Source organism: Anolis sagrei, chromosome 4 (genome assembly GCF_037176765.1).
Source record: "Anolis sagrei isolate rAnoSag1 chromosome 4, rAnoSag1.mat, whole genome shotgun sequence".
Lineage (NCBI taxonomy): Eukaryota > Metazoa > Chordata > Lepidosauria > Squamata > Dactyloidae > Anolis > Anolis sagrei.
This window is the reverse complement of record NC_090024.1, coordinates 183,063,865-183,283,811: the sequence shown is the minus strand read 5'-3', so window position 1 is coordinate 183,283,811 and position 219,947 is coordinate 183,063,865. Positions and strand designations below refer to the sequence as shown.

The following is a 219,947-nucleotide window of genomic DNA, read 5'->3' as shown; positions in this document are numbered from 1 at the left end:
AATGTTACATCCAAAAAATAATTTTGCTCTTCCTCCTGACCTTGCTTTTGATATATGATTTCGTCCTGAATCCTTTTAGTAGTCCAAGCTAGAGGAGACACACTGAATTAGGAGGTGAATGGTGACTTAACTTTTGGGTTAATCCAGTTGATTCAATGGTTTTAGTCTGGTTTGAATTATCCATAGATGTGTGACCCTCCCATGTCTCTTGGGAAGCTCCCAGAATTGCTTCAATATTTTTTTGATTTATGGCAACCCCATGAATTTCATAATGGTTTATGCTAGTGGTGTCCAACCTTTTGGCTTCTTTGGGCTACACTGAAAGATGAATAATTGTCTTGGGCTATACATAAAATACACTGACACTAACTGATGAGCAAAAAAGTGCATGCATAATTTTCGTTATGTCCTCCACCAGATAAGCAAAAGAAAAAAATCACGTCCTCACATGATAATCATCAGTACGTATGCACCATCCTGTTTGGAAGGTTTTTTAAAGTTGTCAAGTAGGTCTTCTGGCCAAACTGTTTTCAATTATAATGTGAATTGCAGATAATACTCTGATATTTGTAGATGTAACATACTCTGATTATTCCATTATGTTGTCATCAGCAAAGTGCACTCAAAACCCACATTATTGAGTTTTTAAAAATCAAAATGTTTAAAGTAAGGCCCTTCCACACAGCCATATAACCCAGAATATCAAGACAGATAATCCACAATATATGTTTTGAACAGAATTATCTGAATCCATGCTGCCACACAGTCATGTAGCCGGGAAGGGGGGGGGGGCTTGAGGGGCTTCAGCCCCTCCCCCCCAAAATTCTCATGGTGGTCCGCGAGAAGGCCTTACTGGTACATTATTTAAACTGTTATGTTTATTTATATCATGATCTGATCACCATGCTCAATATATCCCATATGCATGGGGGTATTGGGGTAACGATACAAAAGGTTTGCTAGGGTAGACCCTCTTTCACTCAGACTCAGCCCTCCCCCCCCCCCCCCCGAATCAAACTCAGCTCCCCCCGAATCAAAATCCTGGCTACGGGCCTGCTGCCACATGATCCAGTTCAATGTGGATTTTATACTGCTGTGTGGAAGGGACCTAAGTTTACAATTCTGTGTTGGGCCATATTCATAGGTGACCTGGGCTGCATGAGGTCCACAGGCTACAAGTTGGACAAGCCTGGTTTAGACCATATGTAAAAGAGTCTCACAAAATGAGAAGTATGCCTAAAAGCTAAGAAAGCAACCATGGAAGATTCATTTGAATAGACCCGAATCTACAAAGACCCTAATGAGGCAGAAGTAACAAAGAAAAATGGAAGCCACATATTCAGTCACTTAAATATCTCACAAAACAGTTCTACAGGATGAAAACATCTATCACTGTCAAGAAGCAAAATCCATCCACCAAAGCAAAATAAATCCTGAACAAGTCCACACAATCTTTCCAATTAATAAATCAATTGCTCTAGTTAACAGTTCTGTCCAGGCTTTTCTTAATATTCAAGGCTGAAAGCTTTAGTCAATTAATTCAGAGGATCATATTATTATTTGCACATTTGAAATGTGAATTCTAATTGGATTTTAATCATTGCAGTCTCATAAAAATGTTACATGCGACTGATGGTGTAAACATTGAAGATATTTTGTTTCAGGCTCCATGTTTAAGAAGATCTTGCAAATGATAATTGATGTGCTTGTGTTATTTGGCAACCATGTTTAATGAATCTGGCAGCTTCCTTACATTACCATTTGTAATAATACACTATGTTTATGAAGGGCGTTCATTAAAGATTTTCCCTGACCCACTTCTATTTATCACTGGATGCTGAAACTGCACGTGTGTGATGATATAAGTCTTTGTAGGTTACATGCCAGTTTACAACTCTGAACTCATGACGGTCTTGATTTTACAGGTGCTGAAGTAGGGTGAGGTTTGATAATGGACCCAGTGGAATAATGAACTCTTTCCTTTACTTGAAAGGTCGCACACCAAAGGAGATGTTCAATGAGATGAAAGAGGTTTATGGTGATGATTCCCGATCATATGATGTAGAACTGGCATTGTCAATTCAAAAGAGGTCAGATTTAGGTGGAAGCAGCTCCAATTCCAGGGCGACCCCACTCTGCTATTAACAAACACACCATCCAGCAAGTGGAGGTCGCCATTTTGGAAAATCACCCTGTAACCATTTGCCACCTAACCGAAATGTTAAAATTAGTGTGAGGTCTGTGGAAAAAATAATCCAATACCATCTTCACATGCATAAGGTATCCAGTCTCTAGGTCCCCTGGCTGCTCACACCTTTCCAGAAGCAGGAACAAGTCAAATGCTCTCGGGCTGTATTGATGATGTGCCATGGAAACCAGGAGGACTCTTTCAACAGACTGATCACACAGGATGAAAACTGGGTCCATCACTATGATCCTGAGATTAAAGTCCAGTTGATGTAATGGAAGCATCATGACTCACCATCTCCAAAGAAGGCACATATCCAACTCTCAGCAGGCAAGATCATGCTCACAATATTTTGGGACCAGCACAGAGTAGTATTGATGGATTTCCTAGCAAAGGGTACCATGATCACTGGGGAATACTATATTTCACTGCTGCAGAAATTACGGGAGGCCATCAAAACCAAGTGACGTGGCATGCTCGTCCACCTTCTGCAAGACAATGCACCAGTTCACAACTCACATGTTGCCCAAATGGAAACATACTCCTGTGGTTTTGAAATTCTACCACATCCCCCTTATTCACCCAATCTCGCACCATTGGACTTCTATCTCTTTCCAACAATCAAGTTATTTTTGAAGGGCAAGTATTTACAGATGATGAGACTCTGATTTTCGAAGTTACAACGTGACTTTGGGAGCAACCTGTCAACTTCTACAAGATACAAGCGAAGTGTTTACGGTTGCTTAAAAAGATAGGAGAAGTGTGTGTGTCCCTAGGTAGAACCTATGTAGAAAAAGATTAATAACTGTGCCAAGCTTCATTGCTCTCAGTCCACAGGAAGGGTCAAGGGAAATCTTTAATGAACGCCCCTTGTATTTTACCCACTAGAGAGAGCATTGCACTAGAAGCATAGTTTGGAATATTGCTTTTAGAAACATTGCTTTTGGAATACAGCTCCCAGAACTTCCCCGAGAGATTTAGGAAGCTGCAATCTAGAAAAATAAGCACCCAATCTCTAGATGGAACTAATAATCACATCCGATATTTTGATGCAAGTGTCCGAACCAAAGTTGTTTCCGATGTCCATGCCTGACATCCCCACTGGTCAGGACCCATGGTTGCCCATCTTGTGACTGCCTTTTCTCACAGTGTAATGCCCCCTTCCTCTGAGGCACTTGAAGTAAAATTTCCCCTGCCAATCCCTTTAAATGGCCTCTAATTTTTTCATAGATGAAAAGTGTGGTCAAGCAACATCAGACTGTGGTCAATATGGTGAAAATGGTCAATGAAAAGAACACACAATCTAAGAGAGGCAGCAACAGTTTGCTCTTGCCTGAGCCTAGTGGAAAGGGCAAGATTCAGCCTTCCTTTAACTGAATACAAATTATTTTTTGCACTTTGAACTCAGTTTGGACCAAAGTACAAAGGGAGAAAGTTAGCAAAGTACAAAGGGAGAAAGTTAGAAGAGTAGGAGAGAGAAAAGCCGCTGGGGGAGATCATCCGGAGTTTCGGGGTACGGTGTCATCTGTACGCGGATGATGTCCAACTCTGTCACTCCTTTCCACCTGCTACTAAGGAGGCTGTCCAGGTCCTGAACTGGTGCTTGGCTGCTGTGACGGTCTGGATGAGGGCAAACAAATTGAAATTGAATCCAGACAAGACAGAGGTACTCCTGGTCAGTCGCAAGGCCGAACAGGGCATAGGGTTACAGCCTGTGTTGGATGGGGCTGCACTCCCCCTGAAGACGCAGGTTTGCATCTTGGGTGTGACCCTGGACTCATCGCTGAGCCTGGAACCCCAGGTTTCGGCAGGGATCAGGGGAGCATTTGCAAAGCTAAAGCTTGTGCGCCAGCTGCGCCCGTACCTTGGGAAGTCTGACTTGGCCACGGTAGTCCACGCTCTGGTTACATCCCGTTTAGACTACTGCAACACTCTCTACGTGGGGTTGCCTTTGAAAACAGCTCGGAAGCTCCAACTAGTCCAACGCTCGGCAGCCATGATTTTAACAGGAGCGGAGCGCAGGGAGCATACAACCCCCCTGTTGCGCCAACTCCACTGACTACCGATCTGCTACTGGGCTGAATTCAAAGTGCTGCCGTTGGCCTTTAAAGCCCTAAACGGTTCGGGCCCAAGCTACCTATCCGACCGCATCTCTGCCTATGAACCCACCAGGACTTTGAGATCTTCCGGGGAGACCCTGCTCTCGATCCCGCCTGCTTGTCAAGCTCGGCTGGCGGGGACGAGAGATAGGGCCTTCTCGGTGGTGGCTCCTCGGCTGTGGAACGCCCTTCCTACGGACATTAGACTAGCACCATCTCTAATGGTATTCCGCAAAAAAGTGAAGACCTGGCTGTTTGAGCAGGCGTTCCAATAATTAGTGCAATGATTGGTTAATGAACACTGGAATGGAACAGTGGATGACGAATCTGGAACATGTTTTTGATGACGAGACGACAATGAATGGGTATTGTAGTAACTGTTTATTAATTGTGTAATGTGTTCGGTTGTTAACTGTTTCTATACTGTAGCACTGAATTTTTGCTGTTCGTATTTGTTGTGAACCGCTGTGAGTCGCCTTCGGGCTGAGAACAGCGGTATATAAGTAAGGTAAATAAATAAATAAATAAATAAAAGGGATGTTTTAAAAGCAACTGGAAAAGCATGGCAGGATTAATTGGGAGCGTCCCTGCCAAATCAGGACACCTGGAGGGTACATCATTAGTCAGATACCATATTTGAAACCAGTCAATCATTTATGATTTTTACACACCATTTCAGAAATTCCAAAGCATTTCCATATAAAGAAACTATAGATATCAAGACCCATCAGAAAACACTCTTCCAAACATTACCTATTTCTTAAGATGGCTCTGCTAAATATAACAAAAAGTGGACAAGAAGCAGTAATAGCTTGAGTAACATGATAGCAAGACTGCCATCTTAGTTTCCCCAGAGATAACTTAGAGCATGAAACTTAGAGCTTAGAGTTTCCTCACTTAGAGCGTCCTCACTTAGGATCTCATCCCACACATTCTGGGCGCTATTCCCAAGTGCTTCCGAAACAGAGTCCCATGGAGGCCATCGCATAGAATCACAGAGTTGGAAGAGACCTCGTGAGCCATCCGGTCCCATCCCCTGTCAAGAAGCAGGAAAATCGCATTCAACATAAGGGCAGTTCTGGTGGGACTCTGTTTTCTCAGGGCGCAGAATGCATTTTAAAGAGCTGGGTGCTGCCCAACTTCAAACAGCTTAGGACAATGAAAAATGCTGAAATGATGTGAAAAGAACTTGGGATGGCTGGCAATTCCAGAAAACTAACCTCAGTGGCAGGGGGCAAAGTAAAAGGTTCCTTCTGCTTTCCTTGCCATCCCCCCAACCCCGCTCATAGGATGAGTTCCTTGCAAAAGGTAAAGATTTGCTTTACAGTTTTGTTCCAGGACCCCAAATGGTTACCAAAATCCATGGATGCTCAACTCTTCTTATATACCCTGTCATAGTAAAATAGTGTCTCTTATAAGGAAAGGCAAAGGCAAGGCATGTTTCTTTGGAGATAGATATAGAAATAGTAGGGCTGGGCGGTTTCGTTTCGTTAATTCGTAATTCGTTAATAATTCGTTAATTTTTTCAATTACAAAACGATAACGAACCATTCTGGAGCAATTATTTAAAAAAACGAATTTTCAAAAACATTTTGTAAATGCTTCGTATTTCGATATTGTATTCGTTTCGTTATTGTTTTGAGGTCGTTTCGTTATTATTTCCGCATGTCTGGGCCAACTTTATGGTTTAATTAGTGAAAAAAAATTATAATATCACACCAACAGTCAACAACAGAGGGAGAGAGAAGCTTCAGAAGGTTTTGGAGGTTTTTTAGCGTATTTCGCGGTCGCGTCCGCCATTAACGAATCGATTCGTTATTGTTTCGGAAATCGATTCGTTAATTTTTTACCATTTACGAAATTTCGTAAATATCGAACTTTTTAAAAGGAAAATTTTGTAATTATTTTAAATATCGAAACAAAAAAAACCCCCAAATACAAATCGATTTTAGAAACAATTTTTTCCGTTGTTACCCAGGCCTAAGAAATAGATATTCAAGCCATGGATAGTGGTGGACTTTGTTGATGCAGAACCTGCAAATACAGGAGGTCATAGTTGTGATAACTGGGTATATGCCTGGCTTGATAATGTGAACATGTGGATTTTTAAAAAAATGTTATCATATCTGGAAAAATGTAGTATTTTCAAACTCTGGTTATTAATATTTACATTGTTAAAGTTCTGCATTCACTGGTGAAGCATCTCCCATTTAGTTTCCTCTTTTCCTTCATATTGACATATTTAGTTGTTGCAAACCTAAAAAAACAGTAAGTAGTAGCTTGAATTCTTTATATAACTATAACTAAGAGCATTTCATAGGGAAAAATCTTTCTGCCCCACTTCTCTCCACATAATATAACTTTCATTTCAACTGGATGAAATCTTTCCTTATCCTACAACTAGAATAGCAGGCTCCCTATTCTTGTTCAATGCCAGTGCAATTCTATAGCTTCTCGGGCAGAAGAATCTGAGCATAGGAAAAGCACTGCAATAAATTCAGTAGACACAGCAATAGCAGTAAAATTAGACAAAGAAGGTTAAAAAGTTCCATGAAAAGAATAAATGGCTTTCTTATTATTGGAAGAATAGAGACATAGCCTTGATGGATTTCCTTGGACAAAGTGTCATAGAATGGGGACACTTAAACAGAGATTTATTGCATGGTTCTGCATGGTATAAAAATATAGGATTTTAACCCATAATGGAAAATGTTCTAAAATGTTTTTACCAAGTAAAGGAAAAACTAAACTAGATGCATTTTATTCAGCCTGCTAATTTTTTTATCAATATGCCAATGACCAACTCCCCCCTCAAATCCAGACATTACCTTTTCAGATAATTTTAGAATATAATGTTCTGTGAAAGTGTTGTATGAAATTGGGGGTTCATTTACAACATCTGTGTTGTTTTCTGTTGTTGACTTTGTTACCACAATGTTATAATTCACATGAAAATAGAATATGTGAATAAGAAACAGCTCTGTGCCATTTATTTGCTGTTGTATTAATTGCTCTGGAGCAAAGAGCAATGGAGAGGGGTTTACTGTTGTTTTCATTTGATATAATGATTAATTTGTGCAATGGTATGTATGTGAAGGTTCATATACGAACACCAAATAAAAAATCTGGGGAGAGGGAGAGTGAGATCATGTTTTCTGGATGCTAATTCAAACAAACCCTTTTGTGGCAGGAACAGTCAGGAGACCTAGATCAGGGCTTGTTAAATGTTTTCCACTCATGACTCTTTTTCCCCCCAAGACAATTGTAAGTGACCTTGTGTATAATAATAATAATAATAATAATAATAATAATAATAATAATAATAATACTTTACTTATAGTGTCCCCTATCTCCCCAAGGGACTCAGGGTGGTTTCCAACACATGTGGCAAATATTCAATGCCTACAAATAACATGTAAACAAATTACACCCAAAGAAAATACATCAATCAATATACAAAAAACCTAACTGGAAACTTAATACCAAATAAATTAACCAAAAAATACAACTTAAATAAACCATAACCAACATAATAATATAGTATAAATTAACAGGATAAAACATTTAAAACATTTAAAAAACTAAGACCTTGTTAAAAGGTGGGATCATTCCAACAGCTAACAGTCTGAAATCACTTTTAGTATCTAGCTAGGATTTAACATATCTAGATGATGGTAAATATTGAGACGTATTAGTCTTCTTCCTCTCCATACGCCAAAGTGTATAAGTGTGTTTTAAGCAACTTTTTAAAGGCGAAAAGAATTTTTACGACTTTTGGGAGGCAGTTCCAGAGGCGGCAAGTGATCATGGAGCAGGCCCCCTTTCTCGTTTCCACCAGCCATACTTGAGACAGGGCCTCCTCCACAGATTGCAATGCTCAAGCCGGTTTGTATACAGAGATGTTGTTTTGCAGATAGTCTGGGCCTGAAACATTTAGGGCTTTATATAGGTAACAACCAGCACTTTGTATTTAGCCTGGAAGTAGATTGGCAGCCAGTGGAGCTGCCACAGCATGGGAATCGTCCTCTCATGGTTCAGCACTTTGGTTAGTAGCTATATACGTATAGGTATATAATATAGGTAAATAAATCAGACTTTTTAAAATAACAGATGATTAACTCAATCGATAAGGAGGACTAATTGTACCACACCAATAATAATTAGAGAATACCTAACTTCCAAGTATATAAAAATTAAACCCCTTAAATAAAATACAGTGGCCTTCAGTATCTCCTGGAGTTTGGTTCCAGAACCCACAGCAGATATCAAAACTCATGGATGCTTAAATCCCATGCTATACAAGGGTATAGTAAAATGATGTCTCCCCACCCCCCTCATCCTCTCCACTGCCAGGTGGTTTCTTTCTCCGTCATCCATCCATATGTCCCGCTGCCTCACTGCACCCATTTCCCTTCCCTTAGCACAGAGGTTCTGAACCCATGGGTCCCCAGATATTTTGGCCTTCAACTCCCAGAAATCCTAACAGCTGGTAAACTGGCTGGGATTTCTGGGAGTTGTAGGCCAAAACACCTGGGGACCCGCAGGTTGAGAACCACTGCCTTAGCAGCTTGGGCTGGGCTTTTTCTTTTCCTTCTTTGATAGAAGCAGCTGCCACTTCCATTGTCACTCCTACTCTGCAGAGGTGGAGGGAGGAAGCCTTTTGTGACCCCAACATTGAGCTAAGGGTACCTCTTTTGGGGTTGTGGCCCACAGTTTAAGAAGCTCTGATCTAGATAAACCAGGTGACCTGATTCCACCACAGTCCCAATTCAGGGTCAAACCACAGGTTTCTGAAAAGTGCTTCTTTCCAAAAATAGCAAAGAAAATCAGAGGGGGGTTTAATGGCTTTAAAGTCCTCAGGCATTGACAAGAACTATGACCACATCAGAGCAAAGGGAATATCATGTGTTCCAACAAAACTGGGATATAGGTAAGAATGTGTTAATAAGTCTGATTCAGCCATAGTCCCCCTTAATTTTTTTTCCTGCTCTCATCCCAGAGGTTGCACTGCCCTTTAGTCTTCAAGCAACCAGATCTCTCTATTTCCATTCAGAGTAAGATCTGTTATGACTAGACTTCTGTCTCCTCTCTCCAAAGCAATCTGGTAACAAAAAAGGCATACAGAGATCATCAGAAATGGAGACAGACGCTTTTAGTACAGTCGTGATGGAATCATCATAGTTCATCATGAAATCCACTTAGGTTAACTGGAGCTTGCAAAAATGCAGTGATCCAACATATTAGATAAAATATATGTATTGCAGTACAGAGAGGATACAGTCACCTCTTGTCTGCACTATCATTAGTGCCAACCACTTTACAAGAGAATGTTGATTAAATATTATTTTAGTCACTAACTGATGTCAGTAGAATCCAGAATGCCTATTTTGCTTAGACCAGGAGTGCTTAGTCTGTGATCTTCAGAAGATTCTCTTTCCTGATGCTTTGAAATTGTCTTTATGGAACCTTTTTCATGTCAAATCATGTTACTCGTTCCCAACAGGTTTAGGATGTCCTGGGATAAGATGTCATGGGATCTAAGCTGCAATCATAATACTAATCACGTTACTAATCAGAGTTGTCTCTGTTTCGCTTCCAAGATTAGACAGGATCTTCTGCCTTTATGATATTTGGGTCATTAAAATAATAACAGTTGCCATGTTGTGAAATAGGGCATCCATAACTTTCATCATATTTTCAGAAAAGTCTGTGATCACTGGAAAGTTAATCATTAATAGCTAGACTCTTAACAAAAAATTAATTTTATTCTACCACTTATCTAGCTATTGATAATTTCCAAGAATTGGCAAGGAAGGAAGGAAGGAAGGAAGGAAGGAAGGAAGGAAGGAAGGAAGGAAGGAAGGAAGGAAGGGGAAGGAAGGAAGGAAGGGAGACAAAAAGTTATGCAATGACTTTAGAACAATGTAATAATAATAATAATAATAATAATAATAATAATAATAATAAATAAGAGGCATAACACCATTGCTCAGATGATTCATTTGAACCTGTGCCACAAATACCATCTGCCTGCAACAAAGAACTGGTGGGATCACAAGCTGGAAAAAGTTACAGAAAATGAACACATCAAGCTACTCTGGGGCTTCCGAATTCAGACAGATAGAGTTTTGGAGCATAATACTCCTGACCTCACGATCGTGTTAAAAAACAAAGTATGGATTGTCAACATTGCAATCTCAGGTGACAGCAAGATTGAAGAGAAACAACTGGAAAAGCTGACACGATATGAGGATTTAAAAATCGAACTGCAAAGACTCTGGCACAAGCCAGTAAAGGTGGTCCCAGTGGTGATCGGCACACTGGGTGCAGTGCCTAAAGACCTTGGCCTGCACTTAAACACAATCGGCACTGACAAAATTACCATCTGCCAGCTGCAGAAAGCCACCTTACTGGGATCTGCACGCATTATTTGCCGATACATCACACAGTCCTAGACACTTGGGAAATGTCCAACGTGTGATCCAATACAACAGCCAGCAGAGTGTCTGCTGTGGACTTGTCTTGTCTTTCAAATAATAATAATGTAATAATAATAATAATAATAATAATAATAATAAATAAATTTATTACCTGCCTTTCCCTGCGATTCGAGGCAGGGTACATCATCATCCCTCAGTGTAGATACCCAGATTATGCAGAGGCCAAGAGTGTTTGGGTCCAATTAAAACTAATATTCCACCTGTGTATGCTCCTAAAAATGTGGGATATGTCTATGGTGTTTGGCCTCATGAATGTTTGATGACATACATTGACTTTTATATATACTGTTAAATTAAGATACTGCTGGTTTTCCAAGGAATTCATAGTTTAGGTTTCACAGAGAAATATAAGGAGGTGGGCATGTTCATCAACATGTTTTCTTTAGCCATTTCATTTGGGAATAAACACCAGTATAGGAGGTCATTTGGGATCCTGGTTATTCTATTTGCACTATTTGCTCATTATTAACCTCTTGAATTAAGTTATCTGTGCACTGCTTTCTGCTATCTTTCAATGTTTGAGAAATTCAAAGTTTAACACTTGTAAACGAAATCTGTCCCTTACTGAAATGGATTCATTGTCTTATTGTTATACTGGAGGCCTACTTTTGCCCTGTTGTGATATTGGGTGAAAAGAGCATTTATGAGTCCTATCAAAGAAAAGCACCCTGCATTTTTCATTTATACTTAAGCACATTTCTGAAGGCTGTCTTGTTGCTTCCTTTCAGAAGACTGCCCTGTCCTAAACAGACCAGAGGAATGCTGACTGAATGGGTTAAGGGTGTGCCTCTCACCAGCAAGGCAAGGTCAAAGAAAAAGCCTTTCCAGGTTCCCACCATGTTGAATAACTAGCAGCCAGTCTCCAATATTCCATTTTCATACATGACTCTAAAGTATGTAATGGAATCCCAGTTTTAGAAGTTCTTGGATTATCTAAATCAGTGGTTCTCAAAGTGTGCTCTGTGGAGTCTTTGGAGCTCCACGATGCATCCTGAGGGGCTCCATGTTTTCCTCCCCCCCCCCTCAAGCTTTGCCACCCTTTTCCTGCTCCTCCCCCTCCCTCCCTCCCTTCCCACCAAAAATCTTTTCCCCTCGACCCCTTGCCCCCCCCAAAACTTATTTCCTCCCTTCCCTCATCCTCAAAAACCCCATTTTCTCACCTCCCTCACCCCAAAAGCCTTTTCCCCTCACCTTCTTTACCACCCAGATCCTTTCCCCCTCACTTTCCTTGATTCCAAAACCCGTTTCCCTTTCACCACTCAGGGAGTACTTAGATTGTGATTTTCCTGCATGGCAGAAGGGGTTGGATGGGAACCCCTGATCTAAATCCCTTTCAACAAGGTTTTGGATCTGGTTGTGTGATGCAGATGACTTTGGCTAGTTTGATTATCTACAGCAGGAATTGGACAGTGTGAATATAAATGTATTGGCTCTACTGGATTTCTCAGCACTTTTCACTACCACGGTATCATCATGGAGTGGGACCTAGAGATACTGTTGTACAATGGTTCCAGTTCTTTCTGGAGATGAGAATCCAGAAGATGCTGGAATATTTGTGTCTGATTCCTTGGTCATTGGCTTGTGGAAACCCTCAGGGTTCTGTTTTTGTGCATCATCATTTTTAACATATAGAAGAAATTACTGAGAAGAGTTGTTTGAAGTTTGCAGGTCAAGCATCATCAGTAATGCTGATGACACTTAACTCTATTTCTGTTCTCTGCCTAACTCCAAGAAAGCTATATATCTTCTAAATTGGTGACTGTCATCAAACATGCATAAGGGCAAACAAACTGAAGTTTGATCCAGACATGTCAGGGGTCTCCTGATTAGTCTAAAGGCAGATCAAAGTACAGGAAATTGTCTGATGAGTTCTGGCAGGCTCCATGCTTTCAGCATTCTTCAAGCAAAAAAAAAAAAGTAATGTGATGAGGTCATGAGCCAATTCCAACTAACAGCAACCCTATCATAAGGGGGGGGGTACACTTTAATTCAGATAAATATAGCTCTTCAGTCTGAGTGTGACCTAAAGGGTTTCCGTGTTTGAGGAGAGGTTCGTTGGTGGCCTCCTGTTGTCCACATCCAACACTCATATCATTATACCACACAATTGTTAAATATACCAGCAATATGTTGTAGCACATGGTTGCTCTTTTTATGAAATGGTAGGAAAATCAGTGGGTGTTGTAAAGTTTTATTTCCTATTTACATTCATTCATACTGAATTGTGTTTGACTCTGGGAAGGATACAATTTCTCCTTTCCAATGAGATCCCTGCTTATGATAGTGCCCTTAAAATGTCACACATTATTAAGACAGAAGGATGCAACCTCCAGAAGGCTCATTAGCACTGCCAAAAGCCTACATGTTGCAACAGTACATCAGTTCTGAGTGCTTTCTCCCTATTATCTGCCTGACTGGGCTTCGGCTTGCAAGTCTACAAGAACCTAGAGTGAGTATATCAGCTTTGCACATAGGCAAGGACATCGTTTAGTTTACTTCAGATATAATAGCATAATTCAACAATAGGTATGGTATTATACACCTGGTAGTCATTCATTATAATACAAAAGAGCCAATTACTTACTTACTTAGGCGATCCCTTGTAGTCTGGGGGTGATGGCCCTCCAAGTGTAGTATCTTGGTGGTGCGTCTGCCAGTGACTGTAGAGCCCTATTCTTGACCTACATGTTCCTCCACAGTGAGGACATCGGTTTCTTTCTTCTATTCTTTCTCTCTTCTTTTCTTTTTCTTTCTTTTTCTTGGCAGTTTTTGTGTTTCTGTTCTGTTCTTCTTAACTTAATTCTATATTCTCTTGAAAAAAATCTCTCTTAACTTTTAATGTAATTTTGAAAGTCTTTTAATAAAATAAATATAATAAGAACCCCAACATCCCCTTATATACCTCAGAATCCAAGAACAAGCCTGTCCCCGAGTTACAGAGGTTGCAAGGCTACAAGCATTACAGCTCTTCAAAGAAGTGTAGTCAATATCTAAAGTCTGACATGACCTTCTAAAGGCCTCAGTTACCTGCCAGACTTTACTAGGACAGAGAATACTCCAGCCAGTATCTTCTGCATCATGCTCTCCTAGGTCATGACAGATTTATTATTTTTTTTGCTGTTGCTGTTGCAACCTAACTTTACCTGACATGACCCCTCTCTCCCTCTTGTAATATGAAATTATTTATGCTCTAGGCCACTATCTAGTGGCCTATGCTCCATGCCACCTATCTCACCAGGGCATCCCCCTCCCCTCAAGGTTTCTTTGGATTGCAGCTCCACAACATTCTTAAGCACTCTCTAATAAGCAGCTTTTAGGGTGCACTTCATGTTTACATCTACTGCCCCTTTGTCAAGTGTTTCCCATACTCCCTCCCACCTTTAATATTGCCCCTCTTTCAATCCTACTTTCCACAATGTATCTTTTAATGGCTATGTTTCAACCAGTTTGTTTTTATTGATTGTTTCATCACATTTTAGCTTAGTATGAGGTTCTAAGAAGATAATCCGATGGTATGTTTGTCTCATTGATAAGGTCCTCAATTTGCCAGCCTCCATGGTAAATTGGAGGAGCAGCGGAGCTAGCCCCACACTCCACCTTGCCAGCAGCAAAACTTCCCCATCACACGTGGGGAAGCACCACCACGTGGCTTTACCCAAAGTGGCCCCATGATTCCTTCTGGAACAAGAGAAGCCTTCAGTGTTCTAGGTCAAGAGTCCTAGGATGAAGCCCTACTGGAAGTCAGCCTGCATTGTGTGATGGATGGCATGGGGCTCCATCGAACAGCTGTGCTATAAGCCTCCTAGGGTGCTGGCAGCCCATTATGTGATGAGGTCATAAGAGTATCAGACTGAAGAAAAAGCAGAATAAAGCAGCAGCAGAATCCATCACCAAATATCTGTAAACTTTCAGAGAGAGATCTCCTAGACTAGGTCTTTTGGAACTTGCAACTCTTTTCTGTTCAATAATTTTTACTATATATATATATATATATATATATATATATATATATATATATGATGGCCAAAAGTGAGGAGGAGCTGAGGAGCCTTCTAATCAAGGTGAAAGAAAGTGCAAAAGCTGGGTTGCAGTTAAACATTAAAAAAAAAAACAAGATCATGACAACAAGAATGATTGACAACTGGGAAATAGAGGAAGAAAACAAGGAGGCAGTGACAGACTTTGTATTTCTAGCTGCAAAGATTATTGCAGATGCAGACTGCAATCAGGAAATTAGGAGATGCTTACTTCTTGAGAGGAGAGCAATGTCCAATCTCAATAAAATAGTGAAGAGTAGAGACATCACACTGGCTACCAAGATGCGCATAGTTAAAGCAATGGTATTCCCCATAGTCACCTATGGATGTGAGAGCTGGACCATAGGGAAGGCTAAGCGAAGGAAGAGAGATGCTTTTGAACTGTGGTGCTGGAGGAAAGTTCTGAGAGTGCCTTGGACCATGAGAAGATCCAACCAGTCCATACTTCAGGAAATAAAGCCCGATTGCTCATTGGAGGGAAGGTTAGTAGTACTTTGGCCACATCATGAGAAGAAAGGAAAGGTTAGAGAAGACAATGATGCTAGGGAAAATGGAAGGAAAAAGGAAGAGGGGCCAACATTATTTAAATTGTTGTGTTTATTCATATTATTATCTGATCACCATGCTCAATATTGGGATAACAATACAAAAGGTTTTCTAGGGTAGATCCTCAGCCCCCCCCCCCCCCCCAATCAAAATCCTGGCTACGGGCCTGATCCTAACTAAAATTCACACACATATATAGATTTTTTTTATGTGTCAGGAGTGACTTGAGAAATTGCAGTCGTGTCTGGTGTTAGAGAATTGGCCGTCTGCAAGGACGTTGCTCAGGGGATGCCCTGATGTTTTGATGTTTTACCATCCTTGTGGGAGACTCCTCTCATGTCCCTGCTTGGGGAGCTGGAGCAGAGGGAGCACAACCTGCTCTCCCCGTATCAGAACCACTGACCTATTGGTCAGTGGTCCTGCTGGCACAAAGGTTTAACCCATTGGGCCACTGGGGGCTCCATATCAATTCATGAAAAGTTGAAATCTTTAATCCTCAGCTATGATGCTTATCTGGACTTAAGTTGCTTTATTAGCCACAGAAACAACTGCCACCTCTTATTTCCATTCTGTCTGATATTTTCTGCTTTGCTATTAGAAGGATGAGATGCAGAGTATTTGCTTGACTACCAATGGAAATTATGAATAAATGAGTGTACAACACAATGACAATCTATCTACAAAGAAAAGTATCACAAAGAAAAGAAATCCATAACTCCCCAGCTTTTTAATTGAGGATAACACCTCCTTGGAGTATTGCTGCCCTACATATTTATGAAGCAGTGGGAAGATGTCACGTGACAGCTTCTAAACCTGTTCGTGTCCTGTTTTCTATATGCCTTGCAGCAAATCATTGACATTTCAGAAGAGTCCCTTGCAAATACATTCCTCAAAACAAAGAGGGTCATATCCCAAGCTGATAAATCTTTTTGTGTCATCTCACTGGGATCAGCTGAAAGATGCTGATTCAGAGCAACTCTTGAAATCCTTCAGGATGCTCGGCTATGTTAGATGATGCAAAAACAAATGTCCCAAGCCCACAGAAAATTACTGTAACAAGAAGGACTGCAACAGCTTCTCCTAGTCTGGTGCCATCCTAAGGTTCTGTAGTACAGTCCCTAATCATCTCCAGCTAACAAGTCCCTGGCTGCTATTGTAGACTATGGGTGGCTACAAAATGCAGCCCACATGTCGTATGTGTACATTTGAACCTATGGATAGTTTACTGAAGCCCTCGATGTCCTCAGATCCAACCAAATAATATCTTCAGCAATCACCTAAAAAGACAATTTTGGTCCCCTGATGTCTGCCAACTCCACACACACACCCCGACCAAACCAAAAAAGTCAAATTTGGCCAAAATGGCAGCTGGAAGTGACCATTTTGAGCTTGCTGACATACGTTGCTGCAGCCTGCCAGGCATAGGAAGTGGAAATGGTCCTTACCTGCCCTGTTCTAAACCAATACATCTAGAAGGTCAGATCAGTGAACACTGTTCTAGTCTTTTGGACAGAAACAAATCTGTAGTCATTTATTTAGGAATCTGTGGATGGTAAAATTCCTTCCGAATTTTGTAGTGTAGTGTCTGCACTACAAAATTATAGCAGTCTGATACCACTTTAAGTATCAAGGGGCCTTTCAAGATTACACAACAATACTATGATTCAATTTTCTCTATCATAGACCCATCCTACAAAATCCTGAGATTTGCAATTTATGGAGTGAGACTAATCATTGTCAGCCAGAAAGCTCTGGTGTGTCACCAAACTATATAACCTAGGATTCCTTAGGATATTGCCATGACAATTAAAGTGGAATCATAGTGGTATATTTATGCAGTGTGAAAGGGTCCATGACTCCATCGGACAGAATCCTGCACTTTTTAGTTTACTAAACTGCTCATTCCAAAATTTGCTTTGATCCAGCAAATCATATTGTTTGAGCATTGGATTATAATTCTGGAGAACCAGGTTCAAATCTCCATTTAGCAATGTAGGTGACCTTTGGCAAATCTCCAAAGAAGGCAATGGCAAATCTCTACTGCACAAACATTGTAACAACATTCCTGTGATAGAGTTACCATAGGTCAAAAAGGATTTGAAGGCATATGACAACAACAACGACAACAGCAACAACAGCAGCAGCATATTAGATGCTCCTCAAAATGAAGTTTAGGCTACCAACAAAGTAGCAGAAACCAATACATCTGGATCCCTATCTATCTCCTTCCTGAAGGCATTTTTTCTGGTCCAGGCAAAGTGCCAGGATTTATAAACTTCAAGAGACGGATAGCTACTATGCTGTCATCTGCATCAAGGTTTCCCAAATTATAACTCAATGCCTTTCCAATTTACAGTGCCTCTCTTCCTGCTGAAATAAATCTGCCATGAGCTAGAAAAACATATGAAATGACTAGAGCAGAGAACTAAGATATGGTATTAGCTCTATTCAATTTGAGATGAGTACACCACCTGGTGGTTAGATAACATCATAATTTCTACTTTTAATTTGTATTGTTCCACTTACTATACAATTTCCCCTTTCAAAAAATGCTTCGAAGAACTAGCTACCCTACACATACAGTGCAGCTTGCAGCCATTTTCTAGGGCTGTGATGGTGAACCTATGACACGCATGTCAGCACTGGCACGCATAGCCGTTTTCGATAACACACAGCTGCATGTGGCCACATCCAAAGAAGTATGGGGCCACATGCTGAGAAGGACGTTTCATCCTCGGCTGCTGCACAGCCACGTGCAGTAGCCGAGGATGAAACATTTGCTGTAGTGTAGTCTAGACACTCTGTGCCAGATGCCTGTAGGTCAAAGCAACAGAACTCGGGTGCAGAGCGTTCTGGGACTTCCAGTTAGACTGTTAGGGAATCTTTGACCTCACTTCTGGACGACGGAACAGGGAGCAGCGGAATGCCGCGGGGGGTGCACGCACCTCTGGAGGCTCTGTGATTGCCATTACCAGCAACCACATAATCACAGCAACTATCAATCCAATCTACTGTTCTGGGGTGTCATGGATTTCTAATTGACCATCATGCTTGAGATAAATGAGGGGGAGGCTGAGAGAGGTGAGGGCCTGTGTTATGGGTGCCAATGATATTCAGCAACAAAAAAGTCACTAATAGGCAAGTTAGATAAAGAATTCCCCTTCCCCCTTACTTACCTTAGTTCACGGCATCCCACACAAGTTAAATAATATCAAGACCAACAAAAGAAACGGACTGACGGATGAACAAAGAAGTCACTAAGCAGGAAAGTTAAATAATTAGTTTTTAGTTTATTAAATATAGTTATATATTACAATTATACATTGTTGTTATTAAAATTATAAATCTCATGAAATTATGGGGTTTTTTTTCTCAAAGTGACACCCCACTATGCTTGGTTTTTTGGTGAATTTTGACTAACCAAGCTCAAAAGGTTGCCCATCACTGTTCTAGGGGCTCCTGCAAATTATTGGCAAACTTGGTCCTTGGCTAAATTATGGTTGCCAACTTTTTCTTGCAGGGCTCCTCTGCCAGTAAGAGCTGGATGGCAACCTATATATATAGAGAGAGAGAGAGAGAGTTTCTCCAAGAAAAAAAAAACCATACATCAGCTAAAAGGACAAACAAGAAAAATGGCATACATAAACCTAACAAGCATTACATAATCCAATCTATATAAATAAAAATGTAATGTTTGTTTGTGGGATTAACATAACTCAAAAACCACTGGACAAATTGACACCAAATTTGGACACAATACATGTATCAGGACAACGAGTGACCATCACTCATAAAAACACTGAAAAACACAGCAGAAGAGGCTTAAAAAGCCAAAAAAATAAAATACATTACAACGCTTGCGCAAAACCACATATATACACACATACAGATATATACACACACACAAACAAAACACATATACACAGTCTGGGCCACAGCAATGCGTGGCTGGGGATGGCTAGTTAAATAAAAAAAATAAAGACACAACTTCAGTGTCTTGTCTAGACTTCCTTCCTTATCTTTGAGGTAGAGGTTCATCCTTAGTCTTCTTGCATTCCATTTAATGAAAAGAAAACTTAAATATCTATGTTTATTTTTGTTCACAAACTACTGCTACTTCCTTATTTCCTCTAACGTTGATGCTTTAAAGACTTTTAGAGTCCTTTTTGTATAGTTATTCACAATTTCCATGAATCCTCCATTCATGCTTTGTCTATTGGTAGAATATTTCTACCCTTTCTGTTATAAGACATACTCATTAAAATATTTCTCTACTTTCTTCCACTCTTTCCACACCTAGTTTAGAGACCTCCCCTTCATTATCCTAGTTAATTTGTCAATTTTCATTGTTTTCCTTAATTTCAGCTGCCAGTCATGAATGGACAGTACATCAGTTATTTTCCACTTTGCTGCCCATACTATTCTTGCTGTTGCGATCATGTATATAATTATTCTCGTTATAGGTTTCCTAATTCTTACACCTATCATGTTGAGAAGATACAGCAGCAATGTAAATTCTAGTTCTAATTGTAAAATGCTTTTAATTATGTATCATCTTCCAATAATTCTTAACATTTTTACAGCTGACCTTCTGTTTTGTACTACCATCAGCAAGGACTTCGCTCACCACTTTGCTATAAAGATCAATCAGATTTGTTACATCCAGAGCTCTGATGGATGTAACCATGGCACCACTTTGTCCAGTTTCAATGGATTCGTTTCAATTGGTTTTGCCTAAGGGTACCAACAAAATCCTCAAAGAAGTGAAGGCCACCACCAGGACCATGGCCTGGATACGGGAGTTGATTAACACCTCATTACATCAAGGTATGGTCTCCATGACATTGAAAGAAGCTGTGGTGAGACCTCTTCTGAAAAAAAATCCCTGGATCCCACTAATTTGAACAACTATAGACCAGTGTCAAATTTACCATTTGTTAGTAAGATCTTGGAACGAGTGGTGGCCAAATAACTCTAAGGATTTTTGGATGACACTGATTTTCTATTTCAATTTGGCTTCAGGCTGGGACATGGGACGGAAATGGTGTTGGTTGCTTCAGTGGATTATCTATGAGGAGATCTGAACAGAGGGAATGTGACCCTGCTGGTCCTTCTAGATCTCTCAGCAGCTTTCAATACCATTGACCATGATACCCTTCTGGAGCAACTAGCCAGGTTTGGGCTAGCAGGCACTGCATTGCAATAGTTCTGGTCTTTCCTTGCAGGCTGCTTCCAGAAGGTGATATTGGAGGAGTCCTGCTCAACCCCATGGCCTGTGGAGTCCCACAGAGCTCATCTTTATCCCAGATGTTATTCAATATCTATATGAAACTGTTGGGAGTTCAATACCATCTGTATGCAGATGATGTCCAACTCTATTACTCCTTTCCATCAGATGCCAAGGAAGTAATCCCTCACCTGAACCATTGTCTGAAGTCGGTAATGGAATTGATGAGGGTAAACAAACTGAAGCTCAATCTAAATAAGACAGAGGTACTGCTGGTCTCATGTAAGATCGAACTGGGAATAGGGTTACAACTTGAGGTAGATGGGGTTACACCTCCCCTGAAATCCCAAGTTCATAGTTTGGAGGCAATTCTGGATTCTGCCTTAAACCTGGAAGCCCAGGTGGTGGTGGTGGTGGTGGTGGTGGTGGTGGTGGTGACTAGGATCGCCTTTGCATAATTAAAATTTGCATGCCAGCTGTGCCCATTCCTATGTATGCTGAACGCATGAAGGCTGTGAATAAACCAAATATGTTATTTTATCCAAGTCTGCTTCATTTTTGTCTCTTGAGTGCATGCTATAAAACAAGTTGTTTTATGGGAGAGTATATATATATTGGGCACTGAAAAACACTTCTAAAGCCCTGATATTTTTATACACTGGCAAAATCTCTGTTTTTCTAACAGATCAGAGATAACAGGTTATTCAGTCAAACAACTGAAACCCATTGCCTAGCATAATTAGATTTGGTTGTATACCACAAGAGAAAATTCTACTCTAAAGGGGCCTCTTTTATGAAAGGTTATGATCTTTTCTAAATGTTATGATCTCCAAAAGGTGGTTTCCAAAAGGTTATAAATGCCATTTTCCAAAATGCAGCTCAAACTGGGAACTGTTACTGTTAGACCACAATGCCCAGAAGAGTTGTATTCCCAACAAATAATATTTCTAAGTGCAAGTAAAAGTCATATCTTTGATTTTAAACTACACCCCAACCCCAAGCTCGGATGTGGAACAAATCTAAACTTGGCAATTGGGTTTTGGGAACAGTAGTAAAAAAATGTAGGTTTTCCAAGCTCTGTCTCCTACCAGAAGAGGCTGAGAAGGTTTCCATGAGCTTTCTACACACAAGGTGTGAATAGAGTTTCCAACTAATGGAACGTGGTGGGTGAGAGAGTGTCCAAGCATAGTGCTTTTTGTTTTTGTGCTTTTAAGCTATTTGATTGAAGTATCTTATAGTGTCCATTGGTCAAGTTGTTTTTAAAGACACATCTTCACTGGCCCCCAGTAAAAATAAGTTACCAATCCTACAAGTTGAGTCAAAGGGAATTTTAAGATTTGAAATTAGCATCCAGTTGTCACTAAATGATGACCTCTCTGTATCCATATTGCTGATGAGTACTGGGTGAACTCATCTTATTATCCGAAGTGGAAATTTTGGACCCAGGTTTGGGTCAGAACAAAAGAGTGGTAGAAAACACTGCTGCTGCCTGAAATTCTGCCAGCAATGCACTCAGCTAACCGATCTCCCTTCTTATCCCTTGTTGACAAGATTAATATCAGGCATTTTGTCTGAAATGGAACCTCAATTCAAGCCCAGTTATCCTCTTTCCCATTAGCAAGACATTCTGTGAGCTCTTTATCAAGAGCTGGCAGATGGGTGCTGTGTTTATCATGGTGGTGCAGGAGTTCTGTCAACTCTGGGGAAACAGAAAAGCCTGTGCCAGAGACAGGCACAATGGTATACAGTTCCTATTCCTGGAGAAGCAGGAAAACACAATCTGTGCTAAGGTTTCAATCAGACTCACCAGCAGCTGGCTAAAGGATTCTGGGAGCTATAGAATTAGATCCAAGTTTTGATTCATATATATAGATAATCAATAGTACTAACTGTTCCCCCTCATCCATGGAAGTGAAGGAGCAAGACTATGCATGCAGCAATGAAAGAGGATAGATGGTTCCCTCTCTTTATGCTGTTGGCATGTATCTGCGGTGTCACATATTTTTATTCTGTCTTCAAAGTTACTACCAAACACCATGCCCTCCGCCTTTTTCCATTCGGACCTGGACACTTTAATTTTCTGAGAATTACTCTAGGGAGCTCCTCATGTTCCAATTCTATCCCTCTGCATGAACTGATATGTGCCTAAAGCCAAACATCATAATCACATACTTTCTGAAGTTATTTATATATGTATATATGTATCTTCATGTCTTAATTTGTACTTGAGTTTCACTCATTTTAGAGTGATACTAAAAATATAAGCCAATGTTTGCCCTCTGCCAATGCCTTGGCATTAAGAGTATTATTTTAAAGGCACTGTGAATTAGGTGCACACGTGCACACATGCACACAACTTTCCTCATATAAGTATGAACACACATACAGCTGATTTGTGAAGCTGAATGCACAGCTGACTTTTCTAACCCACTGAAACAAGAGGAAAATGCTGGATGTTTTCCAAAGGAGAGATGGAGCAATTTTTTTCTTACTGCTTACCTGACCAGAATAATGGAGCAGTAGAGACTGTGACTAACCCCAAGGGTATTTCTCATGGGACAGCGAATGCTGCCAGGCACAACTATTATTCTGTGATACCAATGATACCCAGGAGGTGGTGAGGCCAGAGGACAGGGCAAGAGGCAAGGTAGCTGGCAGATGGTTAGATGAATATCCTGTGAGATCTGATGCAGAAATGATTACACGTGTGCCATTTAAGATACATCCTGAACTGACTGGATCTTCAGTATGGTCCTGTTCATCAATGGCAACCAAGGATATGATTTGGGGACCTGACTTTATCTTTCTCCTCATCTTTTCCAGAGAAGCCGTAGAATCACCTGCACTTCATTTGTATCCTTAGTGAGATTTTAATTTTATAGACAAGAGTCTTCTCAGAGTCAACAGAGCCTAAACCAGGGGTCCTCAAACTAAGGCCCGAGGGCTTGATATGGCTCTCCAAGGTCATTTATCTGGCCCTCGCTCAAGGTCAACCTAAATCTGAAACGACTTGAAAGCACACAACAACCCTATCTCATCAGCCAAAAGCAGGCCCACAGTCCTCACTGAAATACTAATAAGTTTATATCTGTTAAAATTGTTCTTCATTTTACTTATTGTATTGATTTGAAGTGCTTTTGCACTACAAATAAGATATGTGCAGTATGCATAGGAATTCATTCATGCTTTTTTCAAATTATAATCAGGGCCTCCAACAGTTTGAGGGACTGTGACCTGGCCCTCTGTTTAAAAAGCTTGAGGACCCCTGGCCTAAACCCTTTCAGAGCCACTTCCATAACACGGCACTGTCAGACTGGGTGAGATGTGCCAAGCTTGACAAGAAAGACACAGAAGGGCCCTCTAAGGAGACTGAAGCAGCATGAAGAGGGCTATCCTTCAAAATCAGCATCCCTAAGAGACCATTCCTGTGCGGAGACAGGAACTGGATTTTAAATGGATTTTTTTCTCTAGTGTGATGAGCTTGTATATCTCTTTCCCACTGTCATACCCCCACAGAGGCTTTTAAGGCTTTTATTGTTTTCTTTGTTGAGCCTCAGTTGTCCCTTTATTTAGAATGGTTTTAGTTCCTTTTTATATAGTGCTGATCTTGAATACAATTAAATTCCTTTGGTTTATGTTACACCTTTTGTTGTGAGTTTCCAATTCTGTTCTTGTCAAGAATAGGGCACCTGAGGAGAGTTAGCTCGGGGAAGAGAACACCCACCACACACCAAGGAAGTTGTGTCTGTTCTAAACCAGTTTCTATTGTCAGTAATGGCCTGGATGGGGGGGGGGGGGGGGATTGAAACATAATCAAGTAAGAAAGAGGTGCTCCTAGTCCGTTGAAAGGGTTAGCAGGAAATAGGGATGTATCCTGTGTTATATGGGGATACACTCACCTTTAAATATCAGGTTTGCAGTTTAGGCGTACTCCTGGTCTCAAACCTAAGCCCAGACGCCCTAGTTTCAGCCATGCCCAGGAGTGCATTTGGACAGTAAATAGTATACCAGCTGCAGTATACCAGCTGCAGATCTGAGATGTCAGATCTGGCAACACATGCTTTGATTATATCCCATTTGGAATACTGTAACACACTCTATATGAGTTCTGGAAACTGTTTGGAAAATCAGTGAGCCCAGAATGCCATGTGGTCAGATTGTTGGCTAGGGCAGATTACAAAAAGCATATAATATGTCTGCTGAAGAAGTTCTACTAGCTGCCAATCCATTTCCAGACCCAAGCTGTATGGGTATGACCTTCAAACCTCACACAGTTTAGGTGTAGAGTGACTATCTAAATGGCCATATTTCCCTATATAAGAAGTTTTAAAGTCTTTCAGTCCCTGGCTGGTTGTTACATGGGGAAATCCTTTGTTGGAAGGTGTTAGCTGGCCTGATTGATTCTTGTCTGGAATTCCCCTGCTTTTTGAATCTGCGAACTCTACCTCCTCTAAGGTGAACTGAGCCACCTAAACTGGGCTCTACAGGCCAATGGATACTCCACCACAGACATCAGAAGTGCTGCAAGATCAATCAAACAATTGGGGTCAGGTAACATCTCCAATCAAAAGATTCCCCAGGCAGCAACCAGCCAGGTTTTGAAACTGCAAGGCCATTAAATGCTAATCAAGGTAGCCATTTGCAACATTCACACTTGCCCCAAGCAGACAAGAGTTCTTTCTCCCACCCTGGACATTCCACAGATATATAAACCTCACTTGCCTAGTTTCCAACAGACCTCACAACCTCTGATGATGCCTGCCATAGATGTGGGTGAAATGTCAGGAGAGAATGCATCTGGAACATGGCCATACAGCCTGGAAAACTCACAGCAACCCACAACTCCTAAAATCTGCCCTATTCTCAAAGCAAACAGATATACCGTAATCCTACATGCCACATTTACATTCCTAGTTTTTTTGGGTTTTCTTTTGGGGGGGGGGGGGCATACATGGTAAGAGGATAAAATCTGGAGAAATGTATAATTGTTCAGACAATTATAAATTTTGCAGAATGTTTACACTTTTATGTAGTTTTATTTGTATCGTGTAACAAAATGATGCTATGGGGGACTAATGTATCCTATCCTGGTAAATGATGTTTAAACTCTATTTACAATAAAGAATGTGTAGCAGAAGAGGATCATCCAGGGCTTAGCATTTGAACTCAGAAATGGAGATGGCCTCAGCTAATTAGAATACGAGCAGACTATAAGAACACTGGAGCAGGCCTGCTTGGTAGACAACAATTTACTGGGGTTCATGCACTCTCTATAGAGACAGGTGAAGATGGTGGGAACTCAATGTTTCCCATATGAACAGATTCTTCTCTTTCAAGAGGGGTTGAGATTTTAACCTGTTGAGGCTCTTCGTCCCCACTAGGAGGTGGAGTTACAACTTCTTCTTTCATAGCAAGAGGCTCTGGACTAGGAGACACAATCATAGGAGATTCTTCTACTTTAGGTGTTATAAGGGCACTGCTTCTAGCAGAAGGTGAAACCACAGCAGCCTCATCACGAGCAGGTGCATATAGGGCTGCTTCATTTGTAGGTGGTGATACTACAGCTGCTTCATATACAGGAGGTGATGCTACAGCTGCCTGGATGCCAGGTGATACCGTGCCTGCTTCATTTCCAGAAGGGGATACTATGTCTGCTTTGCCGCCAGGAGGTGAATATGGGGCTGCTTCAGGGGACTGAGGCACAGCTGGTTTGTCGCCATAAGGTGAAAACATGGCTGCTGCCTTATCAACATACTCTAGTTCAGCAGGTAGCATGGGACTGCTACGTTCTTGTTCTTGGGTGTCTAAAAGGGCCTCCTCTTCCCCCGAGGCTGGGAGGTCTTCTTCCTGTTCCATCTCTTTGGTTGCAGCGGAAATACTTTTTTTCTGCCAGTAACGACGGAAGCAATAGCAAAAACTGCAGAAGATGATAGATAATCTCTTAGAACCACATTGCATACAGATCATAGCTGACATATTTCCCTAGATTATTCTATGCAAAATGTGGGCGGGGACAAAGTTTAAGGATACCACATGGACCTTCTTCAAGTAGCATTGGGAGTTAATGGACCAACCTGGTAGCCTACTTTCATCAGCAAGCCAGAGATTCAACATGTCTGCAGTTCAGATCCATTCTACTGGCTCAATTTGTTCATATCATTCTACCTCTTAAGGTACTCAAATAACTCCTCAGTGGATTAACGTTACCCAACAACCCACACATAAATCCCTTTGGCCTACAATATTTTAGTGGACTGAGGTTAGATAAGCAGGGTAAATATCCCAGAACTTACAGCACAATGAAGCAGAAGCACAAAAGTGGTGGTAAGGAAAAGGCTACCACCAGCATGGAAATCCGATGTGATGGAGTGACTGTGTGAAAGAAACATGAGTCACTCAAGAGCTTTATCTAGGCATATTATCAATCACAACTTCCAGAAGCAAACCAATGGAACAAAGTACGTACTCTATTCAAGAATATGTACTAGTCAAAGGCAGTTATCCCGGCAATAATAAATAAATAAATAAATAAATAAATAAATACTTTATTTTTGTACCCCGCCTCCATCTCCCCAAAAGGTCTCAGGGCAGCTTACATATGGCACAATGTGCCAAAACAAAGCATAAAATAAACACACAGTACAATACAATAAAGTAATAACAATAGCATAGAAAAACAACAGTTTAAAACTCAGAACAACGCCCCATGACCCATGGTGACACAAATATTGTTAGTAGAAAAATCCCATTCCACATATTCTCACAAGTGATCACAAGTGAAATCTATAAGACTGGATTTGGGGGAGGGGGGTACTGCTACTTAGCTACATAGAATTCATCAATTATGCCCCATATTCTTTCTCAGAGACTACTAGAATACTAGCTCTCACCCCTTTCGTTGGTTTGTGTCACTAATGGAAAAAGGATGACTTGCTGAGGTTCAATTCAAATAAAACTTTTAATGCATCTTGCATTTAATAAGCAACTACAAGTTTTAAAAGGCACCTGGTACCAGCTTAAGGGATGCTCATGATTATGTTTGCAGAAAAAGTATACCAGACAACCTCCCTGTGAACCTGAATGAACTTTAAGATCTACTGGGGAGGCCCCTCTCTCGCTCCCACCTGTCACAAGCACGGTTGGTCGAGACGAGGGAGGGCCTTCTCAGTGGTGGCCTCCCGGCTCTGGCTCTCTCTCCCCAGGGAGATTAGATTAGCGCCCACCCTGTCCACCTTCTGTAAAGACCTGAAAACTTGGATGTTCCAATGTGCCTTTGATTAATCCATTCACAAATTGACTTGGTCCTCCTAGCCCAAACTCGATATCTGGCTTTTGCACTTTACTACCAGCCCCACTCTTAAGGCTGTATTGCACAAATTGACTTGGCCTTTCTAGCAATAAAAAATAGCTGGCTCTTGCACTTTACTATCAGTCCAGCCATTGTACTGCACAAGCCCTTGCCCCACCCTTACAGTTCTGAACACATCCACTGTGCCCAGATTCTGGTGCTGGCTGTTGATGGTTTATGTTTTTTATGAAGTTCTGTGTGGCTTTTGTTTTTAACTTGTTGTAATGCACTGTATTTTATTGTGCTATATTTTAACTCTGTTTGACTGGGCTTGGTCCCCATGTAAGTCACCCCTAGTCCATTCAGGGTGATGGTGGCAGGATATAAGAATAACATTATTATTATTATTATTATTATTATTATTATTATTATTATTATTATTAAGGACGGGACACCTTATTGCTGCCTAAAGAAATATCCATTCTATAAAGTTTGCCTTTGTGCTAGGTGAAAAGCCTCCAAAAGAAAAAAAAGCATTAAATCTGTCCTTCCAGCTAACTATGAGCCAAATGTTATCAGTCTCCTTCCCAGATTATATTATTACTGGTATTTGTTCTGATATATTTTGTCCAGTCTGGCCTCCAAAATCTGTCAGTCCAAGAATTCATATCAAAAGTTCTCAAACGGTGTCTAAGGAAATAAAATCCAGCCTAGTACATACCTCTTAAACTCAAGCAGTCTTCGGCTCTGCTGGCACCAGGCTCTGAAGTAAGCAGGTTGTGCTTGCATGGAATACAAGCAGTTGATCCATAGTGAACACTGAAGCTCCCGATCGAACAAAGAACACAGTTGTCAACTGTGGCCTCGCTGTATGTCCCAGGAGGGCACAACACTGTCACACACAATGGGTAGATACAAGCAAAGAGAGGTTGATAAACTGAGATCAATGTATAGGTTTTTTTAAAGCACTGTTTAATTCCTCCATCAAGCTGAGGGGAGGGGAAATCAAGCTGGCCAACTACAGAATGGGCCCTGCACAAAATACCCTTTCCAGCACTTGGTGGGTTGGATTATAACCCACCATATACTGTGCTGAGTCATAACTATTTGATTTAGTGAAGTCACACATTCTGCAATACTGCTCAGTGACTGGGCTGGTTCCAACTACATGAAATCTTTTGTAAGGCCGCTCTGATTCCCCTTTGGGGTTGAGAAGGGTAGAATATAAATACTGTAAATAAATAAATAAATAAATCCGAAGCAGGACTGTAACATGGACGGCATTAACAAACTCACAAAAGAAAATGTAAAGGGGACACCTGTTGTTGGATATGTACTTTCAAGATGTTGTATCATCAACTTTGCATCAATAGCACTGGCTTTTGATTTGCTTCCAGGTTCAAGCAAAGGGATTGGTTTTAACCGACAGAGAACTAAACAGTTTGGTGTCAGTGTATCTAAAGCATTGCCTCCTCCCATATGAACCTGCCTGAAATTTAAGATTTTGAGCAACGACTTTGCTGCTTGTCCAGTCACAATAGATTGGTAAATACAGATAGCAGGGCTTTCTCTGTCGTACCTACTTAGCTTCTACTGAGCAGCTAAGGCTATGTTATTTCACATGGCCTTTGTTCCTCAAAACCAGAGTGACTGTTCTGGCTCTCTTCACTGTGTGTGGTTCTTTTGGCTGTTTTCTAAGAAATTATTTTAGTTTGCATTTAAATAATGTATGTATTTGTTTATATTTAATGTTTTAAATAATGCTCCTTGGCTATACATTGCCTTGGAGCCCTGGCAGATGGAGGCAACAAATAAATGATTAAAATAAGGTAACACAAGGGTCACCCAGACAGCTTCTCATCAGTCATTTCTAGACTGTTGAATGACCTGCCAGAAAAACTCCTGACAGCTAAACAAGCTATCAGAATTTCAAACAGAATTAAATACCTATCTGTTCCAGCAGGCCTACCCAGTCAACTTTGAATCATGACTTTTGAATTTGTGTTCTATTGCCACTATATAATATAATATATTTATTTATTTATTTATTTTCATTCCCTGTGTTTGGTGTATGCTTTTAATAATGGTGTGATTTTATCTATGTATTTTATGTTCATATGTTTTGACTGTTGTACTCTGCCTCGAGACATTAGGAAAGGTGAGCAACAAATAAAATATATTTCTATTATCATTATTATTTGATACACAACAAGATTAGTACACAACAAACAAAATCAATATGCTGGCTTTTGTATTTGATCGCACATCGGACAATTCCCAAGTGTCTACGACTATGTAATGTATCGGCAAATAATGTGTGCAGATCCCAGTAGGGTGGCCTTTTGCAGCTGACAGATGGTAATTTTGTCAGCACCAATTGTTTTAAGTGTAGGACAAGGTCTTTAGGCACTGCACCCAGTGTGCTGATCACCAATGGGACAACCTTGACTGGCTTGTGCCAGAGACTTTGAAGTTCTATCTTTAAATCCTCATATTGTGTAAGCTTTTCCAGTTGCTTCTCATCAATTCTGCTGTCGCCTGGGATTGCAACATTGATGATCCATACTCCCCCCCCCCCCCCCCCCCCCCATGATTGTGAGGTCAGAAGAATTGTGCTCCAAAACTCTGTCAGACTGAATTTGGAAGTCCCAAGGTAGTTTCATTTTGTGTAACTTTTGTGTTCATTTTGTGTAACTTTTTCAGGCTTGTGATCCCACCAGTTTTTTTGCCGCAGGCAGATGGTATTTGTGGCACAAATTCCAGTGGATCATCTGAGAAACAGTATCATGCCTTTGCTTATAGTCTGCACAATCTTCTTGCAGCAACTGAGTATGTGATCCATCGTTTCATCTGCTTCCTTGCAGAGTCTACATTTGGAATCTGTCGTTGACTTCAATTCTGGCTTTCATGACATTGGTTCTAATTGCTTGCCAATTTTTGCCAATTTTCTCTTTTGCTCTCCATTGTATTTTTATGGTGTTCACTCTTTGTTTTTTGCACTTTAAGCATTACTATTATATTTATTTTATTTTATATATATATATATATATATATATATATATATATATATATATATACATATCTATATTTATAATTTTATTTATATATTTGTTATTTTATTTTATTATTATGCACTTTAAGCATTTTTTAAAACAAACAAACAAAATAACCACATGATGAGTTGTTTCCCAAGGATGTAAACAGAAACTGCAGTCTGTGTTACCAAAGGCAGTGTCTGAGGTGGGATGAGGCAGCATCTCATAGATCACCTGCTCCACTCACTACAGCAGTCGGGACAGTGTGCCTCTAGCTCCTGTGTCTGTCCATAACCGCTCTGGCATTTTCCACCCTCCAGGAAGTTGAAGAAGGTGTTGTTAAAGGTGTAGTTAAAGGAAGTATCATTAGCAAGTGAGTCTCCCACAGGGAAGTATTTGTTGTGATTCAGGAACTCAGTGAGGGCATCCTTGGCCTATGGTAGTTAGAGAAGAAAGGGAAGGGAGATTAAAAAAAAACTGAAGAATCAGACAGGATAGTATATGCATTACATGATCACACTGCTATATGTGTCTGCTTAACCAAAGAAGGAATACAAGAAGCACAATGAATACACAGGAGGAGGAGGATTTAACAACACTGTCTTGTCAATGTTACATGAAAGGGAATGCACAAATAGAAGCAATTCCATAATGCATGCTTGGTACAGAAGCATTGTTCAACTTAACTCGATAAATAAGCATAGAATTCTTGAATCTTGCCCCATGGTAAATAGTCCCACTGTATTATGTTAGATGCTGTCCAGTGCCAATTTGTGGATTCGGGATGTACACACAATGGGAGACAGTGGGTTGATACCAAAGCAAGTGAGAAGAATAGAAGAGAGCAGTTTATGCTCTTTTTGCGCTGAAAAACAGCCTTCCATGGGAAAAAATACAACATGTTTATTGTGGTTCTAGTGTGATTTATCCATCAGATAAAATATTTTTGCACTGTTAATGGCAACTTCTCCACAGGTTTAAGTGAGTACATACAAAACTATCAAGCCATTTTCTAGTAGAACAGAGATGATTTCTGGTGACACACCTTCTGCAGATTGGTATGGATAGCGGCATGGTAACAATCTATTGCCAGGTCCTCCTCCTTTGGGTCACAGGACTCGTCCCAGCCCTCCTTGAAGGGAGACACTAAAAACAAAGACAAATACATTATTGTTCTCAAGCTATCCCAACCAGAGGATCATTTTTTTTTCATCAGACCAATCAGAATACAAATTCTAAGCAACATTCCAGAATATTGATATAGCAAAATATGTGTGTTCCATGTTTGTTATGCACTATATGGATAGATGTAACAAATAACGTTATCATTATTTTTATTTGCTTATATAAGTAAAATATAACAATGTCAAAGACCCCTTTCACACAGCTGAATAAAATCCCACATTTTCTGCTCTGAACTGGAATATATGGCAGTGTGGACTCAGATAACCCAGTTCAAAGCAGATAATGTGGGATTTTCTGCCTTGTTATTCTGAGTTATAAGGCTGTGTGGAAGGGTCCACAGTCACCTTTACAACAACAAAAATCCATATATTTTCATAACATTCTGATGATTCCTGTCCTTTACAATTCTATACTTATGCAGTACTTATATACAATTTTTCCCCTTCCCTCTTCCTCCCTCCTGCCCTCGGGAACACTTGTCCCTCTCCTCTATATATGATTTTATTTGTTGGATCATGAAGAGTGTCTGATGAATTCCTTGTATTTTCCTTTCCCCTTTACTCTAGCTATAAGCCCTTTCCATTTTGACTTCCCGTTCTTCTTAGAATGCCAATTTGTATACTTAATTCTCCTTTCCTTGATGTAATCTTGGAACATATAATCTGAGAAGTATTCAAACCATTTTTTAAGTTCCCATTTCCTGGGCTCTTTCCAACCTAAGGCTTGGGTAGCTGCTATCACGTATTTTACGATTTCAACCATTCTTTATTCCCACTTTTACCATCTTTTTTTTTTTTTGTAAAGAATTGTGTTTTGTTCAACTCTGTTTTTATCCTTAATATTTCCTCCATCTCGCTCTTAGCTTTTTATTAAAAATGTTGTAGCTTTTCGCAGTCCCACCACATATGGATAAAGCTTCCAATTCCACCACATTTATGCCAACACAATTTTGATGTGTTTTATGTGATTTGGGCCAACTAATGTAGGGTTCGATATCATTTTGTCATTATTTCACATTGCATTTCCTTAATCCTTAGGTGTCTAATTTTTTATTGATTGCATCCAATTTTTGATCTCCTTCTCATTGCTATTTAATTCATCTTTCCATACCTCAATCAAAGTAAGTTTCAAATTATGTAGTTCTTTTATTATTTTATTATAGACAAATCCCATGATTTTTATCCTTCTCTATTTTCCATTTTAAAATTTGGTCTAAGTCTGCTTTCTGGGCTTTCCTTTCTCTTCCATTCCATGATCCTCTGGGTCATTCCATGCCATAGTAACCAGTTACTTTGTCTGCAATTATTCTTTAACTCATCTCATTCTATTATTGTTTCATCACGTTTTAATAGATCACCATTTTTGTTTCATATTTGTTATCCATTTCCCATACGTCTCTTCATTTTTGTTGTCTATTATTCCTGTTGGGAGCTTTTTATTTATCAGGAATTTACTTTGCCATTTTTCCAGCATTCCATTGTTGAAATTAATGGACCTCCTTTTATTTTTTTTATTTTTTTTATCTAACTTTTTCTTTAAACACAAGCAATGTTCCCACCCACTGATTGATTTCTCCATTCTTTCCCACTTTTTTAACTCGTCAAGATCCAATTCCAATAATCTCACTAATTGGAAGGGCTCAAAATAACTCTGAAGGCATGGTGCTCCGCAACCTCCATTCCCTTATGAGGAGTAGAATATCAAGTTGGAAATTCTATTCTTGTTAGTCCCTACTATCCAAGATTTAAATGAATTGTCCCATTTCTTTATCATTTTGTTTGGAATACCAAACAGTTGGGGGGAAAGAGCAGAAACTTAGATAAAATCATCATCTTGCATATCATAAGGCTGGTTGTCATATCCCAGTTCCATTTTTTCCAATTGTGTATTTGCATGCTATTTTTCCATAACTTATGGTAATTTATTTGTATTATATTATTTAGATTTTTGGGGATATATACTCCCAAGTATTTTAACTTCTTTTTTCCCAGTTTTGCCCCAGGTTAGATTTTTGTGTAGAACATCTGATTTTTCAATGTTTATAGCTAATCCTGAAATATTTTCAATTTTTTAAATTACTTTTGTTACTTCCTTTATGGATTCCTTTGGTGATGCAACAAATGACATGCTAATTCAGTTCAGTACATCTCCTGTTCTTTTCATAACATGTTTTCATCACTGGCCATCTTACTGAAGAAATAGCTTTTCCATAACTCCAAATAAATATCCTTGAACTCAAAATGTATAATTCTGGAGCATTCAACAAATATACATTTCTAGCCAACAATTATCTCTGATGTTTTTACAAGGCAGCCAAGCTGGTAAATCCCATCGTTCTGTAGAAACTTTTATTGTTCTCAACTTTACTTCTCCCCCACATGTTTAATGAACTAAATTCCCCTAAGTCCCTGTGCCATTCTTTCCAAACCCATATATTTCTTGGTTCTGACCTTTTGTCTCTACCTGGAGGTTGAATTTATCTGTGGGTCTATCCAAAGTTGGGAAGCAAGTGATGTCCCCGATAAGGATATTAGCTTTGAAGTCGGCCACCACTTTATCCAGACGTTCATGTAGAGTCTTCATAAATTTACCAGTCAATTCGTCATCACAGGAGTTGGTCTCATAAACCAAGAGGACCTGAAGCTCTCCACGTATGTGATAGCCTGGGGAAAAGAGAAAAAGTTACTATAATTCACTATGTAATAGTCACACTTTTTATCCCTTTTTTTCTTTTGAAAAAAGGGGGTGTGACCATTATGCAAAGAGAGCAAAATGTATGGAACCAGCTGTGTCTGGGGCTTTTCCTCTCTTATTTCTAAAGAAGCAGTAGGGAAAAGGGAGAGCCCCACACCTAGTCTCCACCTAGTCTTCCTCCTGCCTCCTTGGAAGAAAGAGGGGGGGAAACCCCTCTGAATTTCTTTTTGGAAACTGGCTTACTTCCAAGGAGGAGACTGGATCTGGAGTTTTCTCTCTCTTACTTCCAAGGTGGCAGGAGGGAGAAGGAAAAAAACCCAAACCCTTCTTGGATGTAAGGAATCTGAGCCATACCCACAAGCCTTCCAACTGTTGCTGTATACCAAAGTGTGGAATGTTTCACAAAATAATAAATGCTCTTCTTCTGAAACACCCACCAAAAGCATTTATACTGGCATAGCAGGAAGGGACACACCTGCCACTGTGTGAAAGAAAACCTTGGTTTGGAGTTCACCATCCTTCATGAAGGATATCGTACAGGTGTAGCGTCCACTGTCCTCAGGAGTAAATGCATGTATAGTCAGGGTAGCATCATCAGAAAGATAATGGACTCCTAGAAACAGACAGCAGAATCATACAAGCTGAATAAAAAAAATCCAATCAATCAGACAACAGTTTCCTGTAGAAAGGCTTCAAGAAAAGCCCTTTAGCAGTTTTTCCTATTCCATTTGGAAAGGGAAACTCTGTAGCTCTGGATGCATTGATTTCTCCCCTGCCCTATTTATGAAAGTATGTATGCTTTCTCTTGTTACTCTGTTGCTATGAGTGAATGTCCACATAAAACCACCTCCTGGCTCCTAACATTCTCTGTATATTCTCTTATTGCAGAAGTTATACACCAAGCAGCTTGCATGGTTGAAAATATGTTATTATGATTTTACCACTATGTTTTGTGTTTCTTTCTGCTTTCTCTCAAAGCATTTTATTTATTTATTTATTTATTTGCATTATTTATATCCCACCCTTCTCAACCCTGAAGGGGACTCAGAGTGGCCTTACAAACGGCGACAATTTAATGCCATATACACAACAGACATAGAATAAATGTATACATTAAAATATGAATTTAAAAATCATATAAAGATTAAAATACATTATTAAAACCATGAAATCTGGGATCATAGTCAAAAAGCTGTTCTAATTGTCATTGCACATTTTCTATCACCACTTATTGCACTGCGCTATTGGTCAAAGGTTTGATCAATAGTGTAGTACAATAAGTGATGGTGGAAAATGTCCAATGACTTTGCACTAAATGATTTTCAAGGGATTCTGAAAAGATCAATGATGCAATTTCAGTTGGGAAGAATTGGTAGGTGGGTTTTAATTACATCCCAAAGCTGGCATTCAAAGTAACCAGTCCATTATTTCTCAGCATGTGCATTTAAATATGTATATTGTGAAGAATGTCCCAATACATAACCTTTTGAATTTAACAGATTTGAACTTAGACAACCAGTTTCTAATTAACTTGGTTTCTTCTCCAGGATGTCTGACAGATATGCTAACACATTACTGCCTCTTTAGATTACATCCTAACCAGTATTCAAATTGTTGAAAGAAAAGGAACAAGGCTGACTAATAGTAATAGCTGAGGAGGTGGGGACAACACTAACTAAAGAGATTGGCTTTCCTCCCTGTCACTTTTCAAAACTTCTTAAAGATGTTGTTATAGGACAAAAAAGAGAACTTGATGGGTTGAATATGTCTCTCCAGAGTGTGGAGTGATGTGTATGTGTGTATGTATGTATGTGTGTGTGTATATATATATATATAGAGAGAGAGAGAGAGAGAGAGAGAGAGAGAGAGAGAGAGAAACCAATAATGAACCTAAAGACAATATGACCTCATACCTTAGGCATAATTATACACAAAGCATATAAAATCATGCCACTAAATCTTTGGATAAAAAAAATCCTCAAACCTTAACATTTAGAACTTCCTGTAATATTTTTTAAAGAAAAAGCTATCTATGTCACTGTAGATTATCATTCTTAAAGAGTCATTGACAAGCCTGACACACAAATGGTTTTCCCCCCTCCTCTCAAATTACTATTAGCAAGATGAACAACAGTGCACAAGATTCTTACGTTTTCAGAAGTTCTTGGTATCACCTATGCTGATGAAAAGTTATCAGAAGTTTGCACACTTTATGATACTTTGTCTATATAAAGACTGTCTGACTGTGGGAGTGGGTTTTCTCTTCGCAGAAAGCATGGCTATCTTTGTTTTAAAAGGCAATCACACACTCTACATCAAGAACACAATCTCTCAACCCAATAGCAGTTTTGACACGAATGGAAAAACCTAGATCCCCATGCAACAATGCTTAGGTTACCTCCATTTTCCTTGGTCCAATTGTAGGTTGGATTCAAACCAAACACCACACCAGACCTTGCAGGCTTGCAAGGTATAGTGATTTCCTTGGTTCCAATGTGGACAAAGATGGGTCCTGAAAATGAGAAAGCAGGATGGGAAAGGTATGGCTCTCTTGGGTTCGTTTTATGGTCTCTTGGATTCCCCCTGCCTCCTAAGAATAGAAAATGAGCCGCAGATTCCCTCCAATGGGCATTTTGCCATCTTCCCCATCCCCAGGCAATTTTAATCAAAGAAGATGCCTCTAAAAAAAGGAATCAAAGAGGAAATTATATATGCTAACTTCCTATTGTTTATAAAAGAAAAATCTTCCCTGGACCTAAAATAGCATGGAGAACTCAAAACATGGCAAAGATGAGACAATTTTTATTTTATTTTATTCTTTTGCTGGGAACCACAGAAAAAGATTCATCTCTCAAGCATCTCCAGGAAGTCAGGTTAATGCAGCCTGCAGCCTTCTATAGTTGCCCACCTTGGTCTAGGGCAGTTGTTTCCCAAATTCTGGTCTTCTAGGGGTTTTGGACTTCATTTCCAAGAATCCCTAAGCATTGGCCAAAAGAGCCAAGGCTTCTGAGAGTAGAAGTCCAAAACACCTGTCTTAGAGTTTGGGAATTACTGGTCTAGGGTAAAATCATAAAGTTGGAAGAGACCACAAAGGCTTTCCAAACCAACCCCCTGCCATGCAGGAATACACAACCAAAGCATTCTCAACAAATGGCCATCCAACTTTAGAATCATAGAATCATAGAGTTGGAAAAGACCTCATGGGTCATCCAGTCCAACTCCCTGCCAAGAAGCAGGGAAATCACATTCAAAGCACCCCTGACAGATGGCCATTCAATCTCTGCTTAAAAGCTTACAAAGAAGAAGCCTCCACCGCACTCCGGGGTAGAGAGTTCCACTGCTGAACGGCTCTCACAGTTATAAAGTTCTTCCTCATGTTCAGCTGGAATCTCCTTTCCTGTAGTTTGAAGCCATTGTTTCGCATCCTAGTCTCCAGGGCAGCAAAAAGCAAGCTTGCTCCCTCCTCCCTGTGACTTCCCCTCACATATTTATACATGGCCATCATGTCTCCTCTCAGCAGTCCCTTCTTCAGGCTAAACATGCCCTGCTCTTTAAGCCACTCCTCATGGGGCTTGTTCTCCAGATCCTTGATCATTTTAGTCACCCTCCTCTGCACACGTTCCAACATGACAACATCTCCCTTCAGCTGTGGTGCCCAGAATTGGACACCATATTCCAGGTGTGGTCTGACCAAGGCAGAATAGAGGTCTTCCTGGATCTAAACACTATACTCTTATTTATGCAGGCCAAAATCTCATTGGCTTTTTAAGCTGCCACATGACATTGTTGGCTCATGTTTCACTTGGTTGTCCACGAGTACTCCAAAATCTTTTTTCACATGTACTGCTATTGAGCCAGGCATCTCCCATTCTGTCCAGTAATCTTCTTCTATGAATCTACAATTTGGTGATGGATCTGGGCATTGTATGTTTTTACCCTGTTTCCCCTTCCCTTCTGCTCCCTCACCCATATTGTGCTTCAGTAGTTATATTTATATTTTTAATGTACCAAACATACCAAGTTTGTATGAAAATGTGACTATTTCTTGTGCTGGTCAATGACCGAAATAAATGATTTGATTTGATTCATTCTGTATCTTTGCATTTAATTTTTTTTCTGCCTAAGTGGAGTATCTTGCATTTGTCCCTGTTGAACTTAATTTTGGCCCATTTCTCTAATCTGTTAAGTTTTGAATTCTGCTCCTGTCTTCTGGAGTATTGGCTATCCCTCCTAATTTGTGTTATCTGCAAACCTGATAATGCCTTGCTTTAAAACCTCCAGAAAAGGAGACTCCACCAGCTCCAGGGGAGCAATTGCCTTGCAAACAGCTCTCACTATCAGGAAATGTAGGTGGAATATCTTTTCCTGGTATTTGAATCCATTACTCCATTGTGTTCTCTTCTCTAGACCAGCGGAAAACAAGCTTGCCCTGCCCTCAATGTGACACCTTTTCAGAAACTTAAACATGGTAATAATATTCTCAGTCTCAATCTATCATGTCCCTAATATTCTCAGTCTCAATCTATCATGTCCCTTATCAGCCAGGTCCCTCAGCCATTTCTCATAGGGTTTGGCTTCCAGACCGTTTTGGTCACCGTTCTTTGGATATGTTCCAGCTGGTCAATATCCTTCTTGGAAACAGGGCATCACCCCATCATAAAGTGGCATTCGCCTCTGGGACCTGCAAGTGGTAAGTTATCTTTCTAATGTTCTCACCCCTTTCTCCAGTAGTTTTTCTGTCTTCATTGTCATCCGATTCTGAAAATGTTTCATTGTTGAATAATTCATGGGGAACCAGTCCATAGCCTGGAAAAGGATAGGGGACCTCAGTAAGATTTCACTCAGTGTTTACCAAGCAACAACATTTGTGAGACCTGGACTCCACCCCAGAGCTCCCTTCAGAGAAACAGTGCAATAATATAATATAATTGCAATATGTGAAATGACTATGGAATAGCCTTAGATTACGACCTTTGTGTGGCGTGTTTTAATATTGAATGTAGTTTTACATGTTTTATATATATTACTGTTAACCCAATTGGCTTTAAGCTTAATGTTTATATGTGTTAAGGCACTGAATGATTGCCAAATGTAAGTGTGCTTGCTCCATCCATGTTCAACATCTACACAAATGACCAGCCACTGCCAGAAGGGACAGAGAGTTTCATCTATGCTGATGATCGTGCCATTACTGCTCAAGCAGAGAGCTTTGAGATGGTAGAACAGAAGCTTCCGAAGCTCTAGGTACTCTTACTGCCTATTACAGGGAAAACCAGCTGATCCCCAACCCATCCAAAACACAGACATGTGCCTTTCATCTCAAGAACAGAGAAGCATCCCTAGCTCTGAAGATCACCTGGGAAGGAATCCCACTGGAGCATTGCAGCACACCCAAATACCTGGGAGTCACTCTGGACCGTGCTCTTACCTACAAGAAGCACTGCCTGAACATCAAGCAAAAAGTGGGTGCTAGAAACAACATCATACGAAAGCTGACTGGCACAACTTGTGGATCACAACCAGATACAGTGAAGACATCTGCCCTTGCGCTGTGCTACTCTGATGCTGAGTATGCATGCCCAGTGTGAAATACATCTCACCACACTAAAACAGTGGATGTGGCTCTTAATGAAACATGCCGCATTATCACGGGGTGTCTGCGCCCTACACCACTGGAGAAATTACACTGCTTAGCCGGTATTGCACCACCTGACATCCGCCGGGAAGTAGCAGCCAATAGTGAAAGGACCAAGGCAGAGACATCTCCAGCTCATCCCCTGTTTGGGTATCAGCCAGCACGTCAACGACTTAAATCTAGAAATAGTTTTCTTAGATCTACAGAGACACTCGCTGGAACACCTCAGCAAGTGAGAGTCCAAAAGTGGCAGGCTCAAACCCAGAACCTCAACCAATGGCTGATACCCAATGAGAGACTCCCTCCTGGGCACACAGAGGACTAGGCGACTTGGAAGGTGCTGAACAGACTGCGCTCTGGCACCACAAGATGCAGAGCCAACCTTCAGAAATGGGGCTACAAAGTGGAACCCTCGACATGCGAGTGCGGAGAGGAGCAAACCACTGACCAACTGCTGCAATGCAACCTGAGCCCTGCCACATGCACAATGGAGGACCTTCTTGCAGCAATACCAGAGGCACTCCAAGTGGCCAGATACTGGTCAAAGGACATTTAATCAACTACCATACTCACAAATTCTGTATTTTGTCTGTTTGTTTACTTTGTTCTGTTAGAAACGTAATATAATTGACTGGTTGCCCTGACACGACAAATAAATAGCCGCCTTTAGTCCCCCTTGGGGTAGAGAAAGGCAGAGTAGAAATAGGGTAAATAAATAAATAAATAAAATGTCTATAGGATGGGATCTTCTACAACTGCTGCATTTGTTATATCTAGCAAGACCCTGCTGGGTGCTTTACAGAAAAAGAAGCGCTTTCCAATGATTTGTAGCTTAAGTAAAATAATATTAAGCCAATGTCTGGCTTTGTCCTAACCTGTGTCTTAAGTCCTCATCTGTAAAATACAAAATTGTCAGCCTTTGATCTGGTTTTGGTGAAGCTATGTATGCGAAGCCCGTCATTCAACTTTAGAATCATTGAATCTAGATTGTGTATGTTGATTTCACTAAATAAATCTCTAAAGTGGCTTAAATTATATTCATAGTCTCCTGTAGTCTCAGAATATCTACTTTTCAATACAATCCTTCACATAGAGGTTGTGCTTTTACAAGACCTTTATCCATGATGACAGAGGGTGTGTCTACACTAGGAATGGGCAAACTTGGGCCCTCCAGGTGTTTTGGACTTCAACTCCCACAATTCCTAACAGCCTCAGGCCCTTGCCTTTGCTCCCTCAGCCGCTCCCTAAGCGGCTGAGGGAGCAAAGGAAAGGTCCTGAGGCTGTTAGGAATTGTGGGAGTTGAAGTCCAAAACACCTGGAGGGCCCAAGTTTGCCCGTGACTGATCTACACTGTAGCATTAATGCACTTTGACACCACTTTGACAGCTCAATGTTACTATGAGTGTTGTAGTTTCACAAGATCTTCCACCTCCTCTACCAAAGAGTGATGGGGCCTCACCAAACTTCAACTCCCAGGATCCCACAGCATAAGGTGGTATCAAACTGCGTTAATTCTACAGTGCAGAGCTCCCCCCCCCTCCCCAAAAGAAAGCCCTCTTCACATACTGGCCCCCTTGTATAACCACAGGACCAGGGTCCACACAACGACTCGGACTACGGGACAAGACATGAAGCCGGGTTCAAGGCCCCGCTGGGCGGCTCCAGAGCGCCGGAGGGCGTCCCGTTTCTGTCGCCATGGCAACGAGAGGCACCCTGGGCCAAGTTCCACCCTTTGGTTGCTAGGCGCCTCCTGCAGCTCCTTCGTGACGTCACCACCCTGGAACTCCCTCCCTTCCCAGGGTTCGCCTAGAAAGCGCAGCGCACGCCGTGACTGAAAATGATCCTCGGCGGCCACCGTTCGCAAGTTTTGTGTACGTCACTGTTATGCGGCGGTTTACAGGGACTTTGTTGCTTTTGTCGCTTCGCTGCTTCACTCAAGATCGAGAAGAAGGTGGTTTCACTTCAAAGCTAATTTAAGGATACTCTGAGTTCTGAGGAAGGGAGGGAGGGAGGGAGGGAGGAAGGAAGGAAGGAAGGAAGGAAGGAAGGAAGGAAGGAAGGAAGGAAGGAAGGAAGGAAGGCGATATCGACCAGAGGGCTTGTTTCTTCCTTCCTCGGTTTTATCCCTCGCTTGTCGCTACTATGAAGCCCCCGTCGAGGCGGCGCTCTGCTCCTGCTCGCTACGACCTAGGCCCCGCCGCTCAGGTTTGGACCGACCGAGAAAAGCGACGCTTGCTTCGGGCTTTGAGAGCCCAAGCTCAAACACCGGGTCCCTTGCGGCCGGAGCTGCTGAAGAAGTACTTGTCTTCAAGGAGTGAATCCGAGGTGAGTGGAGACTTTCTTAGGGTACATCCACTCTGCAGCATTAATACAGTTTGACAACACATTACTATGAGATCCTCGAAGTTGTAGTTTGTGCGTACAATTCCCTTTTGTGTGTGAGAGAGAAACTTCAAGTCGCTTCTGGTGTGAGAGAATTGGCTGCCTGCAAGGATGTTGCCCAGGGACACCCAGATGTTTATTTATTTATTTACTAGCCGTCCCCTGCCATGCGTTGCTGTGGCCCAGTCTGGTGATCATGGGAGTCCTGTGTGCCACATTTGGTTCAATTCCATCAACTACAATCCCAGCAACTACAACTCCCAAATGACAAAATCATTTTTTTATTTAGTGATGGTCATTCAATGGTCTGATAGATGTATTGTGTCCAAATTTGGTGTCAATTCATCCAGTGGTTTTTGAGTTATGTTAAGCCCACAAAAGAACATTACATTTTTATTTATATAGATTTTATTTACAACATATTGTTGAAGGCTTTCATGGCCGGAATCACTGGGTTGTCGTAGGTTTTTTCGGGCTGTATGGCCATGGTCTAGAGGCATTCTCTCCTGACGTTTCGCCTGCATCTATGGCAAGCATCCTCAGAGGTAGTGAGGTCTGTTGGAACTAGGAAAAATGGTTTATATATCTGTGGAATGACCAGGGTGGGACAAAGGACTCTTGTCTGCTGGAGCTAGGTATGAATGTTTCAACTGACCGCCTTGATTAGCATATAATGGCCTGACTGTGCCTAGAGCACAGTCAATAACAGCACAACAACAGAGAGGAAACAAACAAGGACATGTAATCACCTCTCAACAAAAGATTGCTCCAGGCACTGCCCACATGCAGAGCCAAAGCTGACAGAGGGAGCCCTTCTGCACTCACTGAATTCGAACCTGCGACCTGTCCATCTTCAGTCCTGCTGACACAAGAGTTTAAACCATTGTGCCACCGGGAGCTTCCACGAGGCCATAGCATTGAGCTGTGGGAGTTAAAGTGATGGCCAACTGCATTAATGCTACTGTGAGGGTGAAATGATGGAGGATGGGCTCGCTTTTGGATAAGCTGAGAGTAACTATTGAGATTGAAATACTCTGAAATCCAAAATTGTCCACATCAGGGCCTGAGATAGAACACCTTTGCTCTCTAATAATTCAGCGTACACAAACCTGGTTTCATGCACAACTTTATTTAAAATGTGTATAAAATTGCCTTCTGGTTACATGTGTATGAAATGTAAATTAAGTGTTCATGTTTGGACTCAGATCCCGGATGCAAGATGTCTCATTATGCACCAGTAAATATTTCAAAATTCCAAATACTTCTGGGCCCCAGCATTTCAATTAAGGGATTCTTAAAGCTGTACCAGTAAAAAAGCCCATTTGCCAGATTTGACTAAGGCCCCATCTACACTGACCATTTAATGCAGTTGGAAACAAGCATCAAATTGTTGTGGGCAGACAATAAAGTCCCGCAAAAAAAAAAAAAAAAACATTATACCCATCAAGCCCATTTAGGCCTTGAACTGGTTCCAGGCTTTCCTGTGGAATCATCTGCACAGTGAAATGACGTTATTCAATGCCAGTTTGAAACTACATTAAATGGTCAGTGTGATAAGGCCTTAGCCACAAAGTGTGTTGGGAAATATTTATTTATCAGAAGCAAACAGAGGGTTATAATGTTGTTGTTTTTTTAAAAAAAAAGGTTTTAAAAACTTGACATTCTACTAAATGTCCTTTGACCAGTAGCTGGCCACTTGGAGTGCTTCTGGTGTTGCTGTAAGAAGGTCCTCCATTGTGCATGTGGCAGGGCTCAGAATGCATTGTAATAGGTGTGTCTATGGTTTGCTCTTCTCCCCACTCGCATGTCGTGGACTCCACCTTTTGAATTCTCCAGTCTGGATGTTAATCAAAGCAGGGTGATGGGAGTTAGAGAGCAAAACTGGCTTGATTGAATAGTCATGAAATTTGCCTAGTTCAGTCTTGAATATTGTAGACAAAGATTGGAGATTTAGTTGGATTATAATCTCTCAGGTGCTGTTTCAGCTTGACTGAATTTGGAAATGCTAGCATAAACAAACATCCAGAAGAGTGGAGTCTTATTCTTGAAAAACATGTAATGAAGTAGTTGGCCTGATGTCCCCACCTTTAAATAAAACATGTTTTCTGTTAACCAAAGAAGCCTCTTCCAAAGTGTTATGGAAGCATTATAGTTTTCCGTAAGTTAAGACCTTTCCGAAAATACTGCACATACTGTGTTTAAAAAGTGCTGCTATTGCAGATCATGGAATTTGTGGATCTACTGAAAGAGCGTGTGGCAAAAGAAGCAGTCAAGGCAGAATATCGACACCGCCAGCGTAAACAGAAGGATACCCCTATTCCAGCACCTATTGAGGTACAAAAGGGGTAACTTTGGGTAAGGAATTATGGCATGTGATAGACTAAAAGATAGTCATATCCATTTCATTGATTTCTTTCTAGGTGTGGACTGAGTTGGCGGAAAAAATGACAGGATGCCTTGAAGATGCTGTAACAGCCGCTTTTTCCCAGGTAAAATTGTGCATCTTCTGTGACCTTATTAAAATTGATAGTAAATGATAATGTAATTTGGGCATTCAATACATCTGTGCCAACTCTGTCACTGTATATTTCGTCCACTTAGTCTTACCATACCAGCCACTGTGCCTCTTTCATGAAAAGATGTAACAGTTGGAAATGTGCTGTGCTTCCTAAGGAAAAAAAATCAGGAATATACTAACTGCTTGGAACTGGTAGTACCCTTTGTATAGCAGTGTGTTTACTGTTCTCTTATCCATGAGTACATATACCTCTATTCCATTTATTTATTGAATACTCACTGGTATCCAACTCTCTACTTGTTAGGTTTTGACGATTGCATCTACTGAGCCACTCTGCTTACTCCATTCTGTGCCCCCAAAGCCTGTGGAAGTTAAAACCACTAGATGTTCATCACCAACCGTTCATAACAAGAATAAATCAAATGAAAAAGCTCAGGAAGCAGTTGTATCATCAAATGGAGAATTGACCCCTGTGGAAAATAGTGAATTTCAGGTAGACTTCGAAAAGATTTACAAGTATCTCTCAGTGATCTCACGTGGATCTAAAGCACCAGAACTTCCACCAGGTGGTAAGTTAAGGATTTTCTAGTCATGAGTGGAGGAAAATGGGTGCTATTTGTTATTATTGGACTTCAAGTAGAATCAGCTTAGGACACATTTGTGGGTATAACTTTTACAGATTTGATTAATACATTCTTTCTAACATGACCCTACATATGCCAAGGTTTTGCAGGAAGTTGTTTCTAGAGAGGTGTTCTTGCAAACAAACACAAAACCAGAATTGTTATCTATGTTTATTCCATTTTCATGGAGAACCTGTGCTTCTGAACCCAACAAACGTGGATGGCTTACTGTATATTGAAAATTATACCAAATCTCTTCAATCCTATTTTTAAAATGTTTAGTATTTGATATGGAAGAAATACACCACTGTTTTGTGACAACTGCCTACAGAGCGCTTGAAAGGAAACAAAACCTGAGAAGCTATGGCTAAGTATTACATTTTTTGGCCAGATGAAAAGTATCTACCTAACATCTCTCCCATATTTTGTTTGTTTTCTATAGAATCAGCTGTGCTCCTAGACTTGTTACTATCACTGCCAGAAGAGTTGAAGTGTCTGGATTTTAAAAAATTGAAGAGTCATATGTTCAAATGCTATAGAGAGTTAAATGCATGTTACACAGGCAAGAAAAACAGAACACAAACAGAGTCCAGCCAGTCTGTAAATAGTGGCAGAGGCCAACATGATATACTTTTCCATATCCACCCAGACAGCAGCTGCTTTCAACAAGAGGGTGCTAGTTCTCTTGCTTCTTCCAAGGATGATGAAGCACCATCATCTGCCATCAACTGGAAAACTCTGGGGATCTGTCCTTTGAATTCATTTATGTTTCCATTGGATCTTTTGACATATAAAGGAGATGCTGTTGAGTGAAGGGAACTCCATTCTGTGCTACCATGTGCCTTCAACAGACTTTTCACAGGTGTTCTGAAAAATATTTATTACTGCAAGGACCAGGCTTAGCCTACTTGGTTTAGCTGTTATGGGAGCATTGGTTTCAACTAGCATGTCCTGCATTTTACACCCTTGTTTAATGTTAATAAACACAGTTCAGTCATGTCCTAATGTTTTACTTCTATTTATTTTACCAGTTCTTGTCAATTGGAAAATCCTATCTAGAGGTTTGGCACTGATAGTGATGTTGAGGTTGTCTGTTAGCTTCATTTGTAGTTAGTGATCTTATAACAGGATTAGGAATTTTATGTAGCTCTATTTTCTTATACTAGGCATCAGAAAGATCTGTCATGCCAAAATGTGTAAAACTACTAATGAGTTCTAGCAAAATATTGTCTATCTGAACTAATCTTATAATTGTTACAATTTGAACTGAAGAATGCAATTACTTTCAAAAATTCTTACCATCCTAAGTGCAAGATAAATTCATCACATGATATTCAGATGTAAATTATAATTTATTAAGCAGATGTGTTCAACACACCATCCCAGTGGTATTTACAGGGAGGAGGGAATACAAATTTAGTAACACCATGCAATAATTAAATTGACAGGTTGTTCCAAATGAATTATTCAGATTTAGAGAAGTACACTGAATTTGTTTCACTCATGATTTTGTTGACAAGCAGTACAGATTCAAGCACTTAAGAGTGCAGGGCTTAATTAGTGAGAGAGCTAGCATGATTACTTTCAAGCTTTGTGACACACAGAGTCCAGAAAAATAATGTCATTTTTGCAATGTAAGGAGTTTTGGTTCCTCTTGTAAACACTGATAAGTTGTTTTGCTGCTCTGACTTCAATAAGTGCTGCTACTTGGTCAGTTCTCTGCCTCAGTAGTTTTCTGATAACCTCTGATACTTTTTTAAAAAGCGCTTAATTAAGTTTCTTCATTAATGTTAAAAACCATATATACAACGACATTACTTAAATCCAGACATAGCAGCAAAATGATATTCTACACAAGGGCTTCAAGTAAGTTAAAACGTCCACTTCCATCCCAGTAAAAATGTTCTTAAGAGTTCATATCTTGAATTATGACAGATTATTTATGTCCCACTTTTCTTCACTGCTAGAGAAGAAAGATGTCAGTGCTAGCATGTTCTACTTACAGAACTTAGAATGTACATATTGATGATCAGTGGTTTCCAAAATATCATTTTTGCCTATTTAATAAAGAAGACAAAGAGCAATAAAATGTCCAGGATTTTCAGCAGACAGTTCAGGTGCCTTCCATGTTTTCTTTGTCAGCCTGAATGCAAAAATTTAGAGTAGCCTAGAAATAAAAAGAAATTATGTACATCAGATCACATACTGTATCATCCTTAAATCAAAAAAGCATTTAGGCATTTAGAAGGAACACTGAGATTTCAGTAGTACTACTTTATTTCTTGAAATGTTGGCCTGTGTTTTACTGCACTTTTCAAAATATGTAGGAAAATAATTTCTGCAAATGTAAAAAGCTGCAGACAAATTCCTTTCAAGAATATGTGGAATTTCATGTGATGGCCAACTACTTGACTACAGTACCATTATTCATTTGGGAGCGTATTTCTAATCTATAATAAGTAACTTCCCCTGTCCCCATCCCATAATGGTTAGAACAGCTTGATGACAGATTATCACATTACCTGAGTTAGAAATTTGTCTTTTCGTAATTGCGTGTAGAACTGCAAAACATAAGGGTTGGCTCTCACTACCTTAGGATCAAAATCCAGAACACGAAGACCCATAAGACTGCATGCTCGGGAAAGTGCTACATAAGCCTGGCCATATTCAAAAACACGGGCCAGGGAGACCTCAGCACAATCCAGAGACATTCCCTGGAAAAGCAAGAAATCATCAGTAAGGGAGTTATCATTGAAACAGGCCAGAAAAATGACTCCGTGCAGTAGAAAGTGTAAAAACCCACTTAGAGAGTATATTTAGGGCAAATTGAAATTTAACTATACTTTAATATGACATAATTGCTTATCGGGCAGTTGCAGTTCTAACTATTGCCTTTCTTTATCAATCTCTTTCAATACACTGTACGTGCACCTACAATTCCAGATAACCTTTTATGCCTCTGGTGAAATGGCCTACAATTAATGAAAGCTCATAGTATAATACTGGCCTACAATTAATGAAAGCTCATAGTATAATACAGTAGACGCTCAGTTAACCGGAACACTCAAGCAATCAGCAATTTTTTAAAAACTAAAATCGCATATTGGATTCACAAGACTGCTTCTTTGCTTGTAGCCCAATCTATCGCTGAATGTGATACATTTTCTGAAATCAAATCCAGCACTCACTCAATGTGCTTCACTAACCTGGCTCTTGTGGATAGAAATGGCCCAGGCTAGTTTCAGGGGCAACTGTTGGCGACTCAAATATGTCCCTGCTGGACCTTTTAAAAGCCATCGTTCCATCCCAACGACGTTTGTGATTCCACACAGAAACCTCACTTTTGGCAATCCTGTAAGAAAAACAAAATAGCATGCCCAACTATCAAATTTCTTGGGGAACATATTCCAAGTAATCCCTGCATTCCTCCACTTGAAATAGGACTGCATTAAGCTAGAATCTCCATAGAATAGCAGCCCAATGACAGTAAAATAGAATAATGAAGAAACAACCTTTTTGGTAGCTGTGTCCCAATATAGGGAATTATATAGTGTCAACTATTATATACTTGCATGTAAGAAGAATACAGATAGGATTTTTCTCCTACTTCAAGAGAAAATTAAAATTCCTCCCCACTATTCTCTCAGTAGTCTACCATCTCAAAATGTAATGAAGGAATTCTTACGGGAAGGTAAGGGGTTGTGCAAAAAATATATGTTTAAGCAGGGTGTTAGATACCAGGAGACAGTTCAGAGATTAGTAGACATCAATTACACACAGACAGTACTCGAAAGTATGCTTGTTGAAAAGAAACCAACCTCTTCCTTCTGTCTCAAATCCAATCACAACTCCACGGGCCCCATTCACCAGACCCCGGGACACATCAAGGTTCTTAGTAAGCATCACCTGGTGAAAGAAATATAGCGGTCACAAAAGGAGAATATCCCCACTAGCCATTGCTTTTCTAAAACTGCAACTAAGTGCAGTGTCTATTTTTCATCCTCCAGAATTCTTGGTGTATGGTAAATATCTTGGTTGAGGAACTCAGTTATTTGAATGCAACTATTATATATTTGGACGAAACTTACATGGCATTTGTAAATTGTAACTCCCAGAGCCTCCCAAAGGAATGTAAAGAAGTATGCTGTTTGGCTTGAAAAGAACAGTTCGTTTTCAGAAGGTGAAAGAGTTTCTATCCACTTAGCTAATATTTTAAACTGTCAATGTCAGTGTAGCCCGTAACTCCATACCAGGAGGCTATAAGATAGAGTGGGGAACTAGACAATTTGGACTTCAAATCCCACTATTTATAGCAAGGCCCTGTGCATGATAAAGAACTGTGGGAGTTTTAGCCTGGTGGTTGCCATCAACATATCTGAGAAACAGGAACCAATATTAGTTGAAGAGAGGAACTGGTACTACTCAGTATGGAGCACATATAAAGCTCTAACATTCTGAACTGGTCAAGAATTATGTGTCTGTATAGTTTCAGCTTTATCATGTAACAAGTGCATGTTATAGAAGCCAAAATTTAGCTTGCCTGCTCTCATTTGATTCAATCAGCATTTGTATGTTAACACATGATGCCATTATATTCCATACTATGACATGCTTCTCTTTAAATATTCTTGTGAGAAAGAGATATACAATGTTAGGACAAAATAAAGAAATGAACTTTTTTGAGTACAACCAAATTTTGCTGCCAACTTAAAACACTACATCTAACTCCGGCAGAACATAATGGTATTTGCTCACCTGAGCACCTTGCTTGAGCTCAATAACACTGTTCACAGGACACTGTGCATCAATGGTTTTCACTGATGACGGGTCACTATCCACTGCTTTAAAGGATCTTTGCTCTCCTAGAAAAGATAGACTTAAATGTAAGAATCTACAATGCTTTGAGTCCAGGGGTGGAACTGTTGTTGTTCTGTGGACCCAACTACACTAACTAAAATAGTCAATGATGAGAAGTTGTGGGAGTTTCAGCCCAGTGATATTTGAAAAACAACACTCGCCTACCCCAACTTACTATTTAGTATACAAACTTGATAATTTGGTAATTAATTAAACCCTTTGTAACATTTTGTATAATTTTATCATATTGCCATTGTGAAATATATTGCTCAGAAACTGGGTCCATCACTTTGAAACACCCTGTATTTTGAAAATACGGCTTCCCAAACTTTGTCCTAATACTGAGTTATCTGTAGAGAACTATCACTTTTTAGAGGTAAAAATGAGCTCCACAATAGACTCTTCATGGCACTTCTGAAGCATAAAGCTATAACTTTACAGAATTCCAAAGGTTAATTATTGTTAACTGCCTTCACATCAACTTAAACTTATGAAAATATGAATGACAGACCTCTTGCAGATTCAGGACCATGGATTCCTTGATTGAGTTTATCCATCTGGAATATGGTCTTCCTCTTTTCTTGCAGGCCTTCACTTTTCTTTTCTACTGAGCCATCTCTTGTCATGATATGCCCAAAGCATGATAGCCTCAGATCTCAATTTAGTCATTTTGTATGATATCACATATCCCCAATTCCTTTGGGTGGCAAATCAGAGCTACTTCTTTCTCCCCTTTGCCTCTGCTGAATCTAAGAATATTCTCAGATTACCCTATGGCAGTGGTTCTCAACCTGTGGGTCCCCAGATGTTTTGGCCTTCAACTCCCAGAAATCTTTAACAGCTGCTAAACTGGTTGGGATTTCTGGGAGTTGTAGGCCAAAACACCTGGGGACCCACAGGTTGAGAACTACTGCCCTATGAACTACTGCTCCACTACTGGTAAAGAGCATTGGCTGTTTCTATGGTATTAGAATCAGGCTTTTATATTATTGCCTTGCTCTGAGAGAAAAAGGCATAGAATATGGCTCCCATCCTCTGCAAGTCCTTTCACAGTACAAAGTCTTTCCCCCACCTCATCTTTTGAAGGAAAAGTATATTCTCTTCCCATAGAAACATTCTCACCAGTTAACTTCTGCAACTGCCTAGCGTTTGTGAGCTCTACATCCTCCTTGTGGGTACACAACCGGGTGGCCAGGATCCCATCTCTCTCCACCTTGTGTGTCGCTGTTAGAGTCAACTGCCTGGTGACTTCTTCTGTGCATCTAGCAGGCAGCCCAAGAAAATTTAAAAATCAAGAGAACACAAAGATATTGGTCAGAAACATTGGATTACCTACATGTTTTGTACATCTCAAGGTGGTTGGCAAAGATAGCTTAATGAAAGCTTGGGCAAAATGCAACTCAAAGGTCACATATGACAGCTAGATAGTTTTGTGTCCCACCTGTTTTTTCACAATGAATTTCTTTTTGCATCAAATGGCTTAAAGTACCTGTATATGGTGTTAAATCAACATAAATTGAACAGGAATAACTAGATCTACTCAGTGTAGATTAGGCGTGAGCAAGCTTGAGCCCTCCAGGTGTTTTGGACTTCAACTCCCACAATTCCTAAAAGCTGGTAGGCTGTTAGGAATTGTGGGAGTTGAAGTCCAAAACAACTGGAGGGCCGAAGTTTGTCCATGCCTGGTGTAGATTGCCTACAAGGAGTATGTAAAACTGCTGCTCGCACATTTTGAACTACAATCACCACTTATATGAAAATACAGTTATAGCTTTCAGGCTGATTCTACAATCAGGTCTGAGTCCCTCTACGGAGGTAGAGAAGATCGGGATACAAAAGTGTTAAATAATAAATAAATAAATATAAGCCAGCCATTTAGCTGACATAAGTGAAGGGTTAGTTAATGAGTGGACTGACTGTTTCAACTCATTTCCGAATGGGAAATGCAGGACTATTTTAGTTGTGTGGGCTTGTTTTTTAGAGGGGTGCATTTTCAATTTTGACTTCTAGTCAACCCCCCCCCCCCAAAAAAAAAACATGATTTCTTGTTACTGCCAATTTTGAAAAAAAAAAAAGATTTTGAAAACTGGCCTAAATCAGAGAAGTGGTAAATGAAAAGAGGTTGCAGCAAGGAACAAAATAGTTGACTCATTGTGCTCACCAGAGGTTAGTCTGTGCTCATTATTGACAAAATCTTCATTCATCAGCATTCAGTGTGAAGCCAATGAGAGGAAGAAAAAGTGGTCCGGTAATTTTACACTGAGAAAAAAACCCTCCCCACCCCCACCCCCCACCCCACCTTCTCTCACCTGCCAAGACGGATCTCATTTAGAAGAGATATGAACTCTCTGTCTGTCTGTCTCCGTACTTCTGTCAATTCCATGTTCAAGTGGATACACCTCCTCCAGCTCTTTGCCTGTGAGAGAAAGCTCCTGGTTTGAAATTTAAATTTAAATCAGCTGAAGGCAAAGTATATCATGAGACAGAAACAGCAGAATACCTGGAAGCAGAACCTGGGCTTCTCAGTGGCTTTGCTGACTGGAGGCAGCTGCAAGAAATCACCACAGATAATGAGCTGGATTCCTCCAAATGGATCCTCACATTTCCTTACATCTCTATAAAAAAAAAAAGCAGAGGGAATAGGCATAACTTTTAGTTGCTGATTCTACCCTGGTTTTTGTGAATAGCACACAGTATATTCTATAACCAACTACAGCAGCAAAGAAACATGCTTATTTCCAGAGGCTTATTTTGTTGTGAACTTTACAATGTTTATAATGCCCTAGACTGAGAGACATTATACAGCACAGTCCTGATGGCCAGTACTCTTAAATTCCAAGCAGCAATTCACATTTTTCACACACTTAAATGGAAATTTCTGTGCAATTAAAGCTTGCTATAAACTATAAAGCATTTTAGTGTGCTACGATGTATTTGGAGGCAGTGGTGGAAGTCTATAGAGACTGGATAAGTCAGGTTTTAGATCATCCCTTCCAGAATCCTGGCTGGCCATGCTCTCAAAAGTCACTTTTGCAAACTCTGATAAAAAAAGGAACAGAGGAGAAAGGGGGTGTTTTTACTTGAATGTTTTTTAATACAACACATATCAACCCCCAACCACCATGACAGCTGGTCATAATGACAGGAAAATTCTAGATTTTAATTTAATCTAAAGGAAAAGTAACTTGCAAGCTTAGCTTTCTCCGATGAGTAACCAAACACATAAGCTGTATCGAGAACCTGCTTAGGCAACAATTATGGTGACTCTTCACAGAATCATACAGTTGAAAAGGACACCAAGCTACATGCAGGACCCTTACAGATAGGCCTCAAAATGTGGGGTCTGCTGGGCTTTAACTGGAGGCATCCAAACAATGCCTCTGGTAAAAGCGAATAAATTCAGAATAACCATGGTTATTCCAAATTAAATAAATATCCATTTCCTGCACCCTACCCCCATCTTCTAGTGTGTCATTTCTAGACTCCAAGACTGACGTAATGGTGGCCTGGTAAGCGTTTTTAGTTTTTAGGGCAGTTTGGGGGGGGGGGGCGGGTTGGTGGGGCATGCCATCCCGGATGGCATGAGGACAACTCACCAGGAAAGCCCGCTTGGGGGGAGGGGGTATATTTAAACCAGATTCTGTATAGGTTTAAACCATGTCTTGAAGTGAACTCAGTCTAACCCAACATCACTGTAGGAATCCACTATTGAAATACCCTTGCAAGACTGATGTCCAATCTTTGATTAAAATTCTCCTGTGAAACAGATTTTGTGTTTTGCCCTGTTAATATCTCAAATCCCAAACACAAAGGATTTTTTTACCAGAGACAAACATAACCTTTTACGCACCTAGCCACTGCTTCCAGTTTATCAAAAAAATCACCCTCCACCATAGAGATCTCATCAATGATCAGACGGCGACAGTTTAGCCATTGCTGCCGAACCCCAGGCCTTTGAGCCAGCTCAATACACTGCGATAGGGGAGCTTTTCCTGAGCCAATTCCTGTAACAAGAGTGAGGAAATATGTCAATAGCATCCCACCAGCAGACCTCCAGAAAACCTGGGATTCTGGAAAAGGTAGTTCAAAAATTAACTCCCCAAACAATACCCATTAGTAGGTTTTTTCTTTCCTTCCTCACCAGTTATCTCCATCCCCAATACCTGCAAAGCCATGGAGAGTGGTGCCTCCGATCTGGCAGGCTGCTACTCCTGTGCTGGCAGTAGCATATGTGCCATTTGGTGGCAGCGAGGCAATGATCTTTTTTAGCAGATAGGATTTTCCAGTACCTATGGAAAGAGGTTTCACTTCAGAGATATCCTAAAACAGCCCACACCACCTCAATGTCACTTCTATGATCCATTGACAAATTCGTATCAAATCAGAATCATATAAATAGCAATTAGCACATGCAAATCCTCTGAAATTTAGGCTGTGGCTGTGGGACAATTTAAAGTGGCAAATCCAATGTAATTTTGTTGTACTATTTCTAAGTGTGCTAAGATTTGCATTCAGGGAGAACTTCGCTCCACACCACCAAGAAATATCCACCAAGGAAGTTTTTGTCTAAACTGGATGACTATTATGCAATGTACAAATAGTATAATCTATTTCTTGCAATCTGTAAACTTTCTCGAGTTCTGGCTTTGAGAGGAATGACATTCTATAAAGATAGTCCTCATTTCCCATGCAAAAGAAATGTGAAGAACAAATGCTTTTGCTTTAAGCCCGAAGACTGACCAGCAAAAGGGTCAATGCAAATGTAAGTAAGGGGTTGCATGTCAAAACAACTCCTTGATTTGAGATTGCAATCCCAAAATCTAAAATCTAGGGGTTACCTGGTGATGTTACTAGAGGCAATTCCAGAAGATGTCACTAAGTATACCATATTAAGCATTAGGTGCAGTTGTACAGCATATTCATAAAAGAATCCCCAAATGTAACAAATGGGGAAATATACAGGCATCTGCATATACACCTACATTATTTTTAAGGCAACACTCTCACTCTGAGATTCCTCCCCTTGCCCCAAAAAACACGAGACAGGCCCCGATATCTGGAAACCCTAATGGGAACACATGCAAATCCTCCTTGGCTCTCTTCTCTTACCAGCACTGCCTGTGAAAAAGACATTCTTCCCACTCAGCACCGCATTTAGCACCATTGACTGCTCTTGGGACAGTGTCACTCGGGAGCCCATTGACCAAGGCTTCTTCACCTGCCGTGTTTCAGCCACCTGAAGGGAAGCTCCACACAGTGACTCTCCAAGGTACAGGTCAAAATCCACATTATGATCCCAATATCAAGAACTAGTAAACATACATGTCAAGGATGTGGCTTCCTAAACAGCACCCTTTCCTTAGAAACTTGTCGGAGAGATCATTTCTGAAGAGCCAGAGAACATCCTATAGCAGAATCCCCCAAGGACAGTCCAGAAATGTCTGCAGCATCTCTTTAAAACATTGTGGTCATGACACAAAAAGATCTTTTATACTGCCAACAGGGTTTCAGTTGCCCATTCATAACCAAGCCACCTTGGGATACAACAGGCATAGCTCGAAAGAATATACAAAGCAAAAAAAAAAGAAAAGAAAAGAAAGAAAAGACTGGGTATTAATTAATAAGAACACTGAAACCATCTTAAAAATTAAAGTCTCACTAGAGCCAGAAGCCCTTCTGCTGGGACATATGTATTCAAGACTGCCACAAAAAGAAAAAGAAAACCTCTTTTATACCTGGTAAATGCAGGAAGGATTGTTTATGCTTATTATTGGAAACAAGAAGAAATTTCCACCCAAGATTTATGGATTACAAAAATTTTGGACATAGCAAAGACAGACAAACTAACTATGCTGATTACAATTACCAGATCCTTCCAAATTTGAAGAAGAATGGCAGCCCTTAATTGACTATTTAAAAGAAGAAAAGAAAATGTTGGAGGAAGGAACCTTCTCAAGCCTCCTCTAGTTTGTCTGTTTTGTAATGTGTCATTTTATAACCTGAAGTATGTCTTATTTGATTTGTAGTTTCCTTATCTCTATATACCAAAAACAGTGGTATATGACATTTGGTTAATGGTTGACTCATAAATATATGGCAAAGGAAAGGAAAAGATACTTGTTCAGGCCTTGTTGGTGGGGGATTATGTGTTTATTAAATGTTCATTGATTCATGTTCTATTTACACTGTAAGTTCTTAATGTATGTAAATAAAAAAATTTAAAATTATGTTTTTAAATGTCATTGCTCATTGCTATGGAGTAATGGGAGTTATAGTTTTACAAGGTCTAACACTCTCTGCCAAATAGTTCCACAAACAACTGCTCCCCTGATTATGTAATATTGAGCCATGGTAGCTAAAGTGGTCAAAATGCACGGATTCTACACTTGCTGACCTGATTCTTGTCCTCCGATTCAATCCGGGCACGCTTCCTAGCAGCAGAGCGGCCTTGGTCCCGGCCTTTCACTGGCGTGGCTATCTCAGCCAGGGCTCGCCGGGCACTACTAGCTTGCTGCAGATCTCGGACTTGCACTGGACTTATGGTGTCGAAGCTCCGTGGCAGGCCAGAAAGGAGCCTCTTCCGCTCAGTCACAGGTCTTTCCTGTGTGGCTTCTAGTTTGATGCGCAGCATGTGGATGAAGCGTCGCAACTGATCCGGAGGGCAGTTCGAGAGCAGCAGCTGCACATGGTTGAGCCCAGCAGCTGGGCCCACCCTGATGGAGCTCTTTCCATCCTTCATGAAGCGGGTAAACAGTCGGACTTCATCCCGTCGCAGGGGGAAGTTCTGGGGAGGGCTTGGACCGCTGGTGGTAGAGACTCGCAAGACCATTGTTCGGAATTCATCCCGACCAAGTGTCACCAATGCGTCACGGAGAAGCACCCGGCTTGGGCCTGTGGCACCTAGGCGCTCAATTGCTACCATGCAATGGATCTGCCCACCCACTTCAGAGGCCAACTGCATCCTGAATAAGAACGAGAAGTCAAATAATAATAATAACAATAATAACAACAACAACACTATGTAACATTATTTTTGTTCCTGGGTTATAAATGTCATTTCCTCATTGCTTCTATCATAAAAACATAGAAAAGGTTTATTAACCTGCCAAACTTTGTTTTTGCGGGACATCCTACAGCACATTTTGCTATAGTTTTTCAGTGAATATCTCATAAAGTCTCAACCAATTCAACATAGTTTGTGGCAGCCACAAAAACAAAGTTTCTGGTATTTAACAACTACTTTCAAAGTAAGTACCACACAATTAAACAGGGAATAACACTTTAAAACCAGGAACAGATTTTTTTTAAAAAAAAATGTTACATAATGTTATAATATTTCAAAAAGATGGGCCCAGTTTCAAGCATTTACAGTCAGCTCTCAGCTAACTGGAGCCAATATGTATTGATAGATTGTTATTATTATGTTTATTTACATCCTTTTTTTCTCCATAAGGAGATTCAAAGCAGCTAACATTAAAAGCATTACAATACAATTTAAAATATACAAATATCCAAATATCAAGTAAACATAATTAGTATTAAAAATACAGATTAAATCCATTAAAAATTAAAAACCACTGCAAATAAATGAAGTTTGTGGTTGCTTGAGAGTCACTAGTAAAACTAGCCCTCGCTAATATTACAACCCAGTGATGGGTACACTTCGGGCCTCCAGGTTGTTCCTACCGGCTGTTAGTAATTGTGGAGGTTGAAGTCCATACACCTGGAGGCCTTAAGTTTGCCCATGCCTGTTATAACCCATACTATCAATGCTGTGTTGACTTGATATTAATATTGAAATACAGCAATTAAAAGCAAGTAAAGACAAGTAAAGACAAACTTAACAAAGTTAACTTAATCTTAACTTAATGAAACACAGTTTTGCCACATTATACATATATTTCCATGTTTATTTAAAGTATTTTCCTCTATTTTTGCTTGAGAGTTCTTGTTGCTTGCATTCCAGTTGACCAAGATTCTTTGGCATGCAACACAGGTAATAATAAATATAATAAACTTTATTTATAGACTGCCCTGTCTACCCGAAGGGACTCAGGGCGGTTTCCAACAATATGGCAAACATTCAATGCCAAAAGTAAACCATACAAACAGTTTACATCAGGACAAGACACATTGGACAATATAGAACAACATAGCTATAGATAAAAACACAAGAGCATTGAAATACATGCATTAAAAAACACAGACATAACATTAAGACACATTAAATATAAGTTCAACCTCACAGGTTACAATTGTCTGTCAGTGTACCAATACTGTAGAACTGAGGCAGTTTGATCTCACTTGGCTTTTGCCATGGAATCCTGGGAGTTGTAGTTTCATAAACCCTTTAGCCCAGTGGTTCTCAACCTGGGGTCCCCAGATGTTTTTGGCCTTCAACTCCCAGAGAGCCTAACAGCTGGTAAACTGGCTGGGATTTCTGGGAGTTGTAGGCCAAAAACATCTGGGGACCCCAGGTTGAGAACCACTGCTTTAGCCTTCTCTGCCAAAGAGTTCTGAGTTCACCAAACTGCAAAACCCATGATTACATGGTATTAAGTCAAGGCAGTTTAAAGCCCCTTCCACGCAGCTGAATAAAATCCCATATTATCTGCTTTGAACTGGGATACATGGCAGTGTGGATTCGGATATTCCAGTTCAAAGCAGATATTCTGCCCTGATATTCTGGTTTATATGGCTGTGTGGAAGGGCCCTGAGTGGGCTTAAACTGCACTAATTGCATAGTGTAGATTCCCACTGAGCAAGTCTCTAATTCTGTTTTAAATTATGACAGCTTATTTATTTATTTATGACATTTATATACCGCCCTCCTCAACCCAAAGGGGCCTCAGAGCAACTTACTACACACACACACACACACACACCCAATATATATATATATATATATATATATAAAATTAGCATAGTACAATATCAGTATTAAATATTACTATATTGTATTATACCATTATATTTTAATATTATTAGTAATATTACATGTAATATAAATATAGAATTATAATATCATTATTATTAGTATTATATTGCATTACATTATAATATTATAAATATTGTATGTATATACAATATATTAGCTTAGCTTCTGGCAGGTCATTCCACAGTTTAAGGGAGACCTCCTCCTCTCTTATATTTATTTATACCCTCCTTATCTCTCTTGTTCAGAGACCCAAAGCTTTAAAATTACCATTTAAACCCCATATAATATTTATATTAAAAGAGAACTAAACCTGGAGGAAGCTGACCCCGGCTAGGCTCGATGGCTTGTTGCAAAACGGATGCTGCAGATGCTGACCAGAGCCTTAAAAGGACACCAGGTCTGGAGGCCCTGAGCCTGTCTCTTCTTGCCTCCCCCATTCATGAAACACTCCAGGGTGGCTTTACAAGCACGCGGATTCAAATCTCCAGTGCTTGCCTTAGCAGCCAATCGGCGCGCGAGGAGCTTTAACTTTGGAGCCAATAGGATGAAAGGAGGCGGGGACAGCCTTCACCAACTGACAGGAGACCAAAAGAAACGAGGAGCGGCGGGGAGAAACAGCAACTGTTGGCAGCCAATCGGAGCTTTGGGACTTTAACTTTGGAGCCAATAGAAAGAGAGGAGGCGGGGCCAGGACCCCATCGTGGACACGCCTTAGTCGGAGACAGCTTAGTTGCTCGGTTGCTAGGACACCACTAAGGAAGGAGGCCTGCAGTCCCTCAGGGAAGGAGCGGATGGCCGGGGCCAAAGGGGTCCAGAAGGAACCTCTGGACCAAGTGAGTCAGAACAAGATCTTCTGCGAGACCATTCGAAAAGAACTTAAATGCCAGAGGCTGCAAACCGAGTATGTCATGAACCCGCGCATACGGGGTATGTTCACATGTACACGTGTCTGGAGCGAGGGCGGGGGGGGGGCATAGGGTGCCAGGTGTCCCTTATTGGAGGGTTGGGAAGTGCTTCCTTCTATATAGGTTGAATAACCCTGCGTGTTGTGCATGTGAGCCCTTCAATATTAAGGCAGAAATAGACGCATTGTGTAGTTTATGGACAACTAGAGTATATACAGTACTCTAGTTGTCTATGGTGGCGCAGCAGGTTTAACCTCTGACCAAAGGTTGGTGGTTCAAACCTGGGGAGCACGGTGAGCTCCTTCTGTTAGCCCCAGCTTCTGCCAACCTAGCAGTTAAAAACATGCAAATATAATAATAATAATAATAATAATAATAATAATAATAATTTTTTTAAAAAACTTTATTTGTACCCCGCTACCATTTCCCCAAGGGACTCGGTGCGGCTTACATGAAGCCAAGCCCGCAGTACATCAATAAAACGAAGGCAATAACAAAATAATCAATAGAAAACAGTAAAATAAATCTCATAAACAAAAATAAACAATAACAATAACATACAAGCATTTAAAAACCTATGGCCGGGCCAAATGTAATAATTTAAAATTTAAAAAATAATGCTGGGCATGAACAAGGTAGGGTATAACTAGGATAGGGTATGAGTATTTATTTATTTTATTTATTTAAAGCTTTTAGATCCTGATCTTCTGTACCTCCGTGGAGGGACTCAGACCGGCTAACAGCAGAAATTCAATGCACAAATACATCTAAAACATCATAAAATCATAATAAGTTAAAATACAGACAGAATAAATGCATATAAGCCAAATCTCCAAGATAGAGTCATGCCGGCCACATGACCTTGGAGGTGTCTACGGACACCAGCTCTTTGGCTTAGCAATGGAGATGATCACCACCCCCCAGATTCGGACACAACTAAACTTAATGTCAGCAGAAACCTTTACCATTACCTTAGAGCAGGGGTCCTCAAACTTTTTGAACAGAGGGCCAGGTCACAGTCTCTCAAACTGTTGGAGGGCCAGATTATAATTTGGGGGGGGAAAAAGAATGAATTCCTATACACACTGCACATATCTTACTTGTAGTGCAAAAAACACTTAAAAACAATACAATAATTAAAATGAAGAATAATTTTAACAAATATAAACTTATTATTTCAATGGGAAGTGTGGGCCTGCTTTTGGCTGATAAGATTGTTGTTGTTGTGTGCTTTCAAGTTGTTTCAGACTTAGTTTGACCCTGAGTGAAGGCCAGGTAAATGACCTTGGCAGGCCGTGTCCGGCCCCCAGGCCTTAGTTTGAGCACCCCTGCCTTAGAGTATGTGTGTGTGTGTGTGTGTGTATATACACACACACACACACACAGAGTTTTGCATTGTTTGTGACTCTTTTCTTCTCCTTCATACACCTAGTGTATTTCATTACTTCTTTTCTTCCCTTGCTTTCTCCGATACACCTTCCTCTTTCTTTCCTTCCTTCCTTTCTCTTCCTTCATCTTCCCTTGTATTTCTTTCTTTTCTCCCATTTCAATACCCTTTTCCCTTCCTTTATCCCCTCCCCTTCATTTTGCTTCCTTATAATAATAATAATAATCTTTATTTGTATCCTGCCCTATCTGAGGGGATTCTGAGTGGCTCACAACAATATAATTATACAAATTGTCTTGACAACAACACACATAAATGTATCCTATTTAAATTAAATCAACAGTTAATAATGAGGCAAAAAAAATATAAAAATAAAGCAGCATTTTAAAATTACATAAATCATTCATTTTTTTCTATTTTTCTTCTTTTTGGTTTTTTTATTATATGGAAAAAATTCTAATAATTTTTTTTTAAAAAAAACATCATTCATTAAAAAACCCCAGCCACCTGTTCAAGTGAAAAGGAACAGTAATATCCAATTTTAGATTTACCTTATTTCTCTAACCATTAGATGAAATTAAGTTTACCCATTTTAAAATGCCTGTTTGAATAACCAGTTTGAATACATACAATAAATAATAATAAAACTTTATTTATACCCCACCACCATCTCCCCAAGGGGGACTCGGGGCAGCTAACATGAGGACAAACCCAAGAATTACAATAAAGCAATAGTAAAATGCATACAACAGATAATAATATCAAATCAAATGCAAACAATAACAAAATAATACAATAGAGTAAACAAAAGACATAAAATACAATAATAAAGGAACTTCTGTCCTTTTTCTTTCTTCCCCCTCCATCCTTTCCTTCTTTTCATTCTTCTTTTTCTTTCTTTCCTTCCCCTCATACACATGCCAATCTGGTTCCCTCCCCTCCTTTCCCCATTACATGACAGAGGTCCACTTCACATAGTAATGGCCAATCTTGTCTTTACTTCAGCTCTGGGCCTGAAGGGGATGGGTATTTTTAGTTCAAACCTCGCGATTATTTTCAGTTGGATAGTGTAGGACACACATGGCAAGTTTGGTCCAGACCCATCAAGCCGCGCAGAAGCCTTTGTGGTACAAACAAACGTATATGGATACCTTGACTTTCTCATATTAAAATATAATTTTAAAACAGTGTGCATGTTGTATTACCCAAGATTGTATTTGCTACCATAGATGGATACCTTCCTGATAGCTAGACCTGTTAGATGGAACATGCAGGAATCATGTTCCACTTACTAACTTTTAGACCTCACCACTCCTTCCTTCCTTCTTTCTAAAATACTGGAAAGCTTCCAGTCTCAAGGGGTTTATATAGGTGGGGGTGCATGTATTACCTGTAATACATCTAATGTGTTTCTGGCAGATGTCTCTAGGCCTGAAACCATGCCAGAGAAAATGACAGCTATCTAACTTGGCTGAAGGCTTTCTCTCACTGCTGTTGTGCAAGATCAATTCATTACTAATTTGCACTACTCTGTTTTTCCCTTTAGTTTACACCACAACTGGAAAGCCTACGTCTTGGCATGATAATTTAGAGGAGCCTGCAGATGGTAAGAACTCCTTGCCTTTGAGACACAAAGTAACTTCACCCTGTAAATGGAAGACCTCTATGCATGTGTCACATATTTATATTGAGGAAAGGTAAACACAATTGTCTTGTACTGAATCCATTGCTGTCAATGCACACTAGTTGCAAACTTTGTATGTGTGTTTTTCTTTTTTAATACAATACAACTGTTTGGTTCGCTCCTGACTCAATAAATAAATAAATAAATAAAGCACACTATAATAATTAATGTTTACAAAGTTAAGCAGAGACACTAAGTTAGCTGAAAGTGCTTTGTCTGCCCGTTTCATTTTTATTCAAATCATAATAAAAGGCCATGAAGACAGATATTTAATCTCATTCATACACAAATAATACAAGTCTTTTTATTATTACCATGAATACTATAGTGTGTGTATTAATCATCTTGAGAAGATTGAACCTGAAAGGCAGCATACAAATTCTTATGTAAAATTCAACTTTACAGCACTTTGGGCACTAGGCAGTAAAAGTTCGCAAGCCTTCGGGGCAGAGACCAATGTCAGTGCGGTGTCTTCTGAATGCTTTGCATCCAATCCATATTTATTTTGTCACTGTTTTAACTCAACAGCTGGATTTCTGAAGCTTATTCATCATGCTGCACTTGAACCTAATAAGAAATACAGGGAACCACAATCAGAAAGCCAGGAAATTGGCTGGTTTTCCAACCCTTTGGTGAGTGGTGTTTTCAAGAGTCTTTAGGGAGACAAGTGTTTGGGACAATTACCGCTGTAAGAGAACGACATCTTACAAATCTTAGCTTTCATGGATTACTGTAACTCCTAAGGAAATCTTCAACATTTGTAAGCCGTATCTCATGACTTATCCAAAGCCAGACATTACAGTAGACGGGAACAAGAAAAAGTTTTAGAAGAGACCCGCATTCCTTGTTTTTCATTTATCACAGATGTTTCTTACTCCGTTATCTCCTTCACAGATCAGCGTCAACCGCAATGACAGCAGGCTGCACTTCCCAAGTCGGACCACTGAAATCAGCAGATATATGGCTGAAATGTGGCGTCTGAAGGAAATGTCAAAAAATAAGTGATAGGACAAGAACATTTGCACTTAGCTAGGAAGACATCAGTTTAGAATTTCTGACTGTATGAATCCTACATCTTATTTGTAGCAATATAGAAATAAGTTACAGGCAAGGAAGACTGTTCACTGTTCTTAATATTCCAATAAACCTGTTCCCAACCATGGCTTTTCTTTTCTTGATTTGCCAATATTTCCTTCATACAGGTGGATAAGACAATATATTTCCCAGCCATAAGTTCTGTTTTTATCAGTGTATACTGTTCATGCATCAGGTTCATGTTGCTCCTGCTAAACAATGGCATAAGAGCACTGCTTTTATGCAATGGGATTTATGAATGAGCAGAACTATAGGAACCACTCCTTCCGTATTGTGCAAGTACAATGCCGTGCCATGTGAAGAGTCCAGCAAATGGAAAGATTCTGTGACTTCATCAAAGCAAGTCAGAATGAGCATCCCACAATAAAAAGTACAGATGGAGTGTTAAATCTGTAAAAATATTTTAATCCACCATTTTACATAAGGAGGCTTTAGAAAGATCAAACCAGTATGACAACAAGAAGCATCTAGGTAGCCTTTTCGATATAAATACTGGTGTGTTCAGTATTAGGTTGAACCAGCTTCTGTTTCTATAGCAAGCTGAATGGCCTTTCAGGTGAAAATCAACATGAATTCATTCCGATAACTTTATGGAAAAATTCAGACTTTGGGGGAAAATGTTCATCCAATTTACTCTTTATCGAGAACGGTTCTTCATTTTCTGCCTCACTTTTTTGCCAGGCCTCTTCTGTAAATAGAATTAAAGACAAATAAGAAGTCACACATCAGGTTATCACACTTGTCTAGCCCAACAGCAACACAAAAAAGATTCCAAAGCCATATACTAAATATTCTCCAACAATGTAGTTGTATCTAGAGATAGTTATCAGTGATTCACATGTATTACTTGTATATATTCTTCCATAATGAGATTCAAAGTAACACACATGTGCCGACTTCTCAGAATGATCAGGACATGCCTTTAGGACATGGAAGAGACTTACATTGGCATTCTTTTTTCCTGCTTTCCCAGGCCCCTTGTAGTGGGCTTTGCTAGCACGGAAACTGGATACATCATTATGACTTTCTTTGGTATTCCACTTCGACCCTTTCTTCTTTCCACCAAAACCAAACTTCTGATTTTTGTAGCGTCGTTTTGCACTTTGTCTGAAAGAAAAAAATAAATAACCTTCATTATTTGGCAACTGTCCATATCTCTCAAGACAACCCCTCAGTCAACCCCTCAGTAGCTCTCTTCTCAAAAATAAATATTCTAACCATTGCCCAAATTCATCTTATGTAGCCCTTTCTCACACTTCCACAGGTAGTGAAATGTGCCCCATTCTTACCGATTCTTAATAGTAATATACTAGTCATTCCACAGCAAGAGAATTATGCTTCAATGAAAATACAAGAAGCCTGTAGTTGTGCAAAAATCGCCAAAGAACCAAGACTTTAAATCTGAGAAGAGATATCTTATACACTGATAAAGCTAGTCCCAACCATCTGAAATTATGAAATATGTATTTTGAAATGTAATTACTTTAAACAATCCCTTAATGAATGTGGAAACCAGAAATCCTAGTAACACTAAATCTGAACATCACGATTTAAAATAGAAGGTAATGGTGCATAAGTATATTGTAAGGACCGAAAAAAATCCTTCCTTCTCTACTATAAGGAAATGTCTTAAACAAATCTGCTTTGTACCAAAAATGTAAATCAAGCACTGTAAATAAAACAAATTATTTAACAAAAAGACCACTTATTGGAAAACAAAATAAATACAGGTCTTTCTGGGATTTTTTTCCACTTCTCGAGGTCTTACCCTTTATTTACTGGTTTGCCTCCAGCAACCTGTTTTTTTCCTTGAGGAGCTGATGCCTTCTCACCCTCTAAGAAGTCCAGTTTGTCAGAAAGACCTATGTGAAAGGCAAAACAGAATTTGGGAATAGTTTCAGTAGAATTTCTCAATAAAACTGGGCCTTAGTCCCCCTGCACATATACCTATGCAGACAGAAAGACATGAAACACTTTATTTTTAACAGATCTCATGGGCTAAGTGGCAGCTGGGGAATATACAGCCCTTCATATGGTAAGTAACTACTAACTCTTAACACTGGCTGGCTAGAATAAGACTGACAAGAATTGGAGTCCAGCCACATCTGAAGGGCCACACATTCCAGCTATGATCAAATTATTATAATTCCTGATTTGCCAATGAAGAAATAGAGATAGGTTGTGGAATTTATGTAGCACTAGATTATACTAAATAGAGAGTAGCTTGGGATGAAATGGGGGTGTCTTTATGGACCTTAATATATAGGCAGTGCATACTGTGATGACAATGCTTTTATCTGGCCACAAAGATAAAATCAATTCCTGAGGTCCTAATGGGACAGTAAAATTAAATTATGGTTTAGAAATTCATATTAATACACCTAGAATCTTAAAAATAAAGATGTCAATCACAAACTCTGAGAATAGATAAAACATGCCAGTAATGTAACTAGATTATCACAATGAAAAAGAGGAAGTCTTGGCGGGCAATACAAAAACAAAATATTTACCAAACCTTATTAATTGATACAACACCATTTTGAAGTTTAAAGCCTATTTGGTCTTCTCTGATCAGCATGTGTGCCTTATATCTAGTGATGGATGTGAAATTGTAAGAGAAATTTACACACGACATTCACTTAGGCTACTCGAGCTTGAAGTTCAGGAGTCAGCTCAACACACTCTTTGCTAAACAATTTTCACCGTAAGTACATTCCTTTTTATATTGCTTCTGCAATATGGAGACTCCTAAACATCTTTCTGTTAACAAAAGCTCTTACACTCATATTACAGATTATCCCACTTTTCTGCTAAAAATTATTGGTGAGGATTGGGGTTAAGGTAGGCTCACCTTTTTGGTATTTCTTGATTGAGTTCAACATTGTGGATTTCTCTTTTTGCCTCTTCTGCAGAACCTCAGTTTGTACCTATCAATATGAAGCAGAATACAGGTGTTGCTCTTCCATAAAAATTCACCTTCTTTTTCTTAAAACGCCTTTTGTTGTTGTCATACTGAGATATCTTTCCCACTTAAGAAATCCAGTAGTTAGATATAGCTCCCCCCAATCTCAACTTCATGCAAGAATATCTGATCTTGTCGCAAATGTTATACTCACCTTTTTGCCATATTTCCGCAGTGCACGAAGCTGTTTAGCCCTTTCAGACTTCTCCATCGCTTCTTGTTTGCTCTTCAGTTTTTGCCTAATCTAATTAAGACAGAGCAATCAATACGCTTCACATCCCAATGAAGGAAGATTCCTAAACATACAGCTATGGAACTCAGATTCATAACAGAATTTATTATTTTCAGTGTGTTGCTACCTTACAAATCTATCATTCAGGGCACCAATAAATGGGGATAATGGAGAGCTTTGTACAAAAACAGAACAAGTAATTAAAAATAAATCAGTATTATCCTGATTTCTCTTATTATTAATCATCCTTCTCTCCTTTGCTTGCTTGATCATTGCATGGAACACACTTTTTTTTACCTGAAGTGATTTTATATGAGAAGCACAGAAAACAAATCCGATGAATTAATTATGTCAACACCTTCAACTATTGTGTGTGGTGAATTGCTAGTAATATCTCACATCTTTTATTTCATTATGCATAATGTTCTATCTAAGGCCAATTATCACTACAGTAAACATGTACCTTAAGGATTTTGTGTTCAAACTAGGAAAGCAAAGAATCTTGTCCAAAATCTTACTTAGTAACATTTAATGATCAGAAGTGTTTCTGTAAATTTATTTTTCAGAAGCTCCTTTTTCCTGTACTTATTTCTTCTGTGTTTCTCACACCCATTAATGGCTAGAACCAGCAAATGTCAGGCTGAGAGTGTCACAATTCTATACCTGATCACCTAGATTAGGAAGATAGCATTATAAGAGCTAGAAATTTTAATTTTAAAATGTGAGGAGCAATAAACCTTACCTTCTGCATCTGCTGATCAGATTTTGCCATTTCTGCAAAATAGTCATCAGGACGTCTGGTAGGTATTTTCAGCTTATGTAGTCGAGGTAAGGCCTCTAGGACAGATGCTTGGGCTTGGTGGTAACTGTGGAAACAAAAGAATGACATGTTAGAGAAGTTTTATATATAGTTGATAGTTAAATATTCCATGTCCTGGCACAGTAAGTGACCAGATTGTAGGCTTTATGACATTGCTACCCATAACCATATATTTAAAATTATAACATTTAACCCATCTCTCTTTTTCCATCTAAAATACTATTCCAACTAGGATATTCAAATATATAAGCATGTCAGGCAAACTTCCTGGTTTGAGAAACCTTCATTTCCTATTTCCCAGCTAGTATATCTTTTCCCCAGAAAGCTCACTGCATTCTCCCAAGTGAGGATGCTATTCCTATTAGCATTATTTCTCTCTAAATGGGTTGCTTTGATGTATCTTGTAAAATAACCTTTTCTTGCACACAACGACATTCCACACACACAAAAATTAACTACACTTAGCAGTCCCAACTAAAGGAGATAAAAAGAGACCATTTTAATATTGCAGTCACCCAGTATGACAGAAGGGTACAGATAACAATGCTAGTTTCTGGGTGGTAGCAACTTTTGGAGATGCGATGGAAAATACTACTAGTATTCCCCAGCTGTTTTTGGTTATATTTTGCTGCTGTACGTTTATTGGCTGACAATACATTACAGCAGCACCTACCCATGACAAAATGACATACTGAGGACATAAGATCATTCTGAAAAATCAGGAAAAATAGTAATACAAATATGTATTTTTCATTGAGCTTGAATCTATTGTTAGCCATTGCGCTTGGGGAAAATATTCTTAATAAATCCCAATCTAGCAAATAAGGTCACAAAACATTTCACTCCATTGAATATGCACTTTCAAATTTATTGCCAGTATATAGAAGCAAACAATGTCTAAATCAAATTGCTAATCATACTCAGAACAGAGCCATTAAATCAACCTAAGTCACGTAACTATGGACATATGATATTCCCACTAATTCAACACAACTACAAACTGCATTTTGCAAATGCTCCATTAGGTTATTACATATGTGTAGTGAGCAACTACTGAAAACGCTACCAAAGTTGTGAGAATGAGATGCAACCTTTGTTAATTTGTGAGTGTGTGTATGAGTGTGTGTATCTGTGTCAGGAGTGAGTTGAGAAACTGAAAGTCGCTTCTGGTGTGAGACAACTGGCTGTCTGCAAGGACGTTGCCCAGGGGATGCCTAGATGTTTGATGTTTTATCATCCTGTTGGAGGCTTCTCTCATGTTCCTGCATGGGAAGCTAAAGCTCAACAGAGGGAAGCTTACCCCACTCCCCAGATCTGAACTACCAACCTGTTGTTCAACCAGTTCAGCTGGCACAAGGGTTTAACTTAGGGTTCCAACTTTTGTTATGTTAAGAGGATAAATAAAATACAACACACAAAGCTTCCAATTACAGTGAGGAAACTCAAGAAGAAATAGACTTACAAACTCATTTCTCTTTTGAAGTCATCCTCAGGATCATCAGCATCATTGTCAGTGGTTTGATTAGAAGGAGCACTCGTGGTGTTTGTTGGCAGGTAAGAGGTAAGATCAAGCCTTTCAACCCAGTCCAAGTCCCTCTGGAACTCAGATAAGCACTGCTTCAGTCCATTCTAGGAAGAATATGATGTGAGGATTAGAGTAATACAAAGAACTTCCATACACTATTTAATAGTTTTTTCCAACCTAGTGCTCTTCACACATGTTGAACTACAACTTCTTCCAACATGTTCAGCCAATATTGGCCATGCTAGATCTGCATGATGTAGATTCTAGTGCAGCACCTTGGGGAAAGGCTGTGCTGTCATGACAACTAAAACAATCGTATGAAAATCCCCACCCATCCCTAAAACCATCAACTAGATCTTATGCTGATAAAAGCATTCCCTTAAGATTCCCATTAGATATCACACACTGTATTTACTGCTTCCTAGCCAAGGAGACACCAGGTTTTTTTAAAAATAAAAGCTTTTCCTAGTCATAAGCTATAAGCAAAAATGAAGGTGCTTCTGCCTCAACAAGGACAACATCAACAGAAATTGATGCAAGCTTCTCTGTCTTGAAGAAAAAGAATAAATGACCACATTTTATATCCTTGACAGAATGTTTCAAATTGATTTTGCTATGTGTAGCAAATAGATACCAATGTATTTAAATGACCCCCACCTCCAGTTCAATACCATCCGGAGTTTATTTGCAATGACTTCATTCTGGCAAAATACTGGGGTTTTTTTCAGTAATCAAAATGTTCCACTTGGAGAAGTAGATGAACCACACACATGAACTGATTCCACATGGGTCACAGTCATACAGGACTCACCACATTGTTGATAATTTTCGGCCGTCCCTCAAGCACAACATTTAAGCCTGGCTTTAGTGATCCTTTAGAAAACGCCTGCTGGAGCTACATAAAGAAATCTTATATGTACATTTTCTTGGATAGTGTTACCATACACAAATATCAAAAAAGCTTATTTAGTCACCCCTTTGATAACGGAAAGGAATGTGTAAATGCTCAATACATAGAAACATAAGGAGAATGAGGAGAATGATCAAAAGATATAATGTAGTCTTCCAGATGTCATTAGACTACAATTCACATAATTTTTCTCCACAAGGTATGCTAATTAGGGGGAAAGGAAATTGCAGTTGACTATCTGAAGGACCAAACCACACATTCCAGTTCCAAATAGTCAATGCAGAAATCTATTTTATATTGACATGTTCTGACACTGCATTGTCATTTGGTGGACACTTGGTCAAATCTTTTTTCCTCAAGTTTTGACACAATGAGGTTCTTTCATACTCCGTTTCTTGCCTTTAATACAAAAATAACACTATTTAATCGGATATTCTCTCCTATCTTGTTCATGCCTAACATTATTTTTTTTAAACTTTGATTTGGCCCAGCCATAGATTTTAAATGTGTGTTGTATTACTGTCACTGTTTATTGCTTTTTTGTTTATGAGCTTTATTTTAATTGTTTTTATTTTTGTTGTTATTGCTTGTATTGATGTATTTTGGGCTCGGCCTCATGTAAGCCACACCGAGTCCCTTGGGGAGATGGTAGTGGGGTACAAATAAAGTATTATTATTATTATTATTATTATTATTCTAATCGAGATAATCTACATAAAGTTCTTTGCACCTTTAAAATATTGTTCATAAAGATGAAATATCATTAGGTGTTATTGATATATTTAAATACAGTTTCCAGCTTCTATTACTGTGAAATGAAGTTGTGCATCCTACACACAGCTATTACAACAATGTAGCATCCTTGCTCTAAACAAGATGAAAAAATGGCCTTCCATCGCAGCCTATGAAGAGAAATGGTTACCAGGGCCAATCCCAAACTGATATGGAACTCATCTACAACTCTCAGTCCTTTACGTCACTAGTTTATCACAGTGGTTTTCAACCTTTGGTCCTCCGGGTGTTTTGGACTTCAACACCCAGAAATCCCAACCATTTTACCATCAGTTAGGACTTGTGGGAGCTGAAGTCCAAAACACCTGGAGAACCAAAGTTTGGGAAACAGTATATTATCAGATCCCCTACTCAGCCATGCCCCTAAGAGAGAAAAAGTGGCCCGCCCCCACTCCTGCACAGAACAAACAATAACAGTCCAAACTCACCTCACGGTCTGTAACAAGAGACTCATCCGAATCTGAGGACGACGACCAATCTTCGTCCATTTCCATGTGGGGCATCTCAGATCCTTTTATGATAACTGGATTCAACTAAGCTGCACTGAAAGGCAAAATAGTTAGAAAACACATTCCATCCCCCAGGAACATGAGCTAAAATGGGAGTAACTGCACAAATAACCTAAATGCACGAGATCAAAACAACTTATTAATGCAAGCAATCCAAAATACTGGCCAATACAGGTATATACCATAAAAATCCAATCTAACCATCGCTAATAATAAATATGCATCCCATTATGATTCATTCAGACTAGAGTAAGAAAGATAGGTGATTAAATGTTGTATAGGTTGAAAAAAAAATACTATCTTTGTATAAAGTTAGTCTGAACTGTTTCCTCCCCAATTTTGGAAACAGGGTGCATCTACACTGTAGAATTAACGCAGTTCAATATCGCTTTAGTCTTAAACTGCACTCTATGCGAGGCATGGGCAAACTTTGGCCCTCCAGGTGTTTTGGACTACAACTCCCACCATTCCTAACAGCCTACCGGCTGTTAGGAATGGTGGGAGTTGCAGTCCAAAACACCTGGAGGGCCGAAGTTTACCCCAGCCTGTTAGAAGCACACTTACCTCCCACCGACTGAACACGAGGAAACCATACAACAGCTACTTCCGGTACGGATGTGACGTCCTACGGGACATTTCCGATTCGTTTCGGCCATCTTTTTCGAGGGTGCTACATCCGGGACGCTGTTGCCATAGCAACCGGCTGTAAAGCGTTGTCTCCCTGGTCGACTCAAGGCTGCAGACAGAGCAAGCGAGGCCGAGACGGACTGTCAGGCGGTGGTTGCTCTCGTTTTTCCGGCACAGGCTCCGAACCTGCGGCGCCATGTCGGTGATCGTGGCCCAAGCGCTGCACATCTTTGGCTTCCAGTCTCGCGTGGCCAATAACATTTGTTTCTTTGACGAGCAGATCATAGTGTACCCCGCGGGGAATAGCTGCGTGAAGTATCACATTGAGCAGAAATGGCAGAAGTTCATCCCAGGTAAATCTAGCCACCTCCCTCCAGGTGTATTGATGTTTTCATCCAGTGGTTCTCAACCTGTGGGTCCCCAGGTGTTTTGGCCTTCAGCTCCCAGAGATCGTAGCAGCAGTTAGATCCTAACAGCTGGGATTTCTGGGAGTTGTAGGCCAAAACACCTGGGGACCCACAGGTTAAGAACCACTGTTTTAATCCATCTCCATCAGGCATGGGCAAGCTTCGGCACTCCAGGTGTTTTGGACTTCAGCTCCCACAATTCCTAACAGTCTCAGGCCCCTTGCTTTTCCCTCTCAGCCACTAAAACTATGACATCTAACAAAACTAAATCTAAAACAAACACACAACTACTAAAACTATTCTACAAATTTCACATTCAGTGTGGTGTTGTTCATTCATTCAGTCCGACTCTTCGTGACCTCATGGACCAGCCCACGCCAGAGCTCCCTGTCGGCCGTCACCACCCCCAGCTCCTTCAAGGTCAGTCCAGTCACTTCAAGGATGCCATCCATCCATCTTGCCCTTGGTCGGCCCCTCTTCCTTTTGCCTTCCACTTTCCCCAGCATAATTGTCTTCTCTAGGCTTTGCTGTCTCCTCATCATGTGGCCAAAGTACTTCAACTTGGTCTCTAGTATCCTTCCCTCCAATGAGCAGTCGGGCTTTATTTCCTGGAGGATGGACTGGTTGGATCTTCTCGCAGTCCAAGGCACTCTCAGGACTTTCCTCCAACACCACAGCTCAAAAGCATCGATCTTCCTTCGCTCAGCCTTCCCTAAGGTCCAGCTCTTACATATTCAGTGTAAACCTATCATATCATGCAGTTCAATGTCTAGCTGGCCATATAATGCAGTTCCAAGCTGTTTGATATTGCAGAGTATATCCAGCCCCAATCTGTTGATATTTACCCCCTAATTATCCTACTTCCTTTGGATAACACTGTATCACCACACCTCTGTGTTTCATCACATTCCTCTAGTCCAGTGGTTCTCAACCTGGGGTCCCCAGATGTTTTTGGCCTTCAACTCCCAGAAATCCTAACAGCTGGTAAACTGACTGGGATTTCTGGGAGTTGTAAGCCAAAACACCTGGGGACCCACAGGTTGAGAACCACTGTACTACATACTACATTCCCCTTTGGAAATGGGCTGGGGCTGGGGGGCTGGACCCAGACAGAGAGTGTAAGCGAGTAGGGTGTAAGTGAATGGAAGCAATCACAGTGTAGAGGAAAAAGACCTGATGAATGCTATTTTTCCCAAAAGGGATGCCAAAATCTGCCCCTGTTCAGAACTCAGAGGCAGTTCTGTTTTGCCTTCTGCTGTCTATTCAACAAGTTAATATTTTAAGTCACTGGTGAGTGTGTTTCCAGAGGCTATTATTATTATTATTATTATTATTATTATTAACTTTATTTGTACCCCGCTAGCATCTCCCGAACGACTCGATGGGGCTTACAAAGGCCAAGGCCTCAAAACACAACATAACAATACACAACCTAAAGCAAATTAAAAAATTAAAAACAGTTAAAGCAGAATTACACAACAAGCAATAAGCAATACACCAAGACACTGGGCCGGGCCAGAGTAATGGGTACAGATCAAAAGTGCTGAAGTGACAGGTGATATGTAAGGATTATAGAGTAAGTGCAGTGTGCCAGCAATCTTAATTCTAATAAAGTGCTTCTGGGACTTGTTATTGGAGTTTTCCTATTCTGGAAAGGCACAGGGTGGAGTGGGCCTTTTCCAGTCTGTTTCAGTATACATACTGCTCTAGTCCCAGCATGGGCAAACTTCAGCCCTCCAGTTATTTTGGACTGCAACTCCTACAATTCCTAACAACTGGTATTTATTTATCGTGTCAGGAGCGAACCAAAAGGTTGTATTGTATTTTACACAAAGTTTGCAGACTTGGTATTCTATTAAATGTTGTTTGACCAGTAGCTGGCCACTTGGAGTGTCTTAGGTGTTACTATAAGAAGGTTCTCCATTGTGCATGTGGCAGGGCTCAGGTTGCATTGTAGTAGGTGGTCTGTGGTTTGCTCTTCTCCACACTCGTGGACTCCACTTTGTAGCCCCATTTCTTAAGGTTGGCTCTGCATCTCGTGGTGCCAGAGCACAGTCCATTCAGTGCCTTCCATGTTGCCTAGTCTTCTGTGTGCCCAGGAGAGAGTCTCTCATGGTATCAGCCATTAATTGAGGTTCTGGATTTTAGCCTGCCACTTTTGGACTCTCGTTTGCTTAGGTGTTCCAGTAAGTGTCTCTGTAGATCTTACAAAACTATTTCTTGATTTAAGGCGTTGGCGTGCTAGCTGACATCCAAACAGGGGATGGGCCGGAGATGTTACTGCCGTGGTCCTTTCACTATTGGTTGCTACTTCCCGGCGGATGTCAGGTGGTGCAATACTGGCTAAACAGTGTAATTTCTCCAATGGTGTAGGGCGCAGACACCCCGTGATAATGCAGCATGTCTCATTAAGAGCCACTGATTTAGCGTGGTGAGATGTGTTCCACACTGGGCCTGCATACTCAGCAGCAGCGTAGCAAAGTGCAAGGGCAGATGTCTTCACTGTATCTGGTTGTGATCCCCAGGTTGTGCCTGTCAGCCAGTAGGCTGTTAGGAATTGTGGGAGTTGAAGTCCAAAACACTGGGAGGGCAGATGTTTGCCCATGCCTGCCCTAGTCTAATGCATTGAAGATTTCCCCCATCATTGCTGTGAATTGGTGGTTCAATTGCATTGAACTATGGCAATTAAAGTGATGTCAAACTATCTGCATTTTACAGTGTAGCTGTACCCGTAGATATGGTTCTGCCAGTTCCTTCCTTTGAAATGTAACCCACACACCTGATATTCATTGGCAGTCTCCCATACAATACCAACATGCATTGATTTATTGTCATTTTGGATAACAAAAATGTTTAAGTTTCCAGGTTATGCTCATGGAAGTTTTGCTTGTATGTGCACATGTGTGTTTGCTTTACAGGCTCAGAGAAAAGTCAAGGGATGCTTGCACTGGCAATTAGTCCAAATCGGCGCTATCTGGCCATTTCAGAGACACTCCAGGATAAACCTACTATCACAGTTTATGAACTGTCCTCTGTCCCATGCAAGAAACGAAAGGTCCTGAACTCCTTTGATTTCTCTGTCCAAGAATTTATCAGCCTGGCATTTTCCCCGGATTCTAAGTATCTAGTGGCACAGACAGGGGCCCCTGATTCACACCTTGCCTATTGGATGTGGGAAAAGCAAAGAACAATGGCTATTATTAAGGTTGATGCTCAGAACAATCCCCTCTATCAGGTAAGATGAAAGACAAAGATGAATATCCTGGGTAGGCCACATTTAAATAATACTCAGGTACTTACTCTCACTGCATTATTACTTCAATGAATACTTTTTCACAATTGGAGACCACAGTTAGTGAAGCTGTGATTGTTACAATGGTGTTAACATGAAATCCAAGCTCCAAACTTCCTTTTGCACAATGTTTTCCTGTACTCAGAAGGCAGGGTACACACATATTTTAGATCAGCAGTTACACTTAAGGCAGTACTGTCCTGCTCTTCCAGTTACTGAATGTATATCCAGTAGTCTTTGTTCATAAATTGCATGTCCCCAAAATAGTCCAAACCTAGAATTAGGTCTCGGTTTGAGATTGTTGTGATAGAACCCCATCACTATAAAGAAGCGCAGGACAGATTTCAAAGCACTAACAATCCAGTCTAGAAATTCCAGTATATGAAGCTGCCTTAGGTTAGTCATTTTGATGATGGCTCGGCTCTGCTCATGAAATTGGCATTATGTGTAAACATTTCTAATGGAATATCTCAGGTATAGAAAAGTAGAGATTTCCATAGTTCCGGTTCAGTCCTTGGGTGCTTATTTTTTTGTATTTTCCTTCACAACATAAATATAATGTTCTGGAGACAAAGCCTCAAAAGGGTTGTGGGTGGTGGATGTAATCAGCACACCTAAAATCATGAACCTGAGCAAGAGTTTCTCTGACAAATATGTTCCCATACATCAGGATCATACTGGCTTCCTAATCACAAATGAAGGCCTCCCTCATGTCCTTTCGAAAAAGCCTTAAGACATGGCTGTTCGAGAGGGCATTTAATTAATTAAGTGCTAAACAACAAAACAATACGGTAATGAGAACTGGAATGGAACAAGGAATATGAGACTGGCTATAATTCCACTAAGAGACAAAGCGGATTTTTAGTGTAGTCTGTAATTTGTTGTATTGTTTATATGTTGTTGAAAATGGCTTTTGTAATTGTCTTTTATGTGTACTGTACGCCGCCATGAGTCGCCCTTACGGGCTGAGAATGGCGGTTAATAAGTGCATCAAATAAATAAATAAATAAATAGATTAAAAGAATCCTCCTAGTCATCTTCAGCCTACCCTGTGTTTAAATATACATATGTTATTCCTGACTGCTGAAGATTTCTTGGCACACATTTTGTAAGTCTTCATGGTCTTATATAAACAAATATCAGTGCTTCAAAAAGTTCTGAACTTTTCTGATTGGCAAGAAGACAAGAGATCAAACTTAATAACTTGTCACTAAGTGACAGGATAGTGAAGCAAATACTAAATCGTATGTAAATAAGAAAGCAGCTGCTATTTTTTTGGTTTATGACATCATTAATGAGCTTCTGCTTAATACAGTAGAAATGTTTCTTAGAGCAAGCTTTCCTTCTGTTCCAGAAAAAAGGACACAAACTGCCAATACAGTTTTCCAGTCCAAAGAGTTACTTCTAGGTTAGATGGGTCAATAATCTGACCCAGCATACAACTATATTGTAAAATTAATTCAGTTTGACACCACTTTAGCTGTGGTTTAATGCTGTGGAATCCTGGTATCTATAGTACCAATATTCTTTGGCAGAGAATGCTAAGGGCCTTATAAAACTGCAGCTCCCCTGATTTCATTGCACTGAGCCATGGTATATGAAGTGATGTCAAACTTCAACAATATAAATCCACCTTCAGCTTCCTTCCCTATGTTTTCTGTTATATATGTAGAATCCAATATATTATACATACATCTATGCATTAATTATATCATAGTTTAATGAAATACTATGTTTACTCAAATCTAATACTTAATGTTTTTTGGCTAAATTATATTGTCAAAATTGAGATGCGCATTAGATTTGATGGTGCACTAGAATTACATACGCAAACCCTCTTGAATCATTGGGCAAGCGATCCCAACTTGGGACACAGGAGAGAGAAGCGGTGGTGGCCGTGAAAAGGCTAGTGGAAAACTGCCGCCCCACCATCTTCCCACCATCTTCCCACCAGCCTTTTCATCACCACCTCGCATTACACTCAATTACAGTAGATAATATTTTGTAGTGTGCTGTTTTACCTTTTCTGTGACTATTTTTCTTTGTATTTAAATTTAAAGTGATCAGCTAACAATGAATAAGAATTGTCTTTTTGATGTCTGAACGGACATTGTTTTCCTTACCTGCAGTAAAAATGGAGTAAATACCTGAAATTGAGTGTGGAATCGATTATATTTATGCTTGCTTGTTTCCCTTAATTTCAATATATAATAATATTTTGTCTTTAAAAAACCAACTGATCCCTTCATATTTTTTAAATAAATTTCTTGCAGACATAAGTAGAGCGACACAAATCTCAATAAGGAAATTCCACTTATATTTTCTACTCAATATAATGTACCTTATTTACTTAACTTTACCAATTCCAGTTCCACTGTTATCAACCATTTGTGTCCAGCAGTTTTTCTTCACTCCCTCCACCCACTGGGAACATTTGTATCTTCGAGTATTATTTTAATTGATCAATTGTGCAGAGAGTGTGATTTAGTTCTTTATGTTTTCTTTTCCCTTTTTCTCTAGCTATCAGAGCTCCCCATTTCGAGTTCCAATTCTTCTTACAACTTTTTGTGTATTTCATCCTCCCTTCAAAAATATAATCCTGGAACATACAGTCTACTAAATATTCAAACATTTTTTTAAATCCCATTTTTCCTGCTCCTTCCAGCTCAAGGCTACTGTTACTTGAGCCACTTCTATCATGTTTTATGATATCTGCCCATTTGTTAATGTTGCTCTTGCCCTCGGTTTTTTGAATAAAAACTACTTTTTTTTTTTCAGCTCTACTTTTTGCCCTAATAGTTCTTCCATCTCTATCTTTATTTTATTATCTTTTCACAGCCCCGCCACATATGCATAAAAGTCAATTTCACCACATTTGTGTCAACATAGTTTTGACAATGATTTAGTTATATGGGCTAATTTAAGTGGGGTTCTGTACCATTTGGTCAATATTTTCCATTGTATCACTTTGGTCCTAATATGTTTAATTTTTAAAATTGAATTAATTCAGTATTCAATGCAGTTTAAATCCTCTTTTAAACTGCATTGTTTAAACACATTGCTGTTTAAATCCTCTTTCCATATCTCTTTTTTTTAATTAATTATTTATTAGTTTTTCTTTTACAGTGAAAGAGGGAGAACAATCGTTCAGATAGAAAACTCCTACCTTTTCCTATCTCCCCAATGCCTTCACCTACTACCCACCCACCCCACCCCCGCTCCTCACGATATGACCTATCTATCTTTCCATATCTCAACTAATGTTTGTTTCAGTTTATGTTAAATTCCCAATAAATAAAATAGATATACACCCAATACGGATATTAGATAATAAAAATGAAGAGATATTTGGCAAAATGATAAAAAAAACTTAAAGCAAAGTGGAATGAAATTGATTGGTGACCTCTTAAAAACAGATGGGACAATTAAAGATTGAGATATCATAAAAGACAAGTGTGGGCAAAGCAATTGGCTGTTATGGAATGGTTTGAAACATAGAATTATAGAGTAGAGGAGAAAGAAAAGTCCAGAAACAGGTTTTGATCAGATATTAAAATGGAAATTAGGGAAGAAGAAATGCTTGATGGGTTTCATTTATAAGAAAATAGCCAAAAAACAAAAACCAGCTGATTGCTTGATGAACATAATACACAATTGGCAAGCTATTATGTTTTCCTTTTCAGGTGAGCTTCAATCCACAAGATAACACTCAAGTCTGTGTTACAGGAAATGGAATTTTTAAACTTTTCAGATACACAGAGGGAACCTTAAAACAGACTAACTTTGTGCGGGGAGAGCCTCAAAATTGCCTGTCCCATGCCTGGCTCTCTGAAGAGAAGGTGATTGTGGGAACTGACACAGGCAGGCTCTTGTTATTTGATTCTGGTGATCTACGCTGGGAGACCAGTATTGAGCGCAAAGAGCAAGCCTCTGCAGCATCAAAAGAGGAACACATGCAGGAATCAACAGATAGGTAAGGCAATGTTCAAACTGTTGACCCTAGAACTGCCAATGTGTTTCAGGAGGAATTGTGTTTGACTGTGAATGCCAAATCTTAGTTAAAGCTGTCGCAACTGTGGCCCCTTCCATGCAGCTGAATAAAACCCCACATTTTCTGCTTTAAACTAGAATATATGACAGTGTAGACTCAGATAACCCAATTCAAAGCAGATATTGTAGGATTTTCTGCCTTGATATTCTGGCTTATATGACTGTGTGGAAGGGCTCTGAGTTATTGGCCGAAGACAGCTCACAGTCTCTGTGTCCTTCTACACAGCCATATAACCCAGAATATCAAGGCAGATAATCCCACAATATCTGCTTTAAACTGGGTTATCTGACTCCACACTGCCATGTAATCCAGGTGCCTTCAAAATTTCAATCCTGTATACATTCATTGTAAGCCAGCATCCACTTTTAAGTATTCCCCACTCAGAGCGAAGTCTCATTGAGCAAATTGTTAGAGAATGTGCATAACTTCTGACAAGGCATAATAGGATTGAGCTTTCAGTCTGTTGTAAAGTGGACCTAACTTAATTATAAGATGGTTGGAGGATGTAAAACTTCAAGGGGTTGGGCTTTATAATCACTTCCAATTCTGTGATTATCTGTAAATATGTCTAAATGGAATTCTGTATAAAGAAGTATATTTTAATTAAAATGTACTGATTTCTGTAAAGAAATGCACTGAATCTTGATCCTAAAATGTAAAACATGTTTACTAAGAAATAAGCTCAGCTGAGTTCATGAAAACAATCTCTCATGATTATGCACAAAATTAAAACATTCAAAGCACAATTGTTTAGGTGAATCTGGTATCAATACTAGGAACTGGCCAATGTTAAAGCAAGATAAAATGAAGGGAAGACATTCTTAATACACAACTGGCATTTGAAACTTACCTCATTTCTCTTTTTGGTGCCATTTTCTAACCAATTTCTTTTTACAGCCTCATTGAGTATCCTCCTACCTCTTCCCCTGAATACTCTGCTGAACTGCTTTGTGAAACAGAAGCACAGCAGCAAGCATCTCTGCCCCATGTCTCTGCTGTTGCTGCATACTCTAAAGGATTTGCTTGTGCAGCTGGCCCAGGAGTCGTTCTACTGTTTGAAAGGTCAGAGGAGAAAGAAGGTTACAAAGAATGCCGAGAAATACGGGTAGGAAAGAGTCCTGACATGTATCATGTTCTAATGTGATGCTCTCTGTACCACAGACTAGAGTGTAGCAGTCAATAAAGGGGATTGGGGATGGGGGGGGGGGGGGAGAGATAACACAGACTTAAGTTGTGCTGAATATTATTCTGTTAAATGTTAACATTTTAGTTAATGTAATAGAGCAGATGTTGTCTGTGAAAATATATTCCTTCTTCAGCAGAACTGAACTCAAAGAGGATATGTGACTAAATAGTTCAATTAAGCTGGTTTCTTTGCTAGATTCCACAAGATGAATGCAGCAATGATCCAAGCCAGTCAGACAAACAGGAGATTGTGTGTATTGCCTTCAGCCCTGCAGAGGAGTCTCTCCTCATCAGCACTAATAAAAACCAGGTCTATTTACTCTCCATGTCAGCAGCTGAGATAAGCAAGGTGAGTTAATTTTGACCACTACAAAAACGAGCAGTCTACCAATGAGACTATGTTAAAATAATCAACACAGCAATATTTAAACCAGCTGTAGGAATTGTGTGGTCCTCTAAGTGTTAGACAGCAGTTCCCAGTGTTCCTCATCATTAGTTATTCTGACCGAGATTGGTCAGACTTGCACTCTATCAACATCTCAAGAATGACATGATTCCTATCCTGACTTAGGACCCTTCCACACAGACATAAACCCAGAATATCATGGCAGAAAATCTCACAATATCTGCTTTGAACTGGGTTATCTGAGTCCACACTACCATATATTCCAGTTCAAAGCAGATAATGTGGGATTTTATTCAGCTGTGTGGAAGGGGGCTTAAGTCCTTGAAGGAAGGATTAGCAACGTAAAAATGAAAATTCACATAACACAGTCCTTCTTCCACAAACAACAGTCATCTGTTGCTCGTGTAAGGTACTAGTCACCATATAGCATGAGTGAGCCAGGTGCAACTTACAAGCCACATACAGCCCTTGGAGCCCAAAAATGTGCTCCGAAGTCATTCAAAGTCCCCAGTCCCCTAAAAAAATAAAAAACTTTTATCAGAGTTTTTTTGCCCTTCTCATATCCCTCCAAATTGTTCAAAACAGCAGTAAAATACTGCCGTTTTAGTCCAGTCACCAACATACCTTAGAAACATGACAAAGTCAGGCAAAATTGGGTTGTTCTAGGTTTTTCGGGCTGTATGGCCATGTTCTAGAAGCATTATCTCCTGGCGTTTCACCTGCATCTATGGCAAGCAATCTCAGAGGTTGTGAAGGTCTGTTGGAAACTAGGAAAATAGGGTTTATATATATGTGTGTGTGTGTGTGTGTGTATGAACAAGATAGGTTCTGTAAGTTAAATTTGTTTGTAAATTGGAACAGGTTTGTAAATTGGTTGGTGTTACACTTAAGAAATGTACCTGTTCTGATTTACAAACAAATTTAACCTACAGAACCTATCTTGTTCATTACTTGGGGACTGCCTGTATGCATTATGGGGCCTGAGTATTTAGGCATAAAGATTCAGCTCACCAGAACCCCACTTTCTGCCATATAACAGTGAATCATACATCAATATCAAGTTTGCATGATTCACAGCACATAAGCACTCCCCCCTCCCTTCCAGTGTCCTGGGCATTTGGTCTCTAAAAGGTTCACCATCACTGGCATAGTGCATATGTTTGACTTGCATTGTGTTTAATTTTGTAAGCTACTTGGTGTGTGTCCAGACAGAAAGCATGGAAACAACAACAACGATAATAATAACAAGAAGAAATTAACATATCTATCCTATCACTGGATTGATTTGTAAAAGGATTAGCTGGTGATATTTGTTATGCTGATAGTTCAGTTCTCATCTCACGTATTTTGATGGGCAGCAAGTATGCAACTTTCTCCATATATATGAGGTCTGCTGTTCCCATTCACATTTTATGTATTTATTTTACCAACTGGATGTTTCTACTTGGGCCCTCTCAATTCAGTTGTTCTGTAGCTACTGGCATACAAAATTAACTATACTTTTTTAGCGAAAAATAAAATATATGCAAAAAAAACACAACTTTAGTAGACATCCTTTCTATTTTAATAAATGTAGTGTATAATTTCAGTTCTTCCCTGAAATTAGATAGTCATATTTGTTGCGGTTCGTTAGTTTATATTGAAAATACACAGCAGTCTTCCCAGCTCCAGGCCCCAAGTTGAAGTACACAGAGTATAAAAGGAAAATGTCTTTACTCTGGAGTAGGTAATACATGTAGCTTTATAAAGAAAAATACAGCAGCATTGAAAACACATTGTCCATCGCAGGAGAAAGAAACTTACAACGCAATGTATTAATCTGCTTCTTTCCAGCAATCTTTGTGGAGTAGTTCCATCTCTGATCACTCCATCTCACCTACAACTTGCATCAAGAAAACCTTCACCTGATATACATTCACCTTAACTTGATTGCTACATTGTCCATGTGTTCTTCCTCAACACACATATAAGCAAGAGATGATTCTTGTCAAGACTTACAAAATCATATACTGTAACAATATTGACCTTTTTAGCTAACATTTTTATCTCTCTTTAGGCGGAGATAGCGCACTTTGAATACTTAAACTTCCCTATACATTCTTCTGCCGTTACTGGCTTGGACACCTGCATTCGCAAACCCCTTGTTGCTACCTGTTCACTGGACAAATCTGTCCGCATCTGGAATTATGAAACCAAGTAAGAAGACACACTTGTAATTTTGAAGAACGAAAAAGGACAACAGTGATACATTGCATTCGTACAAATGCTGAAAGTAAAACTTGTAAAATGAAGTTAATTTATGAAAAATACGCAAAACTGTATTATAAAATGTTCACTATGGTAAATGTGGGTGGCCTTTATTATGAAATACGGGGTGCTTAAAGCAACAGCACATAGCGTGTTATATGCGTGTGCTTGTGTAGTCAATACAAAATGTCTGGGTTACCAAACATATAGTAAACAATGGTAGCAACATGCAAAAATACAATAGGAAGAGAATGTTGAACGGTTTATCCATGCTTGATAACAGAAATGGGCAACTTCTAGGAGTTCAGGGGCTTCACTAGTTTCCCTGGGACCTTAGAGGGCTGCACCTAGCATTTTGAGGGTCCAACCCCAAACTGGCCTATCATACACTCAGAGGTCTTTGTGGCAAACAGTTAACCATTTCAAAAGCCCCTGAGCCTGCTTTAGGACCTGGAAAATCCAATCTAAATTCTAGGTTTTTCCTGTTTTAATTTCTGCTTCTCAAGCACACTTCCTGAAACAGACTCAGGAGGCCAAAATGCCCTGAAATGGCCAGTTGCACCACCTTTGTGGCATATAGTTGGCCAATCTATGTCCAAAATAATTGAACAGCCAGAGAGGCACATTTTTCCCTTGCTTTATATCAGTGGTTCCCAACCTTTGGTCCTCCAGGTATTTTGGAGTTCAGTTCCCACAGCTCCTAACAGCTGGGAAGATGGCTCGGATTTCTGGGAGTTGGTCCAAAACAACGGGAGGACCAAAGATTAGGAGCCATTGCTTTATAGGAAGGCATGCAAACAAAATCAGTGCTTAACATCAAGCAGAAACATTTAAATACATCAGATTATTAACCACAGGTTTATGTTAACACATAGTAGATACCCAAGTAATACCTTGTTTTTGTTCACAATTTTCCTAGGTGCATAATGTCATGAATCTAAATCTTGACTCCAAACATTAGCCTAGTTTGCTCCTATAACAATACTGCTTCCTACCTTTTATTTCCTAAACCTTCTCTATGACTACTTTGAAATCATCTGGAGACTAACACTTCTGGTAGATGCCTTCTGTCTACAGCCAGGTATCACTTTGTTGTAGTGTGAGCAAGTAGTGTGATCGTTCCTGTGACTTCAATATTTCTTGTGGGAAATATTATTAGATAATTTTCCTGCCCTGTGTATATGCATTGAACTAGACAGGTATTGTCTTTGACTGTGTCAAATCATCCTTGTTCTCCTTTGTGGTCTGTTTTACAGTATTTGGCCATCTTAAAGAGACTGTGACCATTAATTGTATATGTTGTAGCTTTATTGCAGAGAAGACTGTCCTGTTCATTGACTGACACGATTGTTGTTCCCACAGTTCACTGGACCTATATAAGGAATACCCAGAAGAGGCATACTCACTCACCCTTCACCCTAGTGGTCTCTATGTTTTAGTTGGTTTTGCTGACAAACTGCGACTTATGAATTTGCTTATTGATGACATTCGATCTTTCAAAGATTTCACTGTGCGAGGATGCAGAGAGGTGAGTATTTCAAGGAAGGGAACCAACAAAGACTTTTCAGTGGGAACACCAGTAAGAAATAATATGAAAGAAAACTTTGTGATTGTATTAAAAGTCGCATGGGAAGGGATTTTCATGACATTTTAGGGAGGAAGGTTTGTTACCACACTAGCTCAGGACACGTGTACACACATATAGACTACATATCTTTATTTAGCTAAGAAGCAACAGCAAATAAGTATTGGAAAAATATCTCACATTCTGAGAAACCATTTCCTATTCTAACCCTAGTTCTATCACTTTGGAAGACTAAGTGGATCATAAGGTTTCCAAACCTTTCCTTCAAGCCAAAATGATTGAAGATAAAATGATACAGAAAGAATATTGAAAGATTACTTAAAAATACTCTGTATAGGCATGTGCCTATACATGTGCCTTTACCAGCATGATAGTTGTTGCATTGGGGCTTAACTCCTAATGGATGTTTACATAAGCAATTGGTTAGAATCCCACTATCCACAACCCATGTCCTCAACCTCATCTTCAAGTGGAATGCACTTCTGAGATCCTTCCTAAAGTGGAATCCAGAGATTGAGTCTCACAAGCTTCCCCATTGTGTCTATGGATGTTTTGATTGGCACATTTCTAGCTAAAATATAGCCTTTAAGGCTAAAGTGCATGCATGGAGAGAAAATGATGGTGAAATAATGATGGTGCATTATATGGCAGAGTAGATGGGGCCTAAGAATAAGAGGAGCTACTCACAATGAAGATACATGAAGATGGATAACTGGAAACTGCTTAGCACACTGTCTTCACATTGTGAATATCTATTATTTTCATGAAGAATATGTTTGTGTAGATTTTCCTTTTTCTGCACTATTTTACTATCTCCTCTTTCTTTCTACAGTGTGCCTTCAGTACAGGGGGCCATTTGTTTGCCGCAGTAAATGGAAATGTGATACACATTTACTCCTCCACAACTTTTGAGAATATTATTAATCTCAAAGGTCACAACGGGAAGGTCAGTAGTACCACCTACTGTGTTGGTAAGAATAAGATAAACAGGACATCTTTGAACCTCAAAAGCAATTAAATCTCATAGGAGTTGGTTTGGCTACAACTGATTTTTTTTATTACAAACTAAAGAATAAAAATAAAAGGTTTCCTTCCTCAAAAAGAGGTGTCTGTCAGCTCCAATGTTGTTCAAACTACTTTTCACAAATCATAAGTTCAGTTATTCAGAATTCACATCTATGAAGTAGCTTTAGTTAGAATTAACATTGAATTTAAGCTAGCAAAGTAAAGCATTTTGATGCTACAGTCTGGGAGGAATGAGGAAATTCTGAGTAGATCATGCATTGGATTCTAGTATAAGTCTGTTTGATTTCACCAATATTGTTTATCATCTGTTTTATTTTTACTGGTTAAGTAATGAGACTTAAAATACTTGACATTGCCAAAATTACTACTGCTCTGCCCTAATAATGTGGTAGATAACTACACATTGGGGAAAAGAGATCTTTCCTTCATAAAATACTAGTGAAAAGGTTACCCCAGAATAAAGTACATTGAAGTTGTTCCCATGTAACTGGACAAAAAATTACATGGAATAATTTCACAAGCAATTCCAATAAACAAACAATTTTATACTATTACAATGTATGTGAGAAAAATTAAACATCTTTTAAAAAATATACAGTGGTTTTTACATATTAACAATGGCATCAATAATGAGGAGCCCCTGGTGGCGCAGTGGGTTAAACCCCTGTGCCGGTAGGACTGAAGACCGACAGGTCGCAGGTTCGAATCCGGGGAGAGGTGGATGAGCTCCCTCTATCAGTTCCAGCTCCTCATGCGGGGACATGAGAGAAGCCTCCCACAAGGATGATAAAACATCAAAAATCATCCGGGTGTCCCCTGGGCAACGTCCTTGCAGACAGCCAATTCTCTCACACCAGAAGCGACTTGCAGTTTCTCAGGTCGCTCCTGACATGACAAAAAAAAAAGTGTGACAGCTATAAAGTTAAATCAGAAAGCTTGTAAATGTTGCTGGAAAATAGTATTTTAAAAACTGTTTACTGGTTTCCTTTAAAGAAGTGGTTCTCAACCTGTGGGTCCCCAGGTGTTTTGGCCTCCAAATCCCAGAAATCCCAGCCAGTTTACCAGCTGTTAAGATTTCTGGGGGTTGAAGTCCGAAACATCTGGGGACCCACAAGTTGAGAATCGCTGCTTCAAAAGGTCATAGTAACTGGAGAAAAGAAATTCCAGAAAAATATGAAAAATGGCAAACTGCAAACTCAGACTTGCCATTAACTAGCTGCTGTGATATGCTTGAAGCTTACTTGCTATATATCACATATCATGGCTTTTAGTTTATATTAAAAAATGCTGCTCCTCTTAGTGTTTAGGAATGATTATTCTGATAACTCAGAACCAAATGGTGAATAGAACTGTGGACTTCATCCACTTCCCCGGCGCTCAATCAATCAATTTATTAATGCTCTGACCCATGGTCATATGCATTTACACCAACAGAAACAACACCTTTTATAGCTTGGTCATGCCCATTTTAGAAATCTTGGCCATTGTTTTTGTTGAAGCTGGTCTGATGGAGTTCCAATGCAATTTGTTTTATTCTGTTGTGTTTTATCTTGGTTGTTGTATTTTATAATGCTCCTATTTTAATATGTTTTGTTTTACGGATTGTTTTTGCTTTTATGTATTGTAAATATTTTGTCCCATTTGTAAGCTACCCCGAGTCCCTTCGAGGAGATGGTGGTGGGATATAAGAATAAAGTTCTTATATTATTATTATTATTATTATTATTATTATTATTATTATTATTTTGGTCTAAACTAAAGTAAGAAGTTTGGAAATAGTTGCACTAGGTAACTGGAAACAAAAACAAGCAACAGGCTGTTCTAGAGACTAATGAAGAGCCAGAACATCCTGCATATCCTTATTTTATTTTTGCCATTCCAGGTGAGGTCAGTCGTGTGGAGCATGGATGACTATAAACTGGTCTCCTGTGGCACAGAAGGGGCAGTGTATGAGTGGAACCTCCAGACTGGCAAGAGGGAATCTGAGTGTGTTTTAAAATCCTGCAGCTACAATGGAGTGGCCATATCCCCCGATTCAAAAGTTGTCTTTGCAGTTGGATCTGATCATTCCATCAAGGAGATTTGTGATTCTTCGGTAAGTTCTGGTTGATACAACTATAGCCATACAATATGGGGAGAAGTACATCCATACCAAAGTGAATCCAGTGATGTGACCAGCAACCCCCATTTATAACTTCTAGCAGCTGGGGCTTATTCGTTCCATGTGGTTTCATTGTTCTCTTTCATTTCTCCTGCCATAATGCAGACTTCTTCCATATAGATCATACTATTGTTTTTTTAAAACCTTTGGAGCTGTTCGGGCATGTAGCCGAGGGGGGGGGGGCTTGAGACCCCCCCCCCCCCAATTATCAGGGTGGTCCGCAAGAAGGCCTTACTGGTACATTATTTAAACTGTTATATTTATACATATCATGATCTAATCACCATGCTCAATATATCCCATATGCGTGGGAGTATTGGGATAACGATACAAAAAGTTTGCTAGGGTAGATCCTCTCTCACTCACATTCAGCCCCCCCCCCCCCCCCCCCCCAAATCAAAATCCTGGCTACAGGCCTGGAGCTGTTGGGAAAGGGTGTGCATGCCGTACCTTGTTTGTCCGTGGCTGTATTTCAGAAGAGGGCTGTGTTGTGCATAGTCCAATAAATGGTGATCTCAAAATTGAAATTAGGCAGGACTCCACAGTTTTGGGTATTTCTATTTCAAGTGAAAACTGACATTTTCTTGTTCGTTTCCCTAACTGTTAACTTTATAGTTAGTCTTTTTTAAAAAAAAAAACTCATGGTTTTATGGATTTTATATTTATATATAATTTTATCCTCTGCTGTGGCTTTATACTACCCTAATTAAACATCAGCACCTGGACCTTTTTGTCATGGGCTTGGGCTAGTACAATAAACTATTTAATTTGATTTGAACTAAAAGCAATACATAAGTGTAAAGAAATGTATACATTTCAGCTCACAATATGAACAAAAATGTGCTTGTTTTTTATTCACTTTTATGATTGGGAGAGAAATCTAGGGATCATTGTATACACAGTCACTAGGGAAGGGAGTAACACATTCACTACAGCTGGTGTGGCTGGTGAAATTGTGTACCATTGGCCATATTCCTGTTCAAAACCAGTCCTTTCCCTATGACTTCCTACTTGCAAAACACAACATTATAGAGCTGTCTTTCAGATCCTGCGAGAAGTACCCACATTTGATGTTGTCTACACATGCATAGTGGTAGCTCATTCTGGGCGCATGGTGTTCACTGGAACGTCTACAGGGACCATCCGATCCATGAAATACCCACTCCCTGTCCATAAGGAATACAATGAGTATCAAGCCCATGCGGGCCCAGTCACCAAGGTATAGTACATGTTTTATTCCCCAAGTGATGTTGGTTTGTGGTACGTTTTGTGAAGTTTTTTGTCTATAACTGTACAGCATCTATTAAGACAGGGTTGCACAACTTACATTACAAGATGAGCCGCAAGTGGGCGTTCAAACTTACCTAAATATTTCTCATATAGTAGCTTAATGAGAATGGCAAGACATTAGACACAATAGCGGAAGCCAGGGGGAAATGATGAAAGTAAATTCCATCTAAACAAAACATGAACAACTTGCGCTCTCCTGATGTGGTTAGACTGCGATATCCAGTTGCCTTAGCAAATATAACCAATGTTGATGAATGATGAAACTGCAGTCTGTTAGGGACACAAGTTGCTTGTTACACACCAATTATGCACAGGACACTGAAAAGCTAATAATATTTAAAATGTGCACATACACTCATAGTTTCTCTCCTGACACTACTGGGATCAGAAATAAGCTACAAGATGCAACCTTCCAAAATCAGTGATAAAATGTTACATTTCAGTCTCAGAACACGTCCACCCAAGATGACCTTGCAGGTAAGTTGTCACAGTTTCAGTGTCAAGAGGAATGGCAGTAATGGGGATATCAGAAGTAAAAGTACAAAGAGTTGGGCTTTTGCAATATTTTATATCTTAAAGTACACCAAAACTTGTGTAGTTTAACCTAGCAAAGCTCCCTACAGCCTTCAGTTTTCAAATTGACTTTACACTCTAGCAGTTTCTCTTGAAATTGAAAGTACAAGCAGAAGCAGTGCAACAAGAGATTTTGTTGCTGTTTCTGTGCTTGTAATAGGGAAAGCCATTGCCAAAGGTACTAGGTTGTGTTTCAGCGTACATTTTTTATGAATTCAGAGAGGAAATCTGCTGATTCTTTCCCTTTGACTCTCCAGTTGTTATTTCTCAGTGTGGCTCTGTTTTTCCTTCCTCCCCACTCCTAGATGTCCATAACTTCTGATGATCAGTTTCTGCTAACATCTGCAGAAGATGGCTGCATAATTATCTGGAAAGTATATGACAAAGAAGGGCGAGGACTGAAAAGAGAAAGAGATGTGCCATATTCTGATGAAGTGTTGATTACTAGAACAGACATGGAAGAAAAGGTCAGTATAGAATTCCTAATTATTGCTTTAAGGATCCTCAAAGCATCAACAGTTTGAATATAATCTAATCCTTACTGGACAGCATTCCTCCAGTGTAGTCACAAAGTTTAGGTCAGTATGTACTCAACTCTAATCTCCAAGGTGTTTTGAACTTTCACTCCCAGAATCCCTGCTCATTGGCCAAGACAGCTGAAGCTTCTAAGAGTTGAAGTCCAAGACACGTGGTGGACCAGAGTTTAGGAATCACTGGTTTAGATAAACCCGTCACGAAGGATAAAAAGGTTCTAAACCTAAACCTTTTCTCTTTACTCTGAGCTGCACTTCTCTTTGTGTCCTCAAAAGTTGCCTCACATTTACAGTAAATGCCAGTAGCAAACAACTGTACCTATATAGGTATGGCTAGAAACATATATGTGCTGTCTTAACACATGGTCAATTTTTAACTGTACATAAAAAGCTGGTCCATGAGGTCACGAAGAGTCGGAAGCAACTGAACAAATAAACAACAAACAAAGTTCTGTATGCATTTTCCATGACAAATTTAGGATTAATTCCCACAAAGCAGGGGTGCACAAAGTGTAGCCATGGAGAGAGGCGTGGACCTCCCACTCTGCACTGCCTATAGTTATGGTTCCAAGTTGCTCTGAATTACCCAGAGCACCATTTTTGGCAGAAAAGGGATTAATTTCCTATCCAGAAAGCCTGCAGCAACAGCCCTTCACTTTTGAAATAGATTTTAATGCAGCCACAGTTTGACATTAGGAATTACTTTTTTCTTCCCTTTAACCAGAAGCAGGTTTTCAGATACAGTTGGCAGGTTGGTTTTTTGGTTGATTGGCTAGTATTTGGGGACACCCCATAGAGACACCTGAACTTTCCAAACCTGGTTATTCGTCCTGTACACACTTGCCTGGATAGACATTCCATTGAACTCATTGGGACCTCCTTTTGAATAGACATATAGAATCATAGAGTCTGAAGAGACCATATGGGCCATGCAGGAAAAACACAAAGTACTCCTGACATCCAGCCTCAGTTTAAAAGCCTCCAAAGAAGGAGCTTCTATCACACTCCGAGGCAGTGAATTTCACTGTTAAATAGACTGTAGAATTAATAAATAAATCAGCACTAAGATAAAGTCATTGCAGGCTGTTGTAGACCAAGAAATTTTTGTATTATTTCATACTTATATCTGAATGCTTTTTGATGACTTTTTTTTAACACTATTCTAATCACTTCCTCTTCAGACCCAGGTCATGGTAGAACTGAAAACACGTGTAGAAGAGCTGAAGATGGAGAATGAGTACCAGTTGCGTCTGAAGGACATGAACTATAATGAAAAGATTAAGGAATTAACCGAAAAATTCATCCAGGAAATGGAATCACTGAAAACCAAAAACCAGGTGTGGAAAAAGCAGCAGTTGCATTTTCATCATTGTAACATCTCCCATTTAGACACTGTCTTTTCCCAGCATACAGTGATTTGTTGGAAATGAAGAGCTGATATGCTTAGTTTCAAATGGGATTTTCACTCTTATGTTTTTCAGGTATTAAAAACAGAGAAAGAAAAACAGGAAGTACAGCACCGAGAGCAAGTTGCAGACCTAATGGAAAAACAAGCAAGGGAGGTGCAAGATCTAGGTTAGAAGGAACTTAACACTTCCCTTCATAATGCAAGAAAGAACTCACAATAAAAGAAGAAGAAGAAACTTCAGTGTTTTGAAAAAAAATCACAATCCTTTTTTTCTTTCCATACCAAAGGAGTAATTGTCTTGCTTCAGTTGCTTCAGTCTACATAGGCATATTGAAAATTTATTTGAAAGTAATTTAAATGAACCCGTATTTTCTTATAATCCTGTCTCCCTATCAGTGAAGGCAGGGAGAAGTGAAACACTTCGCTTAAAAGGATAAAATAACTAAGAAAGATGACACTAATATATAAGTTTTTATAGCCTTGGGATACATTGAATTTGGTGCATATAAAGAAATAGCTAAATACTTCAGTCATAGAGTGCTCTTTCAGTTCTTTATCTGTCATTAAAGGAAATCTCTTTGTGTTTCTGGCCAGAATTGATGCACATAATAAAATATGGGGATGTACACAATACAAATACACAAAAAGGGAACACAGATACATACAAATTAAACAAAAAATTAATGCACAGATCACAGTAAGATTAATTGAATTTTTCAAAAACAAATATGGCTTCTTGGCCATGTAGAGCATTTACTCTACACTCCTGATTTGCCCATCTATGTAGTATGATTATTGTACAAACTGCAAAATGTGGCACAAACTTTATCATAACATCTGCAGAGGATTCCTCTATATTCCAGGATTCCTTTTAGGAACTGGGTAGGGGAACATTTATTATTTCACATGGCTGGCATTGGAACTAAATTGTTAAAAGCTGTTGTGTAGACATACCACCAAAGATAACATACATAGAGATCCAAAACTAGTTATAATCTAGAAATGTTCTAGGCTAAATGAAATAATATTGTCTTCACAAGGCCAAGCATGAAGATATGAGAATCTAAAATAGTTCCCTTATTAGTAATTTGGTGAATAAGCACGATTTTTTTTTTAAAAAAAAACCCACAATATTATATAATTTATTATTTTTTTCTGTTTTCTTTTAATTTGTTATTCTGGTCAGAATCTGGCAACAATCAGAAGTTGTTGCTTGAATATGAGAAGTATCAGGAATTGCAAATGAAATCCCAACGCATGCAGGAGGACTATGAGAAGCAGGTCCATGAAATGGAAGAGAGCAAGAGCCAGGCAATGGAGGAACTAACAGAATATTATGAAGCAAAGTTGCTTGAAAAAACCACAATGCTGGAACAGGTATGAGCTAGGGACAACATCCCCAGAGTCAGTATTATTGCATTCCGTGATTTGATCTTAGTCCTGTGTCCTGAAGTGCATATAATTAACACTTTAAGTATCATATTACCTTTGCATCCCTATAACATTGTTATCCATCTCAATATGTGGGCTACTTGGCCTGTAGTAATGGACTGAGTTCATTTTTGAATATTTTGTAGAATATGGCGGTATAGCCATCTGGTCCGGGGGCCTTATTGTTTTTTAATTTGTGAATTGCTATGTCAATTTCAGGCATGGATATGGAGCCATTAAGTAATTCGCTTTGTTCCTCTCTTAATTTTTGTAGATTTAACTTGAATATATATTTAGTGATTCGTTCTTTTGAGATATTCTTTGCTTTATATAATTCTTTGTAGAATTTTGTAAATTTGTTTATAATCTCATTGCCCTCTGTATATATTTTCCCCTCTTCTTGTATCTTTGTCATCAATTGTTTTTGTTTACTTTTTTAAAATTTGTTTGCCAGCCATTTACCGATCTTATTAGCATTTTGGAAGTGATTTACTCTCATGAATTTCATTTAGGTTTCCAATTTTTCTGATTGTAATAATTGTTATTGCTTTTTTAGCATTTCCAGGTTGGCTTTTGTTTTTTTTGTCTTTGGGATTTTTTTTAGGAGTTCTTCTCCTTTATTTAATTCTTCTAGTATTCTTTTTATATTTATATTTTTGTTTGCATTGTTAATAGCATTCTGCTGGATAAATTATCCTCTCATTACTACTTTCATAGTTTCCCATTGTGTCATTTTGGAGGTTTCTTCCTCTTTGTTTAAATCTAAATATTCTACTAATAGCTCTCTATTCTTTTCTATTTTTTTTCATTAGTCAAGAGATTTTCCTTTAATCGCCACCTGAATTGAGTTTCTTTTCCTTTTATTGTGTATTCTATACCACAATGGTCAGAGAATGTTCTGGCTAGTGACTTAATGTTTTTAATCTAGTAGCTACTAAACTTGTGGCCCATACCATGTCTATGCGAGACCACGATTCATGTCTCCCAGAGTAGTAGGTGTAGTCTCTTGTTTCTCTCTTACTGTGTCTTCATATGTCCTTTAAGTTAAGATCTTCTAAATAAGATACGATTTTTTTGGACTTCTATCAGATTTATCTAGTTTTAGGTCTACCACTCCATTGAAGTCCCCCCTAGAAAAGAAAACAATCCCTAAATCGTGGGAGAAGGCAAATATTACGCTAATACACAAAGAAGGCACTGACCCTGCTGAAATTAAAAATTATCAGCCTATATCTCTGCTAAATAATGACTATAAAATTTTCGCAATTATCATGGCAAAAAGATTTTAAAACTTTCTAAAAAACTGGATATCAGAAGAGCAGACAGGGTTCTTGCCAAACAGGCAAATTAAAGATAATACACGAATATTGATTGACACAATAGAATATTATGAAAAGCACAACGAAAAACAATTGGCTCTACTCTTTATTGATGCCGAAAAAGCATTCGATAAGGCAAATTTGGATTATCTAAAATGGTTATTAAAAGAAATTGATATCGGATTCAAATTTATGAATGCTATAGAAGCTATCTACACAACACAAAAAGCAACCCTAATAATAAATGGCCAAGAATCAAAAACTCTAATAGACATCACTCAAGGAACACTTCTTTTCATTTTGGTAATGGACAATTTGATTAAAAGTATAAACGATGATAAAAAAATTACAGGGAATGAAAATTTCAAAACAACAGTATAAATTGAGAGTTTATGCCGATGACGTAGTATGCATTATCGAAGACCCCTTAAAGAGTATTAACGATTGGTTAGACAAGATCGAAAATTTCGGAAATGTAACAGGCTTCAAATTAAATAAACAAAAAACAAAAATGATAGCTAAAAACATGGATAAAAAGACCAAAGATTTATTACAAGAAAAATCAGGTATCAAAATAGAAAATAACATAAAATACTTAGGCATCATCATAACACAAAATAACACAAAATTATTTAAAAAAAACAATTATGAAGCACTATGGAAAACAATAAAAAATCTAGAAAAGTGGAAATTTCAGAATATCTCACTTCTTGGATGTATATCAGTAATCAAAATGAATGTCCTCCCTAAACTCTTATTTCTTTTCCAAACACTACTGATCATCAGAAATGACCACCTATTTAAGAAATGGAATTCCGATATAAGCAAATTTATTTGGAAAAACAAGAAAGCAAGGATCAATATAAAAATCTTAACAGATGAAAAAAAAAGAGGAGGCTTGGGCTTACCAAATTTAAAGGCATATTACGAAGCCTGCAATTTAGTGGGAATTAAAGAATGGGCTACTCTGAAAAATCATAAACTACTAACTCTGGAAGGGCACGACCTTAGAACAGGCTGGCATGGCTACCTTTGGCGTAATAAAAGAAAAATCAAAAAGAGCTTTAGTGACCATTACATCAGAGCAGCATTAATAAAAACATGGGGAAAATATAAAATGAGACTATATAATCAAACCCCAATGTGGATATCTTCCACAGAAGCTACCCATAAAAGAGAGATGGGCAAGGAAAACTGGCTAACCTACCAGCAAATCTTGAAAAAAACAGAAGATAACAAATTAGTCCTAAAATCCCTAGAAGAGATAAAACAAATAAATGAAAAACTGACTTGGCTTCAATACCATCATATCTATCAAACCTTTAAAGAAGATGAAAAAATTCTCACAAGACAGAGGACTCTGGGAAATAATTATGCAAAAAGATTAAATTATTAGAATTTTATATCAACAGTTATTAATTTGGTCAACAGAAGAAGAACAAATAAAAGACTGTCAAATTAAATGGGCCAAAGGCATAGGACATAATATACTTATAAAACAGTGGGAAGAAATTTGGAATTTCAAAATAAAATACACAATTTCTAACGACCTCAGGGAAAACTGGTACAAAATGTTCTTTAGGTGGTACCTCACCCCGGAAGAATTAGCCAAATTTAATAAAACCTTATCAAATAGCTGCTGGAAATGTAAGAAAGAAATAGGCACATTCTTTCACTCATGGTGGAGCTGTAAACAAATAAAGAAATACTGGAAATAAATACATCTATTAATCCAAAAAATACTAAAGACAAAATTTACTGAGACACCAGAAATGTATTTATTAGGGATATCAAACACAAAATTGAATGATAATCAAGAGAAAATGTTCTTCCTTCTAAGCACTGCAGCGAGAATACAACTAGCAAAAGTATGGAAATTAAAAGAAATTCCAGCAATTGAGGAATGGATAATAAAAATATTTGATTTAATCCAAATAGATCGCCTGTCCCAGAGACTGAATAAAACACCAGGAAAAAAGCAAACAGACTGGTCAGGTTTTAAAGACTTTATTCTATCAAGGAAAATACCCTTACTTATCAACTTGTCCAATCTATGAAGAGGACAACAAGAACACCTTACAGTCGGGAAAGCTGAAGAAGAAACTGAAGCTACGACGTGCAACACTTTCCGAAGAGGACTGGGAAGTCCACCAATAAACTCCTTTTTTTTTTGTTGCTACCTCCCACTATTTGACTTTCCTATTTCCCACTTTTTCCACCTTTTCCACCTCTCCTTCTATAAAGCATATGTTCTCCCTCTTTCGATGTAAATATCTAGAAAAATTGCACAATAAAAAATACAAATTAAAAAAAAATATGTGGGCTACTTCAGGATCCTGCATCTATCAGCCAAACCCTGATAACTGTTTAATCCCCAACAGTTTTATGAAGACTCCTTTTACTTTTTTCTCTTTCTTTTGCCCTTTATCACTTTCAGTCTCAAAATGATGCAAGACAACAGCTTCGCGAATTTGAGGAAACAAAGAAACAAATTGAAGAAGATGAAGATAGAGAAATCCAGGACATCAAAATAAAATATGAGAGGCGGCTTCGAGAGGAAAGAGAATCCAATCTGCGGCTAAAGGGAGAGACGGGAATAATGAGGAAGAAGGTAGGCTCAGCTTTTGGGGTTGTCATGCTCTTTGTTTATTTGTATATATTTGTATAATATTCAAATGCCACTTTATCTACTGCCAAACTAACAATTCAGGTTATGTGTAATTGCATATATAAGGCAAGAGTAAATAAAATAATAAATCAAGTAAAGTTGCCTGTGTATACACACATGCATACTTTGAATGTATTAAATCACAATGGTTTATTATCCCAGGCATACTTAATACAACTTATTTTTTTGTGGGAGATATAAGGTAAAGTAACACAGTACAAGAAGTAAATATGGAATATGTATATTCGACATTTGGAAGGGCCTAGTCTACGAGTTTCGATCATGTGATTTTAATGTTTTTATTAGGTGTTTTTAATTTTTATAATTCATGTTTAAATGTCCTATTATCTTATGGAGAATTTGTCCGAATGTATTTTATGCTTAGTCATATGTTGCTTGATTTATGATTTGGTGTATGTATGTAAAGCATTGAATTTTGTCATTATTTTGTAAACCGTTTTGAGTCCTCCCAGGGGTGAGAAAAGCGGTATATAAACACTGTAAATAAATAAATATAATGCACAGTTGTTTGGAACAAGTATCTACCTGGAGTTGCTTTGAAATAATAGAGCAGAGGTCTCTCGGGGCTTTACCTTTCACATTATACATATTATTATCAACAGCAGTTTGATTCATATCCTACCTTTTCCCCCTCAAAGCAGTTTACACATTTAAAAGATTGTAACTACAACATATTGAAAACATATGCTTTAAAAGATTATAAAAACAATACAATTCAACAATATAGCTTTTACTGCCCCTTTTCAATCCTATATTTTTGCTTATCAACAGAAGGAGAGCAAGAAGGGACAATTCCTGCCTCCTTAGGGGGGGATTTCCAAAGTGTTGATGCAGCTATTCATAAAGCCCTCTCTCTTGTTCCCATACTGGTGAAGATGGCAGGACCTAGAGAAGGGCCTCTCTTGTGGATCCAAGGTCCAGGCAGACTTATATTGAGAGATACAATCTGCAAGATCCAAATCTGGTATATACTTTACAATCCCCATGTTGGCACAGCAGGTTAACCCACTGAGATGATGAACTTGCTGACCAAAAGGTTGGCAGTTCAACTCTGAGGAGCGGGGTGAGTTCCCACTGTTATGCCCAGCTTCTGCCAACCTAGCAGTTCAAAAACATGCAAATGTGAGTAGATCAATAGGTACTGCTTCTACGGGAAGGTAACAGCCCTCCATGCAGTCATGTTTGCCACATGACTTTAGAGGTGTCTACAGACAAAGCTGGCTCCTCAGCTTAGAAATGGAGATGAGCACCCCCCCCCCCCCCCCCCAGAGTCGGACAAGACTAGACTTAATGTCAGGGGAAACTTTTACCTTTACCTTACTTGGTAAAAATCTATTTTTGGTGTGATTAATAGTCTCTTATATCTTTCTACAAGGAAATTGAGACATTAAGTTTGATTTGATTGGTTCTTGCCTGTAATTCATGTTACTATTACTGAGTGACATAGTGGTAAAGTAGCTGCAGCCTGACAAATAAAATATCTTTTTCTCACTAGTTCAACAGTCTCCAGAAAGAGATTGAAGAACGCTGCAGTGACATTGAAGGATTGAAGCTGGAGATACAGAAACTGCAAGGAATTATTAAGGCCTTAGAGAAGGACATCCTGGGACTGAAAAGAGAGATTCAGGAAAGAGATGAAACCATCCAAGACAAGGTGAAGTTCCTGGAGAGGGTTGGCTATGCTTCGTATTCAGGTTTCTTTTTTTCCAAACCATTACTTTCAGCTGTAACCCGCCGTGACGCCAGGTTTGGGCCCCCTGGTGGCGCAGCGGGTTTAGCCGCTGAGTTGTTGAACTTGCTGACCGAAAGGTTTGTGGTTCGAATTTGGGGAGAGTGATGAGCTCCCGCTGTTAGGCCCAGATTTTTCCAACCTAGCGGTTCGATAACATGCAAGTGTGAGTAGATCAATAGGTACCGCTCCTGCGGGAAGGCAATGGTGCTCCATGCAGTCATGCTAGCCACATGACCTTGGAGGTGTCTACACACAATGCCAGCTCTTCACCTTAGAAATGGAGATGAGCACCACCCCCCAGAGTCAAACACAACTAGACTTAACATCAGGGAAATCTTTACCTTTACCTTTACCTTCAGCTAAATTTGGTGTTCAAATATTTGATTGGTGGGAAAGAACAAACCTTCTCAACCAGGATTTTCTGTCTGGCATTCAGTCAGAGGGTTGGAGCTTGGAGTTCTCTATTCCTTTTTTTCCATGTTCTTCTAATCTCCACAACACAATTGCTTTCACACAAATCACTTCTGCATCCGTTGTCCCTGATTGAAGATAATTTCTTTAGGCACTGTGCATTCGCACCCAAGCTGCTTTAAATGACTTTAGCATTAACGTGTCCTAATTTTATGTCAGCTTGGAGGATGCTGGATTACCTTCCTGTTTGTGCAAGGAACCCCACGGAATCAATGTGCACACTATTGATTTCATGAAATGGTAACAATTTATTAACTGGTCTTGGGTCTATCTCCACCCGGGCACTAACTTGATTTCCCCACAACAAAGCCCATACTTAAAATTCAAAGATAACTGATTTTTCCTGAAGCTACTGGTCATGGATGATTCCTGAGAAGAAAAATACATGAAAGTTTTCCTTGTATACTGTCCCTGGTATAGGAGTCTCTGGGCCACCTGGTTAATTAATTGGTTAAATTGACTTGAAATGTCTTGTCCAAGCCTGGATCTCCCTGGGACCAACTGCTGACACATCATGCACCCAAGATTCCCTGGTGGTAATTATGCTAATCTAAAATGGCCCCCTTTCCCCAGGCAAAGGGGGAGCCAACTTACTGATACAAACCAGGAAGGGTTTTCTTAAACTCCACCCTAATTAGCATAAAAGTGACTAGTCTAAAACTGAGGGTGAGACAGCCTGGCCAAAGGTACTAGGACTTGTACAGTTCCAGCACAGGCACCACTTACATTGCTTGTTTCTTTCTCTCAGGAGAAGCGAATTTATGATCTAAAGAAGAAAAACCAGGAACTGGAGAAATTCAAATTTGTCCTAGATTACAAAATAAAGGAATTGAAAAAGCAAATAGAGCCACGTGAGAATGATATCAAAAACATGAAGGAGCAGATCGAGGAGGTGAGAACCAATTACACAGTTTTTGCTGTGTGGCTTGTTTAGACTGGGTCATGGGTCTCCTTCACAGTTTTCTCTCTGTGTAGATGGAGGGAGAGCTGGGACGTTTCCACAAGCAGAACACACAACTAGAACTAAACATATCAGAACTACGGCTAAAGCTGAGAGCTACAGACCGTGAGATGCACAAAGAGATGCAGAAGGTAAGTCCAGCAGAAGTAACGAGAATGGTAAAGATATTGATTTGTCACAATGGCTGATATAAAATAGTCCATTTGTTTGTTGCCTCAGGAGTTCTGGATACTGTGAAACATTTTCATATGTTTCACATTTGCATATTTGCATATGCCTCAGGAGTTCTGGATACTGTGAAACATTTACATACTGTGAAACATTTGCATTTGCATATGGACTCTGAACCCTGAGCATGAGACTGTTTTATTATTTTATTATGTACTGATGTTTTTAATTAATTGTTGAATTGTTTGTATTTGTATTGCTTGTGAATTGCCTTGGGCATCTAATTGTGCCCCCCACTGTAAGCTGCCCTGAGTCCCCCCCGGGGTGAGAAGGGCGGGCTATAAGTAAATGAAATAAATAAATAAATAAATAAATATGTTGTATTTGCACACTTATTGTAGGTATTTGGTTAATGTTCTCTGATTTATTGCCATAACTGCTGTTCAGCATTCAAAGTTAGTTAGTCATTTGTGTATTTGTATGTTCTACAATATATCCCAATATATTTTTGTGCTAAAGGAGTATTAGCAGCACAACTAAACCTAAAACATCTTCATTTTTAAAAATCAATATAAAGAAATTATTTTTGTGCCATCTTTAAACCGTGAGTAGCCTTTCATTTGCTCCATATCTCTTGAAATACATGGCTCTACTTTCCACTGAAGGCAATTCAGCTGTTACTTACCAGCTTTTGTGTGTATGTGTGTGTCAGGAACAACTTGAGAAACTGCAAGTCGCTTCTTGTGTGAGAGAATTGGCCGTCTGCAAGGACGTTGCCCAGGGGACACCTGGATGATTTGATGTTTTTATCATCCTTGTGGAAGGCTTCTCTCATGTCCCCGCATAAGGAGCTGGAGCTGAAAGAGGGAGTTCATCCACCTCTCCCCGGATTCGAACCTGCAACCTGTTGGTCTTCAGTCCTGCCGGCACAGGGGTTTAACCCACTGTGCCACCGAGGGCTCCTTCTTACCAGCTAATGCATAATAGAATGGCAGAATATCAAGTGATGAAGAAATGTTCATTTGAGTCCTGGAGTCCTGTACCTATCTTTGTAACATCTTCCTTCTTGCTTCCCTAAGTACATTATATTTTTCCTTTGCTATATTACTTAGGACTCCTGCACAACTTTCATGTTTTTCACCAGGGGTTTCTCAAGCTGCTCCTGATATGACAAAATAAAATAACCAGGAGTAAAGGACATGTGTTGATATGGTTGGAAACAAAGAGGTGTGTTTAATCACATGATATGGAAATGTGACAGAGAATCGATGTACTGGAGATTGATTGAAGGAGAAATTAATAGAATGTTAAATCTTCAAATCATAATAGCCAATAAAAATGTATTACACACAAGGATACCAGGAGTGTATAATGTGCAAAAGGAAAGAGTGGTTGACAAAGTAATAGTATGTGCTCAAATTGTTTTAGTGAGGGGTTGGAAAGATAAACAAAGTGGACTTTAACAAATTGGTATAACTATATAGTAAATATGTTAAATATGGAAATAACAAATTGTAAATTGAACAACATAGACAAAATAGAAAATTTTATAATAATTAAGAACATGTGGGATCCAGTTAGGAATTATTTAGAGAATATATTAAGATGTGGAGTGGAAAAACCGAGACTAAGACTGATATTTCAAATGTAATTTCTGTAGTTTATTGTATAAGTTGTGTGTTCAGGGTGAAGGGGTGGAAGGTGGGAGTGAGGTAAACAATAAAATAATTAAAAATGTGCATTTGACTGGTATTACTCTGACCAGAGTAAAAGTTGGGAATACTTTAGTTTTGAATCTCTTGCTGTTGAGTCAGAAATATGTGAGGGCCAAGGCAGTAATGCCCAATCAACAAACAATGCATTCTAGTGAAACAGGCTTTAATGTTCCTCTGGCTGCAGGAGCGAGATATGGAAGCACTTATCAAGCGTTTTAAAACAGACATTCACAACTGTGTGGGCTTGATCCAGGAGCCTAAAAAATTGAAGGAGAGCATCAAGGATATCTATGAGAAGTATGTGCAGAGGATGGATATGGTAAGTGAGAGTTCTTCCATCTGAGGAACAGATGCATAGTGTTTATTCTTTGAGCTCATTTCCTTTGCTTCTCTAGGTGGAGATTGTGGGGGTGACCACAGACTTGCACCAGGAGTATACACGGCAGCGAGAGCACCTTGAGCGCAACCTGGCCACCCTGAAGAAGAAGGTGACAAGGGATTATGAAATGCATCGTGCAGATTATGTGCGCATCATGCAGGTACTGGCACAGGAAAGAAGGGGGTCCATTACTCCAATAGGTTAATGTTGCAGTGCTTTTGTACATATTTCAACACCCAGATGATTCAGAAATTCCAGCCTGAACAATATTTCTATATGGATCTGAAAGGTGTTACCTGGAGAGGATAGGGACTGGGTAACAATGCGTGACTGGAATGTATGATGCAAGCCAGGCAGATGTGGAGATCTCAAGGGCCAGAGCTTCATCTCTTCATAATCATGTTGTTATGTGCCTTCAGTACATTTCTGACTTATGATAGCTTCAAGAAAAATCTATCACAGGGGTTTCTTGGCAAGATTTGTTCGGGGGGGGGGGCGCTTTTGCTTTCTTCTGGGATTCTGAGAGTGTTACTTGCCCAAGGTCACTGAGTGTTGTGAATATTCATGACTGAGTGGGGATTTGGACTCTGGCCTCTGTGTGTCCTAGTCCAGCATGCAAACCACTACACCATTCTGGCTCTTCGTCTGTTCATATCCCACCATCTTGGCTTCATTTAGCCACTTACTTTTTTGTCCTGCATTTTAACACTGCCCCCATCTACACTGTCCATAAAATAAAGTTTCAAATTGCTTTATATGGCAGTGTAGATGGAGCCACTGTCTTACCTACCAAACCAGCCACTGCTTTAGGGCTTGATATGGATACCATAGAACATTGCCAATTCTGGCTATACTGTATCTTGCTTTTACAGGAAAATGTGAGTCTCATCAAAGAAATAAATGATTTGCGTAGAGAACTGAAGATCACCCGCACTCAAGTTCATGAACTCCAGTCTACTCTAGGACTTCTTAGAAAACGCAAGAAACAACCAGCTCTATCCACAGGTGCCTAATTTTATTGTTGTTCAACTTCCTCTTTCCTGAAATATATTTTCATCTCATTCATTTTGCTGCCTTTTGTGTTATATCAAAATATAGTGACAAATCCCATGCTGATCAATGTGTAAATCAGGTTCAGGTTTTTAACATATGGCCCACCATAGGTTACTGCATCACAGCTCCCAGCAGCCTTAGCCAGCATAGTCAATGGTGAAGAATGCTAAGAGTTATAGTCCAGCACCATCTGAAAGAGCTCATGATTCCTTCCTCAGAATTACAGAGTGAAAATCTAGCTATATTGCTAATGCTGGTGCTTATAAAACTTTGTGTAGATAAAACTGATTGTAAATATATATACATGACCCTCATTTCAAAATGTTTTGTACTTGAATTATGTATATCAGGGATGAAATATCTCCAACTATGGACCAAATTTGGCCCATTCACTTTTATGGCCTTAAGGACAAGAGTCCTCCTCCCTCCCGAAACTCTGCCATCTTGGAAACAAAAGCAAGTAGAACTGGACAATACTTGAAGGCTCTGACTCACACACTTTATTCTTTCATGCCCCAAAATGAGGGATGTGATTGGTTGCTTGGCAGAATAGTAAAGCACTGCCCAAGCCTGATTTCAACATGAGTAAGTTTGGGTATAATTGTCTACATTTTAAGATTTAGAGGTTGGCATAATAATTTGCAAAGGGCTGCCGTTTCAGTGGAAAGACTTCCTCTTCACTACTGTTTTCATTGGCCTAAGTCCACAATTGTCAAAAATGTGATAAGCATGTGAATGTTCATGTTTCTTATTGGTCCTTTTAATGTATTCTCACTTGGAGATGGCAGATTATCAGGTGGCAACGGCAAAGAAAGATAGCAGTGCAGGGTCTAGAGCAGAACTTCTTAAACTTGGGGTTGTGACCCCAAGTGAATGGTTGGGGTCATGAAAAATGTGGCCATAAAAATGGAGGAGCTGCAGCTGCCTGCAACCTGCCTGGGGGTGGTGGCTTATTCTCCAGTCTTTCCTCTTGGGAAGATATTCATTGACTTGTCCATCAATGCCTCCCAGCCGTCTGCCACATAGGGTAGGAAGACAATGCTGCTGAGGTAAGGAAAAGTGACGAGGCAAGGCATTCTTGTCATGTGTTGGTTTTAGAAACAGAAGGCAATATGCATTGGGGATAAAGAGGAGGAAAAGGAAGAAAGGGGGGCTGTTTGGGAAAAGGAAAGAGAGATCCATTTGGGAGGAAGGGAGAGAGTGGGAAGGGGTGGGGAACAGATGCATACGGGAAGAAGTTGAAGAAAGGAAGAAGCGTTATTTTATATACTTATAAATCTGTGTATCTGGGATTGCAAATATTTCATTGGCAAAAAGAGATCAAAACCAGTAAAAGTTTAATAAGTCCTGGTCTAGAGCAGGCCTGCACAATCTATGGTCCTCCAGATGTGTTGGCCTTCAGCTCCCAGAATAAGCTGGCTAGGGTTCTGGGAACTGGAGGCCCAAACACCCAGTGGGCTGCAGGTTTGTACAGCCCTGGCATCACCACTGCAATACAGGCCTTGGCAACTGAGCAGCAGTACCAATTCCTAGCACCAGGTGTGCTCACATTATAGTACGGTACTAAGAATAGTGGCACATCTGTATTTTCCTTTGCCCATTATCTTGAGTTGTTTGCGATCCTGGCATTCCCCTGAAATATATTTTCTGTTGTTGTGCTCAAGCACTTGATTTTCTGTTCCCTCCAGGTTCCTCCCCTGATCTGCAGTCAAGTGCAGCCATCCTGCGTTTGAATCCTGAGGAAGAAGCAGAGAGGATAATTGAAATGCAACGTTTGGAAATTGCATATCTCCGAGAGCTAATAGAAGGACAAAGCAGTGCCCTTGCGGTCCGGCCTATGTCGGGTGGGAAACTTCCCATGCTGGAGCTGGACTCACACAGTAGTATAAAATTACAGTGACCTCTGCAGAAGGAGCTCCAAACCACAACTCAACTTCTCTGCTCTCTTGTCAAGGACCCCTACACCAGCCTACAGATGATTATATTGTTATTGTTTGTAAAGCCTTACTAATTCTGGATAGAGATAGAAGGTGAAAGGAAATAATAAAGAAGACAGACTGGGTTGTCTGTCCATTGCTAATGTTTTGCAAGTTTCCAGACAAGATAAGACATTGGAAGGTCATGCAGAGTTCCAGGGAAAGGAGCCGGTCTTTTGAACACACGTGTTTGTCTGTGTTAAGTAGCATAGTTCATCAACTCCAAGCAAAATTCTATTTGCAAAGGACCTTTACACATAACACTGATTCAAACAAACAAGCCAAGAAGGCTTGAAATCCTACCACATTTTCATTCTTGGGTAAAGGTAAAAGTTTTTCCCTGACATTAAGTCCAGTCATGTCTGACTCTGAGGGTTGGTGCACATCTCCATTTCTAAGCCAAAGAGCCGATGTTATCCATAGACACCTCCAAGGTCATGTGGCTGGTATGTCTGTTCTAAGCTGGCCCAAGAGATACTACTTAATAGGGACTGAGCTTTTTGGAATTGCCAGGAAAATCATATTTGATCTTCCTCTGTCCATATCAGTGATACTGTATCACTGGCTCATTGCTCTCTGCTAAGCAGTTTTGTAGTTACTTGCAGATCACTCAAGCATATGCACAGAATGTATGTTTTTCATCTAAGTTCTATTTCAATTACTTTCTTTATCATGGAGCCTTTCACAATCCACTTATTATTACGGTCTGTCTCCAAGTTACAAATTCCAGGTTAAATTAGAATATATTGAAAAAATGTTGTAGCAAAAATATAGAAGAGCTTGCGATCACATTATGATCAGATGTAAGAAAAGTAATCTATAAATATCCAAATAGGTAATCCACCTGGGTGTGTTCACAGACACATAGTCCTGGTTTATTGCCCCATCTCCAGAGAGAATAGCCAAGAATCAGTCAGAAATATTTCTGTTTTCTCAAAGTCATTTGCAGACCTGATGGCCAAGCTCATTTACTAAGGTTCATGGTATCATGCGTTCATTCTCCTAGCCACCTGGGCAAGTTTTAAGTTTTAATTTTTACAATCTCCATAATAATAATTCTAATATGGATGTTGTTCGGTAAAATTTTAAAATCTAAAAATATATTATAAAATGTCTTCAGTAAAGATGTGCCTTAAGAAAAATGATTCTATCCAGAATTAGCAATTTGTGGCTCTCTCTGTAAAGTGTGTGTGTGCCTTCACATTTCCTATTGATTTTTTTTTTTAAAAAAAATTCTTTATTGAAATTTTTCTATTACATAATTCATTGCCTATTGATTTATGATGAGCCCATGAAGTTCATAGGGTTATCTTAAATAAGGAATACTCAGATGCAATTTTGTTAATTCCTTCCTCTAAAATATATATAGCCCAGGGCACCTGATATTCATCTCCCATACAAATTCTAATCAGAGCTAACCCTGCTCAACCTCCCCTCATCAGATGGGATCTGTACATGCCTATAAATCCTAGATCACTAGTTTACTACTAGCTCATCTTGTAATGAAAACGGATATGATTCAAATCCTTTGTTGATAATTACAAAGTAGTTGGGAATTATCTTCTGACTGATGCTTTAATGAAACACTCCCTAATGGTCTAGCTCCACCATGAGGAAATGCTGCTTCAAGGTGAGAAGTTTTTTCTTTGTCATGCATGCCTGAGTGGGCACACAGCCACACTTCCTTCAGAAACTGCCATTTGCAAAAGAAGTTGGCTTACTTTTTGTAGGGATCAGATCAGAGCCTAGTACCTCAAAGCTACAAAACCATTTCACAAATATGCTGCAGAAGGACACAGTTTCTAGAAAAATTATTCCTACATTAAAGAATGTTTGTGGCAGGGTTGTACAAAGCTCTACGGATTCAGTTCATAGTTCATATCAATCAAAATCCAATTCAGACCTAATTTTATGCAGCCCATATCCTAAATCTGTATTGAGATTTAAAAATCTAAAAATCCTATCTTTAGTACAGCTGTACTAAAGAACACAGCTGAAGACCAGAATCCACTGTCAAAAGCAAAATATTACTCTGCGAGGCAGGCAAGAAACTTGAGAAACTGCAAGTTGCTTCTGGTGTGAGAGAATTAGTCGTCTGCAAGGACATTGCCCAGAGGACACCCTACTGTTTTGCCATCCTGTGGGAGGCTTCTCTCATGTCTCCGCATGGGAAGCTGGTGTTTACAGATGGGAGCTCACTGTGTCTCACAGATTCGAACTACCCGACCTTCAGGTCAGCAGTTCAGCCAGCACAAGGGTTTAACCCATTGCGCCACACTGCGGCTCCTAGCAGGGATGATGTATTGCTATCAGTTAAATGGGGGGGGGGGGCACAGACCCACAAAGGGCATATGTGTGTGTGTATGTGCACAACTCAGTGATCTCACTTTTTTACTCCCGGCACTTGTAGGTTGTGAGTGGAAATTGATGGTGGAAGTCGTACTCCAGATTGGAGGTGTCGCTCTGCAGAGTCCAAATCTCCATCACCTTACCATGTCAATTCCTTTCAGGAGTACCAGCACTGTAGATTAAAAGCAGGCTGATCCAACCTACCTCGGACCTGATCCAAATTGGTCCAAATCAACCTATTTCACATTGAAATTTAGGTTTTGTCTGAAGCAGTTGCACAATTATAATTAATAGGATAACTGCAGAATGGTAACTTTGACTAGATCTAGCCATACTCAGAATTATGTCTTGGATTATCATTTATTCATTATTTACTTTATTTTTATCCTGCCTTTCTCCTAATGTAGGGGTTTTAAGGCAGCAAACCAGATTTCTATCTGAAACATGTTAGAATTTGGCTGTGTATCCACATTGCTTCTTCATCCTGGAGGATGCTCTATTTGCTTTTTGATGTCTGCTTTTAGCTAAAATCACTACAAATGCAATGTCAGCATAGTCTTGTTTCCTGTTAAAAAATATATCTTTAAATCAGGAATGACAATCTGAAAGAAGAGTCTATTTTGAACAGCTGAATACTTGTGATCAATCAAGAGAAAAGCTAAGAATACTGGATTCACTTGAATGAGGAATAGTACAATGAAGAGATGATTCACACCTCCACGAATTACACTAAACCCCACTGGAAATAAAATAATTCCCCTTCCTTTCAATTATCTGAGGATATGTTTGATAACATTTCAAAAAAAATTAACGTGTACTGTTGCAGTGAAAACAGGTAAAGAGAGAAATAAAGATATGCAAAGGGGAAACCAATAGCTTGGTACAAAGGAGAAATCACATTACCTATTGGAATTTACTTATTTATTTTATAATTCATTTGAATTATAAAATTCAAATGAATTATAAAAGAATTCAACTACCAGGAAGAGAAAGTAGTTGAAAAATGGGAGGGGGTCAGATACACATTTGGGGAGCCATTGGGAGAAGGTCTTTGTGCTGGCAAAGTGAACTAGGAAGGGAACTACTCACTGAAGTAAGATCTTAGCCTGAAGGAGGACATTCTTTCACTGCTACCATCAGCCACTCTTTTTTAGCACTTAAGGCCAGCTGTGTCACTTCATACATATATTTTCTCTTTGTGTATATTGAACATGTGGACAAAACAGACTGATCTGGTGAATAGATTGCTGGAGTACAAACATATGAAAATGGTTTACTCAATAGTTCTTACATAATTATAAAACAGAAAGAATACTCAATGTCAGTGATACTTGCCTGCTCTCACAGAGATACCTATATACAGAACTTTGAAGTAATTAGCTACCTATTATTCCCCGGTGGCGCAGTGGGTTAAACCCTTGTGTCGGCAGGACAGGGTGCAGGTTCAAATTTGGGGAGAGTGTGGATTAGCTCCCTCTGTCAACTCCAGCTCCCCATGCGGGGGCATGAGATAAACCTCCCACAAGGATGGTAAAACATCAAAACATCCACGCATCCCATGGGCAACGTCCTTGCAGACAGTCAATTCTCTCACACCAGGAGCAACTTGCAGTTTTTCAAGTTGCTCCTGACACAAAAAAAATTCCTTATAATTACTTCCCTTTTCCTACAATTCATTTACACTGCAGTCCTAACATAACAAGGGACAGTGTTACATCTTTTGAAGTACAGCCACCTTTTACATCATTCTTACGATAACAGGGACATGACCTCACTAAATGATGGAGGATGACTATCATATGATTCAAAGACTATCTTGTACTGTATTGGGAAGGCTGCAATGGCCATGAGTTGAACTAAAGCTACTATACCCCCAACTCAAGAGTGGAAAATGCAATGTTGGTGAACAGGAAAAGAGATTTAAAGATGGCCTTAAAGCTAACCTTAAATATTGTGACATAGACACCGAGAACTGGGAAGCCCTGACCTTTGAGTACTCTAACTGGAGGTCAGCTGTGACCAGCAGTGCTGTGGAATTTGAAGAGGTTCAAATGGAGGGCGAAAGGGAGAAACGTGCCAAGAGGAATAGCTTCCCACCTGGAAACTGATGTCTTCACCATGGAAGAACATATGGATCAAGAAAAGGGCTCCACAGTCACATGTGGATCCACTACCAAGACACTACACTTGGAGGATCATCATCTTTGGACTACAAAGGATCGCCTAAGGAAGAAAGGAAGGAAATTGTTGTGTGCCTTCAAGCCATTTCCAACAGATGACACTGTATGGCAAAACAGAGCTTTCTTTGCAAGATTTGTTCAGAAGAGGCTTGCCATTGTCTTCTACTGAGGCTGAGAGAGTGTGACTTGCCCAAGGTCACCCAGAAGGTTTCATGACCAAGTAAGTATTTGAACCCTAGTCTCCAGAACTGTAGCCTAATGCTCAAACCACGGAACCATGTCTATTTCTCTTCAAATAATAACAACATGCTACCCTGTCCACACTCTCTACTTCCAAGAACAACAACAGATAAAGAATTTTTATTCAGTTACATTTTCTCCCAAAGGCCAATACAGTGGGTCCTTTCGTATGTGCTGAGGTTTGGCTTCAAGTCACACACATCCACTATGGATACCAAAATCTGTGGATGCTCAAGTCCCATTATATACAACGGTGCAGTAAAATAGTCACTCTTATATAAAATAGTGAAATCAAGGTTTGCTTATTGCAATATGCATATACATTGTCATGCTGTGGATGTTTGAATCTTTGGATGCTGAAACTGTGGATATGGACAGTCAAGTGTATTTTACTTTCATCCTCAAGGAAAGCTCTTCTTTCCAGAAATTCTGAATGTCTACCCATTTCCCAAATGGTACACAAACTTGTATAGCAGCAGGCAGCATTCTGCACCCAAAACATTGGCCTGCTCTGTCTTTTGTGGTTTGTCGCAAAAGGCAGATATATGATACTGCTGTTCGTGGAGAGGCCCAGGACATCAATTGTCTTGCAGTGCGTTTTTCTTGTGCAGGTTAACTTGCATCGCCTTCGCCTTGTATTTGCTTGACTCACCCTGTAATGTATATCCTCTCTCTCTTGTTCCACCGGCCCTCTTGTTTCCGCTTCTCTCAGCACACAGTCATCCGCCTGGAATGTTTCCAAGGACTACAGCGGCTTGCCTCTCCAGCCTCTCCCTGCTAGAGAATGTACCTGCCTGGGCAAAGGTCAGCACAGGCGACCAGCCTATCAGGTGCAGCACCTGGTCTAAGACAGGTGAAGGAGGTGGGGCATTACACCTGTTGCCTGACAGGCAGGCACAAGCAGGGAGGGAAGAAGACAAATTTTAAATGGTATCCTCGGGCCACATTTGGAAAATTGCCCCATCAGTCAACACCAGGAGAAGAGGAATGTGATATGAGCATCCAGGCAAATCCAAGAGCCTGGGGAAAAAGAAAGAGCGTCATTACAAGCTTTTCTATAGAGAGGCAGCTACCAGTGAGTAAAGTCCATATCCCTCTGAGTAAATATTATCTGCTTATCTCCACAGTACATTGCCTTCTTCCTTCCTGGTTAAGGGACTGAAAACTTTATTTTCTCTTTTCTTTTCTTTCTTTCTTTCGCCACCACATTGTACTCGTTACTAATGTCTTGTTAGCCTATGTTTATTTCTATCTGCTTCTCGTTCATTTAAGCTAAACTTCTTGTTAGATCAGCGTTTCTCAACCTGGGAGTCAGGACCCCGGGGGGGGGGGATTGCAAGGGGGGGGTGTCAGAGGGGTCACCAAAGACCATCAGAAAACGCATTTTCTGTTGGTCATGGGGGTTCTGTGTTGGAAGTTTGGCACAATTCTATTGTTGGTTGGGTTCAGAATGCTCTTTGATTGTCAGTGAACTATAAATCCCAGCAACTACAACTCCCGAATGTCGAGGTCTATTTCCCCCAAACTCCACCAGTGTTCACATTTGGGTATATTGAGTATTTGTGCCAAGTTTGGTCCAGATCCATCCTTATTTGAGTCCAAATAATACTCTCTAGATGTAGGTGAACTACAACTCCAAAACTCAAGGTCAATGCCCATCAAATCCTTCCAGTATTTTCTCTTAGTCATGGGGGTTCTGTGTGCCATGTTTTGTTCAATTCCATTGTTAATAGAGTTTAGAATGCTTTTGATTGTAGGTTAACAACAAATAGACAGAAAAAGCAGTTCAATACATGGTAATATTATGTAGTAATTACTGTATTTATGAATTTAGCACCAAAATGGACAAGGGTTCTTTCTTTCTCCTATGTGTTGGATAATCCAGAGCATTTGATAAATGAAGGTTGGATAAGCGAGACTCTACTGTAGTGTCAAACTGCATTAATCCTACAGTGTAGATGAACCCTATAACTCTCCAAATTGTCCAACCTCCGTAGCTAGTGGCTGAGGGATTTTGGAAGTTGCAGCCTGAAGATGTAGCTTTCCCCAGCTGTGATGAAACTTATAATGAGATCATGTGTGAAAATAGGATCAATAAGTGATGCCTCCTCTCAATGCCTTTGACGGTTGTCTTTGTTAGTAGTAGCACTGCTGAATAAAGTAGGATGAGGACAGAAGGAGCATCAGAAGTTCTTTCCCATATGGGTTAAAAGTGAATAGCTGATCAACCAAGCTGGCTGTAGTCCTCTTTCCTCGCTGCAGGCACTCCAGCAAAAACACAGCAAGCAGTGTTCGGAGCTGTTGCATGTGCCAAGAGCAGCACACGCTCCCGGGCAAGTACTGCCTCGAGCACACAGCTGCTCTTTTGCTGTTGACTTGTAACTGATGTGGATGTGGTCATGGACTTGGATCGCATGCCACTGGCCATGGACTAGGTTCCACAGGGTACTGACTTCATGTTTTACACACAGCTTGATGGATATTGAGTGGGAGGGAGTGTGTGTATTGATTCAGCCCTTCTTGGACCTCTTACCAGTGACTTAAACTTGATTTCTCCACCCATTGTGACCTCAGCTGGCAATTTGCCCTGAACAACCTCCTTATGGTTTTAATGGTGAGCTCATGCTCTGTCCCTGCTGGAGAAGGGGACTTGGGCTGACACTGTCAGGCTGTGTCTGGATCAGATGCCTCCCCTCTTTGGCCACCTGATTGTGCTGAAACAAGGAAGGCTTCGGTGGTTAGCAGTCAAATAATAGGTCAGGAGAAAGTGGATCTGCTATGACAGGACATGAATATTTAGCTACCAGCTTACATTGGGAATCCTTCACATTCATTTAAATACTGCAGCAAATAATAGTTTAAACTAGATTGTATCTACATTGTAGAATTAATGCAATTTGACACCACTAACTGCCATGGCGAAATGTATGGAATTGTGGCATTTATAGTTTAACATCTTCTCTGCAAAGCATGCAGGTGCTCGCCAAACTACAAAACCCAGATTCCATAAAATTTAGCCATAGCAGTTCAAGTGTTGTCACACTGTGTTGTCAAAGGTTTTCATGACCGTAATCACTGGGTTTGCTGTGAGTTTTCCGGGCTTTATGGCCATGTTCCAGAAGCATTCTTTCCTCACTTTTCACCCACATCTATGGCAGGCATCCTTAGAGGTTGTGAGGTATTTTGGAAACTAGGAAAAGGGGTCTATATATCTCTGGAATGTCCAGAGTGGGATAAAGAACTCTGGAGGCAAGTGTGAATGTTGCAATTGGCTGAATAGCCTTGCAGCTTCAAAACCTGGCTGCTTCCTGCCTGAGGCATCCTTTGTTGGGAATTGTTAGCTGGCCATTATTGCTCCTTATCTGGAGTTCCCCTGTTTTTTAGTGTTGCTCTTTATTTACTTTATTTTGGAGGGTTTTTTAAAAAAAATCTTTTTACTGGTAGCGAGATTTTGTTCATTTTCATGGTTTCCTCCTTTCTGTTGAAATTGTCCACACGCTTGTGGATTTCAATGGCTTCTCTGAGTTGTCTAACATGGTGGTTGTTAGAGTGGTCCAGCATTTCTGTGTTCCCAAATAATATGCTGTGTCTGGCATATAATAAATGTGGGTGCATTTATTCCATAGTATAGATTCACTCCCATTTTTAAAGAGATTTCCCACCAGATCCTATGTTTGCTTATTCCAAAGTAAATCTTATTGCCTCCCAAATAGAAGTGAATAAAATTTCAGCCTTGGACAGTAGTTGATTTTAGCAATGCTGAAGTTAATCAGATTTTTGTTACCCATAATGATACATATTTTCTGCCTATACTCAGCAATAGCCCCTTTCTCTATATTACTTAATCTGATATCAGATACCTGCTATAATACAAAAGACACACTTATTTTAGCTCTGAGTCAAAACAGATTGTTGCTTCATTTCCTTCTATATGAAACAACACATTTAGGAAACATATATCTTGATTTTCCACATCTTGACAAAAGGACAGGAAGCTGTTTTTAAGGCGGAACTGGGCTGTCAAGCCAACCAGGCTGAAATTCCTTCAGGTTAGAATGGACGTCCACACACAGAGACAAAAATGCAGTTCAGAGAAGCAATATGTCCATCAAAATTTGCATGAATTTCCCTGTATTACACTCATTTCAATGGAAGGTAGAATGGAATATGCATCAAAATGCAAAAGAAGATGTCCTAAGCACTAGAACAGAGAAGCAATATTCGTAAATCAGCGTGGGAAGAAAATCAGAAAGCCAGGTCTCTATTTTCTTTTGACAAAGGTTGTGCCTGAAGGGTTAAGGCAGCCTTGACGCAAGCATCTATTGTCCAAGAAGCTGGAGAGCCAGTTGGTGACAAGAGGCAGATGCTGATGAGGGACCATGTGAGGCTGGCGCGGTGAATGGGGCTTTATTATTGTGTGGGGTATCTGCTTCTCTCGCTGTCTTTGCTGCCAGCCAGTACTAGAAGCCAGGGCATTGCTAAGTGAAGAGATGCTTTCATGACCTGTTCCAGGAGCCTTAGCACCATGGAGTTCGATGCTCAAGAAAAGGGCCCATCTGCATAAGGGCCAAGCTTGCCAAAGGAGTATTCGAGATTGCAGCACATGTGAGTGGAAGTTCTTGAAATTCCTCCATGATTTCAGAGTCACCTGGACCATAGTGCTGACAGTAGGATGACACTTCGTGGGCTTTGAGTGGAAAGTAATTTCAAAGTGGGACCTTTGACAAGTGCCTTGGAAACTGTGGATCCACTGTAAGAATCCACAAAGAAGAGGCTTTGTTTTAGGAATATAAACATGGCTTTACTAGAGCTGGCCAATGTAGCTCTTGAGCCTTGTGAGGTATGCAAATGAACAGTAATGTTTCTCTCTCCCTAGCTTCAGGTTACTTAATAGAATTTAATCAAATTCCCAAGTCTCGAATTGCTTGTAAAGTATGACTGTTCCCTTTCTCTCTGCACTTTGCAAATGTTTTGTTAAAGTGCATCTCGTTTTAATGTTATTCTTCTATTCTTCTATTTTACTGTATAACCATTATTGTTTAGAATCTAATTTTCCCCCAAACCATTCTTGATTTTTGTTTTGTTAGCTCATTATCTGTACTTCTGTTTGCTTTTTTTTCTTCCCTCTACACAATTTCCTAGCCTGTCACATCACTTCATAATTGATAAGTGAGCTGAACTGTGGAGTAGAGATAAGCTATTTATACAAAAATGCTAGATGTAAACTATCTTATTTGGCTTTCTAATGATCTGTATCATCTTATTTGCCTGCTTGGCGTCAAGCAAGTGAAGCAGTATTTGGGTTAACAGCTTTCTTGAAAAGCAAAAGACATGACACTACTATTTTTTGTAGAGTGCAGAACTTTACTTTTGAGCAAGAAAAGTTCACCAGTCTCTTTTCTCTGTGAAACTGGATCTCTCCAGTTTTACTGAACTATAATTCTCATCATCTTCATCATTTTCATGTCCACAATGATGGGAGTTGTGGTCCAACAAACCCAGAGCATGTCAAGAGAGAGAAAGCTAATGTGATGTTTCACAGTGATGTTGGGTACACAAAAATACTTAAATTTCATAGTGTCTTTTCCTTTTTGACTACTTTGGAGCTTTGAAATCTTGCTTTTGAATTTTCTCATTCTTGCCTGCAGTTTTAGCTTTAAGGGCTATTGTGAATTGTTCTAAAAACTACGATGGCTTAAAAAGCATATATATGTGTGTGTGTGTGTATCTCCTCCAGTGGCACAGCAGGTTAAACCGCTGAGCTGCTAAACTTGCTGACCGAAATGTGGGTGGTTCAAATCCAGGGAGCATGGTGAGCTCCCACTGGTAACCCCAGCTTCTGCCAATCTAGCAGTTTCAAAACATGCAAATGTGAGTAGATCAATAGGTACCACTCCGGCGGGAAGGTAACGGCGCTCCATACAGTAATGTTGGTCACATGACCTTGGAAGTGTCTATGGGCAATGCTGGCTCTTCGTCTTAGAAATGGAGATGAGCACCAACCCCCAGAGTCAGACATGACTAGACTTAATGTCAAGGGGAAACCTTTACCTTTACCTATATGAATAAATATCTCAGCAATTGGCATAATGTTTAAATGATGCTACAGATCTGAACTTTCTTTCCAGGCAGTTCACAGAACAGAAACCTCCAGGCAAAGATTAAATCTTGATACGAAAATTACCTCTTCTTAAGTACCTTAGCCCTCTCTCTATGGACATAGCTCCTTTTTTGCAAGTCTCAAGCAGCAAAAATAGATTATAGAGAATTGTTTGTATATTGAGGACCCCTATCAAAATATGATGGAATCTGTATATTTCTTTCAGTAGTGATTTAATACTGAATAGAAAGTTATTTATATTCTAGGTAACATTAGTTCCATTTTTTCTCATTTGTATCACGTCTCAAGTATGATCGACTACACATTTTAAATGAATACAAAAAGCAAGCTAAAGAAATATAACAAAACTTGCATCTTAGTACAGGAAATCTTCTGCCACAGAAGAAAGTTTTCCAAGTCTGCCCTCAAAAGCAAGGACTGATATAATGCTAACTTCCCCAATCCATTGGTTGGTCAACACATCTGGTTGGAGATGTCTGCTTTCCATTAGAACAAGTATAAATCACCAAAAAATACCGAGCGTGGGATAATTTAATCTTAAATTATATTTTACTCATGAAAGCATAATCTTACTTGCCTTGGCACAGAAGCAAGTTTGCCACAAGGAAGATTGTTGATTTATCTAAGGCAATAGAGTAAAACAGCCCTACCCACCACAAAGCAGGTTTTACTAGCAGCGCTATTAGCTGACCCTCTAGGGAGTGCCATTTTCATTCTTACTGACCTGCTCTTATGAGTCTTACATTCCGCATTTGAGAGCAAAGCTTCTGTAGAGAAAAAAGCACTTTTCTAATTGTCATTTTATAACTTTTGGATATTATTTATTTTCCAGATAAATATCTAGAAGATGGTGAAGCTGGAAATGTGTATGCCACAAGATGCAGAAACAGGCTTTACGTTCTGCCTTGGACAGATGAGTCTGACATCTTCTGTATAGAACCCAGATCACATGCAATAAGCAACGTAAACAGATGGGCTGCTCCCTTTGGACTCTAGCATTGCTTGCCATGACAGGGGCAAAGTGAGGGTTGCAGACTTCACTCTCTGGGAAATGCCCTGCCATCCTGGCTTATTGTAGCCGCAACTGGCAGCTAGAATACAGGCTTGTATTATCCCTTTTGTGTATGAGCCAAGCAAGTGTCCACCATGCCTGAGTTGGAGCTACTGGGGGCACCCAGACCCCCTCCCAATGCCAACCAAATCCAGAGGAATATCCTGGAAGAACACGTGGAGCTGTGGTGGTTCCAGGAGCCCCGGAAATCATCCATCTGCTATGGTGTCGCTGTGGTCCTGATCCTGGCCTGTGGGGTAGGTGGCATTGCCTTGCTGTACAGCACTAGCAGCCGCTCTGGGGAGTGGAGGCTGGCAGTAGGCACCACGCTATGCCTGCTTGCTCTCCTGGTACTGCTGAAACAGCTGCTGAGCTCTGCCATCCAGGACATGAATTGCATTCGCAGTCGAGAGCAGGTTGAGTTGCTGAAGAGTGGTGGGGCCTCAGACTGTGCTGTGCTGTTGCTAACAGCCCTGGTGCTGCTGGTGTGTGGCACAGTGCTCACAGTGTTGTCCACCACCAGCATGGGCACCAGCACAACAACTCCGCGCCCCCTTGCTAGCATGTTTGTCAGTGGCATTGTGCTCACAGCCTCTGGAGCAATCCTCCTGCTCAGTGTGCTCCTGTATTTCATGTGGACTTCCTGCTGTTCAGTTGCACCTCGGAGCCGGGATGCTGGCAACAACCATGCTGTCTTCATGATATCTGGGCGCATCTCAGCTGACCAGCGGCTGCCTCCTACCTCCAGCATGGCAAATCTCATTTAATCCACAAACCAACAGACAGTGGCTGACGTGGGATTGAAGTTGGACACTGAAGTGGCATTTGCACTTTACTTAACACTTGCACAGATGGTACTGAGGCGAACCCGGTCGCATCATAGGGCTTCTTCTACAGAGCTGGGATGCTGCCAAGAAAGAAGACTGGGCTTTTCTAGTCAGGGATCACAACTCAGCACCAAATGCTGTGAGATATTGTGACACAGAGAAAAATAATCATCAGGTTTTTTTAAAGTGGTTTCTGGGGTAACAAATTAAGGATTTTCCATTTGGAATGAGTGTGATGCAGCTTTCTCGTTCTTTTCAGTGAAATCCAACTTAGCCTTATTTATGATTACTCATTCTATCAATTGCAGTCAAAACATCTGGAAACTCACTTTTATGAGTGAGTTTTAATCCACAATGCCTATTATTGTGCCTGTGTGGTATTATTTTCAGAACCATGGAATGCACACAGCTCTGTTCTGGAGAATATGTAGGTTAAGGGATATGTAAAAACCTAAACATATAGACAGGGATATGGCTATCTAGGTTACACAGTGAATGTTTCCATCAATTCTTGTTTTGATCTTCCTAGGCAGAATACTGAGGTGGAAGGCAAAGAACACATTGTATTGTCAAAGGCTTTCGCGGCTGGAATCACTGGGGTGTTGTGTAGTTTCCGGACTGTGTGGCTGTGTTATAACAGCATTTCCTCCTGATGTTTTGCCTGGATCTGTGGCTGGCATCCTCTGAAGATGCCAGCCACAGATGCAGATGAAACATCAGGAGGAAATGCTGCTAGAAACATGGTCATACAACCTGGAAACCACACACTATTTATATTAATTACTGGCATTTGAAAAGAGGCTCAGTAGGGAAGAGTGAGGCATCTTGATCTAAAAGCCCCTGGGTACATGGCATAAAACCAAATCTACAGCATATTTTAGTTGAAGAGAAGTCATATACATGTTCAGTTGAAATATCAATCTGTGTATGACCACTGTGTATGAATGAAAGCCGTTGTACAGGAGAAAGGCTACCTTACAGGATATAAAATCTATTCGCCATGCATGAGACCGCTATGAGATATAAATAATCATGATTGGCTAAGTATATTAGAAACTGCCTTGCCTTAAACCCAGAATAAGGTTACTTTGAGAGCAGATGGGGAAAAGGGATTTTTGCATCAATCAGAGACGGAGACTATGTTTGCAGTTTTCCTTTATAATAAACGAAAACACATATAGGCATGGCCGAGTTTGTTAAATACTTAAGGATTCTACCCCTAAAAGCTACAGACAACATAACCAAGGGTAAGAGATAAGCATTGTGGTCCAAAGTATTGAGGCCAGTATGTTTACCATGTCCATCCATTTCTAATTATTAAATGTACCTCAAAAGCTGGGAAATAAACACACAATAGTTGGTGACAATATGTCCAAAAATTGCTTGAAGTTGGAATCTGTAAAATACTTATTGGTAAAAGCCGCAAAATCCTGTGCTCACTGATGGATAGCCAATTTTAGACATATGGGCCACAGTCCTGCATCACGAGATATAGCTACAACTGACTCCCATTAACTCCCACCCACTCACCTTTTTTCAGCTGGAGTTCACCGATCCATATCAATTTCCTAGTCAGTAGAGGGTAAATGGGTGGCAACAAACAAGCATCCAACTGTTTTCCTGCAGCGGGATACACAGTTCACAGGCACCCCCAAGGAGCTCTGCAGTTCCTTCAGGTGGACATCCCATTGATGCAAATGCCCTTTTTCTAACAAGGCACACAGCTCTCTGCTTCTCTGTTGGTCTCTACTGACTAAGAAATGGCTGTGTTTGCAGGGCTGCAGCTGAGTTTAGGAGGGATTTTTGATTATTGTGCAGTTGGCAGAAAATTCTGGACTCAACAATGACCAAAAGTAATTTGCCTATGCCCAACGTATTTCACAATAATTCACCAATAGTATGCCAGTCATGTTTAGGTGATATCAATTCCTCATCAGGATCCTGTCCGAAAAATTGCATAGACCCTCCCCCTTTCTCTTCTTTTTTTGTATCTATAACAAAAATCAATAGGTGTTACTCATCCTGTGAGAAGGGTGCCTAATTCTGATTTTTGAGTCTCCTATCCCAGTGTGCCTTTGGCTAGTATTCCATTTGAGCCAATTCATGGCTTTCACCAGGACTGGTTCTATGTTTCGTGACCAAGATAAGAATTATTTGCTTCTGCCTTGGATTTGATGCAAGTAAGTAGTGAAAGAAGCAGTGTTTCCCACAGCTGACATAATAGGGGAGGAGTTACTGAAAGATTTAAGAAGAGAAGCAGGGAATAGTTTCCCAGGATCATACAACAGAGGTTGATGCTGTTTATTGTTTTCTCTTAAAATAAACGAAAGCACACATAGGCATGGCTGAATTTGCTAAAATGAAATCTACAATTCTGATTAAAGAAACTCCAAATTGTGCAGATTAAAGACTAGGCACAGATTCATCCATATGTTACTTCCGTTTCTAATGCAGTTTCTGTCAACCTTTTTAAAAAAACAAAGCATGAGGAAGCTGGGGAATGAGGCATGTCTAATCCTATTCTGGCAGAGACCCAGAGGGAGTCTTAGCACCTGTAAATCTTGCCCAATCCCCTTCATTCTCGGCTGCACTACAATGCACCAGGCAGGTTACCTATACCTACGCTTCACTTTCAAGTATCTCTGGCAGCCTCCATATGCTAATTATAAGGAAAAGATTGTTGACAAGTCTTCTCATCCTTTTAAATCTCCTTTTAATTCATTTGTGTGTACAAAGAGTGTGAAATAAAATCCAAAAATTGTTTTTCTTTGTTCCTTCATTTGTTACCAACATGGGAAGCAGCTACTTATTTGCCAAACTGATTTAAGGCCCAGATTAGGAGATGTGGTTGATTAATTATTGTACTCTTGTGCCACAATATAAAGATTTCATTGGGAAACTTTAGTGAAGCATATATTGGCAGGTTTTTCTCAATCTTATCTCCAACCCAAATTGCTGCACTTTTCAGGGCTCTTCCTTACCAAAATGCTCACCTGTTCTCCCATAAACCAGGAAATACCCATGAATTATGAAACTGTATTAAACTCACATGCTTTCCTTGAGGATCAAGGCTCCAAACACTTTTCTATTCTTGATCTTATAAAATCAGCCCAAACAGTCAAACATGTCGTTTTCCCCACACTAGAAAGACTGCTCTCTAGTGGCTAAATTTATACACAAGATTAAACCAAAATACAGCAAAGTCTGTTTTACTGTTCATAAGCAGGCACTTATACATAATATTGTGTCTAGCCAGACAAAGTGGCCAAAATGAATTAGAGGCATACTAACAAGGAAAGATTTCCTACATTACAGCTAAACTCTGATTTGTTTATCAGCAGAGTAGGGAATGGTATTAATTTTCTATACTGTAAATGAGCATCTTTCTCATAAAGAATTGATCATGTTTGGCAGCATAATTAGAAATTGCACCTAATTCGAAAAACGTAAACACCCTATCAATTTCTTGATGTTTAAGCAGGTGTTTAGACTATGATACCAATGAAGAAATGAACTGAAAAGCCAATACCATTAAATTTTATGAATCTGGGTATAAGTCTACCAATCATACAAATGAAAATGCTGGTTTCTCTCTCCTCCTTCCTCTCATGTTGTTTTTTTGAAAGATACTCTATTATAATTTCATCATGCCAGCAGGAAAGTTCCTATTTGGTCAGGAAACATCAACTAGAGAGAACTCATTGTACTGGACTTCAGATGTGTTTTTTGTGGCTTATGTCTGTTTCCATAAAATCTGTTTTTAAACCCAAACAACAAATACACACAAGTGAACTGACACCAATGCCAGGTATTGACTAGAAAGGCATCCTCATTCTATTAGAAAGAAATATGTACAAAATATTGCTGGTAAAGCAGAGTTTGAGATGAGGAGAAGTACCACAAAGTAACTATTAATTCCGATTTATTATATTATCAAATGCACATACTAGTAAAAAATATTAAGACTGATAAGAAATAGAGTGCAATGAAGCGACGCACAGGGGGCATTTATTTCTCCATTCTTGAACCCTTCAGCACTCATTAAACATTCTGACATTTAATGAAAAAAGAGGGGAGAAAAAAAAGAACAATACAGAAGCAGAAAACCGAAATAAGGAATAAAGGAGAGATGAGGAATGTATGAATTCTGATGAAGAAACAGAACTAAAGGTCCCTTAGAAAATGTACAGCTGATAAAAATAATATTCAGCTCTTCAAATTCATGCATGTCTTTTAAGAAAAGTTGTAAAGATATTTTGAGGCATGCAAGTGCAAACCCTAGGCACATCAAACAGCTAGTTTTCTACCATAATGAGCTGCAAAAAGATTGTAATGTAAGCATTGGCTGGAAATACATATAGCCCCTCTTATATATTTGTGTACCATCCCAAATAAGATTCTAAGTCTCTTATTTCCAAGTACAGAAATCATCATAAGTAGTCTCAGCTCTTTAGTAGATTCCTATGAAGAGTCAACTTCAAAATCAGAATAGCTGCTAAGTTGGAAATATATAAGCAACAGAAATTGATAGAACTGCAGAAATGTTGCATTTATATGTACACTCAGAAGGCTATGCAAAGGCATTACTCCTTGTGGTGAGATTTGCATGTGTGAAAATGTACATCCTAATTTCAAAAAACCAAAATGCCTAGAATGCAGGAAGTTCAAGGAAAACTAATGTCAGCACACATTTCCCCGCCATTGGACATCATGAAGTTCCATCACATCCCACATTAAAACCAAACAGCTTTAGTAAGCCAGTTTTCCTTGGATCATCACTGCAGGCAGAGGACATGGAACATAAGTATGCAGTTTCTGTAAACACCAAGCCAGCACTAAGATTTCCACAACACCAACTCCAATGCTTGGAATTTACACATGTAGGGGAAAATAAAGACAAGATCAGTTTTTATCCTACCCAACATTTTCAGCTTCTGCCGTCACCACCATTGACAGAGAAACTGGGAATGTAAATTTGAAAGAATATGTAGTCCACTTCTCCTTAAGAGGCTGGGCTCTTAATTCAATATAAGAATTCAAGCAGCAGACACCAGAGGCCTAAACAAAGATGAGATCAGAAATGTTCTGTGAATGCACGGTTGAAAGTCCACTGAAGATGTTGCTTTGCTGCCAATATTCTAAGGCAGTGGTGTCAAATTTGTGGCCCTTCAGGTGTTTTGGACTACAGCTGCCAGAATTCCAGACCACTGGACAAGCTGGCTAGGAGCTCTGGGAGTTGGGAGTCCCAAACATCTGGAGAACCACAGGTTTGACACCTCTGTTCTAAGGTTAGGCACTAACATTATCAGGCACATTAAAAGGTTTCAGTAGTCTGTATTTGATCTGATTGTAGGAGCTATTTTCTCTTATTCTGATCCAGGACGGGACTTCTCACACTAGAAAAAAACTAAGGCCCACTCCAGTGTCCACCAAACACACCTGAATAGGCCCTTCCAAATGTATTTTGTCATCAAGAGGGTTAAGTGTGCACTTGTTCCAGCACTTAATTCACTTTCTGATAACAACCTATAGGTAATAGACATCAGTAATTCCATCTTCCCTCACTAAAATGAGGTTGTCATTACTGATGACCAGGACTCTAGGTCTTTGTACCATACTGTGATCATTCACCACCACTTTCCCAGTCTCATCACCCGGAGAGAACTGTATGACCTTGAACTGATCGACGACAAAAATGTCCCGGTCTTCATCAACACAAACACTGAATGGCTTGGTCAGCAGCGAAGTCGAGGGCTTCAGAACATTCAGAACCAAGCCAGATTTCTGCATGATCACAATCTGCTTTTTGATGAAGTCTGAGACAACAAATTCCTCCCAACTATTTACAGCAATGAACAGAAACTTCCCCCCGTGATAATTGTTTGGCTGAACTCTGCCAACACACCAGCCAGATGGGCTGTACAAAGAAATGGAACAGAGAGTTCCCTCACTAACAGCCACATAAGAGTCCTGGTAGGAGGCCAAGGCATAGGAGGATTCGGAGCCTCTCATCTGCAATTTACGTAGGAAAAGGCCATCAAGCGTGAGGAAAAAAAGATGAGACTCTGAGGAACAGGCCAGGCTCTCACCACATACAGAGATGCCACAGAAAGCAGAATTAGAAGAGGGCAAAGGAATCACTCCTTGGAACTGACCATAAGAGCTATACTGCTTGATCTCATCATTTGCCTGATCCAAAAGGAGAATTTGGCCAGTGTGTGGCACAGCAGCAATACCTGTAATGTTAGGCTTTTCTTTGGTGTAGGATGGATCCCCTTCAAAGCTATAATTATATTCTGCCTTTGATTGACCATCAGTGTAAGAGGAGGAGCTTTCTGTGGAGGAATCAGACACACTTGAGGAATTTTCATCAGAATCTGAAAGGGATGCTGTAATCTCCCCACTCTCATCACCAAGAGAAGTGAATGACTCATTGCCTGGCTCCAAATGTGGTTCATCTTCCCTGGATGGTTCCCCAGGAAACACAAAACTAAAAAGAGGGGCTTTATAAAGTTGCTGGGGCTCATCCCAAGCAATTGACAGTTCCGGGGTCTGGCTCTGGAGTTGTTGCGGTCTGTAGGCCTGAAGCTCCTCAACCCTACTCCTGATCAACCCTTCCAAATAGAGTATCTCATAGTCCTTTCCAACACAGAGAATTCGCTGAGAAAACTCCTGAGTACTCGTTGCTTTGTCCTTCTGGAGTTGCAACTCCTTCTGTGAAAGACAAAACTGTTCCATCTGTCTAGTTAGAAAGCCGTTCAGTTTTGCCAAAGCAGATTCCTTCTGGGCAAAGATATAAGTAGTGATATCTTCCACGTATCTGCATATTTGATCTTTGATGCATTCCCCTTCTGCCTTCAGTTTGTGCATCGCTTCCTCCAAAGCCTTTTCTTGCTGAGAGATGGAAGTAATGGTTTCCTGCAGGTTCCTAATCAGCTCCTCCACTGAGGGCCGTTCTCGCTGCACAGCACTGGCCATGGAAACTGCTTTGTGCTGGAAATGGTCCAGCATGCGACAATCCCGGCAGATGGGAACGCTGCAGGTGTCACAGAAGAAGTGGAGTGCCTCCTGCGGGTGGCTCTGGCAGTACAACTCTTGTAAGAATCTCACCTCACTGTCATAATTCCCAGCGAGGAATTCTTCCAGGTTTACCACCTTATGGTGCAAAGTAAGGCGGGAGCAGCAATGACCCTGGGAACACATCTGGCACAAAAAATCCTTGCAATCCAAGCAGCGGGAGGTGGCAGCCATTACTTTCTGAACATTTGAGCAGATTGTGCACTTGAGGTCCTTGTTGCATTTCATCTGAAAGAGCTCCAAGAGACCATTGATGAAGAAGTTGGTCTTCAGGCTTGCAGCACCTCCTGGGACATCTATCTGCAGGCGGCACTCAGGACACTGCACAATCCCATTCTCCACCAGGGGATCAAGGCACCCAAGGCAATAGCTATGCAGGCAAGGCAGGATCTTGGGCACCACATACAGGTCATAGCAGATTTTGCAAGTCAAGAAGTCTTCCCGAATCAAATCTTGTAACGATGTGGAGTTTGGAGTTGCCATACTGCTTTCTGGCAAAGCTACAATCAGAACAAGACACAGTCAGCATGGCTCAGTTGGGTCTCACATCAAATAATCCAAGGAGTCAACAGTTCTATTGCTCAATCTAGCTAGCTGCGTACCTTGCCGCTGAAAAGGAAATAAAGCTTAGTTTAGAAAATGTATGTTGTTGTTATGGGCTTTCAAGTCTTTTCTAACTTACGGTGACTCTAGGGTGAACCTAACTAAGTATTTTTTGGGCTAACAATGTGTGGCTCACCCAAGGTTATCTAGTGAGCTTTAATGACCAAACAATGAATAATCCAATGCTCAGAGCACTACTCTACACTGACTCTCTTTCACAGATATAACTCTGTAAATAAAGAACCATGATGAGGGAATTAGGAGGGACAAGAGATTTATGCAAAGCCAGTTTTTAAAAGGATGACCCCCCAAATCCCCAGCAAACACGACTGGGGTTTTGGGGAACAACAGAAAAACAAGAAAGCAAACAAAAATAAATGAAAATAGAGAAGAATATTTACCAAGTTCTGAAAGTGGACAGAAATTAGCAACATTAGGGTATAATGCTACACATATTTACCAAGGAGTAAATCCCACTGGGCTTAAATCTCAGTAGATATGTATAGGATCCCTGGATTAGTGCTGTAGCAAATAGGAAATAAATTCACATTTGGATACTGTGAGGCAAGGAAAGATGGTGTTCTCATGTATTACACATTTCCTACAATTGATACTGTTCCATTAACCAGGAAGAGGCCACAAGGGGGTGCTAAACAGAGAAGGATAGTCCATTTTAAGGGGGGGGGGGGGAGCTGAAGGAGGAAAATCATTTTCCCTATTTTTGCTGGTTTTTACCTCCCCCTGCCTTCCTGAGGGGTTTGAAAATTACCTGAGGCGTTTGAAAATTACGGGGGGGGGGGGGGGGGGGGGTGTTGAAAACTGCCTCCTACCTCACACTGAAGCAAAGAACACAGCAGGGGGCAGAGCAGCCTTCAATAGCCTGCAGCTCCGCCCCCGTCAACCACCTCCACCAAGTCTGGCCTCCTTACCTTAATGAGAGCATTCAACACCCCCCCCCCCCCAACTTGGTTGCTTCGCTACATAGGCGATTGCTGCAAGTAATGACAGTACTTGCTTGAGATAAGTGCTTGCAGTCCTGGAGGGACTCTTAATTTTTTGCATCTCATAGACTTAGCATGGGGATTTGGTTAACCAGTTAAAATTCATGAGTAAACCAGGGTTTTTTTAACCTGAAAATTTTCGGGGGGGGGGGGGGGTTGAAGCCCTAACAGTCCCGTCCCCCGTCCCCCCCCCCCCCCCCCCCGGCTACAGGCCTGGCTGTGCAGGAAAGGGCTGAAAGTTCCTCTACATCACTGCTTCTTAAACTGCAGATCCCGACCCTAAATAAAGTCCCCTTAGTTCAATGTTGGGGTCCTAAAAAATTGGCAACTGTAAAAGGTTTCTGAACACCATGCATTTATCCAAATTTGTTAGCAACAATGTGCAGCATTTACGTGACCTCTGTAAAAATGCTTCAGCTATACACTACAAAAAGGAAAATCAGCCTGTTTAGCAAGCCTTGCAAATGCTGATTTATTTTCAATGTTTGATTTGTATACCTATTTGAAATACCTAGGATTACGTATTCTCAGACAGAAATGGAAAAATGTAAGAAGGCCTGCTCTACAGCAGAATCCCAACCCAGCTCAGCCTCCCTTCCTCTTGCACTGACATTATCATTAAAATGAGGGAGGACCACTTGTGGCTCTTTGGATGCTAGGGTTACCTGATCTCAGGCCCAGATCCCAAGTCTCCCAATTTTCAATTTTAAGTGATTTTTATTTAAGTGATAACATGGTATAAAATGAATAATACAAAAAGTGCTAAAACTATGCAACCACATACATACTACAGCAAGCTACAAAACTAAATCAGAAGACAAACACACAAATGAAACACAACCCACATAGACATGCACAGAGAAACTACACTAAGAAACAAACAAACACACAAGTTTACAAACCTCACACTCACTATCTGATGGTTTTTAAAACCATGAGTTTCCAATGTTCATGGGTCCAGACAGGAGACAAGACAGAAAATTCTTCAGTTTTGCAGGCGCTCAGCTCCAACCAGGAGGAATGGGATGCGTGCAAAATCCAAGGTCACTTAGCAGAGCAGCAGGGTGTTACAATTTCCAAGATTTGGTTAGTTATATATTTATTGTTAGCCTCCTTGAGTCCCTATATCAGGAGAAAAGTGGAATAAACATGAAATAAATAAATGTTTCCTTTGATTTGCTGCAGCAGCTTGCAATATATATATATATATATATATATATATATATATAATCCCAAACTATCTATGTAGCCAAATAGTTATCTTCCTCTTTCTCTCCCAGACTGCATCTACACAACAGAAGGAATGCAGTTTGGCAACACTTCAACAGCCATGGCTCAATACTATGGAAGCCTGAAAGTTGTAATTTGGTGAATCTTTGGCAGACAAGGCACTTGTAAAACTACAACTCCCAGAATCCGCAAGACTTAGCCATGGCAGCTACAGTAGTGTCAAACAATATCGGTTTTACAGTGCAGATGGGCATCACAGTGACACTGGCCTCCAAAGACTCTTCACTCCAGAGCCAGATTCTGGATGGAAACAAGTTGGCTTGATTGAATATCCCTTATCCTGTGTAACTGACAAAGCACTATCATTTCCTTTCACCTGGGAATAGAGCTGATCTTGGATTTCTGCCTTAATTTCCCAAAAGGAAAAAATGATCTGTAAGTGAGACATACAACAAATATGTGTATGTTTGAATGAAAAAAGCATGCATAACTGTGGTCAGTATTTAACACATGATGCTTAATGACATTGGGGACTAACTATATGAGGTCTTAAGATCCTGCACTGCTGATCATAGGGGCCTGTCACATCACTTTGTAAAACAGAGCTTCCCAAAGATTTCATGTTGGTTGCACCCTTTCAGACAATCATCAGGCCCAATCTATTTGTCAAATTGCATCTCCCTATACAGACCATCCCATGCACTGCGGCCAATGGAGGAGGCCCTCCTTCTCAGTCCGACCCCCATCACAAGCTCGGTTGGTGAGAATGAGAGAGGGGACCTTCTCTCCGTCTCTGGAACTCCCTCCTGAAAGAAATAAAACAGCCCCTACCCTCCTCTCCTTTAAGAAGCTTCTGGAAATGCATCTATGCACTTTAGCATACGGAGAGGAGGACTGGGAGACTTTAACCCATTGGAATGATGGCTAATCCCACTTGTATTATATGGCTGCCACGATACATCTTAAATGAACACCAGAACTAGCCATTTTTAATGTAACTGTATCTTAATTGCTTTTATGATATATGTTGCAATATTTACTTATGTTTTAGTTTATTATGTCTTATTGGATAGCTCTGTTTTATCTATTATTTCGATTATTAATTCTTCGTTGTAAGTCCACTGTTATTACTGTGCTTTACCATGTATTCTTTTTTTATAACTCATCTGAGGCATTGAATGTTTGCCTTTTTTGTGTGTAAACTGCCCTGAGTCCCTTCGGGGAGAAACGGTGGTCTAGAAATAAAGTATTATTATTATTACTACTATTATTTTGCGACACGGTAATTCAGTTTTACTAGCAAACTGGAGGTTAAACCAACCCCATACAAGAGATAAGGTCACAAACAGAAATTGTAACAACAAAATGTGAGGAGACGCAACGTATTTCATGAAAAATTTTCATCTATATTTTAAACAATATATAATTGATTGCTAATTTCATATAGACTTAGATGTTTCTCCTTAAGCTTGTATGGCACACTCTGCAGCTGACACACAATATGAGTTTGGAAAGCTCTGCATCCAATTTCATTGCCATGACAACGTTCTGTGAAATCTTGAGATTTGTAGGTTTAGTGAAGCCCAGGAGCTCTATGTGGGTGTGGCGCAGCTAGTTAGTATCCAGCTGCATTAAATCACTACTGACTGAGAAGTCATAAGTTCAAAGCCAGCCCAGTTCGGAGTAAGCTCCCGACTATTGGTAGTCCAGCTTGCTGTTGACCTATGCAGCCCGAAAGAGAGTTGCATCTGTCAAGTAGGAAATTTAGGTACTGCTTTATGTGGGAAGGCTAATTTAACTCATTTATGATGCCATAAAAACCCTTCCAACAGCATCCAGAAGAATGAGAAAGTACTCCATCAAAGGACTCGGTGTCACAAGTGGACGGTGAAGCAGCAGTTCCCCCTGTGCTGTGATCAAGCATACCCCCATGAAGCTGGAAAAGATGGAATTAACCATCTAGGACCTCAAAATAGTCTGGGGAGACCCTGCTCTCGTTACCGCCTTCATCACAAGTATGTTTGGTGGGGATGAGAGGCAGGGTCTTCTCGATGGTGGCCCCTTGGCTATGGAATGTCCTCCCTAGGGAAATCAGATCGGCCCCCTCCCTTTTAACATTCAAGAAAAAAGTCCAAGATTTGGCTTTTTGAGCAAGTGTTTGCAAATGCAGAGTAACTGACATAGGAAAACGGAATGACTAAACGATGGGACCGGACAATGTTTTTAACAAGGAGACACTATGGATGTATGTTTTATTGATTTTCTTATGGTATTTATTATATGTTAATGTTTTTAATTCTATTTCTGGTATTGTGGACACTGAATTTTGCCCTGTAAACCGCCTTGAGTCGCCTGTGGGCTGAGAAAGGCGGTATACAAATACAGTAAACAAATAATAAATAAATAAATGTTAAATGCCTCTGTGTCTGTCTATATATGATGTAGGTCTAAATGGCATTGAATGTTTGCTATGTATATGTGGATTGTAATCCGCTCTGAGTCCCCTGCGGGGTGATAAGGTCAGAATAAAAATACTGTAAATCAGGGGTCCTCAAACTAAGGCCCAAGGGTCGGATATGGCCCTCCAAGGTCATTTACCCGGCCCTCGCTCAGGGACAACCTAAGTCTGAAACGACTTGAAAGCACACAACAACAACAACAACAACAGATCAATAAAGCGGCACTCAACAACAGGCAATAAAGCAGCAATAGGAAAAATGACCAGGCCAATTAGATTTGACGCAAATGACTAGGACGGTTTAAATGGTGTATTTTAATATTTTGATATTTTTTTTTAATGTTTATGTATTGCATGTGAATTTGTGTCCCAGCATTTTAAATCTATATAAATAAAAATGTAATGTTCATTTGTGGGATTAACAGAACTCAAAAACCACTGGACGAATTGACATCAAATTTGGACACAAGACACCTAACAACCCAATGCATGTCCTTCACTAAAAAAAATTTGATTTTGTCATTTGGGACTTGCAGTTGCTGGGATTTATAGTTCACCTACAATCAAAGCGCATTCTGAACCCCACCAACAATAGAATTGAACCAAACTTGGCACACAATTCTCCCATGACCAACAGAAAATACTGGAAGGATTTGGTGGGCAGTGTCCTTTGGTTTTGGAGTTGTAGTTCACCTACATCCAGAGATCGCTGTGGACTCAAACAATGATGGATCTGGACCAAACTCTACACGAATACTCAATATGCTCAAATGTGAACACTGGTGGAGTTTGGGGGAAATAGAATCTTGACATTTGGGAGTTGTAGTTGTTGGGATTTGTAGTTCACCTACAACGATAGAACCCCACCAACAATAGAATTGGGCCAAACCTCTCACACAGAACCCCCATGTGGCCACAGCAACGCGTGGCAGGGGATGGCTAGTAAATAATAAATAACAACAGTAATCCTGCCGACCTATCTCAGCACTACAAGCAGCATGTCTCATTGCTGACTGCCAGCACTGTTAACTCAGCAGAGCTGGTAGCAACTGTAAGATGGGTTTTTGAATCAGCTTCTGTTACCTTTGCTCATTTATGAACCTGAGCCTGGCATCCTATTACTAAAGTTTTGCTAGTGGGGTTCTATAAAAAAATACGTGGTGGCAGGTATGAATCCTTGCTATGAAAGGGGACGCCATGTTCATCAGTCATCAGTCAAAAGCAGGCCCACACTTCCCACTGAAACACTAATAAGTTTATCTTTATTAAAATTGTTCTTCATTTTAATTATTGTATTTTTAAATGTTTTTTCCCCACTACAAATAAGATATGTGCAGTGTGCATAGGAATTCATTCTTTTTTTTCCAAATCATAATCTTGCCCTCCAACAGTTTGAAGGATTGTGACTTGGCCCTCTGTTTAAAAGGTTTGAGGGCCCCTGCTGTAAATAAATAAACAAATATGGCTGAGATGCCTCAATGAGCCTCCTCCTCACTTTGTTGCCATGGCAGTTAAAACAGAATGGCATATAATACTGCGGCGTGACAGGGCTCTTCGGTTGCATCTCCACCGCAGAATTAATGCTGCCACGACTTCAATGCGAAGGGATCGTGGGAGTTGTAGTTTCACAGGGTCTGGAACCTTCTCTGCCAAAGAGGGATGGCGCCTCACCAAACTATAACCCCCACGACACCAAGGCACTGAGCCCAAGTGGTGTCAAACTACATTCATTCCACAATGCAGATACCTCCAGGCCAAGCTTGGCTGAATACCTGGGAATTACAGCTTGGTGGCTCTTTATAAGAGTGGCAAGGCCAGGAAGAGGCAAGACGAAGCGTCGGAGAGAGAGAGAAAAGTCTCCTCTACCAGAAGATACCGTTGCTTTCGCTCCACCCAGCCTCGCCCCTTCCCTCCACATCTTCCACTGGTGCCTACCGGACGGGGAAATGTCTCCTCCGAAGCGGCCTCTCCCTCCCGGCTCGCGGCTTCCGCCTCGTGACGTCATTTCCGGAAGCCGCTCAGCCTTGGAGACGGGCGATCGAATCAGCCAGGAGTTGGGCGGGGCTTGGCTCCCTCGTGTCGCGTGGAGAGGCCTCTCAGCTGGAAAGCTGGCTTTGCTCAATACTGTCAGGCAGGCCTGGGCAAAGTTGGGCCCTCCAGGTGTTTTGGACTCCAACTCCCACCATTCCTAACAGCCTCAGGCCCTTTCCTTTGGCCCCTCAGCCGCTTCAGGCTCAGTGCCATGGATTGTGGGAGTTGTAGTCCTGCAAGAACTTTAGGGTTCCTTGCCAAATTGGAGATGCCATGATCTTGGATTTAGGGCTCAGTGCCATGGATTGTGGGAGTTGTAGTCCTGCAAGAACTTTAGGGTTCCTTGCCAAATTGGAGATGCCATGATCTTACAGCAGGCCTGGGCAAAGTTGGGCCCTCCAGGTGTTTTGGACTCCAACTCCCACCATTCCTAACAGCCTCAGGCCCTTTCCTTTGGCCCCTCAGCCGAAGCGGCTGTTAGGAATGGTGGGAGTTGGAGTCCAAAACACCTGGAGGGCCCAACTTTGCCCAGGCCTGCTGTAAGATCATGGCATCTCCAATTTGGCAAGGAACCCTAAAGTTCTTGCAGGACTACAACTCCCACAATCCATGGCACTGAGCCCTAAAAGTTAAAGTCCTCAAACTTTTTAAACAGAGGGTCAGGTCACAGTCCCTCAAACTGTTGGAAAACCGGATTATAATTTGAAAAAAAAAACCATGAATGAATTCCTATGCACACTGCACATAAAAACAATACGATAATTAAAATAAAGAACAATTTTAACAAATATAAACTTACTAGTATTTCAATGGGAAGTGTGGGCCTGCTTTAGGCTGATTTTTTTTTTGTCATGTCAGGAGTGACTTGAGAAACAGCAAGTCGCTTCTGGTGTGAGAGAATTGGCCATCTGCAAGGATGCTGCCCAGGGGACGCCTGGATGATTTGATGTTTTTATCATCCTTGTGGGAGGCTTCTCTCATGTCCCCGCATGAGGAGCTGGAGTTGATAGAGGGAGCTCATCCGCCTCTCCCCGGATTCGAACCTGCAACCTGTTGGTCTTCAGTCCTGCCGGCACAGGGGTTTAACCTGATGAAGATAGGATTGTTGTTGTTGTGTGCTTTCAAGTCATTTCAGACTTAAGTTGATCCTGAGCAAGGGCTGGGTAAATGACCTTGGAGGGCCGTATTTGGCCCTTGGGCCTTAGTTTAAGGACCCCTGCCTTAAGGATATTCTCTACTGCAGGGGTCCTCAAACTAAGGCACAGGGGCTGGATACAGCTCTCCAAGGCCATTTACCTGGCCCTCGCTCAGGGTCGACTTAAGTCTGAAACGACTTGAAAACACACAACAATAACAATCCTATCTCATTCTCCAAAAAGCTGGGGCACACTTCCCATTGAAATACTAATAAGTTTATCTTTGTTAAAATTGTTCTTCATTTTAATTATTGTATTGTTTTAAAGTGTTTTTTGCACTACAAATAAGATATGTACATCGTGCATAGGAATTCATTCATGTTTTTTATTTTTCAAATCATAATCCGGCCCTCCAACAGTTTGAGGGACTGTGACCTGGCCCTCTGTTTAAAAAGTTTGAGGACCCCTGCTCTACTCATTAGTTAGCATCAAACAGGCATGAGCAAACTTTGGCCCTCCAAATGTTTTGGACTTTAACTCCCACAATTCCTAACAGCAGGTAGTAAAGGTAAAGTTTGTCCCCTGACATTAAGTCCAGTCGGGCCCGACTCTGGGGGTTGATGCTCATGTCCATTTTTAAGCCGAAGAGCCGGCGTTGTCCGTAGACACCTCCAAGGTCATGTGGCTGGCATGACTGCATGGAGCGCTGTTACCTTTCCGCTGGAGTGGTACCTATTGATCTACTCACATGTGCATGTTTTCAAATTGCTAGGTTGGCAGAAGCTGGAGCTGACAACAGAAGCTCATGCCGCTCCCCGGATTCAAACCTGCGACCTTTTGGTCAACAAGCTCAGCAGATTAACCCACTGCGCCACTGGTAGGCTATTAGGAATTGTGGGAGTTGAAGTCCAAAACACCGCGAGGGCCGAAGTTTGTCCATGCCTGGCATAGAGTGTAGTCACAACTGCAGCTTTATTTGTTGTGTCAGAAGCAAATTGAGAATACATTTATAATTTATTTAAAAAACCAAAAATAAAGTTAAAAACTGGGCAATAATCCTAAATTTCCTTTGACCAGAAACTGGCCACTTCGAGTGCCTCTGGTGTCGCTATAAGGAGGTGCTCCATTGTGCATCTGGCAGGGCTCAGGCTACATTGTAGTAAGTGGTCTGTGGTCCACCAGAAGTGACTTGGAGTATGCAACCAACTTTGCACTGCAGTTAGATGAATTAAAGGGTAATTATGCCTAAGAGCACCAGATCCTGTCTGATTTTGGAAGCTAAGCAAGTTCAGCTGTATTTAGTTCTTGGATGGATGACTGCCAGCAAATTCCAGCTGTTGCAGGTGATATAAAAAAGGACGGCATTAGTAAAGCCAACCCATAGTATCTCTTAAGAAAATCCTATGATTTAGAAAAAAACTTAGGACCTGGCTCTTCTCGCAGGCGTTTGGTGAATAGGAAATTATGGAATGAGATTTTAATAGCTTGAATAAGGGACTATGGATTTAGACAACGATTTAGGCAAGAGATTATGACTCAGCATTTTATATGGTTTAAATCTGTTTAATTGATTGATATGTGTTTTAATTGCTTTTATGTTTAGGTTGTTTTTTTGTTTTTTTTATGAGATGTGTTTATTGTTTACCTGTTTGGCACTGAATTTTGCTGGATTTGTAAGCCGCATTGAGTCCCCTCTGGGGTAGAGAAAAGCAGGATAGAACTGAAGTAAATAAATAAATAAATAAATATGAAATTAATTAAGTTGCCATAAGTTGACAGGCAACTTGAAGGCAAAAATGCATGCAAAGGATACAGTGATAATTTTGCCAGCACAACAATGCTTCACATGTATTATTTTCAATACTTTATTAAACTCTTAGAGATTATATAAAAAAAATCTCTTGCCTAGATTCAATTCCAGAAAATTGTTTTATTTTAGTGCAGCAGCCATGTTACTATTTGCAATTGTTTTATATTGTTCTGTTCTAAAAACCTCCTTTGCATTCCATTGCAATCACCCAGATTTATTTGTTATGGATTGAAAACAAAGTACTATATAGGAAAACAAAATAGCAAGTTTTGGATAGAACTTGTAGAAATGGCTCAAAATGACTCAGTGGTCTTTGTACTTATGAAACTATATTTTACTAATGAAGAATAAGATATTAGAAGATTGATTTTAGTAAGCAAGTTCTATAACACTGTACCATCAGACATGCAAAAGCTACGTTATCTTCATTCTACCTGTGGTGTAAAGATAATGATAACATTATATTGCAGTTTGTTGTAAACCACTGCAATCATTTTACCTCTACTGAACCTATAAGGTGGAGTTGATAACTGGGATATGTATAGCCATGCAGCATACGAATTTTGAAAATTAAATCTCCAAGAAGGCCTTTCTTTATATACAGAAAACCTGTTTTTGAGAAAGCACAAGCACTTGTTTTTGTTCTTTGATCTTTTAAAAAGAGTGACTAAATCCCTGCCACAGTGATATTGTATACGATTTTTCAAATGCTTATGTAAGACGTTTACCCTTGAATGGTGTGAAGAAATAGGCAGGAAGCCCTGTCTGGAAGTGTTTAGTTATGTATGTGGCTGTTATTTTAGGGTCTGAGTCAATGGCACAAAATAATTGTTTACAAAAGCAAGATTTCCAGACAGCCTTGATTTCCTGTAGAACTTTCCATATGTGGGGCAAGCAGAGGAAAAGCACTTAGGAACCACTTTAAAATATAATTCAAAAACTTAGCCGTCTTAGTCTGGATCAGAGTTTTGCAAACTGTGCTCCTCCACATGCTTTGGACTTCAGCTCCCACTAACAGCTAGTAACCTGTCTGGGATAGCTGGGAGCTGAAGTCCGAAACACCTGGAGGAGAACAGTCTGATTAACAGCTGAGACTGGCACAGAAAGGAGATGGTAGGATAAGCTTTCATGGACTTAAGTCTAATTATCAAATGTGCATCTATACCTACAAAAATGAAGGCTATCAACATCTTTCAGTTTTTACAAAGACCCCTTTGTAAAAATTATAAGCAAAACAGGTAGGGTTATGGATTTCATAGTGAGCGTAGGACAGTGGGAAGTATGAGGTTAGATGCCAGGCCAATTAGAATTAGACGCAGATGATCAAGACGTTTTCTAAACAGTTTATTTTAATATTGAGACAAATGTTTATAATGTTTATGTATGCATCTAATGATATCATGCATTGAATGTTTGCCATATATATGCTGTGTTCTGCCCTGAGTCCCCTTTGGGGTGAGAACGGTGGAATATAAATGTAATAAATAAATAAATAAAATTTATTAAAGATGTGTGTTTTGGAAACTCAATCCTTGGGCATATGCATTGCACGAAAAAAGTCTCCAGTGTATATAAGATTATCTTCAGGACTAGAAAGCTAAGGAAATTATGCCAGGTATATGCAGTACCAGGCTAAATGGGTCATTGTAATGAGTTGTGTTTGTGGAAGTTTAGCAAGGATTTTTTTTAGTAATTAAGCTTATCTGTCCCTACATACTTATTACAAGACTACATGTATTTCTGGTAATCTGCTTTGAGACCAATATTTAATTGTTTCTCAACTTCACTTTGCTTGAGTTTCATGTACTCTGTAAGAAGACCTTAAGTACAATTGTAAAAAGAGATCTAGCTAAACTGAGATAAAGTTCTGATAATAATGTCCCACCTTATAAGCAACTATCTTCCTTCTCTCTCAGAATGAGAAGGGGGACTTGTGTCATCTTGACGCTCCAAAAAGTCCAGCCCTGTGTCTGTAACCTACACCTTGGAAGCATTCCCTTTGTCCCACTCTTGAGAAGGGAAAATGCTAGCACCCTGCCTAAAAACAAAGTTAATGTCTATCAATGCATGTCTGGGTATCATCTACACTCTGAACGAGAGACCTGCCAAGTCACCCTATCCTCAGCCCTACTCAGATCTTGTAGAGTCAGCGAGATTGTTTATTTGATTGAGTCTATCCATCTGGAATAAGGTCTTCCTCCCCCCCCCCCCCCCCCGCCTTCTACCTTTTTCAGTGAGTCATCCCTTCTCATGATATGGCCAAACAACAACAACTTCAGCTTAGTCATCTTGGCTTCTAGATAGAGTTCAGTCCTGATTTGTTCTAGGACCCATTTATTTGCCTTACTAGCAGTCTATAGTATTCACAGAACTCTTCTGAAGCACAACAATTCAAATAAGTTGATTTTCTTCCTATCAGCTCTCTTCACTGTCCAGTGTTTACAAGCATACATTCAAATTGGGAATACAATGGTAAACCATCCTAACTTTAGTATTCAGTGATAAATCTTTACATTACAGGATCTTTTTGTTATCAATAAAGTTATACCTTATACTTTTACTGGTCTGACATATTGTAAGGCAGCTTCCTATATTTTCTTTTATCCTTTGTCCACATCAAGTAATATTACTTAATTGGCAAAACTTAAACCAATTGGTCACTTCATTTTCTGAATAATTATATGATTTCCCCGATAAGCTGAAAACAAGAGTATTATCAAGCAGATGGAAAGAAAGGTAAAAAAGTTTTTATTTGACCAAGGTCCCTTTTACACTGTCCTTATAACCCAGGATCTGATTCCAGATTATCTGCTTATCCCTGATTATATGGCAGTGAAGACTCATATAACCCAGTTTGAAGCAGATAATCTGGGATCAGATCCTGGAAGATAAGGACAGTGTAGAATGGGCCCAATAAATTAAAACAGATTAGGAGTGTTATTGTGATATTTGCAGGTCACTAGCAACACAATTCAGCTTCTCTTCGTAATAGCAATCCTAACAGGCAGAAATAGAAGTCCCATTATTGATACAATAATATTGATGTTTAGCAAGTTCTTCCCGCCCTGGTTTCTATCCATCTCCTTCTACTCCAAGTTACTACTTATAGTATGGGGAAGTGAAGGTGTGACCATTCTCAGAACAAAAAAAGCGGAAATGATCAAACAGTAGGACTGATAGAATGGAGCAGGTGGTGCAGCTGGTTAAACCACTGAGCTGCAGAACTTGCTGACCAAAAGTCTGGCGATTCGAATCTGGGGAGCGGAGTGAGCTCCTGCTGTTAGGCCCAGCTTCTACCAACTTGCCAGTTCAAAAACATGCAAATGTGAGTAGATCAATAGGTACCACCTCGGTGGAAAGGTAATGGTGCTCCATGCAGTCATGCCAGCCACATGACCTTGGAGGCATCTATGGACAACACTGGCTCTTCAGCTTAGAAATGGAGGTGAGCACCACCTCCCAGAGTCGGACATGACTAGACTTAATGTCAAAGGGAAACTGTTACCATTACCTTAGAACTGATGAACAGGGAGAAAACATGAAGAGTAACATGGAATGCTACAATGTAGAAAGTATTTCCCCTGTTCTTTCTCCTAAGAATACCTTCATTTCTCCGTAAACAAGATGTTGGAATGGGGAGAAAGTGGTCAGAAGTATTGTGTTGAGCAAGAGTCTCATTTTCCAGTTACCCTAGGGCCCTTCCATACAGCCATATAACTCAGAATATCAAGGCACATAATTCACAATATCTGCTTTGAACTGGGTTATCTGAGTTCACACTGCCATATAATCCAGTTCAATGTGGATTTTATACAGCTGGTGGAAGGGGTCCTCAACTCCTTCTCCTTGATTGCAGTCTTAAACAGTTATTAGCAGAATGAAATGCTCTAGATATGTGGTAAAACAGTGGTTGTAACTGGTTTTTGCTTTTAGCTACAGATAAACCAGTGAGCACATCGTTGCAACCAGTATCATTTTTTTTATTTTTAAGGCTTAAATGAAACACAACATTAGTACCACAATGGTTTTAAAACATAGGAGTGTGTTTATTCATAGAACAACCAAACCATAACAAACTGATGAGTGTGGAGGCCACTCCAATTCACTTATTCAGTTATCTTTTGTATATCAGCCTAGAGGTAGTTTCTTAAAATTTATATGGCATGTATCTCATACTGTAGTTCAGTAATGCTAATTGTACCCTGAGCAATTTAAATTGCCATTTCTTGATCTCAAATCCCATCCAGACTACTTGGAAAATATTAGACTTGAATTGCCACATCAACATGATGAACAGTAAATTGAGTGGTCTTAATTGCTTTGCATTGGAATTTGCAAGTGTAAACACCTAATTTGGAGCAATTATTTTCTTTTCCTAGTCTTTCCCACAAATTGCTGATTCAAATTGGGAAAGAAAAATGCTTTGAGGCAGATCAGAAGGCTTGTTTCCAGCACTTGAAAACAATGTATGCCCCACAAAAGCCCCGTCATTTTATTTAACCTACCAAATATGAAGTTGACAATACTATATTTTATCTTTGTTTTTCCAACACATTCTCCAGGTTCAGATTACCAGGAAACCTTGTTGGATTTATATCCCACTTTTTGGCCAGAAAGATATAGTGTTAAATAGATATATTGGAGAGTAGGTTTTGCTGAATAACACAGGGGTTCTTCCTTGCCAGTAAATGTGTATGAATGCACTATACAAAAGTGAAGCATGGCTGTCACCTCCAGAAATGGAGTGGAAAAATTGATAGACTTCTTAAAGTTTTTCTTTAATGTGTCCAGAGGAGGGCGACTAAAATGATCAAGGGTCTGGAGAACAAGCCCTATGAGGAGCGGCTTAGGGAACTGGGCATGTTTAGCCTGAAGAAGAGAAGGCTGAGAGGAGATATGATAGCCATGTATAAATATGTGAGAGGAAGCCACAGGGAGGAGGGAGCAAGCTTGTTTTCTGCTTCCTTGGAGACTAGGACGCGGAACAATGGCTTCAAACTACAAGAGAGGAGATTCCATCTGAACACGAGGAAGAACTTCCTGACTGTGAGAGCCATTCAGCAGTGGAACTCTCTGCCCCGGAATGTGGTGGAGGCTCCTTCTTTGGAAGCTTTTAAACAGAGGCTGGATGGCCATTTGTCAGGGGTGATTTGAATGCAATATTCCTGCTTCTTGGCAGGGGGTTGGACTGGATGGCCCATGAGGTCTCTTCCAACTCTTTGATTCTATGATTCTATGATTCTATGATTCTCAGACATATAATTATGGTTTCAGTGCTGTCAAAAGCGGTATAGTCACAACAAAAGCACAGCTTAGGGGAAACAAACACACACCAACCATCCAAAAGGCCCCATTATGTGAAGCATCATATGTACAGTCGAGATTTAGAGCCAAGGACTTGATTGAACCATGGAAATAGTCAATGGACAGTCAAACACAATTACAGCCAGAAGACTTAAAAAAACTAATATGGAGAAGGGTAATTATAGTTCTATTTACAAAACCTCTGTAGATTACCTGCTATGAAGAAATAAGTAAAAGTGATTTAAATTCTGCCACACACAAATTGAAAAAATGCTTGGAGCCATAAATATTCATGCGTAAAGACATTATGCAGTCAATGAACAAAACTCCTATGTACACCCTGCAGCCAAGAATACACAATGAATTCAGAGTTAGGAATCCTGTGTTTTTGATGCAAAAGCTATTCAGACAGAAACTAGCTTTAGGCATACATCCTTTGGCATGGTCAGATTCCAAGGCAGCCAAACATGGCTCCACATTAATCAGAGGGATGTGGTTGTTATGAGCGATTCTGGTGTCAATCTGTGGAAGGCTATATGTTGGGCTCCCTGCACCAAATGCATGATTGAGTCTCTACTGCTCTGGAAACTACAATTGATAATTTGTTGCCTTCTGTGTTGCATACTGGCCTTCTACATTTGACAGCACTCACAAGCTAGGACTACAGACTAGACATGGGTGCAATGAGAGACCATTCTCATAACACGCTTACATTGTTGGAGCAACCTCTCCCTCCATGAGGTGAACATAATGCATTTACAACATTCTGTAGTTCCTTATACAGACTAATATGGGATGACCATATGGACAAGCTCAAAGTACACAAATGAAAGGAACTGAAAGGGCACTTTCATTCTGAGAAGCAGCTTGGAAAGTCATTGGCTGATCATATGACTCTTGTGATCAGGGATTGGAGGCCAAAGACTATCCTTAAGTTAAAAAAATGGAAAAGAGATTCTACAATGAGATCACTAGAGGGAAGCATGTAGAAAATGAAATGGAACGGTACGCATCCTGGAAAAATATAAAAAATGGGTCTCGATTCCAAATAGGTTCTCAAATTTTGAAATGTGGTTCCAGTTCTTCCTCCTCCACTTCCACATCTTCCTCCTCTTCTTCCCGCATGTCTCTGTTGGGCTCAATGTAGTTGTCCTCAATGAAACCGTCGTCATCATCAGCAGGACAGCCTGCACCAGGCTGATTCCTGCCGTAAGCCACCTCCATGTCAGCTTCCTCAGCATGGCTGCTTCCAACAGAGCGGGAATCTGGAAGCCGCTGGTGCTGGTAACTTGCCCGGTTCCTCCGGAACAATATGCATTTGGCAACCAGTGCAATCAGGATGGATATCCCAGCTGCCAGAAGAACAAAACCAGCAAAGTATGGCCAGCTCCTACCAGTCTTCTCAACGGGAGGTGTGCTAGTAGATGCTGCAAAAGAAAAGGAAAGAAAGACTAGTGGATTCTTCTAGAACTGTTATTGTTCCTGAGCAGCCCTAGCAGAAAGAACTTGACACTATAATCATACACAAGATGTGACTGAAGAATAATCTCACTGAATTTAGTAAGATTTTATTCCATGTAAATGTGCCATATATAACTGTTGTACTCCATCTTGAGCTGTGAGGAGAAGCAGGTAACAAATAAAATTAATCATTCTCTATTATTATTATTATTATTATTATTATTATTATTATTATTAACTAGCCATCCCCTGCCACGCGTTGCTGTGGCCCAGTCTGTGTATATGTGTTTTGTGTGTGTGTATGTGTGTATGTGTTTATGTATATATTTGTGTATATGTTTACATATGTGTGTTTGTGTATATATGCGTGTTTTTGTGCATGTGTGGTAATGTATTTTTCATTTTTTGGCTTTTAAGTCTTTTTTGCTGTGTTTTTCAGTGTTTTTGTGAATGATGATCACTCGTTGGCCTGATAGATGTTATTGTGTCCAAATTTGGTGTCAATTTGGTGTCAAATTTGGTGTCAATTTGTCTAGTGGTTTTGGGGCTATGTTAATCCCACAAACTAACATCACATTTTTATTTATATAGTTAGTATTACATTGTATGACTGCTAAGAAAACAAATACAAATTTCAACCTGTGTCTGACCTTTGCAGAGAACATAGGGAGACATTAAAGCTTATCGCTGGAGCAATGGACAACTCTCGTGGCAAATAATTCTCTATTATTATTATTATTAGTAGTAGTAGTAGTAGTAGTAGTAGCAGCAGCAGTATTACATAGTATGAATGTGCTAAGAAAACAAATTCACAGTTTCAACCTGTGGCTGACCTTCTTTGCAGAAGAAACTGGAGTAATTGACAACTCTGTGAACTATCCTGAGTCCCCTTTGGGGTTGAGAAGGGTGGTATACAAATACCGCAAATAAATAAATAAATAAATAAATAAATAAATAAATAAATAACACTTGTGTCAAATGGGACCCATTATTGTGAAATGGGCACTGCAATGGAAATTGACCCACACATTATTAACGTTCTGGCCAATAATCCTTTTAAATCTTCAGTGTATCATGTGCAATCTCCAAAGTTAGCATGTGAGGGTTCTATCCAGAGGGTAGGAGGTGTTTAAACATCCAGTACACCATTCTGCCTCCTGGATTTGTCCTGAAATTATGTTGAGAAGATAACCCTTCACTGGTATCTCATTATTTTTTTTCCTGTTGTAAAACTTGAACAGGGGAAAGAGAGAATTTAAGAACAAAAAAAAAAGTACAAAAGATTCCCACTTATCGTTTCCTCTATCTACACACTCTGAGTCAGGCCCATGTGCATTTTCTTTGGAGTAAGAAAGAAAAATTCTATTTCACGCAAGATATTGAACATAGCTGGTAGTTTAGCTATATGCTGTGCTGTTTGATCTCAGAGAGTAAACAAACAAACATTTGAAATTAATAATATCAACATTAAGCACAGCACCCCTTCATTTGCAGAATCTTGAGCTACAGCAGGGACTACTTACTCTACCCTACCTGATCTGTCCTCTTTTACAAGGTTATCTAATCTTGACACAAAACAACAGTGGTGAAAAACCACCTGATTGGGAGGTTTACTGAGCATAATCTCTAGATCCAACCCAGCTAAAGTAACTCTAGAGCAAAACAGGAGAAAACTCTATATAGTTTGCTCGTGGATTAAGGCATTTTAAATGTTTTAGGGTGTTCTTATTTTTTTCCTTGTTCTTTTCGTTTGCAGGTCACTTGAGTATTATAAGGTCACTGCATAGATATTTTTTCTTGGGGAAGGTAGCGGTCAGAAAGATGATTGTTGCAGACGTGATGGGTAAAAAGGGTTTGGGAACAGAGCACTGATCCACAACAAGGAATGCAAGCCAAGCACTGAGTTCATTATTTACTCATGTAGGATATTAACTGCCTTGTCCAGTCTCCTCACCAGTTTCCTTTACCAGATTTTAAGCTAATAGAATCAACAATGCAATCACCTTTGTTTGTTCAATATGGGCAGGTTTTCAGTATCAAGGTGTGAAGAACACCTCCAGGGGGAAAGAAAATGCATGTGTGTGTATACACGTGCATACACAACCTGTAGTCATTTACTATAACATCCAGTGTGAATGAGACTAGATTATAATATTTATAATATTATAATGTAATACAATATAATACTAATAGTACTATTAATAAAAATACAATATTATAATTATGTATTTTATATTACATGTAATATTACTAATAATATTACAATATAATAGTGTAGTACAATATAGTAATATATAATACTGATATTGTACTATGCTAATAATTTAATATATTGTATGTATATATATCTTGTAAGCCACTTTGAGTCCTCTTCGGGGTGAGAAGAGCGGCATATAAATGTCGTAAATAAATACATAAATTTTGATGCCTGAAGCAAAGGACAAGATCATATCTCTCCCATCCCATATACAGAGGAAGACTGCATGGGGATATGCACCTCAATATATTTAATGGCAACTCCAGCCTTGAATGGAAATGAGTACTACATGGACATCAGCTCAAAGTTCATGGGTCTCCTGGCCCCAATATTATCTAATTGAATTATGCATCTTCTGTCTTGCTTTAGTATCAGTATAGTACTGAAGAAAGAAAGCTTGTAATAGCTGGGATGATACCATAACTGTGAGGATGTCTATCAGTTTATGGCAATGCAAATAGGCTTTGCTTATGTATGGTAGCTTTGCCAGTTTCTTCTTCTGAAATATGTAGCCTACAGCACTTGATATTTCTTGGCAATCTCCCATCAAGTACTAACCAGGGCCTGCATAGCGATGATGCTATAAATATGTTAATTATCCCATCTGTAAAAGTCTGCTCCCGGCAATAGCAGTGGCACCAGGAAGTCTTTCCTGTATCCATTTGTCACTCCAAAGATCAAATGTGCTAATAAACAGGAAGCACATACAACAGATCTCATTAAGAGGCATTTCTTACTACCAAGATGCAGCGCCACCTGCACTATCTTATCACAGTAAGGAACTTCAATCTATACTGCCAAATCTTCCTAGTCTGGGTTGGCAATTACTAGAACAGGAATTAGCCATTCAAAAGACACAGTTGCTCTAATTTCCTCCTCATAGAAAATTCACTCAGCAGCAACTATTCTAAGACCCAGTGTAGGAATGACGATGTCAAGTGAGAGGATTGAGGTTCTATAGTTCATAAACAGAATGGAAGAACTTTATCTTGGTGAACTTACAGACATTCTCAGGTGCAACTGATACACTTCGAGGGACCCGAATTTTTGCTATGTGGCTCAGTTCCTGATCATCCAGTATCCTTATCTTTTGAGTCCTGAGTTCTGGGTGTGACTCATAGAAGGTTTGTTTATCTAGAAAACACAAAATCTATGTCCATTATCAGTGATAAGCATGCTGAACCACTTTAGTGCCATCTTAGTTCTATTCTATTAGTGTAGATCAGGGATCCTCAAACTAAGCCCCGAGGGCCAGATATGGCCCTCCAAGGTCATTTACCCGACCCTCGCTCATTTCAAGTCTGAAATGACTTGAAAGCATACAACAACAACAACAACAACAACAACAACCCTATCTCATCAGCCAAAAGAAGGCCCACACTTCCCATTGAAATACTAATAAGTTTATATTTGTTAAAATTGTTCTTCATTTTAATTATTGTATTGTTTTTAAGTGGTTTTGTACTACAAATATGTGCACTGTTCATTCATGTTTTTTCAAATTATAATCCGGCCCTCCAACAGTTTGAGGGACTGTGATCTGCCCTCTGTTTAAAAAGTCTGAGGACCCTGGTGTAGATGCTCATCCAACTCAAGTTTTGAACAAGTAATACCAAAAGTTACTTTTTGCTTCACATCTCCCAAAACCAGCATGGGCACTGAATCATAATCCAAAAAAAGTGACACTTCCAAACTTTGTGAGCACATACTGGATGACATTTACGATAACCTTGCAAGAATCCTGCCCAGTGTCGATTCAATTCTATTCTCTACTAGCCGTTCCTTGCCACGCGTTGCTGTGGCCCAGTCTGTGTATATGTGTTTTGTGTGTGCGTGTGTGTGTGTATATGTGTGTGGTTTTGCGCAATACAGAAAAGGTGTGATATAAATATAGCTATTAATAATCCCCACATAACAAAGCAGATTTTTCTACCCTCTCACTAAACTACAAACCCCACAATTCTATATGATGCACCGAAGAGCTAAAGGAATCCTGTCTGCATTTGTGGAGTTTGTTTCCAAAGGATACCAACATTTTAAAAAAAGACGAGTTACAGGTGATAGCACATTGTTGGCTAGGCATAGAATATTATGTATAGATCATAACTATCAAAAGGTATACATATCCTGATCCCCCCCCCCCCCGAATTTCAGTAAAAACTTGTTCAGATGAATTTGATACCTTTTGAAAACAACTCCACATTTCTGTGCTTCTCCACTAAAGAAACCAATAAAACCCAGTTATGTTAGCATACTGATTATTCCAAGCTTTATTTTTTACATTAAGTAAGGAGAACATCCATGTTTCTGCAAACCCATTTCGTATTATACATTGCAAGCCCATTTTCTATGCTGTGTCTCACCTTGTCTTTGCGCTTCTTGGAAAGGAATGATGGAGGAATTGTCCATCCAAGGGTTCCCCTGAAGGTTGACATGGTGGATTTTTTGTATAAATAATGCAGCAAGTTCATTTGTATAAGGCAGCTTGTTGTTTTGCACATCCAGAAAGACAAGGGCTCCAGAACCAGGAAAGATGGAGATATCCAGAGATTGGAGTTTATTGTTTTTCAGGAGGAGTGTGTGAAGGGTTTTTAAACCAAAGAAGCTCTTTGGGTGCACATGGGAAATGCTGCAGTTGCTTAAATCCAATAGGTAGAGAGTAGCAAGGTTAAAAAAGAGGGACGGATAGAGTGTAGGAATGGCATTGCCGGTGAGGTTTAGAGAGTGAAGAGATGGAAAACTTCTCAGAAAGGTTCCATGTCGAGGCACCGTTAAAGAATTGAAAGACAAGTCCAGGTTGGTGATGTGCTTGGGAAGGGATTTGGGAACATGGAGAAGGCTTTTTCCACTGCAGTCAGCCCAGCCCTGGAAAACGAATGAAATTCTAGCATCGTTAAATGCATCCATTTTGGGGGGTTGGGGTTTTTTTTGGGGGGGGGTGTTCCAAAACAAAACAAAATGAATACTTTTGAGAACCTTAGACAGATGGTTATGTATAAGATTAAAAAGACTGAGCTATAATCAATCTATGGGCTGTTTGGTGTGTTATCTTAGCATTCTGGCCAGCCATTAAGAATGTAGTTTTGATATGAGGATCCCAGTGAGTCTTCTGTATGATGAATGGTCCGAGGTATTGATTTCTCTCTTTGTTGTACAAAATACAATTAAACAGTACATGTGTAATATCCTCTACCTCTGTCGCCCCACAGATACAGAAACGTTCATTATATAGAACTTGGTTAAACCTTCCATGTTTAACCATTGTATCTGTCTGTTCGAATCGGGTTCTAGAATCATAGAATCATAGAATCATAGAATCAAAGAGTTGGAAGAGACCTCATGGGCCATCCAGTCCAACCCCCTGCCAAGAAGCAGGAATATTGCATTCAAATCACCCCTGACAAATGGCCATCCAGCCTCTGCTTAAAAGCTTCCAAAGAAGGAGCCTCCACCACACTCCGGGGCAGAGAGTTCCACTGCTGAACGGCTCTCACAGTCAGGAAGTTCTTCCTAATGTTCAGATGGAATCTCCTCTCTTGTAGTTTGAAGCCATTGTTTTGGATAACAAAACAATACAATATGAACCTTAGCATTAAAAGACAATATCAAAAACTGATTACAATTTTTATGTCTAGGATACAGGTTCCAATTGTGCTTCCCTTAACCATAAATCTTGATTAATCACACTTTTAAAAACCCCTCCTCACCCACCCACCCTTACCACCCTCTCCTCACCTCCCTCCCACCCCCATCTGGGTTACTTGAATCAATTCATTGATTTAATTGTCTGGAAGGCCTGATTTAAAGTTCTGTACCTATCTTTTCCTTCTGTTTTTTCGATTAAACAAGACCATTTTCTAAACCAATCTTGTCTTGACTGAATATTCAAATATTTATTTTTCTTTTCATAAATGAAATCACTAATTAAATATTCAGAAAGATAAGACCACCAAGTTTTCATGTCCCACCTTGTTTTATCTTTCCAACCTCTGGCGATTGTGGCATGTGTAGCAGCTATCATAAATTTCAATATCTCTGACCATTCGTTGTTTCCCTCCTTTACCTCTATGTTGAGGGACAGAAATCGAGCTTTATCCCAATGTAGTTTTTGCCCTATTATTTCCTCTATTACTTCTCTAACAGTATTATAGAATTTTTGGATTTCAGAGCAGTCCCACCACATGTGTGAGAAAGTACCAGTCTCCCCACATTTATGCCAGCATTTGTTAGAAGTGTTTTTCATAATGTGAGCCAATTGAGAGGGGGTCCTATACCATTTTGAAATTATTTTCTTTTGTGTTTTTTTGATTCTTAGATGTTTAATTTTTTGAGTTTTATTGATCCAGGAGTTTACTAAGTTTTCATTAAAGTTTATATCCTGTTTCCAGGCCTCTACTAAAGTATGTTTTGTATTGTAGGATAAGGCTATTAGTTCCTTGTATATTTCCCCTATAATGCCTTTCTCTTTTTCTGTTTTCCAACCTATTATTCTATCCAATGGAGCTTCTGATGTTTCTTTCTTTTTTATTTCTTGTACTCTTTTCAACAAGCCCAACCAAGCTATCCAATACTTTGAACCACATTTGTCCTTTATCTCATCCCATTTCTTAATATCTCCATTAGGTTTCAAGAGGTCTCCTACCTTCTTTATTCCATTCTCTTTCAGGGACCTGATTAAATTCCTAAATGTTTTATCTTTATTTTCTAGGATTTCTAGTGGAAAGGGATCTATTTTATTTATTTGTAATTTATTTTGCCATTTCTTCCAAACATACAATGTTGAGAGGAGGGGGCCATCTCTTAATTTTTTAAGCTCTTTTTTATCAATTTTTTCTCCCATAAATGAGCCCTTTTTCCAATCGTTTAATTCTTTCTCTAATTTCACCCATTTTCTCCCCCCTTCCAATTCCAATTCTATTAATTTAGCGATATGGCATGTCTCATAATACAGCTCCAGGGATGGAGCTCCCCATCCCCCCATTTCTTGTGTGCCATAGAATATAAAATTAGAAATTCTATTTTTATTCCCTCCCACTACCCATTTCTTGATGGAATTGTCCCACTTCTTAAAGAGTTTTGCCGAGATGTTTACTGGCAGACTTTGAAATAAATATAAGAATTTGGGTAGAATCTTCATTTTATAAATTTTAAGTCTAGAAGTTCTCCAGACCCTTGATCATTTTAGTCGCCCTCCTCTGGACACATTCCAGCTTGTCAATATCTCTCTTGAATTGTGGTGCCCAGCATTGGACACAGTATTCCAGATGTGGTCTAACCAAAGCAGAATAGAGGGGTAGCATTACTTCCTTAGATCTAGACACTATGCTCCTATTGATGCAGGCCAAAATCCCATTGGCTTTTTTTGCTGCCACATCACATTGTTGGCTCATGTTTAACTTGTTGTCCACGAGGACTTCCTTGCCAGAAGGTCATGGGGGACCTTGTCGAAGGCCTTACTGAAATCCAGGTACGCTACATCCACGGCATTCCCCGCATCTACCCAGCTTGTAGCTCTATCGAAGAAAGAGATCAGATTAGTCTGGCATGACTTGTTTTTGATAAATCCATGTTGACTATTAGCGATGACTGCATTTGTTTCTAAGTGTTTGCAGACCGCTTCCTTAACAATCTTTTCCAGAATCTTGCCCGGTATCGACGTGAGGCTGACCGGACGGTAGTTGTTTGGGTCGTCCTTTTTTCCCTTCTTGAAGATTGGGACCACATTGGCCCTCCTCCAATCTGCTGGAACTTCTCCCATTCTCCAAGAACTCTCAAAGATGGTTGCCAATGGTTCCGAAATGACTTCCGCTAGTTCCTTCAGTACTCTTGGGTGTAGTTGATCTGGCCCTGGGGACTTGAACTCATTAAGAGCGGCCAGGTATTCCTGGACGACTTCTTTCCCAATTTGGGGTTGGATGTCCTCCAATCCCTCATCCACTCCATCTTGCTGAGGTTGAAGACTCTCTTTTTGTGAGAAGACCGAGGCAAAGAAGGCATTAAGTAGTTCTGCCTTTTCCCTGTCCCCTGTCAGCATTGCCCCATCTTCTCCTCGAAGAGGTCCTATCGCCTCCTTGTTTTTCCTTTTTCTACTGACATAAGAATAGAAGCCCTTTTTATTGTTTTTAATGTTCCTGGCAAGTCTGAGCTCGTTTTTTGCTTTAGCTTTGCGGACCTTTTCCCTACAGGTGTTGGCTATTTGTTTGAATTCTTCTTTGGTGATTTCTCCCTTTTTCCACTTCTTGTGCATGTCTCTTTTGTGTCTTAGCACAGTTAGAAGTTCTTTGGACATCCATTCTGGCTTCTTTGCACTTGTCCTATTTTTTCTCTTTGTTGGCACGGTTTGCAATTGCGCCTTGAGTATTTCACTCTTGAGAAATTCCCATCCATCCGTAGCTCCCTTGTCTTTTAGTATCTGTGTCCACGGAATGCTGCTCAGCGTTTCCTTCATTTTTTGGAAATCAGCTCTCCTAAAGTCCAAAATGCGGGTTTGACTTGTCTTAGTTTCGGCCTTCCTTTGTACCTCAAATTGCAGGAGCTCATGGTCACTTGCCCCTAAGGATCCTACCACTTCGACCGCATCGATCAGGTCCTCCGCATTTGTTAGGATGAGATCAAGAGTAGCCAATCCCCGTGTTGCCTCTTCTACCTTCTGGACCATGAAATTGTCTGCAAGGCAAGCGAGGAATTTGTTGGACCTTGTACTCTTGGCCGAGTTTGTTTTCCAGCAAATATCGGGATAGTTGAAATCGCCCATGACTACTACATCTCTTTTCTGTGCCTGTTTGGTCAACTGTTGGCAGAAGACTTCATCAAGATCTTCCTCCTGGCTTGGGGGTCTGTAGTAGACGCCTACAACGACATCTTTTTGAGTCCCAGTTCCCTTGATTCTTATCCAGATGATTTCAAGCTGGTTTCCCAGATTGCTGTCTTGAATTTCTTCTGCAGCATAAGAGTTTTTGACATATAAGGCTACTCCGCCTCCTCTCCCCTTTGTTCGGTTTCTGTGAAAGAGGTTATACCCCTCGATATCTACATTCCAGCGATAGGAGTCATCCCACCAGGTTTCAGTGATCCCTATGATATCATATTTGTGGTGTTGTGCTAGAAGTTGGAGTTCGTCTTGTTTATTTCCCATGCTCTGTGCATTAGTGTAAAGACATGTGAGCCCCTGGGATCTTCCCTTGAGCTGTTTAATTGGGATTATTGTGCTTTTGGTACTTGGTCCTTGTTGTGTTTGTGCAGCCCTCCGTTTAGCCTTCTGGCAATTCCCAGACATTATGGGTAAAGTAGTGTTCGCAAGGCTGTTGTCCCCCTCCCCCGGTGGACCTAGTTTAAAGTGTGTCTAATGAGGTTTGCGAGTCTGTAAGCAAAAAGGTGTTTTCCTACTTGTGTGAGATGCACCCCATCCCTTGCCAGTAGGCCATCCTCCTGGAATAGCAGGCCATGGTCGAGGAAGCCAAAGCGTTCCTCCTTAGATGTTTAAGCATTTCTGTCTTTAGGTATTTGGCTGTTTGAAAAGTATGTCTAAAGCGACTTAACCATTTCAGTGAGCCGGCTTTACTAAGGGTGGCAATGTCTTTCTGAGCCTCTATATCCTGTATTCGTTGTGCCACCATTTTTGGATCTAATTCCTCTAGAAGATTTGGGTATAGAATTGGAAGTCCACAAGTCCTGATGTATTTTGTCAGTTGCACTAGCCAAGAGGACTGATGTTGGTTTTTGGTCTACTCTAACAGGCACAATTTTGGTAGCCTATCATTTGCCATGGCATTTAGTTTTATCCAATATTTATATGCCCTAATTTTGGATAAACCATCAACTGTATATACTCCTGTTTCTGCTCTCACTGCTGCAGCTGGGGTCCTTTTATCCACTCCTAGATAACACACCAAACAGCCCTTTTCCTTTATAAAGCAACGCAGCTGAGAACTGCGTATCTGGAGGCGATTGGGGTAAACCGTAGGGGTGACGCAGATATCTGAAGTGACTTGGGATTGTGTAATATCTGATCTATTTTAACCTTCATTTTAACCTTCGTTTTTAATTTTTGTGGTATGAAATGTTATCTTGACATTTTAATGATGACATTTTTAGTTATCTTTTAACCTAATCAGGTTTGAATCTGTGTTGGTTCGCTGTTGTGGGGTCTTGGGATGGTGATTGTTGTCTGTTTGTACACATTTCTGTTTTTGTTTTCAATGTTGATGCGGTCAATAGACTATTCAATAAACTTTGCTTGCTAGTCAATCTATGGGCATTGTGTTTAGACTATAGAATAGATGGAGAAACCAGGGGGAAATGTTTAAAGGCTCCAACATACTGAGGTATAAATATTCAATAGTATTCCTGTACCTTTGTGTTATGTAAAGAGAACTCAAAGGTAGAGGTTCTCAGGAGGGAATGGGGAGGTGATGGGATTGAGGAAAAATACTTGTATTTTGATTTTTGAATTTTGAAGATTGTTTGTTTCTGTGTATGTATGTATAATAAAAAAATTAAAAACCCCAATGCATCTGTTTTTCAGTTTGCTTTCGGAACTTTAGTTCTACCTCACCAAATGGTACTGTGCAGCAGTATGCTGCATTTAGCAATTCAAATCAACCCCAAAATTGGGTTTGATGGCAAACAAAACAAATGCTGTTAAGTCTAAGGATGCTTTTGCATGCTACTCACCTGCTCATCAATGCTGCAGGGATGTCCTGATACCAGGATCCAGACACAGAGTGTGGTTGAGACCCAGAAGTACCAGGCATCTTTCATTTTGCTGCAAAAAAGGAGAGAAGTACAAAAAATGCACTTGTCTGATTCTATTTTTAGCTTTCAAAATAAATCATAGGGTGGGCAGCAACCATTTTCAATGAAAGTAGACAATATTTAAACAACAAAGATAACCTAATAATCAATAGAGATTGGGGGCTCATCCAATCTCTATTGTTTACAATGTTTTGATTCCACACTGCCTGGCTCTGTGGCATAATATCCTGGGATTTGTAGATTCCTGCAGTGCTTAAAATTTCTCTGCCAGAGCTCTCTGGTGTTACTGTTAAGGAGAAAACAGACTAAATTCTACAGCAAGGATTATTAGTAACTCACCAAACTGCAAGTCCCATGAATCTTTGGGAGGAGGCTATGGCAATTAAATTGGTACCAAAGTGATATTATTTATTTATTTATTTAAAACATTTATATTCTGCCCTTCTCACCCCACAGGGGACTTAGGATGGAGCACAACATATATATGCCAAGCATTCAATGTTGGGACATAAAACCATAAATATATACAAACATTAAATCACTTATATCCACTTATTATTGTCTAGTGTGGATACATCCACATACACAAAAGACATCTAGTTAGTCCCGGCCCATTCCTAAAATCATGGATAAATGGAAGCATCTTTGGCTGACACCAAGATGCCTGTAAAGTTGGCATCGCAATATCTCTTGAGGGAGGCCTTTCCAGAGTTAAGCCGCCTAACTGGAGAAAACTCTATTTGGTTTCATCACTTTATTATTGGGACACCAAGACAATCCGTTCCCCATATATTGAAGGGGAAGGACCAGCTTTTACAGAGATGTCTTTTTTCAGTTGTCCTGGGCTTAAAATTTTCTAAGTCTTAAGACAATGCCAGAACCTCGTCTTTGGTCCAGGAACAAATTGAAAATCAATTAAATTATTACAGGATTAGTATTGTGTGATCCCAGTAGATGTTTTTGACACGGTTGAATAGGATTCCTAGCAACCTGCTCCATGGAGGTAATATACACAGGAAAGATATAGTAAGGTCACCTTCACCACACATACCCTGCATATACCTAGGGGACTCATTTCAATAGGGTTCACTATTATCCATAGTTTTATGTATCAACATGTAAAAACAGAGGCCATACTGTACAGCAGAGGTCCACAAACTTTTTAAACAGAGGCCCAGGTCACAGTCCCTCAAACTGTTGGAGGGCCAGATTATAATTTGAAAAACATGAATGAATTCCTAAGCACACTGTCCGTATCTTATTTGTAGTGCAAAAGATACTTAAAGACAATACAATAATTAAAATGAAGAACAATTTTAACAAATATAAACTTATTAGTGTTTCAGTGGGAAGTGGCTGATGAGATAGGATACTTTTGGCTGATGAGATAGGATTGTTGTTGTGTGCTTTTAAGTCGTTACAGACTTAGGTTGACCCTAAGCGAGGGCCGGGTAAATGACCTTGGAGGGCTGCATCCCACCCCCGGGCCTTAGTTTGAGGACCCCTGCTGTACAGTGTTAGGCTTCAGGTTGTGAGGGTCTCAAAAATACTACTATAGTAAAATATTGGTGAGAAAGATGAGAAACATCATTGGGGGGAAATTAGGCAAAAGCCCCATCTACACTGACCATTACATGCAGCTTCAAACTAGTACTGAAGATAGTGGTTTTGCTGTACAGATAATTTATACGGGAAATCCTGGAAACCTGAATGGTTATTACACAAACTATAGAGCACTAATAAGCATTAAGTACTTTCTTTTGTGGGAGTTTGTTGTCTGAACACTGCAGTTTGAATCTAGCTTTGAACGGCATAAAATGGTCAGTTGAGATTAGGCCAAGGAGAAATTATTAATCAGACAGGTGCATGATACTGATGCCCTTCAATCCCAAGTTGCAGTTTTCGTGAAGTCTCAGAAGAGCCCCGTGCAAAGCTGCACACAGGTGCAAACAAATGTAGATGTTCACTTCCCAGGAAGCACAATGAGTTCCCAGAGAAATCGGCAAAACCAGAATATGAAAAGGTAACTCAGTAATGGCTGGAACATAATATGTTGCTACTTGAGGTGAAGGACAGAATAGCGTCCATTATTTCAAATGCAAAAGCTAAATGGACTATTGGCCGCTAAATCTTACCTTAACATTGCTATGGGACACTGCACTTGAAAGGAGCAGCCTTGCTCAGGGAGATTCAGGGCCAGCTTCCTGGTATATACTATTCTGTCCTCCAACGTTGCACCTTTTTGCTGCTCCTTGTCCACAGCTTCTGCTGCCTGAGGTGGTCACCACACACAGAGTACATTCATATACTTGGCCATAAACCAGCCAGACCTAGAGGATAGGGTCTATTAAGACTGTTTGAGACCAGAAAGCTTTCACTTTGGACCTCTCTGGGCTTAGCCATAGCAGGCAGGTAGCAAATACCCTCTGCTATCCCGTGTGATTTGTTTGTTTTCTGTTGAACCTGCTACAAGGTTGCACAACACTGTTGACTCATTGAGCCATAGGATTTAAATCACATGTGCCAACTTGTTCCAGACATCTTGTTCTATCTCATCTGTCAACTTCATTCTGGCTTATTATAAAATAACAGAACCCCTTAATCTCTTTTATTATTCCAGTTCACTATACCACCTTCAGTTTAGGGGAGATGAGAGTGAGGCAGCCGGGGACTCTAAAAACAAGGAGTTCCATCTAAACCAGGAGGAAAGTTATGCTTTATTTGGCCTATAATAGGTGGGCAGATTGCAGCAAGCTGGATTTCCAGGAGACAGTGATGAGACTGGTTTAGTGAGAGCACTGAATTTTCAAAGAGATCCAAGTTGGCCTTTATGCAGTTGCTTATGCCCATATACAGTTCTTTGTTTAGATTCAGTAAGCTTCATTGATATACAGAGAATGACATTTGCTCATTTTAGTGCATACACAAAATGAAGTACTTTATAGATTACCTTGTTTTTTTTTAAAAAGAAAGAAAGAAAGAAAGAAAACTGACTTCTGGATTTTGAACCACACCCAAGGCCACCTTAATGGTTACCAGACTATAAAAGCAAGCTTGGATCCTCCAGAATCAGTTGAATTATCAACAATCCGCTTTGCAAAGCACTCTGCCATAAGGCAAGGCTGTTTTGATTTTCCTTTTTGCTTTGTTCCCCCTCTTCCCCAAGCACTTTCTGGAAAGGAAAAAACATTTACCTGAGGAATTATGCCAGGTTGTGTGTGTCGTCTCTGACTTTCTCACTCGTGCTCAAAGACTTTTTCTTCCTGGTCTGTGTACTGTGGGAGTGGCAGGTGCCCAAGAAAATGGAGAATGAATGTGGAAAAAGGGTGAAAGGTAAAGAAGACAGTTATACATTAACTGGCATTTGTCCCTCTCGCCTTTGGGGCATGATAGGCTGAGAAACAAGGTTCTGGCACTATGACAGAGCAAAATCAGGAAAGGATGCCAAATAGTTAGTGTATGTCTATAAATACAAGCAGCCTAATACATTCAATCAGACAAGTTGTTGCTGAGAAAGGTAATTTGCAAACTGTTATTTCTGTTTACCTGCCAGCATGCCTGAATTGTAACCTGAGTGACAGTTCGAGCAAAAACTAGAAATGCCTGGCAGGTACTCACATTCCTGCTTAATGGCAGTACTTGTTTTGCATGCAGAACATGCCAGTTTCAATTGCCAACATTTCCAGATAGGGCGGAAATAACAATATTAATAACAACAATTTGTTACCTGCCTCTCTGGGAACAGGGAGCAAGATTGTTTTCTGCTGCCCTGGAGACTAGGATGCGGAACAATTGCTTCAAACTACAGGAAAGGAGATTCCACCTGAACATTAGGAAGAACTTCCTAACTGTGAGAGCTGTTCAGCAGTGGAACTACCTGCCCTGGAGTATGGTGGAGGCTTCTTCCTTGGAGGCTTTTAAACAGAGGCTGGATGGCCATCTGTCAGGGGTGCTTTGAATGCGATTTTCCTGCTTCTTGTCAGGGAGGTTGGACTGGATGGCCCACGAGGCCACAAGGCCATTCTCCTCATGGTTCAAGGAAGGATACAACACAGAAATGACCTCTGCCTGATTCTGTGGGAGCCAGAACCAGTGGTTCTCATGTCGTGTGAAACCACTCCAGGTTTTCGTCTGAACTTTAAAGAAACTATTTCAGCGATTAACTTATTTATTGAATAGAGTTCAGCACCTTGGCTAGTTCCTGTAAAATTAGGATAAAATCTAGCGGAGATTCTTTTGAATTGAATCCATCAGCCGCCATGAGCCATGGCCCATCAGTATACGGCACATGTTTCAAACTCAAGGTTTACGGGCTGAAACTCAAGGCCCACAGGCTCATCATATCATTTTATGTGGCCCTCCAAATGCTAGACTACAACTCCTGTACTCCTCATTAGACATCATGACTAGAGCGGGTGGAAGTTGTGATACTGTAACATCTGGAAGGTTGCAGCTAGTCACGAGAGTGAAGTTTGAATTTATATACAAGGCTTGTGAATATGATGTCTTACTTTAAAACATCCTTTACTCTTTCCTCAGTCTGAGCGACACAAGTGCTGTTAGGCTTCAATTCCCATTATTCCCATGGCAGATAATCAGAAGTGATTGGCGTTGTTGATCAATAATATCCGGGTAACCAAACTGGATTAAAAATAAGGAGTACTGAATTCTATGTAAACAATATACACAGAATATGTCCTCCAGTGGTGCAATGTGTTAAACCCTTGAGCCAGCAGGACTGAAGACCGACAGGTTGCAGGTTCAAATCCGAGGAGAGCGTGGATGAGCTCCCTCTGTCAGCTCCAGCTCCCCATTGTGGGGACATGAGAGAAGCCTCCCACAAGGATGAGAAAAAAATCAAAAACATCCGGGCATCCCCTGGGCAATGTCCTTGCAGGCAGCCAATTCTCTCACACCAGAAGCAACTTGCAGTTTCTCAAGTCGCTCCTGATAGGAATCTATATATAGAGAGAGTTGGCCCACTGTATCCATGGATCCTCCATATATTAAATCAATGGCCCTTTGAAGACAACCCTAAAGGTTGATGTGGCCCTTGATGAAAATGATAAGCTGAGTTTGACACCCCTGGTGTGCAGCATACATCACTGAAGAAATAGTTTGATTCTGTATAAGACAGCTCACTATGGTTTGGCTTCTGTGATTCTGATTGTGAGGATATTCTAAACATAAGCACTTACATTAATACAAATAATACATTAATGCAAATCAGAGTATTTCCCCTGGAGTCCACATCTGCAATCCCATATGGCTTAGCATAGCGTAGTACAGTAGCTCTCAACCTGTGGATCCCCAGGTGCTTTGACTACAACTGTCAGAAATCTCAACCAGTTTACCAGCTGTTAGGATTTCTGGGAGTTGAAGGCCAAAACATCTGGGGACCTACAGATTGAGAACCACTGGCATAGAAGGTCTGCATACAGAACTGAGCCAGGTAACTCCCTTCCTGAACAAACTCCTGAACCGTTGCAGCTATAGGACCCAGCCACAGACAAATACTTTTGTTCCCTTCGCTTACCATGTTACCCAGTTAAGTGGGTTTTATCAAGTTACTGAGCCAATTTACTCAGAAACAGTTGTGGCTCACTTGTTATCTCTTCAACCTTATATGAATCCATCTCTGAAATAATCACACAGACCTGCCACATAGTGTTTAAAAAGTCCTGCAATCTCAAGAAATAAAATGCTTCTGGCCAGGCAAATCACAACACAAATATTCTCAAAATGCCTTGCATGTGGCTTTGGAAGTCTCTAAGTTTTGGAGGAGAGAGACCACCCAACAGCTATGTTCACAGAGGCCTCTTGACAGTCCAGTTTTGACTTGATGCTGATACTCACCAGTCATATAGGGGCTATAGAAATTCCTGTTCTGATAATACAAGGCCAGATGGCAGGCTAATGACTAGCAAATTCAGCATGAGTGATATAGCCTGATATTGTCCCTAAACAGGCCGTATTTTCTGGACCTTCCCACTCTTTCGCTTTCCTGCTTCTCTGATTTATGGTTTATTTGTGTTACACTCTTAAACCGCTTTGGGGCAAACTGCTGCTTCATAGAGATGAAAAACTGCCTGGTCAGGAAAGTCAGCTTCACTTAAGGAGGGAAATGAATGAACAAACAAACCTGCTCGTTTGTTTTCATTTAGAACAAATGAGCCAGCCTGGGTACTTATATGAAAGTCCTCTCGCAGTGTTTGCAGGTGGCCTTTAAGGGTGGAATATTCTCTGGATGGATTCACAGAAACCTGTAAAAATAGCTGACATGGCCAGGAATGGGTGGGGAATGATCTTACTGCCCCGATTTTGAGTTCCCTGGTTTAGGGATGTGGTACTTCTCCAGCTGCCTACCCTGAGGGCAAACCAGTGGCTCCCTTAACAATAGAACAACTTCCTGCCATCTTTTAGCAGATCTGAAACTGCTCTTCTGATACAATGAAAGCATTCATGCAGATAGATCTAATCTCTGATTCTGGATTCTGTCTGTCTATCTATCATCTATCTATCTATCTATCTATCTATCTATCTATCTATCTATCTTTCATTCCATCCATCCATCTATCACTTCATCCAATCTTTTGCTAGGCAATCAATCTACAAATGAATAAGAGCATAAGAAAATACTTTTTGGGATTAAAAGTCTCAGAAATCTCTAGTCATCTTGATCAGTGTCTATCCTAGCTGGGGATTTCTGGGAGCTGTAGTTTTAAAAAAGCAGTTTCTCCAAGCAGTGTCCAAGGTCTGAATCTTGTAAAGACTGGATTAATGTCTCCCTATCTATATAAATAAAAATGTAATGTTCGTTTGTGGGTTTAACATAACTAAAAAAAACACTGGACGAACTGACACCAAATTTGGGCACAATACAGCTATCAGGCCAACAAGTGACCATCACTCATAAAACACTGAAAAACATAGCACAAGAGACTTAAAAAGCCAAAAAACAAAAAAAAAATATTATAATGCATATGCAAAACCACATATATGCACAAACACATATATACACATATACACAAATATATACATACATATACATATATATATACACACACAAAACACATATACATAGACTGGGCCACGGCAACACGTGGCAGGGGATGGCTAGTGACTCATACATGAAAATTCCACCACAGTTTGGGGTTTCTGCCCCATATACTGAAATTACTTAAACTGTAGCCAAAATATTTGTTTGTTTGTTTGTTTGTTTATGGTATTTGTAGCCTGCCTTTCTCAGTCATAAGACGACTCAAGGTGGCTTACAGAAACGTCAGTAATTCGATGCCATACAATTCACAAAAATACAATTAAAATGTCCAACATAATATTATAAAAACTATATAAAACCAATAAACCATTAAAGACAACAATCACCAGTGTTGTCCTGTTAAACTCATTGTCCAGTAGCATCATCTAGTCATTCCATGTTCATTCTTCATAGTTCATAATTATTTATTGCGCTGCATTTCCAAACGCTTGCTTAAAGAGCCAAGTTTTTATTCTTTTTCGGAAAGTCAGGAGGGAGGGGGCCAATCTAATATCTCTAAGGAGAGACTTCCACAGCCAAGGGGCCACCACTGATAAGGCCCTGTCTCTCATCCCTGCTAGACACACCTGCAAGGAAGGCGGGATTGAGAGCAGGGCCTCCCCAGACAATCTGAAATTCCTAGATGGTTCATAAGGAGAGATATGTTTGGGCAGATAAACTGGGTTGGAACCATTTAGGGCTTTATAGGCTAAAGCCAGCACTTTGAATAATAGGCAATGAACATTTCACTGATTTTGGATATTTCCAGATAAATAATTTCTAGCACTGTGAATTATTGTTTTTCTACTGTAAATTAAGAAAAATGAATTCCAAAAGACAGTCCACATTTCTGAAAGCTCAGAGCTTTGCATGTCTTACTATCGATAGACCATATAACGGTGATTCTTTATTAGACCAGCCAAAAAGCTATAATTCATCAGGCAATGGTGCTAAAAGGGATGTTATTAAAGTCATAATGCATACTTTTTTTTCTTTTCAGTGGCATTGAGAAAAAACCTGAGTAGACAAAATTTAGGCCACCAACATACCCCATAAAACCACTGAAGGTACAGGATCTATCTCAATTTTCAACTCTGGCAGCTCGAAAATGAATGGCAGAAGTTGGCATATTTTTGCTGATTCCAAAAGCAGTTCAGAAGTCAGGACTTGGAGGACTCCCCTAATCTACAAATAGGGCTAAGAATCAAGCAAAGAAAACAGTCTCCATTGTTGGTTAAGGCAGTTATTTCTACCTAATACCCTTGGCCAGGAGAAATTTAATACTTAAAATAACTCCTGTTAGTTATTTATTAAGTGATTGAATTGCTATCTGGAAGTTGATAAGGTTGTTTAATGTACTACGATCCATAAATCTTGAAATGTTGCTCAGATTAGATATAATCAGTCTGTCAATAATCTAAAGTGGTATTTGTGGCTACTGCTTTGGAAAGATGCAGAGGAAATGTCTGATTTCTTTCTGAACAGGAACAGGAAATAGAGAAGAGCGCTGATGGCCTTTATGGCAGTTAAGAAAACCCTGTTTCAGCAACTAATGCTGTACCTCTGAGATTTGGATCCATCCTAATTTTTCTTAGAAAAGGGAAGACTTCTAACAATTCTCTATGTCTCTACCCGCCTGTTTCCTCCCAGAAGCAAACCACCCTTCCCTTTGTCAGGATCTGTTGCTGTTCCCTCATTTATGAATACACACACCCTTCGTTCCCTGCCAGCAAAGGTTCATAGAAGTGCCCTGCCACCAGATGAAGATTGCTAGGCTGAGCTCAATATTTTAAAACCTTTAACAGATGCATGGAAAGCAAGAATCCAACAAGCAGAACTTTCCTAATAATTTGAATTCTTCACATTAGTCATCAACAGGTGTTCTTATCAGATGGCCTTTGAGTACCAAAAGAAAATTGTTCTATTTATATAAGTACTTAAGGCAGTGGTTCTCAACCTTCCTAATGCTGTGACCCCTTAATACAGTTCCTCATGTTGTGGTGACCCCTAACCACAAAATAATTTTTCTTGCTACTTCATAACTGTAATTTTGCTATTGTTATGAATCGTAATGTAAATATCTGATATGCAGGATGTATTTTCGTTCACTGGACCAAATTTGGCACAAATACTTGATACATCCAAATTTGAATACTTAGAGGGGTGGGGATTGATTTTGACATTTGGGTGTTGTAGTTGCTAGGATTTATATTTAACCTACAGTCAAAGAGCATTCTGAACTCCACCAACGATGGAATTGAACCCAATTTGGCACACAGAACTCCCATGACCAACAGAAAATACTGGAAGTATTTGGTGGGCGCTGACCTTGAGTTTTGGGGTTGTAGTTCACCTACTTCCAGAGAGCACTGGACTCAAACAATGATGGGTCTGGACCAAACTTGGCACGAATACTCAATATGCCCAAATGTGAACACTGGTGGAGTTTGGGGGAAATAGACCTTAATATTTGTGAGTTGTAGTTGCTGGAATTTATAGTTCACCTACAATCAAAGAGCATTCTGAACCCCACCTATGATGGAATGGAACCAAACTTGGTACACTATCTACATGGCCAACACTGAATACTGGTAGGGTTGGGGGGGGGAGCTGTTTTTGAATTCTGGGAGTTGTAGTTGACCAACACCAAAAAGGAAGAGAAGGACAGGTGGAGAGATCTTCAGCCTTGTCTTCCACAGGGGTTCCTAAGATCATCAGAAATATGTGTTTTCTGATGGTCTTTGATTACTCCACTGAAACCCCCCTTGCGACCTCTCTTCCAGGGGTTGAAAAACGCTGACTTAAGGTGTTTGCTTTATTGATTGAAGGAAGGTTCAAAGTTACAGGTTGCTAATGTGAGTTTTTTTATGTTTCTATGACACATTTATGTCAACATATTTTATGCTGAAACTCTGAACTATCTTGAACATTTCAGTCAAAATCTCCACTAGAAATATATTTAGTGTGCAATGTTTCAAATCTTTTTTGACCTTTGACCAGCTAAGAAATTGACCAAAATTAGTACCATTTGAAAGAAGAGACAACATTCAAAGTTTTTTTCTTCATTTCTAATCTGCCTTTTCTCCATGATGAAAATTTAATATAATATAGTAGCTTTCTCCCATGATATCCAGCAATGGTGGAAAATTGTGTTCATTTGCTTCTAGAAGATGAAAGGAGTATTACATCAAAGTAAACTAAGTAATAAATAAATCAGAAGGCTTTCTTAAGAAGATATAAAAAGGATGCACAGAGACCACAATCCGTCACCACCAAACTAATCTCAAACAAACACAGAATCATTGTATTGTCAAAGACCTTCATGGCCAGAGTCACTGGGTTGCTGTGAGTTTTCCGGGCTATATGGCCATGTTCCAGAAGCATTCTCTCCTAACGTTTCACCTTCATCTGTGGCAGGCATCCTCAGAGGTTGTGAGGTTTGTTGGAAACTAGGAACTTCATCAAGTGCTCTGCTATGTCTGACTTCTCTAGCTGAAGTAGTCTGAGGTGCCTTTCATATTCCTTGATTAATGTTTGGTTCCTTGACTCATGGGTCTGTAGATAGTTCGATAGTACAGACCATTAAGAAAATCCAACAAATTCTATGTTCAGCAAAGGACAAAACGAATTCTCTCACCTCTGCAGGAATCTACCATATATCATGCAGCTGTGGACTACATAGGGACCACCAAACATAGCGTTGCCCAAACACGAATCAAGGAACATGAAAGGCACTGCAGACTAATTCAACCAGAGAAGTCAGCCATAGCAGAGCACCTGATGAACCAACCTGGACACAGCATATTATTTGAGAACACAGAAATGCTGGACCACTCTCACAACCACCATGTCAGGCTACACAGAGAAGCCATTGAAATCCACAAGCATGTGGACAATTTCAACAGAAAGGAAGAAACCATGAAAATGAACAAAATCTGGCTACCAGTATTTTAAAAAAAACTCTAAAAATCATAACAGTAAATAAAGAACAGCACTCAAAAACAGGGGAATTTCAGATAAGAAACAATCAGGGCCAGCTCCCAATAAAGGATGCCTCCAAGCAGTAAGAAGCCAGACGATTTGAAGCATTCATACTTGTTTCAAGCAGACAAGAGTTCTTTCTCCCACCCTGGACATTCCACAGATATATAAACCCCATTTTCCTAGTTTCGAACAGTCATCAAAACCTCTAAGGATGCCTGCCACAGATGCAGGTAAAACATCAGGACATAATGATTCTGGAACATGGCCACAAAGCCCAGAAAACTCACAGCAACCCATTGAATCATTGCCCCCATTGAATATCTCAGTACCTTTCTAGGGGTTTTTGGATTCAATCCCTAGCCAATCTTGCCAGTGACAAATAACCCTGTAGAGCTGTAGTCTAAAAACATCTGGAGGGCTGCCCTTTCCCCATTCCATAGGCAGAGATCTTTTAGTCCTCCAGAGGTTTTGGATTAGAACCTCCACAGCCACTTACCTAATCAGGGCTTTCAAGAATTGGAGTCTAAAATATCTCTATAACATTCCTCAGACTTTATAGCTGAAGCCAGTCTCAGTGTTATCCCCAGGCTTTTTATATCTTTAAATACAGATGTAGTGAAAAGAAATGTAATATTATCAGTTTCTGCTTGTTGTACAGCTTTTTTAAAAAAAAAGATGGATGATTTGTCAAATTCATGGTCAAATTGTATTTTTAAACAATCTCAACTATTTATGTTTGTGGTCTATTTAAACCTCTATTCTTGGAAGTTTTCAGGAAAGGCAGCTCCTCTTTTCCAGAGAGGGTGGTTATATGGAATTTGAGTGGTTCAGAAGCTTAAAAAATAGCCTTGAAGACCACACGGGGTCCCACAGCTGTATTTTGTCCAGAGCTGTACTAGATGCATTGCCTGATAAAAATGCAAGCCTCCCTTTCATTCTACAGCTCTAATTCTCATCACTGGAGGGAGCCATAACTACACTGGACAAAATGATCAGCCTTGGACAGCTTTAAAAGAACACTCCCTTAAAAGCAGTGATTGGAATCGCCAGGTTGAATAGGGGACAGGACTGAAATGCAGGACAGAACGTCTATGTTGTTAATATTTATCAGATCTTGTAACAGAAAGATATGGCATTCATTTACTCAGGACAGAATTGCACAATTCCTCCATACCTTCACTCCTTCCCAAACTTGGCCATTTACTGACTGGGGGAGAATGCAAGGCTGCAGTGGCCAAGAAGCATCTGCTTATTTTCGTATAGCATGATGCAAGCTGAAGGCACAACACTGGTATTATCCATCAACACAGTGCCTCCAGCTTTAGGAATGGAAAATAGACATGAGTTGGGAGATGAGAGGGGGAAAATAGTTTTTATTCAAGAAAAACAGAAAATAAATCACAGCTATTCTCAATATATAAAACTACAAGATTACACAGTACTATTATATATTACAACTACTCAGTTATTTTTTTAAAAACCCTACACACTTCCCATTCTCTATCCAATGGTTGTTATTATCCCTTATTAGTATACTCCCTTAAAACAATATATTAATCACATTTCTACTTAAAACTGCACTCTACTAATTCATGAATCTTGTATTTGGTAAACACCACAATCACTGTTGTAAAAAGGTAACAAACAAGTCCCAATAATTCTTAAAGTTAGTCAAAGAGTTTTTCTTGATCAGCACAGTCATTTGTCTATTTCTACTCTCTCACAGATCTTTACCAGCCATTCTTCTAGCATTGGGATAACCAACTCCTTCCATGTCTCAACATATACAATTCTTGTAGCAGTTGCTACATAGAGATGTTACATAGTTCTGCCAGGTGAAACTGTGCCTTATGCCTGTTAATGGAATGGTGGAATTATATAACAGGACAAAACATTCTGAAGATATGTGGTTAGTAGCACCAGGTAATCAAAGTGAGAAGGTGGCTAAGTGAGTGCCTAGAGAGGCCAGACCAGGATGGCACCTCCAGACAAGAGGCATCATATCCGTGGGTGGTGACTGCAGATAAGGAATCTGTTAAAAGTGGTGACCATGCGATCACTCTCTCTCTCTCTCTCATTTACCATTGATCTCCTGCTGTGACTATCCAATCTGTAAGTAATTGTAGATAAGCTGTAACAATAATAAACAGTAAGCCGCCAAGAGTTCTTTTGGCTGAGAGACAGTGGTTCAGTGTGCTGTTGATTCAGAGCATGCACATAGGCAGGGAGAAAAGAGCAGCAGAGCAGCACAACAGAGGCATGCATGTTAAAAGCAGCTGCTTGTGATTACAGAAAAGAAAGGAACCTCGGTGCTACCATTTTCAGGGACCCCTTGCAATGCCTTCCTGCTCCTGGAAACTTTGCCTTATGTCTTCCTGCTCCTGCATAACTGATAATGAACCACGTCTTGCATTCAGCCTAGCAGCCCTATTACTGGAGGGTACTTCTCTTGGAGACTTACAGAAGCAGTTGAATCCTTTTCATCAGAATGTTACCACAGTCAACCCTCAACTTTTCTGGGGTTAGGGGCACAAGAATCCTGTGAAAGTGAAAAACTTTGAATAAAAATTTTTTTTCAGCCTGAGAGAACACACATAGCCTCATGATTCAATGCTTACTTTGTTTATATAATTTTTTTCTCATTGAATGTATCCCTGAAGCCTATATACAGTGGAACCCTTATTCAGACCTAGAACTGTTACGTTTGATAGCGGTTACTCCTTTTGATTGTGCTTTGTGCCACTGAATTGAGCTATGTACTGGGGATTTTGGTAAATTGCATGCTATATGCTCTTTTGATATTACACTTTGATATTACACATAGATTTTTTTGTGTTTGTTCTCATATCTTTCTCCTTAACAGTTCAAAGAAATATTTAGGATATCAGTTTAACAGCTGAGAAACCTAATTGCCTTGCATGAATGCCATTTTCCAAAAAGGATATGGCATCATTTCTCAAAAGGTTATGACTTCTAACAAGGTCATGCCTTTCCAAAGGTTATGGAGATTTCCATTTTCCAAAAGTCAAACTGTATAAGACATTGTGCTTTCTCTGTATATTTATGCTTGTACACTTTGGAGCATCTGCTTGTTCTCACATCCCTTTTGATCAAATTGAATAAACCTTTGTGGTTTGTCTTCAACCTGGTGAGTATTTCTCTGTCCTAGCCCATTTGGTTTAGCTTGTGCTCGCTGGGCATGGATCCTTTTATTCTCAGTCCTAGCTTCTCTATTTAAATATGACAGGTGAAGCAAGTTCAAAAGTTTTATTCATTATGGCCAAAAGTTGATTTCAGGGGAAAAGAACTCCCAAATCAGACATAAAGGCAATGCATACATACAGAGATGTTTATAGAGACTTGACAGTAATGTAAAGAATGGACTTTGGCTGTGCTGGGCACTGATTGGTTCAAGCTATAATCTGCACACAGATTAGTGGAGACGCATTACTATTGCTGATTGGTCCCCTGATCTGACAGGAAATTTAATAAACTGCCATTACTCCATTTGAAGCTTGAAGTCATTTTCTGTATCTACCTCCTTTAGATAATTAAGGAAAGGAATGTAGGCAACATTAGGAGTTGATGATATTTAATTATTCTAATTGTCTCAGCTTGAATTCCACATGGTTCCTGGCTGAGGAAACAATGGGTGCTGAAGCAGCTTGATAGGGAGAGACAAAGATATGGTGATGGGTGACTTGATGAACTTTCACGCTGTCTAGGGATTAATTCATTGTTGGATGGAAGGGGTTATTATTGGCCAGGAAGGATGAGTGTTGGACAATTGTGTCAGCCGCCTGGAGGAGTGATGGGATTATCCCCGAGTCCCCTCCAGGTGTGCTTATGCCACTGCGTATATGTGGAAAAGGCAATTTTTGAATGTCAACCTGTGGAACCCACCTTGGCTATCTGGTCAAGTCCCTCTTGGTCATGGAATTTGGGGTCTTGATTTTCAACAACAACAAGAAGAGGTTGACCACAGATACACACTGGATGACCTAGAGATTCCTAGAAATAACAGCTTTAATCAAATCCTTATATAATCAAATCTGAAAAAGTCAAAATTGCCAAATGTGGAGGTACAACTGTATGCATTAGTTTCTGAATATATGTATTTTTGGAGAAAGTTTAAAAAAAACTATAGAGCCTTAAAAATGATGATGGCATCATCACCTGAGTTCCCAGTAAATGAGGCACTGATCAATCTGGCTTAGTGGGCAATGGCTACAAATACTACAACCTGAGAGATGGGAAATGCCCAATTTCAGCATCCTGCAGGCCTTCCTATTCAGTACTCTGCTGCCTCATTGGTAGTTTCTGCTCACTATTAAGCATTAGATACTATGGACATGCCTCATAACAAGTCAAGCATTGTGATTTGGTGTCCTCTGCTTTGTTATTTTTACAGTTGCTTTCTAGATGCTCTGAAGTAATTCCTATGCATGTATTCCTTGAGATTTAGTCTTCAGATATGTAGGTAAATGTAAGTGTTCCTCCAGAGAGAGCCTGAAGTTCCTCTTCCGTCTTATGGAGAATAAGGTCAAAGAGAGGTCAGTTCCTGTCTTTCCTATTGCTATTGTCAGATTACCATCAGGTTTTGCAAGGCTCCCTTTCCAAGGCAGCTGCCCAATGTTTATACAGAAGTGTTGTGTAAAGAGGAAAAGAAAGGAGTGGGGAATGACTTGGGAGATGTCAGAGCTGCCAATTTGCCTCTTGAGCATTTTCGCACATGGTGGCTATTGACTATTTCTGGAAATGTTTGTTATTATGAGATAAAACATAGAAAACAAAACAAGCACACTTGTTTTTTTTTATTTGCAGAAGAAGCAGACATGAGAAAAATAAAGCAGCAGCAATAACAATAACAATCCAATGTAATTCTCCTATGTGAAAATGCTTTCCATTCAGTTCCTCACACAAAGAGTCAAAGAACTTAAGAGTAGGGTCATTGTAGCTTTGGTGCTCTGGGGTAGAAGATTGGCCACTTCTTAATTAGCCAAGACATAATGTAATCTTCCCTTTTGTGTCTTCTGGGCTGAATTGTCCTCTTTGCAGAATCAGGAAATAGAAAGATAAAAGAACAGTATCTTGTTGTGAGCTAGCTATGCTTGTTCCAGAGGGACGCCCATCTCCTTCAGGCAAAAATATAGGACCACTCTCCTGCTCTAGGTCAGTGGTTCTCAACCTGTGATTCCCCAGTTGATTTGGCCTTCAACTCCCAGAGATCCTAACAGCTGGTAAGCTGGCCGGGATTTCTGGGAACTGTAGACCAAAATACCTGGGGACCCACAGTGATATCGAGCAAGAATTTGGAGGTCTTTGCCAGGAAGCAGAGACCGATCAGACCCACCAAGGAGAGTCCATTTGCCCTGGCGAGACAGAAAGAAGCACTCAAAGAATTTTCCCTAACTTTTCCCAATAAAAGTCTCACCAAGTTGAAGAAAAACCACCAAGTTGTCTTTATTTCGTCCCAGCTGGTACGGATGTCAAACTGCAATCCCTTGCCAAAGCTGATATGCTTGGTAGGGCAAAAGCGTACATATTTATAGTAATATAGAACTGTCAAATTCAAACTTCCCGCCCCTCGCCCCCTTGCCGGCTTCGTGCTGATTGGCTGGAGTCGCTTTGGCGCACCTCGACCAATGGGAAAGCCAGCGCCACTTCGGCTTCTCAGCCAGTGAGGAGCGAGGAGGCGGTACAAGCAGGAAACAATGAACCGAGAGGAAAATGAGTAGATTAATGTGACTTAATGTGTTGTCCGATTGCCGGCAGTAATACGAAGATTCCTCAAGCTACCCTGATATTGTCTTATGAAGGTGAAATAAACAAAAGTGGTTGGCCCTGGGTATGGGATCAGTTGATGCTATCTGAGCATTGGTTTCAGCCAAGGGTATGAAGACAAAGGGTGAGGAGGATGGGGCACCCAGATGCTCCTGAAGGCAAGATGTCTCTTTGTTGATGAGTGATTGAGTCACCATAGAGTGCTTCCTCTCAGATGGCCATGCTTCAAGGGGCACCATTGTTTCTGTCCATGCAAGAAGACTTTGTTGAGTCGTTCTAATCAATGGGGAATCCTTCTTAGGATATGAAAAAGAATTTCCTAAAATTTTGGCATGCTGGGGTACGAAAAGTGTGACATTCCATATTTTATACATAGATACTTATATGGGGTTCATAAGGCATGCATTCATAAAGTGGAAAAATTCATATCCCTCCCCCCTCCTCCCCCGGAGTTCATTTCAGGTCTAAAATCATAAAGGAAGTCCATGCAGTTTGGGGGAAAACGTTTCTGAAAAGTTTTTAAAAGTTCATCAAAGTTCAGGAAAAGTTGCAGAATCCATGGGAGCAAACTTGGAAAGGTTCCACTGAGTCCATTAAGTCCTTGAAAGTGACTGCCAGCACTGGAGGTCGAGATCCATGTTGGAAAATGAAGAAAACTAGAGATCCCATCTTGTCAAGGACCAGGGTGGCATATCGGTTTCCTGGAGGTCCCAAGGGATGACCGCAACAGGTTCCCCAGGTCAACAGGCTCTCCAGGCATCAACAAGACAGTGAAGTCATGGCAGCGGGGAGCCAGCAGGGCTCCATGTTGAGGTTTGGAGGCAAAAATTGTTATTCCCGGGGCAGAGGGGTTAGCGGAGTGAAAGCAAGATAGCCATTAGTCTTAGAATTAGTCTAGGAAAAGAATGGCACTGATTTTGGAGCAACCCGTTGACCCACAGATACGAGGACTCGATGGGTTTCCATATCTGCGGTTCAGAGGAACACAGTTTCGGCCTCCCCAGGACGCGAAAATCGCATCCCAGGTGGGCTAGCAGCTGTCTGCAACTCGGGAGAGAGAAAGTTTATGAAGTGAAGAGTTTGGAGGCAGTAAAGGACACAAAGTAACACTATAGAGAGAAAAAAGTTACAATTAATTGATACTTTATTGGGGGGATTTGTTACAATGTTAAGTAGGGGAAGAGGGTGAAGCAGAAAGAAAGTCTCTTGATTGAAGCTGCTGCTGTGGCCACATTCCATGGAAGCTGGCCCAAGCAGGCAATAGAGAACTTCAGAACTCCCCACTGCAGGTCAGATCAGCTTGAAGGCAAGGAGTCGTCCTCAACAGGTTGAGAACCACTGTTCTAGGTAGTCATGAACCAGGCTTATTCTAGCAAGGCAAGTGATGTGCTGTAGCCTAGACTTATGATTAGAGCCAGGTTTGATTGTCAAAGAATTTCACATCCCTAGAATTCTTCCAGATAGTGGTGGCTATCAACAACCTTCAAAAACAGCCTCGGCTAAGGATAGCACATCTCCTCTGAATTAATGCCTGAAGGAGATAATGGCTGGATGAAGAACAAACTGAAACTGAATCCAGACAAGACAGAGGCATTTGTCATCAAGTGCAAGGAATGCTGTGGGTGTAACATATTTTGATTTCAGTAAGGCCTTCAACAAGGTCCCTCATGATCTTCTTGCAAACAAACTAGTCAAATGTGGGCTAGGCAGTGCTACCATTAGGTGGATCTGTAATTGGTTAAGCGACTGAAGCTAAAGGGTGCTCAGCAATGGTTGCTCTTCATCCTGGAAAGAAGTGACTAGTGGGGCCAGTACTATTCAACATCTTTATTAATGACTTAGATCAGGGGTCCCCAAACTCAGGCCCGCGGGCCATATGCGGCCCGCCAAGGGCATTTATCCGGCCCGCGTGGCCTGGGCTGGGTGGCACAAAGCCCCTTGCCGTTTCTCTCTCTCCCTCCGGAGTGGCTTCAGGCAGAGTCGCGCCAGACCAGGCTTCTCCCTCTTTCTTTCTTTCTTTCTTTCTTTCTTTCTTTCTTTCTTTCTTTCCTTCCTTCCTTCCTTCCTTCCCCTTCCCCCTTTCTCTCCCCTTCCCCTTCCTTCTCCTTTCCGCTGGTTCTCCTCGCACGGCTGGGAGGGGAACAGCAGGCGCTTCATGGCCGCAGATCTTCTGCTGCGCTCTCTTGTTCTCCGTGGCCACGAGACACCTCCTTCCCTCCCAACTGTGCAGGAGAACAATCGGAGGCGGTGCCTGGCCCGGTGTCCCCACGGAGAGAAGGGAGGGAGGGAGGGAGGGAGGGAGGGAGGGAGGGGAGAGAAAGAGAGAGGAAGGAAGGAAGGAAGGAAGGAAGGGGAGAGGAAGGAAGGGAGGAAGGAAGGAAGGAAGGGGAGAGAAAGAGGAAGGAAGGAAGGAAGGAAGGAAGGAAAGAAGGAAGGGGAGAGAAAGAGGAGGGAGGGAGGGAGGGAGGGAGGGAGGGAGGGAGGGAGGGAGGGAGGAGAAGCCTGGTCCAGCCAAGATTGGTCCAGATCCAACATTGTTTTGAGTCCACAGTGATCTCTGGATGTAGGTGAACTACAACTCCAAAACCAAAGGACACACTCCCCTCCAAACCCTTCCAGTATTTTCTGTTGGTCATGGGAAAACTATGTGTCAGGTTTGGTTCAATTCCATCATTGGTGGGATTCAGAATGCTCTCTGATTGCAGGTGAACTATAAATCCCAGCAACGACAACTCCAAAATGTCAAGATTCTATTTTCCCCAAACTCCACCAGTGTCCACATTTGGGCATATTGAGTATTCGTGTAGAATTTGGTCCAGATTCATTATTTTTTGAGTCCACAGTGATCTCTGGATGTAGGTGAACTACAACTCCAAAACCAAAGGACACTACCCACCAAACTCTTCCAGTATTTTCTGTTGGTCATGGGAGAACTGTGTGCCAAGTTTGGTTCCATTCCATTGTTGTAGGGGGGGGGGGGGTTCAGAATGTTCTTTGATTATAAATTTCAGGAACTACAATTCCCAAATGTCAAAATCAATTTTTTGAGTGAAGGACATACATTGGGTTGTTAAGTGTCCAGTGATTTTTGATTTCTGTTAATCCCACAAAGGAACATTACATTTTTATTTATATAGATTTATTTCCTATATTTATACCCTGCCCTTCTCCCCCAGAAAGGGGACTCATGCTTACATATTCCAAAAAACCACTTTCAAAATGACAGAAAATATATATTTTTCCTCATTTTCATTGGAACTATTTTATTTTCAGAAATGTGAAAGCTATCTTTTTCTATGTATACCTATATTGCTTTCAGCAGCCCATGGTTGGGTGTGTGTAGAGTTCTCCTTTTATTTATGGCAGCCCCATGAATTTAATAGGGTTTTCTTTTGTCAGTTTCTTTCTCTGAAATAGAACACCTGCTATTCATTTGTGGCTTCCCATCCAAATACAAACCAGAACTGGCCCTGCTTAGCATTCAAGATCAGAGACATTTAATCTTTCATTGACTTTGCCAGGTATTCTTCTTCTGTACAGTCGTCTCTGTGACCCCCTGTGACCCAACTTATACAGGCAGTCCCCAAGTTACAAACAAATGATGTAGTTTTGTCCTCACTGTAGGCTGAACAGTAAACATATTCATGGATTCCCTTTTTTTAAATGGATTCCCTGCTGTTATATTAAGACTGTTACACATGCTGTGACATGCTTGAAATCCAAATTTCATTTATTTGTAATTAGAAATAAATATTTCACAATGTATATTACATATTGTTTTTGTGATTAATCACTATACTTTATGTTCAGATTGTAACAATAAAAATACATCCTGCATATCAGATATTTACATTACGATTCATAACAGTAGCAAAATAAGACATGTGCAGTGTGCATAGGAATTTGGTCATTGTTTTTTTTAAAAAAAAAAAACAACTATAGTCCGGCCCTCCAACGGTCTGGGGGACAGTAATCCGGCCCCCCGTATAAAAAGTTTGGGGACTTCTGACTTAGATGAAGATTAAGGGGAATGCTTATCAAGCTTGCAGATGACACCAATTTAGGAGGGATAGCAAAAAGAATTCAATATGACTTTAACAGATTACAGAGCTGGGCCAAGACTATCAAAATGAATTTCAGCAAGGACAAATGTAAGATACTACACTTAGGCAGAAAAAAGGGAAATGCAAAAATACAGACTGGGTGGCGGCTGCCTCGCCAACAATACATGTGAAAAAGATCTTGCCGTTTTTGTGGACAACAAATTGAACATGAGCAAACAATGTGATGCTGCAGCTAAAAAGCCACTGGGCTGCAGCAAAAGGAATATAGTGTCTAGACTGAGGAAAGTCCTGGTACCTCTCTATTCAGTTTTGGTCAGACCTCACCTGTATCCATTTCTGGGCAGCACAATTGACAATTGAGATATTGACAAGCTGGAGGGTGTCCAGAGGAGGGCGACTAAAATTATCAAAGGTCTGGAGACCATGACCTGTGAGGAGCATCTTAATGAGCTGGGTATGTTTAGCCTGCAGAAGAGAAGGCTGAAAGGAGACATGATATATATATAAATATGTGAAATGGTGTCATAACGAAGAGGGAGCAGACTTGTTTTCTGCTGCCCTGGAAACTAGGTCTCAGAGCAATGGCTTCAAATTACAGGAAAGGAGATTCCACCTAAACATTAGGAAGAACTTCCTAACTGTAAGAGCTGTTCAGCAGTTGCACTCTCTGCCCCAGAGTATAATGAACACTACTTCTTTGGAGGCTTTTAAACAGAGGGTGGATGACCATCTTTCAGGGGTACTTTATCCTTTTCCTGCATGGCAGGGAGTTGGACTAGATGGAGTCTAACTATGGAGTCTCTTCCAACTCTATGATTCTGTTTCTAAATCCAATCGGTTTAACTCTTTCTGGCCTCATTCAATCACTCAACTGATCAAAATAGCCTTGGGGCCCTTTGCAGGTTCCATCAGAAATGTATATCAACATGCTAGTGTCACCTGACAATATACTCCAGTTGATGGTTCATTTATAGGAAAGTGGTTTTGCAGTGCAACACTGGCCTTCCATTCTAAAGCTGAGGACTTCGGCAACACAACCATAAATGTACGCTCTATTAGAGTATGTGCTAGAAATTCTCAATCCCATCACTGATTACCACCTGCCCTTCTCTGGGACTGTATACTCAGATCTTATTTGCCACATGTTTATCTCCATTCAATGTAATTCCACCTTCTCTCTGGCTATTTGTTGTTTGCATGAGAGAGGTACTTTCTCAAACCAAATAGGATGATTTAGGTTGTGTTCTTGTCTGGTCCTCAGTGATTGAAGATGGTCTAACTTTCCATTTCAGGAGGCCCAAGGCATACTTAAAGGGTCATGGTCAGATGGTCTACTCCATTCCCAAATTGGGGGTGGTAGTGTTTATGCATGTATCCAATTAAGCACCCACTCAGTATTAGTTCAGTAAAGAAACACAAAAAGCTATGTGTTTTTTTTGAAAAGGAAACAAGCTGTGAAGTAATTTATATTTTATGGCAGACACATGACACAATGGACTAGTCAAGAAGAGGAACTATTTAAGAAGCACACCGTGCTATTCTATGCTTCACCAGACATTGAGTTATCACAACAGAGATGCTGAAGGCAAATAGTAGAATCTGGAGTGGCAAGATGGAGCCTGAGCCTGTTGTATTTCACCCACGCTGCTATTCCACAAGGGCACCTGATTTCCTGAGTTCCATATCAATAGTCGGAAACAATGAATGAATTTCCCTTTCCTGCCTGTGCTTGCTTTAGATTTCCAGAGGGATAAAATGTAGCCTCAGACTGTGCCAGGCCACCCAGTCCATATCTGGCTTTCTTCCCAATGGTCCTAAAGTTTGCCTGGAAATTGCTATGAGCAATGCCTGTGTTTCCCACAGCCACTAAAGAAGCATCTTTGATATCTATACAAATTAACAGGCAATTGATGCAAAATTAATTTTGCTTTGATTTCCCATTTTTATTCCAAACATTAATTCTAATAATACAAATGACTAAGGACCAGCAAGGTAGCATCAATTTCCAGGTTCATGAAATTCCATAACACATATTATAATACAGTCTTTGACATTCACTGAGGTTAGGGATGCAGGACCCACACAAAAGTGAAGAATTTTAAATAACAAGACTGCTTTTTTTAACCTGAGAGAATAGGTAAACAGAAGGACCAAGAGACTTATAAAGAGATGTTTTCTCTAGGAATCTCTAAATCCTTCAGAATGACTGTGATCGATTTCCAGCAGAAAGAGTTGCATCAGATGACCTAGGCCCCTTCTACATTACCATATAATCCAGATTATCAAATCAGATAATCCACATTATCTGCTTTGAACTGGAGTATATCAGTCTACACTGCCATATAATCCAGTTCAAAACAGATAATCTGGATTTAATATGGCAGTGTAGAAAGAGCCCTGGAGATTCCTAGGGAGAACGTTATGATCAAATCTGTTAATAATGAAACCTGCAAAAGTTAAATCTGAAAATGGTAAGATTCAACTGCACTCATTTGACCTCAAATATAAATCACAGATTTTGAGGCCAAAATTATGAACTTTGATATGATCCATAGATAAGTCAATGGGAAAGCACCAGCACTGCTTCAGGGAGCCAGCCCAACTTTGGCCAACATCTTTTTCCCAACCAGGCATTTTTAAAAAGCTAGAAAAAGCATCAGAGTGAAAAAGAGGACTCTTTCAACTCATTTCACGTTCCTATCAAACAGTTAACACTGAAAGCTAATGCATTTCTATCCCATTCTGTTGTGCCCCATAACTAGTGTTATTCATTGCATGCAGAAGCTGAAATAAGCCATGATGTGACTACACTACTGGGTTGTAAGCAAGTTCTAGGAGTGTGGAAGTGAAAACTGGCTAAGCATGTCCTTAGACTTCCTCCCAAACATGTTTACAGCTATTGTTTTCTGTAAAGCCCCTCCCTGAGATTGCTCCTGTGTTGTTGCTGTTGTTGTCTGCCTTCAGGTCATTTCAGACTTATTGCAACCCCAAGGAGACCCCATTATAGGGTTTTCTCTGCAAAATTTGTTTGGGGGCAGGGGTCTTATGTTTGCCTTCCTCTGAGGCTGAGAGAGTGTGAACTGCCCAAGGATGTAGTCAAATCACATCTTTATAAAGCATCAATCTTTTGGGTTGTTGTGAGTTTTCCAGGCTGTATAGCCATACAGCCCAGAAAACTCACAACAACCCAGTGATTCCGGTCATGAAAGCCTTCAACAATACATCAATCTTTTTCTATACTGGGAGAGTGAACACAGGAAAGTAGCTCTATCTTAGGGGCCCAGAATTCAGTTCCATGCAAACCTATACGTGGATGCAGCTTCAATCATTTGACATACCCAGATAATGTGTAGCCTCATGACCAGACTGAAGTGACTGGGTCATTGCTTCATAGAGGCCCACCCTGCATTATCCAACTGAAATGCAGAGACCATCTACACTGCAAAATTATAGTAGTTTGACATCACTGTCATAACACCATCCTATGGAATTCTGAGATTTATAGTTTGTTGTTGTGACACCAAAGCTCTCTGACAGAGAAGGGTGAATAGCTCACAAAAATACAAATCTCAGAATGTATACCATTAAGCCATGACAATTATTGTGGTATCAAAATTGTTTTAATTCTGCGGTGTGAATAGTAAAGGTAAAGGTTTTCCCCTGACATTAAGTCCAATCTTGTCCAACTCTGAGGTTTGGTGCTCATCTCCATTTCTAAGCTGAAGAGCCAGTGTTGTCCATAGACACCTCCAAGGTCATGTGGCCGGCATGACTACATAGAGTGCCTTCCCGCTGGAGCAGTACCTATTGACCTACTCACATTTGCATGTTTTTGAACTATTAGGTTAGCAGAAGCTGGGGATAACAGTGGGATCTCATGTCACTCTCTGGATTCAAACCTGCAACCTTTTCAATCAGCAAGATCAGCAGCTCAGCAGCTTAACCCACTGCACCACTGGGACCACAGTTAACTGCCTCATGGGTTATAGATTAATCAGCAGTAGGGTTAATCAGCAGTAGAGCTCCTCAAACCGCTCAGCCTTCAATGTAGAAAATGTGAATGCTGTGGTCTTTTTTCACTCCAACATTAGTATTTCAGCCCAGTTACCTCTCAAGCTGCTCCCCCCTGGAAGAGGCAGAGATATGCAAGGAACAATGGGTGGAGAGCAGGAAACGCTGTATGGGAAACAGGATTTCATGTCATTGCAGTTCTGTTGGTGAGGGCCTCCAGGCATTCCCGCCCCAGCTGAACCCCAGCCAAGGAGACTCTTCCAGCTCATGTCCTGCCCAGTCCATTCCCACCCATAGCCCATTCCTGTGCTGCCCAGAGTTTTTCTTTTGTCCCTATCCCAATGCTCCCTGGTCGGCATGGAAGAAACAGCAGGATTAAACCTCCTCCAAAGCTACATATGGCATTGAATGTTGGGCTCAGAAGGTCTTTTTGAAGTGGCACTCTGATTTCCAGGGCAATTGGGCTTCCTTGAACAGAAACCCAGCATTTCTGGATAGCTAGAATGAAGCCACTTTTTCATTTCCTGAGATTTTCTCCATGAAGCTCAGCGGAGACATTTTGTGAAGGTCTCTGATGGCGCAAGCCAAGAACATTTCCTCTTAAAACTTATCTTCCCCATCATCCCTTTAGTCTAGTGTGAACTTCCTTTCAGTTCTTACAAAGGACTTGAGGGCACAGACATGCCAAGTGTGGAGAAGATGGATATTGGGAATGAAAAATGACAAATATTCCCTCTGTGAGCTTTTCCCTCTTCTGGATTAGTGATGCCTGAATGCTCCTGACATTGAGCGCATCCTGGAAAATGGGACTGGACAGGATTTGCCTTCTAAGCCTCTTATTACAACTGGCAGGTAAAGCCCTTTCTTATTTATTTCAGTTACTTGTATTTCCTTTATATGTTTAACTGGCTGAAGCTCAGTTATCAGTTCCAAAAATAAGGCCACAGCTACACTGACCATTTAATGCAGTTCAGAGCTAGTTTCAAACCGCAGTGTTTAGCCAACAAATGCTCTTGATAGTGCATGAAAGAAAGCCCTTAATGCACATCAGTGCTCTGTGGTTTGTATAATCCCCATTTCAACCTCAAACTGGTTCCGGGATTTTGTATGTATTCATCTGCACAGCAAAACCCCTTTCTTCAGTACCAGTTTGAAAATTACTTTAAGTAGTCAGTATAGAAATGCCTAAGGTTTAGACCATGAAAGTTGTAACTATAAGACATTATCTCTAATGCATAAAACAAACTTAAATCAGCCATAGACTAAAGCCAAGGGTAGAAGCAATAGTTGAGGACAGCAGCTGTGTATCGATCAGCAAGAAGCTTTTAAACCTAAAAGAATTAAAATCTGGAGGAAAGAAAAAGGTCTTTGTACTGGCTGAACAAAGACTATCACAGTGGCTAAGATACTGACTATCCTATTCATAGTCTATTTACTTTCTTTCCTCACACACTGTCATACATCTAATGATTTGTTGTCAGACTTCAGAAGTAATAGATAATGTCAGATTTGTACAAAAAAAGAAAAGAAAAAAGAAAGGTGGGATAAGGGTCTTCAAAAGGTTTAGTGGTCACATACATATGCTCTACTTTCTCCCACCCTGGGAAATGTTCTAGTGCCAAAGAAAATGGAGCCTCATAGAATCATAGAGTTAAAGAGACCTCATGGCATGGCCATCCAGTCCAACCCTCTGCCAAGAAGCAAGAAATTTGCATTTAAAGCACCCCTGACAGATGGCCATCCAGCCTCTGCTTAAAAGCATCCAAAGAAGGAGCCTCCACTACCTCAATGGGCCCTTGGAAGAGGTAGTCACTAGAAATCTGTGGCAAGATCAAACCTGCCTTTAGCAAAATCTGAGAGATCTGAGATTTTAGGTGGCTGGACAGGATGGTGCTCTCCAGCAACCCCTAATTAAAACAATCTAAAGGTGCATTGTCTAACTGCTCAGTGCTACCCTAAAAACTGCATACTTCCAACTGTCCAAATTTGACAGGAATGGTCCTAAAAAATCCTAATAAAGTGCCTTGCTTTTCCAGCTGCTTTCAAAATCTCAATTTCTTACTAATTCTCTCCCTTTCCTCCTTTGTCTTCAGCTAACCAGCTGGATCTACACTGCCATATAATTCAGTTTCTGAATCCAGATTATCTGCTTTCAACTGGATTATATGAGTCTACACTGCCATATAATCCAGTTAAAAGCAAATAATCTGGATTCCAAAACCAAATTATATGGCAGTGCGGATGGGGCCTGAATTCAAAGAAAAAAGCATCCAGGAAGCAGCAGAAGAGGATAATGGCCTTCCCTTCCCAGTAGGCTCAGGCAAAACCAAACTGCTGCAGTCTCTCTTAGCCTCTCTGTTCCTCCTCATTAATAATGTTTGCCAGCTTGACCATACACTGATATTGCTTGGACACACATGTCCTGGTTTTCATCCGTTAAATATTGGATAATTTTGGAAAGAGCTATAATATTGGAGAGGGCTATAACATATAGCTTAATGTGCTGCGCCTCTCCCAACATAATACTGAACCCATGCAAAGCGGTAATAATGGATGTAAGTATGATTTTCCTTTCAATCAGTCTCATATCTGTTTTCTCATGAATGCATTTTATCTGTTTTCCATATTAACTTGAACTTCACAGAAATATTTGTTTAAAGATGTATTCCTACCTATAACTTGAACCATGTTATTGAGGCAGTGACTTCACTGAGACATTGGGGAATTACAAAAATTGATAGTTCTGATCTCTTCTTTAGTCCAGATGATACAGATTGGTTTGATTCATGGTGGGATTGACAAAGATTGAATCATGGCATCCAGATATGAGTATGATGAATGCAGACTGGAAATAAGACAGTCTCCCTGATGCTAGTCAGCTCAGTGGTATTTCCTGCGCAATGGACATTCTGAGATAATTCCTGCTGCCATTTGTGATGCAAATCAAGCACATGTTTAAGTGAAAGGAAAAGCTGCCATGTTGGTATCAGTTTTTAAGAGAGATCAAAAAGGGAAGGTAGAGACATTGTAGCCCCTGATGTACTTCATGTTTGTACATGTGTTTCTTTTATTTATGGTCAGTAGAGTTTTGCGGGGTTTTACCACTGTATAGTTCCTGGCACGTCCCTTTTTCTAATGGAAATAATGTAATAAAGTGTCTTCCCCATCCATCCCGGCTGCCTCACCAGTGCAGCCTTCATTGCAAAAGAGTTCTGGTACCTTGCTAAACTACAAATTCCATGGTCCCATAGCATTGATTCAATGAGTTTCAAACTGCATTAATTTTATAGTGCAGGTTCACCCGCAGAAGGAGAATCTAATTGTATTACAGCACAAGGCACCATTCTAGATAGTGCATTGTACAGTTAGATACGCGACTTAAGGTAAAATTACAAGTCCAACTTCTGAATAATTTATCAACTTTCAAGCAGGAAATAGTGCAGAATTGACACGTAGACAATTGTGAAATGGGAAGTAATTACATATGCAAATTTTGATCAGAGATGGGAGATTACTCTTTTCTCGTGCCTGATAGGAAATTCTAGGATTCTTAGTCTAAAATAATAGAATTTACTAACTGCGTAAGTGCTCAAATGACATGGTTAGCATGAAGGAATGTTACAATACCTACAATACAATACCATGGTTACCATGAAGGAATGTTACAAAAGGCTGTTTCTGAATAGTCTGGTTATTCAAACTATCTCCAATTGCCATTCCAGATTCAGTCAAATACAAGGATAAATATTTTAGCTAGTAGTTTAGTTATTTGTTTTCCAAACTATGCTGAATGGGTAGACAAAAGAATAATATTGTTTTTATGTATGAGATAAGGACTTCCTTCTGTGCTAGGGAAAATCAACAAACCAAGCACTAACTGGCACATATTTTTGTGCTAAGAGGTTTTCCAAAATTCTTTTTTATTAATACAACTATACAACAATACAAAATTCAAAATATTTCTCAACACATTACGTAGCTAGATACATACAATCAAAAAGTCTTACCTTCCTAAACAATAAACAAACATTCCATTGTTTAATTAATTCAGACAAGAGAAAGCAAGGCATGTGATTAAATATTGCAATAGCATCTACCAATACAAAAGTTGCAAAAATCACCTTTATTGTATAAGGTTATTGTGAACTAAGTTTCCTCCTCATCTTAGGACGTAGAATGCCAGTTTTGGTAATGCTACTATAATATGTATACTATAAAACCAATATATAATAAAATGTCATAGATCTTAGATTGCAATTTCTTAGTGGCAAGGATTTCTCTACCATAGAGTGTCATGCGCATTAACAACAATAAGAAGTCTGGATTGTTTGTTGTTTAAGAAAATGGGAGATTGATGATGATTGACAAAACAAACCTGTAGATATGATTGGTAATAACTTAAATCCACAAAAGTCAAACGTACAAATGTGGAGGACCAGCTGTAGTAATAATACTTGTAAAAGGCAAACGTTTCCCCTTAACATGAAGTCTAGTCATGTTCAACTCTGTGGAGGTGGTGTTCATCTCCATTTCTAAGCCGAAGAGCTGGCGTTGTCCATCGATGCTTCCTAGATTATATGGCCAGCATGACTGCATGGAGCACTGTTACCTTCCCGACGAAACAGTACCTATTTATCTTCTCACACTGGCATGTTTTTGAACTGCGAGGTTGGCAGAAGCTGGGACTAACAACAGGCACTCGCCCCGTCCCACAGATTCGAACCGCTGATCTTCCGATCAGCAAGTGCTGCAGCTTAGCAGTTTAACCGACTGTGCCACTGCAGCTCCTGTCTTTTACTTATACTTTTTACTAACATAATATTGTTTAAGACTTCAAAATACAAAACCCCACAAGGCTGAAAATCCTGATAATTTGGGGATGGTTAAGAAAGTTGCTAGATAAATTTTTATTGCTACATCATATTTTATTTTTTACTAGCCATCCCCTGCCACACGTTGCTGTGGCCCGGTCTGTGTACGTTTTTTGTGTATGTATATATGCGTGTGTGCATATTTGTGTATATATGTGTGTTTGCGTGTGTATGTGTATGCGCATGCGTTGTAATGGTTTTTTTTTTTTTTTGCTTTTTAAGTCCCTTCTGCTGTGTTTTTAAGTGATGGTCACTCATTGGCTTGATAGGTGTCTTGTATCCAAATTTGGTGTCAATTCGTCCAGTGGTTTTTGAGTTATGTTAATCCCAGAAAAGAACATTACATTTTTATTTATATAGATTTCCCCTGGTTTCAGTCTACTAAACAGAAAAACAAGAAGAATAATTATTACCTGTGTATATGCCTGTATTAGTCAGGATTAAAATGAATTGCATTTCTGATTATTAGTTTTGTTTGGATGATTTTGATGTCATGTGCCTTCAAGCTGAGTCTAATTTATGGCAAACTCGTCATAGGGTTTTCATGGCATCATTAATTAGAGGGGATGACCAACAGTGACTCGCCCAAGGTCACCCAGTGTATTTCCATAGCTAGGGATTAAAATCTTCTTGTTCTGGAGTTCCCCTCCAACACTCATGGCATACACTACACTGTCTTCAAACTAAGAGTATACCAGAGCCACATCTGCACTGACTACATTTTGTGAAGGACACCCAGATCAGCTCCATGGCAGTCAAAAGTTATGGGATACTCTGAATTCGTGCCCTGATTTTGGAGCAACCCTCAACTTCGTGCCATATAAACAGTTGGGATGGCTCCAAAACAGAATTGGCTACAGTTGTTTACAGTGCCATACAATGTATGTGACTTTGGGGCACAAGATGGCACTCAGAATCTCCTCTATTTCTCCATGTTGTAGAGCTATTTGGAAATGACATGGGTACTGCCAGAAAATTATCACTTGCAGTGATGTCAGCCAGGATGATGGGGAGAGGTGGAGAGGAGTGGGTGATTCTTCCTCTCCCTCCTGCCTTATCACCCTGTTGCCCAGGCTGGCATCAGTACAGGCAACTGCTGACTGGCAGGACCCATGACATGTCGAACAACCACAATGACATGGAGAACAGGAAGGAGTGATAAGGATGGCTGTCTGGTGGTTCCAAATCAGGTTTGGCACCGCTGGGTGGTTGGGACTCCCTCCTGCATGCACAGGAGTAGTAGCTGTGAACACCATACCGGATTGATCTGGCATACACTACGCCGGATCAGTCATGGGGTCAGTATTGATTGGCCCTAGAGTTTGGAACAGATTAAGATTACTTGAAGGCCTTGCATCTCTCGCTTTCTCTCTCACACACACATATACACATAGAGAATAATTGTTTAATTAATAGTTTTTAGAAGACCTTGGGTAGTTTTCAAAATACACCTTATGGTATTCAGCACATTCATTTCCATAACAACCTTGCAAGGGAGGAGACAGACCCAACAGCAAGATGCACATAGTGTCATAAATTTATTTATTTATTTATTTACAATATTTATATTCTGCCCTTCTCACCCCGCAGGGGACTCAGGGCTGATTACAATGCACATATACATGGCAAACATTCAATGCCATTTAGACATACAACATATATAGACAGACAAAGAGGCAATTTAACATTCCAGCTTTCCGGCTTCATGAGGGTATGCTCGGTTCTGATCACAGGGGGAGCTGCCACTTCACCGTCCACTTGTGACACCGAGTCCTTGATGGAGTACTTCCTCATTTTTATGCATGCCGCTGGAAGGTTTTATGTTGTCATAAATTAGTTAAATTAGCCTCCCTGCATAAAGCGGTACCTAAATTTCCTACTTGACAGATGCAGTCTTTCAGACTGCATAGGTCAACAACAAGCTAGACTATTAATGGTTGGGAGCTCACTCCAACCTGAGTTGGTTTCGAACTCATGACCTCTTGGTCAGTAGTGATTTAATGCAGCTGGCCACAGCCCGGACCTAAAATTGTCATAAATTGTCATGGAGACACAAACTGATAATTTTATTTTCTTGTTGAAAACTCAGAAATCCATTTATATTCATTGATCATTCATGTATAATTTGAACTGGTGATACATTCTGTACTAACCTCGGTAACAATTTCAGTGATTGTATGTAAAATTATTTGGTGCTATTTGTATTTTTTATCTTGAATGTTTTGTATACAGTTAGTTTTTCACATTGTTATAAGTTTCTGAGAAGTATCAAATGTTGAATATAAGGCTTACAACAGCCTAAAATTCCTCTCCTAAAGGGGTAGCTGTTGTGTTAGCCTACTACAGAAAAAAAAACCTAATAACAAAGTAAAATGGCCCCTTCAATTCATGATATCCTGTGGTGCCTTAAAGACCAGCATATGGCATGATCTTCCATAGACTCTATTCCCCATATATGTGAACCACTAAATCCTATCACTGCATGTGATATTGTTTATAGTACATAATAAAATGCTGTTGAGCTCACAGTGGTCTTTCATTGTGATACCATGTAGCACTGTGTTGCATGATTTATATTATATACCATCTCATGTTGGCTAGAGTAATTTTAAATGCCTTCTTTTGGTTTTATGCACCGCATGTGAGTAATCAAATCAGCAGAGAGTCTCCATGCCATTCATGTGCCCTGAAAACTCATGTGAGAGGTCATTAACTCTATAAGAGGATTGATTGGCTTGACATTTTAGACGAAGTTATAATAAGGTACTATTTGAAAACAGACAATGTTTTTATGACCAACATAAAATGGAAAACATTGTCTACTATGTGCTAACCATTCCCATGTGCAGATTTCTGAAACGTTTGTCAATAAATGAAATTGGGAACTCTTTTGCAGAATTCATTTACTTTCTTTTGAATTGTATCAATGGTTGTGTAATATATGGTGGCCATTTTTGGTTTGGCTACATAAAAGATAAGAAAGAGATAAAATTGCCACAAATTTTCATGGAGATTCCAAGTATTAATTTGTTTTTCTTGTTGGCAACTTAGCAATTTGAACTGTTTATGCATTCTCTACTAACCTTGAAACAACTTCAGTTGTTGCATGTAAAATTATTGGGTGCTATTTTTATTTTTTACTAGCTTGGGGACCTAGCAGTGCCCAGGTTATTTAAGAAAGGCATTGTTTGTCTGTGCTCCAAATTTAGTTTAGATCCAATGTCAGCTGGGTTCAGTGGGTGTGTGTGAACTACAACTCCCATGTGCAAGTCCCATCATCCATGGTCCATCTTCCTCCAAACTACACCACGATGTAGAGTGGGTAATGGGGGCTCTGTTTGCCAAGTTTGGTCTTGATCAGTCATTGGTGAGGGTCGCAGTGGCCTCAGGATGTGATTGAAGGTACTACAAGTCCCATCATCCATGGTCCATACTTCTTCAGAGTGCACCAGAATGTAGAGTGGGTCATGGGTGTTCCGTGTGCCAAGTTTGGTCTTGATCAGTCATTGGTGAGGGTTGCAGTGGTCTCAGGAAGTGATTGAAGGTGCTATACGTCCCATTATCCAGGGTTCATACTCCTTCAAAGTGCATCAGGATGTAGAGTGGGTCATGGGGGCTCTGTGTGCCAAGTTTGGTCTTGATCAGTCATTGGTGAGAGTCACAGCGGTCTCAGGAAGTGATTGAAGGTACTACAAGTCTAATCATCCATGGTCCTTACTCCTCCAAAGTGCACCAGGATGTAGAGTGGGTCATGGGGACTCTACGTGCCCATATTTGAAGTTTGGTCCTGAGCTGTCATTGTTGAGGGTCACAGTGGTCTCAGGAAATGAGTAAAGGTACTGCATCTCCCATCATTCATTGTCCATCCTCCCCCAAACTATATCAGGACGTGAAGTGTGTGCCAAATTTGGTCCAGATCTGTGACTTGTGGGTGCCGCAGTGTTCTGTGGGAAGTGAATTGGCCCCGTTTTGGTATGATAGTCATCTTGAAATATTGAAGGGATGTCATGTAAAATGTAGAGCAATCTTGTTTTCTGCTGCTTCAGGAACTAGGATATGAACCAGGAGAATTAAAACAAGAAAAAAAAACCCAGATTCAATCTAAACATTAGGAAGAACATCCCGATGGTAGGAGCTGTTCAAAATTGGAATAGATGGTTGTGAATTCTTCTTCTTTAGAGTTCTTTGAACAGTCATCAGATGCCCATCTCTCTATGGTGCTTTTGTTGTACATTCCTCAACAACAGAGGGTTGGACTAAATGTCCTTTATAGTCCTTTCCGATGCTAAGATTCCATGACCTTTTGGTTCTTTTGATGCAGGAGCAATTCTGGACATCACTCTAATGGCTAATGTTCTGAGCCCATCGTACACTAGCTTCTATCTCTCATGTGTGACGAGTGAACGGAATGCCAGTTTACAGATTGTCAGAGACAATAGAATTATCATGACACATCCCAAATCCAAGCTCCAGACGTACAAGAACAACAGCAATGAAGTGCAGATGCGAGGATTCTCCCGGGCAGACCTGGTGGGCATCATCTATTGCTTGGGGAAAACTCAGTCAGAAGAAACCAGAGTGGTCTATGTACACAACAACATGAATGGTAAGCCATTATTTTAAAAAAAGATGAATGTTACCCATCAAAAGGGTGCACAGATATGAGTTATCTGGACCCAAACACCTCTGATTTATAAGTGGCAGGGTATTGATATTATGAAGTTAATATGAAGTTAATATTGATATTATGAAGTTAACATGACCTGTTTAGTATTTGGATGGGGGACCATTGATGACTGCTGAGTGCTTTATGCCATGTCTCAGAAGGAGGAACTGGCAAAGGCACCTCTGAGTATGTTTTGCCTAAGAAATTCATGGGGACAACTGTAAGTCAACAAGTGATTTGAAGACCTACCAGATATTGATTCCTTTTCATGGCAGACAACAAGCTGAAACTGCACCAGGCAGGCATGTAGCCAGGGATGGGGGGGGGGGGGGGTTGGGGGGCTTCAGCCCCCCCCCCCCCCAAATTCTCATGATGGTCCGCGAGAAGGCCTTACTGGTACATTATTTAAACTGTTATGTTTATTCATATCATGATCTGCTCAATATATCCCATATGCATGGGGGTATTGGGGTAACGATACAAAAGGTTTGCTAGGGTAGACCCTCTTTCACTCAGACTCAGCCCCCCCCAAACCAAACTCACCCCCCCCCCCCCCGAAACAAAATCCTAGCTACGGGTCTGGCACCAGGCAAATAAATTTTGGAGGATCTTCAGATAGGATGCTGTCTATATTCCCATGTGCTCTACTCACTACTTTTGCTGCTACCCATTCATTTACTTTTTCCTCCATCCTAAATTGTAGCTGTTCTTATAGGCAGGGGAAGGGTATGGAGAGGTTACTGCTATAGTTGAACTGCTTCTTCCATTGGCCCTACCCTGCATAACCAAGAATGAGGGATTAAAGGTGGGGCACAGCTGCTAATCCCTCCTCTATAAATCATATCCTTTTGTTAGGTATATGGTGAATTTCCTTATCATCATAATCATCTTGATTTGTATATATGCTCCACCTTATACCTTTTCCCCAAAGCCAGAACTTGGAGTGGTTTGAGCAATTAAAAATGCAATATAATTGAAATATACAAGACATCAACATTAAAATGGAATTAAATTATTGGCAAAACTAAAGACAAATGAAAATGATAAAATGCCCTTGCAGGAGCCTTATTAGATCAGTTACCTGCATAACTTTACATATGCTAAACTATGTAACAGAGGCGATAGGAAACCCCTTTACTCAATTGCAGAGATGAATCACAGGACACTAGCAAGAGGGTACAATCTGCATCAAGATGGAAGCACACCTCTTCTGTTGTGCATCAATCCCATTATAAGTGGACACTGCCAACTCTGCTATATTATGTCGTAACACCAAACCTCTACTGGATATGGACATTATGCACTTGGGCAATTCTAATTCCCACATAAGTAAATCCATTTGCAAGGATGCAAGTCTCTTACAGGATTTAGGCCCCTTACTTTAAAACCCTTTCAGTTGTCTAATGTCCATTCAGATAGAGCAGTGAGTCAGGTAATTTGATCAAAGAACTCAGGAAAAACAACCAAAAAGAAACTTTATATCTCAGGAGGCCTGTAAAGTACAGAAGATATTGATTTGGGTGTAGCAGAACAAAGACTATTGGAAATTAAGCCTGGAAATTAAAGGGAGCAAAATTTGCCTTGTGTAACCGCTGTAACCCTGTCAATACCCTTTCTAGGAAGAGATGCCTGAAAACGTCCTATATTTTTAGGGGTTTGGTGGAATCAGCTGGTTAAAGCAATTTTTATCTCCACATAATTTGTTTAAGTCTTTTGAAAAGAAAGAAACCACCAATGATTGGAAGGTCATTGGTGGTTTCTTCATGAGCAAGGATGAAAGAAATTGCGGTCTTGTGATCTAATAAATCCCCAATTTATCTTTGAATCTACAGCCAACCTAATTCCAGAAAAGGTGACACAAACAGTCAGCCTCCACCAGACAGCTGTGCTTGTTGCCAAGATAAAGTACGGGAAGAACGCAGACATCTTGTGGAAAAGGAATGGCAAGTGATCCACTTCCCCAGCTTCATGGCTCTGGTGAGATCTGCCCTTGCTCCAGAAGCCTCCTCTATCCTTGAACAGGGAACAGTTAGCTTTTTGGACAGCAAATCCCAGAAAGCTAGGGATATCCTGGGGTTTGAAGTCCAAAGAAGTCCTTCCATCTCCTGACATTTCCAATAATGGAATTGCAACTCTCCTGCAATCTTCTGTAGGACTTTGTGTTCCATCAACAGAGATGAAGTATGCTGATCAATCAACACAAACCTCTGCTTGGAAAGGTTATTTTTGACAAAAGCTCCACTGGTTGGTTGAGAATTCTGAGAATTTCAATCAAAACGTACATTTTCAGCACTTGAGGAAAGGGAATGCTTTAGGCTTCCTTGATTTCTCTCTGTTCTAGCTACTCTTCCATTGGCTAGTTTTAGCCAGCAAACATCAATCCCCTGTACTTGGTAGTTCCATACTTAGGCTGAAATGAGTTGGTTCACTATCTTAAGGGGCTTTTATAAGTTTGGTTTTTAGCTCTAATACCTTGCTTTTCTTTCTCTTTTTCTATCTCTTTCTGCAGGAACCTACCATGATATCATGGACCAGGGTGAGGTGAAGGAGGGTCAGTCCACACTGACTTTGCCAACCGTTAGCAGAGGTGACAGTGGGATTTATAGTGCTGCATTCCTAGGAGACAGCCCTTTGTCAAATGCCTTCTTCAGGCTGATTGTGCGAGGTGAGAAGGTTCAGAAGAGCTGAGGCAACTGCTTCATCCCTCTGACATGGTTGAACTGTGTACCCCAAACAACTTGCCTTCAGAGATGGCTGGTGAATTTGTATTTCTGAGGTGGCCAATCCACTCTAGATTTTACTCTGAACTTTAAGGAGTTGTGCTATCTCAATTTTGGTTTCAACAGCATCTTTGAAGTTCAGAACCACATCTAGACTAGCCCACTGGCATAAAGTCACCATCCACATCTGCTCTTTATAGAAAATAGGCCGGCAAGTGATATTTTCCCTGCATTGCCATCTGGTCTGGCCAAAATAGACAATGGTAAGGTGGCCCACAAATCTTTGGATGACCACAGTTGCAGTCCAAACAAGCTGAGGTACCTGGATCCCAAAGTCAGGCAAACTACCGTATATACTCAAGTATAAGCCTGTCCAAATATAAGCCAAGGCACCTAATTTTACCACAAAACACTGGGGAAATGTATTGACTTGAGTATAAGCCAAGGGTGGGAAATGCAGCAGCTACTGGTAAATTTCAAAATAAAAATGGATATCAATACAATTACATTAATTGAGGCATCAATGGGTTTAATGTTTTTGAATATTTACATAAAAACTGTAATTTAAGATAAAACTGTCCAACTCTGATTAAATTATTATTCTAACCTTCTTCAATGTAAATGTGCTTAAATTTCCTTCCAATAATAATAAAGAGAGTAAAATAATAAATTTAATAAAATAATAATAGAGAAAAATAATGGAAATGTAACAATAACAGTAATAATAGAGTAAAATAATTAATGTAATAACAACAATAATAATAAAGTAAAAAATAAATTCAATAACAACAATAAATATAATAAAATAATACATGTAATAACAATAGAGTAAAATGATAAATGTAATAATAACAATAATAAATAAATAAAAATAATAAATGTAATACTAATAATACATAGAGAAAAATAACAAATGTACTACTAATAATAAATAGAGAAAATGATGATGATGATGATGATGATGATGATAGAGTAAAATAATAAATAACTTTAACTTGAATATAAGCTGGGGGGGGGGGTGCTTTTCCAGCCTAGAAAAGGGCTGAAAATTTGGCTTACTCTCAAGTATATATGGTCTTCATAATTTGGGTACTTGATTACAAATTCCTCAACTACATTTCATGATTAATAGTAGTAAAAAACTCAAATAATTAAGTAACTAGTTATCTGTATCTTTTTTTCCTGTCACCCCAAATATACTGCTTGAGGCAGCTGCCTCATCACCTGCCTAATAGCCCAATGGTGCCTGTTCAATATATGCAAATTTTCCTTACACACATACACACTCAGCACATCTGATAACCCATGATGCACACCATGTGTGAGCCTGTCTTGGGTGTAATGATTCCTGGAAACTGTCTGTGACTCACTTGGTCATAGTACTATACTGCTACATGGGTAGCTCTAGATTCCCCCTGGTCAAGCAAATCTATTGGGAGGTTGCAGCATTTCTTGATCTAGTACTTGGTGGGTTTTTTTCCTTTAAAGATACCCTAGTGACATATTTGTTATTCTGGACTATATTCTGGCAATTCCTAATACCAACTGCAACATTTTTATTCCCACCCACAAGTGCGTTTCTTTTAATTCTGTAATGTATAAGAATAATATGACTGCTTCCTTCTATATCCCCCCACCCCACCCCAAAGTAGAATTATAGTGCTTTTAGTGCATCAGCAAAATTAAATTTTATAAAGGAGGACATTTCCTGTTCAAACTATAAGACAACCTCAGAAAATCATAGCCCTGTAAAAAACTTTGGAAGAACTCTAATGGTGGGCCAAAAATCGCTACAAACATCTTCCAAAAGAATGGAATAAGGGGGCATGGAGGTGACATCCATCAAAACTCAAGAAGCTATATTGTGAGAATTCATGTTTCTTCAGAGTAACCTGAGAGAGCTCTCTCCATCATTCTCTGTATCTGACCTTCTTCTCCAGGCTGTGTAGCCAACAAATGGGGATCTTCTTGTGACAAAGACTGTCCTGACTGCCGAAATGGAGGTGTTTGCCACCATATTGTTGGAGAATGCATCTGTCCACCAGGTTTTATGGGTACCCGCTGTGAGAAAGGTTAGAGAAGAACAATGCAGCTGGATTCAGGGTGGCGGTGTGTGTGTGTGTGTGTATGTGCCTCTGCTCTATTGGCTGAGAGCAGCAAGAATGGAAACAATCTCCTGCCTTCAGAGCAACTAGTTGTGCTGGACCGAAGCTCTGGGTTTGTCCATATATTCTCTGAGGAACCCATTATATCCCTTGAAGAATCAATTAGTGTTCTATAAAACATGAATTCACGTTGACATGAGCTTATGGCCAAACGTCACAGATGCAAATGTGGCATCAAAGCAATTTCTTACCCACCTCTCCACATGGCACAACATAATTAAAACATTTCATCATTAAGACAATATGTCAAATGCATACATTAAAATGTAGCAAACAAGTGGCCCTTTTCACCACCATCCAAGTTTGCCTTGGACCTCTCTCTTCCAGCAACAAGTTTTAATCAGGAATTTTTAAACTCATGTCTTGTATTCAGTATATTTTAATTTTTGTTCTTGTTTTTTAAAGATACCCGTATTGACTCAAGTTTCATGTGTCATCGAATCTAAGGCGTACCTCAATTAAAAAACCCCCTGAAATGAAATAAAGTATTTGCTGGTGAATGTAATGCACTGCGGCCAAAACTGCCCTCTTTGTAATTTGGCCAAAAAAGGTGCACATTACAGTGCACCTTTTTACCATACCAATTCTGTGGGATTATGAAGAAGCAATGCATAGTTACTTACTGGCAACTGGATAGCAGAAGTAACAGCAGACCCCTGACTGGGATTTTCTTGCCTTGCAGCTTGTAGGGAAGGCATGTTTGGCCGAAACTGCCAGGAGAAGTGCCGAAGTGATCAGGGCTGCAGGGGTCTGGCCTTATGCTTGCCTGATCCATATGGTTGTTCCTGTGCCCCTGGATGGAGTGGGCTACAATGTGACTCAGGTAGGTGTACCTGTGCTTTCTGTTCTCCAAATCTGCAATGTCTTTGTACACTGAAATAACATGGGAATTGATGTTGAGCCCAATGATTGCTGATCCCTGCTTTGGTACCAGGCCTCCTCCTTTGTAAAATCTAAATGTTATGTTATGCACCCCAATGAGGGTGGAGAAGACTGTTGGAGATTGGGATCAGTTTCCAATATATCCAAACATTTTAATTGCCCCAAGTGGTCTGGATTTACTTAAAAAGAACAGTATGGAAACTTATTATTTATTTAACCCAAAGTAGACTCTTGCTTCCATTTATTCTCTTCCATGCATCATTCCAGGCCCCTTTCCTTCTGAAACTTTTACAATGCATTTTAACCTGCTGCTCCACCAGCAGGTTAAAGGTCGACAGTTCAAATCTGGAGAACGGGGTGAGCTCCTGTGGTTAGGCCCAGCTTTTGCTAGCCTAGTAGTTAGAAAACATGCAAGTGTGAGAAGATTAATAGGTACTGCTTCTGCAGGAAGGTGTTCTATGCAGTCATGCTGGCCACATGATCTACAGACAACACCGGCTCCCTGGCTTAGGAAGTGCCCCCCCCCCCCCCAAGAGTCAGACACAACTAGACTTAATGTCAGGAGAAACCTTTACCTTTTTGCAGCATAAAAACAAAACCTTATGAACCTTTGGGATGAAACTGAACAATAAAATTCCACATCGTGGTCTTTAAAAATAATAACCATGTCTATTTGTGTGCTGTAACCTCCATAATTTCCCAGTCAGTAGGGCCACTAGCCAAACTAGCTGATGTATTCTCTCAGTTACAGTCCAAACATTTTTTTCAAGCTCTGGCTTTGTTTTATGAAAGCTCCTTCATTCTCTATCCACATAATTTCTTGATGTAGTGAAGATTCAGGCTACTCGAATGGATGTAAAGCCGTCACAGTGAGATGTAGAAGTGGTGGGGGAGCAATTAGAGTCTGGTTGTAACCCTAATTTTTGATACCATCAATTTACTGCATGATGATATTTCTACCATGCCCATTTCACATTGTTGGCAAAAGAAAAAGAAAAAAAGTAGAAAAATATTCTGAACCTACAATACATTATTTAGAGAATCTTATAAAACTGCAGCTAATATGTAAACTAAGTCATTGTCTTCCTGTGACAAAGAGGGTTTGGTGACTACATGAGAGAGAACACAGGGAGTTGGGAACAATAGATATCATCACAAAAAGTAGATTTCACCAGGTTGTGTTATTTAAGTTTTGATGCAAACTAATTATTTCATTGTTCTTACTGACAAAGAAGACGGTTTCTGGGAAATCTTGATGGGTGGGGTCAAAAGAACTTTGCCTCCATCTCAAATATGCACAACTTTGCTTAATGTTTTCATACAGCTTTGGTTGCTCTCTGCGTTGGGACTCTGCCTGGCTAATAGCCAGGAGAGAGTAGCTTCCTCCCTTTGTTTCCTTCGAATTGTTTCCCTCCTGTTTGGCCCCAGCTTGCCAAGAGAAAAATTATCCTTGCATGCAGGAAGTTCCACAATAAAGAGAATCTTAAAAGAAGCCCTTTCCTGTCTCTGCCATTTGATTCTTGCCTTCCCTTTTCCCTAGGTAATCCTCATCCATGTTTGTTTGTGGAGAAGGGAATACTGAAGGGAACCAAGGAAAGTTATTCCCTAGTCCTAAACACGCATTTTGGATTGTCATTCTTAACAGTCAAGTTGACTTTGACTTGACTTATAGCATCCCTAGTGTTTTTGATGAGCCATGTCTTAAGACATAGCCAAAGTATGACAGTCTCCGTTTAGTCAGCTTGGTTTCTAGAGATAGTTTATTCTTGATTTGCTCTAGAACCCATTCATTTGCTTTTTTGGAAGTCTAGGATGCCCACAGAACTCTCCTCCAGTACCATTTTTTCTTCCTATCAAATTACTTCACTGTCCAGCTTTCACAACTATGCATAGAAATTGGAAACACAGTAGCATGAACCAGAACTAACTTTACTATTCAATTATATATCTTTACACTCTAGAACAGTGGTTCCCAACCTTTTCTGACCAGGGACCACTTTGACCAGGGACCACTTGACCAGGGACCACTCTCCAATATTAGTCAACTTTAGATGCGGTTTGGTTATTTGGGGTGCTGATTCAGAAAACTGCATTCAGATACACCACACCAGATCTAGTTTCTAATAAAGAACATATGCCATCCAGTAGTCACCATCTGCTCACCAAAGAAAACAATATTTAATAATCTAGAGTTGATGTGGTCTATCCAAAGCAATTTTCTGAATCAGCACCCCAAATAACTCCAGAAACATGCCAAAAAATGAAGACACCAAGGAGCACCCTATTCCAGGTGCCACATTGAACTGTTCTACTCAGGGGGAGCAAGGGGGAGGAGAAGCAGCAGTCAGGACACTTGTTGTCGCGCCTCTCATGGGTAGTCAGCTTCTTTCCTCCCAACATCCCAGTTGCCTCAGCACTATAAGAGGGTTTTGCGAGAGAAGTTGCTCTTGTTGCAACAGTGTAGTAATGGTGAGGCTGCGGACCATATTTTAGTTCTAGCAGACCACTGGTGGTCCACAGACCCCAGGTTGGGAACCACTGCTCTAGGATCTTGCCTAGCTGCCTTTCCAAGGCCTATTTTTCCTCTGATTTCTTGGCTGCAGTCTTCACTCTGATTAATGACTGAGCCAAGGAACATCTTGAGCTATTTCAGTGCCTTCATTGTCTACTTTAAAGTTATGTAAATCGCCTGTTATCATTATTGTTGTTTTCTTAATATTCAGTGGTTACTCTGCCTTTATGCTTTCTTCGATTGCTTTCAGATTTCTGATTATTATTTTTTCTTAACCTTTGGGTGCTACACACATAAATCACAGAGCTTTCCTTGCTGAGGTGGATTCCAAAAATTTCAGTGGTGGGGTGCAAGTTATTTCTCTGGTTTCATCCTCACAACTATCTTTGACCTGTAAGGTCAAATGCACGTGGGTTGTTAAGAGCATTCCATTGATCTTATGAAAATTTTCCTCTTTTTCTGTTGTGAGATGTTATCACCATTCATAAATCATATCCTGGTTCAAATGCCACCACACTCATACCACCTTGCTTGTGTTTATTATGTATGGTATCTTTTCTTGACTGAGAGCTCAACAGTTATTTTTCAGGCCCAGCCTACCACCCTGCCTTCAACCTCTATCATGATATCTAATGAAATGGAGAAGATCTAGAAAAAAACCAGCCAGCTTCATTGATGCATTGTGAAGATTTTGTTTTTTTTATGGCAATGTAACTCGAAATTGTGGTCTGTAGAGTGATAAAAGGCTGTGAGTTACTGACTGCTGGTCTGTGGTGAATTTCCAGAAAGAATAGCCAGTGGATACAAATATGATGCCATTCCTGGCACATTGGCAAAACAACAACCTGCCATTCTACCACATCACATAGCTCAAGAATTTATTTATTTAATTACTATATTTATATCCCGCCTTTCTCAATCCCAAGGGGAACTCATGTGAAGTCTGTTCACATACCGTTCTATCACTTCAGATTCAGAAGATGTTGGTTTCCATTTCTTGTGTTCTTCCTGCAGCCTGTTCCCCTGAGAAGTATGGCCCCAATTGTGCCCTGGAATGTCATTGTGAAAATGGAGGCACTTGTAACCGGTTCAGTGGCTGCATCTGCCCAGCTGGGTGGCATGGACAGCACTGCGAAAAGTCAGGTAAAAGTTCCTTGGCTGAAAGTGCATTCTTAGGAGCCAGGAGCTGACTCCTAATTCCAAAACATGGGATCTATAAAACATATAGGCCCAACTTATTATCCATAGGTCATGCCCTAGCGGTATAAGGGGGCACCAGATAAACATCACAAAACATGTCAAACATTTTAATGTACCTTTTCACTACTAAGTAATAACACTTTGCTTTCTTGATGTTCTGTTTCTAAGATCGGATACCCCAGCTCATCGATTTGCCTTCTCACTTGGAGTTTAATGTAGGCTCTCAGCCTGTAGTTACTTGCACGGCAACAGGCAACCCACCCCCTGTGCGTGACAGCATTGAATTGCGCAAGGCTGATGGAACAGTGATCATGGTAAGGTATTGTCATACCCTGGGTTAGACCCTATCCCGTTTCTAGTCCCCATGTTCTTTTCCCTCTGCTTTTTGAGCTTACTCGGTACAGTGGTGATACTTCTAACCTGAGTGGTTCTAAAAGGGGAATGCCAATTTCATGGAGCCTAAGGTTATTAATGTTGTCTAGTCAAGATGACTGTGTATCAGGTGGTCAGCAGAGGCTGCAGTTGATGTTCTTTTCTCCTGTCTAGCCTACGAAAGCCATCATGGAAAAAGATAAGACGACCTGTGAATTTCAAGTTCCACCAGTGACCCTCTCTGACATGTGTCTCTGGGAATGCCGTGTCTCTACTACTGGAGGGCAGGATAGTGGCAAGTTCAAGGTCACTGTGAAAGGTGAGCAGACAGTGCAGATGGGGAGATGTCATGCTCAGAGCTAGAAGTGCTCTGCTTCTGAGAAATGCAAAACGATCAGGAAGGCGTCTTTCATTGTATGACACTGGACTCCTAAAACGTTGCCATACAAAGTGTGCAAGTTTTTCTAAGTTGCAGGCTTCTTTAAAAAGAGTTCTTCCCATAAGACATTTCACAGTAGTTGTCCAAACAGCATGAAAGTATGATAAGAAAGTGCAGATTTTCAAGTAAAGCAATCTCAAATTGGATCAAGCAGGGAGATGGAATGAGGATTGTGCCAGATAGATACAATTCAGGAGAAATACCTTATGAGATGTATTTGAAGTAGAGTTGTTTTCATTGCTCACGACATCTTTCTTCTAGGATTAAAAGTAAAATCTGCATGTCTCTTGTCTGCTTTCTTCAACATTGATATTGTTTCCTCTCTTAGTGCCTCCTGTGCCACTAAGCCCGCCCACGCTCCTGGCCAAGAAGAGTCGACAGCTTACTATATCTCCCATAGGGCTCATTTCTGGGGATGGACCCATCATTTCCATCAAGGTTCTCTACAAGCCCCAACTTGGCACTTCTCATTGGTTATCTATTGTAGGTAAGGGGATTGCTGGGTCTGGATGAAGTTGGTGTTCCATAACAGGGCTCAGTGTCCAATGGTCTTTAGAATGGATCCAAATTAGTTAATCTGTGAACAAAAGGGTTTCTTCTGTCTATATAAGAAGGACTCTGTGGAGGTTTCTACTGGAGTTTGAGCAGAAAGGTAATCCAGGGATATAGCTCTGAAACAGGTGGAAATGGAGCATTGACACACGCATCCTAGAATTCTGCCCATTCCTTTGAAATTTTCCTTAAATCATCACATTTCTAGCATTGTAGTATTTTAAAATTCCCATTAAGCATTTAGAGATACAGTTTAGACATCTGAAGAAGAGGCAGGCAAAGTTACCAAGGAAATGCAAACACAGCAAATACAAGAGTTCTAATACAAGAGTACATTCTGGGGTCTGTAGTTTAGGGAGGAGCCTTTAACCATCTCACTAACTACAAACCCCAGAATTCTGCAGGGATTTTAAGTGGATTTTTTCTCTAGTGTGATAAAGTGTTTTCTCTTTATCACACTAGAGTGTGATAAAGTGTCAGTTGTTTTCATTGTGGCTGTTGTAGGTTTTTTGGTTTGTATGGCCATGTACTAGAAGCATTCTCTCCTGACGTTTTGCCTGCATCTATGGCAGGCACCCTCAGAGATTGTGAGACTTCACAACCTCTGGGGTTGCCTGCCATAGATGCAGGGAAAACGTCAGGAGAGAATGCTTTGAGAACAAAGCCATACAACCCAAAAAAATTTACAACAACCCAGTGATTCCAGCCATGAAAGCCTTTGACAGTACATTATTTTCAGTTTCTTGCTCTCTACAATGCTAGAAATTTGGAGATGGAATGAGCATTTCATTTGGAAGACAGAATTCTTATTTAGAGGTAGCACCCTCATCCCTCCTTCTTCCATTACATCCCTGGATGCTCTTAGAAATTATCCCTGCAAAACCTGTACCCTACTATTCCCTAGTTTTTTAGGACACCTTTTGCGGTGAAGGGGGAGGGGGGAGGGGATGCATGGGGAACTAGAGGAGGAAGGAAGAATTGCAAAAATCATTTGCTTTTCCCCTCTCTGCAGCACATATCGAACACCATTAAGTGCCAGCTGTGAGATAGATGCTTTTTATGAATGGTACACAAAGATAACTGGGATGTTGGGCCACAATCTGTTTATTGTACATGCAACCATGAAGTCATAGGCTTTCTTTGGGCTTTGTCCGCACTGCTGAAAGAGGCATGGGGGATGGTCCCCAGTGTTATCTATAGCCAGGAAGACTAGTACTGATCTGTAGTAGTTATTGCAAGAGGAGGCAAAGTGTAACTTGCTGATTTTGTTGGACTGATTCTGAGACATCATAGCTGATGAGCAGGAGTGCTGGGATATGCTGAATAGCAACATTGGGAGGGTTGCATTACTGTAGATCAGTATGAAAAGGCTACAGATATTCCTATAGAAGTGTCAGCGGGGGGGGGGGGGGGGTTGCAACAGGATACATATGGAGCCAAGATAATGGGAGACTCTTGCATTAATGACACCTAATCTTATCAACAGTTGGGAATGCCCAAAATGTCACCCTGACAAAACTGCTACCTGTCACTGCTTACCTGGTTAAAGTTCAGCTTACACGCCCTGAAGTTGGAGGGGAAGGTGCACCCGGACCTGTGGCGGTGATAGTAACAGAGTGCCAAGGTCAGTATTTGATGCTTAGTGAGCCCAGTGAGCCTAGATGGGAAATGCCCAAAAAGAGAGGGGGGAAAGTTCTTCCATGAATGCATGTGTGAGTACTACTTGCTATATATCTGCCTAGGATATGTTATACTCAACGGTTTGAGTTTAAGAGCAGCTGCTTCCAGGATGTGGAGAAGGAAATGGAATTATTTATTATGGCTTGAATTCAACCAGGGTTCTTGTCCAGCCATCCTTCCAGGCAAAGAAGACATACCCAGAGCTGTAGTTCCTTTGTGCTTCTCATTGTTTTTGTTTCTGGAAGCATAAGCGTCTAACATTCAGATGAGCAGGTCTCTGTAAATGGTGCATATGAAGTGGATCTTCATTAATATGTTTATTTTGCTCCTGGAGGTATGAAATACATGGGACTGCCGTAAGTCAGTTGATGACTTGAAGGTATATATTATTACTAGTAATCATGGAAAGAGGGTCCTATGTTAAACATTTTGTTAACAACAGCAATTACAGTAACAACTATGTCAAACATTAGGCACTGTGAAACACTTGTGTGATTATGTATACGACTAGGACAATGAAAGATATATGTGTATGTGTGCAGATAGGGAAATCCCGTGTCCATGTTTATGTATATTCATGTCTTAATGGGTCATCTTATCCACTGCCAACTGTGTCCCCATACATGGCTGACCTGTATGTCCCCACCACATCTACAACTGAGTAAACAAAAAACAGTCTCACAACTAGAATACAATTTCCAGGATCTGATGTAGATTTGTTGTAGGAGTTCAGTAGGCCCTGAGATGTTGGACTTCAGGTCCCAGTGTTCTCTATCACTGTCTGTGTTTATTAGGCTTGTGCATTTCAGTGAAACCTGGATCTGTTTCTGCTGGCTGGATTCTGGTAGACCCCCGTATCCATTTTCGCTTACCTCCCAAAAACGGGTGGGTAGTGGATAGCCATTTTTGGTCCGCAGCTGAAAAATACAGCTAGATCCGGTCCAATAGCAGCAATGGGGAACTTATAAGGCTTCCCTTTCCGTTCCTGGGACCTTTCCTTTTTTCCCTTCAAGGGATCCTGGGTTTCAGCAGAAAGGAAGCCTTCAAAATGCATATTACATAGAACGAGGCACTGAAAAATCGTTCATACCATGGTGTGTTTCCATTCGCTTGGTGTCTTTATCTCCCCTTCTGCCCTTTCTGGATACCGAAAGTGTATTTCTAAATGGTCAACTGTTAGAAACGTGGGAACTGAAACACAGAACTTACTAACCTGTCTCTTTTGCTAGTGATGGTAGGTATGTGTTGTACTGATCACTCATGGCTCTAGCTGGAAAAAAAACAGCCCTGAAACTTCTTGCTCCCAGGTGCTAACAACCGAATCAGACTGATGAATTTTTGATTTTTCTGTTCCACACAGAGCCAACAGCCAAGCCTGTGATTGAAAATATATTTTTTGAAGGGAGCCAAAATCTGTGTGCAAACTGGAACTTGCCCAAGAGCGACACTGTGGGCTCTGGGTTCCTTGTCCAGCTCTATGACCCAGCCAAAGAGCTTGTGCATCGGGAGAACATTACTTCCATGACTGTGCAGTCTGCCTGTATCCCAAACCTTAAATTCAACAAGGAGTATAGCCTGGAAGTGTTAGTTTACCATTGTGCCAGCCTGGGACCACCATCTGATCCCTACAAGGTCAAGATCAACAGCAAAGGTGAGAAGTAGGATATAACATTATCATCTGAGATGGGATTACGTGGTATAGTTTTGGGATTTTTTTTGTCAGAGATGTTCTAAATGGAGCAGGGCTCTACAGTGCAGCCCCAGCCTTTGATTGGCCCACTGCTGTGTGATTGATGGGTCTCAAACATGTAAATCAGTTTCCTTCTGTGTAATGTTAAATATTATTTGTCCTAACATTACTGTGTACTGCTAAATTTTGAAGGACAAACAGTCATCTGGATCACCCCCATAGCAATACCCACAAAAGAGAATCCAAAAATGTCAGCAAGCTGTTTTTATCCGTACTTGGAGTGGGTCATTTGAAAACTGGGTCTCAACTGCTTCTTGACATGTCTGCATTACAATAGGAAAAATGCATAACAATATATTATTACTGGGACAATCTATTACCCTCATCTGCAATGACAAAGATTGCAGGTAAACTCAGAGTGCACAGCAAAATCTCAGGACACTAATCAAATAGTCTTGGTTAGCAGGGACACTGAATTAATCTGTCACCATACTGGGGTTTTAAAAACCATTTTGAGTTTTGACCCTGTGAGCTCCCAATGAAGATGATCAATATGTGTTCACAGGTGGGAAGCCAAGTACCACTTTTGGAACATTCACCGTCACCTAATCATTGTTTTTCCAGCACCATGGCAATTAAGGCCAAGACATTTGATTGTTTGAGGGGGAAAAGAGCAAATGACATCACTGCCACCCCGATGGCACAGTGCCTACCTTCTGATGGCAATCAAGTTATTTTAGCACAAGAGGAGCCCCCGGTGGTGCAATGGGTTACACCCTTGTAGTGGCAGAACTGCTGATCAAAAGGTCAGCAGTTTGAATCTTGGTAATGGAATGAGCTCCCATCTGTCAGCTCCAGGTTCCCGTGCAGGGTCATGAGAGAAGCCTCCCACAGGACGGTAAAACATCCGGGAGTCCCCCGGGCAACGTCCTTGCAGACAGCCAACTCTCTCACACCAGAAGCTACTTGCAGTTTCTCAAGTTGCTCCTGACATGAAAAAAGCATAAGAGGCAGGAAAATCTCACATATACCCCTACCTTTCCCTAATAGTGAGAACTCAATAATTAAATAATAATCTAAATAAATAACAAGGTAGCTGCATTAGGCAAGGTAGCTGCCTAATGCAGCTACCTTGTTCCTCAGCCCAGATGAAAACCTTGCTGATCAATAATCATAATCATATTTTCTTTATACCCCGCCACCATCTCCCATAGGGACTCGGGGCAGTTTACAAAATAGCACACAAAGGTGCCATACATAAAATACATAATACATAAAATAAAATACATCAAACATGAAAACAATGATACATTGCATAAACCAGATGTATAAATTGGACAAAACAACTATTTTCAAAGTAGAGTCAGTTAAAAGATCCATGCAATCAATGTAGCAACCCAGCTGAATGCACATAGAATGTAGATATAAAGTGCTAAATGATTGGCAATCAGTTCTGGTTACTGTCTAAACATTATCAAAGGCTTGCTAAAAAAACAAGTTTTAACTCTTTCCTAAAGTGTTGTAGTGTAGGGGCTTGTCTAAGTTCCCTGGGGAGGGCGTTACAGAGCCAGGGGGCCACCACCGAGAAGGCCCTCTCTCTTGTCCCCACCAACCGCACTAGAGATGGATTGTCCCGTGCTCCAGAGGTTCCCTGTATACATGTATGTAGCCTGGCTTATGTTCCATACGGAGACAACAGAGCTGATAACTGTTCCACATTTTCCCCTTCCTCCTCCCAGGCCCTTCTTCTCCATTGTCTCTTGCAGTGGAACGCCTCACTGACAGCAGTGTCAAGCTCACATGGCTGCCCCCCGAATATCCCAATGGTGGCATCAACAAGTACATTGTAGAGGTGCAACAGCTGGGGGGTACCACCGAACCACAATGGGTGGACACAGAAAATGGTTGGGACACAACCAAGGTCATTGTGGGGCTCAACAGTAGCATTCTCTATCAGTTCAGAGTGCGAGCCAAGTCCTACGTACCAGGCGAGTGGAGCACACCTGTGAGGGCTGAGAACTTGGGTGATGGTGAGTGGACAAATGGGCTCATTGGCTAGTTTACCCCAGATGTATCCATACTGCACTGTTTATGGTCCTTTGATCCCACTTTTAATTGCCATGCCTCCATCCCCCAGAATCATGGGGTTTGTGATGTTATGTAGTGTGTTTGGTGTTTTCTGACAGAGCAAAAGTGATAAAGTTCAATTGAGGACACTTCCCCAAACTAAAAACCAGAGGATTCCAAAGGCTGGGACTATGGCAACTAAAGAGGGCTCAAATTTTCAGTGTGGGTACACTACCAGTGAGTTGGGGACCAAGCTACAGAAGGGCAGAAGGGTTGCCATGCCTACAGCAACTCTCAGATGCCCACAATTTGGGCCAAGCAGAATATAATCACAACTGTATCCCAGCAAATTGAATCTAAACATCAAGTACTATCTCCCATTTGGGAGATAGAATAGTTCAAAAGCCCTCTTAATGCAGCCAGTTCAAAATCATTCCAGAATGGTTCTGTCTGTCATCTAACTAAATTATCAGTTGTAGTTCTGAAGCAGCAACATAAGAAAAATAACATAAAAATAATAATCTTTCCACACCATGGAAGAAAGGCAATCAGAAGGCTAGAAATTCAAGATATTGTTATCTGGACCCTCCCTCCCTAAAATTTTAAGAATGAGGTGAGGCAAGACACACTGAAAACATCCCTAAGTCCTTAGAATGTTATGAGCTTGCCAGTTTTTCTTTCACCACAAAACTAGGGACTCTCACAAAGTATTCTTCTCTCTTTCTCTGTCTCTCAATCTCTCCTTTTCTCCTTCCCTTTCTCCCCTCCTTTCCTACTTCCTCTCTCCTTTCCATAACAGGAGCACTGAGCCAAGAACCCACCCTAGGGAGCAGAAATCCGTCTCCTTCCAACATGGATAAGCAGCTGCTGTTGGCAATTGTCGGCTCCGTCTCTGTCACCTGCCTGACCATCTTGTTTGCCCTTCTGGCTCTTTTCCTGATCAAGAAAAACTTCTTCCATCGACGTCGGACATTCACTTACCAGTCAGGCTCTGTGAGTGATGGTGCCCCTGAGCAAACCACCACCTCTGCTTCACCTCTACTTTTAGCTTTCTACTACTCCTTGCCTGTTTGGTGCATACCCTCCAAATGTTGCAATTTGGCGGGAACATTTCTGATTAATCCTCTGCCATTCCACTTTTTCAGCTGCTTTTAGAAGTCCCCGTTTCTCTCTCCTCTTCCCATTTTCTTCCCCATTTGTCCTCAGCTTACCTCAGTTGCTGCAAACTAAATTCAAAGTGCATAAGTAGTTTGCACTCAGCAAGAAGGAAGGAAGAGGGTGGAATCTTGCCTTTCCCAGTAGGCTCAGGCAAAAATAAACTGCTGCAGCCTTTACTCACCTGTGTGTTCTTTCTCATTAATAATGTTTGCCACCTTGACCACGCTTTGTTTCTTGGTCATAAGTATCCTGTTTTTATGTGCAAAATATTGGAGGATATGTTGGTTTGTAATGCACATACCAACTGTCCTCTCCATCAACTCTTGATCTTTCAGGGAGAAGAGACCATCCTGCAGTTCAACTCAGGCACGCTGACCCTGACCCGCCGACCCAAGCCACAGCCTGAGCCTCTCAGCTACCCCATCCTGGAGTGGGAAGACATCAAGTTTGAGGACATGATAGGAGAAGGCAACTTTGGACAAGTCATCCGAGCCATGATCAAGAAAGACGGCCTGAGAATGAACGCTGCCATCAAGATGCTGAAAGGTGAGATATTCTCATCTAAGTACTGAACAAGCAGCCCCAAATCTTTAAAGCCTGAATGTTGTTGAACTACTACAACTCTCAGGCTTCATTTTCATCTGCTGTTCCAACTGAGGCTTCTGGGAGCTGAAATCCAACATTACAGGACTCAAGTTTGGGAACCTTAACCAATGTAACTCGGAGGCTATTCACAGACTGGGGAGCAGGGGAAAAGGCTAGACAGGGCACAAGGGGCAAGATTTGTTCATAGGGGCTTGTTCTTGCCTTCCTCTGAGGCTAACAGGGTGTGACTCTGAACAGATCTTGTAAAAAACTTATTATAACCTTAGAGTTATAATAAGTCAGAAATGATTTATTATTTCTAGGGAATCATCTAGCCCAGTGGTTCTCAGCCTGTGGGTGCCCAGGTGTTTTCACCATCAACTCTCAGAAATCTTAACAGCTGGTAAACTGCCTGGAATTTCTGGGAGTTGTAGACTAAAACACCTGGGGACCCACAGGTTGAGAAACACTGATCTAGCCCAACCTACAGGTCTGAAGCAGGAAATTATAACCCCTTGTTATGATAGGAGATCTCTTTGTACTACAGAAGAAACCAGTAACTATTAGTATGGCTCTGTATTTTCAACTCAGATTAATAGCGACTTTTATACTGGGGTTTCTCCCATTCCCTAGCCAAAATTGCCATCGGATGGGTCCAGGACATTTTATAAGCAATGTGTGCCTTATCACTGAGCAAAAGCTTTTCTCAAAATAGCTTGTGGTTGTTTCACCCTCTGTTAATAGCGATTCTATGGTTGATGGCACAATGAGTCTAGGGCAGGCATGGCCCAACTTCGACCTGCCCTCCAGATGTTTTGGAGTCCAAACACCTGGAGAGCGGACTGAAGTTGGCCTATGCCATTATCTTTGCTATGGATACATACAAGTAACACCTTTTTTGTGTACCTGCAGAACAGTCACATGTGCTCACAACAATTTTTGTCTCTAATCACATCCAGCATTGATTCATGCAAGATTCATTGATTCATTTGATCTGTATACCTGAATTCAGGGATTGCTCACAAACTCCCATCCCATGTTTGATGAGCATAGGTTTCTTTGAACAATTCCATCCTCTTGAACACTTCCATCAAACTCAGGGCTAAGATGTGGCATCTGAATCTGTGTTTCAGAATTTGCCTCTGAGAATGACCACCGGGACTTTGCTGGAGAGCTGGAAGTGCTCTGTAAGCTGGGACACCATCCAAATATCATCAACCTGCTGGGAGCCTGTGAGAATAAGGGTGAGTGACTTTGGTACATGGTAATCCATTCCTCATTATTGTGACTCTTTCTTAGGCACTACTCCCCCAACCCAAACATTGTGCTTCTGGCTCCAAAGCTGCTGCCACAGTACTGGCACCACCTAGTGACATAAGTAACTTAAAGCATTGCATTTTTGAAAGCCTCTTCTAGTACTCTTCTATATTAGTCTAAAGAAGCTTGAATTCTTGTGGGCTTTGCCAACTGTTATAATCTCAGGTTAATAAGGGGATGCTGTGGTTTAAAAAACACTTTTTCTCCACAAAAGACACTGGTAGGCTGTAGAGAGGAAGAGGTTACTGTGGTGCTGGGGAAATCTTGTTTAGCCCTTTGACTATTGGTCTGTTTGCTCTTTTAGAGTTCTGTATTTTTCTACCTTCATCCTCCTTAGGCCTATTTATAAAGAACCAGCATCTTGTGCCTTATCTTGTCACAGTTGGAAAATACTTTCCTATTGGGCTGGGCTGTAGCACAGCTGGTTAGTTGCCATTAGCAATAAATCACTGCCGACCAGAAGATGGCAGGTGCGAAGTCCAAGTCAGATTGAGCACCCGATCACTCACTGTCCACCTAAGTAGTTCGAAAACAGCTGAGCTGTGAGTAGAGAAATTAGGCACCGCTTTAGTGGGAAGGTATTTTGACATCATAAAATGGTGGTGATCAAAGAACAAGGGGGGAAATTTTACAATCAAAAAGGACTCATCGACATAGTGGATGGAGCAACAGCACCCCCTCCAGGTGCCGAAGTTGGAAAATGACAAAATACTTCTATCTATCTGTTTGGCTTGTATGTCTGAAACGCCATTGAAAGTTTGCCGTGTATGTGTACATTGCGATCTGCCCTAAGTCCCCTTCAGGGTGAGAAGGGCAGAATATAAATACTGTAAATAAATAAATAAAAATAAATAAACAGGTCCAGACTCCACCAACTATATACCTACTTATCATTTTAAAACAGACTGTTCTCATAAGCCTGCTAGCTTTCTTTCCCCAACTTCTAATAATGGCAAATCAACAATATCTATGGTTTTGGGCCCACCTGATGGACTTTCCCCTTTTCCCCTAGGATACCTGTATATCGCTATTGAATATGCACCTTATGGGAACTTGCTAGACTTCCTTCGCAAGAGCAGAGTCTTGGAGACAGATCCAGCCTTTGCCAGAGAACATGGAACCGCTTCAACCCTCACATCCCAACAACTCTTGCAGTTTGCCTCTGATGTGGCCAAAGGCATGCAGTACTTAAGTGAAAAGCAGGTTTGTGCCCATCCAGCTATGTGTTGCTCACTGGGCTGGATTCTCATGGATCAGTTCTTCAATGGGGATCATTGAGGTTTTCAGTAATGTATTTCATGAGTTTGAAATAATAATAATAATAATAATAACAACAACAACAACAACAACAACAACAACAACAACTTTATTTTTATACTCCGCCTCCATCTCCCCAAAGGGATTCGGGGCAGCTTACATAGGGACAAGCCTGAACAGCATAATTAAAATAGCACATTAAAATATATAATGGCAACATAAAACAGAATAAAACAACATTATACATAACAAAATATAAAAGCAAAACATCAACCAACAATCAATGAGCTCTATGATAACAATCAGTTTCTGGGTGGGCGGACTGATGCAAAGACAATTGTGAGGATAGGGCTGATGGATAAAGTCCACAGACATGTTGCAGTTCTAGGGATTGATTTCCAATAGCTGCAACAACAGAAGTACATTTGGGGTGAAGGAAATATGAAAAGAGAACAGGCTGACTGGATTTCAGTGTGGCTCTTCAGAAAAACAGACTAATGTAGAAACAATTCATGGGATGCAATATAGGACAGGATTTATTGATGATAGAGATGAAATTCAGCTTATGCTCAAGTTACATGTGGTTGCGTGGGTAAGTATAGGTAATTACTGGATTGCCCTTTATCTGCTCAACCTTTGTGACCTTCCTTGCAAACTAGACTGATACTGTTGAGGTTGCTCCTATCGTCTCACCTCTTAATCCTCCAAGGAGGACATGCTTGCTTTGCTCCAAGTAAAACATTAAGCATGGATCAACAGTTATTTCAATTGGTTTAGAACTAAATCTATCATATCTTTCTATCTCATGTACTTGCATTCATAAATATTAATATTCTTTATTAAAAAGCAGATGGTGTGATTACTTTCCAGGGAAACAGGCATGTTAGAGAATTGGTTGAATGCATAAGATAAATGTATTTCTTTGTAAAAAAAAATTGCATTCTTAATTAAGAAAGGAGACTCAGTGTAATTATCTTTCTCTTCTAGTTTATCCACAGAGACTTGGCTGCCAGAAACATCCTGGTGGGAGAAAACTTGACTTCCAAAATTGCTGATTTTGGCTTATCCCGGGGGGAGGAAGTTTACGTGAAGAAGACAATGGTGAGCCTAGATGTAGGAGCACTGCAGAGTGTAATTGGCACTTTATAGTTTAGAGGAAGGAACTGGAAGAACCACCACTGAATATTTCTTGCCTATTTTATACTGTATATGGTTACGGCATCGAACGGCTACCGGGTTATAAACCACCTTGAGTCACCTTCGGGTTTGAGAAAGGTGGGGTAGAAATATCATAAATAAATGCCCGACTGTTCATTGGAAGGAAGGATATTAGAGGCAAAGATGAAGTACTTTGGCCACATAATGAGAAGGCAGGAAAGCTTGGGGAAGACAATGATGCTGGGGGAAATGGAAGGAAAAAGGAAGAGGGGCCGACCAAGGGCAAGATGGATGGATGGTATCCTTGAAGTGACTGGCTTGACTTTGAAGGAGCTCGGGGTGGCCACAGCCAACAGGGAGCTCTGGCGTGGGCAGGTCCATGAGGTCATGAACAGTTGGAAGCGACTGAATGAATAAACAACTAACTAACTAACTAAATAAATAAATAAATAAATAAGAAAGGAATATTTGACCTCTGTGAAATTCAGGGAGTTGTCATAAGTTGCAAGATGACTTGAAAGGCACATAGGCACACACAGAGAAGAATACCATTCTGAAAGACTCCAGGCCACTAATCCCAAATGGTTAGGCTTCCCTTCTGTTCTGGGAAAAACATTCCTTTATCTCCTTTCCTTCTCCTCATCTAAAATGTGGCTTCTGTTTCCACAATCCTGCTTCTTTTTGCAGGGACGCTTGCCAGTTCGTTGGATGGCCATCGAATCCTTGAATTACAGCGTATACACAACTAAAAGTGATGTGTGAGTTATTTATATGTGAGGATTGTGGGTTGGGGAACAAGGTCCATTATAGATTGAAGTATGGTTTGCAAGGTTTTCAATGGTCATATTGTTGATGAGGCTTCCAAACTCTAAACCTTTGCTCCTTTTTCTGGTAGAAGTAGAAAATGTTAAAAGAAAAAAAAATGCCCACAGGGAAAAAAATGTTTAGATAGTGGGTTGCTGTGAGTTTTCTGAGCTGTATGGCCATGTTCCAGAAGCATTCTCTCTGGAACATGGCCATACAGCCCAGAAAACTCACAGAAACCCAGTTATTCTGGCCATGAAAGCCTTTGACAACACAATGCTTAGATAATTTTCTGCCTCTTGCTCACTGAATCAATAATTTAATTAAAATGTTGTGCAATACAGGTTATATGTTCCAAAATCCTACCTGGATGCCTGAAATTATTGATAATATCAAACCCTAAATTTTAACTATACCCAGGATAGAAATATACCACAGAATTGTACTGGAGAACCTAGAGGGGCCCACGAACACTTTTGCAGGCAATATTTTTGGGGAATGTGGGTAAGTAAAACCAAGAATATTGGAAGAATGGATAAGGCAATCACACCATACAATTCAATACTGCAAAACAAAACAGGCCAAATCAAAAACAAGAAATGAAACAGTGTTTGCTTTGAGTACTAAAATAATTTGCAGTTAATAAACAGAGCCTGATGGCTTGAATGTTTCCCTTTTTGTTTTGTACTGGAGTAAACAGGCCAGAACCAAAATAGCTTCAAAAATCATCATGGTCAATAGCAGAATTAAGTGTGCTGGTGGACCTCAGCCCACATCCTAACTTATCTTTCTGTTGCAGGTGGTCGTTTGGGGTCCTCTTGTGGGAAATTGTCAGCCTGGGTGAGTTGCTATCTAATGGGAACAGTCTGGCCTTGTTGTGCACATTGCCTTTTATTACTTTGCATCGTATTGGGGCCCCAAACTGCTCTGTACAATTTGTTCTCATTTATTCCACATCCGCTGTCAAATGCCAACAGCATCCAAGATCTAAATGTAATTGCTAGCCCAAACTAGAATAGTTATTGAAGCAACTGGCTGTACATAAATATTAATTTACCATTCAGCAATTGAGTTAGATTAGCAATCGGATGTATATATTGAGTTAGCAATTGGATGTATGTATTGAGCAATTGAGTTAGATTAGCAACTGCATGTATGCAATCGGATGTTGTTGTTGACATGGGAATCATGAGACCTGTTGGATTTTGAGTCCCAATGGCCCCAGCAAGTGTAGCCAATTTTGAAGAATGCTAGGAGTTGCCATTCAGCGGTATCTGAAGAGGTCCATGGTTTCTACATATAAGTATTAACTTAAAATTTGTCAATTGATTGAGTAGAGCAGGGGACCTCAAACTTTTTACAGTCCCTCAGACTGTTGGGAGACCCGACTATAGTCTGAAAAAAATGAATTGCTATGCACACTGCACACATCTTATTTATAGTGCAAAATATGAAAGAACAATACAATATTCAAAATTTCATTATTATTTCATTATTGGCCATTTTTATGACAGAACCAGTTAGGAACTGCCATTTATAACAAAATTTTGAAAGTTTTGTTAGAGTTCTGAAATTTTCACCACCAGAACTTTAGCAACACTTTAGAAGCAAAGCACCAGCACCCCCTAGTTTTGTAAGTACTTTAGAACCATTTAGAGCCATGGATTGCCCATGTGTAATAAATAACCTTGGAGGGCCACATCTGGCCCATGGGCCTTAGTTTAGGAATCTCTGCAGTAGAGTTTACAATTGAGATTTAGGGCAGGTTGTCTTAGACTCATTTTGGTTCAAGGATATGGAAACAATCATGCATCTGCCCAATCTTTATAGCATAGCAAGAATAGAAACATTCACGTCAGGAGGGTTGCTGCACCTTAGATTAGCAGTTCTTTCCTCATGTGTGGTTTATGTTAGGAACACAGCAGAAAATTTTTGTAGTCCATTGCATATTCTACTCAACTCAATCTTGTTGCTTCCAATGTAGCAACAATTTTCTAGACCTTTCAGGCCAAATGTTATGTTGGTTGAAGAATTTGGGGAGATGTGGCCCCAGAAATAGTTTCCACACTCTGCCCTTTTCACTCTGTGCGGGGAATGCAGTGATCCAAAATGAATGATTTATGAAGAGAACTGCATAATCCTGGCTTTGCCCCAGCAACATCCAGAAAAGTGTGTGAATTTTGCCTTGGCTTGTACCAAAATGCAGGTAAGTGTGATATCTACTCTAATCTTTCAACTTTCTTAGGAGGAACACCATACTGTGGCATGACATGTGCTGAGCTATATGAAAAGCTGCCCCAAGGATACCGTATGGAGAAGCCCCTCAACTGTGATGATGAAGTGTAAGTAGAAACCCCTGTCTCTAGGAAACATTCCCTCACAACATGCACAGCACGATCCCTGTAGGATATATTTATGAACTTCTCATAGACATATGAACCCATAGATAAGAGGCAACCTTATAATTTTGCATGGAAAAATGAGAAGAGGGTTTCATTTATGTGGGAGACCCAAAGCAATGAATGAAACTGTGGATAAGTGAGTATACAGTATGCAGGTCATGCTGTATACTTGTCTCCCGTTCATGTTAATTTGCATGCTCTCTCTCTCTCTCTCTTTTCCATGCACTATGATAGTATGAAGATATACCTCCTTTTATTCATACACTTTTTATATTGCTGAAGGTACTAAAAGAAATGCACAAGTAGATCTACTTCCCAATATCCTGACAGTTTCCCTTCATTTGCATATTTGCTTCATCTTGACTTCTCTCCTCTTCCTTCAGCTATGAGCTAATGCGGCAGTGCTGGCGGGACCGACCATATGAACGCCCACCTTTTGCTCAGATCTCAGTGCAGCTCATCCGCATGTTGGAAGCTAGGAAGGTATTGGTGATATTCTTGCTGCACTCTAAAAGCACACACTCTTCTGCTTATATTCTATGTTTATAGCCAGACTTCACTAAGGTAACCAAGTCTCCTTATTCTTCCTTTCACCTGAGAAGGATATATTGCTGGATGTAGTCTTGATTTCCTCAAGGGTTGCAGATGCTCCCTAGAGAGTAGAAAGCACTGGGCCCTACATTTGGCATTTTTCCCAAGATGTTAGAATGGGGTCTCCTCTCAGCAGGATCTCAGTGTCAATTGAAATATGTATTATCTTGTCTTTTTCCTCTGAAATTGGGAAGGAAATGTATTCACACACTAAAGGAGGAGGGAAGGGAGCCAAATACAGCCTACATCTTCAATCTTATTCTCTCTTGGCAGGCCTATGTGAACATGGCTTTGTTTGAGAACTTCACCTATGCAGGAATCGATGCAACAGCTGAAGAGGCATGATGGGACTGAGCTCTGGCTTCGACACAAAGAGGACACACATGAAATAGGACTCTTCTGTATATAAATATGCCTTTTGACCACAATCTTGTTATGCTGGCTGTGCTGGGCACAGGGCATACCTGGACAACTTCCAGTCTAGAGCATCTTGCACAGACCTAGTCCTCATACCAATTTCTCCTTCCTATGCCACAGAAGCATTGCATTGTGCCTCAAGACTTCACCGTACTAAAAAGAGTCATGGGGCTCTCGAGGAGATGACATAGCTATAAAGCTTTGCCACTGACTCATCTTTCTCATGAACTTTTGTATGGTTCATATTCCTATTTCTACAAATGAACTGCATGAAAAGTGTTTGAACTGCCAGTGCAATGTCCTGCCTGTCTCCTTGAATGATAGCGTGGAATGTGCACACCAAATGAGGGCAGAGCGTTCTGCAAAGAGACAGGTGGTCTTGAAATCAGCAAGGAGATGAAGAGAGAAGAATCAGACAAATTGTGCTGGAATCAGAGCAACAGAGAGCTTCCATCCTCTGTGTACACACTGTAGATAAGCCCCCTGTATACTGTTAGGCATAGTGAAGCATCTATTTTAGAGATGGAGATGCATGGTGCCAGGCGCTAGGATTACAGAGTGGTGTGGGGTATGTAGTCTATCCTTCATGGTCCAAATTGGTCTGCTGAGCACACAAATTTATTGTGCCAGCTCTAGCCATAGTGTTGAAAAAAGGTTGACCTGCCAGTACACTTAGCTACTGTACATTGAATGGAGGGGGTGTGCCATTTATCCTTGACTATAGCCAGGAAAATATCTTGGACCACATTTCCCTATAGTTTTGAGCTCTTGCCATACAGCTCTAAGTCAGAATTTACCTGCTACCTACCTGGCAGTCTGTTGGAAGCAAGGGAATAAAGGTCATTCACATTCCTTTTCCCCACTCCCTCCTTCACTCCTTCAGCCTTTATTTATGTGCAGGAAGACAGGAATGTGAAAATGTTATCCATTCACTGAGTCCAAACACCAGGCCAGGAACAGCATTTGTTCACTTGCAAAATTGCCACTGCCACTTCTGAGAATTGTTCCTTGAAAACACCTGCCAGCCAGCGTAGACACTGCTGGCTTGATAGGCAAAATCTTGCAGAATTAGCTTGGGCTTTTAGCACTGTACCTCATTTCTTTGCTACCCACTCTTTGCCATGTCTTGGTTTAGGACCTGCACAAATCCCGTGGAAAGCTGTCCTGCCATCAGTGTGCTTCTGACCAAGAAGCAAATTCCCATCTTCTGTTTCTCTGATGTGTCCTCACACTTCTTTTCACAGGCTCCTCCTGCTACTTTTTCAGGGATGGTATGCATATTAATATCTGTTTTTAAAACTGGAGGAATATGTTAACACAAAGGAAGTATTCCACTGGTGTAGATGAGTCTGTGATCTAATCTATCAGCACACTTCTTAGGTTTTTCATATGTATACAAGAATATTCATGGTTGTATTATGTGACAGGAGGAACCACTGCTCAGTGGAAGAGCACATGTTGTGCATGGATTACACCTAAACTTTAAGAAATACTTATTTATTGTAAGAACAGAATAGAAAGTGTAATAGAAGGTCTTCTGAAGGTGGAAGGTCTGTATTTGGAGTTCTTTAAAGAGAAGTTGGATGGGCATATTTCAGGGGTGCTTTAGTTGTGTATTGTTGTATGGCAGAGGGTTGACCAGTCGAACTCTAAGATTCTATTAATCTATTTGCCACATTAGTTAAATTCCACTGAGTCCTACACTTAAAATCTGGTAATCCATTGGGTTCATCACATTCGTTTGGGTTAAAATATAGAGTGTATCATTCTTCGAGGTGTCAGGATCAATACCTGGTACGTCCAGTTAGAAAGGTCAGCTAGTGAGTGACGGCAAGGGGAGAGGGAAACTCTGTGAGCTGCTTCCAGTAAAAGAATACAATATTTGGCAATATTGGACTAATAATTCAATGCAGTGCAGGTAGCTTTTTGTGAATATAGGAAGGCTTTATTGTTACAGATGCTTTTGCACAATTTCTGTATCCCTGCCGCCACCAGAAAGAACTATGTGGACTGACTTGACCCTTGAAGGCAGACAGACAGATGGCCACAAATGGATTGATGTAACCCACAGGGATTAACAGTAGTTTGTAACTAGCAAGTTGTTCAAGGCTGATATTGAAAGAAAGGAAATACGTTGTCAGAAATTAACTGAAGCTAAATTGGAGGGGGGGGGGGAGGAAGGAGACAACTGCAGCTGTGGTTGGAACATTGTTTGGACTTTGGGATGATACTCCAGCTTTGTGTGGAACTGGAACATCTAGGAGCGTTAGAACTTTAATAGTGGCAACACTGCTGTAAAGACACCACATAACGAAACCAAAGAATGCCGCGTATACCACAAGTCAGTTACACACCAACCTTACCTCTGAGAAAAAAGATTTGCCCTTCCTACATCACACGCATGCAGAGTGACGTGAAAAACTGAGCCTCGTATTAGCTTGCGGTCTAAAGTAAGTGTTGTCGCAATGTTTTCAAAACAAGAACAACGGAGTTGGATAAAGATTGAATGTGCCAGAGGTCATACAGCATGACAGTGTCATCAAGGTCTTCAAGAGGCTTGCGGGGAATCTGCGTTGCCTTACAGAACAGTGGCAAGGGGGGTAAAAGCCTTCAACAAAGGATGCCAAAATGTGGCAGACATGCATCAGCCAGATCATCCTAGTGTCAGCGAAGCGGAAGTGAATGGTCTTGCCACACTCGTGGATAGTGATCGACGCCATACGATTCATGAGATGGCTCGAAACACAGGATTTGCACATACGACTGTGCTCCACATTCTGAAGGAGAAAAATTGCTTCATGATGGGTTCCACATCATTTGACCGAAATGCAGAAATGTCTACAATACAATGCTGCTTGTACCTACCTGGAGCACTGTGAGCGCGTAGGAGAGGCTTTCTTATTCCATATCATTACACTGGATGAGACTTGGACCAGATCGTACCATTCAGAACTGAATCGCCAATTGAACGAATGGCGTAATTATAGGTCACCACAAAGTTCGAAATTTCATCAGAACTCCAGCAATGTGAAAGTTAGGTAATTCTTGTGTACAACTGTGATGGTGTCACCCTAAAGCATACAGTTCCCCCACATCAGACCATCAATGCGCAGTATTATTGCTCATTTTTGGAACACCATCTCAGACCAGCTTTGAGAAAAAAACGGTGACACTTTCTGCAGAATGCCCCTATCATTTTGCATGACAATGCTTGACCACATGCAGTGCAAGCTGTGGCTGATTTGCTTGATCGATGGGGCTGGGAAGTGCTGGCCCATCCACCATACACCCCAGACGTAAGCCCTTGTGACTTTGACTTAATTTCTAAGATGAAGAACCACTTCGTGGCATTCACTTCAGAACTGTTCCAGAGATTCTTGGGGCAGTAGACCACTCCATTCGAACTATCAACATAATAGGCACTGCAACAGGTGCCCTGCGACTTCCAAATCATTGGTAACAGGTTATACACAATGCTGGCGACTATATTGAAGGACTGAAAAACATAGTGGCATGTATCACTTTTGTATTATATGTAAATAAATAGTTGCCACTATTAAAGTTCCAACCCTCGTATGAGGGAAATGAAAGTAAAACCTAATTATCCTTTCCCTCTTATACGCACTGCCTTGGCTGCAACAGGGTTGCTGAAAGATGATCTCACCCTAAGAAGCATGACTGTTTATTCCTTAGCAATTCTTTGCTGCTTCCAATTTATATGTAATAAATGATGTGTACAAAGCAAAATTTGTTAAATGAGGTAAGACAACAGGTATAAGTTCTAGCTCCCAAAAGTTAAAGCAATGCCTGGGCTGCACCATTTAACCATGCGGCTAACATTGCACCCACGGTTCGTCCATTATGCGAAGTAAGCGGTCGCAGAACACATTTTTTTGCCAGGGCGCAGAGGCGCCTCTGTTAATGCCCCTCGACCGCCACTTGAGGAGTGCCCCCTCAGCTCACAATAGCCCTAGCAGTCTGGCAGGGGGGGGCAGCCTTGGCTTTCTTGCCTCGCTGCCGGGCGATCCTCTTCCCAAAGGGGCCGGGCCCTTGAGCCTCGCCTAGCCCCTCTCGTTCCTGCTCCACCCGGCCACCGGGTGCACGAGCAGAGCCAGCGCTCAATCGTTCTCCGCGTTCGATCCCTTCCCCATGACTGGCTCCCTTTCCCAATCCCCCGGCACTCCACCCGCCTCCTCTCCTCTCCCCAATCCACAGGTGGGCCAAGGGGCGGAGCCGCCACACCTGGCCCGCTTCGGGTCCGGAGGCGTGTCTGAAGACCCCAGCGTGTGCACCAAAAGTCGCCTCTTCTCCTGAGTTTCTCTTCAGCCATTGGGACCAAGAGGGAGAGAGAGAGAGCCCCTCTGGCTGGAGGTATCTCCCTCCTCCGCTCCCTCCTTTGTTTTTGCGCCTAC

The 219,947-nt window shown here is 40.3% G+C and overlaps 10 protein-coding genes across 22 annotated transcripts; 5 read left to right on the top strand and 5 right to left on the bottom strand.

Moving 5' to 3' along the window:
* Positions 1-25,613: 25,613 nt before the first annotated feature.
* Positions 25,614-42,241, bottom strand: LOC132773800 (zona pellucida-binding protein 2-like). The gene is made up of 10 exons (XM_060773277.2): positions 42,001-42,241; positions 39,516-39,605; positions 37,198-37,311; positions 35,275-35,412; positions 34,556-34,768; positions 31,966-32,066; positions 31,168-31,354; positions 28,607-28,777; positions 26,891-26,969; positions 25,614-26,514 (listed from the first exon to the last, which is right to left on the bottom strand). The coding sequence occupies exons 1-10, from the start codon at positions 42,062-42,064 to the stop codon at positions 25,857-25,859; spliced, it is 1,815 nt and encodes a 604-aa protein (XP_060629260.2). The 5' UTR covers positions 42,065-42,241; the 3' UTR covers positions 25,614-25,856.
* On the top strand, positions 42,225-46,956 carry SNAPC2 (small nuclear RNA activating complex polypeptide 2). Its single transcript, XM_060773278.2, has 5 exons — positions 42,225-42,759; positions 45,037-45,150; positions 45,237-45,305; positions 45,639-45,903; positions 46,400-46,956. The coding sequence occupies exons 1-5, from the start codon at positions 42,577-42,579 to the stop codon at positions 46,768-46,770; spliced, it is 1,002 nt and encodes a 333-aa protein (XP_060629261.2). The 5' UTR covers positions 42,225-42,576; the 3' UTR covers positions 46,771-46,956.
* Positions 46,957-47,290: 334 nt separating this feature from the next.
* On the bottom strand, positions 47,291-60,235 carry PIF1 (PIF1 5'-to-3' DNA helicase). Of its 3 annotated transcripts, none has more exons than XM_060773279.2 (13): positions 60,063-60,234; positions 57,209-57,776; positions 55,924-56,050; positions 54,978-55,103; positions 54,665-54,818; positions 53,315-53,429; positions 53,124-53,230; positions 51,937-52,076; positions 50,713-50,819; positions 49,776-49,863; positions 49,164-49,309; positions 48,480-48,671; positions 47,291-48,124 (listed from the first exon to the last, which is right to left on the bottom strand). In XM_060773279.2, the coding sequence occupies exons 2-13, from the start codon at positions 57,773-57,775 to the stop codon at positions 48,071-48,073; spliced, it is 1,923 nt and encodes a 640-aa protein (XP_060629262.2). In that variant the 5' UTR covers position 57,776; positions 60,063-60,234; the 3' UTR covers positions 47,291-48,070. The 3 variants fall into 3 exon arrangements, with proteins under 3 accessions (XP_060629262.2, XP_067324045.1, XP_067324046.1); XM_067467944.1 differs by having other exon boundaries at positions 60,078-60,234; XM_067467945.1 differs by lacking the exon at positions 48,480-48,671 and having other exon boundaries at positions 60,063-60,235.
* A 205-nt stretch (positions 60,236-60,440) lies between these two features.
* Positions 60,441-64,890, top strand: CFAP144 (cilia and flagella associated protein 144). The gene is made up of 4 exons (XM_060773282.2): positions 60,441-60,679; positions 63,591-63,650; positions 64,257-64,360; positions 64,623-64,890. Exons 1-4 carry the CDS (start codon positions 60,544-60,546, stop codon positions 64,731-64,733), a joined length of 411 nt encoding a protein of 136 aa, XP_060629265.2. The 5' UTR covers positions 60,441-60,543; the 3' UTR covers positions 64,734-64,890.
* Positions 64,891-65,207: 317 nt separating this feature from the next.
* On the bottom strand, positions 65,208-73,210 carry EBNA1BP2 (EBNA1 binding protein 2). The gene is made up of 10 exons (XM_060773280.2): positions 73,138-73,210; positions 72,493-72,607; positions 71,174-71,257; positions 70,300-70,466; positions 68,760-68,883; positions 67,940-68,029; positions 67,675-67,750; positions 66,592-66,685; positions 65,768-65,930; positions 65,208-65,511 (listed from the first exon to the last, which is right to left on the bottom strand). Exons 2-10 carry the CDS (start codon positions 72,565-72,567, stop codon positions 65,461-65,463), a joined length of 924 nt encoding a protein of 307 aa, XP_060629263.2. The 5' UTR covers positions 72,568-72,607; positions 73,138-73,210; the 3' UTR covers positions 65,208-65,460.
* Positions 73,211-73,248: 38 nt separating this feature from the next.
* Positions 73,249-107,362, top strand: CFAP57 (cilia and flagella associated protein 57). The gene is made up of 22 exons (XM_060773283.2): positions 73,249-73,553; positions 76,526-76,842; positions 80,583-80,872; positions 81,848-82,055; positions 82,332-82,484; positions 84,598-84,737; positions 86,151-86,316; positions 87,206-87,319; positions 89,282-89,494; positions 90,606-90,779; positions 91,729-91,890; positions 93,138-93,293; positions 93,438-93,531; positions 94,551-94,741; positions 98,552-98,725; positions 100,299-100,457; positions 101,755-101,898; positions 101,982-102,098; positions 104,035-104,169; positions 104,246-104,389; positions 105,102-105,234; positions 106,971-107,362. The coding sequence occupies exons 1-22, from the start codon at positions 73,397-73,399 to the stop codon at positions 107,180-107,182; spliced, it is 3,753 nt and encodes a 1,250-aa protein (XP_060629266.2). The 5' UTR covers positions 73,249-73,396; the 3' UTR covers positions 107,183-107,362.
* A 5,547-nt stretch (positions 107,363-112,909) lies between these two features.
* TMEM125 (transmembrane protein 125) lies at positions 112,910-120,705 on the top strand. 2 transcript variants are annotated; one of them, XM_060773295.2, is made up of 2 exons: positions 112,910-113,102; positions 118,981-120,705. In XM_060773295.2, exon 2 carries the CDS (start codon positions 119,295-119,297, stop codon positions 119,964-119,966), a length of 672 nt encoding a protein of 223 aa, XP_060629278.2. In that variant the 5' UTR covers positions 112,910-113,102; positions 118,981-119,294; the 3' UTR covers positions 119,967-120,705. The 2 variants fall into 2 exon arrangements, with proteins under 2 accessions (XP_060629278.2, XP_060629277.2); XM_060773294.2 differs by lacking the exon at positions 112,910-113,102 and adding an exon at positions 116,441-116,632.
* A 463-nt stretch (positions 120,706-121,168) lies between these two features.
* LOC132773807 (E3 ubiquitin-protein ligase TRIM56-like) lies at positions 121,169-134,419 on the bottom strand. 9 transcript variants are annotated; one of them, XM_067467939.1, is made up of 3 exons: positions 134,331-134,393; positions 129,610-129,829; positions 121,169-127,712 (listed from the first exon to the last, which is right to left on the bottom strand). In XM_067467939.1, exon 3 carries the CDS (start codon positions 127,584-127,586, stop codon positions 125,553-125,555), a length of 2,034 nt encoding a protein of 677 aa, XP_067324040.1. In that variant the 5' UTR covers positions 127,587-127,712; positions 129,610-129,829; positions 134,331-134,393; the 3' UTR covers positions 121,169-125,552. The 9 variants fall into 9 exon arrangements, with proteins under 9 accessions (XP_067324040.1, XP_060629268.2, XP_067324041.1 ...); XM_060773285.2 differs by having other exon boundaries at positions 121,169-127,603; XM_067467940.1 differs by having other exon boundaries at positions 129,621-129,829.
* Positions 134,420-142,761: 8,342 nt separating this feature from the next.
* Positions 142,762-158,432, bottom strand: C4H1orf210 (chromosome 4 C1orf210 homolog). The gene is made up of 5 exons (XM_060771549.2): positions 158,343-158,432; positions 155,068-155,158; positions 148,758-149,259; positions 147,397-147,528; positions 142,762-144,103 (listed from the first exon to the last, which is right to left on the bottom strand). Exons 2-5 carry the CDS (start codon positions 155,152-155,154, stop codon positions 143,733-143,735), a joined length of 1,092 nt encoding a protein of 363 aa, XP_060627532.2. The 5' UTR covers positions 155,155-155,158; positions 158,343-158,432; the 3' UTR covers positions 142,762-143,732.
* A 21,826-nt stretch (positions 158,433-180,258) lies between these two features.
* TIE1 (tyrosine kinase with immunoglobulin like and EGF like domains 1) lies at positions 180,259-219,282 on the top strand. 2 transcript variants are annotated; one of them, XM_060773297.2, is made up of 23 exons: positions 180,259-180,882; positions 189,223-189,507; positions 191,400-191,510; positions 192,077-192,232; positions 194,228-194,359; positions 195,135-195,275; positions 198,861-198,989; positions 199,215-199,360; positions 199,593-199,737; positions 200,186-200,344; positions 201,896-202,033; positions 203,450-203,740; positions 205,519-205,809; positions 206,646-206,839; positions 207,340-207,550; positions 208,723-208,833; positions 209,919-210,109; positions 211,151-211,264; positions 212,009-212,079; positions 212,925-212,965; positions 214,371-214,467; positions 214,911-215,010; positions 215,392-219,282. In XM_060773297.2, exons 1-23 carry the CDS (start codon positions 180,804-180,806, stop codon positions 215,461-215,463), a joined length of 3,405 nt encoding a protein of 1,134 aa, XP_060629280.2. In that variant the 5' UTR covers positions 180,259-180,803; the 3' UTR covers positions 215,464-219,282. The 2 variants fall into 2 exon arrangements, with proteins under 2 accessions (XP_060629280.2, XP_067324039.1); XM_067467938.1 differs by lacking the exon at positions 191,400-191,510.
* The last annotated feature ends 665 nt before the right edge of the window (positions 219,283-219,947 follow it).

Excerpts from the sequence above, each read along its gene's own strand:
- C4H1orf210 (XM_060771549.2), bottom strand. The coding sequence starts at position 155,154 with ATGAAAGATGCCTGGTACTTCTGGGTCTCAACCACACTCTGTGTCTGG. Across the intron at positions 149,260-155,067 it reads CCTGCAGCATTGATGAGCAG|GGCTGGGCTGACTGCAGTGG; the intron begins GTGAGTAGCATG and ends TTCGTTTTCCAG. Across the intron at positions 147,529-148,757 it reads CCAAGAAGCGCAAAGACAAG|ATAAACAAACCTTCTATGAG; the intron begins GTGAGACACAGC and ends TGTGTTTTCTAG.
- TIE1 (XM_060773297.2), top strand. The coding sequence starts at position 180,804 with ATGCTCCTGACATTGAGCGCATCCTGGAAAATGGGACTGGACAGGATT. Across the intron at positions 199,361-199,592 it reads CTGATGGAACAGTGATCATG|CCTACGAAAGCCATCATGGA; the intron begins GTAAGGTATTGT and ends TCTCCTGTCTAG. Across the intron at positions 212,966-214,370 it reads GTGGGAAATTGTCAGCCTGG|GAGGAACACCATACTGTGGC; the intron begins GTGAGTTGCTAT and ends CAACTTTCTTAG.
- CFAP57 (XM_060773283.2), top strand. The coding sequence starts at position 73,397 with ATGTCGGTGATCGTGGCCCAAGCGCTGCACATCTTTGGCTTCCAGTCT. Across the intron at positions 100,458-101,754 it reads ATGAAACCATCCAAGACAAG|GAGAAGCGAATTTATGATCT; the intron begins GTGAAGTTCCTG and ends TCTTTCTCTCAG. Across the intron at positions 102,099-104,034 it reads TGCACAAAGAGATGCAGAAG|GAGCGAGATATGGAAGCACT; the intron begins GTAAGTCCAGCA and ends CTCTGGCTGCAG.
- PIF1 (XM_060773279.2), bottom strand. The coding sequence starts at position 57,775 with ATGCAGTTGGCCTCTGAAGTGGGTGGGCAGATCCATTGCATGGTAGCA. Across the intron at positions 53,430-54,664 it reads AAACTGGAAGCAGTGGCTAG|AGATGTAAGGAAATGTGAGG; the intron begins GTGCGTAAAAGG and ends TTTTTTTTATAG. Across the intron at positions 50,820-51,936 it reads GCAGTTGCAGAAGTTAACTG|GAGAGCAAAGATCCTTTAAA; the intron begins GTGAGAATGTTT and ends TATCTTTTCTAG.
- SNAPC2 (XM_060773278.2), top strand. The coding sequence starts at position 42,577 with ATGAAGCCCCCGTCGAGGCGGCGCTCTGCTCCTGCTCGCTACGACCTA. Across the intron at positions 45,306-45,638 it reads TAACAGCCGCTTTTTCCCAG|GTTTTGACGATTGCATCTAC; the intron begins GTAAAATTGTGC and ends TCTACTTGTTAG. Across the intron at positions 45,904-46,399 it reads ACCAGAACTTCCACCAGGTG|AATCAGCTGTGCTCCTAGAC; the intron begins GTAAGTTAAGGA and ends TGTTTTCTATAG.
- LOC132773807 (XM_060773284.2), bottom strand. The coding sequence starts at position 134,400 with ATGACGTCACGAGGCGGAAGCCGCGAGCCGGGAGGGAGAGGCCGCTTC. Across the intron at positions 127,604-134,330 it reads AGGAGACATTTCCCCGTCCG|CTTTGCCAGAAAGCAGTATG; the intron begins GTAGGCACCAGT and ends TTCTGATTGTAG.
- CFAP144 (XM_060773282.2), top strand. The coding sequence starts at position 60,544 with ATGGCCGGGGCCAAAGGGGTCCAGAAGGAACCTCTGGACCAAGTGAGT. Across the intron at positions 60,680-63,590 it reads CATGAACCCGCGCATACGGG|TTTACACCACAACTGGAAAG; the intron begins GTATGTTCACAT and ends TTTTCCCTTTAG. Across the intron at positions 64,361-64,622 it reads GCTGGTTTTCCAACCCTTTG|ATCAGCGTCAACCGCAATGA; the intron begins GTGAGTGGTGTT and ends TCTCCTTCACAG.
- EBNA1BP2 (XM_060773280.2), bottom strand. The coding sequence starts at position 72,567 with ATGCCCCACATGGAAATGGACGAAGATTGGTCGTCGTCCTCAGATTCG. Across the intron at positions 67,751-67,939 it reads TGCGGAAATATGGCAAAAAG|GTACAAACTGAGGTTCTGCA; the intron begins GTGAGTATAACA and ends TCATATTGATAG. Across the intron at positions 65,931-66,591 it reads GGCAAACCAGTAAATAAAGG|ACAAAGTGCAAAACGACGCT; the intron begins GTAAGACCTCGA and ends TTTTTCTTTCAG.
- LOC132773800 (XM_060773277.2), bottom strand. The coding sequence starts at position 42,064 with ATGTCTTGTCCCGTAGTCCGAGTCGTTGTGTGGACCCTGGTCCTGTGG. Across the intron at positions 39,606-42,000 it reads GTGGTTATACAAGGGGGCCA|GCTATGGACTGGTTCCCCAT; the intron begins GTATGTGAAGAG and ends ATCCTTTTCCAG. Across the intron at positions 32,067-34,555 it reads CCTCCAGGTAGAGACAAAAG|TGTCTCCCTTCAAGGAGGGC; the intron begins GTCAGAACCAAG and ends CTTTGTTTTTAG.
- TMEM125 (XM_060773295.2), top strand. The coding sequence starts at position 119,295 with ATGCCTGAGTTGGAGCTACTGGGGGCACCCAGACCCCCTCCCAATGCC.